At 56.3% G+C, this 267,040-nt stretch overlaps 20 protein-coding genes across 50 annotated transcripts in view; 12 read left to right on the top strand and 8 right to left on the bottom strand.

Moving 5' to 3' along the window:
- GFRA2 (GDNF family receptor alpha 2) overlaps positions 1-22,910 on the bottom strand; it is a 39,902-nt gene extending 16,992 nt beyond the window's left edge. The window contains exons 1-4 of the mRNA XM_054088992.1: positions 22,565-22,910; positions 16,523-16,837; positions 12,302-12,385; positions 8,632-8,980 (exon numbers count right to left, since the gene is read on the bottom strand). Of these exons, the coding sequence (XP_053944967.1) occupies positions 8,632-8,980; positions 12,302-12,385; positions 16,523-16,837; positions 22,565-22,604 (788 nt within the window). The 5' untranslated portion in view covers positions 22,605-22,910. The remainder of the gene's footprint in view (positions 1-8,631; positions 8,981-12,301; positions 12,386-16,522; positions 16,838-22,564) is intronic.
- Positions 22,911-51,247: 28,337 nt separating this feature from the next.
- On the bottom strand, positions 51,248-57,131 carry DOK2 (docking protein 2). Its single transcript, XM_054088914.1, has 5 exons — positions 56,900-57,131; positions 55,565-55,861; positions 55,317-55,425; positions 54,208-54,389; positions 51,248-54,137 (listed from the first exon to the last, which is right to left on the bottom strand). The coding sequence occupies exons 1-5, from the start codon at positions 56,960-56,962 to the stop codon at positions 53,244-53,246; spliced, it is 1,545 nt and encodes a 514-aa protein (XP_053944889.1). The 5' UTR covers positions 56,963-57,131; the 3' UTR covers positions 51,248-53,243.
- A 2,466-nt stretch (positions 57,132-59,597) lies between these two features.
- XPO7 (exportin 7) lies at positions 59,598-107,724 on the top strand. Its single transcript, XM_054088863.1, has 28 exons — positions 59,598-59,717; positions 73,637-73,783; positions 75,219-75,312; positions 76,089-76,255; positions 79,082-79,174; positions 82,319-82,423; positions 84,283-84,448; positions 84,979-85,052; positions 86,744-86,863; positions 87,414-87,560; positions 88,618-88,790; positions 90,404-90,597; positions 91,648-91,753; positions 93,226-93,361; positions 94,306-94,379; positions 95,798-95,878; positions 96,367-96,430; positions 97,543-97,651; positions 98,078-98,184; positions 98,656-98,744; positions 99,871-99,978; positions 101,063-101,145; positions 102,093-102,307; positions 103,705-103,843; positions 104,229-104,389; positions 105,585-105,683; positions 106,000-106,127; positions 106,347-107,724. The coding sequence occupies exons 1-28, from the start codon at positions 59,637-59,639 to the stop codon at positions 106,438-106,440; spliced, it is 3,354 nt and encodes a 1,117-aa protein (XP_053944838.1). The 5' UTR covers positions 59,598-59,636; the 3' UTR covers positions 106,441-107,724.
- A 925-nt stretch (positions 107,725-108,649) lies between these two features.
- PBDC1 (polysaccharide biosynthesis domain containing 1) lies at positions 108,650-111,206 on the bottom strand. The gene is made up of 6 exons (XM_054088862.1): positions 111,166-111,206; positions 110,992-111,057; positions 110,022-110,081; positions 109,522-109,662; positions 109,324-109,435; positions 108,650-108,895 (listed from the first exon to the last, which is right to left on the bottom strand). The coding sequence occupies exons 1-6, from the start codon at positions 111,187-111,189 to the stop codon at positions 108,774-108,776; spliced, it is 525 nt and encodes a 174-aa protein (XP_053944837.1). The 5' UTR covers positions 111,190-111,206; the 3' UTR covers positions 108,650-108,773.
- A 78-nt stretch (positions 111,207-111,284) lies between these two features.
- On the top strand, positions 111,285-113,952 carry NPM2 (nucleophosmin/nucleoplasmin 2). Of its 3 annotated transcripts, none has more exons than XM_054089000.1 (10): positions 111,285-111,330; positions 111,768-111,850; positions 111,952-112,037; positions 112,560-112,679; positions 112,754-112,847; positions 112,918-113,054; positions 113,285-113,310; positions 113,418-113,457; positions 113,673-113,742; positions 113,908-113,952. In XM_054089000.1, exons 1-9 carry the CDS (start codon positions 111,302-111,304, stop codon positions 113,715-113,717), a joined length of 660 nt encoding a protein of 219 aa, XP_053944975.1. In that variant the 5' UTR covers positions 111,285-111,301; the 3' UTR covers positions 113,718-113,742; positions 113,908-113,952. The 3 variants fall into 3 exon arrangements, with proteins under 3 accessions (XP_053944975.1, XP_053944974.1, XP_009569752.2); XM_054088999.1 differs by having other exon boundaries at positions 113,282-113,310; XM_009571457.2 differs by lacking the exon at positions 111,285-111,330 and adding an exon at positions 111,558-111,660 and having other exon boundaries at positions 113,282-113,310.
- A 2,438-nt stretch (positions 113,953-116,390) lies between these two features.
- Positions 116,391-122,055, top strand: FGF17 (fibroblast growth factor 17). Of its 2 annotated transcripts, none has more exons than XM_009571413.2 (4): positions 116,391-116,494; positions 119,134-119,311; positions 120,633-120,739; positions 121,070-122,055. In XM_009571413.2, exons 1-4 carry the CDS (start codon positions 116,474-116,476, stop codon positions 121,364-121,366), a joined length of 603 nt encoding a protein of 200 aa, XP_009569708.1. In that variant the 5' UTR covers positions 116,391-116,473; the 3' UTR covers positions 121,367-122,055. The 2 variants fall into 2 exon arrangements, with proteins under 2 accessions (XP_009569708.1, XP_053944966.1); XM_054088991.1 differs by having other exon boundaries at positions 116,428-116,494; positions 119,167-119,311.
- A 2,864-nt stretch (positions 122,056-124,919) lies between these two features.
- DMTN (dematin actin binding protein) lies at positions 124,920-137,886 on the top strand. Of its 3 annotated transcripts, XM_009571410.2 has the most exons (17): positions 126,856-127,186; positions 131,328-131,385; positions 131,655-131,711; positions 132,546-132,620; positions 133,284-133,439; positions 133,905-133,949; positions 134,054-134,162; positions 134,286-134,342; positions 134,414-134,566; positions 135,159-135,268; positions 135,361-135,466; positions 135,565-135,629; positions 135,724-135,772; positions 136,448-136,455; positions 136,699-136,758; positions 136,830-136,910; positions 136,993-137,886. In XM_009571410.2, the coding sequence occupies exons 3-17, from the start codon at positions 131,694-131,696 to the stop codon at positions 137,104-137,106; spliced, it is 1,206 nt and encodes a 401-aa protein (XP_009569705.2). In that variant the 5' UTR covers positions 126,856-127,186; positions 131,328-131,385; positions 131,655-131,693; the 3' UTR covers positions 137,107-137,886. The 3 variants fall into 3 exon arrangements, with proteins under 3 accessions (XP_053944861.1, XP_009569705.2, XP_053944862.1); XM_054088886.1 differs by lacking the exons at positions 126,856-127,186; positions 136,699-136,758; positions 136,830-136,910; positions 136,993-137,886 and adding an exon at positions 124,920-125,049 and having other exon boundaries at positions 136,448-136,688; XM_054088887.1 differs by lacking the exons at positions 126,856-127,186; positions 136,699-136,758; positions 136,830-136,910; positions 136,993-137,886 and adding an exon at positions 130,007-130,383 and having other exon boundaries at positions 136,448-136,688.
- Positions 137,887-138,020: 134 nt separating this feature from the next.
- On the top strand, positions 138,021-148,000 carry LOC104068554 (actin filament-associated protein 1-like 2). Of its 4 annotated transcripts, none has more exons than XM_054088882.1 (17): positions 138,021-139,043; positions 142,517-142,645; positions 142,721-142,795; positions 142,864-142,961; positions 143,163-143,241; positions 143,314-143,531; positions 143,608-143,787; positions 144,157-144,240; positions 144,399-144,492; positions 144,568-144,785; positions 144,862-144,992; positions 145,076-145,196; positions 145,305-145,413; positions 145,813-145,962; positions 146,076-146,236; positions 146,323-146,439; positions 146,530-148,000. In XM_054088882.1, exons 1-17 carry the CDS (start codon positions 139,028-139,030, stop codon positions 146,554-146,556), a joined length of 2,007 nt encoding a protein of 668 aa, XP_053944857.1. In that variant the 5' UTR covers positions 138,021-139,027; the 3' UTR covers positions 146,557-148,000. The 4 variants fall into 4 exon arrangements, with proteins under 4 accessions (XP_053944857.1, XP_053944858.1, XP_053944860.1 ...); XM_054088883.1 differs by having other exon boundaries at positions 138,022-139,043; positions 142,885-142,961; XM_054088885.1 differs by lacking the exon at positions 138,021-139,043 and having other exon boundaries at positions 142,515-142,645; positions 142,724-142,795; positions 142,885-142,961.
- Positions 148,001-148,131: 131 nt separating this feature from the next.
- Positions 148,132-155,403, top strand: FHIP2B (FHF complex subunit HOOK interacting protein 2B). The gene is made up of 17 exons (XM_009571455.2): positions 148,132-148,261; positions 148,354-148,432; positions 149,834-150,003; positions 150,481-150,585; positions 150,718-150,840; positions 151,009-151,179; positions 151,274-151,470; positions 151,544-151,652; positions 151,733-151,809; positions 152,462-152,651; positions 152,727-152,896; positions 152,979-153,101; positions 153,173-153,263; positions 153,353-153,496; positions 153,853-153,993; positions 154,069-154,169; positions 154,804-155,403. The coding sequence occupies exons 1-17, from the start codon at positions 148,217-148,219 to the stop codon at positions 154,907-154,909; spliced, it is 2,142 nt and encodes a 713-aa protein (XP_009569750.2). The 5' UTR covers positions 148,132-148,216; the 3' UTR covers positions 154,910-155,403.
- Positions 155,404-155,528: 125 nt separating this feature from the next.
- NUDT18 (nudix hydrolase 18) lies at positions 155,529-157,839 on the bottom strand. Of its 2 annotated transcripts, none has more exons than XM_054088888.1 (3): positions 157,191-157,839; positions 156,904-157,012; positions 155,529-156,275 (listed from the first exon to the last, which is right to left on the bottom strand). In XM_054088888.1, the coding sequence occupies exons 1-3, from the start codon at positions 157,344-157,346 to the stop codon at positions 155,680-155,682; spliced, it is 861 nt and encodes a 286-aa protein (XP_053944863.1). In that variant the 5' UTR covers positions 157,347-157,839; the 3' UTR covers positions 155,529-155,679. The 2 variants fall into 2 exon arrangements, with proteins under 2 accessions (XP_053944863.1, XP_009569749.2); XM_009571454.2 differs by having other exon boundaries at positions 156,904-157,117; positions 157,191-157,792.
- Positions 157,840-159,467: 1,628 nt separating this feature from the next.
- HR (HR lysine demethylase and nuclear receptor corepressor) lies at positions 159,468-174,287 on the bottom strand. Of its 7 annotated transcripts, none has more exons than XM_054088946.1 (20): positions 174,133-174,287; positions 173,336-173,457; positions 169,547-169,675; positions 166,774-167,577; positions 165,294-166,158; positions 164,361-164,535; positions 163,494-163,909; positions 163,315-163,401; positions 163,103-163,224; positions 162,863-162,941; positions 162,583-162,746; positions 162,266-162,481; positions 162,014-162,185; positions 161,798-161,867; positions 161,512-161,642; positions 161,313-161,408; positions 161,091-161,230; positions 160,858-161,025; positions 160,654-160,758; positions 159,468-160,565 (listed from the first exon to the last, which is right to left on the bottom strand). In XM_054088946.1, exons 4-20 carry the CDS (start codon positions 167,524-167,526, stop codon positions 160,503-160,505), a joined length of 3,822 nt encoding a protein of 1,273 aa, XP_053944921.1. In that variant the 5' UTR covers positions 167,527-167,577; positions 169,547-169,675; positions 173,336-173,457; positions 174,133-174,287; the 3' UTR covers positions 159,468-160,502. The 7 variants fall into 7 exon arrangements, with proteins under 7 accessions (XP_053944921.1, XP_053944923.1, XP_053944922.1 ...); XM_054088948.1 differs by lacking the exon at positions 174,133-174,287 and adding an exon at positions 173,576-173,708; XM_054088947.1 differs by lacking the exon at positions 169,547-169,675.
- Positions 174,288-179,349: 5,062 nt separating this feature from the next.
- On the bottom strand, positions 179,350-183,654 carry REEP4 (receptor accessory protein 4). Of its 2 annotated transcripts, none has more exons than XM_054088954.1 (8): positions 183,481-183,654; positions 182,305-182,377; positions 182,090-182,166; positions 181,227-181,347; positions 181,018-181,131; positions 180,453-180,585; positions 180,192-180,358; positions 179,350-180,115 (listed from the first exon to the last, which is right to left on the bottom strand). In XM_054088954.1, the coding sequence occupies exons 1-8, from the start codon at positions 183,501-183,503 to the stop codon at positions 180,047-180,049; spliced, it is 777 nt and encodes a 258-aa protein (XP_053944929.1). In that variant the 5' UTR covers positions 183,504-183,654; the 3' UTR covers positions 179,350-180,046. The 2 variants fall into 2 exon arrangements, with proteins under 2 accessions (XP_053944929.1, XP_053944928.1); XM_054088953.1 differs by having other exon boundaries at positions 179,358-180,115; positions 183,472-183,654.
- A 194-nt stretch (positions 183,655-183,848) lies between these two features.
- Positions 183,849-190,619, bottom strand: LGI3 (leucine rich repeat LGI family member 3). Of its 2 annotated transcripts, none has more exons than XM_054088952.1 (9): positions 190,440-190,619; positions 189,900-190,287; positions 189,218-189,289; positions 189,050-189,121; positions 188,344-188,415; positions 188,169-188,240; positions 187,861-188,030; positions 187,625-187,789; positions 183,849-187,545 (listed from the first exon to the last, which is right to left on the bottom strand). In XM_054088952.1, the coding sequence occupies exons 2-9, from the start codon at positions 190,100-190,102 to the stop codon at positions 186,728-186,730; spliced, it is 1,644 nt and encodes a 547-aa protein (XP_053944927.1). In that variant the 5' UTR covers positions 190,103-190,287; positions 190,440-190,619; the 3' UTR covers positions 183,849-186,727. The 2 variants fall into 2 exon arrangements, with proteins under 2 accessions (XP_053944927.1, XP_009569745.1); XM_009571450.2 differs by having other exon boundaries at positions 189,900-190,284.
- A 273-nt stretch (positions 190,620-190,892) lies between these two features.
- SFTPC (surfactant protein C) lies at positions 190,893-192,204 on the top strand. The gene is made up of 5 exons (XM_009571449.2): positions 190,893-191,039; positions 191,149-191,295; positions 191,423-191,563; positions 191,648-191,758; positions 191,889-192,204. Exons 1-5 carry the CDS (start codon positions 190,995-190,997, stop codon positions 191,994-191,996), a joined length of 552 nt encoding a protein of 183 aa, XP_009569744.1. The 5' UTR covers positions 190,893-190,994; the 3' UTR covers positions 191,997-192,204.
- A 2,090-nt stretch (positions 192,205-194,294) lies between these two features.
- Positions 194,295-196,404, top strand: LOC128854677 (pulmonary surfactant-associated protein C-like). The gene is made up of 6 exons (XM_054088990.1): positions 194,295-194,454; positions 194,693-195,016; positions 195,088-195,207; positions 195,288-195,398; positions 195,551-195,655; positions 196,132-196,404. Exons 1-5 carry the CDS (start codon positions 194,413-194,415, stop codon positions 195,644-195,646), a joined length of 693 nt encoding a protein of 230 aa, XP_053944965.1. The 5' UTR covers positions 194,295-194,412; the 3' UTR covers positions 195,647-195,655; positions 196,132-196,404.
- Positions 196,405-203,896: 7,492 nt separating this feature from the next.
- On the top strand, positions 203,897-227,432 carry BMP1 (bone morphogenetic protein 1). 7 transcript variants are annotated; one of them, XM_054088996.1, is made up of 20 exons: positions 203,897-204,112; positions 213,685-213,798; positions 213,870-214,022; positions 214,123-214,240; positions 215,586-215,764; positions 215,859-215,964; positions 216,886-217,010; positions 218,581-218,696; positions 218,990-219,092; positions 219,857-219,973; positions 220,051-220,196; positions 220,458-220,653; positions 220,737-220,862; positions 220,953-221,113; positions 221,234-221,414; positions 225,285-225,410; positions 225,716-225,843; positions 226,014-226,227; positions 226,323-226,562; positions 226,939-227,432. In XM_054088996.1, the coding sequence occupies exons 1-20, from the start codon at positions 203,974-203,976 to the stop codon at positions 227,373-227,375; spliced, it is 3,225 nt and encodes a 1,074-aa protein (XP_053944971.1). In that variant the 5' UTR covers positions 203,897-203,973; the 3' UTR covers positions 227,376-227,432. The 7 variants fall into 7 exon arrangements, 4 of the variants coding, with proteins under 4 accessions (XP_053944971.1, XP_009569743.2, XP_053944972.1 ...); XM_009571448.2 differs by having other exon boundaries at positions 226,323-226,573; positions 226,939-227,221; XR_008453622.1 differs by lacking the exons at positions 225,285-225,410; positions 225,716-225,843; positions 226,014-226,227; positions 226,323-226,562; positions 226,939-227,432 and adding exons at positions 222,162-222,671; positions 222,808-223,183; positions 224,218-225,278.
- A 1,074-nt stretch (positions 227,433-228,506) lies between these two features.
- PHYHIP (phytanoyl-CoA 2-hydroxylase interacting protein) lies at positions 228,507-233,718 on the bottom strand. The gene is made up of 5 exons (XM_054049593.1): positions 233,010-233,718; positions 231,193-231,376; positions 230,299-230,473; positions 229,981-230,098; positions 228,507-229,876 (listed from the first exon to the last, which is right to left on the bottom strand). The coding sequence occupies exons 2-5, from the start codon at positions 231,355-231,357 to the stop codon at positions 229,342-229,344; spliced, it is 993 nt and encodes a 330-aa protein (XP_053905568.1). The 5' UTR covers positions 231,358-231,376; positions 233,010-233,718; the 3' UTR covers positions 228,507-229,341.
- A 233-nt stretch (positions 233,719-233,951) lies between these two features.
- POLR3D (RNA polymerase III subunit D) lies at positions 233,952-238,060 on the top strand. 3 transcript variants are annotated; one of them, XM_009571407.2, is made up of 9 exons: positions 233,952-234,060; positions 235,046-235,223; positions 235,422-235,465; positions 235,633-235,784; positions 235,877-236,001; positions 236,075-236,249; positions 236,848-237,101; positions 237,186-237,338; positions 237,622-238,060. In XM_009571407.2, the coding sequence occupies exons 1-9, from the start codon at positions 234,011-234,013 to the stop codon at positions 237,742-237,744; spliced, it is 1,254 nt and encodes a 417-aa protein (XP_009569702.2). In that variant the 5' UTR covers positions 233,952-234,010; the 3' UTR covers positions 237,745-238,060. The 3 variants fall into 3 exon arrangements, with proteins under 3 accessions (XP_009569702.2, XP_053905566.1, XP_053905567.1); XM_054049591.1 differs by having other exon boundaries at positions 235,874-236,001; positions 237,622-238,057; XM_054049592.1 differs by lacking the exon at positions 233,952-234,060 and having other exon boundaries at positions 234,773-235,223; positions 235,874-236,001; positions 237,622-238,057.
- Positions 238,061-239,367: 1,307 nt separating this feature from the next.
- On the top strand, positions 239,368-250,381 carry PIWIL2 (piwi like RNA-mediated gene silencing 2). The gene is made up of 21 exons (XM_054049590.1): positions 239,368-239,583; positions 240,603-240,699; positions 240,903-241,079; positions 241,365-241,475; positions 241,768-241,885; positions 242,019-242,143; positions 242,707-242,787; positions 243,096-243,209; positions 243,957-244,145; positions 244,268-244,352; positions 244,626-244,712; positions 244,807-244,947; positions 245,043-245,156; positions 245,581-245,769; positions 245,879-245,980; positions 246,085-246,204; positions 246,902-246,990; positions 247,341-247,446; positions 248,216-248,469; positions 248,570-248,677; positions 249,489-250,381. Exons 1-21 carry the CDS (start codon positions 239,391-239,393, stop codon positions 249,643-249,645), a joined length of 2,757 nt encoding a protein of 918 aa, XP_053905565.1. The 5' UTR covers positions 239,368-239,390; the 3' UTR covers positions 249,646-250,381.
- A 1,113-nt stretch (positions 250,382-251,494) lies between these two features.
- Positions 251,495-266,612, top strand: SLC39A14 (solute carrier family 39 member 14). 6 transcript variants are annotated; one of them, XM_054049573.1, is made up of 9 exons: positions 251,495-251,588; positions 255,757-256,032; positions 256,122-256,308; positions 259,625-259,794; positions 260,274-260,396; positions 260,482-260,667; positions 261,750-261,957; positions 262,402-262,586; positions 263,529-266,611. In XM_054049573.1, exons 2-9 carry the CDS (start codon positions 255,772-255,774, stop codon positions 263,673-263,675), a joined length of 1,467 nt encoding a protein of 488 aa, XP_053905548.1. In that variant the 5' UTR covers positions 251,495-251,588; positions 255,757-255,771; the 3' UTR covers positions 263,676-266,611. The 6 variants fall into 6 exon arrangements, with proteins under 6 accessions (XP_053905548.1, XP_053905551.1, XP_053905550.1 ...); XM_054049576.1 differs by lacking the exon at positions 251,495-251,588 and adding an exon at positions 251,680-251,701 and having other exon boundaries at positions 263,529-266,612; XM_054049575.1 differs by lacking the exon at positions 251,495-251,588 and adding an exon at positions 252,444-252,468 and having other exon boundaries at positions 263,529-266,612.
- The last annotated feature ends 428 nt before the right edge of the window (positions 266,613-267,040 follow it).

The following is a 267,040-nucleotide window of genomic DNA, read 5'->3' as shown; positions in this document are numbered from 1 at the left end:
CAACGCTTGGCTTTTAGCACACCTTCTCCCTCATTAGAGCTGTGCACGAAGCCCAGCACATGCAGAAAAGCTTTTCCAGGGGACTTCTGCAGCACTCAGCCCTCCCTGCAGCCAAATGCATCCTCAAGTCAAAGGACGCTACTCCTCACTTAATCATAGAATGGGCTGTATTGGAAGGGACCCTCAAGCCCATCCAGTTCCAACCCTTTACCAAGGGCAGGGACACCTCCCACTGGATCAGGTTGGTGGGAGGAAGGGGATAACGCAAGGCGGTTGCTGCAGAGCAGAAAATCTTCAACTCCTCTCCTTTCACACAATCCGCATCGCATGAAGGTATTTAAGCTCCCTCCTCCCCTCCGAGGGAGATAAATAAAGTTTCCGACAGCGTTTCCCCTCTCCCCAAATTAAAGGCGAAAGCCCGTCAGTTCTCTTAAGGAACTGTGGCAAGTTCATCACCGAGCACCACGCACATTTGTCACGCTGCTCCCCAGGGCTCTGCTCCTGGCTTGTAGCATCCTCTAAGGCAAATGTTATTCTTTTCATAATACATGACAAGCCAGCTGGTAATCTTTCCAGAATATCCAAGCCAGATGTCACTCTTTCCGTTGCACACAATGAGTTTGCAGTCGCTGGATCAGACTCTAACTGCCAGGAATAAACCTTACTGGAGCCGGCCCATAGCTTCTCATATTTCTGCTTTTAAGTGCCCGGGCGAAAAAAACGAGAGGGAGCCAAGTCCATCTTAGCAGAAACAGGAGGGATTTGTGCCAAATTGCTGGCTGGCAGCTCGAGGCAGCAGGTGGGTCTGGCTGGGCTCTGCCTGCAAACGCCAGACCTGTGCTGGCAGCTGGGTCAGGGATGGGGAAAAAGGATGATGGTGAAGAGCTGCAGAGCACAGCTTCAGCCAGGATGTTATTTTCCTGAAAGGCCTCCAAGAATAAGGAGGATTAACAAAAATTTATTATATATAAAAACTCATATATCACACCCTAAACCCACTCCAAGTGTCGGTTTTCAAATGAAGGGGGACACAAGCAGCTTCTCTTTGATGTATGAAGAAAATACACTTGATTGAAAGTTCCAGGCTCCAGGAAAGCTGGGGAGGGGCTATGATCAGGGAGGGCAGGGTTAGGACAAGGGGAATGGTTTGAAGCTGAAGGATGAGAGATTGAGATGAGACCTTGGGGAGAAAGGTTCTTCTGTGAGCGTGGGGAGGCCCTGGCCCAGGGTGCCCAGAGCAGTGGTGGCTGCCCCATCCCTGGAGGGGTTCCAGGCCAGGTTGGATGGGACTTGGAGCCCCTGATCCAGTGGGAGGTGTCCCTGCCCATGGCAGGGGGTGGGACTGGGTGGACTTGGAGGTCCCTTCCCACCCAAACCATACCATGATTCATGGGTGAAAGGAGCAGAACCATGCCCAGCAGAAGCAGCCTCAGGGATGCAGAGGTTTTAACACCTCTCTTTCTCCTTGCCCAACTCCAGACACCACCCAGGGATCTGTGTTCCTGCCATGCACACATTATACTTCTGGTGCTTCTACTTCTCATTTAGGGGACTTTGTGCATCACTGTGGGGTCCATCCCGTCAGCTCCTTCCTGCTCCCTCATCTCCTAGCCTTTTATCATGCAGGAACTCAGAAGCAGCTTGCCAGCACCAGCAAGACACCCTCGCTCTGACATTAAAAGTCACCTACACAGCAGAGGATTTTTGATCGGTGCTGGTTCTTTTTCACTTTGCTCGTTGGTGCATTGCAATTTTTGAAGCAGCAGAAGCCCCAGAACAGATGCAAAGTGCCTAATTGGGTGCTAATTGTTCCCCATCACCACATGCCTATGAGAAGTCCAAGCCAGTAGGTAATAACCCATCAAAGCAAACGGTATCAGGCTCTTGAATATTTCATGCCAAAAATGTCCAAGATGCGGAGATTACTCAAGACATGTTTTCACAGGCAATTTACACGAACCAAGTTAAAATGGCATTAATAGACACAAGCATTGAGATGCAGCTGGGAAACGTACTTCGCCCTCCCCTGCAGAGCAGCGGATGTTCAAGAAGCTGCACCAACATGCAAAAAACTCAGCAAGACATGAAAAAACCACGGGCCTGCTGGGCATCCTCCTCCTGACACTCGCTCTGCCTGCTCATCCTGATGGATATGAACGCTTCAGAAGGCAGGAGATACTGAGATTAAAACAAAATTAGCCTCAAACACCAAGAAGAGCGGCCAGGTAAATCAAAGAGCCCTCAGGATAAGGATCAGCCACAGAAATGAGGGAAGACAGACCAAAACTCCACTTTTCTGGATGCTCCTCTACCAATGCTAGTAAATAGTTCACAGTGAGGGGGGAAAAGATCAATGGAAATATTTATTTTATCCAGGAAAAGCTACCTGCCACCTCTGGAGACCGCAGTCACCTGCTCTGGTGTGAGCCAGAAGGGTTTTATTCCTGCTTTTAGTGACAATCCTTTCTCCACGGTAGCACAGCATCTCTGTAGGATGAGCAGCTCCCATCCCAGAGCTGCCCCTCGCGCAGGGAGATGGGGCAGCAGGAAGGAGGCAAAGAGAGAGAAAGAGAAGAGAAAGCCCCAAATCAGAGCAGAGCTAAGTCAGCAAGAGGGAAAATCAGGAGGACAAACACACACCAGAGCAATTGCTAAGTTAGGAGGCATTAATTAAGAAGTCCAGTTCTCCCTTTGTGTTTTTAGGACACCGCATTTTGATTCATCACAGATAAGAGCAGTTGGAAGCCTTTTTTTCTTTTTTATCCTCTTGCCTGTGCTCAAACCCTATCATTACCCGGTAAGAGAAGGGAAGAATTAAACGCACGCATCATTTGATTTTAATTGAAGGACTGTTCTATTTCATTGAACTGCTAACTAAGCCGAACAGGAGATTGTGTTTACATAAGCAAACCCTGAGTCAGTATAGACTTGCTGTCACATTAAGTCAATACTTATGAAGGCTCCCTATTTAATTATTCAGTGCGAATTGACTTATTATTGTGTTAAGAGCATGGTTAGCCTTGAGCAAAGTGGCCACAGAGCAGAGAGAGATCCCTTCCAGCTGCCTTTGCACATGGGTGCTTATGGGGTCCCAGGGGAGAAGCACCCTGGGGGCTGCCCTACTGGTTCCCTCCCTCTGTCCCCCCCACAGGAAGTCAAAGCCACCAGCCTTTCATAGAATCATGGAATGGTTTAGGTTTGAAGGGACCTCCAAGTCCACCCAGTCCCACCCCCTGCCATGGGCAGGGACACCTCCCACTGGATCAGGGGCTCCAAGCCCCATCCAACCTGGCCTGGAACCCCTCCAGGGATGGGGCAGCCACCACTGCTCTGGGCACCCTGGGCCAGGGCCTCCCCACCCTCACAGAAAAATATTTCTCCAAAGATCTCATCTCAATATCCCCTCTTTCAGCTTTCTCCCTCATCCTCTCCCTGTCCTCCCCGATCAAGAGCCCCTTCCCAGTTTTCCTGGAGTCTCTTTCAATACTGGAAGCTGCTCTGAGGTCTTCCTGCAGCCTTCTCTTCTCCAGGCTGAATGACCCCAACTCTCTCAGCCTGTCCTCGTGCTCCAGCCCTCAGATCATCTCTGTAGCCTCCTCTGGACTCGATCCAATGGCTCCATGTCCTTCCTGTGCTGAGGACCACAGAACTGGATGCAGGGGGCAGAATCCCCTCCCTAACTGGTCCCATTGCTTTGGATGGAGCCCAGGACACTGTTGGTTTCTGGGCTGTGAGTGCACGTTGCTGGCTTATGTTGAGCTTCTCATCCCCCAGCACCCCCAGTCCTTCTCAAGGCTGCTCTCAATTCATTCTCTGCCCAGCCTGTAATCATGCTGCAATTTCAACCTTTGCTAATTGAAAGCTGGATTACGAGGCTTCCCTCTGCAGCTTATGCACAGCCCTGGTGCAGCCACTCGCCCTGAGGACCCATCAGCCATACCCTGTGCCCCTCCAGACGTAAGCATTGCTCCACTCTGCCAGCTCCTAGAGCCTCTGGTAAATCCAGGAGCATTTTTCCCTTCCTCCTCCTCCTTCTTCTTCTTCCCAGACAGCGATGTGGACAGCAGAGCTGTACTTCTGAGCCACTCTCATTACACGGCGTAATGAGAAAGTTGAGCTGCCGCTCCGCTGTTTGTCAAGGAAACATCCATTATAGATGGCATTTTGTCTGCGCTAAACAAAGGGCGTGAAGACAAGGACGTGGGTTTAAATAAAAAGCGTTTTGTTCCCATGTTTGGTGTTTAATCAATACCAAGCCAGCCTGGATGCGTTCCTTCCCTCGCACACATCCTGAGCCAAGCTGCCCTCGTGGGTCCTCGGGTGACGAAGCAAGGCTTCCCCTCCTTGAGGCGTCTCTCCTGACTTAGCATCCCAACTCCAGCCAAAGAGAGAGATGGTTTCTACTGTGCAAAACCCAATCTCCTTGGTGCACAGACACAAGGGTCCTGTGAGGAGCTGAGCAGGATTTGTCCCCCCCGATTCCCAGCCACAAAAAGGGGAGAAATCTCAGGCAGAGGAAACATCACCCTGGGTTTGGGTGCTGAGGAGCTACAGCCAGTGGAGGCTGGGAAATTCTTCAGCACCAGCATCGCTGAAGCATATAAGACCAGATTATTTGTGTTCCCGACTTGCTGATGCTAGATGAAAAATACAGCAAACTGCAGCTGCTGAAATCAGCTCTTTTCTCCCCTTTCCTTCCCTTTCCCCTTCGCTGAGGTTAGTGTTTTGCAAAAGGTTTTTATATTCTGGGAGCTAAAACCTGTCCGTTGCAATCAGACACAAAGCTCAGGGAGTTTGTCAGGCTCCTCCGTTGCGCTGGGAAAAGCTTCCTGGCATGAAAAGCTTCACAGATTGCAGCGATCTGAGCCTGATTGCTCCTGTGCTCACAGCCAGGAGTTGGGCAAAAGGGTTTGCATCTCACCAGAGAGTTTTAGCAGCATCACAGACCATTTGACTTGCTTTGTCTGAGGCAAAGTCCAGAATCTCAGCCCTGATCCTACACCCCACTCCTGGGAGGGGAAGAACACAGGAAGAATGCTTGCCCTTGCTGGGATCTGAGCCCATGCAGGGATGTGAGCTCAGGGGCCGCATTCTGACTCCTTCATGTCCTCAGCCTCTGTGTGGTGCAGGCTGGAGGAGCTGCACAGCATCCTCCAGGCAATTCAGAGCCCATTCCATGCCAGAATGCTGCCCGCTGGCCAAAACACCCCAGTCCAAACCATTCAGAAAAACATCACCTTCCTTCAGCAGTGATGGAAGAACTGGTGGTTTTTATCTCCCCAGCTTTGTGACTACTGATGGGACAGGGCCTGGTGTTCAACAACCACTTCACCACCAGCCCCGCACAGCTGGAAAGTGGTGGCAGAAAGCCATGAAAACCTCCGGAATGAGCATTTCCCATACTGGAGATAAGTCAATAATTTGATTTTTCTTCTCCCCCAGCTCCACTGTTTCTTTTGGAAACACAATGTCAGGGTGGGTTTTGTCCTGCAGGAGCAGCAGCCCCTACAAGGTGCAGCTCCCCGAGCCCAGCTCAGCAGCAGAAATCTCCCAGCAAAGTCCTATGCCAGCACTGAGGGCTTCACCGTTCATTAGGCATTCAGCCAGGAGGCTTAATTACACTCGCAGCCCGCACGGGAGCATTATCTCATCTCCTATCATCACTAGGTTTCAGAGCCGCTTGCTGATCTGCTTCTGGGTTTAATGCCCTTGCCAGTCTCACGTGTAGATAAGAAGGATGAGCAGCAATCCACGATGCCAGCCTGATAAGCTCAGGCATCAACGGGAAATCCCACGGCAGCCCCCAGCCTTGCTTTGCCCAAAAGCAGCTCTGGATGATGGGACACAGAGGCATTTCGTGCCCGGTTGCTACTGGGTGGAAGCTGGTGGGCGCAGAGGTCATAGGAAGGAGGACAAAGCCTGCACACTCTGCTTATACCCGTTCCCAGCACCTAGTGATGATCTTGGCTGAGGCTCCCTGCCAATGCTTTGTTATTTATAAACGCAGAGGGCTTTGGAGAGGCAGGAGAGAGAAGAGAGCCCTCCTCAATAACAGGCAGCCCTGCAGATCACCCTGCACCAGCAAAACAAGCCCAGAGACACTCAGCAAAGGGGATTCCAACCAATCAAACCCACTGTGCCCACACATAGGTGCAAACTTTGCCAGGCTGTTACAGAAGAGCAACACAGCTGCTCCTCCAGAGCTGGACCAGCAGCATCTCAAGAGGTCCTGGAGCCATGTACCAGAGTTGGTAGATCGCTACGTTGGGTCCACTGGTAATGCAGGGCCCTCTGCATTACCAGTGAACGATACCCCCTTGTACCAAGCCTAAAACCACCCTAAATACATGGCACATCCACATGGGTCAAACTCCTCCGACAAGGGGCAAACAGCAGCTGCCAGAGGCATTTGCATCACCCACAGGGTGTTCAGACAGCCCAGATGTCAGTCACCTCCTGAGCCTGGGCTTTCCCAGCTTGCTTGGTGCTCTCAGCCTGGAAGAGCTGGGAAACACCAGGAATGTGCACGGACGGGGAGACGAAGCTGTGAGAGAAAAGGCAGGTCCATGCCCAGCTCTAAGTTTGGAAATGAGACCTAAGGCAATGGGAGCTGCGAATCCCTGCCCATCTTTATACCAGGGTGGATGGACTCATGGATGTTGGGTAGACAGGCAGCTAACATCAGGCAGAGAGGAGAGCAGGCTCTCGGGCAAATCTCTCCCTAACAATGCTTCTCTTTCACCAGCTCTCTCATCCATCCTTCCCCCATGGGCCAGGGATGCGATGTCCACGTGTCCATCAGGCACAGCATGACATTCCTTCATCCCTTGGGAGACGTGCCAGCAGGAGACTTCCACATCGAGGTGGAGGCGGGGAAATAGCAGCAAGGAACATCAAGTACAGCCTGCATAGGCATACCTGCCCCCAGGGCAAGTACAAGGCACACACAGCCCTCTGCCAGAGCCCTCTCCATCCTAAAAGCCAGGGAGAACGAAGCCAGACATTCTCTGCCTTGCAAAGCAACACCAATAGAGAAAAAAAAATCCTTTTCTCCACTCCAGCTCATCTCAGGTGCTGGGCACAACTCACCCCAGGTAGGTCAGTGCTTCTAAACCCTTCTGTAGCAGCAAACACAAGGAGGTCAAGCAAGCTGCTGGAGGGAGACAGTATCTCAGAGCATCTCTGGGCACCAGCTCCCAGCTGCAGGCTCTTAACCCCTCTCACGGAGGGGTTCAAAGAATGTGCAGACGTGGCACTTCAGGACACAGTTTAGCAGGCATGGTGGGGCTGGGCTGACGGTTGGACTGGATGAGCTTAGGAGACTTTTCCAGCCTCAATGATTCTATGAATTTCATTTCATGCAGTAACAGGCTTATAATTAATGCTTGGCAACTCTGTGGCCTCTCCAGTCCCCATAATACACTGCTAACACACGTTTTCCCCCCTCTGTGAGCAGATGCATCCGCAGCATTTAACGTCAGCCCTGCTGACGGAGAGGTGCTGCCATTAATTTGGCCACAACTCAGCGCAGCCCTGGTATCTTTTATTCATAGACACTGCCTTATTGTATTGCTTTTTGATAAAAAGCCACATTCCGGTGTTTCAAACACAGTCGCTTGCAGCCAAACAAAGACCTGAAGCTGGGTTATTTATTTATTTCGCCAACAGGCTCTGGGAAACTCCATCACCTTGATGGCAAAAAGACCCTCCTCTTGGAAGGAAACATGTTCTTTATGAAGCTGATCCAGCCCCCAGAGGGTGACAGGAGGTTTTTTGCTGTATGAATAATGAGTTTCATAATGGAACAAAAGCTTGATCTCCCAACTTTGCTCTGCCGCAGGGAAAAAAAGTGGCTTTCAACAGCCGGGAAGTTTCGCTGGGGATGCTGAAAGCACGCTGAGGGATTTTGCTGCTTGGTGGGCCTGGGTGCCCCTGCTGCCATGGTGCCTTTTGTGCATCCATCCACTCCGCAGCTTGGAGAGACAGAGCAGTCCCAGATGGAGAACGGAGCCAGCACGGTCCCCAGGGACTCAACTCCAGCGTTCACAGTGGGAAAGCAGCTCCACCCCTGCTGCTCTGATTCCACCTCACGTCTCTAATCCACTGCGAGCACTGCCAGAGGGCACTGCCCCGCTGCTCCAACACTATCCTATGCCTCTGCCCCCCGAGGACATTGCCTCACTGCTCCAATTCTGCCCAACATCTCTATCCTGAGGACTTTACCCCACTACAACCTCCTTAGCCAAACACAGGGAATGGCAGACCTGTGGTTCTGCACTGGGGGGTTCAGAGCAGATCAGAGATTGGTTGGCAGCCCCCTAGGTTGCAAACCACACTCAGTCCCACACAGCCAAAGGGGACTAAACCCAAAGCCACACCTCAGCCTCTCCAAGTGCAGAGAAAACCCATTAACTCTGCCCCATTTCACACACAGAACAGAGATGGTTACCAGAGGAGAACCTGCCAATGTTGAGAAGATGCAACCAATAGACTTGGAATAGGATCATACAACAAGAAAATGCTGCAAACTCAGCCACAGCCCTGCACAAACCTCTGCTGCAGCCTGCAGGTCTCCCTCCAGCACTGGAAAGAGCTGGAAGAAGCCTACAGAGAACCCAGCACAGCCCTTACCGGCAGAGGTGATCCGTCCGGCATGTGGTGCGTAGATCCAGGCAGTTGGGCTTCTCCTTATCCTCATAGGAGCAGGAGGGGACGATAGTTTGCCGCCGGCGCTCGGCACAAGCCTGGTCCTTGCAGGAGCAGAAGAGGAGGCGGTAGGTGTACTCGTTGGGGACGCGGTCAAAGAACTGGCGCAGAGCCTTGTGGCATTTCCTCCGGCTGCAGTGCTCAGTGGACGAGATCTCCTTGCTGCAGGTGGAGATGTAGCCTGAGCGCAGGCGTTTACAATTGTCGTTCAGATTGCAGGCTTTGGCCGCGTCGAGGCAGTGGTTGCTTTTGGAGTTGGCAGCGGGGTCCATTCCTGCCCGGAAAACAAGAAGGGGTGAGCATGGTGCCATCAAGGGATGGGATGATGCCCTCAGCCTGGGAGGATGCTACAAGGAAGGCAGCATTGATGTGCCTACTGGCACCTATTCCCTTTATTCATCTCTTGGGAGACCTCAGCTGGAATACTGTGTCCAGTTCTGGAATCCTTACCATAAGAAGGAGATGGAGCTGTGGGAATGGGTCCAGAGGAGGCCACAAAGATCATTGGAGGGCTGGAGCACCTTCTCTACAAGGACAGGCTGAGAGAGGTGGGGTTGCTTAGCCTGGAGGAGAGAAGGCTCCAAGGAGACTTTATAGCGACCTTCCAGTACCTGAAGGGGCTAAAAGAAAGCTGAAGAGAGGCTGTTCACAAAGGCTCGCGGTGACAGGATGAGCAGCAATGGGTATAAACTGGAGAGGGGCAGATTTAGGCTTGATATAAGGAAGAATTTCTTCACCACGAGAGTGGGGAGTCCCTGGCCCAGGTTGCCCAGGGAAGTTGTGGCCGCCCCATCCCTGGAGGTGTTCAAGGCCAGGTTGGATGGGACTTGGAGCCCCTGATCCAGTGGGAGGTGTCCCTGCCCATGGCAGGGAGTGGGATTGGATGGGCTTTGAGGTCCCTTCCAACCCAAACCATTCCATGATTCTATGATTTCATAGCAGGCACCCCCAGCCCGGACAGTGCTATGGGGTCCCTCCAGCCAAAGGCTGAGAAGGGAGACAGCTCATGATACTGCTGCCAGAGGAGCAGAAGAGGAAAAATATGCTTGAAGAGGCTTGGGGGCACATGGTTCTCTTTTCTTCTTGCCCAGCCTGGCTCCTCGATTTGGGGGGAGGCACTGAGCACCCTCTGCCCCCCGGCTCCAACCCTGCAAGTGGTTAACAGCCAGTGCTGTGGTTCCCTGGCACAAGTTAGGGATCTGTGCAAAATGCTGGCTTATTGTCTAATCCTCTGGAGCATCGCTCCTGCCCTGACAGAGACCTGCAGGGACCTGGATGAATTTTAATAGAGCCGCTGTTTGAAAGCGCAGGGTTTCTGGGGAGCTCATTAATAAAACACAAGCATGAAAATTTCATGAGGCGAGAAGGAAACGGGGACCAAGGAGCTGGGGAGGGGACTGTGTTGGGAGCCCTGGTGCCACCAGCCGTCCCCTCAGCAGGATCTGCTTGGCCCCTCAGTAGGAGGCAGAGAAGGAGGGTGATGAGGAAGGCAGCGATGCTGTGAGCGCACTCCGTGCTGTGCAGCACGAGCTGAGCCCGGGGGTCTGACCCCCACTTCATGGGTGCTGCTGCCCCTGTGTTGGACCCACGCAGGCAGAAACACAGCGCGGGGCTGGTTTCCCAGTGGGAGCCTCTTCCTTCTTCCCTGCAGGCTGTGGCTTCCACAAGGCAGGCTCCAACACCCCTTGGAGGTGCCAAGCATCCTCACCGCTGGTCTGGGATGCTCTGCTCCATGGAGGGGGCCAGGAGTGCAGCCTTTGTGTGCAGGGAAGGAATTTGCTTGCGATGCTCGCTTTCAATATTTGCTTGTGGTGCTTGCTTGCAATTCTTGCTCACAATGCTCACTTGTAATACTCGCTTGCAACATTTGCTTGCAATGCTTGCTTGCGTTGCTCACTTGCCGTCCTCGCTGGCGATGCCGCCAGCCTCCGCGGTCCCAGCACACTGCCCATTGAGGGCAGGAGCAATCAGAGCACAGCAGCACACATCGCTGCTCTCCTCGCTTACACGGCCCCTTCATTTTAGAAAGGTAAAGTAATCCCTCCACTATCCCCACAGGCAATTAGCAGCGCTCTGCTTAGCCTTGTTATCGAGAAACAACACTAACAGCTCATTTGCTTCAATCACTTGGGCTCCAGGTCGGGGTTAGGGGTCCCCGGGGGCAGCCACTTGCTGCTCCCACCATTCCAGCCCTGAGCGAGAGAAGGGGTGGAAGAAGCATTGAGATAAGGGATGGAAGAAACATCGAGATAAGGGGTGGAAGAAACATTGAGGCCACCCCGATGGCCACAGCACATCTCCAGAGCATAACAATAGCCAATTCTTCTCTTCTTCCAGCCCCAAAATTGCCAGACAGGCTTCCATCTCCTCTCGTTTTGCTTTTATGAATAAATCAACCCATAAGCATTTAATCCCCCGCTCCAGACACTTTGCTTTTCAGACTTTCCAACAGCTAAAATATTTCCTTGACGCTAATGTAATCCAAAGAGGCGTGCAAGGAGACGGGAGGGGGTGGCATCGTCATCTTGAACCGGTGCTAAGCTCCCTGGAGGGATCCTGGTGAATTCACTTCAGGTGACGGCAGTGAGGGGATGCAGCGTCACAGCCTTCCTCCGAGGTGTCCCCAAGTGAGCAGAAGTGACTGTGGGCACAGCATCAGGATCCCTGCGATGCCACCACCCTCTGCATGTGCACACCCCACAAAATCTGGGGATGCAGTGACCCCCAAAACCCCGCAGTGGTGGGCGATGCTTGGTGAAAGAGCTAAGAGGAGAAAGAAGAAGAAGCCAAGGCTTTGCATGACCTAATTTGAAAAAGCGGGTTGAGGGGTGGCAGCACAGAGAGGTTGTCATGGAAATAGATGGCAAAAAAAAAAGTTCCTGAGGATGATGGTGGAGTTTGGGTTCCCAAGAGGAGGATGTGCAGGCAGAGAGATGCTCTGAAGGCTCCCAGCAGCATCCCGTAGCTCAGCTTGAGGCTGGCTGTACTGGAAAGCAAACAGGGTCATCCCCTTGGCTTCCCGCATACAGGGCATCCTGCTGGTCCTAAATCTTCCAGAAGACAAAATGCTTTATATGGAGGGATGGATGGGCAGCGGGAGGGTCTGGACGCCCACCGGAGCCTGGGCTGTGCCTCCTGCTCCCCCCCTGCTTCATGACGTGACATTTGGCTGTGCAAGGGGACACCTTGGCACGATAAAAGAGGAGTTTGCAGGCTCAAAGCAAGCACCTCCTCAGCCAGGCTCCCAGCACGGTCAGATCCCACCAGGAAGATCTGAAACACAGAGGACCTGTCCCAAAGTACTTCAAGCCCCAGCAGCTCTTGGGAACTAGCACCAGCATCACTCCCCTCCACCAGGCTTCACCATCGCAGCTGGCTGTGGGTGGAACACGTCACCTCCAAGTGATGCTCAAGGCATCAGATCTGGGGTGATGGGAGAAAAGACAGGCAGGAGAGCAACCAGAGGAACTGGAGAAGCAAAGGACCAAGTGATGAGGGAAGGAGTTGCACACTGTCCTTGCCAGGGAGCTCGGCAGCGGGCCTGCAATCATGGGTAAGAGATGATAAAACAGCGGATGCGTGTTGCTTTTATTACCTGAGAAAATTGAAGCAAGTCTGAATATATCAGAGAGACGAGAGGTGACCGGCTCGTAGGGGGAAGCTTCATAAAATTCTTCTCCTAGAGTGGGAGGGAAGAGAGAGAAAGGAGAGAAAAAGCAAATTAAAACCACAGAATAACCTCAGCCACCACTGAGGCTACAGACAGAGCCTCCCCCCCCCAGCACAACAATCTGCAGTTTGGGGAGGGAAAAGCAAAAAGGATTTAAATTATGAAAGGAAAAGTCCATATGGGGCAAAGTCAGCTCAATTCTTGCTGGCTGGGAGGTTGCGGCTGGGCAGGCAGGTCTGCAGCTGCCTGATGACTGGGTCTTGCTGCAAGCTCAGCTCCTTGGGCAAGGCAGGTTTGGCAGCGGCTGCATTCAAACTGACCTCAAGAGTTGAGGGAATTTATATCAGAAAGGGCAACGTTCCATGAATACAGCTGCCCTGTCTGGGCCAGGTGCATGCTAGAGGTTTTAGGGTCTGTATTCAATGCTCGACTGTTATTTTGTTGTTACAAAAATATGTATTTGCCTAAAAAAAAACACTCTAATGGTTGTTTTCCACTCCACTCTGCCTCTGATGCAGGGAAAATGGAAATATTTCAGTAGGGGAATAAAGACCCTCAGCACTTGAGCACCAGAGCATCCCCATCACTGACTCATCCACACCACAACCATAGAATCATGGAATGATTTGGGTTGGAAGAGACCTCAAAGCCCACCCAGTTCCACCCCCTGCCATGGGCAGGGACACCTCCCACTGGATCAGGGGCTCTGAGCCCCATCCAGCCTGGCCTGGAACCCCTCCAGGGATGGGGCAGCCACCACTGCTCTGGGCACCCTGGGCCAGGGCCTCCCCACCCTCACAAGAGAACATTTCTCCCTAAGATCTCATCTCGATCTCCCCTCTTTCAGCTCCAAACTCCCTGCCCTCCCTGATCATGAGCCCCTCCTCAGCTTTCCTGGAGCCCCATTCAGCACTGGAAGCTGCTCTAAGGTCTCCCCAGAGCCTTCTCTTCTCCAGGCTGAACAATTCCAAGTCTCTCAACCTGTCCTCATACAGGAGGTTCTCCAGCTCTTGGATCATCTCCATGGCCTCCTCTGGTCTTGCTCCAGCAGCTCCATGTCCTTCCTGTTCTGGGGACTCCAGAACGGAATGCAGGGCTCCAGCTGAGGTCTCACCAGAGTGAAGAGGGGCAGAATCAATCCTCCAAGGGTTCGTCTATAGCAATCCACACTTTCCAGAAGGAACCCGAGCACCTCTGTCTGTCTCCAGGCTGTGAGCAGACCCCCTCTCTCTCATTTTTCATCACACAGAGGGCAGTTGCAAGGCAAGGTGTTGGGTGATGGGCTGGAAATTCACCAGGCATCCCACCAGGTCTCCCTGCCCAGCCACTCAGCTCTGCCCTCACACATTCTCATCTCTCAGAGATGGAGAGAGGCTTCTTCCGATGCTTCTGCTGCCTACCCTTCATGTATCTCCAGAAGATGCTTATTTCAAGGAGCCAGCCACCGCTCTGAGGAGAGGAAACTCTCCTCAAACCCCACCAGCCACAAGAAAAACATGAAAGACATGTAAAAATCAAAATAAAAAATCAATGTCTGGACTTTGAAAGCCCCAACCAGTGGCTGACCAGCAGCCCTGAGCATCGATCGCTGCTGTGCCTGGCAGTTCTTTGGGCAGGATCCCTGCCCTCATTGTGGGTGAGCCAAGTTTGCTCCAGGGATGGACCCGGGCAGCTTGGACCACTCCAGCCCTCGCGTGCGCTCTGCTTATTATTAGCCCAAGACGGCAGCATTTATCCCATGTAATTAAGGAGCCACTTGAAACCCTGTGCTGGAAAACAAGCTCATTAAGAGGCGGGTAGCGTGAAGGAGGGAGGGCTTGCTCCAAGCCCAGCAGCTCCTCAGCACCAATCCTTGGAAATCCAAGAGGGCAGATCCGGGTAGCCAGCCAAGGAGACCCAGGTTGGGTTGTCTCCAGTGGATTTTCAGCCCATCACCTCCATGTCTTGCCTTCAGGGTGATGCTGGGAATGTTCCCTGGGGTAACAGCTGAGACCAAGGGGAGCTCCGGCTCCCGGTCACAGGGAAGGAAACACGCTCCGGGCAGCCTGCTTGAGGCCAACCCCCTTTGCCTCACCAGGTTTCCTAATGCTCCGATGACAAATAGCACCTTTATTAAAGTGCATTTAGGAAACACTGTAACCTCCCGGTATATTGCTTTGCCAATGCAATAAATAATTAAATACCAGCTGAACCCTGCTGCTGCTCGCTAGGAAAATTACTGAGCATTAAAAGGGCAGTGGACTTTTCTTGAGCTCACAGAGGTGCAATTAACCTCCGGGAATGAGGCTGGAGTGAAAGCAGTCCTCCTCAGTGGCAGGGACTGCCTAGATCCAGCATCCGTGGGGCTGGATCCGAGGCCACCAGATACAGCATCTTCACTTAAAAGGCAAAAGATTGGGATCTACCTTGGACTTCTCCTTTCTTTTACACACACTGATTTATGCACATTAAAGCTATGAGCTGCTGGACCTCCCCAAAGCTTTTACCTCTCCTTAAGACTTGGTATAATCACTTCTCTTCCCACCTCCTCCTCCAGATACAGGTCCTGGAGTACCCATCAAGCAGCAAAGCACCCTTCATTCATGTTCGCAAAGCCCTCTCAAATTGCTGAATGAAGGCTGCTAATGAGAGGTAGGAAGCAATTCAGCAGTGATTCCTGCTTCGGGGTGGGTTTCAGGCTCGCTGTCCCTGTCCTGACCGAGATGTGATGGCAGCATGCTGGGGTACAGCTCCCCACACCCTCACCGCTGCCACTAAAGCCCTCCCAGCAGCACCACCACCACCTCCTCTGACTTCAGTCCCAGCTCAAGAAGGAGGACAGAATCTTGTGGCTGCCAGGGATGGAGGCTCCTCTGCAGGCTCCATCGACTGAACCCCTTCAGCTCAAGCTGCTAAAGGAGGTGGCTTTCAGCCAGGGCAATGAAACAGCAGAGGAACAGGTATTTTTACAAGCCCAAAGCATCGACGGAAGCGGGGCCAAGCTGCCAACCCACTTGGTGCCTTGGGTGGCCAAGGGTCCGTCTGCTTGTGAGCTGCCACTGGCCAGGCAGCCCATACCCTTGTGAGGATTCTGCCACGAGCCCGTGGCTCTGGTGCAGGTGGTTCTGCACAAGATGAAGCTGGATTTAAGAGCTTCCACATGCAGAGCTGGCCCAAAGCCCATTAAAGGGATCTATACTGTTAAACTGATGCTGGCTCTGCTCCTCTCCCGTCTGGGGCCAGCCAGGCGCTGGCAGAGTTTCACAGGGGTAGCAGGAGGAGGTAGAGCCCATAGGACAGCAAAGCGAACCCCAACACCGACACCAGCCCCTCACTGCTGGTTCCTTCCTCTGAGCCCACCAAACAGCCTCGGACCAGCCTCACGATGCTCCAGGGCAGCCTCAGCCCCAGTGATGCCCCCACAGATGGGCAAGGGGTTCACCAGCTGCCTCCCCCTGCCTTCAGGCAGCAGATAATCCTGCCTTCAATGAACAAACCAGCCCCGGGCTAGCAAAATCCAATTTCAATTACCTGCACTGCTCCGGCCTCTAATTTACTCCTTCACAGGGCTGCAATTACAGCAGGCTCCGGTGCTTCGCCTCTCCGCAAGGCGAGACCCCGGCGAGCATTCCCTGCTGCTCCTCAGCCCACAAACCCCACCAGAGCAAGGGGACCAAGGAGGCAGCAACAACTTCTGCACAACAGATCCTCATAGCTGGTGTCGAGGTGGCCCCAAGGCTATGCCCCAGCCTTGCTTCCCTCTGCTACGCATAGGCACATCTCCTCCTCTGGGACAGAAAAGAAGGAGGGAGACTGGCTGGAGAGGAGCCCTGCCCAGGCTTGCAGGTACCTGGCTGCCCAGGCACAACAGCTCTGCTGTGAGAACCATCAGCTCTTGCTGCAAATCCAGCCCTGAGCCCGTTCCTCCCTCGCCCTGTGGCCACATTGGGCAGATGAGATCTCAGTCTGGTCCCCATCAGCACCCTCTGAGAAAGGGGGGAACCATCTGCCTTGCCTGGGGCGCCCATTCAGCCTAGGACACTGCTCAGCCCATTTTTATTAGAGCAGAATGTGCCCTCAGACCTTCCCAACCTCCAGGTGGGTCAGGACCACCCTTCCTCCCACACCCTCCACCCCATTGCAGCCCCACAGAGCCCTGTCCCATACCTTCGGTCAGCCCCAGGTGTATACTCCAGTAGATCTGAAGGCACTGAAGCTCCTTCTTCATCCCTCGCTTGCACCGGCAGTCGTAGAGGGGGCTCTCCTGCAGCACCTCGAGGGCCGCTTGGCATTCCTTGTTGGCCAGCATGGTGTTCCTGTCGCGGCCGGCCAGGCACTGCCGCAGCGTGCGGTAGCGGGAGCTGCAGTTGGGCTCCGCTGCGCACAGCTCGTTGGCTCGCACGCAGTCCACGGGCACCCGCCAGCCATGGGGGTCCTGCCCCGGCGGGGACACAGGGCCAGCCAGCAAGCGGAGGATCTCATCTGAGCCAGGGGCAGGAGAAGGAGAGATGAGGGCAAAGAGAGGTGAGGGAGGGCAACCAGGTGGCGCGAACCCCTTGCATCCCCTCCCCAGGACCCCAGACATCAGCCCGTGTCCCTGACTGGTCCTTGGTATTAAAGCCAAGGTATGATGCTGCTCAAATGAGCAGCATCCTGTTCAGTTCTGGAATCTCCAACAGAAGAAGGACGTGGAACTGTTGGAACAGATTCAAAGGAGGCCACAGAGATGATCCGAGGGCTGGAGCACGTCTGCTGCGAGGACAGGCTGAGAGAGTTGGAGTTGTTCAGCCTGGAGAAGAGAAGGCTGTGGGGAGACCGTAGAGCAGCTTCCAGGACCCAAAGGGGCTCCGGGAAAGCTGGGGAGGGGCTTTTTTGAAAGGCATGGAGTGATAGCACAAGGGGGAATTACTTTAAATTGGAAGGGAAAAGATTAAGATTAGACATTAGGAAGAAATTCTTCAGGATGAGGCTGGGGAGGCCCTGGCCCAGGTTGCCCAGAGCAGTGGTGGCTGCCCCATCCCTGGAGGTGTTCAAGGCCACGGCAGGGGGTGGAACAGGATAAGCTTTGAGGTCTCTGCCAACCCAAACCATTCTATCATTCTGTGATCCAGATGTGTCCTCAGCCATAAGCCCACCAAGGGCTACCGAACACGGCGAAATCCAGCCAGTGGCCTGAAATAGAAGCAGGGCAGCCTGGCAGCAGTGACGCATCCTACGGCACGAGGCAGAGAAGGTGAAGGGATAACCCAATACAGAGCCACAATGAGGCCACCGGACTCTGTTTCTTATTAAAACCAAACAAGCAAATAAGCAAACACAGCCCCTGTGCTTGGGGACACGAACCTCCAGGTATGACCTCTCGAGAGTCAAGGGAAGCAGCAAGCCCATCTGAGATCTCCGCACCCATCACTGTTTGGGTTTGATTTTGCAGCTCATCATTTTCAGGATTTTTAGGGCATTTGACTCATGGTTTTCGAGCACTCAGGCTTGGCTGGGCTGCAGGACAGCTGCAGCTGGGGACAAACTCTTCCCCCGGGGATGGCCTCCCGCGTGCCTTCGTGCCAGCCAACCCTTGGGCTGGCGACCATACAGCTGACCTGGCTCCTGCCCTTGCGCGGCCACTGCCTGCTCCTTGGACCCTGTCTTGGCAGGCAGCTCTGTACATTCCCCTTCCCGCCGGCGCTCCCTCAGCTCTCACGCTATTTCTATCGTTGTATCATTTTCTTTTGCTTCCTGAAATAGGTCCTTGCCAAATCAATCCCAGGCGCAGCCACTGGCACCATGGGGGCATCGAGAAGGGGGACAGGCAGTGCTGACATGGCTGCTCCCCCCATGCCTGCACTTGCAGCCACAGGGAAAGCCCTGGAGCAGGCAGACAGTCACGACAGGACCTTGAGGGCACCCTCAGGTGAAGCAGGGAGGCACCCCACTTCCATTTGTATCACGGGCTTGGCTGTCCTAGGATCTCAGCATAGAATCCTGGAATGGTTTGGGTTGGAAGGGACCCCAAAGCCCATCCAGTCCCACTCCCTGCCATGGGCAAGGACACCTCCCACTGGATCAGGGGCTCCAAGCACCATCCAACCTGGCCTGGAACCCCTCCAGGGATGGGGCAGCCACCACTGCTCTGGGCACCCTGGGCCAGGGCCTCCCCACCCTCACAGCAAAACATTTCTCCCTAAGATCTCATCTCAATTTCCCATCTTGCAGCTCAAAACCGTTCCCCTTCGTTGTATTCCTGCACTCCCTGATCCAGAGCTCCTCCCTAGCATTCCTGGAGCCCCTTTCCGCACTGGAAGCTGCTCTTAGGTGTCCACAGAGCTTTCTCTTCTCCAGGCTGAACAACCCCAACTCTCTCAAGTCTGTCCTCACAGGGAAATAATACCCATTTCTGCCCCAGCACCCTGCAGAGCAGCTTCTCCCTCACGGCTACCATACGTGCGCAGCAAACAGCATCCAGCTCCCAGCCCCTTTCCAACCCATGGCCACTCGGGCAGGTATGGCAGGGGGAGAGTGACACCTACAGGCATGTGACAAGGGCCACCCTTGTCCCCCCACCTGCCAGGACACAGAGGCAGCTCCTACACTTGGTGGATTCTCAGCCCCAGCAGCAGATCCCCAACTCAAGCAGCTCTCTGGAGGCAGGGCTCGTCTCCTGCCACCACCCTGGCATTGTCATCGTCCGCTGTCTCCTGGGTGCCACAGGAGCATGCGGCCACGCATGTCTCAGCCCACCTTGCTGAGTCCGGGCATGCTCCTCGAGGAGAGGAGAGGGGATGCTCGGGGCTCTGATGGCTTTGCAGGAGGGACAGGGCAGTGCTGGGGGTGAACGAGCAGAATGGGCAGCAGCCCTGGGTGGAAACAACATCCACTGCCTGCAGTCATGCCAAGGAACAGATCCCGTTCTCCTGGTCTTCAGTTGATGCCCCCGAACAAACACCGCTTGGTCTGGAGAGGTCTGGAGGGTTTCTGGGTAACCAGGAGCAGGTGCAGAGCTCCTACGCTCATGTTAGATCCAATTTTGGGTGGCAGATGTCCCTTGGGAAGGCCCTCCTTGGCCTTTCAGGATTATATTCCACATGGGATGCAGGCAGGATCCACAAGCGGTGGAGACACATCTGACGCACGGCTTGGACGGGTGGTGGAGAAACAAGCACCCCCTCTTCTCAGAGCAGAAATGCCAGCTCTTCGCCATGAGGTGGATGATGCTTTGAGTAGAAAAGGGCCAGTCTGCACCTTTACATGCTGGGAAAGCCCAGCCCGAGGCACCCCAGCTGGGACAACCTGCTCCTGCTGCAGCCAGCATCCCCCGGGGCAATCGGCTCCCAGGCATCCAGATCCATCTCACAGCTCCACCACGTGCCATTCCTCCTCTGTTGTCCTCGCCCAGCCCAGCTGCAGATCCACCTGGCGCTCATCCCGAGCCCTCTGCCCGTGTCTCAGCTCTAATTCCATCTTTGCCAGCTGATGCCATGAATCTTCTCCCCAAAGCACCTCCCAAAGCCTCTCCTCCAGCTGCGATCCCATCTCCCTGCTGGCTCCATGCGCCTCCCAGGCTGGGACCAGAGATGCTGGCAGGCAGGTGGGGAAGGGAGATGACCTTGTGCTGATCCAGAAGCCGCTGGACCACATGGAGCATCCTTACGAGAGGTCCCAGCACCCTCAGCCGCACAGCAGGCAGCATCCCCCGGCTCTGGGGTGGACACTGGCTCATGCCGTGATGGGAAGCCCAACAGTAAATCCAACCACCGGGGAGCTGGCAGGGATAAGTGGTGATAAGCTGGCCCCAGCCTCCTGGCTTTTGCCACCTTGCTTCCACAGCCTGGCAGAGAGCAGGGCACTGCGTGCCCCTTCGGCAGCCCCAGGAAAATGCCTGCAGCATCCCACACCGCATCCAAGCCAGGAGTGCCAGCACACCCTGGAGCACGGCTCAAAGCCATCCCACTGGCAAAGGAAGGGCAGAAGCAGCCCTTTCCCGTGGTTCACAGCCTGCACAGGACAGCTCAGTCCCCCAAATCCAACAGCACGGGTGGTTTTGCCTCCTCCTGGCTTTCAGTGCTGCCAGCCCCTGAGCCCCGCAGCTCCCGCAGAGGCGCAAGGTCGGGAGTTTGGATGAAGAGGTTTTTCCTACCCGAAAGAAATCGCCTGACAGGCACACACTCACTAAACTCCCATCAATAAAACATCTGCAGAGAATATAAACCTAATCCTCAGCAGTCTCCGGGGTGTCGGAGCACAGCGAGGATTTACAGGCAGATGCACAAGCCTCCGACAAGCAGCCAGCAAACAACGCCATGGCCCGCTTTCCTCTTACTCCCGCGGCTTCCCCCCAGCAGCACCAGGCTGTGTTGTTTCTTTTCGAGCTGAAATACATGTTTCCTTTTTACTGGTCCTGCCAGAGACCTTTGGACACAGGCAGCTTTAGAGGCAAATATTTATCCTTTCAACTCGACTCAAAAAAAAAAAACCACTGCTCAGGAACGTGCAGCCTCGGGCCCGGAGCCGTGGCAGCGATCGCTTTCTCCCAACCCAAGGGCTTTTTTGGCTCATCAGAAAGAAAAGCCAAGATGTGAAGAGCTGGGGTTCCTTCGCACTGAGCCGCGCTCTCCCGAGCTCCTTATCACCAGGCTGGATTGTGGGGGGGCTGCTTGGGAAAGCAGTGGGACAAGGTGCCCCGGATACCCCAACATACTCAGTCTGGGGGTACGGCTTCCCAGTGATGACTGCTCAGGGTATCACAGCTCCACCGGCTGGGGGGGGAACACAGTCTCCTGATCCAGTCTTCCCCCCCTGCACCCATGAAACCTTTGGGAACGGGTGCAATGGTCTCACTTTCATGCAGCCTCCCCTGCGAGGGTGACTGGACCATGGTGGGGCATCCTGGAGGTCCCTGTCCTCCCGAATCTCACTCGTGAGATGCCCACCAGCAGGGCAGACATACGTAAAAGCAGCCAACTGTCCCCCTAGTCAGCTTTGGAGAACCCTTCCTCTCCCCCCGCGCCCCGAGATCTCTTCCCACTCGTGCTCCACACCTTGTCTCCAGAGCATCCGTCCTTGCTCTCTCTGGCTTAGAAGGCAAGGCTCGCGTCCCTCTACTCCAACGCAGCCTGGCACGTCCTGCTGCTGGCAGGTCATGGGGAAGGGCACCCCAAATTGGGGCTCAGCCCCCCAGGACTCAGCCCTGTGTCCCACCTCACACAAAGGCATATGATACACCAGCACCGCCCTGCCAGCACAGCACCCTTTCCCCTTGCCACAGCCAGGGATAAAGCTGGGGAGCAAGGGAGAGGAAGAGCCTGTCACCCCAGTTCCACCCAGGGCACAGAGTCTTCCCTGGGGACTCCGAGCACAGCGCTTCCTCTGCCTGCACCTCCAGCTCCTCTGGAAGCAGTTTTTCTCTGCCAACCTTCAAGTCTCCCTCAGCGGCTCCCTGCCCCTTGTCCCTGTCCTCGCAGCAGGGCGATGCTCCTCGCAGGCAGGATGAGCTCCTCCAGCCCAGGCGAGCTCAGCAGAGTTTTGCCGAGGATCACAGCCACCAGCACACAACCAAGGGGGGGGAAAAAAACCCAGACTTTTCTCATTTGCATTCTTTTCACCTCAGATCCACCAGGATCTCTGGCTTCTCCCCCTTTTCGGCTGCACCTTCTCCGTAGGAGGCTGCCCTAGAAATGCGAAGCTTTCTTCCTGACAGAGCCAGAGCTCCTAAATAACTCGCACATGATCTAAAGCAACACGCACGAATTGCAACAGAGGGGAAAGAAATTCCACCACCCCACACACACACAATTAGCTCAACTTTGCGAACCGATTCTGCATGCCGAGTTCCGAGGAACGGGAGGGGCTGGCAGCCAGGGTAGCAGCGGCTGGAGGATGCTGGGCGGCACGGTTTGGGGGAGAGAGGGGTAGATATCCGCCAAAAATTGCAAATCCACGTAGGCTGGCAAGGAGAGAAGGGATGAAAGGCGAGCAGGGTTTTGCCTGCTGCTCGCTGATCCCGTTCGCTCCCACGGATCGCGATGGGGCGGCTGGGGTTGCGTTTCCCCTTTTCTAAGTTTGATAGAGACTAGGGAAATTAAGCCGCCCCTAGTGAAAATCCTTGTCCCTCTCGTGCTCTAGCCCCTCGCCCTGGGGAAGGACACGACAACTCTGCCATCCTCGCCCCAACCCAGGCGACAGCGCCTTGCGGGCATCCCCGCCGGGGCCACTCACCTACGAAGAGGACGATGCAGAAGGCGTTTGCCAAGATCATGTTAGGAAACCCACGCCGTCCTCCACGTGCGCAAAAAAAACGGGGGTGGAAAAAAAAAGGAAAAAGAAGGAATGAAAGGGGATGGGGGGTGGAAGGAGAGGAATAAAAAAAATAAATCCCAAGGCGACCAGGTAGATCCCAAATCCGGGCTCGGGGGGCTGCGAAAGGGAGCGGGGGCTGAGCTCCGCCCGGCGCGGAGCCCTCAGCCGCTGCGCCGGGCAGCGCCGCTCGCCGCCTCCCGCATCCCCGCCCGGCTCCCGCGGCTCCGGCTCCGCTGCCGGGGCGGAGAGGGGGCGCGGCGAGGGGCGTCTGCGCTCCGGAGAGCCCCGGCGGCGGAGGGCAGAGCCCGCAGAGCCGCCCGGCCCCTCCCCGCCCCTCTCCGCCCTCCGCCCGCAGAGCGCAGCGCCCGGGCAGAGGGTGGGCTGGGAAGGGGTCTGGGTGCGGACCCCAGCGTCTTCATCCCTCCGTCTGCATCTTTCCATTTCCATGCCTCCACCTCCATCCCTCCCTCTCCATCCCTCCGTCTCCATTCTTCCCTCTCCATCCCTCCTTCTCCATCCTTCCCTCTCCATCCCTCCTTCTCCAACCTTCGCTCCCCATCCCTCCGTCTCCATACCTTCCTCTCCATCCCTCCGTCTCCGTCCTTCCCTCCCCATCCCTCCATCCCATCTCCATCCTTCCCTTTCCATCCTTCCCTCTCCATCCCTCCATCTCTATCCCTCCATCTCTCCCTCCGCAGACCCCCGCATCTGCATACTCTCTGCCTGGGAACCAGGCTCTGTGGATGCCCCTAGGCTGAGGAGGGGTCTGTGTGCAGACTCCTGGCTCTCCATCCCTCCCTCTCCATCCCTTCACCTGGGAACTGAGCATCATGGAGGGCAGCACAGCTGTGGATGCCCCGGGGCAGGGGTTTCCATCCTTTCCGCTCCACCCCTCTCCACCTGGGAACCGCGCTCCATGGATGCTTCGAGGAGGAGGATGAGGTTGGGGGTGTGGGGAACAGAGACACCCCCAGGTCTCCATCCCTCTCTCTCTCTTCCCCTCCGTCCGGGAACAGTGCCCCGTGGATGCTCTGAGGCAGAAGGGTAGGGAGGATCTGTGTGCAAACCCCTGGGGTCTCCATCCCTCCCATTCCACAGACACCCTGGTCTCCATCCTTTCCTCTCCAATCCTCCACCCAGGAGCTGCGCTCCATGGATGCTTCAAGCAGGATGGGGTGTGGGGATCTGGGTGAAGACTCACAAGTCTCCATCCCTTCCTCTCCACCCGGGAACCACGCTGCCTGCAGACTCCCTGGTCTCCATTCTCATCCCTTCCTCTCTGCCCAGGAACTGTGCACAGCGGATACCCCAGGGCAGGCGGATGGGGTGAATCTCTGTGCAGATGCCCAAGTCTCCATCTCTCCCTCCATCCCTCCCCAGGGGCACCTTCCTGCATGCAACTGGGGTCCCCCCGATGCTTCAGACACCCCCTCTGCACCCCCCAACCTCTGAGCAGCCCCAGGTTCCAACTATGGGGATGGGAGAGGGGGATTCGTTGGGTTGGAGGGACGCAGGGACAAGGGTGAAATGCCAGCAGCTGATGGAGGAAGGGAGACAGGGGCACCCACCCAAACAAGGACCTACTGGCTGATCCGCTCCCCGCTGCTGGGATGAGTGGGAGGAATTGTGCGCGCGCGCGCGCACACACACACACACACACGTGCACACAAACATCCAGAAGGGGGAATTATTCGTTCACATCTGAGGCTTCGCAGACAGCCCAGCTTCCCAGGCAGCAGCGCATCCCAGCATCCAGCCCCTCTGCCCCACATCAGGGCTGGGAATTCAGATCACTGCTGCCCCAACCCCTCTGCCGCTCCCCAGCCATGTGAGCTGACAGGGTCCTCACCACAGAGGCAAGGTGCAGCTCTCCCAGTCTCCTCCTCTTCCCAGCCCTGGTGCATCCTCTCACCCCTCTCCCTGTCCCAGATTTGAGGTCAGGACCCTACAAACTGCTGCAATGCTGGGTTCTTGGCCCGAACACATGAAGGTCATGAGCAGCAGAGCAGAGGATGCCCAGCTCTGTTCGCCTCAGTGGGATAAGGAGCCTTGGGAGCTGGAGGGAAGGCAGGGGGAGCAACCCTTCTTTGCTAAGCCCTAAGCGTGGGTTGGGGAGCATTGCGCTGAGCCTTTCTTTCTCCACGCAACCTTGTCTTTGCAGCAAGGGGCTTCAAGAAACAGGCTGGCACAGCACCTTGGCAAACAGCACGCAGGATTGCACTGCTCTTTGGGTAAAGATTCCGAGGGAAAGAAAGGAGGGGAGGACGACAAACAACAGATCAGAGCGATACACATTGGTGAGGCTTCCCGTTTAACAAGATCCTTCCCTCTCCTGTTCTTTTCCTGCTCTTTGCTCTCCGTGGCTTGGCTTCTCTTTCTTTTAAGAGAAACACATAGCCTCTGACTTAGCAGGATGTGAAAGTGCTTCCAAAGAGCCCAACTGTAGAGAGCAGGGAAAAGAGGAGTCCTTAGTTGCCTGGCATCACTTTAATTTTCCAGGTCTCATTGCAGCAGGTGTTACACTTCTCTTTCTGCAGGAAGATTACCCAAAAGTGCCAGTCCTGATGCAAAGAAGCTCCTGTTCCTCTCTCACTTTTGTGCCTGTGCTTATTTCCCACCTGCGCTGGAGATGGGATCCCAGCAACAGGAGCAACAGGAGGTGCTTCAGCCCATCCCCAGGCTTCTCTGCCTCAGGAAGGTGAATACTTGCTCCTACTCCTGCTTCCATGCCATCTCAGAGCCAGGCAGAGGGAAAGGATTTCCTTGGCCAGAAGAGGGAACTGCTCTCCTCTCTTCTCCACTCTTCAGCCTCACCGCTGTCACCCTCTCCTACCTTCCCAGGCTCAAGACTGAGCTTGGAGTAGAAGGATTATCACTCCATCAAGGGGACATCTGATTCTTGTCCCCATGGCTGCTCCCAGGAGGAAGACACACAGCTTCAGACCTGGCTTTTCCTCGTGTTTTGTTTCTTTCACGTGCACAGAGGCCACCAGAGCCCCCCAGGACCTCAGTGACTGCTTTTTAGCAGAGGCAGCCTTGCCTCTTCAGCCCACCTTGGCCCCGGGTGCTGCAGAAGCCCTGCAAGATGGGTTTTTCTGCCTGCTCCTGGGGATCATGACCAACCAACCCCACCCCAACCCCTCCAGGACTCTGAATGTCCCATCCCTGTCCTTGTCCCCAGCCATGGCACATCCTCTGGGTGAGCACCCAGCCAACGCTAGCGACTGCTTCCTGAAAGCTAGAAGAGGGAAGATTTAGATTGGACGTTAGGAAGAAATTCTTCAGGATGATGGAGGGGAGGCCCTGGCCCAGGCTGCCCAGAGCAGTGGTGGCTGCCCCATCCCTGGAGGGGTTCCAGGCCAGGTTGGATGGGGCTTGGAGCCCCTGATCCAGTGGGAGGTGTCCCTGCCCGTGGCAGGGGGTGGGAATGGTCCGGCTTTAATGTCCCTTCCAAACCAAACCATTCTGTGATTCTATGACTGCAGAATGTAACAGGTAACCACTCATCTCTAATTACCTGATTAAAGCAGCACATTTATTAGCACAGCCACAGCAGCCACTGGATGGAAGGACCGGACAGGAACATCGAGCCCTGCATCCCTCAGAGTCAACCCCAGCAGTGCTCTCACTGCAGATACTGATTGTGGCGCATCCCCGCTCCAGCGTTATCAGGAGCAGCCAGCTCCCCAGCCTCTCATTTAGAATTTATTCCAGGGGAATTTATAGCCTGTGTCACTGGGAGCTCCCTAAATCAGGGGCTTGGCACAGGGAGCATAACACCGCCCAGCCTCCTTCCACCTCAGCCTGTGTTTTGGGAGTGGAGGGATGTGCACCCTCCTTTAGGAGAAGGGGAGATGGGTGGGATGGTGGAAGTGGCTTTTCCACCAGCAACTTTGTGGGGGCACAAACAGGGCTTCCCCTTCCGCAGCCCCAGTGGCACAAAGAGGGGTCTGTCTGGAGTGAAGCTGTGCAGCTATTGATGAGCTGCTGGGCTGGTCTGGAAGGAGAAGGGTAGTGTGGAGGGAAGAGGATGAGAAGCAGAGGTCTTTGGGACTAAGGGAGACCTGCAAGGGACCATGGTGCCCGGGGAGAGGAGTGAGCACCAGTCAGGGAATCAGAACCATGTAATGGTTTGGGTTGGAAGGGATCTCAAATCCCACCCAGTCCCACCCCCTGCCATGGACAGAGACACCTCCCATTGGATCAGGGGCTCCAAGCCCCATCTAACCTGGCCTTGAACACCTCCAGGGATGAATCCTTTCAGTCCTTCAGTGGGGCCAGGCATGTTTGTGGTGAGGGGTGGTGGATGGGACACCATGATTGCTGCTCTTGTCCCTAAATCCACCTCCAGAGCATCCCAGTCCTGGTGGCTGGAGCATCCCGCTGGCAGCAGGAGGGAGAAGACTCCTCTGTGGGGCAGGGCTGGCTCTTCCCCAGCTAGGCTTTGTTCCTGCTCACAAATAGATAAATGTGACTGGAGGATTCCTCTCCTCCTTCCGTTTAAGTCCCATTAATATGAGTTGGATTTGCTTACCCTCCTGACTTTAGACTTTAATTCTGCACAGTGTTATCACATTAATGGGAGTCAAGGTTGTTAAAGTGATGGATTACGCATTAATGGTGTAATCCAGGGGGGACAGAACCAGCTGTGGAGCTCTCCTCAACACTCAGTGTCTTCTTCTGGTCCTGATAGCTATGAGAAGAGCGTGATCATCACCCCAGGCAGCGAGAGGGTAACCACAGTCCCTTGCTTTGGGCTGGGTTTCTGCCCTTGGCTGGTGTACAGGGGGCAGGCAGAGGGATGCCTCACTGAGGGGATGAGGATACAACCAGAATTCCCTGCAGCCTCCTGCCCCAGGGCTGCTCGCAACCCCCAGCCCGTGCTCAGCAGCTCATGTAGCCCTCACTGGAGGATTTCCACAGGGGCTGTGAGCGATGGGAGCCAGACTTTGGGCTGAAGTGCCCCATAACTCAACCACACTACGAGAGGCACTAAATTGCATCAGGGTGGCTGCACAGGTACGGCTGGCACATCACTTCCCGGGTGCTGCAGCAGTGCTCCATTTGTTTGGTGCCTTTTTAGCTCTGAGGTGCCAGGATTTTGCCCATTTGTTTTCCCCTCCTCACTGATGGGAGGCTATTTTACCCTATTTTTTAACAGGAGGAGAAGAAACTCATGCAAAGGGCTGTGCCAGGGTGAGCCCTGTCTGCAGAGGGAGCGTGGCTGGGTCACTGTGGGCTCGTTTGCTGCATGCAGAAATAATTTGCTTGTGCAAAAGCATGCATGGAGAACAGGGCACACATGTGGAAAAGCTGCCTTGCTCCTGGCTGTGCAAAACTCCTCTGCAGCTGGCTGCGTGCTCTCTGCTGCTGGGTAAGCCCTGCATCTCCATCCTCCTTCAGTCGCTGTGTCTGACCGGGGTTTTCCACTCAAGGGTGCCCTCAAAGAGCTGATCCCCAAAGGTTGGATTCTCCGATGCCATCAGGGCTCACCCTGGCACAGACAGTCACACTTTCACTCCCTCTGGGTGTCTCCTTGGGGATCACATCTGCAGGGCTGCTGACAGCAGCCAGTGGCTGCGAGCATCCTTACAACACCCCGACACTGATGGACCCCGACAGCTACATGCAAAACAGAGGCTATTTTTGCCCTCGCTGCTGTTTTCCCAGCTGATTCTCCCTCTTTAGCCTCTACTGGAGAAACCAGCCCCTTCCCCTGCCTCCTCACCTCCTGATGTCCTCGGGATCACGGGGTAAATTAGCAGTACCTGCAGGGGCTTGAACAAAAGGGAGCCCAGCTGATATTAAATCACACATTGACTTCTCTAAAGAACACAGGGCTGGTTGCCAGGTCCCAAACCTGCTGGACCGGAGAGCATCACCATCCAGCTCAGCCAGAAGCTCCTCCTCTACCCCATCCTCATCTCGTTTTGCACCTCTCGCTAATGAGAGCACCTTCATGACAGCCATCAGCTCTATCAATCCCATTCCCACCTCTGTCCTGCTGAGGAGAGAAAGTGGTAGTTCAGGGAGGATATGATTCTCCCTGCTAACTGAATGCTCCAGCACAGGGCCCCATCCAGCACGATGACAGCACCAATTGATACTGCAAGCTGCAGTGCAAGCAGAGGATCTGCCTGTGTGCCCCGTGCTGAGCGTATGGGCAGCAGGAAGGACGAGCTCCCACTCTGCCAGGGGTTTCCAAGAATGGTTATCCTTAAAATGCAACCTCTGCAGCTAGGAGGCTGGGGTGGCAGTGTGTTGGGGACAGGGGACAAGTCTCACCAGTGCTTGAGGGCATCCCAGGGTTGGGGAGCTGGGAGATGCTGTCAACTACGCTGGGCCATCAGGCACCATGGTCTGCTCAGGGGGTGCTGCCACTCTTCCTCTCCTCTCCGTGAGTTTTTTTGGAGTTTGCAGTGACCCGCACGGGGCAGAGCCATTCAGCTAGTGGCACTTGGAGGGACGCATCAGCCCAGCCGGCCCTGCCTGGGACACACGAAGCCGAGCTGTCAGGTCTCATGCTCACACACTCATCAGCCTCGGCAGCCCTGAATTCCAGCTGACATTTCCATAAAACCCCACAGCACCTGAGCAAGACGTCAAGCTGAAACGGAAGCAGTTGGGGATTTTCTTGCAAAGGAACATATTTGGGTTACTCCACTCTCTCCTCAGTGTCTGAGCAGATGCTCCCAGCCCTGGAGCCCCACAGGGCGGATTTAGTGGGCACATCAGCCTGGAGACACCCCAGATTTCAGCTCAGGAGCCTCCTAGGGCAGAGTGACAGACCTTTCCACATGCAAGCATCTCCTTGTTCCTGTCACACAAAGGGCAAAGGGGTGGAGGCAAAGGCAGAAAGGAGAGAAAGGGCTTTTCAGACGCTCTGGGAATGACGTGGGGAAAAGCAGGGTAATGAGAGCTGGTTCCAGTGTCACACACTCAGCCCTAATCAGGCAATGAAGCAAATTGAGTTTCACTAAAAGCTCAGGAGCCCAGGCCAGGCAGCCCCCTCCTGCCCCCGTGGTCCCTGGTCCCAGGGAATGAGATTTCCATCCACTCCCTGGACATTAAATGAGTAATTGCTGCAGTCTGCGCTGGGGCAGGGAGTGCTGGCATGGTTGCGGCATCATTGGCTGATGCTTCCCATGCCTTTGCTGCTCAAATGGATTAGCAGGACTGGGGCCCATGGCAGGAAACAGCGTTAAATTCCTCTAGATCAGCACTCTCTCGGTGCAGGCAGCAGGGATATGAGCTGGATGGGGGTCTGGCTGCAGGCAGGACAGGGGTCCCCACAGCCCGAGCATCCTCGAGGGATGCAGGGAGCTGCTGCCAGGCTGGGCTCAGCCTCGGTACATGGTGTGTACCCCTTTCTCTCCTCTTCCTCCTCCACACCGCGCTGGCAGCCACCGCTCTTGGCCATCTGGGAGGCGGGCAGGTCATCTGGGAGGCTGTGTCAGCACGAAGGGCGACCTGAGCACGAGGGCACCCAGCCAGGCTGTTGGCACCAGCGGTGCCAGTGATGCACACAGGACATCTCCCTTTCTCTGCAACACAAGAGAGGCCAAGGGAGATGAAATGGTTCCATTGAGGTTGGGGGAAGATGTAAGAGAGGGAAAAATCCAAGTGGCAGGTAGAGAGGGTGATGCAATTGCAGCAAGCCCCCTGCTGTCACTGGATATTTTGAATTGCCCACACAGTGCATCTCCCTGCCATTCCTGCAGAAGGGAAGGAGAAATTGCTCCAGCAGGAAGGCAGTGGCGATGGGAGGAGGGTGTTGTCAGCAAGCCACTGCCTTCCTCTAGAACTGCTTTGCCTTCTCTCTGTGCCAAGCCAGAGGTTGTGAGATGCTCCCTTGCCACAGGGATGCCACCAGGGTGGGATGCAAGGCCCTTCCCTGTGGGTGCAGCAGGACTGGGAGGGATGGGAGAGGACAGGCTTTGCTGCCGGTGTGAGCCAGATGTTTCTGCATCCTCAGAGCGTGGTCCCTGGGTGCCAGGCGAGGCTCCTCATCCCATGCAAACATGGATGCTTGCTCCTCATGGCATGCTTGCTGACCCCTGCCCGCAGTGTCTGACTTCTCTCCCACCTTCCCTGGCAGCCTGGCACCGAGAAGCAAACTCTGCCTGGGCTGTCAGGCTGGAAAGAGAGTAAAGCAACCCCACACATGTCATAAAATAAGCTTGGGGACTGACGAGAGAGGTCAGCTTGGTGTCCCTGCTGCGGGGAGGGCTGCTGCAGAAGGTGCAACCCCCATGTCAGACATCAGAGCGTGCATAGGGGACAGACCCCAGGGAAGACATGGCAGGAGATGTCCAAAGCCATTCCCAGCTCGACTGTCATGCCTCACCCCTTGGGTCCTTGGTAATATCCCCTAGTCCCTTGATTATTTTTGTTGTCTCTCTCTTCCACTCTGAGCCCTGCCTGCTGTGTCAGCAGGCGTGTTTATAGCATCGCTCTCCTCCCAGACTGACGGCAGGAGCATCCTCTCCCGGCCTGAGCACTGTCACTCTAGGCTTTTTCACGCTGGACAAGGCACTTGCAGCCACTTTTTCTCCACAGCTCGTGTTTTGTTCCTCCTGAGCACCATGTTTCCCATGCAAACACCTTGCAGATGCCTGCAGGCAGCTCTTGGGTGATGGGGAGGCACAGGGGACATCACCAAGGGGCTGGGGAGGTTGTAGCAGGGGTGAATGTCCATTCAGCAACCCCAAGCACACGTAGCTCCAGCTGCCTCCCCTTCCCCCTGCCCGGGATTTACTGCTTTCATTTTCTTTGGCATTGGAAGCTGAGCTTAATTAAGGATATTTTTATGTGCATTAATAACATTTGCAGCGCTGCAAGCCAGGAGAAGGGGGTGAGAGGAGTGAGGATCTCTGCTCTGGGTAGGATTTGGGGTGGGGGCACAGCAGCTTTCCCAGCTCCACACAAGGCTGTCTTTCACTGAGACACTTAGTGCTGGATTCCACCTGGGCCAGCACAGCTTGGATTGTGGCTTTCTAGATCCTGGAGGTGTGAGCAGCATCTAAAGAAGTTGATCCCTTCCTAAATGCAGGCAGAAGAGATGTGGGCTGGCCCCAGGGAGCAGCAAAAGCTATTGCTGCTCCCAGACATTCCCCATCCTCAGTGGGACAAATCCCTGGTGCTGCTGGGAGCTATTTCTCCTGCTCCTTGGGGTTGCAGAGAAATAATCCCTATGCAATTCCTAGGGAGACCCAGCACAGTGAGGGAGAGCTTGGATGAGCGCAGACGAGCTCCAGCTGCAAGCACCCATCCCGGGGACGAGCCTGAGACACCCATCTCCATCCCAGAGAGCTGGGGAGGGGATCCCATTAAGACAAAGCCCTGGAGAAATCCTTCCTTTTTAGCAGAGTAAGGAGTTAATGTGCATGGACACAGACACCCACGGTGTTTGCAAACCAGAACAAGGACACATTTTGCTGCCACTTAGTCCTCAGTTCCTCCGAGCAACATCAAAGAGGATAAGAGGGTGTAAAGAACAATGGTCACACTCCAAATAATCAAACCCTTCTCTGAGAAGCAGAGCTGGCCAGCTCAAAGTGAGCTTCCCTCTGGAAAGCCGTTTCAAGCACCGTCAAAAAATGAAAAAGCCTCTCTCTCCCAGCACCCCGCACCTCTCTGCAAAGGAGAGCACGCATTTTTTATTTATAAGCTAAATAATAATAACAAAAATACTAATAAGCTCTGAAAGCAGGGCAATACAGCCGCCTCTAGAGAGTTTTGCTCTCTGCCCTGGCAGACAAAGTGCATTCACAGCCCGGGAAGCCAAACCATGTCCTGGCTGCATCCAGAGCAGTGGGACCAGCAGGGTGAGGGAGGGGATTCTTCCCCTTTGCTCTGCTCTGCTCTCCTTCCTGTGCTTCAGCCTCTTCTCTCCCCTTGCCTTGCCCTCAGTCCTCCTTCCACGAGTACCTGACCTTCTTGCCTACCTCAAAACCCATTGTAATGGGCCAGCTGGAAGCAATTCTCTTTGCAATAGCATCACCTCCCCCCCTGCAGCCCATCTCCTGCTCAGCTGCAGGACTTTGGTGCCCAAACCCTCCTGCTTGGCCTGGAATTGAGGCAAAAGCATCCTCTGGAGCGAGGTGTGAATTCCTGAGTCTCGGGCATGGGCTGGCACCTCTCAGGAGGGTGGCTCCAGCAGGAGCCCATGGCTTGGAGCCTGTGGGTGCCTGGGCAAAGCTCTGCCGCTTCTCTGCAAGTGGATCATTACACAAACGAGCTTGGTGCTTGGCAGAGAGGTAATGGACCCAGGGAAAGGCTGTGTTTATGGGCTGGGAGCAGTGAGGTTCTCCTTCCAGGCTGCTGTGTTTCTGGGTTCTGTGTCTGGACAGGTGAAAGGGCAGAGGTGAGTACCTGCCCGGCCACGATGACCCAAGGCTAGTGGCCAAAAAGCTCTTTTTACCCTGTGTAGACCCAGGGCCAGGCTTTTCCCTGCCCTGCCAACAGTTGCAAGCGACCAAAACACACCAAATGCCAGCTCAGCTGCCACTTTGTCCATCTCAAAGAGCACCAAGAGAGGGGTCAAGTCTTGAGGCACGTGTTTCTGCGTGCCAGGAATGTCTCTGTTTGCAGAGAGACAGGGATGAAGGACAGCAGGCTGTGATGTTTGGTGAGAGGGAGTCCTTGCCCTTTGCACTGAGCAGGGATATGGGGACAGGTCCCAGGGCTGTCCCCAGTGTCCCCAAGCTAGGGCAGGCGCAGACCCCCATGGACCAACCGGCTGGGGAGAGAAGCAGCTGGAAACACAGATCCAGTTGACTTGCTCTGGGTAATATCTCCTGATTATTTCACTGCAGCATGCTGAGGCTGCAGAGTAATCGAATTAGGCAAATATTATGGGGAAGAAAATGGGCAGATAAGTAGCTTAAAGTGATCGAAATGACCTGGAGGTGGCCATGCAAATGGTCTGTATAATATCCTGTAATAACCCTGTCCAGACAGCTGCGAGGAGGCTGAATTCCAGTAACAGGGCATCTGACCAGGCTCCTTCTCAGCGCCTGGGTGCTGTGGGCAGCAGAGGCTGGCGAGTGCTGGTCCTCTGGGGGTGCTCAGCCTTGGACCCCTCTCCTTCCCAGCACCCTCACAAAAGTGAGCATCCACCCAGTTCTGGGAGATGCTTTGGGGTACGAGTGGCTTCACTGCTAGGGGAGGAAATGCCCTCTCCATGCATGGACAGCACTCTCGCTCCACAAAGCCTCCCCCGGGATGCTAAAGAGGTTCGGGCTCAGGGAAAGACAACACATTCCCATTTCCAAACCAATCCTGATAAATCATCAGGACAGAGAGACTCAGACAGGAGCAGGAGGCACACACTGAGAGCTGAAAAGCCCTGATACATCCCCAGGGAACGGCTGCAGGTCCCAGGCACACGCTTTGGGCATGGAGCTGGGACAGGGGCAAAGGGATTCAAAACACATCCAGAGATGGGGCTAAAAGCTGTGTTTAACCCCCCTCCCGTCCCTTTGCAGAGGTAGGGAAGCAGGGAGCAGTGAAAGGAGACGATAAAAATAGTTCTTCAAGCAACGAAAAAAGATGGAGCTGTCAATCCGGCTGCTTCTCCCCAGGGAAGCTGAGTGGGAGCAGAGCCGACCCCTTTGGGATGCGGGACTGGCAAGAAGGCACAAAGGAGCCTTTTTTCCACCTTCTTTGCTGGTTGCATTGTAGGAGATCAAGGGAAAACACCTCTCCATCGTTGGAATACAGACGGGCAGAAATACTCCTGGTTTGAGACGTGCATACAACAAAGGCTTCTGTCGCCCACCCTCTGCACACACAGTGGGTAACGAGACGCTGCTGTCAATGCCAGCCCTCGCCACAATCAATTAAATGGACAGATCCGCCAGTCCGTACCTTTTTGTGTCAGTGGAGCTTCCAGAAGGTGAGCAAGAGGTTGGCAGGTCTCCCAGGAGGGAGCTTGGAGCTTTGCCTGCATCCCAAACCAGCAACACCAAAATCCCCCTGGGGCAAGATGTGGTGCAGAGACAGCCAGGGCAGCAGCATCTCTCCAGATTCCTGATTATTTTAGGATGTCCCACATTCCCACCACAGCTTAGAATTTCCCAGCCTATATCCCCTTGCTTTCCAGGCACCTGATTCTCCAATTACTCTGAAAAAAAAACCAGTCTCTTTGCTCCTTGTGTCTGCACATCAAAGCCCCCGATCTTTGTTCCAGGTTTCTTTACAGGGGGGTCACAATAATCACAGAATCATGGAATGGTTTGGGTCAGAAAGGACCTCAAAGCCCATCCAGTTCCACCCCCTGCCATGGGCAGGGACACCTTCCACTGGATTACGTTGCTCCAAGCCCCATCCAACCTGGCTTTGAACCCCTCCAGGGATGAAGCAGCCACCACTGCTCTGGGCAACCTGGGCCAGGGCCTCCCCACCCTCACAGCAAAACATTTCTTCCTAAGATCTCATCTCAACCTCCCCTCTTTCAAACTAAAACCGTTCCCCCTCATCTTATCCCTGCCCTCCCTTATCAAGAGTCCCTCCCCAGCTTTCCTGGAGCCTTTTCCATATTGTAAGGCTGCTCTAATCAGAAATATTATTAATTAATCAGAAGTAGCAGTCATTGAATGGGATCAGTTTGTGCCACCGGACTTCTCTCCTGTTAGGGGAAATAAAACAAGATGTAGACCAAAAAATCAACCCCAAATCTTGGTGCCCTGATAGAAGAGGCATAAATGCTCTGTAACCCAAGGCACTTGGGGAAGAAGCTCTTGAAAGAGATTGACTTTGACAGCTTAATAAATGTCAGCTTCTGATGGGCCCCAGCTCCGAAACTAATCCTCCAAACTTTAATTGGCGACACGATGCTCCCATTACCCAGAACAGAAAATCCCACCTCCCCACCTCGGATTTCTCCATTGATAAAGTTATCTTTTTTTTCATGCCTGTAATTGATTGCTATATTGTCCTTCCCCTGGAGAATGTGCTCCTGCATCCTGGCAGGACTGGAGAGGAGCTTCAGCGATGGCTGGAAGGGTCCCTGTGCTGTGCAGGGCGGGGACTGGGGGCACAGGGAGACTCCCACGATGAGTAGCGAACTGAGCCCATCTGTTTCTTCCTCTTCTTCTTCTCTCCATTGCTGCTTCCTCCTCCCCTTCTCCTTCTCCTTCTCCTTCTCCTTCTCCTTCTCCTTCTCCTTCTCCTTCTCCTTCTCCTTCTCCTCCAGAGGAGGAGGAGGAGGCAGAGAGTACAAGGGGGAGATGGCAAGTGATCTAGGACAGAGAGGAGAGGGAAAAGCATCACAAAAATTAGCTGATACCCATCTCCCTACCTGATTTTAATTATCCTGTCGGATTTAGCAGGCAGATGCCAGCCCTGCTCGCCTGCAGCTGACAGAGCCTCAGCAACACTGACAAGCAGAGATTAACGGGCTAAGCCAGGGTTGAGGGTGGAGGCTCCTGCCTCACCTCCATCTCTGCCTGCCAGCAGGTCCAGGCTGCAAGGAAAAGGTGGGTTTGCTTCCAAAACAGAGCAGAAAGAGAGGTCGCTGCCAGCCTGAGCAGCACAGGGTGCCCAATGGCACCTCCAGCCCCAACGAGGTCACAGCAGGTGTTGGGACACAGCGGTTTAATGCAGCCCCTCTTCATCATCTCAAGAGAAACCCCAACCAGCCACTAACAGATGATGCCAGGCTGTAGGAGGGGAAAACCAGCCAGTGTTACTACAGGTGGATGGTCCATGTTTTGTGTGCTTTTCCCACTTTCCCATCTAACAGCAACCTCTGGGCTCAGTTTTCTCTCCTGCTGCCGCTTCCAGCAATCACTCTCCAGAATTTGCACTGAACGATAAGGCGCGGGGCGAAGGTGGCATTTGGAGGAGCCAAACCAGAGCTTATAACCACCTTGTCAGCAGGACAGAACTCGTTGTTAATGATTTATTCTTAATTAGGCCATTCTGTCATGTAACCGTGCTCTGGCATCTTCAGCATGGAGGTGTTTGTGAACAATAAACGTATTGGCAAGAGAATGAATTCCCCACCTATCGCTTAGGTAGGGTGGAAATAATTACATAGCAACCAGGTGAGCTCAGATTCCGTGAAGCTCTTTTGTTCACCAGGCGCCTGATCCCAAACATTGCTGGTAACGGATACAGCAAACACACAGCTACACATGCACAGCTACGCAGAAAGGGATTAAGGTGAAAATAGTGATGCATGAGCAGCAGAGAAGGTTTTTGCACAGCCTGAATTGCTCCTCTGCAGGAACCGTATGGGTTCAGCATCACCTGGGGGTAAAACACCCCCAACCCACAGGCAGGGAACCTTCCACGGGGAAGGTTTCAACTTGAAATGTTTGAAAATAGAGGGGAAAAAAAAAAAGAAGACGCAGCCAGGAGAGAAACCCAAGACACCTCATTTTAATTGTCTGGCGCTCTCGGCTCACCAGCGAGTGCCTGAGAAGCGGAGCAGGAGAGGCGGTTTCCAGCTGATGAGCAGCAGTTGTCTTCATTTACAAATCGCTCCTCTGATTAATAGCAGAGAGGTGATGTGTTGTTGGCATTGCTGATGAGCCCTTCGGGGACCAGGGTCACATTGAGAGCCCTGCTCCTGCCCAGGGAAGCACTGCAGGGAGTTCTGCAGCTGTGGTGTAGCAGTGGGACACCTCGAGCCTGGTGCCTGATGCTCACCCAGCACAGCCAGCGTTCTCTCAGTCCCTACTGGGGCCCAGGACCCCCGCGCCAACGTGGTAGGGTGCAGAAGGACTTGAAAATGGCTTCGGATTTTGCAGCAAGGGATGCAGGGAAGGGATGCCAGCAGCCTTACCCAGATGGACTGTCAACCTGGTGCTTTCACACAGCCCTGTTGCTGCACTCGTATGTTACTGTGCTCACCTTAAATCCCATCTGCAAGCCCCCAGCGCTGGGGACACATTCTGCTCTGTGGGAGCACCCGGCAACAGCACTTGATCCCACTCTGAGCAGCTGCCTGCCTGCACCACAGCCACCAAGATGCTGCCAAGCAAGGGTGAGCAGGAATGAAGAGAGCTGGGAAAAACCTTCCCTTATGCTCTTGCAGTGCAGAGAGGTGAGAAGGGAGCTTTGCACCAGGAGATTCCTGGTCCCCAGCATGCATGCAAGGCCAGCAGTGCCACAGGTCCCAGCATGGGGTGAATGGAGCTGAATCCATGCAGCAGAGCTTGGGAGCCACCGTGCTGCTGGAGCCAGCAGCTCTCCAGTGAGTCACACACAAAACCCCCACCTCACCAGCAGCAAACAGCCTTCTTGAGGCCGTTAATGAACCCACAGTGCTCTCTGAAAGAGTCTCCGTGCTCCCCACAAAGCCCTGGCCAGGCTCCAGCCATGGTAATTGCATTCTGCCTCCTAATCTCTCCCCTGCCTGTGCAATTACGATGGGCAAGAGCATGAGTGAGCGGCTCAGCATCTCCTGGCCTCAGCCCCACGCACAGCTGGCCTTGGAGCAGGCTGCCTTTTGCTGTAGGAACTTCTCCATCTACAGATCTCCAGCAAATCTGGGATGACTGGGGGGGCTCCAGGGGTCTATCACCTCTCCTAGACCTGTGAAACATCCATAGAAGATGCTGTGCTACCGGTATAACCAGTCTGTCATTCCATAGCACCCAGTTCAAAGTGTCTGGTGCAGAACAGGGGGAGAAAAACCTCCATCCATGGATCTCCAGCAAACCTGGGATGCTGGGGATGCTGGGGGACTCTAGGGATATTTCACCCCTCCTAGACCTGCATCATGCCCCTGGAAGATGTTGTCTTGCCAATATAACCTGTCTGCCATCCCACAGTGCCCAGCGCAAGTTGCCTGATGCAGGACAGGCTGCTCCAGAGGGAGCAAAACTTCCATCCATGGATCTCCAGAAAACCTGGGATGATGGAGGGCTCCAGAGGTCTTTCACCCCTCCTAGACCTGTGACACGTCTCTAGAAGATTCTGTGCTACCAGTATAACCCATCTGCCATCCCACAGCACCCAGTGCAAGGTGCCTGGTGCAGAACAGGCTGCTCCAGAGGGAGCAAAATCTCCATCCTCAGCTCTCCAGCATCTCTGGGATACTGGGGCTCATTCAGAGGGAGCAAAATGTCCTTGCAAAGACGTGAGCAGAAGGGGGCTCAGTGGTGCAGGGCTGGGGAGGGTCATGGCAGCATTTGTCCACCTTCGGCCGTCCCTCATCGGCGTGCGCCAGGGCTGAGCAGCGGAGCAGCTCCCGTTGGTGACAGGTTTATGCAAGATGAGTTATATAAAGCTGCGCAGAACTGGAGTCAGCGGTAATGAGACGCTTGTGAAATCTTGCACCGATCTGTGTCAGCGCCCTAATCGCAGGCGACAGCTGGGCTCTGCGGCTGGTTGGAGATGATAATATTAATGTCAGGAAGCATCAAGCGGAGGATGTGCCTTTCAAAGGGGGGATTACACTCCTTGTGGAAGAAAAAGCAACAGCCCTAATCTTTGCTGTTGGATCCCGGGTGCTGGTAGGGGTGCGGAGAGGCAGCTCTGAGCAACCTGGGCTGGGTTGGTTCCATGTGTGCCGTGGAAGCAACATCTACGCATATAATGGGGTACAGACAGCTGTTTGCAGTATGAACACCATTATAATGGCCTGAGTCCCACCTCCTGCTTTTCTTTCATCCTATTCCTTGCATCCCACCTCCTGCCTTCCCTTCTTTGGCTGCTACAGCCCGAGGACACAGCATCACTGGCCAAGAGAGGAAACTTGGGCTGAGAAGTAAATCCAGGTCCGAATTCCATCACTTGCTTCTCTTTCATCCTATTCCCTGCATCCCAACTCCAGCCTTCCCTGCCTTGGCCGCAGCAACCTCAGGGCACAGCATCACTGCCCTGAGTGAGGAAACTTGGGCTGAGAAGCAAAGCCAAGTCCAGGTCCCATCGCCTGCTTCTCTTTCATCCCATTCCCTGCATCCCACGTCCTGATTTTCCTGCCTTGTCCACAGCTGCAGCAATCCCAGAGCACAACATCACTGCCTTGAGAGAGAAAAGGGTTGAAAACCAAGCCGAGGTCTGATCTCATCACCTGCTTCTCCTTCATCCCAGTTCCTGCATCCCAATTCCTGCCTTGCCTGTCTTAGCTGTAGCAGCCCCAGGACACAGCATCACTGCCCCGAGAGAGGAAAAGGGTTGAGAAGCAAAAGTGCAGAAAGTGCAGTTTTCCAGGTGCAGAAACCCAGCTCCCTTTGTAATTCAAGCAGCTTTTCCCTGTCTCCGGGTGCGGCTGCCAATCCAGAATTTATTAGCATGCAATCTGCTCTCATCTGGGATGCCGGTGGAAGGGGAGCTGACAGACAAGCGCAAACAAACAAACAAACTACAAATACACAGGGCGGAGGATGCTGTGCATCCATCAGGATACACAGCACTCAGGTACCACGATAGAGGCACCAGCTGTGAAGGCTCAAGTGGGAGAAAGCCCTTAAGGATCACATTTTTCCTTGTTATTCACTGTCTTCACAGCTCACAAGCCTTAAAAAGGTTGGTGATGTCTTTTTGGTCAGCGGAGCCTTTCTCCTGTCCTAGAACTCCATGCACTTATGAAAGGATGGCTACAAAAGTCTGGAGTCATTAATAATCATCTCTGCTGTAGAAACATCAACTCTGAGCCACTTTGGGGCTGGGTGAGCTCAGTAACAGCGGCCAGATCCCAGCTGTGGGAGAACAACTGTGTCCCCAGCTGGAATCAGTGAGCTATGGAAGCAATAAAAGCTTGGCATGGGAGGAAAGGGCTGGCTTTAGGCTTGGCTGTGGCGTGGTAAGGTGAGTTGTGTCTCCTACCACTCTGTTCTGCAAGGGAAGAAGCACTTCTTGCTGTTCTCTCAGGACTGAGCTGAAGCAGAAGCTCACAGGACTGTACTGTCTAGGTAAAATGCTGTCTGCTCTCTACCCAGAAGTGCTTGGTTTTAAGCTGTCTGCCCTTGGCGGTTTTGTACTTTGCTTTTTGCTGTTCATTTTGCTCTCAAAAGCCTGGAGTTCCCAGGCTGCACCCCTCGTGCAATGCATACTCCTGTGTTCAGAGCAGCAGAGCTGGGGAGCCGTGTGGGATTGAAGGCTTATGATGAATGGTTGAGGGCCCTGGGGCTGTTCAGCCTGGAGAAGAGGAGGCTGAGGGGAGACCTCATTGCCCTCTGCAGCTCCTGGAGAGGAGGTTGTGGTGAGGTGGGTGCTGGCTTCTTCTCCCAAGTGACAGGGTGAGAGGAAACAGCCGCAGGTTGTGCCACGGGAGGTTTAGATTGGATACTAGGGAAAATTCCTTTACTGAGAGAGTGGTGAAGCACTGGACCAGGCTGGACCTAGGGCAGTTGTGGAGTCTCCATCCCTTGAGGGGCTTAAAGAATGCATAGAGGTGGCGCTTTGGGACCTGGTTTAGCAGGCATGGTGGGGTTGGGCTGATGGTTGGACTGGATGAGCTGCGAGGTGTTTTCCAACTTTAACAATTCTATGGCTGCTGGGGCACAGAAACAGCAACAGAGCAGCTGGGGAAAAAAACAGAAGCACTAAGAAAGCAGGTCCCTCGTGGGAGCAGAAATTAGGGATCAATAAATCAGGAGGCAGAGAGTGCAACAACCCTGAAGCTTGCTGATGAGAGGGAACCGGGGGAGCAGTTACCGAAGGAACAAAGGTCATAAAGTACAGGCGGAGGGGCCCGGAGCTGAGGGATAACAGGGCTTTAGGGGATGGAAAGAGATGACGACTGCAATAATGTGCTGTATATTGCAGAGGGAGCTGGGGGAAGCGCTGCACTTCTCAGGGGGGGAAAAGGCAATCAGGACCCTGGTAATGGGCCTGAAAGGGGAAAAGAGGGGTGCTGACCTGCAGGTGCTGTGCACAATTTCAGCCCCGAGATGCCAAACCCTGACACTGGGGAGCCTGAGGGTATCAGGGTAGGAGGCAGCATCTGGGCTGCCTCCGAGCTCAGATGAGTCTGGTGTAAATGGAATCAGCATTTCATGATCCTGTAACTCAGCTCCCTTTCCTGGGCAATCCTTCTCCATAGAGCAAGAGGGGCTCTGCCCAGTGGTTATTCAGAGCCTCAGTGGTGGTGTTTCACATTTTCCTTTAGTGCGATGTTGCTGGGGAAAGGAGCAAAGGGGCAGCAGCACTGTGTGCCAGCACAGCCAGAGCAGGGCAGGAGCAGGCCCTGCACCTCGACTGGGGTCTACAGCTGGCCTTAGGGGATGGGATGAAGACATGATTGCAGCAAGCAGCTGAGAAACCGGATTATATCTGCAGCAGGGCCAGGAGAGCTGGGCTAATTCAAAGCAGAAGGGAGTCTGGGGCTCTCGTGAGCGCAGAACTTGTGGAAAAGTGGATCTGTGACTCAGTGATAGACTCCTTAACTCAATTACTCTCAAAGCTGTAGCACAGACTCAACACCACCCTGCTCTCTCCTGAGAAGATCGGTTCCTGCTCAGCCAAGATATCCCTGGTGCTGCCCTACCTGCTCTGCTGGGCCCCTCCACCTCCCGATGGAGATGTGCCCTGGGCGGGACCCTCACAGGCACCTCTCTGAGCCACGGCTGGGGACAGGTTAGAGCCCTGCAGGATGTGAGGAGAGAGCTTGAAAGGTCAGGCCAGCAGGCTGCACTCCATAAATACTGCCGAGCACTGGTGGTGAGGACAGCTTTGCTTCGTTTCCATTATTACTTCCTTATGCATAAATACACGGCATCAGAGAGACCATGAATCAAACTCCTCGGCTGGGTCAGCAGTAATGGGAGCTGCCGTCAGCTCTGCCTGCTCCAGGGCTGATCCTGCCCTCTGCCCTCTTCCTTGTGTCCCCTGGGACAGAGGGGGCCTGGGCTCAGGGATCTTGGGACCCTACACTTTGGAAATCACGTGCAATGAATTTTGCATAGAATCACAGAATGGTTTGGGTTGGAAGGGACCTCAGAACTTCATTCCACCCCCTGCTATAGGCAGTGACACCTCCCACTGGATCAGGGGCTCCAAGCCCCATCCAACCTGGCCTTGAACCCCTCCAGGGATGGGGCAGCCACCACTGCTCTGGGCAACCTGGGCCAGGGCCTCCCTACCCTCACAGCAAAACATTTCTGCGTGAGATCTCATCTCAATCTCCCCTCTGTCAGATGAAAACCATTCCCCCTTGTCCTCTCCCTGCCCTCCCTGGTCCAGAGCCCCTCCCAAGCTTTCCTGGACCTCCTTTCAATACTGGAAGCTGCTCTGCGGTTTTCCTGCAGCCTTCTCTTTTCCAGGCTGAACAACCCCAATTCTTAGCCTGTCCTCATATTGGAGGTTCTCCAGCCCTCGCACCATCTCCATGGCCTCCTCTGGACTCTCTCCAACAGCTCTGTGTCCTTCCTGTGCTGAGGACTCCAGATCTGGATACAGGCTCCAGGTGAGGTCTCACCAGAGCAGAGCAGAGGGGCAGAATCCCCTTCCTTGCCCTGCTGGTCCCACTGCTCTGGGTGCAGCCCAGGACACGAGTGGTTTCTGGGCTGTAAGTGCACCTTCCTGGCTCCTGTTGAGCTTCTTATCAACAAGCACCCCCAGTCCTTCTCCTCAGGGCTGCCTCAAATCCATTCTCTGCCCAATCCATGTTTGTCTTTCCCATTCTTAGCTCTGCAATTAAGTGAGGACCAGAGCCCCAACCCCTCCATCTCTGCCCACTTTGAGGATCCCCTTCCAGAGGGTAAGGAGGGGTGGAGAGCAGAGGATCCCATGCTGGGGAAAGGGCTCTGCCACTCCCATCCCTTAACCAGCTGCAGCAGCTTGTATTATCTTTTAACGCACCGATCTTCCTTTGAGGTTGTGCTCAGTTGCGTCTCACCCCATTATCACTCAAATGTATGTTTTATGTCTCTGCAAGGTCACACTTGATATGCGGAGGTGGAGCATCTTTGCTGCTGTGATGCCAGGGTGAGGGGCAGGAGGCAGCTGGGGCTGCCCCATCCTGTAGGATGCCTTCTCTGTAGGTACCAGCCCCACGTGCTGTTCCCAAGCCCTTTCCTCTCTCCTGGTGCTTTATCTCTCTTCTTGCTCCTTCCTCCTCTCTTCATCCTTCACCCTCCTTCTTGGAGCATCCCTTGAGGGAAACCTCTGGTCTTTGCACTCCCCAGGCAGCTGGGACTGAGCCAGGGAAGGAGCAGGAGGGATGTGAAGGGCATAGCAGGTACAAGCGCTCACCTTTACTGGATGCAGAACCTCCCTAGCAGAACCCTTTGCCCACGCAAAAAGCCCAAGTAGCTGTGGCTGCAGGTTTTAATTAAAATTAACCATTGCCCGCAGCTCCTGGACACAATTACTCAGTCACCAGGTATCGGCTCTGCTAGCACGGAGTGTAATTAAGACGTGAGCGTTTCTGCTTCTCCGCCTGCCACCTCCACCCTGATACAAAGCAATCGTTCTCCCCGTGATGCTCCTGGGCACCGCCATGTCCCCAGGGACACGCAGTGATGGGAACCCCTCCTTCCTGGGACTCCTTGGCTCCTGCAAGGCTTTGGGCCATGATAGAAATCTCTCCTCCACCCCATGCTGCGAAGCATCGTGCAATCACAGCACTGGTGTCAGCCCAACCCCTCATTAAGTGTCATGCCCCCACTCGAGTAATTACTCCTATTTATAACTGAGTGTGTGCAGCCTGCCCTCGACAAAACCCCCGGCTGCTCCACCTCTCGCGCTCCTGTCGCTGACATGGAGCAGCAGCTATTTTTATGCCTCTTCCCTGGGGATGCTTCGCTCCTGATTCCAGCCATGGGATTGAAATTCTCCTGCTCCTGCCAACCCCTTCCTGGAGTCCCTGGGGGCTGTAGCAGTAGTGCCAGCATCCTCCTGCCAGGGCAAAGGCTCTTTGGGTCCCCCCTGTAGGGGACTGAAACCCTCCAAGTGTGATCCCTTGTTATCCATCTCCAGGCAGGAGATGCTCCATGCTGGTGGATGTGGGAATGCATTAATCCAGTGGGATATCTGGAGCCCTCCAAGGACCTTGATCTCCACCAAAGGATGGAGAACAGTGTGATGCAGCGGGACTCATTGGAACAGCCGTTCAAACCAGCTCTTCCTGAGGTCCAAGGTCTTGCTGCAAGCTGAGGCAACACAGACCCAAAGAAGAAACCACTTTGGGGAGGATCCATGTCCAAATGAGGTGGTTCCGCTGTGAAAAGACCTTTTCCCCCCCTGGATATCTTTTCCTCTCCGTGCTCACCTGGGGCAGGGTGCTGGGCTGAGCCCACCTGGCGTTGATGTAGTTGAGCAGCAGCAGCAAAGGGAACCCATGGTAAAAAAGGGAACCAGTAAAAATAGAAGCCATTCTTCATTTTCACACCAGCTATTCTGGATGCGACTGCTGCATTTGAGAGGAAGCACTGCTCTGAACTCAACATTAACACCTAGCAGCGTGATTTCCCACGGTGAGTTAAGGAAGCAAAGCAGCACTTCACATGCTCTCCGCACTCCTGGGTGCCAAAGCACTCGCCAGTGGCTCAGCCCTTTACAAATCCTCGAGATGAGCTGGAAAATACCTTTATGTCTCTCTCCACGTGCAGGCCAGCTTGGGATAGGAAGGAAAATTATTTGTTCTCTATTCCAACATAAATCCAGCAAGGAAGCTGAGACTGGGCAGGGAGAACACCAGCCTTCAGCATCCCACGGGGCTGAGCATCAGGAGCTGTTTCACTTCTGACTGCTGGGACAGCAGATCTCTTGCTAGCCTGGGAACTCAACCTTCCTTAATATACCTAGGTTAGCGTGCTTATCCTTCCTTAATAGACATAGAGCATCTCACAGAACAGTGGAATGGTTTGGGCTGGACAGGACGTCAAAGCCCACCCAGTTCCACCCGTGCCGTGTGCAGGGACGCCTCCCACTGGATCAGGGGCTCCAAGCCCCATCCAACCTGGCCTGGAACCCCTCCAGGGATGGGGCAGCCACCACTGCTCTGGGCAACCTGGGCCAGGGCCTCCCCACCCTCACAGGAGAATGTTTCTGCCTAAGATCTCATTTCAATCTCCCCTCTTTCAGATGAAAACCATTCCCCCTTGTCCTCTCCCTGCCCTCCCTGATCCAGAGCCCCTCCCCAGCTTTCCTGGAGCCCCTTTCAGCTGCTCTAAACTCTCCCTGGAGCCTTCTCTTCTCCAGGCTGAACAACCCCAACTCTCTCAGCCTGTCCTTGTACAGGAGGTTCTCCAGCCCTCAGATCATCTCCGTGGCCTTCTCTGGCCTCGCTCCAACAGTTCTGTGTCCTTCCTGTGCTGAGGACTGCAGAACTGGATGCAGGGCTCATGGGGATCTTCCTGCTGGACACGCAGCTCTCTCTGGAGCTGCCAGCATCCCTGCTCCCTTGCCTTGTGTGCAGGGACACCAGGAGGACGTTAGCTCAAGTGCATAGGCAGTTTCTCTGGTTATAAGCAGTGATCTGTGCTGTTTGTCACCCTGTGCCCAGCATGACGATGCTGTGACACAGCCCCTGCCCTTGGTCCCCGCACACCTCTCAGCGAGGCGGCAAAGCCATTCATTAATCATTCCCACCACACATTGAGCCATCTGGATGGTATTGGCCCTTCTGCCACACCACAGAGGATTGTTAACACAAAGCATATGCTTTGTTTGAAATTAATAGTAATTTTAGGCTCTCACCAGCTGCTGGTAATTGGCTCCCCTTTCGCAGAGATAACTGAGAGCAGCGGGGTGGAAATTCAGACGCTCCCTGGCTCTTTTTCTAATGAGATGAGTTCCCAGGGAAGGTGGCCATTCTGCGTGGGACAGTGGTGAGGTGGTGGCTTTTAAGAACCGGTTACTCGTGTCCTGTGACGGGAACACACCGGCACTGGGGCTTTTTGGGCATCCTGGGGTCCCCTCTGCAAACGCAAATGCTCTTGGGTGCAATGTGGCTGAGCTCCCTGGGATCGATGCCAGGGGTCTGTGGGGACAGATCACATTCAACCAGGCAGTGGAAGGGTTTCAGGAGCCTCGTTTGCTGTTTAATTGTTGCCTGCAGCAGCAGAGCAGCACGGAGAGTGTATTTTCACATCTTCTTTCCTAAGCATCGTCCTGGGCAGGTGTGGGTTGGGAAGCTGGAGAGAGGGGTGGCTTTTAGTGACTGGTTATGCACCCTGTGCTACGGTGATGGGAACACGCTGGCGGTCTTGGTATCCCCTCTGCAAACCCAAATGCTCCTGGCAGTGGTGGGTGCAGGCTGGATGAAGTCTTCAAAATCGATGCCATGGGCTTGTGGGGACAGAGGACATTCAACCGGCTGTGGAAGGGTTTCAGGAGCCTCATTTGCTGTTTAATTGTTGCCATCAGCAGTAGAGCAGAGCGGAGAAGGTGTATTTTCACATATTCTTGCCTAAGCATTAGTCTGGGCAGTTGGGTGTTGGGAAGCTGGTAGGGATATTTATATTGCAGTTCTGACAAAACCTGCGTGCGGAGGAGCTCTGTAAAATAGACAGAGCATTATTTTGGTTCAAACAGTGCATATTAAAGCAAAGTGAATGTATCAAGCGCATCCGCTGTGGCACAGACATTTGGGAGCTGAGGGCTTTTAGAAAGCTCCGGATCCAATCTAGGCTTTTAAACATACCCTGCCCTGTGATGGCTCTATGGATGCAGCAGGACAAGCAGTAGGGATGCAGCAGTGGCTGGAAGGGCTCTGAAATTAGGGCTCTGGCCGCATCCTGCTTCATTGTCATTAGGGTTCAGCCGGTATCTTTAATAGGATTCCTGTAATGAAAGTGTAGGAGTAGCCCTACAATATCCAAAGAGCTAAAATGCTCTCCTGGGCTCCGTGGGGCACTGCTGTGATACTGCTTAGTGTTACTTTAGACTTCTTCAAATATTCAGCGCTGGAAAAGGGTGGGAGGGGATTTGGGGGTTCATGGTGTGGTGTGGGAACCCTTCCCCCTGCTCCCGTTGCCCTCCAGATCCCAGCGAGGCCACCGGTGCTTGCAGGGTATGGGTTTGGAGCCCAGGGGTTCTGGGAGCGGTCGAGGGAACTGGAATTGTTCATCCTGGAGGAAAGGAGGTCGAGGGGAGACCTCAGTGCTCTCTGCAGCTCCTGGAAAGGAGCTTGTGGGTAGGTGGGTGCTGGGCTCTTCTCCCAAGGAACAAGCAATGGGATGAGAGGAAATGGCCTCAAGTCACACCAGGGAAGGTTTGGATTGGATATTAGGAAAAAATTCTTTACTGAGAGAGTGGTGAATCCTAATGTCCAATCTAAATCTTCCCCCTTCCAATTCAAAGGTGTTCTCCCTTCTCCTATCACTCTATGCCCTTGTGAAAAGCCCCTCCCCAGCTTTCCTGGAGCCCCTTTCAGTAAGGTCTCCCCAGAGCCTTCTCCAGGCTGAACAATCCCAACTCTTTCAGCCGGGCCTCATACAGGAGGTTCTCCAGCCCTCAGATCATCTCTGTGGCCTCCTCTGGACTCGCTCCAACAGCTCTATGTCCTCCTTCTGTTGGGGATTCCAGAACTGGACACAGGGCTGCAGGTGGGATCCCACAGGAGACTCTGCTATGGACTGGCACCACCCCAGGCATCGTCTCAGAGGGGGCCAGCGATGGTCCTGGCACCATCGACCTGTGGGTCGGCCGACGTCCCCAGGATCGATGCCAGTGGGTCTGTGGGGATGGAGCACATTGCCCCGCAGCTGAGCCCTGGCCAGGAGAGGCCACGGGATCAATGCGGACTGAAGGAAATACGGCTGTGGACATGTGGCTTTTACAGCTTCCTTACTCAGAAAAGCTGGGTTTTATGGACTCCTGGTAATTGTCAATTAATTTTACTGAAGCCAGGGGCAGGAAGGCAGCCCAGCTCTTTAAGGGCACCCATGTAGGGGTGGGAAATGGGACAGCAGCCTCCTTTTTCCCACCTATTTGTCTGTACAGTCTGTGACAGTGCCAGGATTGATGCGATCCCTCCAAAACCCCAGCAACGACCAGTCCTGTGCTTATCTAGCCAGTGAAAAGGCAAAAAAAAGCAGCCTGGATGGACTTAGGAGTTGGCTGTAGCTCCAACCCGTGGCCACAGTCACCACCTCCCTTCTCCTCATCCCTCACCTTGTCATCAGCTCCATTTTTTCCCCATCCCGAAGGCAACCGGGAGCTCCAGAAACAAGACAGGTGGAGAGAATCCAGACCCTCCCAATTAGGCAATTTTTCTGAATGAAGGGTTCTGTTCTGCCCCTTGTCAGGAACCGGATTGACATAAATCCCAGGGCTGATTAGGGGCTTGTCATTTAGCACCTCTAATGCCTCCCTCCTAATAGTATTAAGGCCTCCTCAGCGAGACGCTAATGCAGTTTGCAGCTCCACCGTGGCGCCTGGGATTCGGCAGCCGAGCGCGCTGCAAAGTGAACGCATCTCTAATCGGAGCAGACAGTAATGAAACAATGAGCTGCCTCGACAGGGAACATGACGCAGGAAGAGGAATGGTCCAGGTATGCATCCTCACTCCGATTACTCAATGACTTAGCTCTGTCCTTCTTTCCCCATTCTCTCACGTACACTTCTTGCCTTGCTCTGCCCCTCAAAGCCTCACCATCCCAGCCTTCCCAGCACAGGAAGGACATGGAGCTGGTGGAGCAAGTCCAGAGGGGTCCACAGTGATGATCTGAGGGTTGGAGAACCTCCTGTATGAGGACAGGCTGAGAGACTTGGGGTTGTTCAGCCTGGAGAAGAGAAGGCTCCGGAGAGACCTTAGAGCAGCTTCCAGGAATGATAGGGGCTCCAGGAAAGCTGGGGAGGGGCTCCTGATCAAGATGGGCAAGGACAGAGGTTGAGAGGAATGATTTTCATCTGAAAGAGGGGAGATTGAGATGAGGTTTTGGGAAGAAATGTTCTCCTGTGAGGGTGGGGAGGCCCTGGCCCAGGTTGCCCAGAGCAGTGGTGGCTGCCCCATCCCTGGAGGTGTTCAAGGCCAGGTTGGATGGGGCTTGGAGCCCTTGATCCCGTGGGAGGTGGCCCTGGGTGGAACTGAGTGGGCTTTGAGCTCTGAACAAATCTCTGTTTTGATTAGCTGCTCTCCTAAATGATTTATAATCAGCATAACATAATAATGACAATAACTCCCTAATCAGATTAAAGCGCTCTCCATTTGTCTGGGGCTTTGCACTGTAATCTCTTCTTCCTCCTTCTGCCATCGATATGGTTTCCTCAGCCCAGCCCCTCGCTGAGCACAGCAGAGGGCTTTTCCAGCCTTTGCATCCTAGAATCATGGAATCATTAAGGTTGGAAAAGACCTCTAAGGTCATCCAACCATCAGCCCAACCCCACTGTGCCTGCTAAACCATGTCCCAAAGTGCCACGTCTACGTGTTCTTTGAGCCCCTCCAGGGATGGAGACTCCACCACTGCCCTGGGCAGCCTGGTCCAGTGCTTCACCACTCTCCCAGTAAAGGAATTTTCCCTAGTATCCAATCTAAACCTCACCTGACACAATTTGAGGCCATTTCTTCTTTACCTGGACTTTATATTCCAGGACACATCCTCTTTTCCACCCTAAAACTCTATCCGTGCAGCCGGAACAGGCAGGATGAGCCAGGAGGAATTTACTCCAGCAACAAAACCCAGCCCACGCTGCTGCCCTGCTAAAAGCTCAATTAGCACCATTCACAGTGACTCCCTCATTAGCCAGGCCAGCACAGGACAAATCTCATTGGACCCATAGGATCTGTGAGTGAAGTCCAGAAGGTGTTTCCATTTCTTTGGTTAATGAAGAAAAATAGTGCTGGAGGCGGCTGGAAGGAGAGGGTATCACATCAGGGAGCCAGGTGGGAGGACGGTGAGGAGAGAGGACTGTGTTAACACTGATTAATAATAAATCACCCCCATAATGAGCACTAATTAATAACAGCACATGCTTAAGCAATTGATTCCCAGTGAATGCCATTGTGCTGCCAGGATTCCACATTTCTCCAGTTAACCAAGCCGGTGGTACTGCTGGATGCTTCTGGCCATGATCGGGCGGGCTTCCAGGGGTCCAGAGGTGGGAACCAGCCTGGTTGCGGAGAAGGATCAGCCCTCACTGCTGTAGGAACAGACCCGAGAAAGGATGGGGAGCCACAGGTTAAGGAGCATCTCCCATCCCTCCATGCATCCTCCTAAACCTCTGCCCGTGCCAGCCAGCAGGTCCCAGGTCAGCAAGATATGCCTTGTCTGTGCTCTTCCCTGTCCAATGTTCACTTCCTGGGAAAAACACCACGAGACTTAGGTTTTCTCTTTTTTTTAGAATCACAGAATGGTTTGGTAGGGACCTCAAAGCCCATCCATTTCCACCCCTGCCATGGGCAGGGACACCTCCCACTGGATCAGGGCCTCCAAGCCCCATCCAACCTGGCCTTGAAACCCTCCAGGGATGGGGCAGCCACCACTGCTCTGGGCAATCTGGGCCAGGGCCTCCCCACCCTCATCATGAAGAATTTCTTCCTAATGTCCAATCTAAATCTTCCCCCTTCCAACTTAAAGCCATTCCCTCTTGTCCTGTCACTCCATGCCCTTGTAAAAAGTTCATCCCAAGCCTCCTTGGAGCCCCTTTCAATTCTGGAAGCTGCTCTAAGGTCTCCCTGGAGCCTTCTCTTCTCCAACCCCAACACTCTCAGCCTGTCCAGAGCAGAGGTGCTCCAGCCCTCGGATCCTCTCTGACCAGTTTCAGGTGTTTGCGCACAGAGAATATCCATGTGTGTGAGCCTAGCCAGGGTGCAGAGCCAAGCCCACCACTGCTTGCGGGAGGGGAGCACGGCTGCAGTGACCCATTTGTTCCCTGGCCCCTTCAATTCAGGGTGTGATAGATTGATACAGAGCTTTAATCAGTGTAACATATAAAGCACTTAATTTGCCTTATTAAAAGTCTGCACTTTGGATTTTCAGGATCCAGGAAATTAACTCAAGCACCTCAGCATTTATTTGATTGAAAGAGATTATAAATAATTCATGCCTTTTTCTTTGCATTCCGTGCCAGACCTGCCAGGGTGATGAGGGACCGGCAGTGGCTTCTGACATCCCTGCATCGCGGTGGTGGAACTGGTGTGCACTGGAGTGGCTCAGATGGGGTGATGGACACCAACAGAGCCTGGGGCAACCCTGAGAGATCATTCTGCGACAGAGAACCATCAGCGGATGGGCAACTGGGGATGGGTAACCATCAGCCAATAGAGATTTGGGGCTGGGGGACCATCAGCTGACGGGGATTTGAGGCTGAGGAACCATAAGACAATGGAGAATGGGGGCCGGTGCCTATCATCGTGCCCAGCTGAGGAGCTGGATGTCCCCTACAAAGGGCTGTGGAAGGCTAGAGGTGGCCTATAGGAGAAAGAGGAGGAGTGGGCTGAACCTGAACAAGTCAGACTTTGTCTGGCCATGCACTAGTCTCGATGTACTGGGAGGAGAGGAGAGGAGCCAGCCTCTGAAATCACCATGACAGTAAAGCTGAGGATTTCATCTATAATTCAGAGGAGCTGGAAAGTAGTTTAATAAAAAATCATCAAAACTAAAACAGTGGCTGAGACGGTAGAAATTTATGCCGTTGCTTTTGCTGAATGAGGATGCGGCGTGACCTTCAGACAGGCACAGTGCCCAGCCACGCCGCCGGGAGAGCCCAGAGCGGGCACATCCTGAGGGCTGAGGGCTACCTGTGGCCACCGTGCCACCTTGGGAAGGACTGAGGAGGTGAAGAACAGTGCAGGCGAAGAAAAATCTGCACGTGGGGTGTGTTTGCTGTGCAAGCCATGCATCATCCAGCTGCCTTCTTGGTGTGGGATGCACATCCCTGGAGCTGGGTGGCACCAATCAGCACAAGCTGAGGATCGCAGGACCATGTATCATCTGGTTGCATCTTGCAGTGTGGGATGTGCATCTCCAGGGCTGTGCAGCACCAACCAGCATGGGGTGAACATCCCAGGGCTGTGCATCATCCAGCTGCATCTTATGGTATGAGATGTTCATCCCTGGGGATGTGGAGCACCAGCCAGCATCCCGGAGCCATGCATTGTCCAGTTGCCTTCAAAGTGTGGGATGTGCATGGCTGGAGCTGTGCAACACCAACCAGAACAGGCTGAGGATCCCAGGACCACGCATCATCTGGTTGCATCTTGCAGTGTGGGATGTGCACCCCTGGGGCTGTGCAGCACCAACCAGCACGGGCTGAGCATCCTGTGGCCATGCATCATTCAGTTGCATCTTGTCATACAGTACACGCATCCCTGGGGACGCGGAGCACCAGCCAGCAGGGGCTGAGTATCCCAGGGGCTGTGCATCACTTAGCTGCATCTCTCGTGCATCTATAGCGATGCACAGGGGGTTCCACTGCAGGAAGAGCTGGAGTTCCCGAGGTTTGAGCGGAGAAGGAGCGGGGGGGGGGTTGTGTGTGCTTGGAGTTCAGCCCGCAGGAGCACCCGAGGCTGCGGGGATGGCTGGAGCGGAGCAGCAGTGGGGAAGAGTCCCTGCCCCGTCCAGCGGGTGCACACTGCCCCCCAGCGGCCACAGCTGGCCAGATGTGCCCCGCCGCTCCGAAGGGATGCTCGCCGAGCTCTTCACCCTGTCCTGCTCAGCCATGGGTGCGCTGAGCTGGCGGGGTCTCAGCTCCGCCGAGGATGGGGGAGAGGCGGGCTGGGAAGGGGAACTCCTTTCTTTCCCCACCCCTCTCACTGCAGATTCCTCTTTTTAGCAAACTTGAGGGCCACGTTGTCGTATTCATTGTCCCCCAACCACTCCTTGCCCTGGAGAAGGAACGGCTGCTGCAGCGGGACAGGTTTCTTGGGCACGGCGTAGTCATCTCTCTGAGGGTTGTAGGGGTACTCATGCCCCGTGGGATCCTCCGGGGCTGCCTGCAGCTTCCACGCCTCCCCCTTCACCTCCTCGGGCTCGTCGTAGACCGTGTGGGCACACGTACCCTCTGGTTCATCATAGATGTGGTAAGGCTTGGCAGCAGTGGGGCGTGGAGGGGGCTGCTTGCCCACCTGCCCCTCAGCCTCCCCAATGCTATCATAGAGGGGGTGCAGGACATCCTCAGGGTGATGGCCCCCGAATTTGTGAGCCATGAAGGTCTTGGCAATGGTGTCGAAGGGGACAGCATACTCAGATTCAGCATCCATCTTGGCTGGAGCATCCTGCCTCCAGCCCTTCTCTGGCATCGAGGGGTTTCCCCGGCGCAAGTTGCAGGGCTCGGCGTAGGGGCAGTCAGCACCACGGGAGGGCAGGAAGGTGCTCGGTGGCTCCCCAGTCCCAGAGGAGCTGCTGGGTGGCATCACCGCTTTGGCTTTTGCCACCTTCCCCATGGAGGTGGGCTCCTGCAAGGGGCTTTTGGTGCCACCGAGCTGCTCGTGCCCCTGCGCCCAACTGGGCTTCTTGGCATGGCCAAGTGGCCGGGAGGCATCGTCCCCAGGGCCACTCCACCGTGGCTCCTCAGCCCCCCGGCCCCGATGCACGTTGATGGCTGACTCAATTACCTGGAAGATCTCGTTGCCTTGCCTGGTCTCAAACTCAAAGTTGCCTTCTCCGGATGCACAGCGCCGGCCGGCCTCGAAGGAGAAGGTCACCTGGGGACGGATGGGATCAGGTCCCCGTGCCGCAGCCCACCGCCACCCACCCTTCCTGCGTCCCACTCACCTTATCCCGCCCAAAGCGCCGCAGGAAGCGGTAGGGCCAGCTGTAGATGATCTCCAAAGTCTGGAAATCCAGCAGCTCCAGTGCCTCCTCACCAGCTCGCAGAATGCACCGGCCCCAGAGCCGGCAGCGCTCAGAGGACTCTGTGGCCCTCATCGTCACCTCGAATGCTTGCCCCAAGCCAGCTGAGGATGGAGAAGGGTGGCATTTAACATGTGCAAGGAGCAGAGCTCCTCCTTGCAAGAGCAAAGCAGCATTTCCCACCCTAGAGAGACGCCATGGGGCTCATGACCCAGCAACTGGGGCAGCAGCATCCGGCTGATAAGGGCTCATGGGCTGCAGATGTGTGGGAGCTGCCTGATAGCTGCTGCACAGCGAAATGCAGCCCTGCCAAACCGCAGAGCAGGAAGAGAACATAGAGGCTATTTCAGGAGAAGACCTCCCAGCATGTTGCCTGCACACAGCCACAGCAGGAGCTTCCCCCCTGCTGCAAACCCAGCCAAGGTGTCTGGTGATGAGACACTGTGGGACCCCACCTGGAGCCCTGTGTCCAGGTCTGGGATCCCCAGCATAAGAAGTACATGGAACTGTTGGAACGGGTCCAGAGGAGGCCATGGAGGATCCAAGGGCTAGAGAACCTCCTGTACGAGGACAGGCTGAGGGAGTTGGCCTTGTTCAGCCTGGGGAAGGGAACGCTCTAAGGAGACCTTAGAGCAGCTTCCAGTACTGAAAGGGGCTCCAGAAAAGCTGGGGAGGGGCTCTGGATCAGGGAGGGGAGGAAGAGGACAAGGGGGAATAGTCTTAAGCTAAAAGAGGGGAGATTGAGATGAGATCTTAGGGAGAAATGTTTCACTGTGAGGGTGGGGAGGCCCTGGCCCAGGGTGCCCAGAGCAGTGGTGGCTGCCCCATCCCTGGAGGGGTTCCAGGCCAGGTTGGATGGGGCTTGGAGCCCCTGATCCAGTGGGAGGTGTCCCTGCCCATGGCAGGGGGTGGCACTGGATGAGCGTTGAGGTCCCTTCCGACCCAAGCCATTCCGTGATCCCATGACATGTGCTGCCTCTTGTGCAAGCAAACCCAGGTCCCCAGCTCCCTCCCCACCTCCTGGTCCCTACCTTTGCCCCGAGAGCTGTAGAGGGAGTTTTCCTCCATGGAGAACTCGCCATCGGTGCCCAGCGCGCTCTGATGACCATCCTTGCCTGCTGCCTGCTCTTCCCTGCTCCTCTGCGAGGGAAAGAGCAACGAGTGAGTGAGGGCACTGCACAGCATCTGTCCTGCCTTCCCCATCGCAGCCAACCCTTGGGGTTCTCCCACATGGATTCCACTGTCTCCCATACCCCACTTCTCCCTGTCTGGCACATACCGGGAAGGCCAGCTCGCACAGCTTCTGGATCCAGCCAGCCACCTCGGTGCCATCAGTGGCCAGGAGGTACCGCTTGTCTGTAGTCTCCAGCAGGAAGGGGACGGTGTCCTTGGGGCAGCCAGCATCGCCGCTCACCTCTGCCACGTGCACGCAGTCACTCAGCTTGACCAGCCGCTTGCTGCTCTCGCCCTTCCACAGCTTTTCGGCGGCCTGTGGTGCTGAGCCCTCAAATAGCTCCAGGCGGGCGATGGAGCAGGAGCTTTCCCGGTAGAGGACGCCCCAGAACTTCTTCCATTTCTGCCATGGAGAGAAGCAGTGAGAAGAGTGAAAACCCAGCACTGACCGGCTCTGCTTGCACCCTTCCAGCAGTTTTCATCCCCTTGGAATCACATGTGAGCAAAGGGCAGGACATTGGAGCAAACCCCTCCATGTCCAGACAGGTTCTTGCACCCTTGGCCAGGCTGGTTGGTCAAAGCAGGGCATGAGATGAACTGGGCAGCATGGGGAAAAGCATTCCTGACACATGGAATAGCCAGTGGCAAGGCTTTTCCAGATAAGAAAGGCCTCAGCAGCATCACAGGCTGACCTAGCACTGGGATCCATCCCACGTCTCCATCCTCCCAGAGATGGGAGAGAAAGTTTTGCACCAACATTTGAGCATCCTCCACAGCAGCTCCACACACTGGAGACCTGGTGGACCCAGCAGGCTTTGCCTTTTTTTCTGGGGACCATGAAGGTGGTCTCCTTCACCATGACTGTTCTCCTGCCTTGCCCATGCCTTCGGAGCCCCTGCGGAAGGTGACCGTGGGAAGCAAGACTCGGCTCTTCCTCCCACCCAGGCACAGAGCCGGAGACGCCCTGATGGCTCCTTCCCCTTCTTGCACAAGCCATTGCCAAACACCGGCCATTCTCAGCCACTGAAGCAACGCGGCACTGTGGTTGCAGCAGCTTCTGCTGCAGCTCTGGCTTGCATCAAAGAGCCTCTGCCGGGGGACCTGGTGGGGAGGTCCTCTTGGTAGCTTGTCCCCAGTTCCTTCCTTGTAATCAGTGCCTTCTTTATTCCCAGAACATTCCTTGCCGCCAGCGCTTTCCTTGTCCTCAGCACCTTCCTTCTCGCAAGCACTTTCCTTGTTCCCAACACTTACCTTGTCCTTGGCACGTTCTTTGTCCCCAGTGCCTTCCTTGTCCCCAAAACCCTAACACGCTGGTGGAGAGCTGAAGGATGGTTGGGCAGCCAACGGGTGGGAGCATCCCATTCCCTTTGACTGCAACCCCCCCGGTAGTCCCACATCCAGCCCAGCCAAGCCACAGAGCATCTCCTCACCACCTCCTCACCTTCCCAAAGGTCTGCTGCAGCTGGAGGTAGAGCACACCCTGCTTCACCACCACCTCCTCCATCCTCCAGCCAGCAGCATCCTCCGCTGCTGCCCCTCCGTTGCCGTCCCCCCCCCACCCCACAGCTCCGGGGGGGTCTCAGTCTGTCTGCACACCCCTGTCCCGCTGCCGAGCTGACGGGTTGCACTGTCTAAGCATGTGACGTGTGGTTGGGTTCTTCTGTTTCCTACACTCGCGCCGCGTGGGCTTGGGCTTCCTGCGCCTCTGAATTTACCATAAAGGGCAGCCAGCGACACACAGCCCTGCCTCAGCTTTCCCGTCTGTGAAATCGCTGTTTAATATCTTCATAGGTGATATTACCAAGACATTGAAGGCACCCTCGGCAAGTTTGCAGATGACACCAAGCTGAGGGGTGCACCTGGCACACCAGAAGGACGGGAAATCATCCAGAGGGGCCTGGAGAAGTGGGGCTGTGAGAACCTCAGGAGGTTCAACAAGGCCAAGTGTAAGGTCCTACACTTGGGTCGGGGCAATCCCCGGTTTCAGTACGTGATGGGGGATGATGTGATTGAAAGCAGCCCTGCAGAGAAGGATTTGGGGGGTTCTGGTCGATAAGAAGCTCGACACGAGCCAGCCACATGTGCTCGCAGCCCAGAAACCAACCGTGTCCTGGGCTGCATCCAAAGCGGTGTGGCCAGCAGGGAGGGATGGGATTCTGCCCGTCTATTCCTCTCTTGTGAGACTCATCTGGAGGATTGTGTCCAGTTCTGGAGTCCATAAGAAGGAGAGGGAGCTGTTGGAACGGGTCCAGAGGAGGCTACAAGGATGATCCGAGCACCTTCCCTACGAGGACAGGCTGAGAGAGTTGGGGTTGTTCAGCCTGGAGGAGAGAAGGCTCTGAGGAGACCTTAGAGCAGCTTCCAGTACCTGAAGGGGCTCCAAGAAAGCTGGGGAGGGGCTGATCATAAAGGCTTGTGGTGGCAGGATGAGGGGGAATGGAGATAAACTGGAGAGGGGCAGATTTAGACCAGATATAAGAAGGAATTTCTTCACGATGAGGGTGGGGAGGCCCTGGCCCAGGTTGCCCAGAGCAGTGGTGGCTGCCCCATCCCTGGAGGTGTTCAAGGCCGGGTTGAATGGGGCTTGGAGCCCCTGATCCAGGTGGGGTGAAACTGGCTGGGCTTTGAGGTTCCTTCCAACCCACACTAGTCTATGACTCTATGAAGTGGGTCCAGCAGCTCCAAGGGATGCTCCAGTGGGAAAATGACCCCTTGACTCTGCTGAGCTGCCCACTCCCAAGCACAGTGCAGAGCCCAGTCAAACCAGTGGTCCCAGTAAGGAGCGATGAGGAGGAGGGAGGAAAAGGCTGTGGGCAGCACTGGGGTGTTAAACCAGCACCCTGCACCAGTGCTCCCAGTTACCCCAGTCCAGTATCAGTGCTTCCAGTGCCCCAGCGTACAGCGCCAGTGTTCCCAGTGCCCCAGTAGCACCTGTACCACCTCTCCCAGTTACCCCAGTCAGGGAGAAGCCTTGTACCCTAGCAGCCTCTGCACCAGTGCCCCCAATTAGCACAGTAGCAGAGCTTCCAGTGCCCCCACTGTACGGCACTAGTGCTCCCAGGGCCCCAGTAGCCCCTGCACCAGTGCTCCCAGTTACCCTAGTCAGGGAGAAGCCTTGTGCCCTAGCAGCCCCTATGCCAGTGTTCCAAGTTACCCCAGCACCAGTGCTCCCAGTGCCCCCAGTGGCCCAGCAGCCCCTGCCCTGGTGCCCAGACGTGCATGGGATGACAGGGGCAGGAATAGGAGCTGGAGCCTCGGCACTGGCTAGGATAACTGGGAGCACTGGTGCAGGGGCTGCTGGACCACCTGTGCTGTGCAGCTACCTCCTGTGCTGCACTAGGAGCACTGGTGCAAGGAGCTGGCTGCAGAACCGTGGTTGTAAGACAATGGAAGGACTCGTGCTTGGGGAATTGGGAGCACTGGTGCAGGGTTGAAGGAACTGGGAGCACTGGTGCGGAGCCTGCTGGGCCACTGGGGTCACTGGGAGCACTGGTGCAAAGAGCTGGCTGCAGAGATGTGGTTGTAGGACACTGGGAGCACTGGTGCATGGACTGAAGGAACTGGGAGCACTGGTGCAGGGGCTGGGTGGAACTGGGAGCATTGGTGCAGAGACTGCTGTGGCATTGGGAGCACTGATGCAAAGAACTGCAGGCAGGGACATGGTTATAGAACACTAGGAGCACTGATGCAGGGCGTACTAGGGCAGGAAGCTTGTCCCTCACTAGGGAAACCAGAACCATTGCTGCCGAGCACTCGAGGCACTGGGGGGGACGCGGCCCCTTTAAGGGCGCTGTCAACAAACCCGCCCGTCCGCGCGTCGCTCCCGTCGTGACGTCACCGCGCCGCAGCGGGGACTCGACTATCGCTTCTGCACATGCGCGACGCTCGCGGTGCAGGGAGCTGAGAGCTTACGTCGGGCATCTACGCATGCGCTTAGGCTAGTGGGGGTGAGTGGGTGTGGCCATAGGGAGAATCGGGTGTGGCCATAAGTAGAAGGGCGTGTCTGATGGCTCTGCGCGTGGGCAGTCGTCAGGGAGGCTCGGAGAGGGGGCGTGGTCAACTCTTTCTGAGGCGGGGGAGTGTCCGGAAGCGCTGCGCATGCGGAATCCGAGGAGGGGCATGGTCAGTGCTTTGCGCATGCGCGCCGGGAGGAAGGGGCGTGTCCGTAAGCTCCACGCATGCGCAGCGCGCGGTGGGGGGGCCGTTGGGCGCCGGGGGGAGTGGAGCATGAATGGAGCAAAATGGCGGATCATGTGCAGGTGAGGGGGGGCTGCGCCGCCCCACGGCCCCAACGGCCCCGGCTTTCCCTCCCTCTTCCGGCCCACCGGGCGCTGCCCCGGGGCCGGGGTTGGGCGGGGTAGAGGGGGTGCGGTGCGGCCTGGCCCGGCCCGGCGCGGGGAGGCGGGGGTGGCGGCAGCGGGCCTGCAGGCCCTGAGGCGCCGTGGAGCGGCCGCCGGGGCGCAGCGCCGCCTCTGGGGGATAGGCCGCGGCGGAGGGATGCGTGGCGAGTGCTGTGGGGGAAATGGGGGCGAGCAGCCTGGCTTGGCCGGTGGCACGGGCCTCCCCGTGCGCTGGTGGGGCCTCCCTGAGCACCTGCCGGGGCTTCACCGCTTACCCGTGCACCGGTCGGGCCTCCCCGAGCACAGGACGTGGCTTCACCTCCTCTCTGTGTAGTGCTGAGGCCTCTCCGTGCACGGGCCGGGGTTCCCCCCACTCCCTGTGTTGCGGTGGAGTCTCCCCGTGCACCGGCCGCGGCTTTACCGCCTCCCCGTGCACCGCTGAGTCTCTCCGTGTACCGTCTGGGCTTCCCTGTGCTCTGGCCATCTTCCCGTGCACCAGTCGGGGCTCTCCTGTCCCCCCATGCACTGCTGAGGTCTCCCTGTGCACCGGCCCTGGCTTCACCACCTCCCGGCTCACCTGCCAGGCCTCCCTCCTCTCCCCTGTTCCCCAGCCCAGAGTCCCCCCTCCCGTTTCCCCGTGGTCTCTGCCTCCTCCCACTGCCACCGTGGAGTTTTCCAGCAACGTCGGTAGCAAACAGTTGGGAAAAGGACTCTGGGACCCCACTTGGACACAACCAGAGCCCCATCTCCCGCCACCCTTCTCCCAGGGTCTCTCAGCCTCCATCCCACCTTTGGGATACACATTCCTGCCTCTTGCAGCCAGGCTTGGTTTTTGTTCCAGCAACGAGAGAGAGTCTTGATCTGTAAGTAAAGTGGTTTGGTTGGTGTTATAAACAACCCCCTGCGTGGAGAAGAGCGTTGAGGTCATGGACAGGAGCCGGGAGGCAAATCCAAGGTGACAGTGGATCTGACAGAGGGGCAAGATGGGAAAACTCGCGTCCCAAATAGTGGGGCCGAGTGGAAGCCCCTCAGCATTGATGGAAGGACAGGATGGAAAGCCCTCAGCATTACTGTACAGGTCATAAGGAAGTCTCTCGGCTTTGATGTAGGGGTTGGATGGAAGCCCCTCGGCTTTGAGGGACAGGCAGGATGGAGACGCCTTAGCTTTGATGTAGAGCGTGGATGGAAGCCCCTCAGCTCTGCTGGGGTGGCTAGGTGGAAGCCATTCCATATTGACAGAGGGGTCAGGTGGAAGCCCCTTGGCTCTAACGTAGGCATCAGATGGAAGCCTCTTGGCTCTAATGTAGGGGTCAAATGGAAGCCCCTCAGCTTTGACAGAGGGGTTAGGTGGAAGCCCCTTGGCTCAGATGGAGTGTTTGGATGGAACACTGCGATTATTGCTGATGGTGACTTCAAAAGTTAAAACTAGGCCCAGGTCGGGGAATGGTGATGGGTTTTGCATACTGTTTGAGTTGAACTTGCCAAGGATTTGCAGGTGTCTGAAGGGCCAGCTGATCCGTCATGGTGGTTACATATTATCTATGCAACTTTTAAATAAATATGTTCTTCCCATCATCCCTGCACAAACCACAAGGGTGAGCAGTTTATTAACTCTATGCAGAGCCGGGCAGCGCTCAGGTTGTCTGGCAAGCGTTCCCTTGGGTGATGTCAGGGAAGGAGAGGAATTCCTGCATCGTTAAACAATTCGCAGGCTCTGAATTTAGCAAAGAATCTATGAAATTGTTTATTGTGAGTTGAGCTCTACCTTTAAAACTCAGCTAGAGGGACACTGAGGGCAGTGAAGCAGCATCTCTCATTGCTTTAAAACTGTGCTTCGTGCCCTGCTTTTCTGTGTTAAATATTGAATTGAGCAAATGGAAATCAGAGCCGTAAGAACAGGGTTGCAGTCGCTGTATTCAACTTGGTTAAAGTTTAACGGCAGGGGTTTGGAAGATGTTTCACTCGGAGGAAAACTGATTTGCACACACAGGCACCTGCAGCTCGGGGCGGTTCCTGTACGGGGCAAACAGCTGACAAAATCGTTATGTGCTCTAACTGGATGGGGTTTGCTTGCTCTTTATTGCCGTGTCTTCTCTCTGCTGCAGGTAAAGGCTCTGAAGAGCCTATCAAAGGGAGACTGTGAGGTTCCCTTTATAACTGGATTTTTGCTGCTGGAGGAAATAATGGGGTTTATTAATAAACTTTAGGTGTGAGATCTGCCTGAAGCACCAGGCTGATGGACGTGATTTGAGCTACATTGCAAGACTCCTCTCAAACGTCATGTTTGTTTAACAGAGCGGTTCCAAGTTACCCAGCGTCGCAGGATCTTGGTCCTGTGCTGTAGGAGTAGGTCCTATTGTAAGGGGAACAGGGATTTGTAAGGAAACCTTGGCTGTCAAAGCTGTGTGGAATTTAGCAGGTTAGGAAAGTCTTGCTGCTGCTCTGTGATAGCTTCAGTTTGGGAGTTCTATGTTTGCAGTGGAACTTCTGGAACCATACCTGCTGCGTGGTGAAACACAAACCCATCGTTTATAGACTGCACCTGGGCTGAAGTTATTTACTTTACAGTGTTGAGCAACAGTGAGGGTGATGGCAAACTTTTAAGGTCATGATGAAGGAGAATATCTTGTTTTCGTCTTTGAAAACAGATGTCGTTTGGATGGTGAGCGGGGCAACCCGTGGTGTTGGTGGGAACGGTGCAGTCAGAGCCGTCTGTGGGGCTTTCCCTTGAGCAGCGCTTCATAGGGGCACTGTTCAGCGCCTGGAAACAGAAGCAGCACTGATACAGGAGCAGGGAGAATCAGATGATTCTGTGTGGCTGGGAGTCCTAAGGTCCTAAACCAAATCACTGCACAGTGACTTTTCCACTGCTCACAAAGCTTGTACAGCCTTGTTTTGGATTTGTACTCTAGGTCTTGTGAGCATCACTTGAACTCGCTCACAGCAGAGGCAGAGGAAAGCAGTGAGGATGTCATTGCAATTAGCTCTGCAGGTTAATACAAGTCCTCTTCCAGCTTTTTTTTTTTTACCCTTCTTGGAAACAGGTCTATATTATATTTGTTTTTCTTCCACTTTCCTTGCCCCTTAGATGTTTCTGTGTTGCTGCCCTAAACCAGGACACACTGTGTGTGAACATTCTACGGGAGAGCGTTTTGTGCAGGATGATGCTGAATTCTGTGACTTTGAATTCTTCATTCATCTCGAATTTAAAAAAAAACATTGCAGTGATTAAAAATTGTCACTCTGACATGTAGTATTGCCTGTTCTCAGTCCTTGACTCCACAGCTTTGACAGCCAGAGATTTGGGCCAGCGTGAGGCAGCGTGTCAGGTGCCAAGGGGCTGCTTGTAATCAAAATGTTGGCTTGGAGAGGAGCAGCTGGAGAAGAAGAACCTAGGGGTGCTGGGCAATAGTCAGCTGAACGTGAGCCAGCAGTGGCCCAGGTGGCCAAGAAGGCCAACAGCATCCTGGCTTGCATCAGGAATAGTGTGGCCAGCAGGAGCAGGGAAGTGATTGTGCCCCGTACTTGGCACTCTTGAGGCTGCACCTTGAATCTTGGGTTCAGTTTTGGGCCCCTCACTCCAAGAAGGACATTGAGATGCTGGAGTGCATCCAGTGAAGGGGATTGGAGCTGGGGAACGGTCTGGAGTCCAGGAGTTCTGCGAGCAGCTGAAGGACCAGGGGCTGTTTAGCCTGGAGAAGAGGAGGCTGAGGGGAGACCTCATCATGATCCACAACTGCCAAAAAGGAGGTTTCAGCAAGTTAGAGGTTGGTCTCTTTTCCCTGGTAGCCAGTGACAGCACAAGGAGAAATGGCCTCGGGATGCGCCAGGGGAGATTTAGGTTGGATATCAAGAGGAATTTCTTGACTGAAAGGGTTGTCCACCTTTGGGCCAGGCTGCCCAGGGAGGTGGTTGAGTCGCCATTCCTGGAGGGGTTTAAAAGATGAGCAGGTGTCATACTTGGGGACATGGTCTGGTGGCAGCCTTAGCGCAGGGCTGGACTGATGGTTGGACTGGATGATCTTGAAGGTCTTTTCCAACCAAAACCATTCTATGCCATAACAAATCCAGTGTCTGAAAAGGAAACCACATCCGTTTTTTTTTTGCTTCCTCACTATCCAGTTTGAGTTTCAGGACTGAGCATTTCAAATCCCAGAGGTTGGCATGGAGTTTTCCATCATTTTACCTGGTAAATGAGCTGACAGTGCTTTGCTCCAAGCTGTAAAAGGTCCGTGTTTGGATCAGTTGTGTGTGTGCAGGTTCAGGAGCTCTGCCGGGCACTGCAGAGACGAGCAACTGCTGTCATCTCAGTGGGAAGAACACCCTGTAGAAGTATATTTGGGTGCCACTCTGTCCTCACATCCCTCATGTTGGTGGCTCTTGTTCTCTTCTAGACTATTTCCTAGGGCAATTCTTTCTCCATCCCTGGAACTTTTCTCCCTAGTGTGTTTCTGTATTCTAAAGGATGCTGGTTTGGCTCTAATGCAGAATCTAATTTGGCTCTTCAAATCTATAACGTTCGGCTCGCTCCAGAGGAAACCCTGGAGACCGAGGTGCGTGTTTCCTATTGGATATCTCGGTAACCTTGTCCTTGCTTGGTAAAAGAGTCGCAGCGCAGCCTGCTGCCCAGCTACCAATTGCTTGGGATACTTTTCAATTTGTTTTAGTTCCAGCTTTTACATTCTGCAAGCCATTGGAGCTCTATCTCAGAGCAGCCCACAGCAGTGCTTTGGGCCCAGGGAGGGGGAAGCACAGCTCTGACTGAAAATAGAGCAAATTTCTTTTGCAAATTAGGCTTTTTTTTTTTTTTTTTAAGTTATGTCCTTTTTTTAACTGCCCTGCTCCACACTGGAGTTGTAGGATACCAGGGGTAGGTGTTTGGAGCTGGATTTCAGCTGAAGGAAGGAGGGACAGAGTTGCAATTCAGTGCCCCAAGATCAAACCTTGACCTAAAAAATGTGGATGCTCCTTTTCAGTGCCACCAGGAGTTTATTCCCTGTCCCTTGGGGCTACTTGGGAGGTTCCTTCGGGTGCAGGTAAGGTGTCTGGTACATTGGTGCTGGCAGCAGACAGCTCTGCTTCTGCTCCCGCTGATGCTGTTCTATCCAGGACAGCTCACCTGAAGATTCCAAATTCCGGCAGCATGAAGTGGGAAGGCAAAGCTCTGCTTGTGTGCACTGGATGCTTGGAGTGGTGGTGTAAGAAGGGCAGAGCGGGACTTTGAGCAGGTGGGCAGGTGGATGGTGGTCTCTCCCTGCTCCAGCGGCCTAGCTGTGCACCTCATCTAGCCAGCGCTAATGCCATCAGAGAGGATTTGTTCATTTTAATCATTTTAAGAGAACACTGAATGCTCTGTAGCTAGGGAACTCTGTTACTGTTAATAAAGCCTCGCTGCCCTTGGTTCTGGGCACTGTGGTTGTGTTTTGAGGCTGTAGGGCTCAGGCTTAGTAAAGCAAAGGCCAATAAGTTACATTTTTACTACTAAAATTTGCCAGCAAACGTGTAATTTTTGTCTTTCTGCTTCTAAACTGTGTTTTTAAGGAGATATTTATGAGTAGCTTCTGCTGCTTTCCTGGTGATACAGCCATGTGGCTTCACTGCAAGCATCTCAGGGTGTTTTTGCAGGAGTAACCAGTGTTCTGTGTCTGAGGACACTCTTGTTTTCCTCACCGTAATTATACTGGCACATCTTTGGCCTTTTGTCTTGGTCCAACCTGGCTCCCAGGAATTTCTGCACATCTTCAATTTTGATTTGCAAGAGGCTTTTTATCAGGGTTAGGGAAGATGATTTTCAGCTGAAAGAGGGGAGATAGAGATGAGATCTTAGAAGGAAATGTTTTGCTGTCAGTGTGGGGAGGCCCTGACCCAGGTTGCCCAGAACGGTGGTGGCTGCCTGATCCCTGGAGGTGCTCAAGGCCAGGCTGGATGGGGCTCTGTGGGAGGGCAGAGGTCCTTGTGTGCTGTGGTGCCTATCATCCTGCAGAACCCGGAGCACAGGTTACACCCAACACTGTTTGCTCACAGGAGCATCTGACAGGCCAGAATTTACCTGGTACAAGTCCTGCGTGTAAATCAACACCAAGCTCTGGACTAAGAAGCAGTGTTTTAGCGTTAGGAGAGTAAAACACATTCCATCTTTTAGCAGACCTTCTCCTCTGTCCCTTGTTTGAGATCATTTCTACTGTATACGTGGTGTAAGAACCCTTCTTTCTGCTCGCAGTGTTTTGGTAGTTTAAAGTGTGGGTTTCTAGCTGAACTTGTTAAATTGAAATTTACAGTTCTTCTATCATATTGTTCAGTATCCTTGTATAATGACGGGGATGTTATTGCGGTATCATCCTGGGTTTGGGTTGAATTCCTGTTTGAAAACTCAATGCCCTCATATCACCAGGTCAGTATTTGAACGTGGTGATTACAAGAGTTATAGTCCAAGGACATTGTGCTGCGAAATGCTAATTCTGTTGTTTGTCTTCAAGCCCTTGATAAAGTCTGTGGCCAACGCTAGTTTAACCAGTAAGGTGAAGGTGATGTGCAGTTCTTGGATCCCTTTGCTGTTTCTGGATGGTGAGATGAAGCAGCCTTGTAGTAGCTTCAGTGTTTCATACGGTTGGAGGAACCTCCAGAGTTTTCAGGGTGTCTGGAAGGCTTCTGTTCACCTTGGAGCAGAGCTTTGGGTCTCAAACAAATCCACATGCTGTGAATTCAATGCAATTGCAGATCTGTTGCCATGAGGGGCTTGGGTTTGAGTTGTTGGGGTCTTTGGTAGTTGATTCCCATTTGGGTGAAACTTCCCACTGGCAGTGCTGTGACTTGTGGTATCGATCGTAACACCTGAAGGTGGCTTGTTCTGCAAAGCTGTGGCCCCAAAAGTTGGCTGCGGTCCCTGTCAGAGAAGATGAGACCCAGAAATGTAAAAGCCAGCTTGCCCTGTAGTGCAGTTGCCTTCATTTTCCTCCCTTGGCTCTGATATCTGCTGTGAGGCTGCTTACCCCTCGTTCCATATCCTGAACATGGTGGAAGGGTTGAAAACTGTTTTCTTTTCCACCTGTATAAGGAAATACAAGGGAAGTTGGGGGAAGAATCTGTCACCTAAAAAGCCATTTTCTGTTCATTTGGATCATTTTGTAAATTAACGTTTCTTCCTAGAGTTCAAAGAAATAATATTGCTCAGTGAAAATCAGCAGAATGGAAGGTGTGTTACTGGTGTTAGGGTGGTACTCTACCGCGAAGCCCACCGGGATTACCCTGCTATCAAAACAGATAAGGAGTGATCCCCCACAATGCTAACAGTGCCACATGGAGCATTGTTTCGTAGCTCCAGCTCCTGCTCCCATCATGTAGCAACAGCGCTTCCAGTCTGTCTATACCATACAGACCTGTGCAGGCAAAGAACCCTGGTGCCTCTTGTCTGGTTCTGTAGTTTTGAGGCACAAAATATGGGCTGTCTCCTTCCAGAATAACCATCAGAGGTGTCTTTCAGACTGAATACCCAGAGCCTGATCCTGTTTGCTCCCTAGAGCTGTAATTACACCTGGAGGTGTCCGGGATCCACTGCTAATATTCATAATAGGAAAAATGCTTCTGTCTGCTGTGAGAGGTGTAGCGACCTTGGGATCTGCCTGGTCCCTGTGCCCTCACTCCAAATGGGGAATGCTGCTTGCATGGCAGACTCCTGTCTTTTTATAATACGTCCTGTGGTTTTTACTAACAGGTAGAAAAGATTTAAAGAGGTTTGACTCATTCCTGTCTTCATTTATCCAGTGTTGTTGTTGGTGTCCTTGCTGTTTCCTAATTTCTTGATTGCCGCTCCTTAGGAAACAGACAGCCTTTACCAAACAAAAAGCTCTCAGATGCACAGGGAATGTTCGGCTGTGATGGAGAGGTGAGAAGGGTGCGATTGCTGCAGCCATAGATCAGCTGCGACATTGAAATGAAAAAGTAAAGAGAAACAGGAGGGACCCTTTCTCCCATTGTTGGTGCTGCTTCAGCCTCTCCTTTTTCCTTCCCAAAGTGGAGCGTCTATGTGCTGCCATTACCAGGCTGATGGTGCTGCTGTCCTTGCCTTGGGCCGTGCTGAGTCCTCCCACCAGGAGAGAGGCCTTTCTTGGGACAGAAGTCAGCAATTCACCCATTCCTAGGTATTACATCACCAGAGATCTCTTAATACCACTTACAACAGATTCAGTGCAGATTGGAGGCGGGAATGCTTGCCTTCAGTTTGGTGGGACTCTGTCATGGTGTAGAGGCAGTTTCGTCAGCACAGGGCATGGTTTATCATCCCAGAAATTAGCTGACTTTTAAAGATATTAGAAGCCTGGAACAATGCTTCACTTTCAGTAAAGAAATTTTCCTATTATCCAATCTAAACCTCCCCTGATGCAACTTTCTCTCGTCCTATCGCTTGTTGCTTGGGAGAAGAGCCCAGCACCCACCTCACCACAACGTCCTTTCCAGCAGCTGCAGAGAGCGATGAGATCTCCCCTCAGCCTCCTCTTCTCCAGGCTGAACAATCCCAGCTCCCTCAGTTGCTTCAAGAACCCCTGGGCTCCAGCCCCTTCACCAGCTCCATTGCCTTCTCTGGACACACTCCAGCCCCTCAACATCCTTCTTGTACCAAGGGGTCCAAAACTGAAGACACAATTCGAGATGCAGCCTCACTAGTGCTGAGTACAAGGGGACGATCCCTTCCCTACTGTGTTTCAGCTGAAAGAAGGGAGATTGAGCTAAAGAGGGGAGACTATGAACTAAAGTGTTCAGGGGGAAGGAAAAATTGGTGATGGTCTCTTCCCACTTTTGAGTTGTCCTGGAGGTGCACAGGTAACACTTCTGGAGTGCCTTGTGTGCTCATGGTGGTCACAGACACCAGCATCTCCCTGTCTGACCTGCAGTTGCCCAGCACCATGAAGTCTGACTTGCTTTATAACATACAGGGGAATCGGTTGATGGCTATTGGAATGGGTGAACGTGCTTGGACCGAAAATAACTGTGTTAACCACATTGCAGGATCTCTTGCTCAAGGATTCAGTAACCGTAAGGCAGGAGGAAGGAGTGTCTTAGACACAACGCATGCCTGGAGGATTTACAAGGCACATCCTTTGGACTAAAACCCACCAGGCAGCAGAAGAGTTTGGATTGATCTTGTTAAGCCGGATACTCGATTGTAGGTGTCTGAATCCGTGGGGTTGTTGCTTGCGTGCTTCCCAAGCAGCCAGGGCTGGCTGTGTCCGCTCCTGCTCTCTCTCCAACTCTGCCATCTTGAGCGTGCCGAGCACAGCCGGCATTCCCTCAGTTTTCTGAAATGGTAACTGTCAACGTGGCGAAGTCAAACTTGATTGAACCAAACCTGCCGAGAGCTCATTGCAGCCCTTGGATGTAAAGAGTGTTGCTTAAGCAATCGTGTAATCCAAGATCAATTCCATCACCATCCCCCAGGGACTCCTGTTAGGTCGCTGCTACTTCCCTTGTAGTATTTATCATTTTAAAGATGATCACACGTTGTTTATCTTCACCACAGGGAAAACACTGAACAGTGACGAGTTTTATTTGTAGCTTGTGGGATAAATGAGATTGATGGGTTAGGGTTTTTTGCACATTTTGAGCTTCCCAGCTGCTTGCAGTGGCCAAGCATCAGAGGCTGAGATCGTACAAAGGTGATGGCACATACAGAGGGGACTCATTTCTATTAAAGAAATGAGCACTAAAATGATGTAAGGTTTATATGAGGTGAATGGATTGGCAATTCCTACCCAGCACATCTGGAGAAGGGAACGGAGCTGGGGAAGGGGCTGGAGCCCAGGGATTCTGGGAGCAGCTGAAGAACTTGGGGCTGTTTAGCCTGGAGAAGACAAGGCTTAGGGGAAACCTCATCACTCTCTGCAGCTCCTGGAAAGGAGGTTGTGGTGAGGTGGGTGCTGGGCTCTTCTCCCAAGTAACAAGCGATAGGACGAGAGAAAGTGTCCTCAAGTTGCACCAGGGGAGGTTTAGATTGGATATTAGGAAGACTTCCTTTGCTGAGAGAGCGGTGAAGCACTGGACCAGGCTGCCCAGGGCAGTGGGGGAGTCTCCATCCCTGAAGGGGCTCAGAGATGTGGCACTTTGGGACATGGTTTAGCAGGCATGGTGGAGTTGAGCTGATGGCTGGACTGGATGAACTTAGAGGTCTTGTTTTTTACTGTACTCTGGGTGTACTCAAATGTGTTTATGGAACAGGGTGTGTACAACTGCAGAGAAATCCTGGGATTTCAGTGCCATCGTGCAAGGAGCAGATAAGAGCAACTCAGAAGGCTGGGAGCCAGGAAGGAGGAGGTGATTGGTGTCTCCCGTGACTGCAGTTCTCTTCCTAAAACGCTAAAATGCCATCCCAACAGCTGCGAGAGTCACCATCCCCAGCTCCCTGTGACCCTGTGCCCCCATGAATTCCCCTTTCTCCTTCCCTTTTCAACTTCCACTTCCCTGTTTCTTCCATCGCTGTCTTGTGAGATGGTTTTACAAAGAGTTTTTGGAGCTGTTTGTTCTTAAGCAGCACTGAACACCAGTTTGGGTGGTTGCAATCGTGCCTTTAGTGCTCTGCATGCCTTCCATCCTGTAGTAGAGCATGTGTGGGATGCCGGAGTATCTTCCTGGGTCACATTCTCTGCTCTCTCATGCCGGAGCCCTTATCTGAAGCCTGCAGAGCCCTTACCCTCCGTAATCGTTGCACTAAATGGTACATTTTTTTATCTTGGTTGGAAGAGGAGGCATTGCCTGGTGTCGGTAGGGACATAGTCCCGCTAACTGTACTCCAGTGCCTGAGCTGCCCTGCCTTTCGGAGCTGGAGGAAGGCTGTAGCCTGATTTCTGCCCTGACAGCAGAGAGAAGGGACCTGCACTGCCTTCCACACAGCGATGGGAAAATGTGCTGGAAACTTAACATTGTGAAGCTGGGATGCAGAATCAGGGCAGCTCAACTGCCCTGTCTGTCTGTGTGACAGAAAATCGAATAGAGTACAAAACAGGGAAGGAAATGGGTTGGTAACACAAGCATGAAAATGATCCATAAACGGTTTTCATCACAGAAATATGTTCAGATTACAGTTTATCACAATATATTTGAGCACATTAAACTTGAAACTGAAATGACCATAATAAATAAAATATATTTGATTGATAGATAGATAGATAGATAGATAGATAATGAAAGCTTCCAAGTCTGGGCATCTTCTGCCCCTCTAAGTGGCCGTCACGGGCTTTGGGCTTCTCCTTCCTCCCATCCCACAGCCCCCCCCAGCTCCGTATCTGAGGATGCTGTGAGGAAGAAGTATCGTCTGAACTTTAACTTGGGAATTGCCTGGGCGAGGACACTCAGGTTGACTGGCACTGCACAGTAGAGACAGGATATCAAAAACATGTCTAAACCCTGGTGTGGACGGTTGGCTTCATCTAACGTGAACAGGGTGCACTTGTAATTTCATTGAGTTGCTGGATTCACGATCCTGGATAATTTGGACTCGCTTTTCCATGTGTGGGATTAATTTTTCCTAGGAAAGCTGTGCTTTCCTCACAGCAGTGCCATTAATGGGGCAGGTATCGGTGACTTCGTGTGCCATATATCTTGGGCAGCAGATGAGCGATGCGGTCAGTGCAGTTGTTGAGTCCTGGAGGTCCTGCCTTTCCCGTGGCTCCAATGGAGTTAATGAACTGTGATCTGTGGGAAGGCTGGCACGAATCGCGCACTGTGCACAAACAAGGATGTTTTGTCACAGCGAATGTTGCACAAAAGGGACCGCGGTTATTGCCACGGAGTCCCAAACCATCACAGAGAATGAGTGTTTCTCAGGGGTGGGAAGTACACAGATTGTAGGGAAACGCCATTCTTGAACTTCCGGAAGATTTAATGCAGGGTGGTGTGAGACTCCAAAAATAGATCCTTTTTGCCAACATTAAACTGTGCTCTTGGATCAGTGTTCATCGGTTTAGGGTGGGACCATGGGCTGCTGTTCATCGCTGTCCCACCAGAGTGGTGGAGCCCCTTCCCAAGGATTCGATCCATCGATGAGGACCGAATGGTCATGGTAGCTTCTTAAATTAGACTCGTGGAATGGTTTGGGTTGGAAGGGATGTTAAACATCATCCAGTTCCATCCCTGCAGTTCTAATCACTGCACTCATGTATCAGAAAGTGTTCAGCTGGGTGCTGATGTGATGAATCCACCAGCTCGCCCTGTCAGGAACTTGGCTCTTGTATAACAATCTCTTCTTCAAAAATAAATGAAGCAACTGATGCTGTCATCCTTACAAACACAGAAGTCAAAACCTAATAGTTATGATCTGCTTATAATGATTTTACCCCTGGAATGCTGAACCTAAAGCATTTGGAAATACTTGCTTATTAATCCAGCATTAATCTACCTAAGGGAAGAGCCGTGTCCATCTGCGAAGCCGCTTTTTAACCAGGACACCTAAGATTTCATGGGGGGAAACCATCTGCCTGCATCGCAGTTTATGGGTAATACTTTCCAGTTGTTTGAGCACACAGAATTTGCCTAGTGGTTTTATTTCCCTTTGAACGCCTTCACGCAGGCGCCGTTCTAAGGCATCCATCCCGTTCATCATTTCCTCCATTCTGCTGTTGGTATTGGCGTGTGCAGTGTGGAAGATTTAACGTGAGATCCTTCCAGCATCCTGGGATGCTGGCATCTGTTCTGGTGCCATACAGAGGGAATATAAGCAAAGTTTGTGGGTAACATGACACAGTACAACAGTAAAACTAGGAGTGAGAAGGTTTTTTGCTATTTAAACCGCTATTCTGGTTGGAACTAAAGTGGGTTGGGATCATCGCTGTTATGGCATGAACTGGGAGAGGGTTCCCAGAGCCCATCAGCCACACAGTGCAGGGCATTCAGGCCAGGCAAGCGACAACTCTAGGAGTGGGTGCTCAAGTTCAGGTCAAAAAGGTAAAAGTAGGGAGGCAACAGAATCCTTTGGGCGTGAGAGGCAGCTATGGAATTCCTGAACAGGTAATTCAGTAGGTTAATGGAAGAACAAACTGTATGTGAGCGTTTTCCTTCCTCTGCGCAAACAGGAGTTATCCATGTCTGTACAGCATCTCGGTTCAGCCCCAGTCTAGCTCCATCGGCAGCCAAACGTGAGCAGTTTTGTCCCATTTCCCTTCCCTCATTGCCCAGGGAAAGGGAAATGACAGAAGAAGACTTGTGGGCTGGAAACAGCAACTTAAACAGCTTTAATGAAATAATAATCATAATAATGAAAATACTGTTAATAAGGAAATAATTAGATATATCTAAATATATGGAATTGCTCCCCCCCGCAATGACTGCGTCACCACTGAGGCTGCAGTGCAGGCGCAGGGAAAGGTCCCGGGCTGGACTCAGGAACTGGATCCAGGATGAAGGCATAAAGACAGACAAGGTCCTCCCTGGACGTCTCCTTTCTGAGGGTCTGACCCTCGTGATCCCTCAGTTTTATCCTGAGTGTGACACGTACGGGACGGAATCCTCTGGTCGGGTTGGGGTCACCTCTCCTGCAGGTGCTACCCTTTTCCTCCCCTTTCCCTCACGGCTCCACCATCTCCAGGATGGCTTTGGTTTCCATAGGAATAAGGACAAGCAGAGGCCTTTCTGCATTCCAGTGCCCTGTGCGAGCACTGCTGGGGAGAAACACCGAAACACATGTGGTGAACTGCCAGGAAATGGAGTTACTCAGAGAGGCTGAGCTAAAGGGAGAAATAGAGTCTGCTTTAGCTCCAACCAGAACATGCATGTGCATACATATCACCTGGGTCAAACTGCTGCGTAATTAACCTGTAAAACATTCCTAATGGATTTATTTCCTTCTATTCCAGAGCCTAGCCCAGCTAGAGAACCTGTGCAAGCAGCTGTATGAGACCACGGACACCGCGACACGACTGCAGGCAGAGAAAGCCTTGGTTGAGTTCACCAACAGCCCCGACTGCCTGAGCAAGTGCCAGCTGCTTCTGGAAAGGGGGAGTGTACGTAAAACAATACAATTGTCCAACACGGATCGGGGTATTTTGAGTGCTGATAAGGGAAATGGCCCCAAGGTTTGGTATGCAGTGTTGACATTATATACCCAGTGCACTCTCATGTGTCTCAATTTGTGGGCAGGCTGTGCCAAAAAAAGCTTTGGCTCTGGTGGTGAATGGTGCTGTACGAACGGCTGTCGGTTCTTGTGTCTTGCGAGCCGCGCTGCATTCCTCGCAGGCTGCAACCCAGACACGTCAGGCTTTAAGTGGAAAACATCCTTGTAGCAGTGGTATTTCATGGACTGTGGGAACCACTGCCCTCTCTGTGGGCTTTGAGAAGAAAATGGTGACGGGGATAAATCCAGCAGTGTTTCTTCTGGAATGTCTCCTTGGAAAATTGCCCCTGCTATAGTGTTGTGTTAATGATCCAGCAGTTTAAAACAGGGAAAATTAGATCATGTGCTTTAGAATTAGTGTTAACGAATGGATGTCGAATATGCCAGCAGTAAATCCAGCCTGACTCCTTCAGCTTTCTTCTTTTGAAGTGGCCGTTTGATTTTTACTTTCTATCGGCACGAAAATGGCTTTGCCACTTGTCTTTGCACAAATTGACTTCTGGCAGAACGCGCATCCTCCTTTCATATCTAAACGGGATTTGAAGCTCTTCCGATGGGAATGAGCAACTGGTTTATGTGCAGATAAATAATATTGTTTTTAAAGGAAGGTTCCTTAAGGCCAGTTTCATTTTCTGTCATCCATTGACTGGATGAGGATTGTGGTTTTTTTTTGGTTCAGTCTGGGATCTGACTTGCTTTAAAACAATAGGAATGGTGGAATAAAGAGATTTCCTGCAGCTTGGATACTGAGCTTTCTACAGTGCTACCTATTACAGAAATTAGCATGCAAAATGCTTGGCATTTCCCTGGCTGTAACTGATGGGATCAGGGGCAGCCGGGGGTTTTCGGTGGTTGAATGCCATCATGTGTGTCCCTGGATCCGATCACAGTTCAGCGGGCTGCATGCCCTTCTGTAAGTGATTACATTTAACTTGTATTTATAAATCAAGTGGAAGTCGTAAGTGCCGTTTAAATTTATAGCAACATCCTCAGGTAGCTTAGAGCATGGAGTGTCTTTTCAGGCATGGCCTTTAAGGTAATGGCATACATGTTGACTGGGCTTGCAGTTTTACCTCTGCCTTCAGTGGTGGTTCTATTGTCTTCTGCTCTTTAGAAGCTTTTTCTTTCTTTCTTAAATGCTTTATTCAAGTGTTTGGTTTAATTTAGTGTCTATGCAAACATAGAATAAATGCTATGTATTTAGACTTACCCATTAAATTAATGCTTTAAACTCAGATTTCCAAAGATAAATTAGCTTAAAATCCAGCATTGCTGCTTGATCTTCTTGTAAACTTCTGTTTGTGGGTTTTTCTCATTCTTTACAGTCTTCCTACTCCCAGTTACTGGCAGCTACATGCCTTACGAAACTTGTATCACGCACAAACAACCCTTTACCGTTGGAACAACGAATAGATATTCGTAAGTAGATTTCATTTTGCTAACCAAATTAATGTTATCTTATGGGCATTCATTCGCAAGTGAGAGGGTTTCTGCGAGCTCCTGTGCTTTATAGCTTGGGCATCTGAAGGTATAGTATGCTTAAAAGGCTAAGAAGCATTTCTCTTGGATGGCATCTCCTGTATCATTGGTTAACAGAGTTCATGGCTAAATACACCGTGTTATTCCAGATGGAAAGGAGTGACAGTTCTGTGGTCTTGTGAATAAGGCGTTCAGGTTTGATAAGTTCCTTTTAGGGTATAAAATATGTGTGGTGGCTGCCTCTTCAAAACGGAAAATCCTGAAATATCAGTTATAACCCTTCCTAAGGGAGCAGTCACTCTGTTACAGCGCTCTTATCTGGAGAAGGGCTGATCCTTCCTTTCCTCTGAGGAAGGACTCTGACTGCCATTCATTCTGCATCTGTTTTTAACCAATGATGTGTTAAGTGACCATCCCTGATGAAAGATCTTGAGCTATTTTCAACTTTTCTTGTTATTTATGTGTTCTTATGGCACATTAGACTTAATCTGATGATACAAAACAGGTTAGGCTTTTGGGAAGGAGCTCTTACCCGTCTCTGACCCATTTCCGTGGTTGTAGACTGTAAAAGGCACAAGTAAAAGGTCAGCGTTTGTACCCAATCCGCTGCTGTGCTGTTTCTGTCTTCAAAAAGCTTTCACATGATGCTTTTGTGACCATCTCAGCTCAATCTGCCGCATTTTTGCCTACAGATGCACCTCTTGTCTCTCTTTCAGGGAACTATGTGCTCAACTACCTTGCCACCAGGCCAAAGTTGGCAACGTTTGTCACACAGGCACTAATCCAGTTATATGCCAGGATCACAAAGTTGGGCTGGTTTGACTGTCAGAAGGATGAATATGTCTTCAGGAACGTGATCACGGATGTCACAAGGTTTTTACAGGTCAGATGTTTTGTAAGATGAATGCACACCTTGTGAGACTTGATAGTCCATGCATTTTCAGTTGTTGCTTTGTACCTTATTGTCCTATCTGGTCTTTCATCTGTGCATTTGATGATTGAATAGCAATGGCAATGGAGACCTGAACAGGCTTGTGAGGTGGGTCTGCATGAACCTCTTGGAATTCAACAAGGCCAAGTGCCAGGTCCCACACTTGGGTCGGGGCAGTCCCAGCACAAACACAGGCTGAGCCTGAAATGGATTTGGAGCAGCCCTGAAGAGAAGGACTTGGGGTGTTGAAGCTTAACATGAGCCGGCAATGTGTGCTTGCAGCTCAGAAACCCAAAGAGTGTCCTGGGCTGCATCCAAAGCAGTGGGACCAGCAGGGAGAGGGAAGGGGATTCTGCTCCTCTCCTTCACTCTAGTGAGACCCCACCTGAAGCTCTGCGTCCAGATCTGGAGTCCTCAGCACAGGAAGGACGTGGAGCTGTTGGAGTGAGGCCAGAGGAGGCCACAGAGATGATCCAAGGGCTGGAGCACCTCCCGTATGAGGACAGGCTGAGAATTGAGGTTGTTCAGCCTGGAGAAGAGAAGGCTCTGGGGAGACCTTAGAGCAGCTTCCAGAAGTGAGAGGGGCACAATTGTTGCACAATTCTTCTTTCAAGCTCTCACGCATAACTACATCATGCAGATTAGTGCAGAATGTAATCTTGGGCTTAGTGCCTACAAGGGAAATACATGCCATGCTTGACTGGCTTTCATTCGCAGGGGGGTGATGGAAGTCATGGTTGATATTTAGCTGAGTTATCATAACAAAATATAGCTTAAAACTGGTGCATTACACAAATGTTATTGTTCACAGCTTTCTTTAGAAGTCCTGCCCTTTTGTTTCACAAACCTGTATGCTGTCACACCGCACAGGATTTCATTCCCAACCCGAAAGGCTGCACAGGGAGAAGGTGACGTCAGCAGCATGTCTCCAAACTGGAACTTCTTCCTGGAGACATCAGTAAATCCTGTAACACTGTGAATGCTGATTGATTTGCTCTGAAATTTGTCCCAAAATCAAAACTTGAAGGCAGCACAAGAGATCAAAATGACCAGAAATGCTTCCCAGTGAGGAAGAGGAGATGTAATGTGTTCAAGGCTTTAATTCTGGAGCGGTAGAGCGGGGACATTCAGAAAATAGCCTAACTACTATGATTTTAGACAATTACAGATGTCTGCAATGAGGTAGAGTCTGGAAGGTGTTCAGTAATTTAAAGATCATGTTCCTTTCTGGGCTGGTAACTTGTCTCCAGTAGTTTGCAGATGAAATTGTCATAGCTGGATTCCTCGCTCTCCCAGCTCGTGACATGGAGAATATGTGCTTTTTTTAATAAGGAACCTAATTAAATGGTGTGAATATCTCCTTGCTGGGCTCAGTTGGAGTTGGTCTGTTCCCGTTTACTCAAGTTACCTGTCCTGGCTGCTCGAGTGTACATGAGACTGCACTTTTTTTTTCCAAACACATGGATTCATCAAGCTTTTCCAGTGGCTTCTGCCCAGATATTCAATAAATATGGAGCCTGTTGTCAAGAGATGGCTCCAACAAAGAAGCGGTAGGGGTCTTGAACTTAAAATATGCTTGAATTTCCCTGTTGCAGACGAGTTCAGTCTTGGAAGCCGGAGCTTAGGGCAGCTTGTGCAGACAAGGTGGAGCTAGGAAAGCAGGCATCATTTCTCGGTTACAGGACAGAAACTGGGGCAAAGGAACAATGCAGGTTGTTTCCCTTCAATCGTTTGATAAATGGATTACCGTTTCGAGCGAAGAGGTGTCTGTAACAGACTCAGTTCACAATCGGCCCCTTGTTGGACTCGCCAGAAGCTGAGCGGGCTGCAGAGAATGGGCTCCCTTCACTGGGAGATCGCCTGTCCTTGGCAGGAGGGGCCTAGGGCGTGGAAAAATGTGGTCAGCTGCTCCTCTTGCTCTTCAAGGTCTGTGGTTTAAAAAGGAGCCAAGGGGGGAGTTTTATCTCCCAGAGTTTTCATCTGGCAACTTTAATACTCGTCCTAGTGTTGCAGAAATTCCCACCTGTTTTACCACAGCCTCTGCTGAAATTCAACAAACTGATTTAAAACAAAACAAATCTAAAGAAATCTTCTCAAAGTTAGGGCATAACAGGCTGAGAGAGTTGGGATTGTTCAGCCTGGAGAAGAGAAGGCTCCATGGAGACCTTAGAGCAGCTTCCAGTACTGAAAGAGGCTCCAGGAAAACTGGGGAGGGGCTCTTGATCAGAGAGTTCAGGGATGGGACAAGGAGGAATAGTTTTACGCCAAAAGAGGGGAGATTGAGATGAGATCTTAGGAGGAAATGTTTTGCTGTGAGGGTGGGGGGGCCCTGGCCCAGGTTGCCCAGAGCAGTGGTGGCTGCCCCATACGTGGAGGTGCTGAAGGCCAGGTCAGATGGGGCTTGGAGCCCCTGATCCAGTGGGAGGTGTTCCTGCCCATGGCAGGGCATGGACTGGGTGGGCTTTATGGTACCTTCCAACCCAATCATTCTATGATAACTCAAAAAAATGTTGACTAAACTATTAAATAAAAGGTGCCTGGTTTTGTTACTTCACGTCTTTGAACCCTTTAGAGCCCTTGGCACCAACAACCAACTACTTTAGAAGCATGGTTTAAATTCTCTCCTTGGTGTTGCTCATGGCCTTTTTCCAGTCACAATACAAAGACAAAGCATTGCTGGATAGACAAGTCTAGAAGTCTTCCAAGCCGAATGATGATGAAGCTTAATGAAAACCTCCTGTCATGCTAACGGCTTTCCCGTCCCCCTTTCCTCCTCAGGATAGTGTAGAGCACTGCATCATAGGAGTGACAATCCTGTCCCAACTAACTAATGAAATTAATCAAGTAAGTGCTACAGCCTTCCTCAGTGAAGTAAGTGTCCAATTTTCTCATTCATATTGTTGTGTCCTGCCGTGTGTCTGTGCTTTGATTGAGGCTTTTGTTAGGTGTTTTGGGTGGAGAGGGGGTGCTGTGTGCTGGGTGTTTGGCTTTATGTGTGGGTTTTTTATGTTTACGCAGTCACTTGGTGTTGATGAGATGCTGAAAACTCCTGTCCTGAGGAACTGTTTTGTTTCACTGGCATCTTCCATCTCCTTTCATTTTTTTTATGTAATCTAAGGTGAAAAAGGAAAGGCTAAGCAACCAATCTCATGAGGATAAAACCCTCAATGCGAGGACATCCCTAGCACCTACTCATGTTGCCCCCTGTGCCTTGTTCCAGCTCACAGCATCCTTGTGCCAGGAGGCAAATAGAACATGGCCCCCTCATATTGACTAAGGAGGTGAAACAAAGAGGATGTCATGGATGCCCCATCGCTGGCGATGTTCAAGGCCAGCTTGGATGAGGCTTTGAACAACCTGATCAAGTTGAAAAGTCCGAGTTTATGGCAGGGGGTTGGAATTGTACATTCTTTAAGGTCCCTTCCAACCCAAACCACTCAGTGATTTACCAAATGGTGCACACTTTTAAAGCATCCTTTTCATTCAGTACCGAATTTCACAGAGTTCCCAGCAGGCAGTTCTCAAATTTTTCTTGTTTATCAGGGCTGAGTCCTGATAAAGACTGGGCACGCAGAGTCTCTGCTGCTCTGCCATGCCACATCAGTTAGTTTGGGGGTTTGTTGAGCCCCCTAACATTTTGCTGCCTCTCACTATTGATGCTGAGGGCTGGAACAAGCAGTTTCACTTGGTGCTAAGCTTATATTGCTTTCCTGATCCATCAGGAATCAAATATCTTACTGAGGAAACTAACCTTTCGTTTTTGCTGGTCTGTTGACTAATCCAGGAACAGATTGAATGGGAGTTGAAGGATGGTTACAAATTATTTTCAGAACTGGAAATGGAGGAGAAGGCTTTGTTCTGACAAGGGCAAAGCACCAATTTCTTCTGCTGAACTTCATGAAGTTCAGCGCCTCTGAACTTCCCGAGCCCTGCGCTGTAACCTGAGTGGCTCCTGCATCCATTTCAGACCCCAAATTCACTTTTGTTCTTCAAGCCTGGCCTGATGAGTAAATCCTAACGCATATCCCTCCTCTGAACTCTTAAGCCATGTCTTGTTACAGATAACCATTTCCTTGCCTAGACTTTTGTGCTATCCTAACCTCGTCTTTGCAGAGAGCAGCTCCTTCACTTCCTTGCATCAAGGATGAAAGAAACTCTGTTTATCTCTAAAACTGAGGATGCGTCTGTCAGCATCTTTGTACAGGGCTGCACCTTCTGCTTGCAAGAGAATGGTCAGCAGAGAGACTTGTTGCTTGTCTACAGGTTGATACTAAAATAAGCAATTAAATTAATGACTTTGATCAAAAATCTCTTCCTTGTATCTTGGATATTAAATCTGCCACAGTTTACTACTCTTTCCTAACTGTGCCAGCAGTTGCACAGAGCTGGAATCAGTGACTCATCCTGGAAAATGTAAAACTGCTGTGACTTGCAAACTAATAAATCTGCCACTGTATCCACACCTCAGAGCAGGGTCGTGTATGTGTACACAGCAAAAAAAAAAACCTCAAAAAACTCCATACAGGGCTTCTCATCAGGCTTTGATAACCAAACTCCCAAACACATCGCTTGAGAGCTGAACTTTCTCCATCCCTGTTTATAAAAGCTTTTGTTCCAAAGCTCACAGTACAAATAAAATGAGGTGCTAGTATTTGGAAGTGTCAGCTTTCATCCCGTAAACGCTGCACAAACTTGCCTGGAGGTACAGAGTCTCCACTGTGTTGTAGGAGTTCACTGATTTAAGCCATGTGAAGAAAAGGAAATATTCCTTCACCACAAGCCCAGAAATCCATCAGATTTGTAATAACCATGGAGAGAATAAACGATGCTCGTTTGCTTCAGACCCTGGACTCTTAATTGCATGAGCTGAGGAGCAATGATTCAATTGTTAGAGCATTTGGGAATTAGGTCCAGTTCTGATCTGCCAACAACTACCAGGTGATGCAGGGCTTCTCTTTCTCACCTGTAATACCCTCCGTGGGTCATTTTGAAGGCTGGTATGTTAGTGAGGTTAGAGCTGGGCTTGTTCCTGCAGAGCTGCATGAGATGAGGACATAGTTAACAGAAGCAGAAAGAAGTGGAGGTTGGAGCTTTGTGCCTCTGCACAGAGCTGTAAGTGTTCTTGCTCCGTTGTGCTGTGATAACAGACTGCCCGCCAAATAACTCATCCCAGTCAAGCAGGATATTGCCAGGCTGTGCACAAATAAGTGGCAAAGTGAAGCAGCACTTCACTTTTCTCCCCTCCGGGGTCTGGGAAGTGACATAAGTTGTGCTGCTGTTTGTCTGCACTAGCCCATGTGAGGATGCGTTGGTTGAATCACTTGGAGACTCTGTTATTCCGTATAAATTACGTAAAGTATAATTTTGTCAAGAAAGCTTGGACCAGATGATCCTTGAAGTCCCTTCCAGCCTGGTATTTATGATTCAGTGGAAGGGATATGTGTGTATTTGCCTCTTAGATCATACCTCAGCTTATTCTGATACAGTGAAAGCTTGAGTTTATAACAGCTACAGCAGAGTCCAATCTGGCTGTCACTGCTTAACTTTCCTTCCAGTTTTTTTCTCATCTGTACAGGTTCAAGAGGGGAATTAGAATTGGTAGTAGTTGGCTATGTGTCTGCCCAGTGGGTTCAGGTAGGATTTAACTCCTAGGAGTTCGGAGCACTTTGGAAAGCAGCATTCAGGTTTCTAAACTGACTTAAGTGCCGCTAAATGCTGCTGGTGGTCCTTCTTTGGAAGAGATTTAAAGGAACTGAGGAGTAAACCCAAACCTGCTTTCTGGCAGGGGTGCAGTATAGCTGCATTGTAAGTATTGTAGATGGAAAGTCCTGTCATCGTTCAGCAATCGGATTTAGTCTGTCTCTGCAGGGGCAGCGCATCCCCCAGGATTAGCCAGGCATCGCTCCGGGGAGGGAAACCTCAATGTCCCAGCACTTAACAGGGTTCCTATGGGTTCTGCTGGTCTGGTTTTGCCTCTGCCCATCAGCTCTAAGCACTGGTTTTCTCTCTGCTCAGGCGGATACTACTCATCCACTGACGAAGCACAGGAAAATAGCCTCATCCTTCCGAGATTCGTCTTTATTTGATATTTTCACACTATCATGCAATTTACTGAAACAGGTAAGGAAAGCGTCATTTGGCATCTCTCTCGAGGCAACAGACTTTGGGCTGATGTTCCCTGTGATGGAACTTGCTCTTGCTCTGAAGGCTTTCTCCTGGACTTGTTTTTCAGGAAGGGGGAAAAAAAAAGAATATGACGCAAATAGAGAAATATAATTCTTTTCAACAGTTTTGAATGAATTTACATGCCTGGACCATGAGGCTTGGGTGGAACTTCCCTGGCTTAAATCATCAGGAAAGAGATGAAGTGTTTGGTTTACGTTTTAAATGTCTTCGATATACAGTGTTGGCAGAGAGGTTTCCTGGAAAATAAGTCCTTGTCTCTTCTTTTAATTTCAGTTTAAAACCCAGATGGTGAGAAAAAAGCTGCTGAAGATGTGTTTAGTAGATCAAAGATTGCCCTTGGTGTTTTAGCACACGATAAACACCTCCCATATGAGGAAGGTTGAGAGAGTTGGAGTTGCTCAGCCTGGAGAAGAGAAGGCTCCAGGGAGACCTTAGAGCAGCTTCCAGCACTGAAAGGGACTCCAGAAAAGCTGAGGAGGGGCTCTGGATCAGGGAGAGCAGGGACAGGGCAAGGGGGATGGCTTGAAGCTGCAAGATGGGAAATTGAGATGAGATCTTAGGGAGAAGGGTTTTGCTGTGAGGGTGGAGAGGCCCTGGCCCAGGTTGCCCACAGCAGTGGTGGCTGCCCCATCCTTGGTGGTGTTCAAGGCCAGGTTGGATGGGGCTTGGAGCCCCTGATCCAGTGGGAGGTGTCCCTGCCCATGGCAGGGGGTGGATCTGGATGGGCTTTGAGGTCCCTTCCAACACAAACCATTCCGTGATTCCTCTTGTCCTGGACGCAACTCTGTGCTGCTTCCCACACTGACCATGGGGACATAGAGACTAGAAAGACCCTACTTGTCCCAATAGAAAGTCTCTGGTTTTCCACCGTAACTCTGAATCATCTTGGTTTTGTTTCTTGGGATGTTTTCTGTTACAACGTTCTTGTTTTCCTATGATTAAACACCTAGTACCCATTTTTGTCTCTTTTCTTTTTGTCTAATAGCAGTTCTTCCAAGCTTCTGTGTATAAAGCAGAAGGTTCCCCGGTGATCTTTTTGAGTGGGGAGGATTGGGCTGTGAAAAACCAATGATCACCTCTATATCCCTGTCTGTAAAACAGGGTTCATTAAGGCAGACCCAGAAGAATAAGTCTTTGTGGAGAGAGCGAGGAATACATTCCAGCCACTGCTGGCAGTGTCGGCATGGTGCAACATTTTATTTGCAGTAGACTTAAGCTGGAGAAGTTGGTTTTGTTTAAAATACAGAGCGATGATACAGAGGACAGACGGGCTGGCCTGTCTCTGGGTACAGATGCCGAGTGCTGCTCTGCAGGGAAATGACCTAGCGTTCCTTATCCATCCAGCTCGTTGTGTTACCCTGTTTTCCCTGCCCACAGCAGCATTGTAACTGCAGCAGGGTTTATGCAGATCGTCCGCACTCTTATGGAAATGAGGGTGAGGTGGAGCAACAGGATTCCCTGCTGCGAAGAGCTTGTCAGGCAAAAAATGCATTCTTGTGTTTAACCTTAATAAGAACTTCCTTATCTCCTGAATCTCACAGGATAATTGCAGGCTGGCATTTCTCCTGTGCAGGGCAAGCCGAGCGGGAAGCAAACACTGTGTGTTTATCCGTCTTGTGAGAGAACAAAGCATGTCGATACACATGCTGTACATGAGAGCTGGGGTTGGTGCTTGTGGCTTGCGATCCCTAGATTGCCACATCCTGTTCAAAGCTGAATTACTGCCTCAAATTCAGCTGTTGCCTTGGTTTTTTTTTTAACTTTCTACTTCAGTAATCTGATGTATTTTATAGGCTTCTGGGAAGAACCTGAATCTGAACGATGAAAGCCAGCACGGGCTACTCATGCAGCTCCTCAAGCTGACCCATAATTGCCTGAACTTTGATTTCATTGGCACATCGACAGACGAGTCCTCAGATGATCTTTGCACTGTGCAGATCCCAACCAGTTGGAGATCAGGTAATCCTGCCAGAGGAAGAGGCTTGAGTCGCAGGATACCAGCTGAAAGCAGGGGTGACTCGCTGAAGCCCTCGCTGTACCTAACAAATAAACATTTGCTTCTGATCCCAGATGTAAAATCCAGCCTTTCCTTGATGTGATTACAGTTTGGGTTGGCTCTCTCGAGCTATAAAAACACTCCTCTACCCTTTCAGTCTCACACCTGCCAAGGAACAGTAAACTGGTTTTTCAGTAAAATGTCAATAAGAAATAACTCTTCCCCTGTTCTCAGCACCCTTGCTGCTCCCATCAGCTGTTTTACAGGCAGCTTCACGGATTGTGTCCTTAGATTAGTGTCCTCTAACTCTGTCTTGGTACCCAGTACGAGGAGGTTTACTCTGTTTCTGGGAAAGGCAATTGTGTAAAGATGTAAAAGCCTTTGGAGATCTCGTAGTGTACTGCTGTGTGATGAGTACACGTGCCATTGTTGATAAGATACGCGTTAGTCCTACAGAATGGCGTTCTCAGTAAAATACTCTGTTCTGTTTCAGCATTCTTGGATTCTTCAACGCTTCAATTGTTTTTTGATCTCTACCATTCCATCCCTCCTTCGTTTTCTCCTCTGGTAAGTTCAGTGTTCATATTCCTTATGGATTTCACTAACAGAAAGTGTTTGTAGGGTTCATCCTGGAAACTCACTGTAGGTAAAAATGCCATCGACCTGCCTTTGCTTTGTGCTGAAGCAGCAGAGGGGAGGCTGGTCCGGTGCTGCCGATAGTTCCGATCCATCTGCAGGATTGGGATTTGATAAGCTTGTTTGCTCAAGTTCAGCCTACTTCTTTGTCTGTGTAGCTCAGAGCCTGCTGGCTCTTCCTCTAAGCCCTTTTTGAGGAGTGTAACTTCTGTTATTTCCACTGTATTGCTCACTTGATCCCCAAACCATTCTGTGAGCACGCAGCAGAGTCTGGGAGCACATCCACATAATGCAACTCCTCCTTCCACCCTTCAGAACTAGGCCGTGTCCCAGTAGGATGGAAGGGCCAGTGGCACAACCCAACCAAAAGTTGGATTATTCCTTCTTGGAAAAAATTTGCCTGCCAGGCATTTATCTGTTGGATAAATATATTTAATCATTAATGCTACAATGAAAACGCACCCTTTGGCGAGGGAGGGAAGGGTCCTTCAGGAGTAGTTTTCCCGCTGTGGCTCTCAGCACTGTTCATTACTTGCTGATTCTGAATTTAGAGCCTCAAATATTCATGAGATATTTTAACAGCGTGAGACGCTTTTATTGTTCCTGAATAGAATCAGTAGCAATTATGCCTTTAATTGTCCTGCTTCTTTGATCAGTAAATGTAAGAACCAGCAGGAACAAGAGGCTTAGCAGCTGAGCAGGTTGTCCTTAGGCTGATCAGGGGGAGCGGGGCTTTGCCTCTGGGTAAGGATTGCAGGGTACTGGCCATCACTGACTGCTGCTGCTCCTCAAACCCTCCTCACAAGCTTATTACTAAGCTGCACCCATGGAATTTATTCTACATTTCAGTTTCAGAGGTTTGAGTTGAGAGCAATTTAATTGTTTCTTTGCTTGTCTCTATTTTCTGCAGTGCTTTTCCAAGTCTGGGTTAAGTTTACCAGCTTTCCCTGCTAGTCCTGATGCATTTTCAGTCCCATGTGATCTGTGTTCCTCATCTGCAGGAATTCCATAGTTTTTGGGGAGCAGAGTTTGGAACCAACTTTTGGCTGTTGGGATGTTTCTTTGGGTGACGTGGCCAGGAAGCCAACCATGTCCTGGGCTGCATCCAGAGCAGTGGGACCAGCAGGGAGGGAGGAGATTCTGCCCCTCTGCTTCGCTCTGGTGAAACCCCACCTGGAGCCTGTGTCCAGTTCTGGAGTCCTCGGCACAGGAAGGACATGGAGCTGTTGGAGCGAGTCCAGAGGAGGCCACGTAGACTATCTGAGGGCTGGAGCACCTCCTGTGCCAGGACAGGCTGAGAGAGTTGAGGTTGTTCAGAGAAAGCTCCAGGGAGACCTTAGAGCAGCTTCCAGTGCTGAAAATGGCCTCCAGGAAAGCTGGGGAGGGGCTCTTGATCAGGGAGGGCAGGTGTGGGATGAGGGGAACTGATTTCAGCTGCAAGAGTGGAGATGGAGGTATTTATCTCTGCTGTAATTTGTTTTTCACTGAGACTACACCAGCTTGTGGAGATGAAGGAGCAAAGGAGCACCAGGCTTAAATGATTTCTTGTGTCATGAAAAGGAAATGTGCTGTTCATTTCATTGTCCTGATCTCTTCCTCTCTGTTCTCCTTGCCCCTTGTAGGTGTTATCCTGCTTAGTGCAGATAGCCTCTGTGCGTAGATCCCTCTTCAACAACGCAGAAAGAGCGAAGTTTTTATCTCATCTTGTGGATGGAGTTAAACGAATACTGGAAAACCCACAGGTGAGGCATTTGGATGCAGTCACTGGAGTATTTAGAGCAGCTTCCAGTGCTGAAAGGGGCTCCAGGAAAGATGAGGACAGACTTTTTATAGCGAGGCTTACTGTGACAGGACAAGGAGCAATGGTTTTAAACTAAGGAGGGGGCTGCTTTAGACTGGATATAAGGACGAAATTGTTTACAATGAGTGTGGGGAGGCCCTGGCCCAGCTTGCCCAGAGAGGTAGTGGAGGTCCCATCCCTGTAGGTATTCAAGGCCAGTTTGAATTGAGCTCTGAGCAACCTGATCTGGTTAAAGATGTCACTGCTCCTGCCTGGGGTTGGCCTCTATGACTGCAAAGGTCCCTTGCAGTCCAAACCTTCCTATAATTCTAAGGTTCTTCTTCACCAAAAATTCTAACGTACACATCCAGCTTGCAGCACTGGGGAAAAGGATGCAGCACTTTGCTGCTCTTCTCCTTTTCCTACCATTCCACCATAAATCTGCACCTGTCGTAGCTGATTGCTTCATGTTGTGAAGTGGTGCCATTTCTCGGTCCTTTTTTCCTTCTCAGAGTTTGTCAGACCCAAACAACTACCATGAGTTCTGCCGATTGCTGGCCCGGTTGAAAAGCAATTACCAACTGGGAGAGCTGGTGAAGGTGGAGAACTACCCCGAGGTCATCCGACTCATTGCCAACTTCACTGTCACCAGTCTGCAGGTACCACATGCTTTTGCTTCCCCTTGATTGGGTATATATGCCCCTTGTCTTCTCTTGAAACAAAATTATAACCCTCTTTGTCTGTTCTTTGCTCCAGAATTCGCTGAGGGTTATTTTTACCGCCTCCCCCTGCAGACTCTGTGACAGAACCTTGCAGCGCTAGCGTTGGTTACTCTCTCAATTCCTGCTGAATGGAGCAGGAGCAGTGTGCGGGGGAAGGCAGGGTTGCTATGCCTCCCTTTCCGTGTCCTAGCAAGGGGGGAGAGAAAACCCTTGTTAAATAAGGCTTATTTTTAGAATTATGTTTCCCTTTGCTATTAAAATGCAGTTGCAGGGATTGCAAGCCTGGGAACTCGGGATTATCTTTTAGTCTTTACTGAATGCTGGTGATGCTCACTGAATCCTGGCTTCAGTTTTGGATCCCAGGACATTGGGGTGCTGGAATATGTCCAGAGAAGGACACCAAAGCTGGTGATGGGTTTAGCACAAACCTTATGAGGACTGGTTGAGGGAGCTGGGGTGGTTTAGTCCAGAGAAGAGGAGGCTAAGGGAAGACCTCATCGCTCTCTACAACTGCCTAAAAGGAGGTTGTGGTGGGGTGGATGCTGGGCTCCTGTCTCTGGTAGCCAGTGACAAGACAAGGGGAAATGACCTCAAGATGAGCCAGGGGAGATTTAGATTGGATTTTAGGAGGAATTTCTTTCCTGAAGGGGTTGTCAAGCATTGGAAGAGGCTGCCCAGGGAAGGGGTTTAGTCACCATCCGTGGAGGTGTGTAAAAGACAAATGGATGTCATAGTTGGGGACATGGTCTGGTGGCAGCCTTAGCAGGGCTGGATCAATGGTTGAACTCAATGATCTTGAAGGTCTTTTCCAACCGGAAGCATTCTGTGAACTCAGGTATGGACTGAAATTCATCGTTGAAGTTGGCAGCCAGATCCTTAACACCTTTAGATGTTGTTCTATCCAGTGCTATATGAGGCAAAGTAGTCATGGTATGGCAACCAAAGCCGTATCTCACTGATTTCCTGTCCTTTTCTTTCCCTTGTCTCTTGGTAGCACTGGGAGTTTGCTCCCAACAGCGTTCACTATCTCCTAAGCCTGTGGCAGCGACTGGCTGCGTCAGTGCCCTACGTTAAAGCCACAGAGCCTCACATGCTCGAAACCTACACCCCAGAAGTCACAAAAGCTTACATCACATCCAGGCTGGAGTCTGTGCACATCATCTTAAGGTGAGAAAGCAGGGAGAAGGCAGTGCTTCTGCTCATCAGCACTAGAGTCTAACATGGGAGGCTCTAGCATGTGTGTCTTTCGAGTTTTCTTTTAGACCTGGGCATGGCTGCAGGAGGGTTTGAGTCGCCCGAGCATTTCTAAGGGAGATTTACCTGAATAGTATATTCTGTCTTTTGTAAAAAGAGATATTTTTTAAGCTGGGTTTTTTAGGCCTTGCTCCATCTCAGATGGCTGAGATCAATCTGCATGGTCTCCGACACACTATGGGTGTCTACAGCACAGCGTGTGCTCTGAGTTGCCATCGTAGCAGTGTGATTCACTTAATTTTAAGATCTCTGCCTAAATGTATCTTTTTTCTCCCCTTCCTTTGAGTGTAGGGACAGCGTACAAGACTCTGTTGCAGTGCCCGAATTTCTGTGGGATAAATTCCACCTTGTGTGTTTGTATTTAATAAAAACAAATGTTTGTGTATAGAAAAATAATGCCTCTTGAGGAAGACTGGTGAGCTTATCCCTTTCTAAGTATCCAGTGATGCAGGGGAGGAACAGCAGGTTTAGCTAGTTCTGGAGCTCACAGTAAACTTATAGTTGAGGTTAGTGTATTTAGAGGAAAAGGCAACTAAACCATTGAGAAAGCTGGAAAGCTTGCTTATGCAAAGGCAACCAGACAGAGACCTTGTTCTGGGCACTGCATATTCTGTTCAAAGACCTGGATTGATGTGAAAGGCGTAAGGAGAGCTTACTCATTCCAGATCCTGATGGCCTTTCCACCTGAACCACTGCTCTTCTGCTGATTTATGGCTGCAGTATCGCTCAGATGATTACATCGGTCTGCGTAGCTCTCCATTGTGACGGATAGTAGAGACGGAAACTACCTGGTAGAAATAAGCTTACGTTAGGGGCTAGGCTGCCTCTGTGTCCTCTGACAGAGGAAAAGCTCAACACGAGCAAGCAGTGTGCATTCACAGCCCAGAAAGTCAACTGTGTCCTGGGCTGCATCCAGAGCAGTGGGACCAGCAGGGAGGGAAGGGGTTCTGCCCCTCTGCTTCGCTCTGGTGAGACCCCACCTGGAGCCTGTGTCCAGATCTGGAGTCCTCAGCACAGAAAGGACATGGAGCTGTTGGAGCGAGTCCAGAGAAGGCCACGGAGATGATCTGAGGTTCTGGAGCACATCCCATACGAGGCCAAGCAGAGAATTGGGGTTGTTCAGAGAAGGCTGTGAGGAGACCTTGGAGCAACTTCCAGTACTGAAAGGGGCTTCAGGAAAGCTGGGGAGGGGCGCTTGATCAAGGAGTGCAGGGATGGAATGAGGGGGAATGGTTTTGGGCTGAAAGAGGGGAGATTGAGATGAGATCTTAGGGAGAAATATTTTGCTGTGAGGGTGGAGAGGCCCTGGCCCAGGTTGCCCAGAGCAGTGGTGGCTGCTCCATCCCTGGAGGTGCTCAAAGCCAGGTGGATGGGGCTTGGAGCCCCTGATCCAGTGGGAGGTGTCCCTGTCCATGGCAGGGGGTGGAACTGAATGGGCTTTGAGGTCCCTTCCAACCCAAACCATTCCATGTTTCTACGATTCTGCATTTTTAACTCCTTTTCTAATCTGTTTTTTTGCTGCTTAGGGATGGTTTGGAGGATCCACTGGATGACACTGGCCTGGTGCAACAGCAGCTGGATCAGCTTTCCACCATCGGCCGGTGTGAATATGAGAAGACCTGTGCTCTGCTCGTGCAGCTCTTCGACCAGTCGGCCCAGTCCTATCAGGAGTTGCTGCAGAGTGCCACTGCCAGCCCCATGGACGTGGCTGTACAGGAAGGTAAGTGGGTTTGGCGAGCTGAGGTTGCTCTTTCTCCAAAAGCAGCGTTTCAGAAGCCTGCCTTCCTGGGAAATCCATCCATTTGGGAGGCAGATCTCATAGACTTTCTCTTGGGGAGGTGTCCATAGATGCAGAACCTTTTTGGCTGTGGACCAACAGTCCCAATGCACACAGCAGCGCGGGCTGAAGATATTGCTGTCCCACAACTGACTCCATGCCTTTTGTGGGAGGAATTTAGTGCATCTCCTTGCCCGGTCTTTTAGAGACAAGTTCCAAGGGTGTTCGCCCATCCCACAGCAGGCAGCACTGCTGCCCCATCCCTCTTTTATCCAACACAGGACAGGGAGTGCTTACTTGAACCTCCTTGCTGGTTATGTGGTGAAACCTCTAGTTGGTGGTTGGGAGTGAGGAACTGGGAGCAGGGTTTTCAGCTGGTGCCGCTGCCTGATGGAGGGTGCCTGTCCGCAGCGCTGGGTGGGTTCACCGTGGAGGTTTTGTACCTGCACAGCTGGTTGGTTTAGGAATTGCTTAACAGTGGTCATAAAGAAGCAATTCCTTTGGAGGCTTGGGTGTAGCTGTGTTGTGCTCCCTCTCTAACAACATCTCGGCTTCCCCTTTTGTGGATGAGTTGGTATGGAAACTGTTCCTCTTCCTTCTGGTACAGCACTATCTGATCGAACACAGTACTTTGGTGAGGGCAAAACTGTCTATCGTGTTGACTTCTCCACTGACCACATGTGCTTTGAAAGGATAAAATGCTGCCTGATGGCATCTGCACGTGTTTAAATAAACAAAATGCAATTTTACAAGTAGCTTTCTGCAGTGGAGTAGCTTTAAATAATTAAAGCCTTCCAGGCAGACCCAGTATTCTCGTTTCTTTTCAAGTTGTGCCTGTTCTCCACCAAGTGGAAAATTGAGTAATTGGATGTAGATGGGCACTAAAGCAGAAAGATTCTCCTTGTCGATCCTGTCTTTGCCAAAATAAAAAGCAAATCTCCTCAGCTTCCTCCATGTAACGTGCTCAGTTCTGATGTCCTCTGTTGGTTTCAGGGCGCCTGACGTGGCTCGTCTATATTATCGGGGCGGTGATTGGCGGTAGGGTCTCGTTTGCCAGCACGGATGAGCAGGATGCGATGGATGGCGAGTTGGTTTGTCGGTAGGGATGCTGACTCTTTTCTAGCTTGCACCACTCTTGAAGTCAACAAAAGAATTGTTGTTATGAAGCTGCCACCATGGTCTTCCCTTTTTCCCCTTGGAATTGGCCATCTTGAAGGAAGGGATTGGCGGCACTAACGGGAGCCAGGCAGCAAAGTTCTGCTATGGCTTGGCTAAATAGAGAAATCCAAGATAAAATAAAGAGAATGAGAGGGGAAGAGCATGGAAGAAGGGAATTGACCAGGCTTAAATGCAGGTGTTGGAGCCAAATTAAGTGTGCAGTGGTTCTTTGCTGGGGTGAGGGAGAGGTCTTTTCCTTGCTAATAATCAAGAGTGTGTTTTGTCCATAAACACTCTGTGAATATTGCAATTCTTTACCTGCTAAAACCTTATGTCATCTGACACATCCTTGATTTTTGGGACTGTAAATCTTGTGCAGCACAAGCTTTATTTGAAGGATGTGAGAACAGGTAGTTTCCTACTCATGCATCACAGTGCATGCCTTCTAGTCCAGAGCCGAACTGCTCTGCTCAAAGCTAGGGTACAAAAGGGAGCTATACAGTGAATTTATGGAAGCTGGGCTGTCGGTGAGCTGATAGATAACATCAAGTGCTGGATTCCTACATAGCTGATGGGCTACTGGAGAGGAAACGGTGAGACCCCGTATACATTTCAGCTCTTTTAGTGCCAGTGTATGTGATAGATGTTCACGGAAGTCTATTTACATTTCATCTTCATGCCCACTCTGTGTTTTGTGGCACTTGCCCCCAAAAATATCACTGCTTTTAGCCCCCTGTTCTTCTGCCTCTGTGTTACCCTAAAATCCTTCCTTGCCAGCAAGGTCTTCTTACTGAATCGGCGCCCAGATCATGGCACTGTTTCTGCAGGACTCACAATGAAAGCCAAACTCAAGTGCAAGGGTCATTTAGAGGTAGTGGTTTCTAAAGTAGTTTTGAGAATGATGGACCTGTCACTGGGTGAGTGCACTAAAGCACCCAAATGCACCCTGGAGCAAATGAACGCTAAGGCCTTGCATCCCTGGTTTAAGGGGTGCTCTTTTAAGCTGCAAGAGGGAAGATTGAGATGAGATCTTAGGAGGAAATATTTTGCTGTGAGGGTGGGGAGGCCCTGGCCCAGGTTGCCCAGAGCAGTGGTGGCTGCCCCATACGTGGAGATGTTCAAGGCCAGGTCAGATGGGGCTTGGAGCCCTTGATCCAGTGGGAGGTGTCCCTGCCCATGGCAGGTTGTTAAAACTGGATGGGTTTTGAGGTCCCTTCCAACCCAAACCATTCTATGATTCTAAGGGATGTGGAAGCCTTGCACAGGAATGTGCTGTAGTCAGTGTTTTGTTAATCAGTTTTGTCAGTTCTTTACCCAAAATGACTACGCCCACAGAAAATAAATACAGGAAAGGCCTGAAAACACCACCACGTGTCAGAATTCCCAATGCGTTTTTTTCCTACGTCTCTCTAGAGTGTTGCAGTTGATGAACCTGACGGACTCCCGTCTGGCGCAGGCTGGGAATGAGAAGCTGGAGCTCGCCATGCTCAGCTTCTTTGAGCAGTTCCGGAAGATCTATATCGGAGATCAGGTGCAGAAGTCTTCCAAGGTAATCAGTCCCCTTGACTCTGTCTCTCTGGTGATAGGAAGCCCAGGAATAGCTTCCCTGTTTAAATGACAGCAAGCAGCATTACTCGTTTGCTCTGTTTGAGACCTGTCTGATGTATTTTCTGCCCAGTATTAACACTGCAAACCCTGACCTGTTCCTGAAATACCATGTGCGTCGGGAAGGAGGCAGTGACTGTGACTATATCCTACAACTGGAGGCTGGGGTTCACTTTCGTTATCTGCCTAGTTTCTGTTGTGACTCCAGTCCCTTTAGCCTTTGTGCCTGTGAAAGCGTGTGAGTCGCACACCTCATACACCTGTGAGGAGCCCGAGTTTAGTATCTGTGCCTTGCTTCCTTGGCTCTGAGGTGAAGATAAGTATCCGTTCTCTTCATCACAAAGCAACTGTAGATGCACTGGGCTTTGAATACCTTGGTGAGGCTTTCGAGATGCAAAATACCTTCTTTAAATCTAAACAAATGTAAAGAAGGGGAGTATCTTACTCTAGAAATAGATCCTCTTCTTTTCCAGTAACTTATGACCTTCTGTCGCCCTCTCTCTCTGACTTCAGAGCAGTTGTGACAAGGGGTTTAGAGTTCCAGACAGGCTCACTAGGATACTGCGCATAGGTGCAGGAGTTGCCATGTCCCCTTTCCCTAGGAAAAACAAGTGCTCTGGCTTCTGTGTGCAGTATCAAAACCTGCTGTGACTAGAGACAGAAAGGAGGTGGCAAGGATTAGGGCAAGCGTTGTTCTGAATCACATCGCAAGCATCTCTGTGTGTTGTTTGACTGATCTGGGAGAGCCCAGAGCACTCACCCTCCCACGCGTGTCTGCCACAAAGGCAGAACAGTCTTCGATCATTGCTTGTTTTGTTGACAGCTTTTAAAGCATTGTTCTTTTTTCCCCCTCCCCACTTAAATCAAGTGTTATTTCTTCCCCTCCAGCTGTACCGCCGTCTCTCAGAGGTCCTGGGGCTGAATGATGAGACCATGGTCCTCAGCGTCTTCATAGGAAAAATGTAAGTGTTCCTGCTTGTAGGCATCAGAAATTCCAGGGCTCATTTAAAGGTGTAACAAAAACCTGGAGTATGAGGGAGTGTTGGTCAGTCTAAAGCTAGTAACATCTTGCTCCTTGAGAGAATTACAGCTTTTTTCAGGGCTTAAGTCGCACACAGTTTCCAGAACTGATTTATCCATCATTAGAATCCATATTTTATTATGGATTCTAACCTGGGCTATGGAGACATTAAAATAAGCCATAGGCCAGGATCATGGATGCTTTTTCCAGTGCCTGCTTAGCAAAACCAAAGTCAGAGAGGGGACAGCCTGAAGCACTCGTGCTCCATCACTTTACTGTTGGCATTCACCAGCCACGAAAGCTCTGTGGGGGGAGAACTGCTGCTTCGTGGAAGGTGTCCCTGCCCATGGTGGGGGGTTGGAACTGGATGGGCTTTGCAGTCCCTTCCAACCCAAACCATTCCATAATTCAGAGGGTTTCTTGGGAAGTTGTGCTGCTCAGTACCAGAACAGAAAAAGTCCTTCTCTTCAAACTCTTCCACCCGGGTAGGCAGCCTTTTTGGCCTGTTCCATGGCAGCTCTCCTCTGGACCCAACCTGTCGACTGGCTTTTTTGACATGTTTAGATTAGAAGGGGGAAGAGTTAGATTAGACATTAGGAAGAAATTCTTCATGGTGAGGGTAGTGAGGCCCTGGCCCAGGTTGCCCAGAGCAGTGGTGGCTGCCCCATCCCTGGAGGTGTTCAAGTCCAAGTTGGATGGGGCTTGGAGCAACTGGATCCAGTGGAAGGCGCCCCTGACCATGGCAGAGGATTGAAGCTGGATGAGCTTTAAGGTCCCTTCCAACCCAAACCATTCCATGATTTTGAAACAATTCCGTAGCTCCAGTGCTGATGCCCAGTGCCACACAGCTGGTGACATGCAGCTTCTAGCTCAACTTCTTTAGCATTGTCCCCAGCTTTAAGCACACGGGGCCTTGCCTACCCTAGTCCCAGCTGTACAGCATTCCCAAGGGGTGAAATGGCTCTCCTGGAAGAAGCAAGGGCTACTAGAATTCTGCAGCTGACAGTGGATGGTGCAGGTGCAGAATTGCATACGTCTGCATGTAGTCACTGCCGCAGAATTCTCTTACCCTTGCTGCAGAAACCAGCCCTGGAGTGCCACAGAATTCCAAGGGCCTGGGTATGGGCCAGTGTAGCTTGGGACCCAAGTAGTGAAGATTATCTGAAGGATAATTTTCTAGTCAACCAAATGTAAGTACAGTGATTTTATACCAATATTTTGTGGCTTGTGATGTCTGTGGTTTCGGTGGAGGGTGGAGCTGATGATGTTGGGTGATTTTTGAACTGGAAGAATCCGCCACACAGCGAAGGGGAAGACGAACAAACCCCTCTGATCCATCCCTGTTGTCCTCTTCCCTAGCATCACCAACTTGAAGTACTGGGGTCGATGCGAGCCGATCACCTCCAAGACACTGCAGCTACTCAATGACCTCTCCATTGGATATCCTTTTCCGAAGAGCGCAGGATGCTCAAACCTCAGGATGGGGAAAGAGCGACCCAGATGCTTGACTGGAACAGGAGCGTTCTGTGTGTAACAGATTCCTGCACTGCTTCATCCTTTGAGTAGCTCAAAGAGCAGAGCGTCCGGGCTGGGGCAACGTCTTATCTAGCTGTTGAATCGCAGTAGATATCTATCATATTGTAAGAACGGGGGTATTATTTTGGATCATAATTACCTACAATTAACTTACCTATAGTCACTGTCTTATGACCTTCTACTTGTTCTTCCTGACAGTAAATATAAATGGTCACTGCGGGTTTTGACAATAGAGTTATGCAACTTGGTTGCTCTTGAAACAAATGGAAGGGAGCCTGGAACGTATTGAATCACAGGTGTGGGTCCCCTTCCAGTTTACAGCTGGAAAGTGCTTTGCAAGCATTGCAAGAAGTTTTCTGCTGGCTCTGCCACTTCCTTAACACCTGCTTTACGTACAGCAGTGTCAGAAAGCTGGTAAAGCTGAGCGCCGTACAGTTCATGCTGAACAATCACACGGTGAGTGCTTTTACCTTCTGCTTCTCACAGTAAACTCCTCCATCTGCTGTTGTGCTTTGGAGACACTTTGGAAGTTTAAACAGTCTCTCAGATGCTTCCATCTACTGGATGAGCCTCTAGAAAATGTGATCTGTGCTCTATCGCTCTTTGGTTAAAGCCGGACCTTTGATTTACGGGCTACAATTATATCATCCCTGAATGGTTCCTGTGGAGGTCTCTAGTCTCCACTAAAGACACATCTCCAAAGTGAAATGAGGAGACAGCTGATACTGCTGGTATGAGCAGTGTTTGTGCAGCTTAAAGCCAAGTATGACAGCACTTTCGTGCCCCAGCTTTCATTCCAAAAGTGCTGGTGTGGAGGAAGTGCTGTCACTTGCAGCCTCATTCCATGGTCACTGCCGATATGGTGCTCCCTCTGCAGATCTGGGATGTGGCTTGAAATCAAAGATGTTAGAAGGAGCAACTAGAAGGCAGCAGCAAAGTATCAGATTCCTAACTTGCCTCTGGGAGCGTGCGGTCACTCAATGCTCTGATGCTGTAGTGCTAGAACTCCCAGCACCGCATCCAGGAGGTTTGCATTGACTAATCGAGCTAGGCGCTGTTATTCCTTGAGCTAGGGGATATTTTGCAGCTATCCCACGTCCAGGAGCTGATTTCAGACTGCGTTGTCCAGAGCTGCTGTTTTGGTAGAGACTACAAGCAGGGTAACTGTGAATCTATCTGCTGACAGCAGGTTTTCAGCAGCCTTCTTGGGTCCCTATGAGTAATGGGTGGGCAGATTGCTTCTCTCTCTTGCTCTGGAGGCAAAGCAAAACTTCCTTGTTAATCTGGTCCTGGGGAATTCCAAGATGAAAGATGATAGTGCTGGCATCTTTGCCAGCAGATAGGACACTGCTTCAGGGTGTGCAGGTGCAGTGCCTGTTGCCCTCTGGTGGCTCCTTCTCTGAGATGTCTGGTTATTGAGATAACCACGCAGCACAGTGCTCCTCATCCTCACACGGGCTGAGAATTAGACAGGGGACCAAGGGATCTTCGGGGGTCCTCGGCCCGTGAGACAGGAGCCCATTCAAGGTGGTCGTCATTCCCCTTTAACCCTTCTCTTTTGTTTGCAGAGTGAGCACTTTTCCTTTTTGGGCATTAACAATCAGTCCAACCTGACTGACATGAGATGTCGGACTACGTTCTACACTGCACTTGGGCGTCTTCTCATGGTGGATTTAGGTAATAACGCCTTTTCCTGAGAAAGAGAGCAGAATCCTGTCGTTTAGATGCTGGGCTCTCTGATATCCTGCATCCTGCAGAGCTCCTCCCGGGGAGGACACTGGAAAAGACAAATGGGATAAGAAAAATGAGGGGAAAGAAGCTCAAGAATGGCTTTGTTGCCATGTTGCAGGGTCCCAGAGGTGCACACCACCAAGGCTGGGGCTGATTTTTTCCTTCATAGCATTGCAAATGTTTTCCTGATGTGGCAGAGCTTGTTCTAAGCCTTATCTGAAAGTTAGATTTTGGCAGTAATGCATCACCAGTCTGGAAACCTGTGGTCTCTGCCTCCGGCTCTATGGATGAGCAGTGTCTGAATGCCTATCCTAGGCAGAACTTCAGGGATGTGCAACCTATTTCCTCCTGATTTCCTATTTTTCCTTTCAGGGGAAGATGAGGATCAGTACGAGCAGTTCATGCTTCCCCTCACCGCTGCCTTTGAGACTGTGGCACAGATGTTCAGCACAAATACTTTCAATGAACAAGAGGCAAAAGTAAGTTGGGCAGGACCTCCCCTGTTATCCTCGTTTCCCTTAGTGGAGCTTGGGCATTTTCAGTTCAGACAGGAGAGAACAGGTAACTCCTGCAGGGTGAGAAGCATTCCCCTCTCCAAACAAGGCAAGTAGATGCTGGAGTGATGGCTGCTTCTCTTTCAGAACATGGGGAAGCAGCGGTGTCCCTGTATTCCTTGGAATCTAGGCATCGTTTGTAATTCAAGCAGTGATCCTCTGCCAGCTTTCCTTCTGCTGGGAATGAAATAGTCTGGTACAGCCACTGAACTGACTCAAATTAAAGAAGCTTCTGGCCCTGGAAAGGAAGAACTGCCCAACCTCTGACTGGCAGCCTAGCACAGAAAGGCTATATCGCTGTTGGGGTGGGAAGAAGGGAAGCAGGCTGGTGGACTCAGGGAGGGAGAGATCCATGTGTATGCTATGTTTTAACATACGTATTCTTTTGCAATGCAGAGAACTTTGGTTGGCCTGGTGAGAGATTTGAGGGGAATAGCCTTTGCATTCAATGCCAAGACCAGCTTCATGATGCTGTTTGAGTGGATGTATCCTTCTGAGGCCCCAAAACTTGAGTCATCCTGTCCACCAGAGGGGAGAACTGTGGCTGACTGCTTCCAAACGCCCTATTTTCCCTGCCAAATCCTGACTGGAGTTTCTCTTCACGTTTGTAGTACTTGGTGTCCTGTCTCGAAGCCCTAAAATAGATTTGACATGGTCTGTCTGCAACCACATCAACCCAGCAATCTGCTCAAAACTGAACTGTTGGGGTTTTTCCAAATGGACCTAAAGAGATTTGACCTGTAAAGCACAAAGGCTTTTAATGGGATGCATGCATCTCAGCAGCAACAAAAGCTTTTCCTCTTGCTTAACCAGAGCCAACAGCAGTCGATATCTTTGTCCACTCGCTGAGAGCATAGCTGCTCAAAGAGCACGGTGTCTGGGCTCTCGATTTCTCTTTGCCTGTGAAGGTCAGCTCTGTGTTGCACTGGCAGATCTTTGTGTCTGTCTTCCCTTTCATTCAAAACCTCTTTAGTTCTGGTTGGTCGAGTAGAAGAAGTGTATATGCAACTCCTTCAACAGACGTAAGGGGGTGTTTTAATTAATTTTTTCTGTGATAAAGCAGACTGCAGCAAGCAGCATCTCTGGTTAACCTTGTTAAGTGAGCTGCTCTGCAATGTTTGGGGGCAGTACACGAAACACACCTTTTGGCAGAAGCTGTGACCATTTTAAGAATCATAGACTTTGATTTAGAAGGGACCCTTGCAGGTCATCCAGTCCAACATCCCTGCAGGAGCAGGGTCATCTTTAAACCAGACCAGGCTGCTCCAAGCCCCATCCAACCTGGCCTTCAACACCTCCAGGGATGGGGCAGACACCACTGCTCTGGTCAGCCTGAGCCAGGGCCTCCCCCCACAACCCCAGCAAAATATTTCTTTCTAAGATCTCCCCTCTTTCAGCCTAAAATCCATTCCTCCTCATTCTGTCCCTGCCCTCCCTGATCAAGAGCCTCTCTCCAGCTTTCCTGGAGCTCCTTTCAGTACTGGAAGCTGCTCTGAGGACTCCCTAGAGCCTTCTCTTCTCCAGGCTGAACAACCCCAACTCTCTCAGCCTCTCCTCATTGGAGAGGTGCTGTATGCAAAGCAGCAAAGCTCCTTAGCTCTCCCCTCGCAGCTACCCATCCTATATGCCCATCCTGCAGCGGGCAATTGAACTCTGGTACCATGACCCGGCCTGCACTACGCCTGTCCTCAAACTGATGGCTGAGCTGGTACATAACAGGTATGAACCCTCGGCAGCTGAAAACCAGCAAGAGTTTGTCCGTTTGCTTCTTCAGCCTTCAGGGGGATGTTGGTGCCTGGTTGTTTTCTCTGTTTCTGTCTATGCTATAAAGGCCGCCGGGGGGCAGGGGGAGCTGAAAAATGAGGAAGTAACATCTGTTAACTCAGATACCAGCCGTGTTGTGACTCAGACCAAGAGACGTGATCAATAAACACTGAATTTGTTCAGCGTCTGCTTCCAAGGGCAGCACTGTAAGACAGAGGCAGGCAATTCATGTTCAGTTTTCAAACCTATGTTTAAAATGAGCGCTGTTCTGTCCAGCAGCCAGGTGACCACTTTTGCTTTAGAGCATCAGCTCTTTTTGCTAACCGAGAGGTAGCTCAGGCTATTCAGATAATTCAGAAGCTCTCTAATCTGGCAGTGGAAGGTTGCCAAGTTGTTGCTCTGGCTCTGCAGCCAGCAGAACACGACCCTGTAGGAAGGAACCGTTGTTACAGCCGAGTGGAAGGGACAGGAGGTTCAGGCGCAGTCAGTTCAGAGTTCTGGAGAATCTATAGTGCCAGACTGTTTGCCACAAGCAAGTGGCATCTTTGCAGTAGGACAATCCCCACTGGAATACATCCACTCATTGATTTCAGAGGCAAACTGGACAACTTGCTGCTCTTCAACTGTAAGATCTATTCACTGGAAGGCAGAAAATGCCAAGCTCTGAATGCTCGGTTGCGTTATGAATAGGAGCCAGTCAGCCTGCACTACAATGCTGCTTCCAAGATGCTCGCTGTTTTTGTGTACAGTAGCCTAGTGACTATTGCCAAGACAAAATTTCCAGCCTCGATCTTGTAATATTCCTAACGGCTGTGAAATACAGGCCCTTTCTTGTGTGACAGCAGAGCTTGTCTTTCCCTAAGTGGCCATGTCCTGCTTGGCTTTGGTAATGAACAGCAGTATTTTCTACCAGACCAGGGCATTTTGTTCAATGCCAGGAGTTCCATATGCAGCAGCACATGGAGCTGCTGCAGAATGAGCTTTGGTTTTACTCCCAGGTATGTTTAAGGTCTGATTTAATCTCTTATCTTTCCATTAGATCTCAGCGGCTGCAGTTCGATGTGTCCTCACCGAACGGCATCCTGCTTTTCCGAGAAACGAGTAAAATGATAACTACTTATGGTGAGTATCCAGCAGGTGGGATCCAGGCAGGCTTGCTCTGCCTTTGACTCCTCCGCTTGCTTGGAGAGGGTGGGCTGGGGTACCTGCCAGCTCAGGGAGCGAGTCCGGGCTGCAGAGCAGTGCCAAATCTCTTGCTGAATGCATGTTTAGATACAGGGAGATGCTTCTGCCTGGAGTGGTGGTGGGCAAACCAGCAGAGGGGCAGGGTGTTTGCCATGCAAATAAGGAAGGAAATGTCAGCCATGAGCAGGAACCAAGCCTGAGCCCCTTGTGAGCAGGCGAGGCGACACGGGCAGACCTGGGAAGGAAGTGAACAGCAATCCAGTCCTTACGCTATCCCGTTTCCACAGAAGAATTCCATGTGCTTGTGTTCCTAGTAGAGCTGTGCTTGTAACTTCATAGAATCAAACAATGATTTGGATTGGAAAGGGACCTCAAAGCCCAGACAGTTCCAAAACCTCCCACTGGATCAGGGGCTCCAAGCCCCATCCAACCTGGCCTTCAGCACCTCCAGGGATGGGGCAGCCACCACTGCTCTGGGCAGCCTGGGCCAGGGCCTCCTCACCCTCACAGGAGAACATTTCTCCCTAAGATCTCATCTCAATCTCCCCTCTTTCAGCCCAAAACCATTCCTCCTCGTTCTGTCCCTGCCCTCCTTGATCAAGAGGCCCTCCTCAGCTTTCCTACAGCCCCTTTCAGTACTGGAAGCTGCTCTAAGATCCCCCTGGAGCCTTCTCCAGGCTGAACAACCCCAACTCTCTCAGCCTGTTCCTCATATGGAGTCCTTGTAACGGGTTCCCCAACCTTCAGCTGGTCAATGCATCTTAGGTGCTTGTGGCTGACTTCTCAATAGCTCCTTGTGGCTTTGCTTTTTTTCCTGCACCCTGGGGGAGAAAGGGTTTGGATGTGGTTGCTGAAATACTGTTTTCACTTCTATGCTCGTGCAGGAAATCGTATCCTAACGCTTGGGGAGGTCCCAAAGGATCAAGTCTATGCCTTGAAGCTCAAGGGGATTTCCATCTGCTTCTCTATGCTGAAGGCTGCACTGAGCGGGAGCTACGTCAACTTTGGGGTCTTCCGTCTCTACGGGGACGATGCACTGGACAATGCCTTGCAAACTTTTATCAAGCTTCTGCTTTCCATCCCTCACAGTGACCTTCTGGTAAGCCCACACCTCTGAAGAACAGTGTAACACACAGCCAGGAAAGACAGGGTTGGAAGATTATATGGGAAAGGAGAACTTTAATCACAGAGACCAGTGAACGCGTGCCACTTACAGAGTCATAGAATGGTTTGGGTTGAAAGGGACCTTAAAGCCCATCCAGTTCCAAGTCCCCTTCCACTTCTTGGAGCCCCAGCTATAGGTACAGGCCTACAGCAGAAATTACAGCTCCTGGAAGGTGCAGCAGCAGGTCCTGCCTGAAGGCTGTAACCTCACCACCCCAGGGCCTGCAGGGCAGCCCCACCACTCAGCTCTTCAGATCTCAGCAAAGCAATTACCAAAATATTTGCTTCTCTACCTGAAAAACACTTCCTGCGAGTGAAGAATTGTTCTTCCTTGAATTGCCTGTGGGCAGAGATCTCAATGCATCAGCAGTTACAGCGCAAGCTGCTTGCTGAAGGCATCCACCTCCAGAGTCTTGCTGCTATCCAGACCTTTTGTGGCAGAGCTTTGAAAGCTGATCGGCACAGTCCTTTGGCAAAATATCAAGGAGAGAGGGCAGCATGTATTCCTCCCAACTCTTATCTGACTTATTATTATAGCAGGCCCTGAAAGAGGTTCTTGCCATCTCTGTGACTGCATTTGGCACGTTCTTAATTTAAAATAGAATCATAGCATCATGGAATGGTTTGGGTGGGAAGTGACCTTAAAGCCCATCCAGTGCCACGCCCTGCCATGGGCAGGGACACCTCCCACTGGATCAGGTTGCTCCAAGTCCCATCCAACCTGGCCTTGAACTCCTCCAGGGATGGGGCAGCCACCACTGCTCTGGGTCCCCACCCTCACAGGAAAACATTTCTCCCTAAGATCTCATCTCAATCTCCCCTCTTGCAGCTTCAAACCGTTCCCTTTGTCCTGTCCCTGCACTCCCTGATCGAGAGCCCTTCCCCAGCTTTCTGGAGCCCCTTTCAGTACTGGAAGCTGCCCTAATGTCTCCCTGGAGCCTTCTCCAGGCTGAACAACCCCAACTCTCTCATGATTTTGATGTGGTCTGGCACTCTGTGTGGACACCTGGAGAGCCAGTGCTATCTCTGCATCTCCAGCACTTCCCTTAGTCAACCAGCACTTGCCGTGTTGAAAAGCGCTAAGCAGTGTAGAAAGATGGTTCGATAGAACAGTGCTGAGAATTTGCTGGGCCTGGAGCCTGTTTGGGAAGCTCTTGGTCGAGGAGAAGGAAATATGTTGGCTCATTAAGTTATTCTGTGAGAGAGATCAGTTTGTTCTCTTTCCAGGAGATTCTGTAAGCTGTTTCAGGTGATTAATGAATGGGTTGGGTCTAGCAGAAAGCTGATGGTTACAGGCTGCCCACGAGATCTTAACAGTCTCTCTCTCTGCAGGATTATCCCAAGCTCAGCCAGTCATACTATTCCTTGCTGGAAGTTCTCACCCAGGACCACATGAACTTTATAGCCAGTCTGGAGCCTCATGTAATCATGTATATTCTCTCTTCCATTTCAGAAGGCCTCACTGCACTAGGTAATCACTTCTGTTCTCTGTTGTCCTTTTTGGGCTTGGATTTCATAGAATTGTAGGATGGTTCGAGTTGGAAGGGACCTTAAAGCCCATCCAGTTCCTCCTCTATGCCGCTTGGAAGTGGGGAAAGATTTTTGGATGCTTTAAACCAGGCTATTTCAGGCTAATGAATAAATAAAGCTATACTTCATGAATAGATGGAGGAGTTTCACCTTTCTTAAAGCTGGAACGTTGGAGGTGGTGAATATATCCAGGAGGAAGGAGCTGACCCGTTCAGGGTTAGGTGGTTCTTCCTTGTAGGGTCCTTAAAAAGACTGACATTACCTGGGGAGTCTGAGCAAAGGAAATGCTGGCAGTACCAAATATCTCCCCCTTTCCCCTCTTGCAGACACCATGGTTTGCACAGGCTGCTGCTCCTGTCTGGACCACATCGTCACCTATCTCTTCAAGCAACTCTCCCGCAGCACCAAGAAGAGGACCACACCGCTGACCCAGGAGAGCGACCGGTTCCTGCACATCATGCAGCAGCACCCAGAGATGATTCAGCAGGTGAGGACCAAAGACGTAGGACCTTGTTGTGGCACGGCACAATGAGCCTAGAATTCTCTTTGTGTGATGTCATACGGAGGCTGCGTGCTCCCTGCTCCAGAGCCTGGGGCTTTCCGCAGGAAAAAGGGGTTGCTGCTAGTATTGTGTCTCTCACACACGTTCCTTGTATGATGGGTGTGATTCAAAGCTGTGCGTGCAAGAAACGCCATTTTTGCATTTCAAATAGGAAGGGAAGTAGCCAAAAAGAGGTGATTCTCCCCCTCTACTCTGTTTTAATGAGACCCCACCTGGAGTCCTGTGTCCAGTTCTGGAATCTCCAGCATGAAGACATGGAACCATTGGAACAAGTCCAGTGGAGGCCACAGAGATGGTTCCCTAATGACAGAATATCCTGCTCAGACAGGTTTTGGTGCTCCAGGGGGCCCTGTGTTGGTCTCCAAACATCCATACCGTAGAGCAAAACGCTTCCATGTGCCTCTCGTCTGGCTGTGCTGCTTGAAACAGCAGCACTTCTTGCCTTTCTGACAGCTTCCTCCAACCTTTCTCGCTGGTGCTTGTCAAAGCATCAGCATGACTCCCACGTGAAAGCTGGGAATGTTGTTCCACCCTTGCTGGCGAATCAAATGTAAAGTCAAGATGGCTTTTTTTTTTTTTTTATTAGAAGCTGTGTTTTCTGAGGTTGAAAAGAGAAACTGAATCTTCCAAGCCAGCCAGGTTAGATACTGGCTTTAGCCTAAGGAGCGTGGTGGAAGGGAGCACAGACAGCACTAGTGTGGATCAGAGGAAGCTCCCCAGGGCATTACAGCCCATGCTTTCTGCATTTAAACACAGACTCAGAATCATTAAGGTTGGAAAAGACCTCTAAGCTCATCCAGTCCAAGTCAGTCCAACCCCACCGTGCCTGCTAAACCACGTCCTGAAGTGCCACAGCTGCACATTCTTTAAACCCCTCCAGGGATGGAGACTCCACCACTGCCCTGGGCAGCCTGGTCCAATGCTTCACCACTTTTCCAGTAAAGAACTCTTTCCTAGTATCCAATCTAAACCTCCTCTGGCACAACTTGAGTCCATTTCCTCTCATTCTACCACTTATTCCTTGGGAGAAGAGACCAGTGCTTGCTATTACTTTGTTTAAGTGACAATGAGACAGCATGTGTGGAAGGGCCAAGTTTAAACCTCACTTTCCCTCTCCTAGATGTTGTCAACAGTGCTGAACATCATCATTTTTGAGGACTGCAGGAACCAGTGGTCAATGTCCCGGCCTCTACTTGGCTTGATACTGCTCAATGAAAAGGTAAACATCCCACCCTCCTGGTGCAGGCAGAGGAGCCGTCAGGGCTGGAGCGCTGCTGGAGCCTTTGGGTCGAAGGGAGCAGAGTGGGCAGGTGGTTGGGAGACCAGAACTGGAGAGGTTGTGTGGAGGGAAGGGTGTCCAGCCCTTCCCCGCAGCAGCCTAGGCACTATAAGTTAACTAGGAGAGCTGTAATGCGTTTCCTCCTTCTTCTTGAGAGCCTGTCACGCATGCCCTGTCCCAAAGCCATCTGAAAATTCACCCACCTTGAAAGTTAACTCATCTGAAAATCAACCCATCCTTCCCTTATCTCCCCTAGTATTTCTCTGACTTGAGGAACAGTATAGTGAACAGCCAGCCTCCGGAGAAACAGCAGGCAATGCATCTCTGCTTTGAGAACCTCATGGAAGGCATCGAACGCAACCTCCTAACCAAGAACAGGGACAGGTCAGTATGGGCCAGAGACTGTGGGGCTGAGCCCCATCCCGTGATGAGCTTGAGTCGTGTCCCACAACGTGGGGCTGAGCTCCGTTCCAAGTCCCAGGCTCCGTGATGTTCCAAGCCCACAGCTTTATGCAGAGGCTTAGGAGGGTCTGTGATCCTCATGGAGAGTGAAACATGGGAAGGAACATGCCCTGACCTGCTGTTCTACTTCCTCTTCCTCAGGTTTACACAGAACCTGTCGGCGTTCCGGCGAGAGGTGAATGACTCCATGAAGAACTCCACCTACGGCGTGAACAGCAATGATATGATGAGCTGACGTCTCCCAACTCCACCTGTACAGAGCAGCATCTCTTTGGCCTGGCCCAGAGGGGTTACCGTTTCCGATGGAAAGAAAAGAGGGCCTTTCTAAATCCCTGCTCTTCCCCAGGGGCTGGATTTGCGGCGCTCACTTTGGGCCATACTCCACGTCCTGAGGGAGGAGGGAACAGGAGGGGTTGTTGAGCTCAGCGGGGCAGGGTGCTTCTGTTTCCGTGGGAGGGGGTGGAAGGGCATAAAAGCCAGGTGCAAGAATCCAGCGTCTCCCTACCCGAATATCCGCGTGGAACGCCAGCGCTCTGCTGCAGCCCTGCCTTGTATAAACATGTACATTTTTTCATAACATTTTGAACAAGGTTTATATTGACTCAGTTTAAAAAAAAAAAAAACAGCACAAAAAAATAGAAAAAAAAAAAAACACACGAAAAAAAATAAGCGTGATTGACATTTTTACCGAGTCCTGGTGCAGCGGTGCTGGCGTGAGGGTTGCGAATGCGAGCGAGGAAAGCGTGTCCTACAGGGCCTGAAGCTTTACTTGGGCGAGGGGTGGGTGTGTGAAAGTGCAGAGATTTATTTAGTGACAAAGTGTAGAGAGAAGCAAGAAAAGAAAAAGACAAAAAAATCAACAACAAAAAAAAGAAGCATTGTAAAGTTCCAAATGTATATTTTTTCTTATTAAGCCCCCTTGAAATCACGACTTCTCCCCCCTTCCCGCCTCGCCCTTGTTATTAGGAACTCGAAGCCATGCCGCGTGCTCTCGTTCGTGCTTGCTCGTGGGTGTCTCTCTCCTTTCCCCACCGTCCCCTTGTCAACCCGCTTCTGGCAGGACCCTCCATCCTTCCTTCCCGCCTGTGGGTGCCCAGTGGTACTCGCTTCCTCTCTGCCTTCTCCTTTTATCTTCCTTTTTCACCCCATTTCAGCAGAGCAGGGAGTGCGTGTGGGACCTTCCCCGGGACCTCGCAGCAGGACCGCGGAAGGATTCTTAATAACAAGGTTTGCTTAGCATGAAGTACTTAAACACCCCTTGAAAATGATTCCACTTTCTCCTAAGGCACCGTAATTAATGTTTTGGATTAAAAATTGACTCCCAGAGGAAAGCTGAGGGGGGAGGGAACCTCTTTGCCTTGTACTTTACCCACTATCGTTGCTGCTAGTCGTGTGCATCCCCTTGCTCAGCTCTACCTACAGCCACTCAGTCCTGTCCTTAGGGCTTCAATTTCTTTCCCAGACACCACCTTAACTCTTTTAATTTTATTTTATTTCCCCTTTTCTTTTTCTCTTTTTTTTTCTTTTTCTGTTTGTTTGTTTTTTCTTTCCAGGCGATCGATCGTGTGTTGGGTCCTTTTTTTCGCGTGAGCAGATTGCTGGTTGACTTGTAAGGGTGTTTGCTGCATACAGTGTAAGCATTGTGACTGCAAATAAAACTTCAATGGTTTCTACTGAGCCGTATCTGCCTCCACATCAGTGCCCGCGCCTCACACTCGCCCAAAGGATCTTCCAAAGGCATATTTGGTTCTCGTATATTTTTACTGGGAGGGTGGTGAGGCACTGGGAGAATTGTTAAGGTTGGAAAAGATCTCTAAGCTCATCCAACCATCAGCCCAACCCCACCGTCCCTGCTAAACCACGTCCCAAAGTGCCGCGTCTACATGTTCTTTGAGCCCCTCCAGGGATGGAGACTCCAGCACTGCCCTGGGCAGCCTGGTCCAAGGCTTTACCACTCTCTCAGCGAAGTTTTCCCTACTATCCCATCTAAACTTCCCCTGGTGCAACTTGAGGCCATTTCCTCTTGTCCTAGCCACTTGTTGCTTGGGAGAAGAGCCCAGCACTTACCTCACCACAACCTCCTTTTATGAGTGATGAGGTCTCCCTTCAGCCTCCAGGCTAAACAATCCCAGTTCCCTCTGCTGCTTCCAGCACCCCTGCGCTCCAGACCCTTCGCCCAGCCTCGCTGCCCTCAAGTGGTGGCTGCCCCATCCCTGGAGGTGTTCAAGGCCAGGTTGGATGGGGCTTGGAGCCCCTGATCCAGTGGGAGGTATCCTTGTCCATGGCAGGGGTGGAACTGAATGGGCTTTGAGGTCCCTTCCAACTCAATCCATTCCATGATTTGTGTGGATGGATCATACTTGGGCCAAACCCAAGCAGATTCAGCAATCCTCCCTTAGCTTTTTAGACTGCTCTCCAGAACCCGACACCCGCACCACGAGGAATTCAGTTTAAAACATTTATTTACAATCTGCAAATGGAATCTGAGCTTGGAGGAGCAGGGAAGGCAGGAACAACCCCACTCTCCCCCTGCCCTTCAGCTCAGTGCCTGGTGAGCTCGTCCCATCCTCACCCTGACACTGGTTCCTCCGCTGTGTCCGCTGCCGGCTCCCTCGCACTGTTGTAGACAACACTGTTCCAGCCCTCCCTATTCCGAGCGATTTCGATGGCGAAAAACTGGATTCTGGTGGCTAAAAGACGGGAGAGGGAAGAATTAAAAAGCAGATTCATGGGTTTGGCTTTCCCAGAGCCTCGTGCACCCCTTTTCTAGTGGGGTGGGTCCATGCTGGCTCCAGCCCACACTGTGGCTTTCCAAGCCGTGCCCAATCGGTGCTGCCTCCAGCTGGATCATAGCATTCTGAGCCGTGCTGGATGGTGCTGGCTATAGGCCACAACGTGGCTTTCCAAGTTGTGCCGGGCGCTGGTTTGGTGCTCCAGCATGCACCATGGCTTCTCGAGCTGTGCCGGATAAGTGCCAGCTCCAGCATGCACCATGGCTTCTCGAGCTGTGCCGGATCAGTGCCAGCTCCAGTGTGCACTGTGTCTTCTCGAGCTGTGCCAGACCAGTGCCAGCTCCAGTGTGCACCATGGCTTCCCAAGCTGTGATGTCCTGGCTCACCAAAGATGGTGTTCTCCTCAGTGTAGTCCTTGCGGCAGTCCAGGCGGAGCAGGGTGCCATAGTTGAAATCCTCCACCACCCCCTCAAACCGCAGGCAGAACGGGCGCCACTTCTGGGAAGAGAAGCATCGGCATTGCTGGAGCTTGGTGAGAGACAGGACAGGAGAATCTGCATGTGCCCCCCTTGCTCCCCACCCACCTCCTTGGCAGGTTCTGATTTCAGCTCTTCTGGGTCGAGCATGTCGACTTTGAGATCCTGGAAGGTTTTCCTGAAGTCGTTGTAGATCTGGTCATCAGCCTTGGTGAGGTTGAGGAATTTGGGATCGACAGAGGAGATGAGCTACGTGGACAGACAGAAGAATTAACCAGGATCCCTCCTGTGAGCCCCACCACCACCCTGATACTCCCCTACAAGCCCACCACCACCACCTTGAGCCCCTCATCACCCTGATAATCCCCCTAGAAGCCCACCACCACCACCTGGAGCCCCTCATCACCCTGACACCCCCCTAGAAGCCCACTACCACCACCTTGAGCTCCTCATTACCCCAATACCCCCCCAGAAGCCCACCACCACCATCTTGAGCCCCGCACCACTCTGATACTCCCCTACAATCCCACCAGCACCTTGAGCCCCTCATCACTCTGACAGCCCCCCTAGAAGCCCACCACCACACCTCAACCCCCTCCGAGACTCACGTTGAAGTAGACCTGGGCGTGCTGGTGGGCCTTCATGGCCCAAGCCAGCTCTACACGGGGCTGCAGAGGCAGGAGCGTGGTCAGGCAGGGCTGGGGTCCCCAAAACAGTCCCTTTTTCCTCTCAGGGAGGGGGGGAAGGGGGGGGGGGGGGAATGGGGATGGCTTGGGGTGGGGTGGGGGCTGTAGCCAGACAGACCCCAGCCCAGTCACCATGGGGGTTCATGGGTGATGCCACGGAGCTGTGAAGTCCTAAGTGCCCCATCCATGCAGGACCCTCCTCTGGGGGGTGACACCCCCTCGGTGATGGGGACTCCCAAGGCTGCCTCCCCTCCCCCTGGACCAGGAATCCCCCAAAGCTTTCCACCACCAAGGCTGGGAACCCCCTGGACTGGGACCCCCCAAGGCTGCCCTCCCTTCTAGGACAGGGATTCCCCCCTCCAAGGCTGGGACCTCCTATGACTGGGAACCCCAAGGATGCCCCCCGCTTAAGGCTGGAACCCCCTCCACCAGGAATGGGACCTCCCTCTCCCAAGGCTGCCCCCCCTGCCTCGCTGGACCAGGACCCCCTAGGACTGGGACCCCCCCAAAGGGTGGGACCCCCCTCCCAAGGCTGCCCCTCCCTCCCTGGACCAGGAACCCCCAAGGCTGGAACCCTCTCCCTAGGATTGGGACCCTCTCCCCTAGGACTGCCCTCCCCCCCCCCAAGGCTGGGACCTCCTCCCCCAGGATTGGGACCCCTCCCCTTGGACTGGGACCCCCTCCCCTAGGACTGGGACCCCCCCTCAGGATTGGGATCCCTCCCTTAGAACGGGGACTTGCCCCTAGGACCGGAACCCCCTCCCCTTGGACTGGGACCCCCTCCTCTACGACTGGGGCCCCCCCTTAGGATTAGGACCCCTTCCCCAGGACTGGGACACCCTCCCCCCCAGGACTGGGACCCCCCCCAAATCTGGGACCCCCTCCATCTCACATCATTCCCGAAAGCCTCTGCCGGAGCCGCCAGGGCTCGCGCTGCCGCCGCCGCCTCGCGGGGTCCCTGCGGGGACAGGGGGGTCAGGGGACGGTGGGAGGGGGTCAAGGGACAGGTAATGGGGGACAGGAACGGGCCTCTCCCCCCCACCAACCCCAGCCCCACCAACCCCACCAGCGCCGCCGCCATCGCCAGCATCGCCCCGCCCAGGGGAGGGACAGGGGGAGGGACATGGGGGGACAGGGGAGCACGGGGGGGACGACAGGGACATTGGGGGACAGGGACATGGGGAGGGGGACTTGAGGAGCACATGAACACGTGGGGCACAGGGGACACGAGGTGGGGTGAATGGGGACAGATACCAGGACACGGGGAGGGGGGAACAGGGAGACTGGGGAGGAAACACTGGGACATGGGGGGAGCACAGAAGCGCGTAGGACGTGGGTGGCACTGGGACACATGAGGCACACAGACACCCCCACACCCTTACCTGGGGATTTAATTGCCCTTTAAGAGGGAAGGGGCCAGGGGGCTGATTAGGTGGGCGGGGAGTGTTTTCTGCCTCTATAAACTGCCTGGGGGTGGGCGGGTACTGCTGTGTTTGGAGCTTGATCCTTAACTCTGGTGTCCAGGGGGGAGTTTTCTACTCTGAGTGGGTCGCCTCTGAGGGTGAGGTGTTGGGGGGGCACCATAGTGACCTCTCCCAGCTGCTGGGAAGGGGGGGGGCGTGTATAGGGCTGGAAGACTCTGTAGAGCCTCCTCTCTGTGCCCCCCAGGTCAAGGGATCCCAGAGCCATGTCCCTCACCGACAGTACTGGCCTTGGCAGCAAATCTGAGAAGCCAGTGTCCTTGATCTGTGGTGAGCACTGGGTCCCCGCCTTTAGGGCTGAGGGCTGCACCCCCTCCCTTGTCCCCCCCCCAACCGGGAGCAGTCCTGCTCAGACACCTCCCTGTCCACAGGGTGTGAGCTGAGCAGCGAGCATGATTCCTACACCTTCCAGGTGTTGGAGGAGGGGAACTGTGAGCAGCAGCTGGCCCTGAGGACGGTAAGTGGTCCTGTGTCCCACCTAGGTAAGGGGTGTCTGGATGCCATACTGTCATGGAATGGTTTGTGTTGGAAGCAACCTCAAAGCCCATCCAGTCCCACTCCCTGCCATGGGCAGGGACACCTCCCACTGCATTAGGGGCTCCAAACCCCATCCAACCTCCAGAGATGGGGCAGCCACCACTGCTCTGGGCCTCCCCATCCTCATAGTGAAGAATTTCTTCCTAATGTCCAATCTAAATCTTCCCCCTCATCCTGTCACTCTAGGCCCTTGTAAAAAGCCCCTCCCCAGCTTTCCTGGAGCCCCTTTTGGTACTGGAAGCTGCTCTAAGGTCTTCCCAGAGCCTTCTTCAGGCTGAACAACCCCAACTCTCAGCCTGGCCTCATAGCAGAGGTGCTCCAGCCCTAAGATCATCTCCGTGGCCTCCTCTGGACCCATTCTAATAGCTCTATATCTTTCTTAAGTTGGGGATTCCAGAACTGGACACAATACTCATGGTGGGGATGTTCTTGCTCCCTATAGATCTGCCTGGGCGAGATGGCCCGGGATGAGTTCCACGTGGTGGAGATCCTGCCAGCTGAGGAGAGCAGTGCTCGTGTCCCGATGCCCCTCGCCACGCTGAAGCCCTCCGTGCTCCCCATGGTGAGTGCCCAGGGTGGTGGGCTGCCCTGAGGAGAAGGTTACTGCTTATGGAGGGCTACCCACCTCTCTTTCAGGCCACCCTGGTGGGAATGGAGCTCACACTTCCAGTCACCTTCCACCTGCGAGCTGGCTCTGGTCCCGTCTACCTCAGTGGGCAGCATGTCTCCAGTAAGTCCTAGAATGCCACTGCCCCGTCATCGCTCCCTGGGAGCAGGAGCTCAGTTGGCCTCTCCTGCAGTGGTGTCTGACCTGTCCTGGAATGAGGAGGAGGAAGAAGAAGAAGAAGAGGAGGATACTGAGGAAGAGGAGCCAGTAGAGGAGTCCCTTGAGAAGTCCCCCAAGGGCCAAGTTGCCAAGAAGGGCAATGCTGCCAAGGTAACTTCCCCTTGGCTGGGTATGCCATGTGTGATGGGGTCTCTGGGAATACAGCCTCCTCTGCTGGGACCTTCTCCATGTGCTGGTCTTTGGAATGGGCTGCTCCTTGCTCTCACCAAGCCCCAAACCGCTCTCCATGAGAAGGAAGAGTGACGGGCTCCATCGTGAGTCCCTGTCCTGCCTGTGTGTGCCTGGCCCTGTCACCTACATCTTCTCTCTCTCCCTAGAAGAGGAGGCTGGAGAAAGAGGATGAGCTGTGAGTACCATGGAGGGAAAGAAAAACACCAGACCTGCCACAGAGCAGGGATCTCCCTCTGCTGGGACCCTGCACCCCTAATCCCAGCCTTCTCCTCCTCTCTGAAGCAGGAAGAACATCTCCCCTGAAGATCCCTTTCTCAGCAAGGTAGGACCTAGCTGGGGTTCCTCTGCATCTCTTGGCTGCCCCATCCCAGCCAGGTGTGGGGGTTTGATGGGGACTGGGAGCTGCTGGGGAGGGAAAGGGCTCAGTGGGTGATGTTGATGGGGCTGCTGAACCCAGAAATGGGGGAGATACCAGAACCAGGCTCTCCTGGGGGCTTGGTGTTCCTGGTGTCCTCACCCATGGCATCATCCCTGCAGGGGCAAGGACCTGGCCGGGGCAGGAAGGGGGCAGTAAAGAAGTAACGGTGCTGTGATGGAACCCGGCCACGTATGTGTGATGGGGTGACCAGGTGCAAGGGTCCCCATGGGGCTGGGAGAGGGACTGTGGGTGCCCCCATCCCATGGCTGAGTGGGGCTGGGCAGGACCTGACTGCCCTCCCCTTTCCACCGCAGGAGCTGCTTACATCCAAGATTCTTTCTCCTTCCTTTCCAGATGCAGAAGAGCATGGAAACCTGCTGCTTTGCTGTTGCCCTTCCCCAATAAAAGGATATTTTGCACTCCTGGCTCGCCGTGGGGCTATGGGGGCATCTTCCAACCTGGCCAGGGGCTGCTCCTGCCTCCCTTCAGGGCTGCGAGGAGCTTTGTGTCCCCTGTCCTGGCACGCGTGTGCCTCCTGCCTTGGCAGCATCCTCTCCCGTGGGATGGAGGGGCCACAGGCAGCCCCCTCCCAACCGTCAGGCTCAGAGTAACAAGTGTTCCTTGTGAATAGGAGACAAAGAGGGATTAGGGAGCAGCAGGGAGATGATTATAACCCATTGACCTGGCCTTGGTCTGCAGGCAGTAGGTATTTGTGGAGGGTCCAGCGCCCCTCGGGAACGCGGGGACACACACACACACCGCTGTGCCTCAGATTGGCTCCAGAGCCCCCCACAACCATAGCCTTTACTCTGCTCCAGGTGTGGGGTGGGGAGGGGGAGAGCTGAGATACTGGGATGGTGGAGGGAGGAGGGGGGCTGAGACCCTGGGATGGCTGCAGGGGAGACCTGGGGCCAGGTCTGTCCTGCCTGTGGGGAGTGAGGTGCCCCATTTGGGATGGGGGGAACGGGGACCTCTGGTCTGTGGGGGCCACACGCAGAGAGCTTTGACAGACAGCCCTGTCCCTTCAGCCTTTCCTCACCCTGCAGGGGCTGCTTGTGCAAGGCAGCCCCCCCTGCTGCTGTGCTGACGGGTCCCTGAGACCCCCTGCCCCACATCTGGGGAGGGACATGGGGAGTGATGATGGCTCAATGGCCATCAATCATCTTGAGGGACTGAGGAGCATCCCTCTCTCTTCCTGAGGGACGCTGAGCCCTGGGGACGGGACAGGGAGGTGGGGGAGGGGGGTGCTCCCAGGTCCCCATGGGATCTGGTGTCCCAGGAATAGGACAGAGAGAGTGCTTGCCCATCCCCACAGATTTGGGGTCCCCCCCAGTTCCCCAGGGATGTCCCATCCCTGGGGAACTGGGGGGGACCCCAAATCCTGCGGTGTGGAAGGAGAACCCTAAGCTGGGGAATGTAGCGCTTTGCTTGTGCAAAATGTGGTTTGGGCTGAATTCCTGGCCCAGGAGGGGAGAAGGCAGCAGGGATGGTCTAATTGGGGTCGTTAACACTGAATCAGGCCCTCCACCCTCCTGCAGATGCAGGTGTGGGTACCCTGCTGATCTCCATCCTGACTTTCCCTGTAGGGCTTGATGCCCCTCCTTGCACTGGTGGGGAAACTGAGGCACAAGTGTGGTAGCAAGTGGTTTCTCTACCAAGCCCTGCATCTGGGCCACCCCATGGGGGGTTGTACCCCCCGGGGTATCCCCCCAGCTACCTGCCAGGATATTTAAAAGGCACTTAGTGCCTCCGTGGCAGAGCAAATGGACCATGGAGGACTTCACAGCCTCCTAATGGAGAAAGAGGGGAGCTGTTGGGGGGTATTGGAGGGTCCCCAGTGGATTAAAAAGCACGATGGTGCTTTTCTCTGCATGATGCATGGACCAGGTGAAAAGAGGGGTGCCAAAAGCATTTGTGCTGTCCCCGAGGCCTGGCCCATCTCCTCCAGCAGCTTGTCCTGTCACTGCGCCCCACCATCCTTTGAGAGGATGAAGGGCTTTTGCTGGGGACACCCTGAGCATCAGAGCCTCCTCCTCCCCACCTCCCCCATCCCCTCCTCCCACCCTGACCCCTGCTAGATCCGATCCTGCTTCCCTCTGAAGTGCCCAGGAGAGGTTCAGCCCCTCTTGGCAGAGTTCTCCTCACCTTTAAAGGCTGCCACATCCCTGCTTCGCCCACCCGCATCCCGTCCCGGGCTGGGGGTGGGGAAGAGGCCACCGGCTCGATGGAGCGAAGGGCTGCGGGTGCTCCCCTGGGTGGTGGGCAGCCCTGTCGTGCCCTCAGCCGCCTTTCCTGCTAGCCACATCTCAAAGGAGACACAAACCGAAGACTGACCCAAGGACAAGAGGCTGATGGGGTGGGGACAAAGTGGACAGCATGGATCTGGATGCCCCCAAGGCGTAGGACGTGCAGCCCTCAGGGCCAGAGGAGGAAAAGATCCAACCCCAGCTGCTTCCCCCATGCTCCATCGTCGCAGCTGCTCCAGAGACATTGGCATCGCATGTGGGCTCATTGACGCTTGGGCTTCACCTGGTTCTTCCCTCGCCCACCCCGAGCTCAGGGATTGCCTGAGGAAGGAGGGGACAGGCTGCTCCTTGGCTTTCCCTGCCCCGGTGGGGATGTGCCGGCAGTGAGGGAGGGCAGGTTTGCAGAGCTCGCGGCCGTGCCTTTGGTTGATGCCGGTGTCTGGGAGGCTTCAGCGAGCACCATGCAGCCCATCAGCCTGCAGAACCTCTCCATGTAAGCCCCGCGCGTGCTGCTTGGTGCAATTCTTTGCCACCCGAGTTTATCAGGAGTTTATTCTTAGCGCCGTTATTCCTTGCAGGGGTGGAAGGAGGGGGGGGGGAAGAGAAAACAACTCATCCCGAACAAAACACCCTGTTTCTCTCTTGTCTCTCGCTGCAGATGTTTCCAGCTCCTCATGTTCTCCTGTCAGACCCAGGTACGTGGACATGTTTTACTGACCGTGGCTGCACCGCGGAGCTGGGATGGGTGAAGTCACCCACTCTGCAACCCACAGAGAGAGCTGTTTGCTTTGGGAATGTCCTTTGGCTTTGGTGGGAGCTTTCCTGGTGGCTAAGGAGGTGGATGCATGCCCACCCCAAGTGGTTTCCAGTTCCAGGCAGGGGGAGGATGCCGTGAAGGTGCCACAGGGGTGTCCACACCAGAGCTGGCAAAGGCACCCACTGAGTGAGCTGATTGCTTTGGGGATGTTCTTTGGTCTGGTGAGGGCTCTCCTTGTGGCCAAGGGGGTGGATATATGCCCACCCCAAGTGGTACCCGGCTCCAGGCAGGGGGAAGATGCTGTGAAGGCGCTCGCAGGGATGGGTCCCCATCAGAGCTGGTGAAAACACCCGTTCTGCAATCCTCCGAGCAAGCTATTTACTTCAGAGATGTCCTTCTTGGCTGGCCAGGGCTTTTCTGTTGGCTGAGGAGGGGACTGATGCGTGCCCACCCCAATGGGATGCTGTGAAGGCACCCATGAGGAATGGTCCCTTCTGGAGCTGGAAAAGGCACCCGTTCCACAACCCACCAAGCAATATGATTGCTTTGGGGATGTCCTTTTGCTCTGGCGGGGGCTTTCGTGGTGGCCAAGAGGGCCAGTGCATGCACCCCAAGTGGACCCAGCTCTGAACAGGGGAAGGATGCTATGAAGGTGCTCCCAGGAATCAGAGCTGGTGAAGGCACCTGCCAAGAGAGCTGTTTGCTTTCTTTTTGCTCTGGCGGGGGGTTTCCCCAGTGGCCAAGGAGGGGGTCAGTGCGTGCCCACTCCAAGCAGACCCAGATCTGGGCAAGGGAAGGATGCTGTGAGGTTGCCACAGAGACCAGTCCCCATCGGAGCTGCCTGTGCCCATCACACCAGCCTCAGGGGCTGCAATGGAGCATCTGGCACTGGGGTATCTGCCATGGGGAGGTACATCCTCCTTGGACCCCTTCGTTTTTCCATCTGCCTGGGGCTGGAGGGCCTGAACAAGGTCAGTGGGGAAGCCCTCCCGGGGCAGGCAATGCATTTCTTGTAGCCTTGCTAGCAGCGGGACGTGCCCAAGTCCATCAGCCTTGAGCGCTCGGAGCTGGACTATGCCCTCACGCGTGCCGAGGCTGGCAGCCGAGGGGGTTAATGGGGCAGACCGTGTTCTGGGTCCCACCGCCAGGTTGTTTGACACCCCCTTCCCTTCTCTCCCCCCGCCCCGAGTCCTCTCCGGCTGCACCATCCCTTTTTGTGCGCTTTAGAAAGGCAGCGACTATTAAAATGCACTGTTCCATATCAGCACCCTCTGCTCCAGAGCCTGAACAAAACCCAGCCCCAGCAGCTTTAATATGAGCTCAGGACCCTTTTTCTTCTTCTTCTTCTTTTTTCCCAAGGTAAATGCTTTTATTTCTTTGAAAATGAGAAGGGAAGGGAACTGCCTTTGATGGAGAGGGGCCACCTCCTCGACCAGCCCCAAAGGCTTTAAAGTAGATCTCAGCAGGAAATGAGTCCCCAGGCACACACAAAGGTTGTGGGGAGCTGGGGGGTGAGCAGTGCCCCCCACTATCCCATTGCTCCCCTTGGCATGAGCTCCCTTGGGGCTGTGCTTCAGGTGATGTCGCAGCCTAGGGGATGCAGGACAGCAGGTCCCACACACCCGAAACAGGGCAGTCAGACCCCAAATGCTTCTCAAAAGCTCATCCAGGAGCAGCGGGAGGTGTTCCACCTCAGAGCATGTCCCCACAGCCCTTCTAGAGCAGGTTTTTGGGCTGGGCCAGCTGGGACTGGCATCCCTTGGGCACCTTGGTCGGCTGCAGCGCTCCTCCAAGTTCCCCACTTGCACCAGGATTAAACCAAGTCTTGTCTTCAGGTGCATGTGGGGATGGGGGGGTGACCACCAGCACTAATCTTCCTCTCCCCTGCTCATCTGCACTAATTAGCTGTTGTTCACCATACAATAACCCTTGTGTGGCTCTGCTGCCCCGTTAGCATAAGCCACCCAGGTGTTTAAGCTCCACAAAGTGTCGTATTCCTCCAGCTCAGGCTGGACCAGGAGGGGACAGGTCTGTTCCTGGGATGCCCACCCTAGTTTTAGGTGGGTCTTACGCCCCCCAGGGGACCCAGTGCATGTTGTGCAAGCTCAGCCCTTGCATCTCTGGAGCAGATGGTGCTGCCTGAGCAGAAGATGCTGCTGAGCACCCATCTGGCCCCAGGACACAGTTGGGAGCAGCAGCTTGATCCCGCTCCCAAGGGAATGGTTGGCCATGCCTGGAGGAGAACATCCTTCCTGCATCCTCCTCATCCATAGGGTGCAAAGCAGTGTCTCTGCCTCTCCCTGCCCACAATGCCACCCGTTCTTCGGTTCAAGCATCTGCTCGGTGCCTTGATTACTTGTTCCAAGGGGACCAGCTTTGCTGGAGATCATAGAATGCTTTGTGTTGGAAGGGACCCTAAAGATCATGCAGTTCCAACCCCGTTGCCATGGGATGGCTGGGGGTTCTCCCTTGTGGGTGGATCTTGGTCCCCCGGGGCCAAACAGGCTCCCTGCTCCATCCCCTTTCCGTCAGCTGTCCAAAACAAATTGATTTTAATTTTTCCCTTTGTAAACAAAGGGGGAGAATCAACCGTCTCCTAATTTTAACCAGTACGTGAGGGACCAGGGTGCCATGACCGACCAGCTGAGCCGACGGCAGATCAGGGAGTACCAGCTCTACAGCCGGACCAGCGGCAAGCATGTCCAGGTGAATGGCAAAAGGATCACCGCCACTGCAGAGGATGGCAACAAGTTCGGTAAGGGGCCAGCAGCTCCTCAGAGGGGTTTATCCACAGCCTGGGGCTGATGGGGTCACCAAGATCTGGGAAGTGGCTCATCCCAGAAGAATCCTGTAAGACTTAGGGCAGCTTCCCGTATGGAAAGGGGCTCCAGGAACACTGGGGAGGAGCTCTGGATCAGGGAGGGTAGGGACAGGATGAGGAGGAACGGTGTTAAGGTGAAAGAGGGGAGATTGAGATGAGGTCTTGGGAAGAAATATTTTCCTGTGAGGGTGGGGAGGCCCTGGCCCAGGTTGCCCAGAGCAGTGGTGGCTCCCCCATCCCTGGAGGTGTTCAAGGCCAGGTTGGATGGGGTTTGGAGCCCCTGATCCAGTGGGAGGTGTCCCTGCCCATGGCAGGGGGTGGGACTGGATAGGCTTTGAGGTCCCTTCCAAACCAAACCATTCCAGGATTCTCTGAAAGGTGAAGTGCCCCAGCTGGCTGGTTTCACCTCCCTGAACCTGAAAATAACTCCCATGAGTCATAACTACCCAGCCTTGACCTCAAAATTTCCAAAATCCTGCATTTCTCCGATACTGTGCAGCAGTCAGAGCCCTATTTTTGGAGCCTTTGCTTTATAATCTCCTCCCAGCAGGAGACGCTCAACATTTCCCAGGGAAGAATCGGCTCATCCTGATCTCAGCCCCTTAAATACCCATAGGTGGTCGGCAGCATGGGCAGCCCACCCCGGCCACATCTCTTTCCCCACGGGACCTGCAGACCTAACACTATTGTGATGGGCATCACAGCCTTGCAAAGGCCATCCTGGCATCCCCAGCATCCCGAAAGCCCAGTGACCAGCAAGGCTGATTCCCCACCTTTCCAGGTCTCCCTGTGATTTGGCCAAGGGCTGCAAGGAGCTCTGGACCCACTGGGGTCATTGGTTTCAGTGTCAGCTCCCAACCTTTGCAGCCACCTCTGTGTGGTGGAGAAACAATGAGGACGAGGATAATGAACCCGCCGCGTGCTGGACTCCGTCTAGCGCCGGAGAACCCATTGAATCTCTGACAATGCAGATGCTCAGTGGGGAGGAAGGGGTTGTTTCTCTCCCTAGTGCCTTCATCAAATGCCCGGTTTGACTCTGTTGGGTTTTAACAAAAGCCTTTTAGCATCATAACTGGGAGCACCTCTGTGCAAGGGCTATCCTGCTCCAGCTGTGGGGCTCGCTACCCTCTTGGCTGCACCAGTGATGGGAAGGGAGGGATGCTGGGGGGTGAGACAGGGGTGCTTTGGGTTGTGGTAGCTTCTGGGGGTGCTGTAGCCCCCACTGGACAATTCTCTGTTGCTTCCTTCCTCACAGCCAAGCTTATTGTGGAGACAGACACCTTTGGGAGCCGTGTCCGCATCAAGGGAGCTGAGAGCAAGAAGTACATTTGCATGAGCAAGAGGGGCAAGCTCATCGGGAAAGTGAGTCCCAACCCCTCCATGATCCCTGGAGCTCAGCCAGGGAATCCTGCTGAGCAGCTGGAGCTGGGTCCTCATCCTTGCTGGTCCCCGGATCCCCAGTCACAGGGGCTGTGGTGGTTCCTGCACTCCATAAGCTGCTTGTTCTGCCAGGAGAAGCCCTTGGGGATCTGGTCCTGGTGCACTGGGGTGGATGCCACGGGGCACTCAGCAGGGATTGGGCTTGGGGGTGTTAGGGATTGGGTTGGGAGGTGGCAGCATCTGGTGGGTCCCATCCTCAAGTCCCCATCCTCATCCCTGTGGCCACTAAGTCCCCTTATCTTCCTCCCACAGCCCAACGGCAAGAGCAAGGACTGCATCTTCACGGAGATTGTTCTGGAGAACAACTACACAGCTTTCCGAAACGCCCGCTACGAGGGCTGGTACATGGCCTTCACCCGCAAAGGGCGGCCCCGCAAAGCCTCCCGCAGCCGACAGAACCAGCGTGAAGCCCACTTCATCAAGCGCCTCTACCGTGGGCAGCTGCCTTTCCCCAACAATGCCGAGCAGCAGAAGCAATTTGAGTTCGTCAGCTCGTCCTCCCCGACGCGCAGAACCCGACGCACCCACGCCCCTCGCCCACGCACGTAATGCCCAGACTCCCCCCTGACCTCCTTCAGCCTCAGCAGACTCTGCCCCTTCTCCTGGCACCTTCCAGCACTGTTTCTTCCACTCTTCTTTCTCTAAAGATGCTCCATTTTTATACTCCTGCTGGGGACACACGCTTTGGTGGGGTCCCTTCATCCCTGGAGCATCCTGTGGTACCCACATTCACCTCTGCTCCTCTTTGCAACCCCTCGGAGACTCATCCCTGTGCCACCGAGGGCTGTGACCTCTGGCCACGTTCCCATCCTCATAGACATCCCCATCCTTGCAGACACCTCTCGGTGCCGGATGGGACTGGCTGTGAGACTGCAGGATGGTCCCTACAGAGCACAATGGAGAGCCTGTCCACAGCCCCGTGCCAGTGGGTTGCTCTGCCCATCCTTGTGAGGGGAGAGCCAGGTGATGGAGAGTGGGGGCTGCTGGTCTGTCCGTCTCTCTGTGCTGCTCCAGTGGGGAGGCAGGGGATGTCTGGGCATGCAAGCGCCTGAATCAGGACTTGTATCCCTGCAGCAGTGGGATCTCCATTATTTATTGGAGGGGAAGGTCTGTGCCCTGCCCCCGGTGGCACTGGGGCGCTGGCAGTGTGGGGATACGCGTCGGTGCCCACCAGGATCCCCTGGCCAAAGAGAAACTGCCTTTAAGTGACTTTTATTGGTTTTGATTGCTTGTTTGTGTGTTTTTATGTGCTCTGCTGTTTCCTTTGAGTCAGTTTTAGGCCTAAACAGTTAGATTTTGGAGTTGATTTGTGTAAAGGAGGAAACCCTGAGGCAAATAAAAGCAAGTGCCTAGATTGATGAGGCCTGGGGGAGTTTTTATTCCCAGGCTTTGACGCAGGCTCTGCCTGCTGAAATGGGGACACCCAGCTTCTCCTTAGCAAGGCGTGTCCCCACCCTATGCTCAGGGAGAGAGGGTGCATGGCAGGAGGAAGAAGGTGGACAATGTAGGAGCTTCCTTGTGTACTCATCCCTGGCTGTGACCCCCTGTTCTGTGTCCTGGGGATGTCTGCTGCATCCTGGTGACCAGGGCATCACTGTGGTGTGGTACCCAGTGCTGCCCCTTGGCACAGGGTGCCCTCACCCACCAAGGGTGCAAGGATCTGATGCTCAGGGAGGGATGCTGCATGGCAGGAGGATGAAAGTGGCCAGTGTAGGAGATTACCTGGGTCCCCTGGTTGTGTCTTTGTCCTGAGGGTGTCTGCATCTTGCTGAACAGTGTGGTACCCACTGCTCCTCCTTGGCATGCAGTGTCCCCATCCAACAAGAGTGCAAGACCTGATGCTCAGGGAGGGATGTTGCACAGCAAGAGGATGAAAGTGGCCAATGTAGAAGACTCCCCAGGTCCTCATCCTTGGTTGTCTCACCATGATCTAGATCTTGGTGGTGTCTGCTGCATCCTGGTGACCAGGACATCACTCTGGCGTGGTACACAGAGCGGTACCCACTGCTTCTCCATCCCAGGGCCATCTGTTTGCCCACTCTGCAGTGACCACCAGCCAGGCTGTCCCCCTCCAGTCCTGATCTCACTGACCCCAGCCTGTGCCGTCCCACTCTGCCCATAATTGCTTTCCCCTCTGACAATGCCCTGGGAGGTGGCAGCTGGACGGCGGGGAGGATGTAATCCCCTAAACCGGGGCTCACCGATCCCCTACCAAGCCCCACCGGCATAATGTGGGATGGGGGGCATTGCTGAGGGTGGGGGCAGCGGGGAGAAAATTATAACAGTTTGGGTTAAATGAAGCTTTAAAGCAGAAGAGAAATGCAACACCCAGCAATTACAGGCGAACAATGCGCCCGGTGCTGCCTACCCAGGTGTGGCAGGCAGGAATTAGTCGAGCGGCCGGGGTAATTTTTTCTGCCCCCTCCCGTTTCCTTCTCCCCCACAATCCCAGCTCCTTGTTTCCGCAGGAATTTGAGACATTCTTGAAAGGAGACGGCTTTGAGAAAGAAGCCGACTGGGTCCGGACCCTCCCTAACCCCGCCGCCCCCTCCCCAATTTAGCCAAAGCTTCAAAGGTAGAGGAGTTCCCTTTGTGTAATCTCCACTTTCATTTTTCCCTGTCCCTTTCCCCCTCCCTCTTCTCTTTTCTTTCCCAAGCCCTTCCTCTCTTTTCTTTCAGGTTTTTTCCCCTTCCTCCCCTCTCTTTCTTCTCGACCTCCCTGGATAGAAAGGGCTCAGAAGGGTGAGTCCTTTTTAATTATGGCTGGGGAAAAGAGAAAAAAACCCAACTTCCTCACACTGCTTCTTTCTTGGTTTTTGAGGTGAGACCTGGGGCGGGGAACGGAGTTGAGGACAGGAATGTCTTCTGTGCAGAATGTGCACTGGAGGGTGTCTCGCCCCAGCATGCCCAGCCTTTCCCAAAGCGGCACTCTCCCATGGCCTTGGGATGCTCAGGAGCCTTGGGGTGATGCTTAGGAGACTTGAGATGATGCTCAGGGGGTTGTGGATACTTGAGGGAGTTAGGATGATGGTCAGAGGGCTGGGGATGTTGGTCAGGGTATTTGGGATGAGGTTCAAGGGGCTGGGGATGTTCGGGGGGGTGTCTTATAATGATGTTCAGGGGACTGGAGATGCTCAGAGCCTTAAGATGATTCTGAGGGGGCCAAGGAAGACTGGGGGCCTTGGGATGATGCTTAAGGGGCCTTGGGATGATGCTCAAGGGGCCTTGGGATGATGCTCAGGGGGCTGGGGATGATGCTCAGGGGAGTTGGGATGATGTGCAGAGGGACTTGGAATGATGGTCAGGGCGCTGCTGATGATGGTCAGGGAACTAGGGTTGCTCAGGAGACTTGGGATGATGCACAGGGTGCTGAGGATGAGGCTCAGACGACTTGAGATGAGGCTCAAGGGGCTGGGGATGCTCAGGGGGGTCTTAGAATGATGTTCAGGGGGCTGGAGATGCTCAGAGCCTTGAGAGGATTCTGAGGGGGCCAGGGAAGACTGGGGGCCTTGGTATGGTGCTCAGGGCACTGGAGATGCTCAGGAGCCTTGGAATTATTCTGAAGAGGCTCAGGATGCTGGAGGGGCTGCACAGCCAGCAGAATAGCTCCCCAGAGCTGGGACCCTCCCTTGCAGAGGTGATGGATGCCAGCCACCCACCCACTGCCATCCCCAGCCTCATGGTCCTTGTACTCCACAGGGTCCCAGTGCTGATGGAGCACTCCCACGGCCTGGACTGGGTGCATCACTGGCTGGTGCCCCCTGGGATGGGGGTTGTATCCCGTTCAGCCTTTGTAGGGCTGCTGTCACCAGGTTCCTCTGGAGTGATGGCCGCTGCAAACCCAGCAGCCCTGGGTGGGATAATTTTGAGTCGGACAGCTGCCCATGGGAAGGCTCCTTGCCCCTGCAGTGAGGTCAAAGCATGCTCTTGCACACCCTCCATCACTCCGTGAAGCCAAAGGAGGCTCTTGCACATCTGCCATCACTCAGTGAGCCCAAAGAAGGTTCCTGCACATCCTCCATCACTCGCTGAGCCAGAAGGAGGCTCCTCCACATCCTTCATCACTCGGTGAAGCTGAAGGAGGCTCCTGCACATCCTCCATCGTGGTTGCGGCTGGGAGGCGGTCGCTGTAGCAACGTGCCGTGCGGCGCAGGGGAGGGGATGCTGAGAGCAGGCATGGCTCCTGGCCGACAGGAAGACCTGCCCGCAGCGGGCCATGGGCTCCCTTGAAGGTAAGGCCCTGATCCCTCTTCCCCGCAGCCTCCCAGCAGCCCTCCTGGCAGGGAACTGGCAGCTGCCTGGCTTGGGAATGGCTTTGAAGGGCATCACCGGGATGAGGGATGACCCCGGGGGGTTGGGGGGTGGCAGGCACGCGAGGGGCTCTGGTGAGCGTGACCAGGCATGGTTGTGCAGGTGAGGGTGTGAGAACTGGTGTGTGGTGCTCAGCTGGTGCAGGATGCGTGTGTTTCCAAACTCCTCCCTCAGGGTGCTGGGCTGGCAGCACAGGGGACTGAGCCCATAGCAGGTGCCGTGGCCGGTTCAGATGCTGGAGCAGCCCTGGGCGCAGGTGGCAGCTGCCAAGCAGCCGCTGCGGTCGTCTTCATGCTTGAGAAACTGGGTTAGCATGGGGGGAGGCAGCCACAGCCTCGATTATTCGTGGCCTCAGGGCAGGGTGGCTGGTGGGGCTGGGGCTGGCAAAGCCCCTCCAGTGTCGGGGCACGAGGGCATCTCAGGGCCAAGACCGTGATGCTCTTGGTTTGAGGAACTATAATGGCCTGGGTACCAAAGGGCACAGAGCGTGCGTCCCTGCTCCTGCATCCCTGCTCCTGCATCCCTCTGGGAACTCATCTCTCGACTTGAATCCCCCTGTTTTTTCATCCGCCTAGGAATTCATCCCTATTTTTTCATCCCCCCGGGAATTCATTCCTGGTCGTCCATCCCTCTGGTTGTGCATCCCCCTGGGAATGCATTCATGCTCGTGCATCCCTGATTGTGCATCCAGGGGGTCCAGGGACCCCCCTCTGGAGCCAGAAGGGAAACTGAGGCAGCAAACAGCATCAAGCACAATGCCGGGAAGAGGACCCAGCGGCAGAGCCGCTGTCTCCAGGCAGCTCTCTCCCACACAGCACCGGGAATAGATGCCAGCTCCCAGCGCTGCGACGCCGACGCAGCCCTACCATCCCCGGGGAGGGGGGTGGGGGGGAGGAATCCGGCCATGGCACCACTCCCGTGCCAGTCGCTTGGGTTCTTTGGCCAAGTTTGGGTGCCAAGGGGCTCAGGGGGGGGAGCACGACAGGGGAGGCTGCAGCCTCTCTGCCCTGCCCCAGTCCAGCCCTGGGTTCCTGACCAACCCCAAGTCCCCGAGGCTCTGCCCAAGGGCAAAAGCATGACCTGGGGGCTTGGGATGTGGGGCAGTGGCTCTCCCCACTGCCCACTTCCAGCCTCTCCCTTGCAGCGCCCACGGGCCAGGCAGCATCTGCAGAAGTCAGGGCGCTTGATTTTTTTAGCAGATGCTCAGCACCTCCCAGGTGCTTCCTGGGCTCTCTTGGTCCTGGAGGTAGAAATTCCTGCTTCATTTCCCCTCCTAGGGCAGTGCGAGGGGTGGGTGCTGCCCTCGGAGCACCTCCAAACCCAGCCTGGAGGGGGTCAAGCTTGGATCAGCGATTCCATCTTCCCCCCGCTTCCCCCACTGCGTTACAGCCCAGGGGTGCTCAGTCCCCTTGCTCAGCGCTGTGGGGCTTGGGGGGCTGGGAAGAGGAGAGGGAGGGCAGGGGATGCTGTTGCCAGCCACATCCTATTTGCTGCATTATAGGGGCGCTGGGGACCCCCACCCAAATTGATCTCTTTCTGGCAGCTGGGCAGGATGAGTTTATTTATGTTTTCCATCCTCTTTGTGCCGGGGAAGCGGTAGAAGCGGGAGCAAGCGGCGGCGAATAGTGCTTTGTCATGATGCCGGCTAATTCTCCTCTTGTTGGGAAAGGGACTGAGCCAGCAGAGAGGTGGGGAGAGGCGAACGGCACCCACGCAACCAACCCAAGCAACCAACCAACCCACCCACTTACCAACCCACTAACCAACCCACGCACGCTCTCACGGGCACCCAGCATGGGTTATCGGCGTGGCGTGCTGCACAGCTGCGGTGCTGGGGCTGCGAGATAGGCTCGCACGCCCGCACGCTTGCTCTCACGCCCGCGCTCTCACGCTCTCGGATGCGCACCGCAGCAGCGCGGTGGCTTGGCCGCAGCCGGGGCAGCCGGCCCAGCAGCCCTCCGGGGGGATTTGGTAGCCAAACAACCAGACGAAGAGGCCAAGGGGGTCCCTTTTCCAGCTCCCCACATGCCTGGATTTGGGCGGTGTCCCCATCTTTAGGTGAGTGGCCGTGGCTCGGTGCTGAGAGGGGTGGTGGCCACGGGTGGGGGACACGCAGCCGTAGGGGGAGTCTGGGGGGAGACAGTTTATCAGGGTCGGCATCCGCTGACTTTTGCTTTCCCATCACCTTCTCAGCATAGAACCCGCTCCCAGGGGACTGGGGGCGTGGGTACAGCCCAACGTCTTGTCTCTTATCTGTGGCTGTGCCCCCTCCCCACACCTGGAACTGTCCTTGCTGGGGGTGGGGGGAGGCTCTGTGGGAACAGGGAGGATGGTGACCTAAGGCAGAGCCCTCCCCTGGCTCTCACCTGTCTCCCAGTGCTCCCAGCACCTCCCAGAACACCCCCTCAGTGGGGTTTGGCTGCTGCTGGCAGAGCAGGGACACTCCCTGTCCTCCTTCCCTGGGGACATTGTCACCAGCTCCCCAAGGGAGGAGGCCAGAGCTGCCCAGCCATTCCCATCCCCACTTTTGGAGTGAGTTTGTAAGGTTTTGGCACTGCTGCTGCAGGGGGCATCCCCATCTTCCTCCCCACCCCCAGGTAAAGACTGAGGTGGGGTTTGATGCTCCCAGTGTGAAATATAGTGGGATTTTGGATACACTCCCATCCCTACTCCCCCTAGCCACATCCAGCACCACTGGTGAGGCACCAAGGGGCCAAACTTGTACTGCTATGGAGCATCAGTGGGGAAAACTGGGGTGCAAAGCCTGATCCCCATGTCTTGGCCATGGATGAAGCTATCTCTAACGGGAGTAACCTGGATGTGGGCGTGCGGGGCTGGTGGTCAGGTAGGGCTAAGCCCAGCCTCTCCTAGGAGGACCTGGGCCACGATGGAGCCCCCCAGCCCCATCCCAGGGTGGATTCTTCACCGTGGTGGCCCCACACATGGCATTGGGGTACGCAGGGACACCCCACTCCTAGGTGCTTGATGCAAGGCATCCCGTGGTGCTGTGCCGGGGGCCCAGCAGAGCTGGGGGCTCCTTGGGGACCAGGTGGCATCCCCAGCCCCACTCCAGGAGCCCTGTGGGGACGTGGCCTCCGCACACACCCCCAGTGGGTCCCTCCCGGCCCCTCTGCGTGTGGGATGAGCAGGCTAATCCCATTTTAATCCCAGATTACGTGCCACGTGAGCTGCTGTTCAAAGCGGGCTGTGGCGCGGCCATTGGGGTAGGGGAGCCGGGAAGGGACTCCCCCATTTAAGAGCTTTAGGGTGACACCCAGGCATCCCTGCTTTAAAGTTTGGGGGGGGCTCAGAGCCTCCTGCCAGGGCTGGGGGCCAGGAGAGCAGCAGGATTGGGCCAAATCCCTTGGATAGGAGGGAATGAGGAGCTGGAAGTTGTGGAAAAGCCCTTTTCATCTCTGGATGGAGCAGGCGAATCACTGCTATCCAGCTTCCAGCCAGGGAAACTGAGGCACGGAGCAGTCCTGTGCCCAAAGGACGGGAGCTGGGCAGGATGTGCGCTGTGGCCCATGGATGGAAAAACCCCAAGGGCCACGCGCTGGCAGCTGGTGGTTTTTAAGGCCACCGAGGTGTCCCTCATGGGGCTGCGCCGAGCGCGGTGCAGTGGCACGGAAGCAATGGGCTGTCAATAGCCAAACAGTTGCTCCCCTCCTCTGGGTGATGCTCCGGCAGGGACAGAAAGGATAAAAAACAGGACAAAGGAGGAACCGGACACCGGAGAGACGCGGGTCGTGGACCCACGTGCTCCCTGACACCTCGTCCCCGCTGCGATCGAGTTGCCGGTGGGGCCCTTTTGTGCGGCCGTGCCTCGGTTTCCCCCAGCAAGGCGGGGAGGATGCTTGGTGCCGCTCCTATGCCATGGTTGTTTGGGGGTTGTGGTTGCAGGAGGAGGCCAGGGTGAGGCTGGGAAGCTCTGGACACCATTCCCAGGGCTGGAGGGAACCGTCTGTTTGGGGAACTTGTGACCCCGCCATGTCCCCCCCCTCGGCTGCTGGCAGGGATCCAGGGCAGCTGCAGGAGCCACAGGGTGTTCATGCCCAGCCCAAGAGCAAGGCAGGCAGTGAGGAAGAGGAGGGAGAGGGGAGAAAGGCTGGGGTTCTCTGCCTGCACCCCTCCAGGCAAGGCCGGGGGGGATGGGGGGGGGCATGCAGCCTGGCCTCCAGCTTGGGTGCTGAGCGCTGATGGCTTTGGCAGCTGCGAAAAGTCAAATCCGGATTTCCTCGGGGTGGGGAAGAGGGAACTGGCCTCTTCCCGCTGCCACTGAAGCCGTGGCCCCCCCCGGGATGTGATGTGCAGGAGGTGGGGGGGGACAGCACCCCTGTGCCCCCATCGGTACATGGTCTGTCTGTCTGTCCATCCCTCCTTCCATCGCTCTTCCCATGCACCCCTACCCAACATCTTTTTCTCCTCACTCCGTGGGTACCCATGGCATCGCCCCAGGAGGGGGTGCTCTGCGTTCCTCCCCCCCCCCCCCCCCCATCCCATTTCCCCTTGCTCTCCATGCCAGGAAAATCCCAAACATGCGCTGAGCCACCCTTATCTCTTCGAGCAAGCGAGCACGCGGGGAACCTGCCAGCGAGGGCTGCTGGGGAGATTGGAGGTTGCCATGGGGAGGGCGGCTGCCATCGGGGCGGTGGCTCCCTGCGGGTGACAGATAAGGCATCCCTGTGTTCCCCGGCTGCAGAGGGGATCATTCCTGAGCTGGTTGTGCAGCACCATCACCCTTCGGCACCCCTTCGACTCCATCATGACATCTCTCATGGCTCAAGCTTGTTTTCCTTCCTCGCCAGCATCCGCATCCACTCATCCCTGCACCCACCCTCCCGCCGGCTTCTGCTGCTTCCTCTGCCTCCTGCTCTTTTCCATCTCATCCATCTGCTCGCTGTCACCACCGTGCCCCCACCACTTGTCCCCAGCCCTCCCGTGCCCCCCAGCTCTATGGGACAGGAGCCGGAGGCTGCTTTGGCTTCACCGCTGGAAAGCGTGAGCTCATGGGTGTGCTGGGCGGCTGCTGCTCGCCCGGACAATGCAGCCTTGTACCATGCTCCGTCCTCATCCAGGGATGCCCATCCCACCAGCATCAGGTCCTGCAGACCCCTGGGAGGGTTGGGGTGAGCTGATCAGGGACCCCCAATGCTGGGAAGCAGCTGAGGGACCTGGGGCTGTTCAGCCTAGAGAAGAGGAGGCTGAGGGGAGACCTCATCACTCTGCAGCATCTAAAAGGAGGTTGTGGTGAGGTGGGTGTTGGGCTCTTCTCCCAAGAAGCAAGTGATGGGATGAGAGGAGATGGTCTGAAGTTGCGCCAGGGGAGGTTTAGCATGGATATGAGGAAATATTACTTCAAAAAAAGGGTTGTCAAGCACTGGACCAGGCTGCCTGGGGCAGTGGTGGAGTCTCCATCCCTGGAGGGGTTCAAAGAATGCACAGATGTGGGACATTGTTTAGCAGGCACGGTGGGATTGGGTTGAGGGTTGGACTGGATGAGCTTAGAGGTCTCTTCCAACCTTGATGATTCCATAATTCTGTGAAGTGAGAGGTTATTTGTCTAGGTGTTCTCGAAGGAGGGACGAGGTTCAAGCCCAGATCTGCTGGCAGAGCCTCTCTGTCCCCACTTGACCCTCGGAGGAGCAAGCCAAGGGCAGTTTGTGCTGGGCTGGCTGCTGGTAGCTAGAGGAGGCTCTGGGCTTTATTTGTTTTGGTCCTTCTCCATCTCTGCATCCAGCAAGGATGTCTGTGCCCACACTGGGAGCTGTGGGTCTTGGGGGCAGCAGGATTCAGGTTCCAGAGGTGGTGGCATCTCTCCAGACCTCCTGAGGCTGGAGTTCTCCACGCTGCTGTTGTTTGCACGGATTGCACGAGATTTGCCCAACGCCCTCCCCACTGGAGGAGAATGGGGAATTTTCCCCTTTGTGTGCAGCATTGTGGGTTCGAAACAGAGGAAGAGCTCAGACCTGGGGGCTGAGCACAGCACGCCTGTCCTGCTCCCGCTGGAGCCTTCTCGAGGCCGCTGGCTGACAAAGGGCTTCATTACCTCTGCTCTGCTTGCCAAAGCTCGTCAGCAGCTGCCGGGCAGCGGGGACAGCAGGTGGCACGGGCAGGAGCACCACGGGCGCCGGGATGGCAAGAGGTGACACCGTTGTCACCCTAAAAGCCACTGTCACCTCTCTCATCTCTGTTGCAGAGGCAGCACCCGAGACCCAGCCTGGCAATAGCACCCAGAGAGATGTGGAGCCACAGAGGTTAGTGGCGGTACGGGGTGCCCCAACACATCTCCCATGCCCTGGGGTGCACCTGGAGACACTTGGCTGCCCCAGGGATGATGGCAACCCCTGGCAAGCCTGTGACCTGGCTGCCAGCACCTGAATATTTGGCAGTGGAGCTGCACTGGCCTCATGCTACATTGGTTCTGGTGTGAGGGAGCTGCTCAGTTCCTTGCGTTGGGATCAGCTTTGGGGTGCTCCCTTGCCCGCCTTGGTGGTGCCACAAACCTCCTGCTCTCCCCGTGCAGGACCCTGTGACTGACACAGCCCCTCCGGCCCCCAGCTGAATGGAAAGACTGCAGAAGGTAAAGGTGGGGTTGGGGGTAGGAGGGCTGGGAGCGGTGGGCAGGATGAATGGGTGGGCAGGGTGCCCGGGGGCATGCAGGCAGGCTGCTGGGAGCTGTGGGCAGGACACTGAGGTGGGCAGAGTGCTGGGAGCTGTGGGCAGGATCATTTGGTGGGCAGGGTGCTGGGATCATGCAGGCAGTGTGCTGGGCATATGGGCAGGGCATTAAGGTGGGCAGGGTGCTGGGGGCATATGGGCAGGTTGATGGAGTGGTCAGGGTGCTGAGATGGGCAGGGTACTGGGGGCATATGGGCATGATGCTGGTGTGGGCAGGGTGCTGGGGTCATGCAGGCAGTGTGCTGGGGCATATGGGCAGGATGCTAGGGTGGGCAGGGTGCTGAGGTGGGCAAGGTGCTGGGGGCATATGGGCAGGTTGATGGAGTGCTCAGGGTGCTGAGGTGGGCAGGTTGCTGGGGGCATATGGCCAGGATGATGGAGTGGTTAGGGTGCTGGGGGCACATGAGCAGGGTGCTGAGGTGGGCAGGGTGCTGGGAGCTGTGAGCAGGGAAGGCAGCACCATCTAGTGGCACCGTGTCCTGGCCAGGCTACTGTCACCTCCTGGGTGTCCCCTGCCCTGACCCCACATCACTGGAGCCAAGGAGACCCCAGCACCCACTCAGAAATTCCTCCTCCCCAAGGATGTTCTGCCCTGGTGCCCTGAAGCCCATGGGGCACAGGGGTGACCCCAACTCCCCCCTGACGCATCCTGGGGTCCTGACCGGGACCCTCAGCCCCTTCCTGGACTGGCTGAGCCAAAGATGAGGTTTGCCAGGATCTCCCCATCTTCTTCCAGCAAACACTGACCTCCCCTGGGAGCGTCTGCTCGTCCCGCGGGTCCAGCGTCCCGGGATCGCCCTCCAGCATCGTGGTAAGAGGCCACTCAGCATCTCCCCACCACATCCCCCAGGGATGGACATGTCACTGCTGAAGAAAGTCCAGAGGAGGCCACGGAGATGATCCGAGGGCTGGAGAACCTCTGCTACAAGGACAGGATAGGAGAGTTGGGGTGGTTCAGCCTGGAGAAGAGAAGGCTCTGGGGAAACCTTAGAGCAACTTCCAGTGTTGAAAGGGGCTCCAGGAAAGCTGGGGAGGGGCTCTGGATCAGGGAGGGCAGGGACAGGATGACAGGGAATGGTTTTGGGCTGAAAGAGGGGAGATTGAGATGAGATCTTAGGGAGAAATGTCTCTCCTCACCTGTGAGTGTGGGGAGGCCCTGGCCCAGGTTGTCCAGAGCAGTGGTGACTGCCCCATCCCTGGAGGTGTTCAAGGCCAGGTTGGATGGGGCTTGGATCCCCTGTTCCAGTGGAAAGTGTCCCTGCCCATGGCAAGGGGTGGAATTGGATGGGTTTGAGGTCCCTTCCAACCCAAACTGTTCTATGATTCATTCTTTGATCCCTCCATCCACGGGGTTGGGATGTGCCTCCCCAAACCCTCTCCATCACTTTGGGGCCAAGAAGGATGCCAGCCCTCCTTGTTTCACAATGTTCCCTTTTTTGCACCCAAAACTAAAGGTGCTTTTCCTTCCTTCCAGGCCAAAATGGACAACGAGGTTCTTGGCTACAAGGACCTGGCTGCCATTCCCAAGGACAAAGCGATCCTGGACATTGAGCGCCCCGACTTGATGATCTACGAACCCCATTTCACCTACTCACTCATGGAGCATGTGGAGCTGCCCCGGAGCCGAGAGGTGAGGGCACACCAAGATCACCCGTGTCCCCTGGTTGTTTTGGGGGGCTGGTGGGGTTGAGGCGCTCAGACAGAGGGGTCCCAGAGGGTAGATGTGGGGCTGCTGGAATAAATCACTTCTTGCCAGGTGGTGAAGGGGTTGGAGAACACATCTTATGAGGAGGAGTGGGTGCTGGTCTCTTCTTCCAAGTGATAGGTGACAGGATGAGAGGAAATGGCCTCAAGTTGCACCTGGGAAGGTTCAGATTGAACTTTAGGAATAATTTCTTCACTGAAAGGGTTCTCGGGCACTGGACCAGGCTGACCAAGGAAGTGGTGGAGTCTCCATCCCTGGAGGAGTCCAGACAACCTGTAGATGAGGTGCTTAGGGATGTGATGTGGTTTAGTAGTGGACAGGAATGGCTGGGCTTGATGATCCCAAAGGTCTTTTCCAACCTAGTGATTCTATGATTCTATGATTCTGCAGCGCTCCCTGTCTCCCAAATCCATCTCTCCTCCTCCGTCTCCAGAGGTGAGTACCGACACCATGCTGGGATGCACATGGGGGCTCCGAGGAGGAGGGAGCAATATCAAATTGCTGGAGTCTCGCTGCTCACCAGCCCCGCTTGCCCACAGGTCATCCGGGAGTGGCTGGAGAGCCGGAGCCCTGGCAACCTTCCCCAGCCTGCGTCTCGCCAAGGTGGCAGCTCATCTCGCAGCAGCGTGCAGCACTTCCACCGACCTGGTACACTTGCTGGCGCTGGGACCTCCACATTAGTACCTGACCCTGAGCTCCAGCACAGACCAGGGCATCCAAACAAGCCAGGAGCTCCCTGTTCCCAACCCTCAACCTCTTTTTTCCTTGCAGAGACTGACACGACAGAGCTCAACATCTACAAGAAGCCACCGATCTACAGGCAGAAAGGTGAGTGGGGGTGTTCATCCCACGGGATGGGGCACCCCAAGGCACTGCCTCACCACCCCTGTGCTCCACAGACCACCACCATGGTGCCCATCATGGGAAGCATCTCATAGAGGACTTGATCATCGAATCATCCAAGTTCCCAGCAGCGCAGCCCCCAGACCCCAACCAGCCTGCCAAGATCGAGACCGACTACTGGCCATGCCCCCCATCCCTTGCTGTCGTGGGTAGGTGGAGATGCGCTGCACCAGAGGGGTTATCCCACCCCAGAGATCTCCATGGGAGACTGGGTATGGATTTCGCATCCCCTCTTCCATTTCTGGAGTCCCCAGTGTAAGAAGGATATGGAACTGTTGGAATGGGTTCAGAGATGATCCGAAAGCTGCAACACTTTCTGTATGAGGCCAGGCTGAGGAAGTTGGGGTTGTTCAGCCTGGAGAAGTGAAGGCTCCAAGGAGACCTTAGAGCAGCTTCCAGTGCTGAAAGAGGCTCCAGGAAAGATGAGGAGGGAGTTTTCTACAAGGGCATGGAGTGATAGGACAAGAGGGAAAGGCTTTAAATTGGAAGCAGGAAGATTTATATGAGACATTAGGAAGAAATTCTTCATGATGAGGGTGGGGAGGCTCTGGCCCAGGTTGCCCAGAGCAGTGTTGGCTGCCCCATTCCTCGAGGTGTTCCAGGCCAGGTTGGATGGGGCTTGGAGCTCCTGATCCAGTGGGAGGTGTCTCTGGGTAGAGCTGGATGGCCTTTGAGGTCCCTTCCAACCCAAGACATTCTATGATTCTATGATTCTATGATTCTATGATCCTTTTCCCCCAGAGACGGAATGGAGGAGGCGGATGGCCTCCAAGCGAGGGGAGGAGGAGGATGAGGACCTGACAGAGGAGATGAAGAACCTGCGGGAGCTCCAGAGGCAGGAGCTGAGCAAGGTGAGGAGCAGAGTTGGGTGGGCGTGTGGATGTCCTGTGAGGGGCTGGAGATGCGCCAGCACTAGTTCCTGCATGTATCCCCTATCTCCCAGGTCACTTCCAATCTCGGGAAGCTGATCCTGAAGGAAGAGATGGAGAAATCTTTCCCTATCCGGAGAAAAACTCGCTCTCTGCCAGACCGGACACCCTTCCACACGTGTATGTGGGATGATCTTCCCTCACCCCACCCCTTCCCCTCTCCTCCAGCTGCCTGCACTCCTGCCATCACCTCTCACAACCCTCTTGCTCTCTTGTAGCCCTGCACTTGGGAAGCTACAAGAGCTCCTCGCTGCCCGCCTCTGGAAGAAGCACCCTCACCCGAGTGAGTGCGCAGGCAGCTCCCCCCAGATGTCCTCGGAGAGGGTCTGGGGGTGACATGGCACTGATGTTGTCCCCTGTCCCCTCTCCTCTTGCAGCTGCAGTCAGCAGAGTTCAGCTCCGCGGGCAGCGAGAAAGGCAGTCCCGGTGAGCATCAGCCCATGACGTGGGAGGGTCCCCAGGGTTGGGGGATGCAGAGGGAGTTCCAGGGGATGTGGGGCTGGCCCCAGGGATTGGGAATGTGGAGGGTGTCCTGGAGGATGCGGGGGATGTGGGGATGTCCCCAGGTATGGGGGACGAAGAGGACATCCAAGGGGATTTGGGATGCAGGGGTGTCCTAAGGGATACGGGGATGTCCCCAAGGATGTGGGATGTAGAGGGGGGAGGTGGGGGTATCCAGGGGAATGTGGGGCTGTCCCCAGGGATGGGGGATGCAGAGGGGTCCCAGGGGAATGCAGGGGTGTCCTGGGGGATGTGCTGATGTCCCCAAGGGTGGGGGATGCAGGGGGGGACATGGGGGTGTCCAGGGGGATGTGGAGTTGTCCCCAAGGATGGGAGTTGAGGAGGGGGTCCTAGGGATGCAAGGATGTCCTGGAGGATGTGGAGAAGTCTCCAGGGATGGGGGATGAAGGGAGGTCCTGGGGGATGTGGAGATGACCCCAGGGCTCAGGGATGTCCCCACAGACGGGGATGCTGGGGCAAGGCTGGGCTCAGCAGAAGATGGAAAACTTCTCTAAATGCTCATTCTCATCCGGGAGAGGACAGTGGGGGGCTGCAGTGAGAGGTGTCCAGGGCTGAGCCCTCCTCTCCTCTATTTTCCAGGCCTACAGGTAAGCCCTCTTCTGGCTGCCGGCGTGGAGATCCAGCAGAAGGGTGATGTATGGGGGACACAGAGGCCAGGGCCAGCTCTCAGATGGGTCCCCAAGGGGTGAGGGGACAGCTAGAGGTGGGAAGGGTTACCGTGACAGTGCCCAGGCTGGAACCCATCACGTTGGCTTCAATTTGGATAGAAAAGGGCAGCTCTTTGGGGAAGCAGGGGTTGGAGCTGATGCTGGCTTTCCCCCCCGCCCTAGAATGGCCAGCGTGGGCGCATGGACCGAGGCAACTCTCTGCCCAGCATGCTGGAGCAAAAGGTGAGCAGGGCTGGGGGCTGCAAGGGCTTGGGGGTCCCACACGGAGGATCTTACAGCCTCCTTCCTTGCAGATCTACCCCTACGAGATGCTGATGGTGACGAACCGAGGCCGCGTGAAGCTGCCGCCCGGTGTGGATAGGACCAGGCTGGAGGTAGGAGCTGAACCAGGGTTTAGGGTGGATGAAAAAAGGTGGACTTAGCCAACCCCATCACCCTCTTCTCCCCAACCTACAGCGGCACCTCTCCCCCGAGGACTTCTTGCGGGTCTTTGAGATGCCTCCTGAGGAGTTCAGCAAGTTGGCCCTCTGGAAGCGCAATGAGCTGAAGAAAAAAGCCTTCCTCTTCTGAGCCCCCGCGCTCAATCCGTGTCGCGCCGTGTAAACTGCTTTAGGGCTCTCAGCCGGTTTTTACTAGGATCTCCCCTTCCCCTCTTCTCCTGCACCCCCCGACTCTGCCCCCTGCCTATCTTCCCCTGCCGGAAAAGGGCTTGGGGGGCCTCAAATCTGCCTCTGCTCTCCCCTGCTTTGCTCCTCCTGCAGGAAAAGGGCTTGAGTGGCACAAATCTGCCTCTGCCCCCGGCTTTGCTCCTGCAGGAAAAGGGTTTGGGAGGCTCCGATCTGCCTCTCCCCCCAGCTCGCAGCAGGGCAATGGGGCTGGGGGCACAGCCTGCCCTGGAGCAGGCACGGTTCAGCCAGGAGGGGTGGTTTTGAGGGGGTTCTCTGTGCTTTGTGCCCCCCTCATCCCCTGCTTCGGACACACTGGCAGGGGCAGTGCCCAGCTTTGCTTTGTGCCAGCTCCAGCAGCAAGGTGGATTCCCTCATCCTTGGGAGTTGGCTGCCTCCAGATCCCCTTCTTCCCCCTTCACCCTGAGACTTGGGAAAAGCCCGGGGGGGCCCCGACTCACTGCCACATTGATGCATTCCCAGCAAACCCAGGCCGGCATCCCCACCTTGTACCCCTTCAGCCCTGTTCTTAACATCCCTCCTGGTCCCTCCTGTGCCAGGTGCTGCAGCAAGGACTGCAAGGACACGTACACTGCCAAAACCTGCCCAGCACCGGGCTGACGGGGGGCAGGGGAGGGATGCCAGTGAGGTGGAGCATCCCGGGATGGGGCAGGGGTGGCAGAGAGGGAGGGGGGGGTCCTGGTGGGACCTTGTGGTGGTGGGGATGCACTTGGGATGGACTGGGGGATGCAGGGTGGCAGGGAGGGGGTCCTGTTGGGACTCTGTGGTGGGGGCAATGCATTTGGAATGGACTGGGGGATGCAGGGGTGGCAGAGAGAGGGTCCTGGTGGGACCTTGTGGTGGTGGGAGATGCAGGGGTGGCAGAGAGTGGGTCCTGGTGGGACCCTTCCGTGGGGGGGGATGCAGTGGGGGATGCGCGGGTGGCATAGTGGGTGTCCTTGTAGGACCCTGCCGTGGGCGGGATGAATTTGGAATGGAGTGGGGGATGCAGGGGTGGCGGAGTGGGGTCCTGGTGGGACCCTGCTGTGGTGGGTGCACTGGAGATACAGAGGGCGATGAACCAGGGCAGTGCAGGTGGGTAGAAAGAACCAGGGCATGGCTCGATGGGCACTGCAGCTGCTGGGGTCTGGTCAGCTTTGCCTGGCTCCTTACAGCTGTGCAGGCAGAGCTCGGCACTGGGCAGCACCTTCCCTTCTCACACCTCTCCCATCCCTTCTCTGGGCACACATTTTGGGCAGGACCCCTCTGCCCTTGCACTCCCAGCCCCCCACACTCTGGGTTTCTGTTTCCAGCCACTTTCCAGCCGCTAAACTTTGTTGGGATGTAAAGAATGTAATTTATCGGGAAATCACTGGCCCATACTTGCCTTTCACTGCTACTCTACGAACGACATATCTATAAATATATATATAAATATGGGTTGTTTTCTGACTGGACGACAATGATTCACTTTCTCTGTTTTGTTAGAATTAATATTTTATTTGCTAGTGTCGGAGAATCCGCGTGAGAGTGATTTTTTGCTTACAATTAAAGGTGAAATGGCTTTATCCAGCCCTGGCTCTGCCGCTTTTGCTTTCCCCCCAACCCCCCGCTCCTGGCTCCGGATCCCTGCAGATGGCGATGATGCTCTGAGAAGGAGCCCTTCCCCGCCTTCTCCTCCTCCTTCCCAGCCGGGCTGGGCTGTGTTGGGGACCCGCAGGGCGTGTGCGAGCCGAGTCGAGCTAGGATAACGCTGTCCCGGTCCCATCCTGGTCCCAGTCCCAATCCCAGTCCTGCTCCCACCGCAATGTGAACGCTCCCGCATCATGGCCAGGCAGAGAGGTACAAGGGGCTGCGAGGGGGTGGGGGGAAAGCTGTGGAGCGGGTGGGAGCCTGAAAAGGGGTGAAAAGAGGGGGAGAAAGAGGGGGTGCGGGATGCTGAGGGGGTTTGAGCACTCGTGGGGTGCGCACGGTGGGCAAAGAGGGGGTAGGAACGTGAAAAAGGCGTGAGAAGGGAAAGGAGAGTGTGAAAAAGGAGTGAGAAGGTAAAGGGGAGCGTGGAAAGGGGTGAGAAGGGAAAGGAGAGCGTGGAAAAGCAGGGAGTGAGGAGGAAGGGGAGAGGGAGAGGAAGGGGAGAGGGAGGAGGGATGGGATTGGAGGTGGAGAAAGAGAGGAGAGGGAGAAGGAGAGGGAGAAGAATGAGGGGAGAGAAGGGAAGAGAGGAGGAAGAGGGAGAAGGAGAGGAAATTGAAGATGGAGAAGGAAGGGAATGTGAAGTGAGGTTGTAGCTTGGGTGCTGGGGAGGGAAGAAGTGCAGCAGGAGGTAAGGATGAGGTGTCTGGGTGTCCCTGGACATCGTGGGGTGCCAGTGCAGGGTGTGGGTTAATGGAAAAGTGCATGGGGCATTGTGGGATGGGTGCTGGGGAGGGAAGGGGTGCAAGGGATGAGGCGCTGGGTGTCGGGGCTGGGGGTGTCAGAGCATGGTTGGGATGGTAGGTGCTCCTGAGGTGCCAGTGCAGGGTCTGGGATGCTGCAGCTTCTGCCAGCACCTTCTCTGGGTCAATATGGGGGTGCAGCAGCTGCTGGGGGAGCACCTCCGCCCTCGAGCCGTGGCCCGGAGCCTCCCTGCGGTGATGGGTCACGCTGTGGCCAAGAGCAGCTCCAACCTTCTCTGAGTCATCCCATGCTGGGCGAGAGCCACCCCCAGCGCCAGAGCGGGGTCCTGGGGTGTCCCCTGGGGTGTCCCCAGGATCCTGGAGAGTCCTCGAGCCTCTGCTCCACTCTACACCCCACAGGGTGCACCCCTTATTGCACGGAGACAAACACATGTAGCTGTGGGGCAGAGATGCCCCCCTGGATGGCCCAGGTGCTGGCATCACCCAGGGCTCGTGCCCTTCCATGGCATCTGTCTCCATCCTCCTGCAATGAAGATGCTTGTACACATCCCATTGGATCAGGGTGCTTTACTGGGAGACACCTGTGTGTTTTAGGGGGCATTTTCCTCTTGCCCCAGGCAGCTGATTTTCATCTTGGCTGCTTTCCCTTGGCCCCAGCAGCTGGCACGGTCTCATGGATGAAAGCAACCCCTTGCCTGCTGCACCCCGGGGTGTGGGGATGGATGGCCGGGCATCGCTCCTCTGCCCCAGAGAGGGCATCGGGGCCAGCTCCGGGGTGAGCACAAGGCGGGAAGATGCAGGGAGAGTTGAGGGGGTGAGTGGACCGAGATGTCATTGCCGAGGAATTTGGCCTGGGCGGAGGAGAGGAGAAAGGGAGGGGAAGAGCCAAACACACCAGGGATGGGGGACACAGGGAATGGACTCTGTCCTCCGCAGACTCACACTCTGCCCATGGGTCCCTTCAGCCCAGCCCCCCCAAGCCAGACTCCAGGGAGCTGGTCCACCCCTTCCATTCCTTTCTCTTCCCCTCCCCAGTTTCCAGGGAAATCCAGATGTTTGGGCCTCATTCCGGCACTGCTCAGCCTAGCTGCCCTGCCAGATGTTTCCTCTCCCCCTCGGGCAGGGGTGTGCACTCCCCAGCTGGGGACACCTCCAAGGGGGATGGTGATCCTTGCACGCCGGCTCCTCCACAGGAGCTTCTCCCAGCACACATGGGACCCGCTGGCTCCTTCCCCTGCCTCTCCCAAGGGCTGCCGCTGTCCTTGGGGGTGCATCACACTCCCACCAGCATGGAGTGATGGGGGACGCTGCTCTGATGAGACCCCACCTGGAGCCCTGGGTCCAGTTCTGGAGTCCTCAGCACAGGAAAGACACGGAGCTGTTGGAGCGAGTCCAGAGGAGGCCACAGAGATGATCCGAGGGCTGGAGCACCTCCTGTATGAGGACAGGCTGAGAGAGTTGGGGTTGTTCAGCCTGGAGAAGAGAAGGCTTCTTGGAGACCTTAGAGCAGCTTCCACTGCTGAAAGGGTCTCCAGGAAAGCTGGGGAGGGGCTTTTGATCAGGCATAGGATGAGGGGGAGCAGTTTAGAGCTGAAGGATGAGAGATTGAGATGAGATCTCAGGGAGAAATGTTTTGCTGTGAGGGTGGGGAGGCCCTGGCCCACGTTGCCCAGAGCAGTGGTGGCTGCCCCATCCCTGGAGGTGTTCAAGGCCAGGTTGGATGGGGCTTGGAGCCCCTGATCCAGTGGGAGGTGTCCCGGCCCATGGCAGGGGGTGGATCTGGATAGGCATTGAGGTCCCTTCCAACCCAAACCATTCCACAATTCCATGATATGTCAGGGCATGGGGGTGCCGAGGGGCATCACCGGGGGTCACTGGGGCTGCATCCCACCTGGTTGTGCCTTCACCGGGGTTGTCCCTTTCCAGGTGGGGGTGGCAAGAAGGGAACAGAGTGGGACAGCATGGGGGGAGCCAGCAGGGCCAGGTCCCACACCAGGAGGCAGCGGGTTTCGCCAGCAGGTCTGCAATATTTTATCCCAGCTAGGAGCAGGGAGCGGAACCTGGAGCAGCCAGAGCAGAGCAATGCAAACCAGTTCCAGATGTACAGAAGGAAGGAGCTGGGAGGATGCGGGCAGTGACTCGGAGGGGACCAGGGAGCATCTGCCTGCTGCTGTGGTGGCAGCCGGAGGTGCCCAGAACAAGGGAGCTATGCGGGTGTGGGGCTGGTGGTCTGTATGGTCCTGCTCTGCCACGTGCTTCTCAAGGAACGCCTGCACAGACCCAGAGCTGGTGGTTTGGGGACAGAGGGACCCTCTCACCATGCTCATACCCCTCTGGGCCTCCCCTACCTCAGGGACTGTGGGCAGAGGCAATGCTGTCCCCTCCTTCTGTGGGATTCCCATCTTCCCTGGCCAGGAGGCACCAAGCAGCTCCTTATCCTGCCCTGTACTAGCATGCCACAGTTGAGGTCTCCAGCTGGCCCTGAGCCCCGACCCCACTCCCTGCTCTCAGAGTGAGCAGTGGGTGAACGCTGAGCATTTTTGGCATGCCCAGAGCATCCTCCATCAGCTGCTCCAGTGCCGCCTCCTCCTCCTCTGCTTGGGAAGGGCAGCACGCTGGGCTGCAGCCCCCAAGCCACGGCTCCCCTCGCCCAACATGGAACAAACCCGCTCTGTGAGCACACACAGAGGACCCTTCAGGGCTATGGGTTACGTTCCCCCTCCCCATTCTCCCCCGTCGCCCCAAGCCCATCAATAGTGGGATTGTGCGGAGCTGGGGCAGGTGCTGGAACGAGGGCATGGCTGGTGGCACGGGACATGGAACCCCCGCTCTGCTGGCCATCAGGGAGCTCAGGGGACAAGCATCCCTGCCTGCATCCTGCTCTGGCAGTGTGGGATGCCACATCCCTGTCCCTTGCAGATCTGGACAAGCTGCTGTCAGACCTGCGCTCCTTTCTGCTCATCCTGGACCGGGAAAGCCTCAGCGCCACAGCTCGGGCCAAGAAGAAGTCGGTGGCCGATCTTCTCTCTCGGCTGCAGAACCCCTCGTGTGAGTACGGTTCTGGGGGATGGGGTGGCCCCCCTCCACAGTTAGCAGGGCTGTGACCGGGCGTTCCTTCCGCAGCAGAGGACGCAGAGTACATGATCATGCGCTGTCTCTCGCCTTCCCCGGGGACCCCGCAGGGCAGGACCAGCCCTGGTGAGTCCACACTCTGACCCACACCCCATCTCCACCAGCTCCTCACCGACCTGGCACGTTGCTGCCAGTCCTGCTTTTTCCTCCTCCAGGAACGAGGACGCTGGATGCAACGGGAGAGAGAGCCTGCGCGTGCCACCCAGCCAGCGCCCCAAGCCTGCACAGAGGGGTACGAGGGGGCTGTGGGGGTGCTGCGGGTCTGCAATAAGGGGACCCAACACCAAACCCTCTCTCATGCATGGGTCCAGCCAGACTGGGAACGTTCCCATGCTGCCTGCCAGCTCCAGGCAGAGCTCACCATCAATCCCTCAAGCAGCCTGCAATGTTCACCCTGTGGGCAGCACCTTTGGAGCACCCCTTCTCTCCCCAGAGCAAGGTGTCAGGTGTCTTGTTGCCATCTGATGACTCCTATGAGGATGCTGAACCCCTCAACCCTGGCAGAAGCGCTGGTGAGCACCCCTCTGCACCCTGTCCCCAGCACCCATGTGCATCCAGAACCCTGACACCTTCCTGGCTCTCAGGCGGTGCTGACAGTGACAGCAGCCACTACGAGTCCTACGAGGAGGATGAGGATGGTGTGATGGACCGGGCCCACTACCTATGGCGGCCGCTGGCCACCAGCCCCGATGCTGAGGCCCCCGGCCGCACTGAGGCTCAGCTCTGTGGCTTCCTCTGGAGGAAGCGTTGGTTGGGACAGTGGTCTAAGCAGCTCTTCATCATCCGGGAGCACGCGCTGCTGGTGAGCAGCCAGAGGAGGATGGATGAAAGGTGGGAGATGGTCCTCAAGCTCTACCAACCTCACCGTGCCTCTGCAGTGCTTCAGGTGTGCCACCGACCCGCAGCCGGTGCTGGAGCTGGACCTGCGGGGCTGCCATGTCGCCTACAAAGCCAAGCATGGCAAGAAGATGCCGCACACCCTGAAGGTGATGGGGACGGCAGGCGAGGTGCTGGTCATTGGCTTCCAGAGCCGACAGCAGACTGAGGACTGGAGGAAGGTTTGGAGGTGTTGCAGCTTGGCAGAGCTCTGCGTGTGCAGAAGGGAGGGGTGGGCAGGGAGAAACAGGGGCACAGTCCTGCTTTTCTTCATCAAAAGTGTTATCAAGCACTGGAACAGGCTCTCCGGAGAGGAGGTTGGCGTTTAAACACTGACGGTGTTTAAAAAAACAGGTAGATAAAGTGCTTAGGGCTATGATTTAGCAGTGGACAGGTAGGGTTGGGCTTGATGATCTCAAGGGTCTTTTCCAGCCTAGGGATTCTATGTTGATTCTGTGATGATGAGGTGGACAAGGATGGTGATTTGGGGACCCTTTCCCATCCTGAGGGTGCCTGGAACCACACTGCAGTGCTTTGCTCTCCCTTGGCAGGTGATCGAAGAGGTCAGCAGCGATGCCCCGAGCGGGCTGGCAGCTATCAGCATCCCAGCGTCCCCCTCCTCGAGGCTCGGCAGGGTGAGTTTCTTGCCTTCCCCGGCAAACTCAGGCACAGGAAAGGGGCTGCAGGGGTTGCATCCCAATTCCCTGTCCCCGCGGGGTGATGCTGGTGAGGGCTGCTTCGCCATGCTGGGGTGGGGGTCAGGGGATGGGGCTCTCTGCATCTCCATTCTCAGGCCGCTGGGTCCCAGCTCAGCAAGGAGGAGGAGAAGGATTGGTCCCCACAGAGCCCTGCCCGCGGTCCCCAGCCTGTGGAGGATGCTAAAGGAGGTGCGATGCATGGGGAGGGGGGGAGGGGGTGTCCCCGCACCCCACATCATCACTGATGGGTGATGCCACCTGCAGGATTTCTGGCAGTGCGGCTGCGCGGGCAGTGGCAGCGGCTGTGGTGTGCGGTGCGGCAGGGAGCCCTGCGCATGTTCCCCGAGCCTGGTGGTGCTCAGCACCCCGTTTGTGCCCTGCGCCTGGAGGCCTGTGAGGTCTCCCCAGGGGCTGCTGCTGGCTCCCCCCAGCATCTCCGCATCCACATCGCCCAGCGCGGCCGGGAGCTCGCCTTGCTGCAGGTAAGTGACCGCTGCAGCACCCAATGCCCCTTACCAAGGGGTTCCCGCTGAGCCCAGGCTTTCTGCCCCACACCAGACCCGTTCTGATGAGGAGAGAGAAGCCTGGCTGAAGACCCTGCGGGCTAGAGGAGGAGGGGAGAGGGCCAGCAACAGCCCCTGCACCGAGACCCCCAAGTTGGGCAATGCCAGTGGTTCCCCTGCTGCAGGGTAAGGAGGTGCTGGGTGGGGCACAGCTGTTCCCAGCCCTCCTGCTCCACTGTGGGCAGTAACAGGAACCCTCCTGCTCACAGTGGGCTGCTGCTGCGCCATGTCCCAACCCCCAACACCTACATGGATGACCTCTTTGAGAAGCTCCCATCGGCTGTGGCCCCTCAGAACGTCTACTCCAACGTGGAGCGGCTGCAGCAGCTGGTAACTGCTGCTGACACCCCCCAGCCCCTCTGTACAAGCCCCGGGATGAGGAGGGTGGGCTCCCACAATCCACTTGCCCATGGGCTTCTCTCGGGCTTCCTTCTGCAGCAGCAGAGCTTGGACCAAGTGGTGCAAGGACAGCGCAAGAGGCCTGTGTCTGCCCTGCCCACTGGTGCCTGCAGCAACATCCCGGGCCAGGCCGTGCCCTCACAGGCAGGTGAGCAGGGGCTGAATGGGGCTGGGTGCTCAGTCAGGGGAGTAGTGAGGATCCTATGGGCTGGGACAGAGGCTGTGGTTCTTCCTCAGGCCTTCCTTCTGAACATCCCTCTGCTCTTGCTCCTGAGCATCCTTCTGCTCTTGCTCCTGAGCATCCTTCTTCTGCTTTTCCTCCTGACCATCCTCCTTCCTCTCTTTCTCCTCAACATCCTTCCTCTGCCCATGCACTTCTGAGCATCTTTCCCCATGCTCTTCCTCCTTAGCATCCTTCTTCTGCTCTTCCTCCTCAACATCCTTCCTCTGCCCATGCTCTTCTGAGCATCCTCCTTCTTCTCTTCCTCCTGACCATTCTTCCCCTGCTCATTCTCCTGACCATCGTTCTTCCACCCTTTCTCCCCAGCCTCAGCAGCAGCTCTCCGGGGCAGGACTCCCAGCTTGCAGCAGGTGGAAGTGAGCCCCGAACTCCAGAGCAAGGATCTCTCCCAGTCTCATCGCACCCTGATGCTGACCGAGAGGAAAGGAGCTCGGGATGGGCTGGATATTCTCATCGGTAGGACCTTCTGAGAGGCTCTGTCCCTATGTCAGGGGTGCTCAGCCCTTGCCCAAGTAGGTGGTGGAGTTGAGGGATGCCCAGGCTTGGCAGTGCCACTGCTGTCCTTGCAGGGAAGAGAGCCTTTCCCAAGCTGGAGGAGAAGGTGGGGCAGCTGGAGAGGGCCTGCCGCATGAAGGGCAGGCTGAAAGCTGGCTCCGAGATGAACCTGCTGGCTATCGGCAAGTCACTGAAGGGTCATCTCGCCGCCACCGCCAGCTCGGCTGGCTCCGAGGTGGGGGACACGGGATGGGGCAGGGGCTGTGGGGTTCTGAAGGGTTCGGGAGGATAGGTATTGCCCTCTCTCTGCTGTTTTTCCAGCAAGCCTCGTTCCTCGCGCCGCTGTTGAAGCGCACGGCATCAGCAAGGAGCGCTTTGAAGCCATCCTCTCCTCCCCCAGTCATGATCGAGAGGGGAAAAGTGCTGCAGAAGACAAAGGTGCCAGCAGGGTTGGGCAGCATCAAGGTGAGCCAGGTACCACCCATGGGACATGGTGGGCTTGACGACCCCTCTCTGCTCCATCTCCAGGAGTGGGAGATGAAGTCTGCGCTGTGACCAGCACCCCTGGGGCAGCCCCTGCGATGCAGACACAACTGCAAGATGGGGCTCCTCTCAGCAGAAGGCAGGGCTGTGCGTGGATCGTGCAGGACCACCCTGGTATCTGGGTTTTTTTTTTAACCCTCAATATCAACGCTACACCTACACACATCTATTTTTCATACCTATATACACACATTTAAACTCTCTCTCTCTCTCTGTGGGTTCCCAGTTTCTCTGGTACCAGGACTGGAGGGCAGAGCCCCTTGCAGGCTCTGCTGCCTTCACACGCATCCCACCCGCTTGGGTTTGAGTGCAGATTTCTTGATTGCAACCTCATGAGCTGCTGGTTCTGTCCCTAGGGAGGGGGTGATAGCACCCCAGCATCCCCCAGGGACACCCACTTGCAGGGTGGGTGCAGGCACAGCCCAGACTGAGCAACTGGGGGGGCACACGGAGGGGTGGGGGCTGCTTGGGGCACAAAAATGCACCCTCCCTGGAGTCAGGGGGCCCTGGGCTGGGCCCCAGGCTGCTTTCCAGCTGCTGTGTTCATCATGGCTTGATTGTAAGTGTACAAACATATTGGGTTTTTTTAAGGATTAAAGGGAAAAATATCATAACATTTGGCTTCTACTGGGTTGTGTCACAGAAAGTGGTGAGGAGGGGGTCCCTGGGGTGCTCAAAGGGGGTTGTCCCCATCCCAGTGTGAGGTGGGGATGGGGTCTCTCCCCTTCCCAGTGCATGGAGGACAATGCCAACGCCTGGTGTGCATGGGGGGCTATTTCCATCCCAGGATGAGGTGTGGATGGGGGGGTCTGTTCCCATCCCAGTGCGAGGTGTGGATGGGAGGCTACCCACATCCCAGTGCAAGGTGTGCACTGGGGTCTGTCCCCATCCTGGTGCAAGGAACGGAGGTTCTATCCCCATCCTAGTACACAGGGGCCCATCCCCATCCCAATTTGGGGTCTATTCCTACCCTGGTGCATAGAGGTCCAACCCCATCCCAGTGCAGGTTGTGCATTTTGGGTCCATCCCCATCCCAGTCTGAATTGGAGTCTATCCCCATCCCAGTGCACTGGGGTTCATCTCCATCCCAGTCTGAGGTCTGAATTGGGGTCCATCCCCATCCCAATTCAACGTCTGTATTGGGTTCTATCGTCATCCCAGTGCACAGGGGTCCATCCCCATCCCAGTTCAAGGTCTGAATTGGGGTCTACCCCCATCCCGGTGCACTGGGGTCATCTCCATTCATGTTCAAGGTCTGAATTGGGGTCCATCTCCATCCCAGTTCAAGGTCTGGATTGGGGTCTATCCCCATCCCAGTTCAACGTCTGGATGATTGGTGTCTATCCCCATCCCAGTTCGAGGTCTGAATTGGAGTCTAGCCCCACCCCAGTGCACGGGGCGGGGGGAGGCTGTCCCCACCCCATCTCTCCCCTCCCGGAGCACTTTTAGTGCTCGGGGGTCCTTTCCAAACCCTCCTGCATCTCTCCATCCTCTCTCCCTCCATCCCCATCCCGGAGCAACCGGAGGGCGGAGGTTGGGGGGGGGAGGAACCGCGACCGGTGCCGCCCCCTCCAGCCCTTCTCCGGGCGGAGCCACCGGGAACGGGGCTGGGAAAGTGAACGGGGCTGGAAACGGGGCTGGGAAAAGGTGGTGGGGGGTGGGTGTCACAGCGATGCTGAGCCGCCTGGGCGCTTTGCTGCAGCAGGCGGTGGAGACGGTGAGTGGGATGGGATGAAGGGGACACCGTGGGAAAGGGAGCCGGAGGGAGGATTCTATGCCCCCCCTTGACTCCCGCATCGCTGTGTGCAGCGGGAGCCCAGTCTAGACCTGCTGGAAGCCTTCACCGACCACTGGAAGGGCATCACTGGCTACTACCTGGAGGCTACGGGTGAGTGGGATGCGGGGAGGGGGTCCCCGTATCCTGGGATGGGGTTACTGTTCCCTAGGATGGGGCCTCATGGCATAGGAATAGTGGGAAGAGGGTCTCCGTATCCTAGGATGGAACCCTGTGGTGTGGGAATAGAGTCCTCACGCCCTGGAATGGGGTCCCCTATCCTAAGATGGGGTTACTGTGCTCTAGGTTGGGGCTTCGTGGCATAGGAATAGTGAGAAGATGGTCCCCGTGTTCTAGGATGGAACCCTGCAGTGTGGGAATGGGGTCCCCATGCCCTAGAGTGGGGTTTCTGTGCCCTAGGATGGGTCCCTGTGGTGTGGGAATAGGGTCCCTGTGGTGTGGAAAGAGGATTCCTATGCCCTAGGATGGGGTCCCATGGCTTGAGAATAGTGGAAAGGGGGTGCCTGTGTACTAGGATGGGGTTCTTGTGCCTTAGGATGGGGTCCCTGTGCCCTAGGATGGGGCCTCATGGTGTAGGAATAGTGAGAAGAGGGTCCTTATGTCCTCGGAGAGTGTCCCCGTATCCTAGGATGGGACCCTGTGGTATGGGAAGAAGGTCCCTGTAGCCTAAAACAGGGTCTCATGGCCTGGGAATAAGGTCCCTGTGCCCAGGGTAGGGGGTCCCTATGCCCTGGGACAGGACCCTCTGCAGCACCAGGGCACTGTGCCGCTGCCGTGCAGGGCTTGGGACACCCATTCCCATACCCCAACAGGACTTATCCAGCCAGATGCTCAGCTCTGACCCCCATCGACACAAACAGGGTCAGCACAGGAGGGTCTGGTAGGTGTAGATTCTCCTGAGAGCCTGGGACTGTCTGCAGGCTGGGGCACGTCCCTCTCCGGGAGCACTAAAACCAGGGCTTGGAGAACTTCAGCCCTTTCCCCAGCAGGATCTCTGTTGTTCCTGCTTGGCTCTCATTCCCCCCTCCCCTCCTGGGATGTGCGGGGGGGTCTCTGGGGCTGGCAGCACCCCACAGCCCACCAGGACAGCCGGCAGCTCCAACTGCAGCTCTGGGACGTCCGGTGGCTTCCAGGCCATGAGCGGAAGGAGCAGCCTCAAGTGCTGCTGGGACTCCATCCTCACATTGCCATCTAGCGTTATCCCTGCTAACGGCCGTGGAGGGGAATTCTGGGCCAGTACGGCTCAGGGTGCAGCCAGCGAGCACCCCACCTTTGTCCCCGAGCACCTCATCGAGCATGAGAATCATGAAATTGTAGAATCGTGGAATGGTTTGGGTTGGATGGGACCTCAAAGCCCACCCAGTTCCACCTCCGTGCCGTGGGCAGGGACACCTCCCACTGGACCAGGCTCCTCAAGTTCCCCTTCCTCTCTTTCTGAGCCCACCGGTGCCTTGGGGGGGGCCATTTCACAACCCCCAATTCCTGTATCCACAGATGAAAGCGTCTCTGCCAGACAGACAGACATCCCTTGGCACCTCAAGCAGATGCTGGACATCCTGGTGTATGAGGAGAAGCAGCATCCGGCAGGGGAAGCTGGCCCGTGCCTTGAGTACCTCCTGCAGCACAAGGTCCTGGAGACCCTCAGCACGCTGGGCAAGGCAGAGGTGGGTGTAGAGACACCGGAAAAGCTACGTTTGGGGGGGCTGAGCCCCCTGTGCTGCAGCACTCGCAACCTTTTCCAGCTCTTGTTTGGTTTCAATATGTGATGGGAACAAAGTGATGGGGATCAGCTTTGAGGAGAAGGACTTGGGGTGCTGGAGGATGAGAAGCTCAACATGAGCCGTTAAAGTGTGCTCACAGCCCAGAAACCAACCATGTCCTGGGCTGCATCCAGAGCAGTGGGACCAGCAGGGAGGAAGGGTATTATGCCCCTCTGCTCCGGTGGTTTAAAAAGTGGGTAGACGAGGTGCATGGGGACATGATTTAGTAGTTAGACAGGTATGGTTGGAGGTGATGATCTCTAAGGTCTTTTCCAACCTAATGATTCTATGACTGCCGGGTGACTCGACTGGGGGTGATTTACAGGGTAATCAGGTAGGACAACCAGGTAGACGATGCCTCTCTCTCTCTCCTTCCCCCAGTATCCCCCTGGGATGAGGCAGCAGGTCCTCCTCTTCTTCAGCCGGATGCTGGGGCAGATGCAGCACCCGCTCCTGCACTACCTCAACGTGCACCGGCCGGTGCAGGTGAGCCCCATGCCCGGGGGAGGGCGTGGACTGGGCTAGTGGGAGGCTGGTGATGCTGGTGGTGCCTGGGTTAGATGCCCAGCCAGGCAGGGTTAGGAGAGCAGCCCAGCATCCCTCTCCCTGCCCTGCCAGAAGCTGCTCCAGCTCAGCGGTGACCGCCTGGGTTCTGGCACCGAGAAGGAGGAGGTGCAGTTCACAGCCATCCTCTGCACGAAGATCAAGCAGGATCCCACCCTGCTGGCATACATCCTAGAGGTGAGCAGGATCTGGGCATTCTGATCCTGGTGGGATCACCTGTGGGGTTTGGCTCTTTTAATTGAGCTTTCCCGGGTGCTTTGCATCTCCATCTCCACCTCAAACTCCTCCAGGTGAGTGGAGGGAAGGTGGAAGCTACAATGCTTTGCTGTTCCTCTTCCTCTGCAGGGCAAGAGCATCCTGAATGGGAGGAGAACCCAGGAGCTGCCGGCCAGCCCTGTGGAAGAGGGCGCAGAGCATCCTCCCAACACCTCTGCCTGCTCCCCCTGCGCTGAACCCTCCCCACCACGGAGGGACATCAACCTCATCACGTCCTTGGTGGGGCTGTGCAAGAGCAAGGTAAGATGAGAAGGTTGGCAAGGAGGGGCCGGTGAGTGCTGCTGGTTGCATGACACCACCTCTCTCCCCCTACGCCTCCTCCTCCTCCTAACAGAAGAGCAGGGTCGCACTGAAGGCTCGGGAGAACCTGCTCTCCATCGTTGGGCTTGCCGAGGAGGCGGCTGCCGCCTGCCTGGTGCATGGCAGCACCCTGTGCCAGCTGCTCACGGAGCATCTCTGTGACCTCTACAACACCATCCCCACCAGCACCGACCCCACAGATGTCCTTGCCTTGGAGAAGGCCAGCTGGAGGTAAGGTGGGTTCTGGGCAGGGTTGGTCCCCACCAAGGCTTTGCCGCAGCCCTGTATCCTCTACCCCATGCAGGTTGCAGGGTGATGCTGTGGGTAATGGGGTTTTCCTGGGCAAGGAGAACCTGGCTGCCTTCTTCAGCTGGCTGGACTACCTCGAGGAGTTGGTGATGGGCGCTCAGCCGGTAAGGGAAGCGTAGCTGGTGCTACAGAGCACATCACAGTCCTGCCCGTGCCGCAGCTCAACCTCTGCCATCACCCACAGGTCATGGCTGATGCCATCACCCAGACTGTGGAGGAGAAGTTCTTCCAGGGCATCCTGCAGCCGCAGCTCCTGCAGATGTGAGTGTCTGAGACCCGAGGCAGCAGCTGGGCGAGAGTTTCTCTATCAAGGATCCCCTTAGGGCCAAGATCATAGAATCATAGAATAGTTAGAGTTGGAAGGGACGTTAAAGATCATCTAGTTCCAAACCCCCCCTGCCATGGGCAGGGACACCTCCCACTGGATCAGGGGCTCCAAGCACCATCCAACCTGACCTTGAACACCTCCAGGGATGGGGCAGCCACAGCTTCCCTGGGCAACATGCTCCATTGTCTCACCACTCTCATGGTGAAGAAATTCTTCCTAATGTCCAGTCTAAACCTGCTGGCCATACTGCTTTTGATGCAGGGATTGATGGGGTTCCCTTTGCCTGCATCTCCTTTTTCCCCACCATGAGAACATAGAATCCCTAAGTTGGAAAAGACCTTTGAGATCAAGTCCAACCGTACTTGTCTACTAAACCAGATCCCTAAACACCATCCACCCATCTTTTAAACCCCTCCTGAGATAGGGACTCCACCACCTCCCTGGGCAGCTGTTCTACTGCTTGATGACCCTTTCAGTGAAGAATATTTTGTCAATGTCCAACCTGAATCTGCCCTGGTGCAACTTGAGGCCATTCCCTCTCATCCTATGCTGCTCCCTCACAGCATCCCACCCTTTCCCCGGCAGGTCCGAGCTCACTGTCCTCAGCGCCACGGCCATGCTGACGGGCACAGTGCGGCAGATCAGTGCTCCTCCCCTGCTCCATCGCCTCGTGTTCTTTCTGCTGGGGCCTGACCGGCACCCTGAGACCCCAGGAGATGCCTCCCACCCTCTGCGCACCCAGCTCATCAACCGCTGCAACCACCTCTCCGATGAGGTGAGCCCCATCCTGGGAAGGAGGACCCCGGTGGAGGGCTGTGCTGGGGGTCTCATCCTGCTTTCCATGGTGCAGATCAGCCTGGCCAGCCTGCGGCTCTTTGAGGAGCTCCTGCAGAAACCCCACGAGCACGTAGCGCACAGTCTGGTGCTGAGGAACCTGGAGATGAGGGGCTACCTGCAGCGCGGGCCCCTCGTGCACGATGAACGCGGAGCCCCTGAGACAGACCCCGACGAGGACGGGTTGTGAGCACAGGGGGCCAGGGCAGGGTGAGGAGGCAACCCCATTGCTGACCACCTGGCTGATGGCCCTGCTCTGGTCCCACAGGGATCTTGAGGAGGATCCCTATTTCACCGATGGATTCCCAGATGCCAGCTTTGGGATGTCGCAAAAGCCTCCGGTGGGATCGGCCCCATCAGGGAAGGGGCAAGTGAGCGAGGTGGTCAGCAGGTAGGGATTTGCATGGGCTGCTGCAGCATGGGGGGGCTGCATCCCCCTCCCCGTCCATCTCTTTCTTCCAGCTTCCTCTGCTTGGTCCCTGAGGAGGCAAAGACCTCTTTGTGTATGGAAGGAGGTGGCTATGACACCTATGTGCATGACGCTCTGGGCATGGTGAGTGGCTAGGGGATTCCTCATCCCTGGTGGTGCTGGTCCTGCTCTGGTTCTTGCCTATCATCACCTCCCTGTCCCTCCCCCCCCAGGTCCAGGCATGCCGTGCCAGCACTGCCCCGTGGGGGTGGCCCTCAGCCCCCCAACCCCTCGATATCTGCCACCCTGAAGCTGCGTTTTATGAGGGCCACTTCCTCAAGGTGCTGTTTGACCGCATGGGACGGATCCTGGACCAGGTACAGAGGTGGCCGGTTGGGACATTGGGGACATACCCAGGTCCCCACCATACTCTCCCCTTCCCCTTGGCATTGCTAGGGCTAGGATTTTCCCCATGGAAAGGCTTTCTAGACTGGCACGGCCTTTATCTTGCCTTGGGGATGGTTGAACAGAGGATGCTTTGGCTCGCCATGGTTCTTGCCAGAGCTGGAGACACAGAGCAGAGGGTGGGAAGCCTTTTCCAGGCTCTGGAACCCCCATAAGTGGGGTAAAGTGGCCAAGAGCATCAGCGGCATTTTGCGGGTGACAGCCTCAGGTCCCCACCATGGGGTGCTGGAGCTGTTCCAGCTCCATCAGAGCATCCTCCCTGTCCCAGCCCTACAGCCTGAACCTGCAGGTGACCTCAGTGCTGTCCCGTCTGGCCGCCTTCCCCCATCCCCACCTCCATGAGTACCTGCTGGACCCCTACCTCAACCTGGCACCCGGCTGCCGCTCGCTCTTCTCCATCCTCGTCAGGGTAAAGTCATCTTTCTGGGGGCTGGGGAGGGGGACATCCCCTCAAAACAGGGTCTGATTCTTCTTCCCCCTGCAGGTGATCGGGGAGCTGATGCAGCGGCTCCAGCGAGTGCCCCAATTCAAGGCCAAGCTGCTCCTGGTGCGCCAGCAGCTCATGGGGTTGGTGCCTGGAGAGCAGTAAGTGTTGGGGTGGTGTCACAGGATCGTAGAATGATAGAATCGTTTGAGTTGGAAGGGACCTCAAAGCCTATCCAGTCCCACCCCTTGCCATGGGCAGGGACACCTCCCCCTGGATCAGGGGCTCCAAGCCCCATCTAACCTGGCCTTGAACACCTCCAGGGATGAGGCAACCACAGCTTCTTTGGGCAACCTGGGCCAGGGCCTCCCCACCCTCACAGGACAACATTTCTCCCTAAGATCTCATCTCAATCTCCCCTCTTTCAGCTTCAAACCGTTCCCCCTCATCCTGTCCCTGCCCTCCCTGATCAAGAGCCCCTCCTCATCTTTCCTGGAGCCCCTTTCAGCACTGGAAGCTGCTCTAAGATCTCCTCGGAGCCTTCTCTTCTCCAGGCTGAACCCCAACGCTAAGCCTACTCTCTACCCCAACTCTACGGGAGGTGCTCCAGCCCTCTGATCATCCTTGTAGCCTCCTCTGGAGCCGTTCCAACGGGACACAGTTGGCTTTCTGGGCTGTGAGCGCACATTGCCGGCTCGTGTTGAGCTTCTCATCAATCATCAGCAATAAGTTGGGGCAATACATCCCCTTTGACATGTTACCCCACGGACCCCCCTGTTGCTCTTCTCCCTGCAGGATGGACCACACGATGCTCTTCAAGGGAGTGGTGGTGCTGGAGGAGTTCTGCAAGGAGCTGGCTGCCATTGCCTTGGTGAAGGGACCACCGGAGAGCCCCCCCTGAGCTGTGGCTCCCTGGCCAAGCGCCCCCGCTTTGGCTGGGCTGCGGTGGCCACAACCCATATGCTAGTGGCTCGCTTGGACTGACATGTCCCCAAGAGCCAGGTATGGTGGTGGCACCCCAAGAAGGACACGTCGCAGACGCCGGCGAGGAGGAAGAAGAGGCACAGAGTCCTTCACCACCACCATCTTGGCCAACCTAGAGGTGATGCCGCCTCCCCGGTGCAGCCCCTTTGGGTGCTGCGTTAATTCCTGGGTGGTGGGTTCCTGCTCCCCCTGCCCCGAGCTGCCACCAACCTCAAGCAGGATTGGTTTGGCAATAATGGGGTGCATGGGCACGGCCTTGTCCTCTCCTGTGTGGGGCAACGCCACCTCCTTGCTGCAATAACTCGATCATCAGTGGTGCTGGGGTGTAGGGTGCACGTGTGTGTGTGTGTTTGTGGCTCCCTGGCAAGGACAGTGCACCCCAAAACCCCGCACAGTCCCTGGGTGATGGGATCCTGCTCCAATAAAGCTCAGCACCACACCCTGCGCCCCTGCCATCTCTACTGCACCCTCAAACCCAAGCACCACCACTCCTCTCTCCACCTTCAACTGCAGCAACATGGGTGCAAGAAGCAGCAGCTGCGTTTATTTCTGCTCAGCACTCCCACGCCATGACACAGCACCCCCAAGTATCATCTCCTGGGGTGGGGTGCAAATAGCAATGCACACACGACCCCTGTGTTCCAGCTGGCTCCCCCTCCAAGCCCAAATTCGGGGTTCCCCCCTCAATTAGCTGCGAACGGGCACCGTAGCCGCAGCACAGAGCCGCTGCAGGATGCAGCCCCTCAGGCTCTCTTCCTCCACATGCCACCAGGAGAAAGCGGGGCCACGCAGCTCGGGGGGTGTATCCCGGGGGCTGCCAGGGGGAATGCTGAGCAGGACGTTGAAGCAGATCCCGTCAGACCCCCCAGGTCCCCGAGCCCGGTGCTGCAGACCCAGCAGCCCCAGGGGTCCCGGGTGGGGGTCTGGGCGCAGGCAATCCCGCAGCAGCCGCAGCACGGGCAGGCGCAGCCCCCTGCGCAGCTCAGCTGGGGATGTGCCACAAGCCACCACAGGCAAGTGGGGGGGCTCAGCAGTGGCCAGCAGCACCCAAAGGTCCCCGGCATCGTTGGCAAAGGTCACCAGGAGCCGTAAGCAGATTAAGGCGCAGGGCAGTTCCTGCGGCAGTGTCGGCGGGTGCGGGGCGCTGCGGCGGTAACGGATGGCGAGGTCCAGCAAGGGCAGGATGTCCAGGGCTCGCAGCGGCAGCGCACAGGGGTCCCCAGCCCACCAAGTCGCCTGCAGGGACTCAGCATCAGCCGCCTCCAGGGTCTTCAGGGTCCCACCTGCGGGCAGAGAGGCAGCAATGTCCTGGCACACAGGTGGCAGGGGACAGCAGGACCCTGTCTCCAGGCTGGCAGCAGATGCTGATGCTCATTATTGGGCTGGCAGAGAGTGTAGATGCCCATTATTGGGCTGGGAGAGGATGCCGATGCTCATTATTGGGCTGGCAGAGTGCCAATGCCCATTATTGGGCTGGGAGGGGATGCCAATGCCAATTATTGGGCTGCAGAGTGCCAATGCCCATTATTGGGCTGGGAGGGGATGCTGATGCCCATTATTGGGCTGGCAGAGAGTGCCGACGCCCTTTACTGGGCTAGGAGGGGATGACGATGCCCTGGCACAAAGGTGGCAAGGGACACCAATAGCTGGCACAGGGCTGGCTGGGGATGTTAAAGCACATCGTGGGGCTGCCAGGAGATGCTAAAGCCCTGGCAGAAGGCTGGCAAGGGACAATATTGCCCTGGCACAAAGGTGGCAGGGGACACCAATGCCCGGGCACAGGGGTGGCAAGGGACAATGATGCCCTGGCTCAGGGCTGGCAAAGCCCATCCTGGGGCTGGCAGGGGATGCACTAGGTGTGCTGTATCCTTCCCACCCCACTTCCAAGCACCCAAGCATGCAGGCACGCACCAGTGGGGCATGCAAGGAAGACAAAGCGGATCCAGGCAGGTCCCCTCTCCTCCAGCGCCAGCAAGGTGATGGGGTCACACTCTAGCCCGGATTCCTCCTTCACCTCTCGCTGCATGGCAGCCACAATGCCCTCATTGGGCTCCATCCTGCCGGCGGGCAGGTACCACTTCCCGCGGCACTCGGGTTTGGCCTCTTGCACCAGCAGCACCCTCTCCTGTGGGCACCGAGAGGGCTCGCATGGGCACCGGGTGCCACCACAGCAGGGGTCCCGCGGGGGGCTACCTCACCTCCTTGTCGAAAAGCACAGCCAGGACAACGTAGCAGGCGTTCTTCCCCAGGTGGACGGAGCCGGGGGATTGGAGGGGACCCTCCAAGCTGCTCCCCACATCCCAGCCTCCACCACCAAGCACCGCATCCAGCTCCGCCACCGGAATCTCACCCATGGGAGTGGGGGTCCCGCAGCCTGGATGGGGGTGGGGGGCACCTACTTAGGGGGTAGCGGGGTTTTGGGGTGGGGAGGGCACTCCCCAAACGTGCAGACAGGGTGATAAGGAGCGCCAGTGCTGGCGGTGAGGGAGGGGATCTGGTGAATGCGGGGTGCTTGGGGAGGTGCAATGCAAGAAGGGGTCCCCCAGGGGTTGTGGGGTGCTGGGGGGGAAAGGCTTGCTGGACTGGGGGAGGGCGAGCGGGGTGTAAGAGGGGAAGGGTCTGCTGGGCTGGGAGGAGGCGTAGGAAGGGAAGAGCTCAGTGGCCTTGGCGATGCAAGGAGGGGTGCAGTAGGGGAAGGGTCTGCTGGACTGGAGGACCCCCAGCGGGGCGCAGGAGGGCAAGGGCTGGCTCGACTGGAGCGCGTAGGATGGGAAATAGTAAAGGAAGGGGTCAGGGGGCTTGGGGAGGCGCGGGGGGGTGCGGTAGTGGAAAGGCTTGCTGGATTGCGGGAGGCATGGGGGGGCACAGTAAGGGAAGGGTTGGCTGGATTGCAGGGAGTAGAGGGGGCTGTAAGGAAAGAGCTCGCTGGATTTGGGGATGCAGGGGGGGCTGTGGTAGAGGAAAGGCTGGCTGGACTGCAGGACGCAAGGGAAAGCGAAAGAAGTGAAGGGTTTGCTGGATTGGAGGAGATATGGGGGAAAGGGTTTGCTGGATTGGGGAACGCTGGGTGGAAAGGGGCGGCTAGACTGGGGGATACTGGGGGAGAAGGGCTGGCTAGACTGGGGGATGCCCAGGGTGGGGTAAAAGGGGTCACCAAGCTGTGGGGTGCCCGGTGGGGTGGCCCATGGGGAGCGATCGCAGGGTTGTGGGGGCCAGGGCGTGCTGGATTGCAGGGTGCTATAGGGGAAGGGCCGGTCGGAATATGGAGCGCAGAGCGGGAACGGTGTCGGGGAGCCGGGGGGTGAGGGGGGCTGCAGGGCGCAAGGCTGCGGAGGACGCAGAGGGGTGCAGGGCTGCAGGGTGCAGTGGGAGAAGGGGCTGCAGGGCTGTAGAGTGCACACAGGGTGCAGAGGCAGAGAGGGGAAGTGGGTGAGGGTTTGCGGGGTGCAACGGGCAAAGGTTTGGGGTGCAGGGTGCAAGAGGGGAATAGACTAGGGTGCAGTGTGCAAGGGAGAAGGGTTTGAGGGGGTTACAGGGTGCAATAAGGGAAAGGTTTGGGATGCAGGGTGCAATAACAGAATGGATTGGGGGCTACAGGATGCAATGGGGAAGGGTTTGGGGTGGAGGGTGCAGCAGAGAAGGCTTTAGAAGCTTAGGGTGCAACGAGGAAGGGTTTGGGGTGCAGAGTGTAATTAGGGAAGGGTTTGGGGTACAGGGTGCTACAAGGGAATGGATTTGGGGGCTGCAGGGTGCAATGGGGAAAACTGGGGCTTTGAGTGCAATAAGGGAATGTCTTAGGGTGCAGCAGGGAAATGTTTAGGAGGATGCAGGCTGCAATGGGGAAGGGCTTGGGGTGCAGGGTGCAATAAGGGAATGGCTTGGGGGGGCTGAGGGTGCAACGCGGAAGAGTCTGGGGTGCAGCAGTGAAGGGATTGTGACACAGGGTGCAATGGGAGAGGTTTGGGGTGCAAGGCAGGGTTTGGGGATGCAGCTAGGAATGGTTTGAGGTGCAGTGGGGAGGGGGTTATGGCACAATGGGCAGGGTTTGGGGTGCAATGGGGAGGGATTTAGGGAGAAACAGGGCAGGGTTTGGGGTGCAATAGCAGGACTCGGGGGGTGCAGTGGGGCAGGGTTTGAGGTGCAGGGCAAGGCTCGGGGCGCAGTGGCAGGGTTTGGGGCGCAGGAAAAGCTTCCGGCTGCAAGGAAATAGCTACGAGCGCCCGCCGCCCCTCCCCCTAACCCCGCCCCCGCATGCGCGAAGCGCTCACCGCATCCCGAGTCTCCGTGCACCGCCCCCGCCCGCTTCCTCACTCCCCATTGGCTGAGCCGCGCACCTCCTCGCTCCCCATTGGCTGATCTCGCCGCCGCGCCCTCGCGTGGCTGAGGGGGCGAGGCAAGGCCTTAAAGGGGCCCCGCGCAGCTGTTTTTTGGGGGGGGGGGGGGCGTGGGGCGTGGGCGTGGTGAGGGGTGCTGCTTGGACGGCGCTAATTGTACCTCGTTAATGACCCAGTGCCCGTTGATTCCCCCTCCCCACCGGTTCTCGTGCAGGGCAGCTCCAGGCAACGGTCCTGGGCAGAGAAGAGCAATTCCCCTGCATCCTGGCACTGGGAGCAGGATGTTCCGTGGAAGAAGTTGTTCCTATCCTTGGAAAAAGCTTTGGTGCCAGTTGTTTTCCTGCAGCTGGAAAGAGTTGAGCTGCCCCCGGGACCCTGACTATCCCGATGTCTTCCAGGCCTCACAAAGACCACGCCAACCTCAAAGAGTCAACAGCTCCATGTCCATATGGAGACCAGTGGTGAGTGGTGGTCTACAAGGACCAAGCTGTGTGGCATGGTTGATGTGCTGGAAGGAAGGGGTGGCAGCCAAAGAGATGTGGACAGGCTGGAGAACCTCATGAAGTTCAACAAGGCCAACTCCAAGTGGCAAACTGGCCAAGGGCCAGTGTCTCTCTCTGCGACAAAGATGTTAAACCCTTACGGAATGCCACTCATCACTGCTCTCCACTCAGACATGGAGGTATTGACCACAACTCTTTTGAGTTTGGTGTGGTCTCTGTGCAGAGAACTGGAAAACATCAGGATATGATCCAGTGGGAGGTGTCCCTGCCCATGGCGGGGGGTGGAACTGGATGGGCTTTGAGGTCGCTTCCAACCCAAACCATCCCATGATTCTATAAACTCATCTCACCAGTGGCCTTGGGCAGCCACCATGGGCTGGGAGCAAGGACGCCTCCGGACCCAGGTCTGCCCCACCCCCCAGGACACCCTTTCCTGTGGATGGAGAAGAAGGGGCTGATGCTGCATGGAATGGAGACACCAAGCCAGATGCTGGTGGTGCCAGTGCCCCTGGCATGCTGCAAACTCTTTATTCCCTGGCTTCCTTGCTCCTGCCCCAATGCCCCTGGGCACTGGCAAAGCACCGAGTGAGAGGTGCTCAGTCCTGGCTCCCCATAGCCTCTTGGCCATGCCTGGCAGCGCTGGCTTTGTTGGCGCATCCTCGCAGCATGCCGCTCACTTGCAGCCCTGCAGGACTCCCACGGCCTCCCACACAGCGGAGAAGATCATGCCGTCCAGCTGCAAGTGTGCAAATTGGGGGTCAGCACCGCGCACCCCCCACCGGGACACTACCCGACAGCCCCCAAACCGCCACCCACCCACGCACCTGGGTGTCGAGCTGGCGGTGGGTGCTGTGCTCCCGGAGGCGGGTGGCATTCTCTGGTGAGAGGAATCGCTGCTCCACACTGATGGTGCCGGTGAGGCTCTGCACCTGCCCGCAGCATGGCAGCATCAGGGGCTGTGCCTCAGTTTCCCCATGGAGGGTTGGCACCCAAATTTGCTGCCCATGGTGCAGTGCAGAGCTGCCTACCTGGTGGGGAGCCCCAGCAGGGACCAGCACCGCATCCCCCAAGAACTGGAGGAGGGTCCAGGCGCTCACCCCGCACTCCTCATGCAGCCGCTGCCGCAGCGTGAGGTCCAGATAGCAGCTGGGGGGCTCCATCGCAGCCCCCTTCTCCTGCCCTTGGTCCACTGAGATCTACGAGGAGACAGGGATGAGCGGAGCCAGGAGCCAGGACTGCACTGGGAGGTGATGGCACCCACCTTCCGCAAGAAATCCTGGATGCGCCCAGCATCCTCGGCCCGGAAGATGTGCCACAATGCACCAGGCTGGCTGCCGGCATCCCAGAGTCGCTCTTTCAGTGGCGCATCCATGCTGTCAGCTTCAGCTTGCAGGAGCATGTCTGTGGGCAAAGGGATGATCAGGAGGAGCTTGGGCAGGGGGGCTGGGGTTGGGGGTCCACCCCCCCCATGCTCCCATCTTACCCTGCCGTGCCGTGGCGTGTGCCAGGATGCTTATGGAATCAGTTGCCTCCACGGTCAGGTTTTTGGTCCCAATGCTCCGGTCCTGAGGATGCACGCCTGCCAGCGGGGGCGGGATGGTGGGTGAGTGTTGTGATGGATGCAGGGAGCCCGGTTTGCCCCCCTCCCCGTGGGCACTGGGGTGCTGCTGGGAGGCACTCACCGTAAGCCACACAGACATGCGGACGCAGCCAGCGCTGGCCCTGCTGGCCCCGAAGGTAGGAAGCCAGGTTGAGGCGGCCATTTGGCCCGCAGTACTCCGGCAGCGGCAGGCTGGCACTGAGGTTGGTGGCCCTGTGGCACAGATGCAGTGCTCGATGCCAGGGCACTGGGTACCAACCCCATGCACTGCATCCCACCCTGGGATGCATCCCGCTGGCACCCAGCTGGTAATGGGAGGGGGCACTGGGCTGTTCCCCCCACCCTGTGAAGCTTCTGCCATCACCTACCGGCACAGCTCCATGTCCCCAAAGCCACTCTCCAGCTTCAGCAGGTCCCCACCGCCCTGCTCTGGGGATGCTGCAGGATGGAGCATCGATTCAGGGGTGCTGGCATCACACTGCCAGGCACCTCCTGGGGCGGCAGGGATGCGCAGGCTGGCTCTCTCCCTCACTTTGCCCCCTGGAATTTGCTCTTGGGATCCCACAAACTCATCACACCCTTACCCGTGCTGGCTGCAAAACCGTCCCAAAATTCTTGGCTGCTCATCCTGACCCGGCGTGCTGGTGCCCGCAGGTTCACCACCTCCAGCTCCTGCTCTCCATGGTCCAAATGGAAGGATTCCGGCCCCCACAGCCGCTCCTCCAGCTTCTTCTGCAGCCCTGAAACAAGGACGGGCTGCCAGGGCAGCCAGGGCTCAGCTGGGGAAGTTTTGGGGTCCCACGATGCCATCCTGTGACCCTGGAGTAGGATCTCACCTGGCCCCTCCGCCAGTGCTCCTGGAAGAGCTCGTAGTTGCTGGCGTGGCCAGGGTCATGCAGCCAAAGCAGCCCACTGGGAGCCAGGATGCAGTGGGAAGTGGGGGGACTGGGAGGACTGGGGGGGCTCAACTCGCCATCCGCCTGCCTTTCCTGGATCTTCCTCTCCACCACACGGGCAATGATGCTGTCCAAGATGCTGGTCAGGCAATTGTCCTTAGGGATGGAATGCAAAGCGGGGAGCCCCGTCAGCACTCCCTGGTCCCCCAGCCCTGCTGAGGGGTGAGGGGGTGCCCTGCCCGCCCCCAGGGACTCACGCTGGGCAAGGCGGGTGAGACGGGAGCAAAGGCCATATGCACCCCGTCTTGCCCCAGGCACAGCTTGACGGCGGTGGAGGCAAGGAGATCACAGAGGGTGGTGGTCTGCATGGCTCCCCGGGGGGGAGGCTGCCCTGGCAATGGCGGTCCCTGCTCAGGACTCTCTGTTTTAGGGGGGAGAAAGGGGTCAGGGGTGCTCACATTCTCCTCCACCTCTTGTTCCCCAGAGGGGATGCGGTGCCACATCCCTGACCGCCCCCCGCAAAGTGGGGTCTCCTACCTTCCTTGATGGGCCTGGAGAGGTCAACTTGGCCATCGCTGCTGGGTGGGAGAGTGGGCACCGCAGCCCCCAGCAGCTCCTGAAACACCGCAATCCATGCGGGCATCCGGAGGGGAACCCCATGCCCTCTCCCCAGGGACGCTCCCCGCCCCAGTGTCCTGCACCCTCCCTCCCACGCACCCTTTTGCAGGGGTTTGGGATGCACCCACACCCCATCTTCCATCCACAGGCCCCCTGTACCTGCCTGCTCGTGGGGGGCTCTGCTGGGCTCTGCTCTGCAGCCTCCTCGCTGCAGGGACAACATGACTTGATGCCGAATTTGGCCCGGACTTCATGCAGCTGCTTCCAGAGCTGGGTCAGGACTGGGGAAGGATAGGGACAAGTGGGTCAGCCGTGAGACTAGCGGGCAGGAGGGGTCCTGGAGTATCGGTTGGGGGGGGACACACACTCACTAGAGGTGGGGACAAACTGTGTAGGGACAAGGGATGCGACGTGGTGGTCTTGCCCTGGGATGCAGTCAGGCAGCCGCTCTGGACTCTCTACATCAGAAAGAGGTTGCATTGGTCCCCACTGAGTCCCTCCATGGGGCTGATCCCCCCACCACACACACACTTTGGGACCCTCCCTATACCATGGCCATCAGCCTCCTGCCTGCTGCGGTGGCAGTCGGGGCACATCTGGAAGCCACATCTGGCACAACTCCAGTGGGAGTTGAAGAAGCCGCGTTGGCAGGCATCGCAGAGCTGGGGGGCTCCTTCCCTTCTCCTCCAGGCAGTCACCCCTGCGACAAACACAGTCCTCAGCCTCCTCAGTGTCCCCAGCATCACCCCTCGCCTCTGTCCCTGCTTACCCAGGGCTCTCGGCCACGCATTCCTGTCCCTGCGTACGGCTTCACAGAAGGGGTCCCCCAGGACCCTCAGCAGATATTTGGCCAAGCAGAGGCTGCTGCCCACGCTCCCTCGCTCGGGGCATGGCGTCTGCTCCTCCGCCTTGGCCAGGGCGCGGAAACCATCGCTGCTCAGCTCCCCACCGTCTCCGAAGGCAAATCTGGGGGGACAGGAGGGGTGCTGGAGTATGGGGTGAAGGGAGGGGATGCTCCAAAGCAGAGGGACTGGAAAAGATGCTCTGAAGTGGGGGGTGACAGGAGGGGATGCTCTGAAGTGGGATGATGGGTGGGGATGTTCCAAAGCAGAAGGATGGGAAAGGATGCTCTGAAGTGGGGGTGACAGGAGGGAATGCTCCAAAGTGATGTGATGAGTGGGGACGTTCCAAAGCAGGATGACAGGAAAGGATGATACTCCAAAGCAGGGTGGTGGGAGAGGATCCTCCAAAGCAGGGCAACAGGAGGGGATGCTCCAAAGCAGGGTGACAGGGTGGGATGCCCTGAAGTGGTGTAACAGGAGAAGATGCTCCAAAACTCGGGGATGCTCCATGCATGGGCTACTGGTAACCCCCTGCCCTGGGCAGGGCTGGGAGCTCCCCAGAGCCCTGGGCTTACCTGCGGAAGTGCAGCAGCCTGCAAGTGCTCTCCGGAGGATCCTCGTCTTCCTCACCTTTGGGGTCTCTCATGGCACAGGCACAGCACCGTGGAATGCTCTTGGGCAGGGCAGTGCATGGCACGCTCTGCAGGCACCACGGCTCCTGGGGCTCTGGGCCAGCACGACTCGGCAGCTCTGGGGGAGACGAGAGGTGCTTTGGAACACAGTGACAGGGACACACCAGTATGGAGGGACTGAGACAGCATGGTGGGGGCTGGAAACTGGGCCAGAAAGTAGGGCTGGAGATCTGCAGAGGTCAGGGTTGAGATGCCGGCATCTTCCTAAGGGCTCCAACCAAGGCATGCTGATTGCCACCCCCCTGGGCATCACACCTGAGGATGCTGTGCTGCCCCAAAGGGGTGTTTCTAGAAATCCCCACCCTAGGAGTTGCTCCCAGACCAAGCCATGCCAGGAAAAACCCAAGCACAGCAGGTTTCTCAGCCCTTATGTGTTCCCAGCTCCTTTTGTGGGCACAGGGAACCAGGATGCAAAACTTCCTTGAGGATCTACGAGGCCAGGCTGAGAGAGTTGGGTTGTTCAGCCTGGAGAAAAGAAGGCTCCAAGGGGACCTTAGAGAAGCTTCCAGAACAGAAAGGGGCTGGAGGAAAGCTGGGGAGGGGCTCCTGATAAGGGAGGGGAGGGATAAGGAAAGGGGGAACAGCTTTGAATTGGAAGGGAGCCCAGGTTGTCCAGAGCAGTAATGGCTGCCCCATCCCTGGAGGTGTTCCAGGCCAGGTTGGATGAGACTTGGAGCCCCTGATCCAGTGGGAGGTGTCCCTGCCCATGGCAGGGGGTGGGACTGGATAGGTTTAAGTCCCCTTCCAACCCAAATCATTCCATGATTCTATGATCTGATGCCACCACCAGCTCTGCCCTGCATGCCCCTGCCTTACCTCCCTCTCCCAGCTCCATCGTCCTCTCCTCCAGGTCCCCTCCGCTCTCCACACCGTCACCCGACCATGTCACAGCCACACGCTCGGTGGCCTTGGTGCCTCTCTTGGCCGCCCCAGCACCTTCACCAGCAGCGCAGGATCTGTCGGTGGTGCCGTGCGGGCGCTTAGCCGAGCGCTTGCCCTCAACGGCTGTCTCGGAGCCACTGTCCCGCCGGGGAGCCTTGCAGCACAGCAGTGACTGTTCAGAGTGCCGCGTCAGCCAGGTTTTCTTCAGCTTGGTGTGGTTGCTGGGTGGGCATGGAAAACGGCTCCCAGGGATGCCCAAGGTGGGCTCGAAGGGACCTAGCACCCCACAGCCCACTCTCGGGCACCCATCGCAGACTGGTGTGGGGTAGAGACAAACAGGGGACGGATCCGGCTTGGCAAGGGCCAGCGGGTAGTGCCTGAGTGGAGGTGAGGAGTCTGGTTGCTCTCTTAGTCCTGGTGGGGAGCCAGACCGCAGGCTTTGGGACCCCAGGTGCTCATCTTTGGGCTCGGAGGGTTGTCCTGGCCCTGGCTCCAAGTGGAAATCAGCAGAGTGGGGCTGCGTGCCCACCCAGGGGCTCCCACAGCTCCCCATGGTGCTGGGTTGCAGGAGGAAGAGAGGGTGGCTGGCGCTGGGGAGAGGCGTGTGGGCACGGGGAGTGGGCACAGCGGAGCTGCCCCCTGCTCGGCTGTCCCTCCACAGGGCTCCCAGCAGCTCTGGCACTGCCAGCTCCCTCTCACCATCTCCATCCTGCCCTGCCTGGTCCTTGCCTAGCAGCTGCGATGACGCTTGGTCCTTGGCCACGGGGTGGAAGCTGGGTTCTTTCTTGGGGTAAAATTCCTGCAGGGGAGCAGAGGGGCTGTCAAGGTCAGCGTGAGCCCAGATGTGGGTGGCAGAGGCAGGGACAGGGACTCACATCACCCGAAGGTAGTGATGGGGAACATCCCATGGCCCTGCCTCAGTTTCCCCCCACTGCCCAGCGTGTGGGGCACCCGTCCCGCCCCGACCCACATGGGAAAGGAACGGGGAGCTGCAATGGCACTCGGGGCGCGACAGGCGCACCCATGGGCTGGCGGGTCTGCCTCGCGCCGCCTCCGTGCCAGAGCTCCCACTGCCGTGAGTCAGCCCAGGTGCTTTCATCACACCATGGGGAGATCTTCCCCCTCAGGATGGATTTCCCCATTCCTCGGCAGCTGAGACACCCCTGTCACTGCACTGCCAAGCTGCAGGAGCAAAGAGGGGGCTGCATCCTGCTCGGGGGGTGTCAACACCGGGTGCCTGGCCAGCCCTGCCCTGGGCGCGGGTGCCAGCATCAACTTTCGCAACTGGCCGCTCCCAGACAGGTTCAGTTGAGGTCGGAGCCCGCTGTCACCCAGGGGAGCCAGGATACACCAAGGAGCATCCTTGCTCTGGAGAAGAGCCGTGCCACCATCAAAGCCATCTGGCATCTCCTACCTTGTTCCCTGAGCTGGAGCAGTCGTCAAACAGTGCTGGAGCTGCTTTGCACCTTGGCGGGAGCCCCAGATAGAGGGGTTGGCCCCAAGCGGGCGTGTAGGAGCCCAGATGCCAGTCCATACCAAAACCCCCATCACCCATCGCCCCTGGCCCCTCACCGCCAAATGGGGGCTCAGATGGGGGCAGCAGCGAGGACAGGAAGAAGGGGCTGTGCTTGGCCTCCACGAGGAAAGGGCAGTGGCGGAAAGCAGGGGTGTCTCCGGCTGCATCCCCTGCAGCAGCGCGGGGTTTGCTGGCGGTGCCGGGATGCTGGCCATCCAGCGCTGTGAAGGGCAGTGCATAGCGTTGGTATGCAGGGCTGTAGAGGGCCAGCGGGGCCAGCACAGCCTCAGTGCAACCCGCTTTGGGCTGCCTGTTGCGCAGTGGCAGCAGCGGCGGCAGCTCAGCTCCATCCTTGGGGCGTCCCAGGGCGTCCCGCAGGCATGGCGAGGCTGGTGGGTAAGGGCAGCTCAAGCAGCTGCTGGCAAGTTCTTGCCTTGGACCCAAACATCCCTCATATACCCTCCAAGAACAATCCTTCTCCGATCCGTATCTCAGCTTGCTAGGCTCTGGGTAGCTTGGGACTCCCAGCTCAGCAGCAGCGCTTCGGGGCAAGACCAGCCCACTGTTCTGCATCCCCAAGGTGTCCTGCACTGTGTCCTGGGCTCTACTCCATCGCAATGGGGTCTCTCCCATCCTCGTGTCACTGGCCATGCTGCTCTGACACTCATGTGATGCTCAGCGCCGTCCCGGGCTGACCAGACCCTGCAGAAGGGAGCAAAGGTTGCAATGGGGGGAAAGTGAGACCTCATCTGGAATTCTGTGTCCAGTTCTGGAATCCTCAATGTGAGAAGGAGATGGAGCTGTTGGAACAGGTCCAAAGGAGGCTACAAGGATCATCCGAGGGCTGGAACACTTCCCCTACAAGGACAGGCTGAGAGAGTTGGAGTTGTTCAGCCTGGAGAAGAAAGGCTCCGAGGAGATCTTATAGCCATCTTCCAGTACCTGAAGGGGCTCCAAGAAAGCTGCAGAGGGGCTGTTCACAAAGGCTTGTAGTGATAGGACGAGAGGGAATGGGTACAAACTGGAGAGGGGCAGATTTAGACTGGACATTAGGGAGAATTCCTTCACCGTGAGGGTGGGGAGGCTCTGGCCCAGGTTGCCCAGGGAAGTGGTGTCTGCCCCATCCCTGGTGGTGTTCAAGGCCAGGTTGGATGGGGCTTGGAGCCCCTGATCTAGTGGGAGGTGTCCTTGCCCATGGCAGAGGTTGGAACTGGATGGGCTTTGAGGCCCTTTCTCACCCAAACCATGCCATGATTCTATGCCGGGCTCCTCTACCCCATGGCATCCAGTGGGACGCACAATCCAGTAGGGCATGTGGCTGGAGCAGAGGTTTGCACCCTGTCCTATCCTTTCTGCACCCAACCTGGTGGGGCTGGTGGCCAGGACACACCTTGCACCCTCCCATCCCTCCACGCCCAGCCTGGCCCCATGCCCGGGCGCTGGCACCAAGCGTGGGGATGCCTTGCCCCGCACAGGTATTCGCCTCCGGCCAGGGCTGGGCTGAGCTTCCCAGGAGAGTTTGCAGCGAGGGGAGAGCTTCCAGAGGCTCCTCCTGGTAGAAATGCCTGCGGAGATCTGCTGGATTATCACTCCGATGTAACCCAGGCCACACACAGATGCAGGGGTTCAGAGCCAATCCTCACAGAAGCTGCGATCGCATCCCTTTCTAGTGGAGAGAACACCACCCCATGCCCTCTTCTCTCCCTGTCCGGCAGCCAGAGAAGCCAAGGGGAACAAGAATGGGTCCCTGAAAAACTGTCACCCTGCTCTGGGGTGGGACAGCCACCTCTATTATCACCAAAATAGGGAAAAGAGACTTCTTAGCCCCACTTGGGGGTCTTAAGAAGCAGGCATTCCTTTTAACACAACACTGGATATGCTGTATCATAAAGAGTCCTGTACGCATCACAAAGCTACAGGAAAACCCATTTTCCTTACAGAAATGAGCATTTTCTGTGCATGTAGTTCAAAGACAGCAGAAACTCAGGACTAGGAAGGATTCCCTAGGTCCTCTCATCTGGTGCTTTGTTATCATGGGCAACCATCTCAATCAATCCTTCCCATAAATTAATTGAGCCCCATTTAACACCTACTGGGGTTTTCCTCTCAGTTATTATATGGCAGGAGGATTGATTTCCCCGTCTGTCCAGTACCATACTAAACAGAAGTATGCTTCTCAAGACCCTCAACTGGTATTAAGAAGGTTCTTTTCCCAATTTTGGCTATGCTGCAGCCAGGCAGGCAGCTGGGATGGGGACCAGGAGGAGCACGATTCCCCAAAGCCTGTCCCCATCCCGTCCCTTGCCCCAGGGAGGCCAAGTTCCTCAGCTGGCAGGGGATCAGGAATCACCCTGGAGGACCTTGCCCTGTGCTTGGGGTGAAGGGACACCCCGAGCACCCCTGCTCCAACCCTCCAGGGCAGGGGACCCTGCTGGGCTCTCCCATCCAGTCCCACACCAGCAAGATGCTCCAGCACAGCTCCATCTTGGTGCCCCAAAGCTGCCCCACCATCCTGGGACCTTCCCAGCTTGTCCAGACTCATCGTGGCAGCATTGTCCCCTGCTCTTCATCCCATCCAGAGCACAAAAACCTGGTCCTACAGCTCGGTGAGCATCCTTGCCATCCCACACCTCAGCGAACATCCCCGCCGTCCCACAGCACAGCCAACTACCTGGATAGTCCATGGGGGACTCTGAAGATGAGCAGGCGTCTCCACCAGCAGCACCGCTGTCTCCGAGAAGCAAAGCCAGGCAAGTGGAAGCACCTAAACCCACAGGCTGAAGGGATCTGGCTCTGGGATCTGGAGGAGGCAGAAAGTTGCCTGGGCAGCCCTGGGGACGTTCTTCTCTGAATGTTGGAGCTGGAGTTTTTGATCCATTGGCCTGGGGGGCTCCGTATTCCTCCTGCCTACTGTCCTACAAGTGGTGGTCCCGGTGTGCTGAGGGATCAGGAAGAAGGGAACCCAAGGGAGCAGCAGCAGTGGCAGCGAGCGGGACCTTCCCCTGGCTCTAAGCAGCTTTGAGCATCTTGGGGCGAGCGCTGGAGGATGAGATGGCCGTGGTGGCTCTGCTTCCCCTCCACCGGCTCCCACAATGACTGGGTGGGTGGATGCGTGAGCTCCTGGGGTTGCTGACGCCCAGGAACCGGCGTGGTGCCGGCGGTGCCACCCAGCCCCAGGGCCACCAGCGGCAGTGCCAAGGCGGGCAGGTGTGCTCTGCCCAGCGCAAAGAAAGCGCCCTTTGTTTGGCAATGTAGTCGAACCGCCCCATCGCTGATGAAAGACACCGGCCGCCCCGCTCCAGGCAGAACTGGAATGAGAGAAACACCAGGATGGGCCAAACACCCCAGTCTGGGTGCGAGGGGAGCTGGCATGGAGCACACGACCAGAGCAAGGCTGGGGGACCTAGGGGCTCACAACCAAACCAGTTTAACCCAAAAAATAAGGATTTGGCCTCAAAACATGCTGCCACTTTGCAATAGTCCCCCTGCAGCCAACCCAACTCTACTGCCTGGGATGAAGGCAGAGCTCCTCTGCCTCCTATCCAGCATGCAGAGCCCACAACACCAGGAAGGGCAGGATGAGATCCAAGGGGTGCGAGGGGCTGTGACAGAATCCAATGCTGCTGCCCTTAGGGGTCACTTGAACCCTTGCCCTACAACTTGCCAGGTCAGAGCTGGGACCCACCACTCCACCAGTGCCTACCCAGCACCACGCACACTCCAGCACCAGTACCTCCTAGCAGCAAGACATCTTGACCCCAAAACCCCCAGCTCCCACCGTCCCACTGCCCACTTCCAGTGGTGATGCTCCAGCCGGATGCAGGTTGGGCATTCATTTCCGGGATCACAACCCCTCCAGTTTTATCCAAACAGTAAGGATTTGGCCTCAATTCATGCTGCCACTTTTGCCCACGCAGGGTCCCCCTGTAGCCAACCCTCCTCTACTCCCTGGGATGAAGGCAGAGTTTCTCTACCTCCTCTCCAGCATGCAGAGCCCACAACACCAAGCAGGAAGGGCAGGATGTGATCCAAGGGGTGTGAGGGGATCACACAGAGCACAAGGATGCTGTGACAGCATCCCAATGCCGCCATTCCACAGGGGTCACTCGAACCCCTGCCCTGCAACCCATCAGGTCAGAGCTAGGACCCATCACTCCAGTGCCCACCCAGCATCACACACCCCCCAGCACCAGTAGCAAGACACCCCAACTCCAAAACCCTCCCAGCTTCCACTACCCCATTGCCTGCTCCCAGGGGTGATGCTCCAGCTGGGTGCAGGGTGGGCACCCACTTCTAGGCTCACGACCCCCCCAGTTTTACCCAAACAGATCTGGTCTCAATCCACATTGCCACTTCGCAGCAGTCCCTCTGCTGCCATTTCATCCCCAGTTTCCTTGGATGAAGCAGAGCTCCTCTGCCTCCCCTCCTGTATGCAGAGCCCACGGCACCAGGCGGGAAGGGCAGGGTGTGATCCAAGGGGTGCAAGGGGTTCCCACAGGGCATGAGGATGCTGTGACACCACCCCAGTGACACTCCAACTCCAAACTCCCCCCACCAGCTCCCACCACCCGCTCCCAAGGGCGATGTTGCAGCCAAGAGCACGGGGCAGTGGGTCAGGTAGGTCCCCCAGGTAGGGAACCCCATTTCTAGGCTCCTGGAGAGGGACTGGGGCAATGGTTTATGTAATGTGCATGTGTCCCAGGGCCATCCTGTGCACAGCTCTCATGCCTTACATAAACCACAGCAGCTCTGCACAGCCTCCCCCGGCTCGGCACAGCTCGGTGCAGCACCCAGGGGGCTTGGGGTGATGGGGTGAAGGCAGGGCATGACCCTCATGAGCGGAGTAGCATGATTACCATCAGACTACGGGCTTCGTTACAGCTCAGCAGTTGCTGTGCAGTCTGGCAGTGAGGAGCCATGGTTAACCCTTGCTGGCTGGGGCAAGGCCGAGGTGGGTGCTGGGTGCTATAAGGGTCCATTTGCACCCCACCTCCAGCATGGTTGAAACCATAGCAGGACCCCCCTGGCCCCACTCAGCAAGGAGGGAAGCGCCTTGCTGCACCCACTGGGTGCCAGGGAACAGGGAGGGGACCCAGACAGGGCTCAGGGCGTAGGTGAGCCCGCATCTTCCTGCAATGAGAAGGTGCTGAAAGAGAAACACTTTTCCCATCCCCTCCCGATGATGATGATAGCTCCAGCAGGGCTGAGGAAGCTGACAGCGAGGATGGACTCCATGAAGAGTCTGCAGCATCCTGGCACCTGGCAGATGGGTCAGCGGATGCTCAGTACCATTACAGAGGTACCAAGAGAATAACGGAGAAGGGGTCAGGCAAGGAGAGGACAGACACACCACTCTGATGCTGGCAAGACCCAAGGAGAAGGCTATGAGAAGCCCTTGGGCAGAGCAAAGAGAAGGGAGATGCTGGAGGTCCAGGAGGGAATTTCCCACCTTGCACTGGAGCAGCATCTCTGGGTGCTGCACACTTTCCATGCCCCGCTGTCCCGGCTGCCCTCAATTCCTGGCCACAGTATGGCTTCTCCTCCTGTGCCAAGGAGGCTGGAGCCCTCCAAGCAGCCTCCTCAGGGCTAGTGCAGCCCTCATGGGGCAGCCACACTGCTGTCAAGCTCTTCTGGGACTTGGCCACCATCCTGCCCCATGGCGAGGGGCAGGCTCTGTACCTCCCACAGCACAGCAGCTCCAGCCAGGGTCCTCCTCTCCCGGCACAACCCAATGAGGGTCCCCAGGGGAATATGGGGGGTCCAGGGTGGCTTTGAGTTGTGCCAACTCAGGCTTTGCTAAGAGAGAACCCCCCCCCAGGATGGTCCCTGCCTTGGTGGCTTGGCACAGCCGGCCCCACAGCTCCCATCTCCCCGCTTTTTCCTTTCAATCAGGGGGACCATGAACACCCACAAGCCAAATGCTGGCCAGAAAGACACCACAGGAGGCCGGAAAAACCCGAATTAGAAACCTTGGCATCCCTGCTCCACTCGACGCCAGAGGATGAGGAGAGATGCGAGGACACAGGGTGGAGGGATGCTGTCCCCCCCCGGGTATTGGGACTGGCATTCAGCCCTGGGCAAGAGGGATGCAGGGATGTGGGGCAGCATCTCACGAGATGCTCCGGCGCTGGGGAAGGGGACAGATAGGGTCTCAGTGCAAAAGGCTCACTGGTGGCCAACAGCCCCTCTCTGCGCCAATGCTTTGGCAGCACAGGAGCCTTCCAGACCTACCTGATTGCCCACACCCCATGCCCTGCCTTGACCCAGGGAAGGGAGCCACAGCCTCCAGACCCACAAGCCACCTCCAGTTGAGAAAGCAGCCTCAAATCCACCCTTTTTCTCCTGCAAAATGGCTCAAGATGCCCCCTCACTGGCTTGCCCTGAGCCCACTTCTTCATCCACAGAGCTCCAGCCCTTCCTCCTCCTCCTTCCTCCTCCTCCCAGCCCAGCACACACCTACCTGCCTCCACCGCAGCGCAGGTGAGGAAGGCGAAGGTGCAGGGAGAGGAAGGCAAGCAGCCCGTTCCCCCTTTGCCCAGCACCGATGGCCGCGAGAGCTTTCTCTCTAATCTGCAGCCGGTGCTTAAAAAGAGAGAGAGAGAGAGAGAGAGAGAAAGGGAAGAAGGAAAAAAAAAAAACACGTCAAACCTTCAGGAGTCTGGAGGCTGCAGCGGAGCGGAGGGCATGGGAGGACACTCACTCCCACACGAGCAGCTTTCTGGGAATTAGGGCCACAGCCCAACTGCTCTGGCAGCCTGCGCTCCCCTCCAGCCCTGGCTGCCCGTACAGTGTGGCCTGGGCAGCCACCCCACCGGTACAGCCCCGTCACCGTCACTACAGGGTCGGACGCTGCTCTTGGCCCTAATCTCCTGCTTTTTCCCTGGGGAGGTGAGTAAGCATCACTAATCCCACTTGTTTTGCTGCTGGGGTGAGGCCAGACAGTGGCCCCAGGCTGGCGGCTGAGCCCGACACCCCTTGTCATCCCTGTCCCCTTGCAGAGGGGTGGGCAGTGTGTGTCACCCCTTTCCTGGGCAGCTCTAAGATGCTGCACAGCATGGATCAGCCCCTTCCCATCGGATGATGCACAGCGTGGGTCACCCCTTCCCCTTGGATACTGCAGAGTGTGGATCAGCCCCTTCCCTGGCGGCTCTAGGATGCTGCACAGCATGGGTTCACCCCTTCCCTTCGGATGCTAGAGGTAATTTGTCCCCATCAGAGGGGACCAGGGGATGTCCCAGCTGCCTGCAGCCAACCCACCTACAGCAGTGTCCCTTACGCCCACATGCCAGTGCCAATGCTCAGCGGAATGCAGGACCCAGCGATGGATGCATCCCTGCTTCCCATTCCGTGGGAGGACGGGCAGAACAAGATGTCCCGGAGAGTCCCAGCGCGGGGGCTGTCCTGTGCCACCCCCTCAAGGACTCCTGTTTACCCAGCACCAGCTTCAAATACCTTGATGCAATTAAAAGCTCACCCGCGAGGCCAAGGGTTTAGGACGGCAGCCAGGGACACGGGCAGCTGAGTGCCACCTGTGAGAAGAAGGGCAAGCAGCTCGCCTGGGTCCCCACAGCACCTACCTGGGAGCAGCTGGGGGCTCCTGTCCCCAGCCCCTACCTGGGAGCAGCTGGGGGCTCCTGTCCCCAGCCCCTACCTGGGAGCAGCTGGGGGCTCCTGTCCCCAGCCCAAGCCCCCCTCCTGCCAGCTGTGGTGATAGGGTGGCAAGAGGAAAAACAGTCACCATGGCTGGAAGCCCCCTGCCTGCTTCCTCCTGCCTCAGTTTCCCTCGATGCTCAGTGATGCTGTGGGGTCCCCTAAGTGTGGTGCCCAAAATCATGGAATGGTTTGTGTTGGAAGGGACCTCAAAGCCTATCCAGTTCCACCCCTTGCCATGGGCAGGGACACCTCCCACTGGATCAGAATGGTCCAAGGTCCATCCAACCTGGCCTTGAACACTTCCACGGATGGGGCAGTCACCACTGCTCTGGGCAACCTGGGCCAGGGTCTCCCTAACCTCATCATGAAGAATTTCTTCCTAATGTCCAATTTAATCTTCCCCTTTGCAATGTGAAGCCATTCCCCGTCATCCTATCACTCCATACCCTTGAAAAAGACCCTCCTGGCTGGGTAAAAACCTCTGTGTCGCCCCCAGTGCCACAACGAGGACATGGCTGCAACCCTGGGACACCGAGTCGGAATCATCATCGGTGCCAGCACAGGCTGTGACCAGGGCTGGCTGGGGACAGGCAGGTCCCTGGGGAAGGGGGGGAGGACAGGCAGCTGGCGGAGAACTGAGGAGGGGGGGGAAGACAGCATTCCTTCATCCGTGTCCTTCCACACCCCCATCACCTTGAATGCCCCTTCCCCATCCACCACCCTCCTCTTCGCCATCCTCTTCCTCACCAGTGGGGTGGTGGCAGCCTGGGGGTAGGTGTGTGTTTGAGGACACGATAGAATAGGGGGAGACACACACACAGAAGAGGTGCTGTGTGTGTCCCCTAGCTTAGGGATTAAGATCTTACCTGCCTGGCAGTGCCGGGCGGGGCTCTCAGCCGCAGCCCAGCCGAGCCCCCCACTGCCTGCAGCTCTGCGGCGTTGCCCTCTTCAGCGGGGAGCCAGCTGAAATCTTCCCCCCAGGGGCTGCCGGGGGGGGGGGGGGGGGAAGAAAAAAAAAAAAAGAAAAAAGAAAAGGAGGCTGCATTTAAACAACAGACATAATTATGCTTTTGATACCGTCTGCTAAAAATACAGCGCTGCGCCGCGCGGGGAGCCATGTGTGTGCGGCCTCACATGGCTCCTGCCTGCAGCAGCTGACTCAGGAGGCACCGGCTGGAGGGGGCCAGGAATGGGGGGGTCCCAAGGGAATTACAGGTAAGGGACACCCAGATCCCCACCATGGAGCAGCCAGATTGAGGAAGGGGGCTGCACCACTAGGGACCCCCCAAACAGCCACCTTGGGAGGGGGAAGGCAGCCCCAGGGAGACACCCCAGCAGCGGCCCCTCCCCTTACCCAGAAGGGCAGCAGCCCCCTGGTTTTGGGTTAAAATGAGCTGGGAAAGGGGCAAGGGGGGGGGCGCTGGGTAACTCGGTGTCACTAGCCCAGCAGGGTTAGCTGGTAGCCAGCCCTGCCAGCAGCATGAGGATGCCCAGGTGAAGCCAGCAGCATGCATCCCCTCTTGCAGCTGGAAGGGCAGCAGCCCCCTGGCTTGGGGTAAAATGAGATGGGAAAGGGGCAAGGAGAGAGGTCGGGGGGCTGGGTCACTCTGTGCCCAGGAGGCTTAGCCAGTAGCCAGCCCTGAGGAAGAAGGAAAAGGGAGGAAGGAAGGAAAAAAAAGAGGGGGGGGAAGGAAAAAAAAGAGGGGGGGGAAGGATAAAAAGAGGGGGGAAAGATAAAAAGAGGGGGGAAGGAAACAAGGAGGGGGGAAGGAAACAAAGAGGGGGGAAGGAAACAAAGAGGGGGGAAGGAAACAAAGAGGGGGGAAGGAAACAAAGAGGGGGGAAGGAAAAGAGAAAAGGAAACTAGGGGGAGAATGAAAAGAGAAGGAGAAGGAAAAAAGGGGGAGAAAGGGAAAAAGAGCAGGGATGAGAAAGAAGGAGGAGATGGGGAAAAAAAGAAGAGGAGAAGGGTAAGAAAGAAAAGAGGTGGAGAAGGGTAAGAAAGAAAAGAGGTGGAGAAGGGTAAGAAAGAAAAGAGGTGGAGAAGGGTAAGAAAGAAAAGAGGTGGAGAAGGGTAAGAAAGAAAAGAGGTGGAGAAGGGTAAGAAAGAAAATAGGGGAGAAAGATAAGAAAATAAAGAGGGGGAGAAGCAGAATCAAAAAAGAGGGGGAAAGGAGAGAAGAAAGAAAAGAGGGGGAGAAGGGAGGGAAAGAAAGGGAGAAGGGGACACCCCTGCATCACCTCCTTGCCAGCTCTGGGATCACAGGGAAGCCCTGGAGGGGAGCACGGGACTGGGGGACAGTGGGCAGTTGGCAGGAGCCACTGGCCGAGAGTGGTGACCTGACCCTCGCTCCCACTAATGCCTTCCCAGCGGGGAAGCTGCTTACAGGGACACGAGCCACCCGGCTTAGGTGACCTCCTGCAACCCCAGGGCACCGCAGGGGGACCATTCACCCTGCTCCGGTGGGGACAGACCTCGCCATAGGGCGCAATGGGGTGACCCCACAGCAGTGCCAGCTAGGGCTCAGCCTTCCTGGGAAGGGACCATCGCCTGGGCCGAGCAAACTCAGGTCAGCCACATAATTGCTGGGCTGGGGCGCTGCCAGGCGAGGGAGATTACGGCTTTGCTGACTGCAGCCTGGCACAGGCTCGCGAGCTGACACAGCTGGGATCAGCGCTGGCATTGGAAGGGGCTGCAGCTTTCATTCCCTCCTTGGGTTTCTCTCGCTCGGGTAATACAGAGGACTTTGGCCAAAAGAGGCGCCAGGACTCCTGGTTGCTTTCCCAGCTCTCTTAGAGCTTGTGCCTCAGTTTCCCCAAGCTGGGAAATACATTGGTCCCAACTTACCTCCCATCCTCGGACCAGATGATGCGCAGGCTCTGATGCGGCTGCAGAGAAGGACTTGGGGTCCTCATTGATGAGAAGCTTGACATGAGCTGGCAACGTGTGCTTGGAGCCCAGAAACCAACCCTGTCCTGGGCTGGATCAAAAGCCTTGGGAACAACAGGGTGAGAGAGGGGGTTCTGCCCCTCTGCTCCACTCTGGTGAGACCTTACCTGGAGCCTGTGACAAGTTCTGGAGTCCTCAACATAAGAAAAATATGGAACTGTTGGAACGTGTCCACAGGAGGCCACAGAGATTATCAGAGGGCTGGAGAACTTCCCGTATGAGGCTGAGAGAGTTGGGGTTGTTCAGCCTGGAGAAAGCTCTGGGGAGACCTTAAGAGCAGCTTCCAGTCCTGAAAGGGGCTCCAGGAAAGCTGGGGAGGGGCTTTTTACAAGGGTCTAGAGTGACAGGATGAGGGGGAAAAGGCTTTCAATTGGAAGAGGGAAGATGGAGATTAGATGTTAGGAAGAAATACTCTGGCCCAGGTTGCCCAGAGCGGTGGTGGCTGCCCCATCCCTGGAAGTGTTCAAGGCCAGGTTGGATGAGGGCTGGAGCAACTGGATCCAGTGGGAGGTGTCCCGGCCCATGGCAGGGGGAGGAACTGGATGGGATTTGATGTCCCTTCCACCCCAAATCATTCCATGACTCTACGATCTGCCTCGCAGCCTCCCCTGGGGCTGCAGATCCCCATGCAGGGACACGAGCGGGATTCTATCTTCCTTGTGTGTCCCTTCCAACTCTGGACATTGATTCTATGATTCCAACCCCACCGCTCAGCTCAGCATCCCTGGCACCCAGGCAGCCCCAGCCACCTCCCTGGGCCGTATCCTTGGAGGAACCGCTTTCCCTAAGCGGCTTTAAGGTGATTGGCTCTTGCGCTGTCCCCACCCAGCCTTCCTTCTTCACTGCTTTAAGTAATCGTCTCTGAGACAGTTTTACACGGCTAATCCAGCCACCTCCACCTAAGCTGCTCCAAGAACCCCTGCCCAGCTCCGCAGTGGGATGGCTGCTGCCCCAAGGAGGCTGCAGGCAGGGGCAGGCATTCTCACTGCCCTGGGAAGACCCTTGGAGGCAAAAAAGCAGCCAGGGGCTAAAAATAAAGGTGGCCTGAGGGGCGAAGGCAGGAAGGATTGGGAACGAGAGGATTGATGCCAGAGAGGAGGGCATCAGGGGACAGGAGGGCTCCTGGGGGCAGGAGAGTCAATGCGAGCAGTGTTGTAACCTTGTGCCACACTGCCTGCCCCGCAAAGGCTTTGTGTCCCAGTTGGGAAAGGGACAAGTCCCCAGGGGAAGGGGCAAAAGGGAGCCGAGAGCCTTGGGTGAGATTGGGGAGCCCCTACAGGGAGAGGGCAGCTGCCCGTGAGCAGGGCTAGAGGGACAAGCCAGGGCTGGTGGCCAGGACAGGGACGTCTGGCTGCATGCTGGGGACATGGGTGTCCCAGCGGCGCCACAGCAGCTGCTGCTGCCACACCGCGGAGCGCATGGCTACTGCAAGAAGGGGCTGGAAGCATCCCTGTGCTCTCATCCCTCCACCCCAGCACCTGCATCCCTGCTTCCCAGCACTCCAACATCCCTGAACCCACATCCCTGCACCCCAGGACCTGGATCCCCATACCTGCATCCAGTGCCCCAGCATCCCAGTGCCCACCTCCCACTGCACCCCAGAACCTGCATCGCTGCACCCCAGCATCCCAGTGCACCAAGCACCCCAACATCCCTGGACCTGCATCCTTGCACCCCTATGCCCCAGCACCCCAGCATCCCTATACCCACATCCCTACATCCCAGAACCCACACATCCCTGTGCCCCAGCATCCCAGCACCTGCAGCCCTGCACCCCAAGTACCCCAGCACCCGCATCCCTGAGCCCAAGCACCCCCACGCCTGCACTCCTGCACCCTAAGCACATGGTCCCCAGCATTTCAGCACCTGCACCCGAACACCCACAGCACTGCACCCCACAGAGACCAAGCACTGCACCCTTCCACCACCCCATGCACCCTGCAGGCTCCCCCACAGCCCCAACTTCCAGGGAAGGGGACAGAATTTAGGCAAAGGGGATGACTCCTGCTTCTGAAAGACTGAAATAATGTTTATTTTTCCATGTAAAAAACGCTATCTGGGAGGGGAGAACATTAAAAGCCGTGTGGTGCCAGCCAGGGCACTCTCAGGCACCAGCACCCTGGTTTCAAGTCTGGGGCTGTCAGTCTGACCACGCATGTGGGTGTCTGGCCAGGGGCTGCATCTTCGGCTTCAGAGGAGAGATGGGACGAGGCACAGCCCTTCACCAGCTCCCAGGGGAAAGGGGATGTCAGGAATAAGGCACCATGGCAGCAGGAGGGGGAGGGGGGGCCCACAGCAATGCTGAGCCAAGGTCGGGGCTCACCTGCAAAGCCTGTAGTGATTCAGGCACCCCCAAAGACCCACAGCAATGGAGTCCAGGAGGAGGCATAGGCAGCAGCAGCTTGGGGACCGGCTGCCCTGCCCTCCCCGAGGCAGACAGAGGTGCCCAGAGGTCAGAGAAGGCATTTACAGTGTAAGGCAAGAGGGATGCTCCAACCGTCGCTCTCTCCTGCTGCTGCAGCAGCAAACCTGTGTTAGGACTCTTGGCAAAGGGTTTTCTCAGGGCCATCAGCTGTCCTGCTCCAATGAAGCCACTCCTTTCTTCCTGATCCGGCTGCGCAAGAGTCGGGAAGAACCCTAGGCAAGGGGAGGGATAGGTCAGGTCCCCCTCATCCCATCCCACCCCACACAACCGCATTCCTGCCCCTGGTACCTCCTTGGCAGACTTCTTCCTTGCTCCGTGAAGGCTCTGGCTGCGAGCAAGGGATTTGGAGGTCCAGGCACGCGATGAAGGCTCAGGTGAGAGCTGCGAGTCCGACAAGAGCTCCTCATCCTCCGTCTCACTCGCATACTGCCGCCTCACCGAGGGCGTGCTGTAGGCTGGGGACAGGGGGACACATGACAGGTCCTGGAATGCCACCCCCATGGGTTGGATTTGAACCCCACCACCACTGAGCTCCCCCCTAAAGCTCACCCAGCAGCTGCTGACGGCTTTCCTCCTCCTCCAGGTACAGGGGGTCCTGGTAGAGCACGGGGGCATCATCAGGGATGGAGCGCAGGTCCTGCATGCTGAAGCTGCGGAGCCGTCCGACCAGGACACCCTGGCTCTGGGACACACACGGAAAGGATGGAATCAGAATGAATCCTAGGATGGTTTGGGTTGGAAGGGACCTCAAAGCGCAGCCAGCTCCAACCCCCTGCCATGGGCAGGGACACCTCCCACTGGATCAGGGGCTCCAAGCCCCATCCAACCTGGCTTTGAGCACCTCCAGGGATGGGGCAGCCACTACTGCTCTGGGCAGCCTGGGCCAGGGCCTCCCCACCCTCATCCTGAAGAAAGGGCTTTGAGACTCCCTTCCCAAAGTGCCCAAATGCAGCACCAGGCACCCACAGCCCAGGGCTCTGTACCCAGAGAGCCCTCGACAACACCGACACCATTGATGCCACCCCTGCTGGGGGTGGGTGTCAATTTCCACACTGGATCCCTAGAGCTGAAGCTCCTACAGGGAAGCAGAGCAGCCCACACCTGTTCCTGGTACCTTGGTGGCCGCTTGGACCGCAGCAGTGGCTGCTATGTTGAGGCCCCTCTTGCCGAAGCGAACCACTGTCTCGTAGCTGTGCTCCCTGGCCCGGATGATGTAGGCGTCAATCTCCTGCCAAGACAACCATGGTGGCTCAGGATGCTGCTCAACCCCTTGCCAGCCCCCACCAAGAGCGGTGGGTCCCCCCAAATCCAAGCAGCCCTTACCTTCTCCCTGCGGGACAGCGTGGGGTGCACAAATTTGCGGTAGAGCAGGCTGGCACCACGGGTGTAGGGGGAGAGCAGCCAGATGACAAAGGCCATCTTGATCTCGTAGTAGAAGGGAAACCTGATGGAGAAGGGGAGAAGGTCATAGAATCCTGGAATGGTTTGAGTTGTAAGGGACCTCAAAGTCCATCCAGTCCCACCCCCTGCCATGGGCAGGGACACCTCCCACTGGATCAGGGGCTCCAAGCCCCATCCAACCTGGCCTTGAACACCACCAGGGATGGGGCAGCCACCACTGCTCTGGGCAGCCTGGGCCAGGGCCTCCCCACCCTAACAGCAAAACATTTCTCCCTAAGATCTCATCTCAATCTCCCCTTTTTCAGCTTAAAATCATTCTTTCTCATCCTATCCCTGCCTTCCCTGATCGAGAGCCCCTCTCCAACTTTTCTGGAGCCCCTTTCAGTGCTGGAAGCCACTCTAAAGTCTCTCCGGAGCCTTCTCTTCTCCAGGCTGAACAACCCCAACTCTCTCAGCCTGTCCTCGTACAGGAGGTTCTCCAGCCCCCAGATCATCTCCATGGCCTCGTCTGGGCTCGCTCCAACAGCTCCATGTCCTTCCTGTGCTGAGGATGGGGACGAGCAGACGTCAGCAGGTCCAAGGGCGCATCCTGCTACTTTGCTGGATGGATGGTGCCTCTCATCTTACCCTCAGGCCTGGAGGCCTCCATGCAGGGTCTGCCCAGAGCAGGCAGAAGAGCAGCCTACGCCCACCTCCTCGCAAGCAGAAGGGGAGATGCTATCCCACTTCTAACTCCCAGGGCACAGGGACCTCAACAGACCTGCTGGCCCACACCGTGACCTCACCAGGAGATGAGAAGGTCTGTGAAGGTCTCCGTGGCCATGAAGAGTGCAAAGATGATCCAGTACATCATCCAGCGGACCTGCACGGAGCGGGAGAACATGTCAACCTGGGGCTGGAGCCCAGAGGCGAAGAAGAAGGAGCTCCAACCACGAAGTGGCGAAGAAGGAGCTCCAGCCCCCAAGGGGCGAAGAAGGAGCTGCCCAGGCCCTCTACTCACGTATTCCCGGATGTTTTTGGACTTCACAGCCTTGTAGGAAGCGTAGGCAGGGTAGAGCATCCCAAAAAGCAGCCTGTAACGGAGAAGGGGGGGTTGAGGCACGCAGGCAGCCCCACGTACAGCAGAAGCAGCAGCAGAGCTGCCCCCCCCGCCGCACCGCAGCTTCGCCTTCAGCCCTTCCAGCACCATTCCAGCTCCCGCAAAAAAAGGGGGATGGCAGCATCCCAGAGAGCCGGTGTCACTCCCACACCCTCGCCCACCTCCGTGGGGACTGGCTCGACCTGTTGAGGCAGTGGCAAGGAGATGCAGCCCAGCCACGAGAAGCTCAGCACCCTCTGAGGGAAGGACTGGCCCTGTCACAGGGATGCTGGTGCCTTCCTTTGTCTGTGCAGCGTGGGGGCGAGTGCCACCCCAAAATACAGCACCCCATCTGCGGCGCAGCATCACCCCCAGCCCTCCTGCATGCGGGAAGGGGGATGGGTGTGCCCCAACCTTGCAGCTGCAGGGTGTCCCTCGCACACTTGGCTACTGGGCACTCAGCTCAGCTAGCCACAGAGCAGAAACCAAGGGAGCAAGCAGGGCTGGGGGCTGAGAGGCACCCCTGCAGCTCCCCCCTTCCAAAAAGGGGCATCCCCCTCCCTCCCACTAGGTACTCCCCCCCACCCTGCACCCCCCCCTCATTAGGTACCTCCTCTCCACCCTGCACACCCCCCATTAGGCACTCCCCACCTCCACCCTTCACCCACCCCCTCTCCATTAGGTACCCCTTCTCCACCTCCCTTCCCTCCTCCCATTAGGTACCCCCTCCCTTCACCCACCCCCCTACTCCCGTCAGGTACCCCCGCCTCCACCCACCCCCCTCCATTTGGTACCCCCCCTCCTTCCCATTAGGTACCCCCTCCTTCACCCTGTATCCCCCTCCTCCGTTAGGTACCCGCCTCCACCTCCCCCCATTCCTCCCGTTAGGTACCCCCCTCCACCTCCCCCCCTCCCTCCCATTAGGTAACCCTCCATTCATCCTGCATACCCCCCCCCTCACTCCATTAGGTACTCCTCCTCCACTCTGCATCCCCCTCCCTCCTGTATTACACACACACACACACACCAGGTACGCCTCCCTCCATCCTGCATCCCCCCCCCCCGGGTACCACCAGGACCCCCACTCACACAATCAACCTGCTGAGCAGCCAGGACACCATGGTTGCAGGCGAAGCCGTTGCCCCAAGCTGAGCAAATCCCTTAAAAACCTCCCAAATCGCCCGCCCTTCCCCCGGCGTGAACGCAACAACTTGAATATTGCAGCCTCCGCGCAAGCACCCAAAGTCCCCGTGGACCCCATCGCTCTTAAAGCGGCAACAACGGCCGTTTACGGACAGCGGCGGCTCTTAAAGGGGCAACGATACCTCTTAAAGAGGCAACGCCAGACCTTAAAAGGGCCACGTTCCAAAGCCTAGTGATGGTGTCCAGTACTTTGTGGGAGTTGCCCATCAAAAGAGTTGGGTTTGTACTATCTTTATTGTAAAGCAGCTCTAAAGAGAAAGAGACTGAGTGCTGGTGGATGAGAAGCTTGACATGAACTGGCACTGTGATTTGCAGCCCAGGAATCAGCCGTGTCCTGGGCTGCACCCAAAGCAGTGGAATCAGCAGGGCAAGGGAGGGGATTCTGCCCCTCTGCTCTGCTCTGGTGAGACCTCACCTGGAGCTTGTGTCCAGTTCTGGAGTCCTCAGTACAGGAAGGACATGGAGCTGTTGGAGAGAGTCCAGAGGAGGCCACGGAGGTAATCCCATCATCTTGCCCCGGGGTGCTGGAGCACCTCCCATACATCCATATGAGATGTTTTAACACATGATAAATGCCTCCTATATGAGTGCACACCGGCAGAGCTGGGGTTGTTCAGCCTGGGGAAGAGAAGGCTGCTGGGAGACCTTAGAGCAGCTTCCAGTGCTGAAAGAGGCTGCAGGAAAGCTGGGAAGGGGCTTTGGATCAGGGAGGGGAGGAACAGGACAAGGGGAAATAGTTTTAGGCTGAAAGAGGGGAGATTGAGATGAGATCTCTAGGGAAAAATATTCTTCTGTGAGGGTGGGGAGGCCCTGGCCCAGGTTGCCCAGAGCAGTGGTGGCTGCCCCATCCCTGGAGGTGTTCAAGATCAGGTTGGATGGGGCTTGGAGCCCCTGATCCAGTGGGAGGTGTCCCTGCCCATGGCAGGAACTGACTGGGCTTTTAGGTCCCTTCCAACCCAACCCATTCCATGATTCCATTACCCTTCGCGTGATGCAGTTGGACACTATCACCACAGAACTGTGATCTTAAAGGTCTTTTCCAACCTAAACAGCCCTGTGATTCTTCTTTTTTTTGGTTTGGAAAGGCTGTTTTTGTGATATTGAAATGGGTCTATGCCCAGTGTGGGGTGCATAGAGTGCCCCATTGCAATCCCAAGGGTGAAAGAGGGCAGGGCTGCACGAGCTGGGGCTTTGGGTGGAGGTGGGAGGGCTGCTGGATCATGCCAAGGGACTCAGATGTGCTGGCACCAGCCCATAGGTGTTGATTCAGTGTGGTTAAGCCTTAACCACTGCAAAATCCCCTCCCCTGGGTGCACCTCACCTGGGTTTACATGTGCGCTTAACCTTAAGCACCCACTCCGGGTGTGTTGTTTGAACCAGGGCCAGGGCTCTGCAGAGGGTGGGGATCCCTGCAAGATACTCAAGAGAAAAAAGGAGCTGCTTCCTCTTCCCAGAGCAAAGCAGGGCTCGGAGTCCTCACTGATGGACCTGACATCACCTTCCCCACCACCCTGCGTCCCCACCAGTGGTCTAGGGCATCCCAGCACCCCCATCCCAGTCATGGCAGCTGTCAGGGTGCCAGCAACCCTCTCCACTGCTCTCTGTGCTTCCCACACAGCTGGTAGGATGGGGAAACTGAGGCACAGAAGCATGTAATGCCCTGGACTGCAGGGCAGGACCAGATCCAGCTGCAGGGGCTGCACAGGGAAGGCGCCAGGTTCAGGCCCTGCAGCCACCAAGGTCAAACCCAGCTTCCAAAAGCCGGCTGTGCCCCAGGGTGCTTGTTACCTTGATTTGTGAGCTTAATTGATGGGGGTTTTTTTTCCATGTATATTTATATCCCTGGCGGACAGGGAAATGCTCCCCTGGAAAACCAAACGGGTGGCAGAGCGGGTGCTGGTACAGCAGGGGTGCAGGGACTCCTTCCCCTGGAAGAACACCTCCTGCTCCCCCTTTGCTGCCTTGATCTGCAGCAAAAAAAGGTAAGTAGAGCCATGTGAGGGGCCTGGAGGACCCTGAAATAAGGGGTTCCCCCCATTCTGGATTTGTGCAAGGGGATGGGGGTGCAGAATGCTGACTGGAGCTGGACCCCAGGCAGACGTGTTTGGATGCACAGAGGTTGTGGGGGGACACACGCAGGGCTGGAGGTCACAGTGTGTTTACTGTGGGACGCATTCCGTCAGGCGCTACACCCCAGGTACAGCTGGCATGCGGTGTCCTGCCCGGCAGCAGGGGCACACGAGCAGAGGGAGCTGCTGGATGTGCACAAATTGGGATTGGACGTGCCCAGTCCTGCTACTGCAGGTGGTGGGATCACCTCTGCAGCATCCCGCTGGCCTGGAGCCTCCCATCTGTCTTGGGCCATCCCATCCGCGTCCACCTCGGTGCATCCTGCTAGCCTCAAGGGTCCCATCCTCCTCAGGGCATCCCATTCCCATCTGTATTGGAGCATCCCACTGGCCTTGAGACTCTGATCCTCCTCAGGGTATCCCATCCACTTTGGAGCATCCCATCTGCCTTGGGGTATCCCATTTGTATCCACCTTGAAGCATCCCATCCACCTCGGGCATCCCCTCCATGTCCACCTTGGAGCATCCCACTGGCCTCAAGCGTCCCATCCACCTCAGGGCATCCCATCCATGTCCACCTTGGAGCATCCCACTGGCCTCAAGCGTCCCATCCACCTCAGGGCATCCCATCCATGTCCACCTTGGAGCATCCCACTGGCCTCAAGCGTCCCATCCACCCTGGCAGCCTGGCTCTGCCCATGCATGTCCCTCCATGCCACCCCACTGCCGTGTACCCAGACCTCCCTGCCACGAGCCACCAGCTCCTGCCCATGTCCCACCCTCCTGCCTGCATCCCACCAGCTGTGGGTGCCGCACATGGGGAAACTAGGAGTGTCAGAGGAGGGAACTGAGACCTGTGCCTTCTCCTGGCAGCAGGACCATGGGGCTGGGGGTTTTGAAGGGCAGGTGAACACGGGGGGTTGTCACCAGGCTGTGACCATGGGGCCAAGCCAGCCGCAGGCAGAAGGAAGGGGCTGAAGGGCGCATGCGTGTCCTCAGGCAGAAGCAGGCAGCTCTTGAGGGAGGTAAGAGCTATCTCAGGGCTGTGCAGGCAGCCTGGGCTTTAACCCCTGCTAGAGGCTGAGGTCTACCACCACGTGCCGGTAGACCAGCGTATTGGCCTTGAAGCTGGGAGCCAAGAGGAGCTGCACATCGGCAGCTGGCACGTAGCGGAAAGCCCGTGGTGCCTGCACTGACAGCTCCTGAAACTTGGCAAATTTCTGCTTCTCCTCTTCCCACAGGTAGACGTGGGTGAAGGAGAAGTCACTGCCCAGCGCCAGGTACTGCCGTTGCTCCACCAAGAAGGGCTGCATCACCATGGAGCCACGGGACGGCAGCGTCTGCAGCTCGATGAAGCGCTGCCCTTCCCAACGCACCACTTTGGAGTCACCGATGTAGCGGCTGAGGCAGAGGAACTGGTCCCGTTTCACCTTGAAGTGCTTCACCATTTGCACGTCCAGCATCTCTCCCACCTCCCCCTGCAGCGTGAATTGCTTCTGTGCCCGGCTCCACTGGTAGATGACGGGGGCTTGGGAGCTGCTGGAGATGATCAGCCGGGGTTTGCCGTCATTCTCCACGTATTCCACGTCAGTGTCACGGTGCCAGGCATGGAGGGCTTGGTGGGAGTAGAAGCCATTCTGGTTGAGGCGGTAGAGGCTGGTGGAGCCTGCCTTGGAGCTGTCAGCGATGACGAAGTACCAGTCACCTTCGATCTGGAAAGCCTCGATGTCGTTGGGCTTGCGGGTCTTCTGGTTGTCTATGTCTTGGATCTTGATGAACTTGTCCACGGCGGTGTCCCAGCGGTAGATGTAGGAGCCACCGAAGAGCTGGGCCACCACAACATAGAGCTGGTCCTGCGCCACAATAGGCTTGCAGTGCACCGCTGAGTGAGCTGCCAGGCAGGACCATGTCACAATGGGTCAATCACCCAAACTGGAGCTCCCAACCCAAGGAATGGACCCCAACCTTACCAGGGATGTGGTCAAAATCACGCAGCTTGCGCTCCACGTAGTCCCACTTGAGGATGGCGCAGCTGCTGGAGCCGGGCTGCGCCAAGGCGATGTAGAGGTCGCTAGAGTAGGTGAAGGGTTCAGCTGACACCGATTGGAAGGGCAGGACCTGGTGCACCACAAAGTCTGTGGGGAGAGGTGGCAGTGAGGGACAGGGTGTCCAGGAGTGGGGTGACAGGTGGCCACAGCCCTCTTACCTGTGGTGATGCACTGGAAGTCGCTAAGCGCCAAGTCCCGGATCCGCTGGCCCTCGAACTGCCCAGGGCTGCTGCAGAATACGGCAGGGACCGTGGTGTTGGTGCTCTCCAGCCACTCCACCAGCCACTTGATCTTGCAGTCACAGGACAAGGTGTTGCCCCGCAGGTCCCTGCCAAGGATGGCTCTGAGTCACCACCAGCACCCAGCGCAGAGCAAGCAGAGCACCCTGCCTGGACCCCCAGCCCTGGGATGCCACCCCCTCCCCAGCCCGGTGTCCTTGGAGGCCCTGGTGCCGCAGCAGCCTTACAGGTCACTCAGGATGTCCAGTGGCTTGAAGAGGTCCCGGGGGAGCGTCTGGAGGTTGTTGTTGGCCAAGGACCTGGAGGAAAAGAAGGGCCACAGAGATGACACGGCCCTGGCCACAGTGGAGGGACAAGAACCATCCCTGTGTCCCCAGGGAACACAGGCCCCCTGGTACTCACAGGTGGGTCAGGGACTTGAGTCCGCGGAAGGTGCCCTTCGAGAGCGCCTGGATGTCGTTGTTCTCGATGAACCTGGGATGGGAGGAGGTGGTGGCTCAGCCACCCCAAGGGCATCGGTCCTTACGGGTACCGCTGCCCTCCCCTTGCCCTCCCCAGGACGGTCCCTATCCCTGTAACCCCATGTCCCCATCCATGTGTCCTTATCCCTGCACCCCGTCCCTGTGTCTTCATCCCCATGTCCCCATTCACATGTCCTTATCCCTTAGTCCTCACTCATGTATCCCCCATCTGTGTCCCCATCCCCATCTACATGTCCCCTTCCCTGTGTCCCCATCCCTTTGTCCCCCTTGCCTGTGTCCCCATCCCTGTGTCCCCCAACCCTGTGTTCCCATCCCTGTATCCCCAGCCCCGCGTGCCCCATCCCCATGTCCCCATCTCTGTGATTTCATCCCCATGTCCTCATCCCTTTGTCCCCGTCCCCCCATCCCTTTGTCTCCATCCTTTTGTTCCCCATCCCTTTGTCCCCATCCCCATGCCCCCATCCCCATGTCCTCATCTCTTTGTCCCCATCCCCATGTCCCCATCTGTTTGTCCCCATCCCCATGTTCCCCATCCCCACACCCCCATCCCCATGTCCTCTTCTCTTTGTCTCTACCCCCATGTCCCCATCTCCACATCCCCATCCCCGTGTCCCCACCCCACTCACAGGTACTGGAGGTGTGAGAGGCCAGCAAAGGCATTGTCCCCAATCAACGTGAACTTGTTGGAGTTCAGCAGCCTGCAAAGAGAGGGCAGGAGGCATCAGCAGGGAGGTTGGGCAGGACAGGCACCAGGGTGGCACTGGGATACCTGGCCACTGGCATGGGAGACGTACAGGAACTGCAGCGAGGGGATGTGGGCGAAGGCTGCCTCTCGGATCTCCGTGAAGGCTGCATTCACCATCGTCCTGGGGGAGAGATTAAGCCTCAGGGCTATGTGGGAGAGAGGACAGGGGGGCTCTGCCACGCCACACTGTCCCTGCTGTCACCCAGTGCATACACCTGCTCACCTGGGTTGGGTGCTGGGTGCAGAGCAGCCCATGGAAGAGCATGTCCAGCACCAGTCCTGGGGTGGCACTCGCCCCACACCCTGCAGCAAGGCTGGGCGGGAGGCCACATGCATGCACAGATGCAGGCACACACGCATGTGCACACACACATACACACATGCACACCTGTACGAGGTCCAAGTGTAGCACTGTGTCCCCAGGAACCCTCCAGCCATGTCCCCTTGGGGCTCTGGTCCCCAAGGTCATGGCAGACAGGGAGCACAGCTGGAAGAGCTGCAGACCAGCTCCATCCCTGCCACTGCCGCAGGATGCGAGGACCAGTCCTGGGGTGTCCCCAGCCTCCTTCTTTCCCCCAGAGACCCCCGTATGCCACGCTGTCATGTGTTTGCCACCGATGCTGCACAAAGAGGCTGTCCCTGCTACCCCAGGGCAGCCAGGACCCCCTGCCAGCACAGCACCCCAGGGACTCGACCTGCTCCCCATCCTCAACCCAATGCTGGGGACTCACAGCGAGATGACCTCTGGAGGAAGATTCTTAGGCACAGCCTTGGAGTCCACGCAGAAAGCCGTATCCCGGGTGCAGGAGCATGTTGGAGGACAAGGCGGTGGCCGGGGGGGACGCCGACCCCCGGCTAGCAGCCAGAGCCAGGCCAAGGCGAGGAGGAGGAGAGGGGAGAGCTGGCCCCTCAGTATCCTCCTCCCGTGCTGCATCTCCTTGGCCTAGCCCTGCTCACTCCCACAGAGCTGATCCTTCTCCTCCTGCTGCACCTGGGAGCTGTGATGAAGCTTTTTCCTCTTTCCCTTCTCTGGAGATTTCAGTGCGGAGGGAAAGCGATGATGGTGGCGGAGGATGCTGGTGCCCAACCTGCTGCTCTGCAGCGCACCATGCTCTACTGCTACGGGAAGGAGGGAGGGAGGGAGGGAGGGAGGGAGGAATGCAGCTGAGTGACAGCACGAGCATCCGTGTGCATGCGTGTCCTCACTAACATGCAGGCGTGCAAACACAGGGATGCATGCAGGAGGCTGGGGGTGGGCACTGGGAGCTCACAGGATAGGGGACTGGATGGTCACTGCGGGGGGTTGCAGAGGTGATGCCACCACAGCTCTCCCACACTTGCCGCAACGCTGCCCTCGCCAGCTCCCTGCCAGGTGGCGGGAGGCACTGGGCATCCGTCCGTCTTGTTCCAGGCACCGAGATCCAGGCCAACAATGAGCCCAGCCAGCTCCTTCCCTAGCTGCAGGGGGGCGGGCTGCAGCTGCACATGCACTGTGCTGCAGGGACCAGGGCTGCAGCATCCCCGGGGGGGGGGGGGGGGGCGTGCTGAGGGTGCTGAGTCCTTGGCCAAAGCCTGGGGCTGGGTGTGGAGGGGTGGACACACTCTGCCTGCCTGATGTTTGCCTTGCCCCCCTTGTGCTGCCAGCCAAATGCCAGGAAAAAGGCCCTTGGAGGTTTCATACCTGCGCCCCGGCTCCTCTCTGGCCTCAGCAAACAAAGCACAAGTGGCATCTTGGAGGGGCCCCTGCCTCGTCCCACCCACCCAGGACCTTATAAATCCCCCCCGGCTCCAGCTGGCAAAGGGGCAGGAGCCACGCAGTGAGCAAGATGGATGACAGCTCCAAAGAGGTGCTGCTGGAGGAGGCACCTCCGGTAAGGAGCACCCATCACTCAACCCAGGGATCCTGCGTGGGGCTGAGCACCATCTTCCTGCCCCAGCCCCATGCCAACAGCTCAGCCGGGTGCTTCCCTGTGTCCACAGAGGTACTCAGCCTCCCCCAGCCAGGCCTGCATCTCTGAGCAGCTCAAGAGCCTCCTGATCATGGTGGTGGTGGTGGTCGTCTTCATGGTGGTCATCGTCGCTTTCCTTCTGCTGGGGCTGCGCATCACCGAGATGCACGCTGAGACGGTGAGGGGAGGGAGCCAAGGTGCCACTGGCGCCGGTGATGATATGGGGTACAGCACTGGCTGCCGGAGCTTCGCAAGGAAGGGGTTTAGACCCCAGAAAGTTCCTTGAATCCATCTCCACCTGACAGGTCTTGAGAATGACCATCCATGGCCTGGATGGTAAGGGGACCCCTCAGCACCTCTCCATGAGCAAGAAGGAAAGGATCGGGACGTTCGCTGTGCAGGATGGGCTCAACACCTCTGCCATGGTGGTGTACGACTACAGCAAGGTGTGTGGGTAGCCTGGGGACACCACGGGGTGGGTGGCAGGGACAGGGACTGGGCTGAGGTGACCTGGGTCTGTCTGCAAACAGCTGCTGGTCAGCTACAGGTCCTGGTGTCACCATGCCTGCTACATCACCCGCATGGACAAGGACAGCATCCCAGGGCTGGATGTCATCACCAAGACCTTCCAGCACCGGCAGGTGAGTGGTGGCCATGCTTCTTGGATGGGGTTGAGTCCATCCCTGCATCCTGGGACCCAAGAGAAGAGAAGCTGGACTCGCAGCTGAGGGTGGTGAGGGTGGCATCCCTCCTGTATTCTCTCTCCTGCAGGATGAGACAAAGGAGGGAGGGGACAACGCCATGCCGCTGGCTGATCGCTCCATGCTGGGCACCACCGTTAACATCCTCTGCAGCACCGTCCCTGTGTACTGGGCTTAGAGAGCACCAGGATCAGGGCAGTGGGATGGGGATGTCACCATCCCTGTAGTCCCTGCATTGCCTTCCAGGTGGGATGCTCAGGCATCTCTCCTCCTCCCCAACCTCATCTGGCGTGCGACCCAGGAGCACCTGCCCTGCCACGGGGATGCTCCGTCTACTCGGCACCGTGGCTTTCCCACTGTTCTGGCAATAAAGAAGTGGGATTTGCTTTGGGATTCACTCTTCTGTCTGCAAAGTAAAGCCTGTGCCCTTGCCTCCAAGTGTTGCTCTCATCCTTCCCTGTGCGCCAGCCAAACATTCCCGGGATGCTGAGGCGAGGAGGCACGGTGCCCCGGGATGTCCAAGCATGGTGGGTGCATCCTTTGCATTGGTGACCATTGTCGAGGGGCACAGGAGGGCTCAAATGCTCATTCCCCAGGGTGGCACACATGCCTCACCACATTGCACATTGTGCCCCCAGGCTGCGTGGCCGCTTTTCCATGGCACATGCTGTGCCATGTCCTCCTCATTGGCACGGAGGAGGTGGCACCACAGACTCTGCACCTCCAGCCCATGGCACAGGCACGTCCCCCTTGAGGGATTTGGGTCACCTCTCTGGGAATGGTCCCCATCCCTGTCCCCTCCTCATGCAGACAAGGACATGGCGACTGTGTCCTTGGTGAGACCCTGGCCCAGGTTGCCCAGAGCAGTGGTGGCTGCCCCATCCCTGGAGGTGTTCAAGGCCAGGTTGGATGGGGCTTGGAGCCCCTGGTCCAGTGGGAGGTGTCCCTGGGTGGAACTGGATGGGCTTTGAGGTCCCTTCCAACCCAAACCATTCCATGATTTTATGATTCTATGACTGTGCCACATCCCATAGAGAGCCAAGGGGCCTCCACAGACACCACCATCCACCTGATCCAACTTGCTTCCACCCACTGTTCACTTCCCGTCCCTGCAAGCTCCAGCTCCTCTGCCCCAAAGCAGCTGGGGGCATCTTTGGGGGACACCTCCAAGTGCTGCACCCAAGAATGGGGATCAACAGGGCTGGGAGGGAGAACAGAGACCCCGAGAGGACCTGATCCAGAGCCGCCAGGGCACAGCACTGGAGAAAGGGGAATTATTTGGGCTGGGGAGAGAACAGAGACCCCGGGAGAAGAAAATCCAGACCCCCCAGGAGCACAGCATCAGGGAAAAGGGAATTATTTGGGCTGGGGGGAGAACAGAGACCTTGGAGGAACAGACCCTCCAGGAGCACAGCACTGGGAAAAGGGAATCAACGGGGCTAGAGGGAGAACAGAGACCCCAGGAGCACCCAGTGCAGCCCCACCAGGAGCACAGGGGTGCTGGGCAGCGTGATTTAACCTTTAATTGGCTCTAATTCAGGGCTGTCTCCACAGCCAGCAAGGAAAGTCGGAGCTCCTTTTCTGGGAACAGGAGGGAAACTGCACACATTGTCGTGTATTGGCACAGGGGGGCCAAAAAATGCTCTGACTCCGTGTTACCTTGGCAAGGAGCCGGGTCGAGATGGGTGCACATAGCCTCTCCCGCACACCCTGTCAGAGAGCAAACACCCAGGAGCCACTCAAGGGTCTCCTTGTGCTCCTCAACACTGAGGGTGTGCAAAATGGGGTGCACACCCTCACCCCCATGCCTGACTGCAAGCATCTGGGTTCCTGGGGGGCCAAGCGGTGGCTGGAGAGGTCCCAGCCTGCAGGAGAGACTCTTGTCCAGGCAAGGCACAGCAGTGTCACCTTGCCCTGCTGATTGCACCACCCCAGGTGACCCTCCAGAGCTGGGACCCCCTCAACCTGAGCAAATCTGCATCCTAGGCTCTGCTGCCAGCCCAAAAGCCCCAGCCTTGGCAATTCAAGCCCGTATGGTGCCCAAGCATCCTCAGAACCAAGGTTGCAGAGCACCCAGCCAGGCCACGGTCCAAGAACATGTTCCCACCCTATGTTGACCCCACTCCCACCCCAGCCTTGTGGTTTGCAGGAAAGCTTTGATGTCCTGTTTGCACTTTGCCCACCTTGAGCAGTTCCAGGTGCCTGAGGAGGGAGAAGGGACACGGGCACCAAGCCAGGTCTTGCGATTGCCGGATTCTCCACCCTGGAGGGCAGCTCCAGTCCAAGCAGGAGGGTTTGCTTTGGCTGGGACACCATGCTTTGGGGCAGCAGGGAGGTTCCCCACGCCTGGGGACAAGTGTCCTCAGAGCCTCTCGACCAGCGTGTTCCCAAGGGAATCCAGCCCCGAGGAAGGCGGTCAGCAAACACAAATGAAGTGGCTTGCACGCCAGGGCCCAATTGCACACCAGGGCCACAACCTCATTCACAGAGGCCACCTCATTCCTCACCCCAGTATCCCAGTATAAAGCCTTCTGCCTCAGTTGCTGCTGGGCAGCCCAGGCTGGGAGGAGGTGGAGAAGGAGGAGGAGGCAGCCATGGAGAGCAGCATGAAGCCAGTGGTGGTTGAAGAGCCGGCGGTGAGTCCCTGTGACCCACAGTGGGATGGAGATCATGCTGAGGGTGTCCCTGTGCCCAGCAGAGATGCTCAATGCAAGGCTTTGCCCAGTTTATCCCAGTAAGGCACATGTGATGAAGAAAAGCCAATGGGCTGCTGCATTCCCAGAGCTCAGGGGAGGTGGGAAGGGAGCTGCTCCCTGGGGCAAAGCTATCCCCAGGTCCCATCTCCATCCTCCTCACCCCTTCCCACGCCTGCAGGACTCGGAAAAGGGCTGCTGTGGCCCTGGCTGCTGCATGACATGCTGCGCCAAATGTGCCCGGTGCTGCTGCCTGCCCTCGTGCTGCAAATGCCCCAAGTGCCTCAAGTGTCCCGGTTGCGGCAGCTGCGGCGGCTGTGGTGGCTGCATCAAGAGGTCCATCTGCTGCCTGCCTCGCCTGCTCTGCTACCTGCCCCGCAAGATCCTCAAGTGCCGCAGCCTCAAGTGCCTCCTCATCGTGGTGGTGGTGGTCATCCTGCTGGTGGTCATCATCGCCGGTGCCCTGCTGATGTGGCTGCGTGCAGATGACAGGCATGCTGACAACGTAAGTAGGGACCCTCAGCATCCCTGAGGAGGGGCTGCTGCAAGTGCTAAACTCCCCCTACACTCCCCCAGATCCTGTGGATGGCTGCGGAGGGGCTGCGGAGAAGACCAGCCTGGGAAGAGGATGTGGCCACTTTCTACCTGGCCAGCGGGGATGGAAACCCAGCCATGGTCATCTATGATTACAAGAATGTAAGCAGGGAGCCCTGCGCAGCCAGAGGGGATGGAGAAGGGGTAGTGGGATGGAGCTGATGTGGGTTTGTCGCAAACAGCTGCTGGTGAGCTACAGATCCTGGCTGCACCATGCCTGCTACATCACCCGCGTGGACAAGGACAACATCCCAGGGTTGGACACCATCACCAAGACCTTCCAGCGCCGGCAGGTAAGTGCCAGCTGCCTGGTTTAGTACCAGTTGGGGCATGAGGGGGCACATGGTTACATGATGCCTCAAGTAAACACACACCCCTCCAGTGAAGAACTGGGGTGCAGCATTGCGCCACTGCTGCCTTGTTTGTCCTTCTGTCCCCTCCACAGGATGAGCAGAGGCTCGCTGTGCCACTGGCTGATCGCTCCCTCCTGGGCACCACAGCGAGCATCCTCTGCAGCCTCATCCCCATCTACTGGGCTTAGCATTGCTGGGTGAGTGCGACGGGTCCCACAGAGGTGTCAGGGGCCTAGCACGGAGGACTGGGGTACCCCCACCCACCCAGGAGCATCCTCACGGTGCCAAGTTTGCCTTTGCAGCATCCCCAACAGACACGGCAGCCCCTTCACCAGCATCACTGACACCTCCGCAGCGCCCCCCTGCCAGCAGCCCCTCATCCCACCCCAGTTTCAGGAGATGCCAGGACCCACACGATGCTATGGGGCTGAGCAGGAGGTCACAAAGTCAGGGAATTGGAGTTCAAGGGCTCCGCTTGGCCGTGTAGTGCTGCATCCCTGCTGCCAGTGCGGTGCTGAGGGGGCTGGAGGCGGTGGGTGGGTGCCTGCTTGGGTGAGCACCGGGGAACAGCTGGTTTGTCACTTAAAGGCTTCTCAGCTTTGCCAAACCCAAGTGCAAAAACGAGCTTAAAAAAAACCCATGACATTTAAAGAAACCAAATTCACCATTCCAGTTCGTCGCTTGCCTGGCTCCCAGCAGATCCTGGCTTCCTTCGCCTTAAAAATGCATTTAAGGGCTTCGAGCGGCGTTTAGAGGAATTTCTGCTCTGGCCACAGCCTGGGAGCTCACGGAGGCACCTGCTGAGCATTGCTCGGCACTGGACCAACCTGAGTGGCCTCCTCCTCCTCCTGCCAACCCTGCCAGAGCCAAGGCTGTCCTGAAAAATCTATCTGTCCTCTCCTGCCCTGCAGAATGGAATAAAAAAATAAGGGAAGAATCAGGTCTTGGAGCTATTCCTGGCGATAGCCGGTGTTGAAGGCGGCAACGGCCTCAGGCTGTAGCCCAAGGACTGGGATTAGCAGGACAGGGATGCTGGTGTTATCAGGGTTGGGCATTATTAGAACCAAGATGCTGATATTATCAGGATCAGAGGCCACTAGGACTGGGATGCTGGTGTTATTTGGATTGGGTGTCAATAGGACTGGGATGCTGGTTTTATCAGGATCAGGTGTTATTGGGATCAGGTGTTATTAGGACTGGGATGCTGGTGTTATCAGGGTTAGGGGTTATTAGGCTCAGGTGGTCACTAGGACCAGGATGCTGGTGTTAATAGGATCAGGTGTTATTGGGATCAGGGGTTATTAGGACTGGGATGCTGTTGTTATTGGGATCCAGAACTGGGATATTAGTGTTACTGGGATCAAAGGTTGTTAGGACCAGGATGCTGGCCTGAGGTCAAGCATCCAGGGCAGCAGCGGGAGCGTGAAGCAGCCCATCCGCAGCCCCCACAGGATGGGGCCCCACCAGCAGCGCAGCTGCCTCCCACCAGCATCACAGCCAAGGTGGGGTGGGGGCCACATGCACCCCCACGCCTGGATCCAGCTCCTGTTTCCCACTCCCAGCAGCCAGGGAAGCTGCTCCCCACAGGGAGAGCACAGCTGCGGCTGGCTGGGATGCAGGGCACCCATCCAGGGCCTCCTGCAGCTCGAGGGTGCCCACCCCCAAATCCTCGCCCTCTCCGAGCCCAGCTGCACCAGCCAACACAAACCATGGTGGGGGTTTTATTGCGAAAGCTCTCAGGCTGACCAGCTAGCCCTGGGTACCAGCATCCCTCCCCACCCCGTAGCTGCGGTTGGCAGCGGAGGTGTCGAGTTTTGCAAGGGCTCAGCTCCCCCGCCACCGGCTCATCCTCCCCCCTCAGTGACGAAGCAGCTGAAGATGAGCTGTCAGAAACTTGGCAGGACCCCGGTGTACTTGTGCAATAATTCAAGTGTCCTTGTTTCTCCAGCCTGCGCAGGCGGGGGCAGGCGAGGTTTGCAGAGCATGAGTGCTGCATCCCTGAGTGCTGCGGCTTTGGGGAGGCAGAGGACCCCGAGGAGGGAGTCTCAGCCCTGGCAGCCGGGTGCAGGAATGCAGGCAGAGGCTTTGGCAGGCAGGGGAGATGGGGGGCCCGCCCTGCCGGGGCACAAGCAGGTGGCTTCACATTGCTCCAGGATCTCAAAGCGGTTTCGGCTACGTTTTTTCTGCCCCCGTAGCAGAAAAGCAAGCAGCGGCTGGACTGGTGATTCTCGAAGAACCACTAGGGTGAGAAGGAGCGGCGGGCTCCTGCATCCCGTGCCTTCAGGCAGGCAGCTGCAAGGTGGCCAGAGCTTGGAAATTCACCCCAGAACCCAGCTGTTGCGTGAGTGGGCAGCCCTGCCTGCTCTCTGCTCACAAATCGCTCCTCTCTAAAGACACCCAGTCTCTCCTTGCATGCTCCTCACCCTGTGTTGCATTGCTCTCACCCACACCGGCTCCATTGGGACCTGCTTGGGATGGCCACAGCATCACTGAAGCGGCAGCCATACCTTCTGTCTGGTTTTGGTGCACCCCATATCCCCCCAGACTCCAGAGAGGTGCCCTCCCTCACCTACTCAGGCCTTTCCTCATGTCATTCTCTCCCTGCACCACATCGCTCTTGCCCACGCCAGGTCCATCAGGACCTGCCTGAGATGGTCACAGCATCACCAAACCCTCAGACCAGTTTTGGGGCACCCCATGCTCCTCAGAGGGATGACCACCCTCACCTACCTAAGTCTCCTCTTGCATGCTGCATCACGTTGCTCTTGCCCATGCCAGATCCATTGGGACCTGCCCAGGATGGTCACAGCATCACCAAACCCTCAGCTGTGCCCCCTGCCTGGTTTGGGGTCACCCTATCCCCTCCAATCTCGAGAAATGCCCAGTCTTGCCTACCTGGGTCTCTCCTTGCATCCTCCTCACCTTGCATCATGTTGCTCTTGCCCACACTTGCTCCACGGGGACCTGCCCAAGATGGTCACAGCATCACCAAACCCTCAGACTGGTTTTGGGGCACCTCATAGATCCCTGCTTCCCATAGAGATGCCCACCCTCACCCACCCGTCTCCACACAGGTGTGGATGCCGTCCTGCTCACTGCTGAAGTGGTTGGCATTGCCACCGCAGCCCCCGTACCAGGAACTCTCGCAGGACCTTGTGTCCCACTGCTGGTACCACATCACAGCGAAGGGGGTGCAGGTGCTGCCTGGGTCCTTGTCCAGGGTGCACACTCCCGGGCGGGATGCAGCCCTCCGGCTCTTGCCAGTGGGTGCCATGGACATCTTGTGGGTCCTTGGAAGGAAAAACAGAGCAAACCCCTCCAGAATGTGCTGAGGGCAAAGAACCCTTCTCCCCCTGGACACCCCGGGAGCCTTTCTGTCCCTAAGTGAGGGCAGGAGGAAGGGATTTAGCAACCAAGTGGTGAGTGAAGAAGGCAGCGCTTTGCCAAGGCTCAGCATGCAGCACCGTACCTGCCTCCCCTGTGATCCCCTCTCACCAGGGTGGACAGGGGTCCTCGCTTCACCCTAGGGAGGGGGGAGGATGCTGTGCCCATGCCCAATCCCGCTTGTGCAGCTCTAGGGATGAGGGATGGTTGCCCCAGATGACTGGTGCAATGCTCCGCTGCACGGCTCAACTGCTCCCCGTCCACGCCATTGTAGCCACCTTCTCCAGGACATCCCTACAAAGAGGTGACACAGTCTGATGCCAGGTCCTGGCTTTGCCCTTTTTCCCCAGCACCCCAGCCCATCCCACCCTTTCATCCATCAAGACCATCTCCCATCCCTCTCTTCCTTGCTCATCCTTGAGGTCCCCCTGCCACTGCTAGCTGCCCACAGCCTTGGCTACTGTCAGAGGCTACCCTGTAGCCACGGGATAAACCATGAGGCAGGGATATACCTGCTCCCCAGGGTGACCCACAAAGCCCTACAAAGAGACAGGACACCATCTGAGGAGTGGTGGCAGCCACACTGCAGGATGGAGCTGAGCTGGGACAGCCCTTTACCTTGGGTCCACATTGTCCTGGGCATCCCTGCATCCCTTGGCTGCCATGGAGACCTCGTGGTCCCTGCTCCCCCTGAAGAAGAGGAGAGGAGAGGAGAGGAGAGGAGAGGAGAGAGGAGAGGAGAGGAGAGGAGAGGAGAGGAGAGGAGAGGAGAGGAGAGGAGAGGAGAGGAGAGGAGAGGAGAGGAGAGGAGAGGAGAGGAGAGGAGAGGAGAGGAGAGGAGAGGAGAGGAGAGGAGAGGAGAGGAGAGGAGAGGAGAGGAGAGGAGAGGAGAGGAAGCTGTTAGTGACACAGTGATGGGAGTCCCCTTGGGGGACACAGTGATGGGACTCCCACAGCCCAGCCCGGGGTCACTGTGGCTGGCTGAACCAGCGCTGGCCTCATCCTGCCTGCTTGGCTGCTTGCAGACAGTGCCTGAGTGCATTTTTGCTCCCTGGGGCTGTAAGTGCTCCTTTGCTCTGGACACAGGTGCAACACGGGGCAGGATCTGGGGTTGCTGGCAGGGCTTTGGGAAAGGCTTTGCCCCTGGTGCTGTGAGGATGCCTGTGCAGCCAGCTCAGCCTTTGAGCTGCGCCTCAGGCAGCACACAGCAGAGATGAAGCTTTTCTGAGGGTTTTGCCTCTGCTGCACAGCGAGCAGAGGCACGGAGCCATGGACTGGGGGTAGAACTAGGACCCCGCCTGCCCATCCTGCAACACCGGGTGACCTCGTTACTTTGCCGATGAGCAAGATCCATCCCATGGCCAGAGGAAGAGGGGAGAAGGCAATCAGAGCCCAGATCCCTTTGGAATATGCAAAGTGAGGGACCAAAGACCACAGTAGGAGCTGAACCCATGGTGTCACCACAACCCCACAGCGAGGATCTGAAGCCATGGCATCATCACAATCCTACAAGTGAGAAGATGAAGCTGTATGGCATCACCACAAATCCACAGGGAGGAGATGAACCCATGGCATCACCACAACCCTACCATGAGGAGCTGAACCCATGGCATCATCACAACCTCACTATGAGGAGCTGAACCCATAGCATCACCACAACCCAACAGTGAGGAGCTGAACTCTTGGCATCACCACAATGCAGAGTGATGGCTTGGGGACAGAGGAGCCCATCTTACCTCTCCTGTGCCTTCGCCGTGCAGGGATCGGCAGTGCCAGATAGTGCAGCTGACCATGGGCTGCAGAAGCTAGCTGCCTGCGTGGGAGGATGTGTGTTTAGGGGGTATTTATTCCAGGGCTCAGGAAAACATCATATGTCCAACACGTCAGGGGGAGCTGCCTTGCAGCCAGGGAAGAGGCTCCTGGGATCCATGGGGCTGAAGAAGGCAATGGCTTGCCGTGGGGCATGGGCCATGGCACGCCACAGCCAACACCGCCTCCTGGGAAGGCACGAGGAGCTCCTGGAGGAGACCATCAATGGTCGAGGGAGGTTGATGTGCTTGGAAAACCACATCTGCAAGGGAGCTGGGTCCCAGGGAGCAAACACCGGTATGGGAAAGCCAAGCTGATGTGGGGAAGGAGGTGGGAAAAAACCTCCCCTGATCCCCAGAGCACTCTGTGAGAAAGGGGCGATCTCAGGGAGAAAACCAGCAGCCAGGTCCTGACATAATGGATTTACATCATGTGGGGAGTCAGCCCTCAAACATCCTTCCCAGCAGAGAGATGGAAAAAGAAAGTATTTCAAAGCCTGGCTTGTTTTTTCACAGGAGATCTGTTTGTTTTCTTGGGAGACCAGCTCGAAGTTGGAGACGGAGCCCACGCTTCCATCCCTGTGCTGCACCATGCAGTGTGTGGGCTGGGAGCGGCATGGGGAAGCGGAGTGAAACCAGTTTGCAGGAGTTTATTTATGTGAAAGGGGGAAAAGGTTTATGGCATGGAGGTTTTGCAATGCTGGGCTAAGTAGCGAAACACATCCCGAGACGATTTGCTGCTGGGGGAGGAAAAGAATGAAACAAGATAAAGCGAGAAGGTTTCCCCCTGCCTGGTGGGAACGTGTTGGGTGCTGAGCACCAGAGGTCCTTGAAAGCCGAGGAGAAAAAGGCGGGTCTGTGGGCAGGAGAGGGAGCAGAGCCTGCGTCCATCCAGCTTTAACACTTAAAAAATAGCATCAATGCAAGTTATGAGAATATCGTGAGGTGATGGGGTTGTGTTTGTCTTGGAGCCATCTACATCGCATGGAATGGTGCACCAGGAGCTGGATGGATGGTGAACCAGGGGTTCGAGGGGGTCCCCCTTAGGTCCTCATCCCTCCTAGGGGGCTGGTAGGGACGAGAAGACAAGGGAGATGCATGGGACAGGCAAGGGAGCAAGGTAGAAATGTTCCCACCTGGGCAAAGCAAGGCGGAAAGTGGAGCTCTAGTGGTGAGTGGGTGGTTGGACCCTGTTCCTCTCCTCATATCCCAGCATGGAGGGGGGGGACACGGCCACCCTGACCTCTGCACCAAGATGGGGACCTGGGAGCTGGCAAAGAGCAGTGAGCACGGCATCATCCTTACCCAGGAGAGGTTTAGGCTGGGAAAAGGTCTTTATTGAGTGGTGAAGCTTTCGACCTGGTTGCCCAGGGCAGTGGTGGGGTCTCTGTCCCTGGAGGGGCTCAGAGAACATGTACAGGTGGCACTTGGGGACATGGGGTTGGACTGGATGAGCTTATATGTCTTTTCCAACCTTAAAGACTCCACATTTCTCGGATTCCATGATTCTCTGATCCCTTGGAGCACCACGACCACATCGTGCCCATCACCTCCTTGTCACGGTCCCCCATCTGCTCCCGGGGCGCCTGGTGTGCCCAGGGATGGTCCACAGCAAAGCTTGGTGGCCTTTGGGGACCTCGCCATGCCGGGGTGTGCTGAAGTGGCAGAGCTTTGACAGCAGGTGTCACTCACAGCCCTTGGCGCAAACGCGTGCACACGCGTGCACACACACTTGCACACGTGGCCACGTGGCCCAGACGGGGCTGCCAGATGCTTTTCCTGTGCCTCGGCAGCCAGACACCCTGGGGGGCTCGCCCACCTCCTGGGAGGCTCGCCCACCAACCCAGGGGGGCTGACCAGCTCCTGGGGGGCTCATTTCGCTCTCCTTGGGGGCTCATCCTGCTCCAGGAGTGCTCGTCCAGCTCCTGGGGGGCTCATTTACCCTCTTTGGGGGCTCATCCAGCTCCAGGGGTGCTTGCCCAGCTTCTGGGGTGCTCATTTGCCCTCCCTGAGGCCTCATCCTGTTCCAGGGGTTCTCATTTGCCCTTCCTGGGGTGTTTGCCCAGCTCCAGGGGTGCTTGTTTGCCCTAATTGAGGGGCTCACCCTGCTCCTAGAGTGCTCGCCTACCCTCCCTAGAATGCTCACCTAGCTCTTGGGGTGCCCATTTGCCCTCCCTGGGGTCTCATCCTGCTCCAGAGGTGCTCGCTCAGCTCCTGGGGTGCTCGTTTGCCCTCCTTGGGGGGGCTCAGCCAGGACCTGGGGGTGCAGGGCTGGGGGCTAAGGGGCTCCGGAGGGGTTGCGGGACTGAGTTTGGGGGATACGGGTGGGCAGGATGGGTGCTAGGGGACATGGGAGGGGCCTGGGGAGAGAGAGAGAGAGATCGATAGTGGGGGATGCGGGATGGGGCTGGGGGTGCAGGATCGATACTGGGAGGGTGCGGTATGGGACTGGGGGGGGCAGGATCGATACTGGGGATGAGGGATGGGACTAGGGGATAAGGGATCGATACTGGGGGATGCAGGATCGATACTGGGGATACAGGATAGGACTGGGGGTCAGGATGGAACTGGGGTGCAGAATCGATACTGGGGACGCAGGATCGATACTGGGGGATACGGGATGGGACTGAGGGTGTGCAGGATCGATACTGGGGGTTATGGGATGGGACTGGGGAGGTGCAGGATCGATACTGGGGGGGTGTGATGGGACTGGGGGGGTGCAGGATCGATACTGGGAGATACGGGATGGGACTGAGGGGGGTACGGAATGGAACTGAGGGGGGGTACGGGATGGGACTAGGGTGCAGGATCGATACTGGGAGATGTGGTTTGGGACTGAGGGGTGCAGGATCGATACTGGGGATACGGGATAGGACTGGGGGGGGGTGCAGGATGGAACTGGGGCGCAGGATCGATACTGGGGGATACGGGATAGGATCGGGGGGGGGGGGCACCCCGGGTCCCTGGGGCTGCAGGAGTGGGTGCGGGGATCTGATCCCGGGGATGCAGGGGGTATGTGTCTGCAGACAGGGTCCCCATCAGAGCAGCCCCCCAACCCCCCCGGCGGTGGCCCCGCTCCCAGCGCTGCGCCCGGGGCTGCAGGGGCTGAGCTCCGCGCTTGAACCCGCCCCCGCCGGCTCCCATTTCCCTATTAAAAAAAAAAAAAAAAAAAAAAAAAAAAAAAAAAAAAATAAAAAACCAAACCAAAAACAGCGAGAGAGGAGGGGAAAAGAAAAAAAAAAAAAAGGCAAAGAAGGGAAGGAAACAGAGAAGAGAGGGAGTTAAAAAAAAAAATAACCCGCCTCTCCTGGCCGGCCGGAGCTATGGCCGGGCTGCGGAGCTGCGGGCTGCTCCTCTGCCTGCTCCTGGCCCGGGCCATGCACTACCCGGACTATTCCTACGTGCTGGAGGAGGAGGAGGAGGATGAAGAGCCCCTGGAGTACAAGGATCCCTGCAAAGCCGGTAGGAGCGGGGAGGGAGCGCGGGGGATGCGCGCAGGGGCAGACAAAGGGGAGGTGGGAGGGGGGAAAAGGGCGAGAGCGAGGGAGTTTGAGTGTAGGTGAAGGTGAGTTTGTCCCACAAGGCTCCACACTTCCTGGCTTAGCACTGGGAAACTTTGCCGGGGGTTTTTCTGCTGCTGGGATGGGGAGAGAAAGAGCAGGGGGAGATGCCAGCCTTGCTTTGGGGTGCATCTGGTTGTACTTAAGGTGGGGAGGGGGGCAGGGGGCTGGCTATGAGCCCCCCCTTTCTCCCCTCTCAGGCTTGGAAGCAAAGGCAGCTGTCAAAGGTGGTGGGAAGCCTCCAACCCAGCACCCCATCCCACCCCAAACTGCACTCAGCGCACCCCAAAGCTGGACCTAGCAAACACCATCCCACCCCAAACTGGGCCCAGTGTGCCCTGGAGCTGGACCCAGCCCCGCATCTCATCCCAGAGCGGGACCCAGCTCACCCCATCCCACCCCAAACTGGACTGAGCGCACCCCAAAGCTGGACCCAGCTCACCCCATCCCACCCCAAACTGGACCCAGCACACCCTGAAGTTGGACCCAGCTTACCCCAAACTGAACCCAACCCCCATCCCACCCCAAAGCTGGACCTAGTGCGCCCCAAAGCTGGACCCAGTATGCCCCAAACTGGATCCACGCCCCATCTGACCCCAAAGCTGGACCCAGCCCCCCATCCCACCTCAAAACTGGAACCATCCTATCCCAAACTGGACCCAGCCCCCATCCTACCTCAAAACTGGACCCATCCCACCACAGCACACTCCATCCTATCCCAAAGCCAGTCCCAGCACCCCATCGCATTCCAAAGCTGGACCCAGCCCCCCATCCCACCCCAAAGCTGGACTCAGGGCACCTCATCGCACCCCAGAGCCAACCCCTCTGTGCCCCTCGCCTTTCTCCTTCTCTCCAGTCCACAGCCAGAGAAAGCTCATCCCGCAGGGTCAGCCAGGCTGAAATTGTCCCGGGACATCCGTCCTGGGCTCAGCCTGGGAGGTGTTTGCCGTGGGCCGGGGTCCTGCTATGTTGGGGCTGGAGGTGGCTGAGCTGTTGTTGGGTTTTGGAAGAGCTTGGAGCAGGGTGGGCACCACAGGGGGACAATCTCTGTCTCACAGGGGGAGATAAAGGCGATGGAAGGATTGGTGAGTGGGGAAACTGAGGCACTGGAGAGCTGAGCGCGAAGGCCAGGGTTTGAGTCTGGTGGATCACGTTTCTCTTTAATGGCAGTGTCTGCGCTGGAAGGCGTCTGTTGGTAGAACTTTGTCTACTTGAGGGCTTTTTCTGGCCAAAAATCCTTCCCTTCCTGCCCTCCCGGGCTGAAACAGCTGGGCTTGCAAAACTGTCCGGGCAGAGCCGGCTAGAGCCTCCGCTCTGCTCCCGCTTCATCCAGCTGAGCAGCAGAGCCATGGCTTTGCCCGCTGACGAACCCGGTTAATTAGGGGTGGCTTTGCCAGCGGTTTAGGGCCCCCTCCTCGCTGAGCTTCCCTTCATCCCGAGCCCCCTGTTGGCTCTCGGGGCCAGTGAGGCGGCTGCTCCCCCCCTTTTCTTTGCCTTTACCAGATCCTTATGTGAGTAATGCAATTACAGCAGCTTTTCCCCAGGGGCCTGGAGGGCTTGGGGGGGTGGGGATCAGGCCCTGCCACGCATTCCGTGAGCCGGGAATTCAAGCTGGGAATTCCAAATGAGAATTGGAACCGAGAATTGGAACCAAGAATTCACCCCTGGTTGGGCTCTGCAGGACCAGGCTGGTGAGATCCAGCAGTGGGGGCTCCTTGATGGCCATCCACCCTGTAGCATCCCCCCACCTCCACCACCTCCAACCCATGCAAGGGTTTGTTTTGCTTTTCGGGTAGCTTTTCCCCTTGTCAGGCTTCGGGCAGTGCTGGAAACAGCTGAGTGCCAAGGCCTCGCAGTCTTGGCTCCTGGCGAGGCTCCGGGGAGAGGAATTCGGGTTCCTCCACATAACTCGTGCCAGAGGTATCCTGAGGCCGTCTGCCCAGGTAGGACGCGTGGCTTGCTGGCTGCCCTGGTGATGCCACCCATCTGTGCTAATGCCAATGGGTCATTCCCGTGCCATCCCCGTCGCCATCCATGCCGCCACAGCTCTTCCGAGGATGCTAAAATGGAACGGCTGGGAGGTCCAACCCTTGGATCAATGCCTTGAACAAGCCAGGGAGGGAGGAATTCATCATGGCCCCAGTTTCCCTTCACCCGGTCAGCAGGATATCCTGGTCTTGGTGATGAGGAGGCAGCTGCCAGCTTGGATCCTGGTTGTGTCTCCAGCTGGGAAAGGCAGCCAGCATCATGCCCGCCGAAGCAGCTCGGCAGGGGCTCGCTGTGTTTGCAGAGCAAGCGCTAACCAAACACGTCTGGCCCAAGCGTTGGCTCTTTGCTCATCCTGGGCCATCCGGGAAGGGGTTGCGGAGCAATTTGACCGTGGGAGGTGGGACCCCGTGGATGCACCCAGGGAGGGATGCAGCGCACCTCGCTCCCCACGTCCATCTCTACAGTCACGTTTATGGGGTACCTGGCTAAACCAGGGGGGCTGGCATGCTTCTGCCATGCTGTCCCCACTCATGGGGAGGGAGACATGGCAGGGATCGCATCAGGATGGATGCTCAGGGGGGGACTGAGCTCCCCAACTCCTTTCCTGCGGTGCTCAGCATCTCCTGCCGACGTGGGGATGGCATAGATCCAGGCAGAGCAGGGTGGGGTGCATCGCGTGCTGTCACCTTGCTGTCCCTGCTCATGGGGAGGGGGATATTGGGGGGGCTCACCCCAGGGTCGGTGCTCGGTGGGGGATTCAGCTCCCTAACTCCTTTCTTGGGATGCTTAGCATCTCCTACCCATGCGGGGATGACAAAGATGCAGGCACAGGGTGCATCGCATGCATGGATGGGGCCGGGGGCCCTGAGTTCCCCCCTTCCTCAAGCGTATGAGCTTCCCAGCCGTGCCTGGAGCTCTCTGGCTCCAGCAGCCTGAGTTTCACCTAGATTACACTTTCCAGGCGTAGTCAGCGGAGGCTACTGGTTGCAGTCACACTTGTCAAGCTGCCCAAAAAATATTTTCCAGCCGTTATATGTCACTTATTCATGCAGGCTAGAAAAATCCACCCGCAGAGCCACGGCCGGCGGGAGGCCTGCGGTTCGGGGCTCGGGACAGCACAGAAACCTTGGAAATCTCAGCCTGATCCCAGGATCTGCTTTATCTTTGTGTAATCACCCGTTTGGCGCGACAGTGTGCTCCGGCAGGGGCCCGGGGTGCGATGGCGAGGCCAGGGGTCTCACTCACCCGCTCACCGTTGCTGCCCTCCCTTCTCAGCTCCTGGGAAACCCTCCGGCTGCTGTTTCACGCCAGTGGGATCGTGGCAAGGGGGGAGACGGCGTTTCCTCAGGCTTTGTCCATCAGGCTGGAAACATATGGGATGGAGCAACCTCGGGGAGTCACAGTCGGACCCGGGGAGAACAAAGCAGCCAGGCGGGATGCAGGGAAAGGAGGGAGGATGGCTCATTTGGGGTAGTTTACCCCCCATTTTTCCTCTTGGCTGTGCCACGAGGGATGTTTTTTGGGCAAGAACATGCCCTCCTGTGAGTTCCCACAGCTTTGTTGAGGCTTGCTGGGTGTCTTCAGCTTCGGAGAAAGCGGTGCTGCATCCCTGTGGAGAGCGGGTGTCCTGCCAAGGGCGGCGGGAGGGCTGTTGGTCCCCACTGTCTCATCTAACCGAGGGGTCTCTGCGTGCCAAACCCCCTCCAAGGGTTTAAGCAGCCCGGCCAGCGAGCTGCAGGCAGGCTTTGGAAGGAGTTAATAGTTGCCTGGGGAGGGCTGTTTGGGAGAGGATTGAGTAATAAAAGCACAAGGGGGGAAAAATGATTGCAGCCAGAGCCCTGAAACAGACACACAGAGGGCTGTGAGCCCTTGGGAGCCAGTGCCCCTTGGCAGAGCCGGTGCTGAGTGGCAAGGACAGGCAAGATGCCGCTGCCGGCAGCCAGTGACAGAGACAGGAGAGCCTGGATTACCCCTACATGTGTCAGGGTGCGTTCCCATCCCTGATAGGCGTTCTGGTCCCCGATGGGCTCCGATCCCTGCATTGTCCCATCTGGGCTCCCCTCCTCGCAGGGGAATGTGACAACAACCCCCCTAGTCACCTTGACAGAGCCGTTTGCAAATATTTTCCTTTCCAGCAGCTCTCCCTTTCACCAGTGACCAATGCCGCTGGCTTGGGTTGTGTTTTCCCCAGCAAACCTGGCTTTGCAGAGGGGAGGCAGGGAGAACCCACTCTGCGCCACTCCCCATGCACTCTGAAATGCCTTAGGTTTGGCATCCTCCACACTGAGCCCTGGAGGAGGCTTTCTCCTCTGTTTGCTGTCACGGAAGAGCAACAGAAGGAAAATCCTCCCCTGGAGTGATCAAACCATCCCTCTTGCTCCCAGACACATTTATAAGCTGGAAGCTGTTTGCTGTGTTTATTAGAGGCCAGGCTTCACGGTGCTTATTTTCTGCTATACCCCAGCATTGCCCAGCACAGAGCGGGCAAAAGGCTCGGAATCCACACCTTGATGCCCAAGGCTGGGGAGGGTAATTGGAATTTCTTGAGCCGTGGATGCTCAGGAAAGCAGTAGCCGAAATGGGTGCTGCCTGCAGGAAGGATGCACTTTGCCCCAAAGGAGGATGCAGAGACAGGAGAGGAATTGCGGCTACGGATCATCCACCTTGGGCGATACTTTAACATCTCTGCCTTCCCTGGCTGCTGCTTTGCGCCTGCACTCTTGGGAGAGGAGGGCAGAGCTGCTAGCAGGAGCGTGCTCGAAGCTGATGCAGCCCCAGGGCTCACAAAGATATGCCATAAGGATGCAACAGCAAGGAAGCAACAGGCAGGGTGTCCCAGTACCAACCGATAGCGAAGCCGCTGGCTCTTTGCAGGGTTGCCCCTTGGTGCTGACCCGCTCCATCTCCCCGTGCCTCAGTTTCCCCACTGGTTGCAGAGGGGCCGTGATCTGGCCGGACTCCCAGCCTGGCCTCTGAGGCTTGAATTCCTGCTTTGTGCCTGCTGCGCTCATCGGAAGGTGCTCTGCAAAAGCAAATATTCCTCTCCTCGGCGTTTACAGGCTGGCCGCCGGCGAGGGGCACCGGGAGAGGGGCTGCGCCGCTGCTGGGGGAGAGGAGAGGGCCTGGATCACCTCCGCTGCACCTCTCTGTCCTGTCCTCGGCGTCTCTGCAGGGCTACTGGCCACTGGCAAGCTCCAGGGAATAGGGGAGACCTCGCACTTGGGGGAGACTTGGCACTTGGTGAGGACCTTTGCAGGAGGTGGCAGTGGTTTTGCTCCCTAACAGCCCTGGGATGCTCTCCTCCCTCCGACTTCGCACCCACGCCTGCACCTCAGGGCTCTCCAGGCAGGACAGACGCCAGAGGCCAGTGGGGACCCCCCACCCCTGGCCGAGTGAGGTTTCTGCTCTTCTTGCCGTGGCCCCGGTGTGTTTTGTTGGGAGCAGAACTTGGAGCGGGCGCAGCTGGACTGGCGTGCGGGGGTGCGGGGGCGGCGTGAGGAGCATTCCTCACATATTTAACGGCTCTGCCGAGCCCCTGGGATGCTGCCCCAGTAACTCTGGAGCCTTACAACCCAGCAGCTCAGCCGAGGCTCAAATGCACCTATTAAACTGCTTTCCTCCATCCCACCGCAGTGATGTCTCCAGTCCTGACCAGGGCAGAGCAGCTTGCTCCTTGCCTCCTCGCATGCTCCGAACCCTCCACTCTGCTCCCTGTCTTGCCCTGGGAGCGATGCTCGTGGCTCAGCATTGCACAAGGACTCACAGTGGCTGGGCTGGAGCTGCTACGCTAACGAGAGAAGGCTTTGAGCCTTTGCTTTTGGGCGGGGGATTCTGCCCATCCTGCCTGGTGTCACTTTGACAGCCAGCAGGAGCAACGCAGGGACAAGGGCCCGTCCCATCCATCACCGCGTATGAAGTCTTGTTTGCCCCAGACTGACCTGGAATATGATCCCATCCTGTTTATCTGCCGCCGTCCCCTGCCAAGGCTCCCCCGTCACTCTGTTTGCTTTTGCCTGCTCACCAGAACATCGCGTCCACCCCCATTGGCCTCTTCCCGTGGGTTATCTTTTTTATTCCTTCCACACGGTTCCCAATCTTGGTGGAGTCCGAGATCAGGCTCATCCCAAAATCCCAGTGATGCCAGAGAGGTCAAGCTCGCGGGTACTCCTCTCTTGCCCCGGGGGGGAGGGGTGGAATAAAGGATGCTGAGCAGCTCCTGCATCCCTCAAGTGCCATGGCAAGGGGGCCAGAGGGACCCACAGGGTGACCCCCCTGAGCCCTGTGTGGGCAGGAGGTGCTTGTAGCATCAGGATGGGGTCCTGCAGGGGTCGGTTCCGGTCCAAATGAAAAACTTTGTTTGTCTAAAGCTTCAGCCCCAGGGGTTACATCACCATTCCAAGAACCCAAAAGAAAACACAGAGCACAAAAAGTCAAACAGCAGTGGAGAGCTGAGTTATCTCCTGGCTTCAGGGTTAGGAAGAGCGTGGTGGGAGCCTCGCTGGCAGGTCCCAAACAGCTGGTTGTTTTCTAGGTGGTGGGAGGGATGTGCATGGCTGGAGCCTGGATGCTCCCCCTCTCTCATTCCCTGCTCATGTTCCTCTGTGGCCCATGGGGATGAGGATGGGGCTGTTGTGCCCTCGTAGCTGGTGCTTGCTCTCAAAACTGGTGTGTCTCTGACATTGCATCCTCCCCGCTGGCGTTGCGTTCTCCCCGCTGGCCCCACATCCTCCCCACTGGCTTCGTGTCCACTCTGCTGGCACCACATCCGCCCCATTGACACCACATCGTTCCCACTGGCACCGCTGCAGCTCGGACCTTGCCCCCAGTGCTTCCACAGCCGAGTCGAAGGTGAGCAGAGGGCAGCCCAGCCCACAGCCTCCCAGTCTGGGAATGGTTCAGGGGCACCGTGTCCCCTCCAGGGAGCCATGCCCCATGGTCTGGGCTCCCTCAGACACCCAAGTGGCACCGTGGCCCAACGGGTGAGGGTGCAGGGTACCAAGAGATGCTTTGGTGGGTGCTGTCTGCTTGCTGGTGGATGCAAAGCCAGGCTGCCATCTCCCTACCACAGCCCAGCCTGGCTTCTCCGGGCATTCCCCTTGCTCTTACCTGTGCTCTGCTGAGCCCTGGCAGCTCCTTGTTGCCCTTGGCAGATGGCTAGGAACTTTCCTGCCTCCGGCACAGTGCCTCCATCCCATGAGCACCCCACTTGCAGGGGTCCCCTTTGCTTGTAGTGGGAGGACACTCGCTGGGAGGGAGGATGCTCGCTTGTTGAGCTGCTGCAGCACAAACTGGGGAGGGACGAGTGGTAGCAGCATGGGAGCATCTCCAACAAAGCCCCCCAGAGGGGATTAGCTGTGTCTGAGAACCCCATCAAAGCCACCTCCGCATGCTGCCGTGGTGCACGAGGAGTGAGTAGATACAACCAACGTGGATGATTCTCAATCCAACGCTTTGGGTTTGTCCCCAGTGTGACCTGCCAGGGATCCATGCCGGGACATCCCCATGCCATCATCCCACTGCTCCGATGTCCCCAGCGGGAGCAGCAAGCTGCCTTCCCCTTCAAGCTACGGAATTCTGGGGGGAGCCAAGCTGCCTCGCATCGCCTGGGAAAGCAGCCCCACGTCCTCGCGCTCGCCTGCCCGGCTCTCTCACGTCTCCCAAATCCCTCACATATGGTTTCTATATCACTTGGCTCTGCTGACGCTTGCTCGGCTGTAAGCGAGCTTACTTTCCCTTGTCTTTCCATGCAGCTCTTGGCACGGGATGCTCGTCCTTCTCCTCTGCCCTGGTCCTCCCCCGTGCTGCCCGTTCGGACACGTCTCTTCCAGCCCCGGGGAGGGTGTGGGGAGGCTGAGGCTGGTTCCTGCCTCTGTTCTGCCCTCAAATTGATGCCTGGCTGTGCCAGCGGCAGGTTGGTGCCAGGGGAGGTGCCAGCCCCAGCTTGTTTGCCCTTCCCTTGGCTTTGCCACAGGTCTGCTCTCCACCCGAGGGCTTCTTTTGCTGGGATGAATTCAGAGGCCGGCCGGTGCTGGGGACAAATCCAAAATGTGGCTTTTTCACCCCAAAAAGGACCATGCCATCGTCGGCACAGCATTTAGGCTCGGTGCCATGCAAAAGCATGGGGTCTGGTCAAGCTGGGATGACTAAGCTGGTCCTCTCACTCCAAGCCAGTTGTTTTGGACTTGTCAGAGTTATCCTCATTGTCCTGCTTTGCTTTTGTAATTAGTGGCTCTCTGGGGATCCACTTGCTAATTGCTTGGAGCGTGAACTTGGCATCGCTATCTATCGGCCCCTGAGCTGGTCCAGCCACTCCTTTCCTCACCGCTGCCCTTCCCTGGGGGCTGGCGAGGGCAGGGGGTGCCCAGGACCACCTGTTCACCCCAGGTGCCCACAAACCCAGCGAGAAACCCAGCTCCACCCCACGCCAGCCGCATCCTGAGCCTCTGTGCCGGTGCTGGCACAGCGACATGGCATGACCTCAGCTAGCCCTTGCACTCAGGCCACGGCATTTCCGCAAAAGCCGGGTCCCCGGGGCTTAGCACCGGCCAAGTGCCGGAGCCGGGGGCCATGTCCTGCAGCATTGACACATGGCGAGGCCGAAGAGGAAGAGAAAGAGCTGTGCAGGGTTACGTCCTCCAGCCACGTAGTGCCTGAGCGTCTCTGCACCCCCAGAGTGGTGGCGGAGTGATGCTCGAGGGGTTCCTGACCCCGACAGACAGACAGACAGACCCCTCGTCTGGCTCCTTTCCTCTGGCCGCTGGGCGCAGCAGGAGCTTCCCAGGCCATATGGCTTTGCTTGGTGGTAGCAGATGCCTCGGAGGTTGTTGAAGCATCCCTGGGCTGTGGGAGCATCCCAAGGCTGTGGTAGCTCATGTTGGAGCATCCCAGGGCTATGGGAGCTCATGTTGGAGCACCTCAGGGCTGTGGGAGCTCACGTTGGAGCACGCCAGGGCTGTGGGAGCATCCCAGGGCTGTGGGAGCTCATGTTGGAGCATCTCAGGGCTGTGGGAGCTCACGTTGGAGCATCTCAGGGCTGTGGGAGCTCACGTTGGAGCATCCTAGGGCTGTGGGAGCTCACGTTGGGCTCAAGGGCAGGAGCAGTGAGGGGATTGAGGCAGAGCAGGAAGGGAGTCCCAAGCCCAACGTTTTTCACTTTGCAAAGTGAAAAAGAAAGCAGCTTTGCAACGCAAATAATAACATAAAGGCTAAAAAGTGATGGATCTGGCTTCATGGGAACCAGATGTGAGTGCGGGGTTGACTCCAGCTGCTGGGAGAGCCGACATGGCAGCGGCATGAGGAGCAGGGGGAGCCCAGCTAGCACCACGCTTGCTTTCCCTCCTGGCCCCAAGTCTGAGGAAAGGGGGAGGAGGAGGAAGGGCTTGCCTTCCTCTTCATGGACATTCCGGGTCTGGAGGAAGCTCAAATGGGCTTTGGGGTCCCCTAGCAGAGTCCTGGGGGGTTCACACCTCCTCCTCACCCCTCCAGCTGCCTTTCTGGGAGACATCGCCCTGGATGAGGAGGACTTGAAGCTCTTCCAGGTGGACCGGGTGGTGGACCTGGCACGCCGCACCATCACTCGCTTGCCCACCAACTCCTCAGGTACAATTGCAGCCCTCCCAGCCTCCTCCATCCCTGTGGGCTGTCTCTGCTCACCCCTTCACTCCCTGCAGGTAGCAATGCCACCAGTGCCAGCGTGCGGCCGGGCCACCAAGCACACCACCGGGGCTGGCAACGGGCACGGAGCCGCCGTGCTGCCACGTCCCGGCCAGAGAGAGTGTGGCCGGACGGGGTCATCCCCTATGTGATCAGCGGCAACTTCAGCGGTGAGTGCAGGCGAGCCAGGGGAGCGGGAAATGCTCCATCCCTGTCGTGCCTCAGTTTCCCCCATGCCAGGCTGATGGTCCCCGCCACCCCGTCCCGCAGGCAGCCAGCGAGCCATCTTCCGGCAGGCGATGCGGCACTGGGAGAAGCACACCTGCGTCACCTTCCTGGAGCGCAACGACGAGGACAGCTACATTGTCTTCACCTACCGCCCCTGCGGGTACGTGGCGGGGGTCCTGGGCTGACATCGCGGCCTCCTGGCCCCTTGGCTCTCATACTGCAAGAGAGGAAGCCCAGCAGCTCATTAAGATGCTTGGTTGACGTGCCTTGGCACCAAAACCCATGCATTTTGGCGTCTGCGTGGTGTGAAGCGGCTGGTCCAGACCCGCTCGGTTGCACGGAGGGGTCGAAAGCAAAGGGATTCAGTGTCTGCCAAGGAATCCCTGGGGTCTGGTCCTGCTGGTCATTGGGGCACAGGAGGGCTGGGAGCCACCAAGCTGTGACATTTGCCACCATGGGCTGGGGGCTGAGGTTGGTGGCACAGCACCAGTTTGGGCTTGCAAACAGGGCTGACGCCAAAGGAAACAGGGGTTTGGAAGAGCTCAGTGTCTTCACGCGTCAGGGCACAGCCCCAGCCAAGCAGTTGGTGGTTAGAAGGAGGCTTTCCCCTGGAATGGGATCAGCATGACAGCGGGGGGTGCCAGTCTGCACCCCTGCCCCAACACAGCCCCAGAGCCTGGGTCTGGTCCAGGGTGGAGGATGGCACCCATGGGAGCTGCAGACAGGGCTCCTGCAGCCACGTCGTGCCACACAGCCTGGGAGCAGGAGCAGAGCTCTCCCATTTTCCAGGCAGAGCTGAGGTTCGAGGCACGGCTCAAGCTCCCCACATGGGCAGGATGACTGAAGCTTCCAGCCCGCCAAGGCAGCAGGGATACTTCCAGATCATGGAATCCTGGGATGGTTTGCCTTGGAAGGGACCTCAAAGCCCATCCAGTCCACCCTCTGCCATGGGCAGGGACACCTCCCACTGGATCAGGGGATCTAAGCCCTATCCAACCTGTCTTTGAACACCTCCAGGGATGGGGCAGCCACCACTGCCATGGGCAACCTGGGCCAGAGCCCCCCCACCCTCACGGCAAAACATTTCCTCCTAAGATCTCATCTCAATCTTCCCTCTTGCAGCTGAAAACTGTTCCCCCTCGTCCTATCCCCGCTCTCCCTGATCCAGAGCCCCTCCTCAGCTTTCCTGGAGCCCCTTTCAGCACTGGAAGCTGTTCTAAGGTCTCCCTGAAGCCTTCTCTTCTTCACGCTGAACAGCCCCAGCTCTTCCAGACTGTCCTTGTACAGGAGGTGCTCCAGCCCTCACACCTTCTCCCTGGCCTCCTCTGGACTTGCTCCAACAGCTCCATGTCCTCCCTGTGCTGATGTCCTTCTTTGATGCTCCCCATCAAGCAGGATGTGTGGGGCTGGTGCTCCCAGCCTGACTCATGTCTTTACCTGGGGAAGCCCCTGCTGCTCGGATGTCTTCCCAGGACTCACCCAATGCCACCCGTATTCACCCCTAGGTGCTGTTCCTACGTGGGGCGCCGAGGAGGAGGCCCCCAGGCTATCTCCATTGGCAAAAACTGTGACAAATTCGGCATCGTGGTGCATGAGCTGGGCCACGTCATCGGCTTTTGGCACGAGCACACGCGTCCTGATCGGGATGACCATGTCTCCATCATCCGGGAGAACATTCAGCCAGGTGGGAACCATCCTCCTCCTCCTCCCTGGCTGTGGGGTGCTGCTGAAGCCTGGGGCACCTCCTGATGGCATCTCCATCCCACCTGCCTCCGCAGGGCAGGAGTACAACTTCTTGAAGATGGAGCCGGAGGAGGTGGAATCGCTGGGCGAGACGTACGATTTCGACAGCATCATGCACTATGCCAGGAACACCTTCTCCAGGTACACAGCTGAGTGGCTTGTCTGCATGTCCCCAGCCTTCCTGGGGGGAATTGGCACGGGGTCCCCAGCCCTTGAGTGACAGTGACACAGGGTCCTCAGTGGTGGGGACAGTGACAAAAGGTCCCCAGCCCCTTGGGGGGCAGTGGTGTGGGGTCCTCAGCCCTTGTGAGGCAGTGGCACAGGGTCCCCAGCCCCTTGGGGACAGTGAAACAGGGTCCTCAGTGGTGGGGACAGTGACAAAAGGTCCCCAGCCCCTTGGGGGGCAGTGGCGTGGGGTCCTCAGCCCTTGTGAGGCAGTGGCACAGGGTCCCCAGACCCCTGGGGACAGTGACACAGGGTCCTCAGTGGTGGGGACAGGGACAAATGCTCCCCAGCCCCCTTGGGGGACAGTGGTGTAGGGTCCTCAGCCCCTGGAGACAATGACTCAGGGTCCTCAGCAGGGGAGACAATGGCACAGGGTCCCCAGCCCTTGGGGGGTATCCTCAGTCCCTTGAGTGACAGTGGCACAGGGTCCTGAGTGGTGGGGACAGTGACAAAAGATTCCTCAGCCCTTGGGGGTCAGTGGCATGTGGTCCTCAGCCCTTGGGGACAGTGACACGGGGTCCTGAGTGGTGGGCATGGTGGCACAGGGTCCCCAGCCCTTGGGGACGGTGGCACGTTGGCAGCCCTGCCCTGGGTTAGTGCCAGCAGAGCCACCCCACAGTGCTGGGCAGGATGAAGCCCCACATCTGGGGCAGACACAGCGCTGTCCCTGTGGCCATCTCCGCCTGGGACACGACCCTGTGGCTACCTCTGCTGGTGACACGTCCCCGCTGACTCACCGTCCCAGAGGCTTTAATTAGCCGTGTAGTTTTAGGCTTCTTCCCGCACAGAGCCCGAGCTCTCCAGCTGCTGCTCAGCCTCTCCCTGCTCTCGCCCCAGGGGCATCTTCCTTGACACCATCCTGCCCAAGTACGATGTGAACGGTGTCCGGCCCGCCATCGGCCAGAGGACACGGCTGAGCAAAGGGGACATCGCCCAAGCCCGCAAGCTCTACCGCTGCCCGGGTGAGTGCCACCACGATGGCTCTACTGGCCCTGGACCAGGATGGTCCCTCGCTGTGGGGGTTTGGAGTGGCCACCAGGCTTTGATGGGCAGGCACGGGGCTGTAAATCCCAGGAAAAGGCTCTGCTTTCCCTTTTCTGAGCCCTGTTGGAGGAAGCATCACCCTGGCTGGATCCCCTGTTTCCAGTAGAAGACCACTTTTTGGGGTCCTCCTCACCACCAGCCGCCCTGCAAAGAGCACACGAGTTGCCTTTCTCCATCCATGGTGCTTTTCTGCAGTATTTGTGAGCGGAAGAGAAGTGCAAGTCCTCAGTGAGCCACGGGGCTCTGCTGCCCTCCCAGCTGCCCCCTCCTCCAAGAACAGAGCATCCTCCGAGGGTGTCTTCCAAGAGCAGAGCATCCTCCAAGGGTGTCTTCCAAGAGCAGGGCATCCTCCAAGGGCGTCCTTCAAGAGCAGGGCATCCTCTGAGAGCATCCTCCAAGAGCAGAGCATCCTCTGTGATCAAAGCATCCATGGAGAGCATTCTCCGAGAGAATCGTCCAACCCACCCCAACAACAAGAAGGTTTTGGATGAGGACTTTACCAGCAGGATGGGATGCCATGGTCCCACCACAGACCACGCTTCTCCCTGGGGCTGGTGCAGAGTGAGGAATGCTTGGCACAACCCACACACATGTCAGGACCATGAACGGTGCTGGGGACCATGAGCAGTGGCATTGCCTCAGGCACTGGGGAGGCTGGAGTGAGCCCCTGGCTGAGGCACGTGCTCCTGGACCATATCAACAACATCTGCAAGGAGTTTGGCTCCCACGTGCTTAATTCCAGCGACTAATTAGCAGCCTGGAAGAGGGACGCCTTTGTGAGCGGCCCTGGCAGCTGCCTGGGTCACGTTTGGGGGCTGCAGGGGAGTGGAGCTGCGAGCGCAAGCCGGAAAAGTGATTAATTTGAAGTTAGGAGGTGAAAAGCCCCCCCAGAAGCCCCTCCACAGCCTGGTTTTCCCTTCCTTTTGTTTCCACTGTAAAGCAAGGAGAGGAAAAAAGGCAGTGAGCCCAGGTTTTAAGGCTCCTTTTTTCAATGTTTCACCTTTCATCTCGCAGCCCCAAGTGGGAGGTGAAGGGTGGAGGGGAGGAAAGCAGCCGCCTTGGCCCCCCCAACAGCCGGAGCGAAGCGCTGTGTGCCGTGACTGCGGCATCATGTGGCTTCCAGATGGCAATGTTGGGTTGGAGCCAGCTCTGATTGGGTTAAACCTGCCCGGAGTCTGGGCAGTGAGCCGGCAGGACGTGGCAGGGGACACAGGGTGACTCCTGACCGTGGGGTTTGGTAGCCAGGTTGGGGGGCATAATGTTGGCAATGGGGAGCCAGGAGTATTGCCACGTGCTCCAGCAAGGTTTGGGGCTTTTTTGGGGTGGGTCCAGCAAAGTGGTGATGGGTTGTTTTTCCCATCAGATCTGGGAATTCAGGTGATAAAAGGACTCGGGGGGACTGGCGGCACTGGTCTGATCCCAGTGCTGCCCATTCCACAATGCCAGGCACTTCCCAGTGGTCTGACCCCTAATTTTCCTCCTTCACAGCCTGTGGGGAGACGCTCCAGGACAGCCAGGGCAACTTCTCCTCCCCTGAGTTCCCCAACGGATACTCTGCCCACATGCACTGCATCTGGAGGATCTCCGTCACCCCCGGAGAGAAGGTACCAGCCACCAGTGTGGCACTGAAGACACCCCATCACCTCCCAGCCCTCCTTTCCCTCCTTGCCCTATCTCCTACCCACTTTTTTTGCCGTGTCCTCACCCCCAGCATCCTCCTACCCGGTGCCTCACTGCGGTTTGGGATGCTTCTGGGCATCATCCAGTGGGTCCAGGTGCCATCTGGAGCGTTGTTGGCACCAGGCATGGTTAAGCACCACGTTCTGGCAGACGGAGACCCGACAGGACGTAGCAGGAGCTCACCCTATGCTGTTTCCCCTCCTCCCTCCAACCTTAGATCATCCTGAATTTCACCACCCTGGACCTCTACCGAAGCCGGCTGTGCTGGTACGACTACGTGGAGGTGAGAGACGGGTTCTGGAGAAAGGCCACGCTGCGAGGTAACCAACCGGGAGCTCTTAGCCTGGCCGGCACCGCCTGCCCAGCTGCCCTCTCCTCCTGCCTCATGGCGGGGGGACGGAGGCAGCGGGGCGATGGGCTCCCCTCTGCCTCTATTCCTGCCTGCCTGGGATGTTCTGAAGCCCTGGGAGGGGGAAGCTGGTCCTGAAGAGGTTCTTTTTGATGAGACTCCAAGTTTGTTGGGGCATACCAGTGAAACCAGTCCAACTGACCCAGCTGGCTGGCACATCTCTCCACAAGGAGGTGCTGGTATCTCAGTCCGATCTTTAGGGTGAGAGGAAATGGCCTCAAGCTGCACCAGGGGAGGTTTAGGTTGAATATTAGAGGAAATTTCTTCACTGAGAGAGTGGTGAAGCACTGGACCAGGCTGCCTAGGGCAGTGGTGGAGTCTCCGTTCCTGGAGGGGCTCAAAGAACGTGTAGATGTGACACTTTGGGACACAGTTTAGCAGGCACAGTGGGGTTGGGCTGATGGTTGGACTGGATGAGCTTAGAGGTCTTTTCCAACCTTAACGATTCTATGATTCTAGCGCTGTGAATTTGATGTTCCCCAAACCCCAGTTCACCCCACGCTCTGAAGTAACCAGTTGGTGTGAAACAGCCAGAAAAGCCAGAGGGGAGCTGAGGGAGAAGTGACTCCTTCCCTTTAGGATGCTGGCAGGGGGATGCAGGGAGGGACAGGGGTGTGGTGGTGACGAAGAGGAGGGTGCCTGACCAGCAGCAGCCCAGCACACCTTCATCCCCAGGCAGGTTCTGCGGGAACAAGCTGCCCGAACCCATCATCTCTACTGACAGCCGCCTCTGGGTTGAGTTTCGGAGCAGCAGCAACTGGGTGGGCAAAGGCTTCTTCGCTGTCTACGAAGGTAGGGGTGGGCTTGGAAGGGGTGCAGGGCTCCCAGTGGGGCAAGGGGGAGCTCAAATGGCTTCTCCTCCCTTCCAGCCATCTGCGGAGGGGATGTGAAGAAGGACAATGGGCACATCCAGTCCCCCAACTACCCTGATGACTACCGGCCCAGCAAGGTGTGCGTCTGGAAGATCACAGTCTCTGAGGGCTTCCATGTGGGCTTGACCTTCCAGTCATTCGAGGTGGGTGAGCATCCCCCCCAGATCCTTTGCAATGGGGAAGGGGATATCTCCCAGCACGGAGCTGCAGTGAGGCTATTCCTGCCCTTTTCTATTGCCTCCCTCTGCAAAGCCTCCATGCCTCAGTTTCCCCATGCAGCAGGCTGGCTCCCTCGGCTGATAGGAGTGTGGGTGTGGGAGAGCAGGTGTAAGGAAAGGAGCAGGGAGGGTTTGGACATGCTGGGGCCAAGATGATGTCCACCTTCTGCTGACACCAACCCCTAGATTGAGCGACACGATAGCTGCGCCTATGACTACCTGGAGATCCGGGACGGCAGCAGTGAGTCGAGCAGCCTCATCGGGCGCTACTGTGGCTATGACAAACCAGACGACATCAAGAGCACCTCCAACAAGCTCTGGATGAAATTCGTCTCCGACGGCTCCATCAACAAAGCAGGCTTCGCTGTCAACTTCTTCAAAGGTAGGAGATGGGCTGGAAGAGGAGGGATCTGGAGGGGGTCCAGGAGCCCCTCCTGCCTGCTCAGCGACACTTCTCCTGCACAGAAGTGGATGAGTGCTCGCGTCCCAACAACGGCGGCTGTGAGCAGCGCTGTGTCAACACGCTGGGCAGCTACAAATGTGCCTGCGACCCTGGCTACGAGCTGGCTTCCGACAAGCGCCGCTGCGAGGGTGAGTGCCCCCCATTTCCACCTTCTCCAGCATTCCTAACCCCAGGAATCCCAAGGATGTGATGGGCACTGGGTGCTTCCTGCCCTGCAGCTGCCTGCGGAGGTTTCCTCACCAAGCTCAATGGCTCCATCACCAGCCCGGGGTGGCCCAAGGAGTATCCCCCAAACAAGAACTGCATCTGGCAACTGGTGGCCCCCACCCAGTACCGCATCTCCCTGCAGTTCGACTTCTTCGAGACTGAGGGCAATGACGTGAGTCAGCCGAGGAGGAGCCCCTCTCCATTGCCCGCCTTCCCCTGCCGCCGCTGGTGGTTTGCAAGGTGGCACAGCCGTGCCGCCAGCCCCGTGTCCCTGGCCCCTTGCACCCCCTAGGTCTGCAAATATGACTTTGTGGAGGTGCGCAGTGGGCTGACCGCTGACTCCAAGCTGCATGGCAAGTTCTGTGGCGCCGAGAAGCCAGATGTCATCACCTCCCAGTACAACAACATGAGGATCGAGTTCAAGTCAGACAACACCGTCTCCAAAAAGGGCTTCAAAGCTCATTTCTTCTCAGGTAGAGCTGCCTGGACCCAGCACGGGCATCCCCTTGCCAAGCCAACCCTCCTGGCACCCCAAACCCACCGCTGGCGCCTGCCCTCGCCTGGGGGTGCAGCCCCCAGTCCCAGCCTGGCACAAAGTGATGCTTGGGTCTCTACCCAACAAGATCTGAACCCCTCAGCCTTCACCAGCCCAGCTGGCAGCACATTTTGCTGCCTTTTGAGGCTTTACTCCAATTTTGAGGGGCAATTGGGTCCTACCTCAGATGCTGGGAGGTCCCCACATGGCCAGTGGGTGCTGCATCCACAAAGGCAGGGGGAAAAGTTCTGGGAATGGGGATTTGCTCAGCTTAGAGGGTTCTGTGCTGGCCAGGGTGGAGAAGGTCTCCTCTACCCCACCACAGGCTGGGTGCTGCACCCCTCAGGAAGCAGGGAGGGCGGCGATGTCCCACTCTGCTACCCCCTCCACCTCGCTGCGCTGCACGGCCAGGGTTTTCTCCGCTTGCTGGCAAGGGTCCTTAGGTCCCCATGGTGGTCCCTCCTCCCAAAAACCACTACCTGCTTATCCCTGTGGTCCTCTCCTCTCCTCTCCTCTCCTCTCCTCTCCTCTCCTCTCCTCTCCTCTCCTCTCCTCTCCTCTCCTCTCCTCTCCTCTCCTCTCCTCTCCTGCTTAGGGATATGGTTTAGTGGGGGACAAGTATGGTTGGACTTGATGATCTCTTTTCCAACTGAGCGGTTCTGTGATTCTTCCCGGGCCACTCCAGTTGGGTTTCACCTTCAGTTGGGTCTTGGGGAGCGTAGGGATGGGAATTCGGAGGAAAACACACCATCAGCTGCAGCTGAGCATCACCCAGAGCTAGCCCCTGGGCTGGGAGATGCTGCAGGACCCTCGGGGAAGAGAGGGTCCTCCTCGACACAGTACCCTGGACATCAGCGACAAACAGCACCTCTAGGACAGGCTGGGCTGGACTCAATCACCAATGTCTTGCACTTCCACTGCCTTTTCGCCCCATCAAGGCTGTTTTTGAGGGGCAGCATAGCCACTGGGCTGCAGAGAGCTGCAGAAATCAGCATCCCTAGGAGCTCTTGGGGTTCCCCATGGCAGCCAAGAGCAGCAGAGACCTGTGGGCCGCGGGTGGAGTATCTTTGCTTTATGTTTTCAATTAAAACCAAGGCAAGTAAGGTGGCCCAGTGGGGGCCCAGACATCAGGAGCAAAGCAAGACCTCAGGAAAGCCCAGCGGCCGAGCAGCAGCAGGACCATGGGTGCAGCTGGGTGAGTCTCCCCTTGCTGTGCTCCTTCCCTCTCCCTTTTGCCCTTCTCATCCTCCTGACAGGATGCAGAGTGGCTCCCAAGGAGGCTGCCCCAATCCCAGACCACCTAACCCTTTCCTCTGCCTCTCCCCGCTCAGGTCTTGGGCTCTCCAGGCAGCAGGACCACTCTGGAGGACTCAGCCACACCAGAGTCCCTCCTGCGGTCCCCTCCTTGGGGTCGCTGCTGGTCCCTGGGCAAAGCATCTCCCACGTGCGGCTTTTTTTTAGCCGCTTGAGAGTCTCTGTGCTCCTTCCCTGCTGCTCTGGACACGGATAGACACCGATCCCTGTCCCTCGGTGCCGCGAGCAGCCTGGCCACCTGGGCACCCATTTTCCCCTTGGTGAAGATGTGGCTCCTTCCTCATCCTCCTCCTCCTCTTCATGGGCTGGGGCGATGGGAGGCAGCAGCTGGCTCCATCGGCTCAGGCAGAAGGATGCATTCGCCCAGGAATCCTCCGTGGTGTCAGCACCCAGGTATGTCCCTCTCGGCTCTTTGCTGAGTCCCGGCGCATCTGTAGCAGGGTGATGGGTGCAGGCAGGGGCTGCGGGGCGTTGAGCATCCCCAAGCTGTTGGATGCACGCTGGGGTAGCAGTGAGCGCACGGCAATGCCGGGGTAGCAGCGAGCAAGCTGGCTAGAATAAAGGATTGCTAAAGACACCGCCCCAGTGGGCTTCTTTCCTCTGCCAACTCTCTCCACTCTTGTCTCGCCCGCCCAGGCTCCCTCCGTCCCGCCGGCGATGCCGTGCACACTTCCCCCGGTGCTGGAGCTGCTCTGAGCCCGCCCGGCCCATCCGAAGCCCCTTCCCATCCCCAAACAAGCCTTTCCGCCTCGCTTCCTCTCCCAGACCTAGGAGATGTCAGGTTACAGCCTCCAGTCGAGGGGCTTGGGGTTTCCCTGAGGGGCTGGGGGGGCTGGGGCAGGACCCCCTTGCTGCTGCTGGTGGCTCTAAGAGGGATGCTCTTCTCCAGCATCACTCCGAGAGGGATACTCTTCTCCAGCATCACTCTGAGAGGGATGCTTGGGTTGCTGGTGCCTGCTTGCTGCTGGCTTCCCCCCCCACTCCCCAAACCATTGCCCCATGGGGAAGGGGAGCAAGGAAGGGCGCTGGGTGTGGACACTCAGCCCCAAAACAGGATTTCTGGGGGGATGGCAAGCCATGAGATGCCGGTGCTAGGGACCTTGGGCAGGCGGTGGGCACTGGGAGGTAAGTATGGCCAAGCTGGGAGGGATGCCTTGCTCTGGGCGAGCCCAAACCCCTCTGTCACCATTCCCAACCCCACCTAAAGCCCATCTTTGTCTTCTCAGAGCCAGCCACGCCGCCTCCTTCTCCTCTTCCTCCCTGCAGAGCCGCTCGCCGTCAAGCCCCAGCTGCATGAGGGGCTCGCGGGGGTCCCCTCCGCTGCCTGCTTCCCCAGCTGACACTCTGCATGCCCCTCCACCCCAACCGCTCCCCGCTTCCCCATCGCTCCCCTCTTTTTTTTTTCTCTTCTCTCTCTCTCTTTGCAGAGAAGAAGCAGCAGCTGCAGCCCCCAAAATCTCGCCCGCCTGGCGTGAAGCTTCGACCGCAGAAGCGGCCGCGGGTCCCATCCTGAGCCACGCCGTCCTCTCCATCTCTCTCAGGAACTCCGCGGCCATGGGTGCCGCACAGAAGCACGCCAGGGCCGAGCCGAGTCGAGCCAAGCCGTGCAACCGGCCCTGGCAGCTCCTTGCTTGACAGAACTGGTTTTTGGCCTTATTTTTAATATTTTTTTCCTTTATTTTTTGTCTTAAGCCCCCTCCCTGTCCCATCCCTGTTGGTTTTGGTCATTGACCAGCTGACCTTGGTTTTTTTTTTATCCCCCTCTCCCAATTTTTACTGTGTCTGTGACATTTCCCTATCGATGAGTAAAGAGGGACTTCCATGTCCTGGTCTTTCTTGTGCATCTTTTCGTTGTCACTGTGTGTTTTTCTGCCTTCCCCGTCCGTACCGTAAGCAGGTAATGGTTCTTGTACCCATGGGAGAGCCCAGGGAGAGAAGGACACATCCTGTCCCCCAGCTCGGGGAAGGGAGAGGAGAACCCATCCCATCCCCTCGCTTGGGAAAGGGAGAGGTGGACCCATGCCGTCCCCTGAGTCAGGGAAGGGAGAGGAGAACCCATCTCATCCCTTGGCTTGGGGAAGGGGAGAGGTGGACCCATCCCATCCCCTGGCTCAGGGAAGGGAGAGGAACTCGTCCCAACCCTTGGCTCGGGGAAGGGAGAGGAGAACCCATCCCAACCCTTGGCTTGGGGAAGGGAGAGGGGAACCTATCCCAACCCTTGGCTCGGGGAAGAGAGAGGAGAACCTATCCCAATCCTTGGCTCAGGGAAGGGAGAGAGGGACCCATCCCATCCTCTGGCTTGGGAAAGGGATGGGGGATCTGCTTGCTGCTGGCCTTAGGCACTTGCTTGGCTCCCCCAGGGCAGCGGCGTGGGGCTGGCGACCAGCACGCACCGAGCGGGGCTGTTTCATGCGGGGCTGGGATGCCATGCTGGGATGCCGGCTGCTGGGTTTTCCTGTCCCACTCAACCATGTTGCCTCTGCTCTCTTGACAGACAAGGACGAGTGCTCCAAGAACAACGGAGGCTGCCAGCACGAGTGCCTCAACTCCTTTGGCAGCTACGAGTGCCAGTGCCGCAGTGGCTTCGTACTGCATGACAACAAGCATGACTGCAAGGAAGGTGAGTCCATGCCCTGATCCCCCATCCCCAGCAGGACCCACCTTGTAGAACCATTGAGGTTGGAGAAGACCTCTAAGCTCCAACCATCAGCCCAACCCCACCATGCCTGCTAAACCATGTCCCTAAGCACCACATCTACATGTTCTTTGAGCTCCCTCAGGGATGGAGACTCCACTACTGCCCTGAGCAGCCTGGTCCAAGGCTTCGCCACTCTTTCAGTGAAGAAATCTTTCCTGATATCCAATCTAAACCACCCCTGGTGCAATTTGAGGTCCATATCCATGACCTTCCTGTTGTCCCTGCAGCTGGCTGTGACCATAAGGTGACATCCATCTCGGGCACCATCACCAGCCCCAACTGGCCCGATAAATACCCCAGCAAGAAGGAGTGCACTTGGGCCATCAGCACCACGCCGGGCCACCGCGTCAAGCTGGTAGGAATGGGGAGGGGACCAGGGGAGTGGGAAGCATTAAGGGGTCCCCTCTGCCGGGCCACCGCATCAAGCTGGTAGGAATAGGGAGGGAACAGGGGGGTGGGAAGCACTAAAGAGTCCCCTCCGCCGAGCTTTGCTGAGCACCGTTGGCTCGGCCATCACCTCCATAGGCGTTCTCAGAGCTGGATGTGGAGGCGCAGCAGGAATGTGCCTACGACCACCTGGAGATCTACGATGGCAAGGACACCAAAGGCCCGGTGCTTGGCCGCTTCTGCGGAGCCAAAGAACCCGAACCCATTGTCTCCTCCGGTAACAAGATGTTCCTCAAGTTCGTCTCTGATAACTCCGTCCAGAAGAAGGGCTTCGAGGCCACCCACTCCACAGGTACCACTGTGGGGCTGGGGAAACCTGGTTATGGGGCAGGGGAGAGACCATGGACCTTCCTAAACCCCTCTGCCCACTTTTGGCTTCTCTCCCAGTGTGTGGGGGCCAGGTCCGTGCCGAGGTGAAGACCAGGGACTTGTATTCGCACGCTCAATTTGGGGATAATAACTACCCAGGGGGCTCAGACTGCGAGTGGGTGATCATGGCTGAGGAAGGCTATGGCGTGGAGCTCATCTTCCAGACCTTTGAGATCGAGGAGGAAGCCGACTGCGGCTACGACTACATGGAGCTCTTTGATGGCTATGATGGGACGGCCCCACGCCTCGGCCGCTTTTGTGGGTCTGGGGTGAGCTGGGGCTGCGGGAACCAATGGGGTGGGTTGTGTGGTGGAAAGGCTGCATGGGTGATGGATGAAGCCAAGCTGAAGCAGTGCAGAGAAATCCTGGAGGGGACTTGGGGTTATAGAATCATAGAATCCTATAATTCTATGGAAGTGACCTTAAAGATCACCTAGTTCCAACCCTCTGCCATGGGCAGAGACACCTCCCACTAGACCAGGCTGCGCAAGCCCCATTCAACCTGGCCTTGAAGTCATTGCACATTGGGGTGTGATCATTTTGCACCCTCCACTTTGCAAATCCACCCCTTGCCATGCTTGCCTGTCCCAGTGATACTCGTGGTCCTGAGCACCCTTCTTCCTCATCCCGGCAGCCCCCAGAGGAGGTCTACTCAGCCGGAGATTCGGTGATGATCCGCTTCCACTCGGACGACACCATCAACAAGAAGGGTTTCCACCTTCGCTACACCAGCACCAAGTTCCAGGACACACTGCACACGAGGAAATGAGGGCCAGGGGTCCTGGCCCCACCATGGGCAGGGGAGGGGGAGGAGGAGGAGAGCAGGGAGGAAGGAAAAGGGGGAGCCTTACCCCTTGCACAGACTGCATGGAGGAGCACACAGCCAACCTCAGCACTCAGACACGCTCACATGGGGCCCTGGGGCTTGGGCACCCACGGGCACAAGGGCAGAGGGGGGGTCTGCTCTGCCAGCAGCTGCTCCCCACCCCCGGTGGTTGGGGGCTGAGCAAGACCTGCTCCCCTCCTTGCCTTGGCCAAGCCGGCCGCAGTTCTGAATGTACAAACCAGTAACTGGGAAGAGCCCAACCCACAGAAGGTGCTGTCTCTCTCTTGTACCAATAAAATAAATACCCTTATATGTGGAGGGGGGGCTCTTTGTTTCCACCGCTAGGGAAAACAGTGCCCAAAACTGGGGCTGGACCAGTGGGAGAGCACCCTACAGCAGACCCCCATCCTCAAGTACCTTGGGGAGCAGAGCAATCAGCTAATTGCAATCTGCTTCTGCTCTGATGGGCTCCCCCTGCTCCCCAGGACTCAGCTTTGGGCAGCTCTGCAGGTAGGTGCTCACCCCACGCCTTCGTTTTGTGGCCCCATAGCAAGACATCTCAATGTTGGAGCAGGCAGGGGTACCACCTGCTCCAACCTCCGAGTGCCGCAGCCACCACGTGCTCCTGCCACCGCACCACCCACGCCGGCTGCAGGCTGGCAGCAGATGGCTGGTGGGCTGTGGCACAAGCCCCTGCACTCCCTCTTGCCTCAGCACTGTGGCACTACCGCTCGGAGATGCAGTTTTGGGTCCCCTCCTTCATCCCTTGGTGGCCCTGATGGGGAGATGGGACTGGTCCTTGATGGCAAGGGGAGGCTGGGGGTGTGAAATGCTCCCTGGGCAAGGGAAGGAATGCTTGGGGGGGGGGGGGGCTGTGCCCAGACAGGATGAGGATGAGCACCAGGGCGTCTCGTGCAGAAGTGTTTGCTGCCTCAGTGATGGCCATAGGGGCTTTTCAGCCAGAAGGGTTGGCAGCCTTGGTGATGGACACCAGGGCCTTCCATCTACAAGGGTTTGCAGCCTCGGTGACAGGCACCAGGGCTTTTCATCCAGCCTCAATGATAGGTACCAGGGCTTTTTCTCCAGCCTTGATGATGGGCACCAGGGCTTTTCACCTAGAAGGGTTTGCAGCCTCATTGGTGTGCACCAGGGACTTCCATCCAGCCTCGGTGATAGGTGAGGAGACGTCAAACCCAGACTTCGGGGCTGGTGATAGCAGCACGGTGTGACCGTCACTGCACAGCATCCCTCCATCCCTTCCTTGTCCCCCCAACCAACTCCGTCCTCCCCATTCCTGAGCCAAACCCGGGGTGCATGGAGCTGCTTCCCGGGGTGGGACAGAGGTGCGTGACACTGCCAGTGGCGACCGCACAGAGTTTATTGATACAGTGCCAGCACAACACAGGGATGCTCGGGGGGATGGGGAGGTGGATCTCTTCTACCATTACAGCGTGCATCGGGTATGCAGAGATGGGGAGCGGGCAGCACCTGGGGGCCGCACGCAAGCACCATGCTGCCAACGGCTCATGCTGGGGGGCGGCCGAAGGGAGGAAGATGGGGTGGGAGAAAGGGTTTGGCTATATTCTTCCCCCACACCAGCTTCTCCGGCTGCCTCCTAGGGCCGCAGGGCCGGGGATTGGGGTGGCACAGCGACGGATAGAGCGAAGAGCGAACACGGCACAGCGCTGCACGACACGGGCACTGCGGACACGCGAAGTGGCGCTGGTGGGAGGTGGGGGGTTCCCTGCCTGAGCATCCCTCCATGCCCAGGAGTGGTTTTGAACAAGGGATGTTTCCAGCCTCTCCATCGAACCCCCCTGAGGTGGCCAGGGAGCCCCAGTAGAGCCGGGGGACCCTAGGAATTGAGATGCCAGCAGGAGGAACCAGGAGGATGCAGGGAATGCCAGAGGGAAAGGGGTCCCGCAGCGGCTGCACGGCAGAGGGCAGAGCATGGGGCTCATGCCAGCGAGGATGATGCTGGTCAGCCAGTCCAGGAGATGAAGGCTTCCTCCTTCAGGGCACAGGGCAGCGCAGGCTCAGCCTCCATGCAGGGCAAGCATCACACCGGCTCCTTCCCCGAGCGGGCAGGGTCACGGGCAATGCCGCTATTTACACCAGCTGGGTCCCCCGCACCCATCCCAGCAGCGTCCATGGGAGAAGCCCTGGTGGCAGGTACCCATCTCCCTCCCCGGCCCTGCCCGCCTCCCACCCTTAACGCCCCACACTGATGTTGCACGTCTTGCAGCTGGGGTCCTTTTTGGCGTTGGCAGTGGAGAGGCTCATCAACTGGTGCCCACTGATCTCCCCCAGCACGCCGAGGCTGAGGTCTACCGGCTCGGTGTATATGACCTCCAGGATGCTGTCCTGGGCGTGGCGGTACACCAGCTCGCCGTCCTCCACGCAGCACGTCAGGAACTTGTTGGAGGAAATGTCCAGTTGGGGTAGACGCTCTCGGCAGAAGAGATCCCCCGACGAACCCTTAGGGGCCAGGACCAGGACGACATAGTGGTAGGCGGTGTACATGCAGTAGAAGTCCGCGAAGTAGAGGTTGGTGTTGGGGTTGAAGAGACGTTGAGCTGGGATTTGGAAGCGATAACGGCCATAGGGCGAGTCCTGAGGGGGCTGCCCGGTGTTGAATTCAGTGTTGCAGCTGAAGAAGATGCCGTGCAGCATTCCACTGGTGGGCGAGCCGTGGCTGCCGCTGTTGTCCTTCAGCGAGGGCTTCATCACATTCCCGCAGTGCATCCTGCACATGGGGGACCAGGGCGAGGAGGAGGAGACACAAAAAAGACAGGGTCAGGGGGTACAGCCCCAGTGAGGAGCCCCCTGGGGGAGCAGGGACTGGAGTACCTGACATGCTGGAAATAGTCCTTGTGCTGGTTGCGGTAGAAGACGGAGAAGCGGAGCATGCGGCCGGCGATCAGCTCGGCTTTCTCCTGCAGCTGGGCCAGGTGCTCCTTGGCATAGTCTGGGGACAGGGATGAAGCCATCAGGGCGTCTCCATCTCCCCCATGGCAGCCCATCCCTGCTCCCGTTGCCCACACCTCCTGCCTCCCACTCAGCAGCTGCCTCTCCAACCGGCTCAGCTTGTGCAAGCTCCCGGCATCGCCCCCGTCTTCCAACCCTGGTAAGCGTCAAAACTCAAACCGACTGCAGCGGCGTGCTCACCACCAGTGCAAAACTCCACTGTCTCACTCCAGCCAGACACAAGGTATTCGCCATCGCTTTGCTTTACTGCCGTCTGCACCGCCACGCTGTACTCGGTGCGCGGACTCAGGAACCAGTGGCCACGCACCGTCATGGGCAGCGGCACCGCTTTGGCCACCAGCTTGGTGGGGACATCCTGCACCAAAGGGGCAAGGAGGGACGGTCAGGCAGGATGGCATCTCCCCCCCGACCCTGCATCCCTGCCTGATGCCATGGGGATGCTGATAGGTACCACACTCTGAATTAACCACACCGGGGTTTGCCCAGCACCAGACACCTCCAAAGTTGCCACATCTCCCCCTTTTCCAACCCTGGCATTGCTGCCTCCTCCCAAAATAGCGGTTCCAAACACCTTCCAGTGAAGCTGCTGCTGGGATGGGGGCAGAGGGGGGGTCTCGGGTGGCATGGCGCCCTGTCAAGAGGCCACTGAACAGCACTGCAGTGCAGAGCCGTTTCTGTGGCAACGGTGGATGCTGAAGTTGGGAGACAGAGGGGGAAAAAAAAAATCAAAAAAATCCCACCCACCCCCCTCCTACCCCCCTTATTATTGGGGAGGAGAAAAAAAAAAAGTTAAACATTAAATAGCGTCACCCTGGCAACCGCACTGCTAAAAACGGCATGAATTAGTGACTCGCATCCAGGGGGAGGGGGAGCACGAGGGGGTTGCAGCTCCGCTCTCCCACGGGGGATCGTTCTCACCCTAGTCCCCATCCCAGTTCCCTCCACCAGCCACGTCCCAGGATGGGATTTGACCCCAAATTGGTGCGGGAGTGGGGTATAATCTTGTTTTCCTTTCCCAAAAATAAAACCCTTTCCTCTCCCCGAGCAGGTGGTCCCGCATCCCCCCTGGCTCACCCGATGCTTGAACTTATTGGAGTTCTTGTTCTCCTTCTTGTTGAGGTCGATGAAGTAGTGGGTGACCCTTTCCAGGTCCCCCTTCTCCATGGCCCAGGAGATGCGGAAAGAATCGCAGGTGATGTTGTTGATCTCAATATTTTTGGGTGTCGAAAGCAGTTCCATGGCCGGAGGGGCTGAGCTCCTGCGGACGGAGCATAGGGTTTTTTGGGGTGTTGAGGGTGGCCAAGGTGTCCGCTGCCCACGGTGGCAGCTGCCAGGCGGGCGTTCGCCTGCTCTGGAGACCCCGCAGCACAGCAGATGGCACTGGGGTGGAAAAGCAGCCAGGAATAGGCAACGCAGGCAGTGGGAAGCCAGGAACAAGTCCGTTCGGGAAAGCGGGGGCCCTGGCCGCTCCCCCGAGATGCCGTGGGGCTCCGGCTCGCAGCCAGCGGGTGTTTCGGGGTTTGCTCAACACCGGGTGGGGAAAGAAAAACAAGGGGAGCAGAGGGAGTGCTGGGAGATGGGAAGGTAGCACGCAGGCGGCTGGCCCAGGCAAAGCTGGAACCGCCTTTGCCCTGGCCCACAGCTGCTCCATGCCACAGCTGCTCCATGCCTCAGTTTCCCCATGGCTGCGGCTTCACTGCTCCTGGCATCCTGGCAAGCTGCAATTTGGGGTGGGTGCTTGGCACCCCAGGGTGGTGGGTGCATGGGTGTAGCGGGTGCCATTGGTGTCACAGGAGGCAGGAGATGCACCAAGGAGGCTGGAAATGGGGTGACTCCCACCCCACACCCTAGGAAGTTGCTCACTGAGGTGGGTGCTTAGCACCCCAAGGTGGTGGATGCATGGGTGCAAGGGATGCCATCAGTGTTGCAGGAGATAGGGATGCCTCGAGGAGGCTGGAAATGGGGTGACCCCCATCTGTTACCCTGGGAAGCCGCTCTTTGAGGTGGATGCTTAGCACCCCAAAGTGGTGGATGTGTGGGTGCAAGGGATGCCATCGGTGTCACAGGATGCACCAAGGAGGCTGGAAATGGGGCTGCCCCGCACCCTGCTACAGGACCCCCAAGCTTTGCAACCCCTTTGGGGAGCAGCAGTGCCAGGGCAGGCACACGTCGGAGCCGTGGCCCCACAGTAGCTGCTAACACGCCCGTGGGCAGGGGCACACACCCACCGTGGCTTGCAACCACACATGCCCACAGCCACCCACATCCGAGCTCGTCCGCAACCCCCCCTCTATCGCAGCACAGCATTGCAACCACTGCTCGGCACCCGTGGGCACATCCATGCTGCGCGTGGGCACCCGCTCCCACACATCCCCACCTCCGTGTGCGCAGACCCAGGGGTGTTTCCTTGCCCCTGTGGCAACTAACACCATGCACCCTCAGCGCTGGGTGGCTCGCGGACCCCCTAAACTGGATGCCACCCCTTTGTCACCCATAGGCAGAGCAGAAGGTCACGGCTTTGGGGACAGTGTGCCAGATTGCTGCCCCATTCCCATGCCCGGTTGAGGCGTTGGAGGTTCTAGCCCTGCACCAGGAGCTTTGCAGCTGGATGGTGATCCCTGTTCCCAGTTTAGGTGTGAGAGCTCTTGCCCTGGACTGGGATCTTTGGGGCTGGATGGTGATCCCGGTTGAGGTGTGAGGGCTCTTCCCCTGCAACCAGGACATTTGCAGCTGGATCTGCCCAGTTGAAGCGTGTGGGTTCTTCCCCCCTGCAGCTGGATCATGATGTCCCTTGTCACCGTGTCCCCATGCAAAGCCACCTTCAGCCAAGGGCTAAGCCAATGCCGCTCAACCAAACCTTGCCAATAGGATGATAACGGTGAGGCCCTTACCTGGCCGTGCTGGAGGGCTGCTGGGTTGCCGGTGGGGTGGCAGGACAAGGCAAGACAAGGCAAAGCAAGGCAAGTAACCCCAGTGGGGCTGAACAGAGCTGGAAGGGCAGAAGATGCCAGTGGAAGCGCGGTGACGGCGATCGCTGATGCTGCTGCGCTGCTGCCTGTGACTGGGATCCTCCCAGCCAGCTCGGAAATAGCAAACACCCTCCAGAGGAGGGAAGAAAAAGAAAAAAAACAGAAGGAAAAATAGATATCTAGGCAGCTCGGAAAGGGGGGGTGGGAAAGAAACCTCCAATCGGGTGGTGGGTTGTGAACGGCGTCAGGCGATGGAGTCAGTGGGTGGCTGTGGGTGCAGCTTGTGGGCACCTCCTGCCAGTGCACCCCAGTTTGGGGGCGGGGTGTGTGTGTGTGTGTGTGTGTCCCAGTTGTGCCGAGATCCGGCACAACGGGGACCCACCCTCCCAGCCACCAAACTGGGATGCACTGGGTGTATGGGGATGCTGGTACCCATATAGGATCCCCAAAGTCCAGGGGGTGTGGGGTATTGCTGATTTGCTGCTGGTGATGCAGAACAGCTTTTCTGAAGGTAGGCAAGGGTTTTTTTGAGGTGGGGGACGAGCACCCCCCAAAAAACCTCATTTGCACCCAAACCTTGAGTGGGTGGGAGGCTTCCCCCATGGGGCTGGAGCATGGCTGGGGCTCCCCCAGGGATGCAGGGGGCACTGGGGAGGTGGATGAAGCCCAGGCAGTCGGGGGGTTCAAATAAAAAGGGGTGTAACCCCCCCATCCCCAATCTTCCGCCCCCTTCCCAGTCTCCCCCCCGCGCTGCCCACTATACCGAGTGCCAAGGACCGGGCATTGCCCGTCACAAAGATGGCGCCGTCGCCTTCCCTATGGGGGCGGGTAGTACCCAGGAGAAAGATGGCGGCTCATTGGCAGGTATTGCCAGCCCTTAACAAAGATGGCGTCGCCGTCGTCACTACGAGAGGTCCGGTCGCATGGCACGCATGCGCAGTGGGGGCTGCGAGCCCGTGGCTGCCCGGGCAGGGTAAGGGACGGTGGGGGGTGGGGGGGGCAGGAGGGAGAGGGGCTGTTTGGGGGGGCGAGAATGCTCTGTTTGCGGGTGCAGGGAGGGGGGAATTGGGTCCTGTGTGGAGGTGCAGGGGGGCTGTGAGTGAGTCCTGGTTAGGGGTAAAGGAAGGAGGGAATTGGGTCTTTTTTTGGGGTGTAGTGCGGGGTGCAATTTGGCCCTGTATTGGAGTGTAGGAGAGGCTGCAAGTTGGTCCTGTTTGAGGGTGCAGGGGGCGTAAATTGGGTCCTGTTTGGGGATGCAGGGAGAGGTGTGAGTGGAACCTGTTTGGGGGTGCAGGGGGCTACGAGTGGGCTCTGTTTAAGGGTGAAGGAAGGGGAGGAATTGGGTCATGTTTTGGGGTGCAGTGGGGGGTGCAATTTGGCCCTGTGTTGGGGTGCAGGAGGGGTGCAAGTGGATCCTGTTCAGGGGTGCAGGAGGGTGAATTGGGTCCTGTTTGGGGGTGCAGGGAGAGGTGTGACTGGAACCTGTTTGAGGTGCAGGGGGGCTACGAGTGGGCTCTGACTAGGGGTGCAGGGATGGGGGAAATTTGGTCTTGTTTCTGGGTGCGGGGGGGGCTACAAGTGGGTCCTGTTTGAGGGTGCAGAAGGGGTGTGAGTGGACTCTGGCGTTGTAAGAGGGCTGCGAGTCAGTCCTCTATTAGGGTGCAGGGGTGTGTGTGAGAGGGCTCAATTTGGGGATTTGGGGGGATCTGTTTTGGGGTGCAAGGAAGGGTGTGAGAGGGCTCCGTTTAGGGGTGCACGGATGGGTTCAAGTGGGTCTTGTTTGGGGCTGCGGGAGGGCTGCGAGTGGGTCCTATTTGGGTGTGCAGGGGGGTGCGAGCGGATCCTGTTTGAGGGCACTGATTGGGTCCTGTTGAGGGGTGCCAGAGGGTGAGCAGCCTGGGAAGGGGATGCAAATGGACCCTGTTTGGGGGTGCCCCTGACCTTTTTCCCCTCCCCAGGGCCAGCCCAAGGATGGCGGAGGGGAGCTCGGGTGACGCAGGCTCACCGGGCAGCCTGCGGCCAGGGCTCCCTGGGGCGCGAGGGCTGCTGGGAAGGCGTCCAGTTGCCACCGCTGTCAGCCCGGGGCGCCTGCCCTCCATCCGTTCCCGAGATCTCACCCTGGGCGGCGTGAAGAAGGTGAGGACCCTGGGTAGGGCTCCCCAAAACCCACCCTTTTGAAGTGACAAGGTGGGGTAGCCATGAGAGATTTTGGGGTGTTGGTCCACACGGGATGCAGCTGGGTACCCTGCTGCCTCCTCCAGCACCGCAGCCGGTTTGGTTTCTGTTCCTTATCTCTGCTCGTGCAGTGACTTGTCCCTCTGTTCTCGTTTGCAGAAAACCTTCACCCCCAACATAATTAGCAGGAAGATCAAGGAAGAGTAAGTGGCCTCGTAAGCGTTTCTGTAGCGTCTGGGGGCGGTTTGGCCTGCGGGTACCTCTGCGCCGGGGTCTCAGTGGGCAAAACACACCCTGAGAGGGGAACCAGCTGCTGAAGGGGTGACAGGAGACAGGGGCGAAGGTGACAGGCCACCTCTCTGCTCCACAGGCCCAGGGAGGATGTGACGGTCAAGAAGGAGAAGAAGGAGCGGGAGCGGGACCGGCAGCGCGATGGGCACGGCCGGGGCCGGGGCCGGCCCGAGGTTATCCAGTCCCACTCCATCTTTGAGCAGGGCCCTGCTGAAATGATGAAGAAGAAAGGTAATGGGAGCTGCCCGCCATTCCTGCAGGGCTCTGAGGGCCATCCTGCCAGACTCGGGGCTCATCCTGGTGCTTCTTTCCTCTCCCAGCAGGCTCCTGGGACAAAACAGTGGACATGTCGGACTTTGGCCCTTCCCACATCATCAACATCAAGAAGGAGAAGAGGGAGACGGATGAGGAGACGAAGCAGATCCTGCGGATGCTGCAGAAGGACGACGTGAGTAGGACCAAGAGGGGTGGCTTTGGTGCCATCAGACTGGTGCTGACTGTCCTCTTTCCCATCCCTGCAGTTCCTCGATGATCCAGGGCTGAAGAACGACATCCGTAACAAGCCGGTGCAGCTGCCGCTGGCCCACTCAGGCTGGCTCTTCAAGGAGGAGGTGACAGAGCAGGAGGAGGATGCCCAGCTCTGGCTGCCTGGCCCCAAGGAGGAGAAGATGGAGCTGGACCCACCAGTGGTGAAAGGTGCACTGGGATGGAGGGGATCCCAGTGGACAGAGACTCTGGGAGGGTCCCTGTCCTCAACCTCCGCCTCTCCAGGTGGGAGAAGAGAAGGCTACTCAGTTTTGGCTCCTCAGTACAAGAAGGACCTTGAGGGGCTGGAGAATGTCCAGAGAGGGGAACGGAGACGGGGAAGGGGCTGGAGCCCAGGGGTTGTGGGAGCGGCTGAGGGACCTGGGGCTGTTTAGCCTGGACAAGAGGAGGCTGAGAGGAGACTTCATCATGTTCTGCAGCTCCTGAAAGGAGGTTGTGGGGAGGTGGGTGCTGGTCTCCTCTCCCAATGAACAAGTGATGGGATGAGAGGAAACCGCCTCAACTTGCACCAGGGGAGGTTTAGATTGGATATTAGGAGAAATTTCTTCACTCTCTGAGTGGTGAAGCATTTGACCAGGCTGCCTGGGGCAGTGATGGAGTCTCCATCACTAGAGGGGTTCAAAGAACGTGTAGATGTGACATTTTGGGGCATGGTTTAGTGGGCATAATAGGGTTGGGCTGACGGGTGGACTAGATGAGCTTAGAGGTCCTTTCCAACCTTATTGATTCCATGATTCTCTGACTCCAGTGAAAGAAGAGCCGTGTGATGAGGACCCTCTCCGCAAGCCGGCCCAAACCAAGGGACCCCTGGGTTTCCCCCGGGATGTCTCGGTGGCCGAGCTGCTGCAGCAGCTGAGCTTGTCGGCTGAGGAGGAGCTGCTCTTCCTGCAGCTGCCGGACACGCTTCCCGGCCAGCCGCCCACCCACGACACCAAACCCATCAAGATGGAGCTGCAAAATGAGGAAGGACAAATGATGGTGGTGAAGCAGGAGAAGAGCCAGGTAGGTGCTCAAGGAAGGGGACAGTCGGGCAGGATGGGGTACAGCAGAGTGATGTCCCCCCTGTTCTACAATGTCCCTTGGCAGGAGGCGAAGCAAGCAGAGAATATCTGCACCCTGGCTGACCTTCCTGAGGGGCAGGTGGGGAAACTGCTGATCCGAAAGTCAGGAAAGGTGCAGCTGGTGCTGGGCAATGTGACCCTGGACGTGACCATGGGGACTCCCTGCTCCTTTCTACAGGTATAGGGGCTGGAGACCTGATTTATGGGGGGGGCTACACCGCAAAATAACACCTTGGGGGTCCTTGGGACCATGAGGGAGGAGCAGGATGGTGGTGGCCTTGAGGTGATGGGGCTGGAGGCCCATTCCATGGTGAGGGGGTGGGAAGGATCCTCCTCTTGGTCCTGGGTTGTGGGTAGAGGGGGTCGCATCTCCTGTGGAACCCCTGGCCCCTCTCCCACCACGGTTAAAGGCTTTCCCATGGAAGCGGGCTGCTCACAGGTTTTTCTTCCATCTGGAAAAGGAGCTGGTGTCCGTCAGCATCGGGGACAACCGGACAGGCGAGATGATTGTCCTGGGCCACGTCAAGCACAAGTTGGTTTGTTCCCCGGACTTTGAGGCTCTACTGGAGCACCGGCACCGGTAGCCAGAGGGGAGCCAGGAGGGTCCCAGCCCCACATCTCCACTCCATGGGGATACTCCCTGCACAGCTCTGAGATGCCCCAGCTCTGCTCTCAGCTCCTCCAGCCTCACCTTTGGTATGTGGAGAGGTGTCTTCTGCAGGTGTGGGAGCAAAGCCAGCTCCTACCTCCTTCCCAGCCCTGCTGTGGAGCAGCACCAGGACTGGGAGCTCTGGTTTTGTCCTCCAGAGGCTGTGGCTTCCTCCATCTCACAGATTTCTGGGGGTGCTACTCCGTGGTGTCCACCCCAGCTCTCTAGCAGGCGTGCACATGCTGGGAAAAGCCAAACACATGCCTGGAGGGAGAAATGTGGAATAAAACCTTCTTTTCCCCTCTGCGTGGGGCTGCTCCCTCTCTGCTGGCTCCTCTCCACCCGGTGCTGCCTGCCCGACCGGTTGCCGCCAGCATGGCCCCGGTGTAGCACACGGTGCTGCGTCCTCATCCAGTTACTCACCCGCTGCTCCTTCGGGAGAGCCAGAGGGGCCCTGTGTGGTGCTGGGTGGGAACCCACGGGGACCAGCATTGGCTTTTGAGTCCCTGGTCCCTGCTGCAGTGTGAGGGGCCACCACTGCATCCCCATCCTGGTGTATTTTGGGAGGGAGGAGGGACAGCATCAGCCGACATTGTGTTGTCGTGGACCCGGGTCCATCCCAGAGGGTAGGGAAGCACCAATGGCATGGGCCGAGCTGGGCTGGGGCTTCATTTGCTTTCTGAGTTGCCCCTCTTACATCTTATCTTGCCCCCCAGCTCCATTCCATCCTCTCCCGCCACATCCCAGGCCTTACACCCTGTCCCATCTTAACCCCTTTCCATCCCACCCCACCCCCCATGCCTGCCCCATCCCATCTGAGCCCCCCCACCTCACCCCATATCACCCTTCCTGCTCCATCCCATCTTAATCACCTCTCTCTCCGTTATCTCGCCCCTTGCCCCATTCCATCTTAACTCCCCCTCCATCCCACCTCATCCTCCCCAGCATCCCATCTCAGTCCCTTGCCTCATCCCTCCATCCTATCCCGTCTCCTCCTCTCCGCCCATTCCATTGCCCCCCTACCGCCCTATCCCATCTTATCCGACATTCCATCCCACCTCACCCTCCTTCATCAGATCTTACCCCACATCCCACCCGTTCACCCCCAGCCGCCCCCGTCGCTCCCCCCGTCGCTGTCCGCGGTGCTGAAGCCCCTCCTGGGCCGCGCACCCACCCTCCCTATTGACGCATCTGTGTGGGCGTAACCACAGAGTGCCCTCCCGTGATTGGCCTATCACCTTGGTGGGCGTGGCCAGGCGCCTGCCTCTGATTGGCCCTGTCCTCGCGGTGACCGTGGCAACGGATCCGAGCCCTGATTGGCCGCCTGCACGAGGTGGGCGTGGCCACAATCCCCCCTCCCCTCCCGACTGACATTTCCTCGGGCCCTCAGCTTCGCCGCTGATTAGGCAACTGCCCGCGGTGCGAAGCTGCAGCAACGCCCTCTGATTGGCCGTCTCGCGGCGGTGGGCGGGCCCTCGAGCTGTTTTGTCCCTCTGATTGGCCATCAGGCGGCGGTGGGCGGGGTCGTGCATGCGCACTGCGGCGCGGCCGGTGTGATCAGCGGGCGCTTCGACGGTGCTGATGGAACCGCCGCCGCGCCTGCCCGGGCCTCGCCCGCCCCGCGGCCTCGCCGCCGCACTGGGCCGCCTGCCCCGGGCCCCTCGGCCCCGTATCCCTCGGCCCCGCTCTCCGCCGCCGCTGCCCGCCCTGCTTAGCGACCTGGGCCTGGGCGAGCGGCCCTGCCCCTCACTGGAGGCTGGGGAATGGGCCCTGGGTGAGTGGGGGGGCACCGCACAGCGCCCCCCAGGCCCCTCAGGTTCCTTCCACAGGGCTCCTCAGGCCTTGCGCAGCCCTTCAGAACACCCCCCCCCCTCCCTAAACCCCCTCAGGTCCCTCCTAGGCTTGCCCAGACCCTCCCCAGGACCCTCTAGACACCTCCAGGACTCCCCACGTGCCCTGCCAGACCCCTCTCAAAGGTCGCCAACTCCCCCCCCAAGCTCGCCCAGACTCCCCCTAGGACCCTCCACACGCCCTGCCAGACCCCCCTCAAAGCTTCCTCAGACCCCCCCAGGCTTTCCCAGCCCTCCCCAGGCTCTCCTCAGCCCCCACCAGGCCCCCTCAGGGTGCTCCACATGCCCTGCCAGACCCCCACCAAGCTCACCTAGACATTCCTAGGCCTCTCCCAGCTTTCTCAGCCCTCCCCAGGCTCTTCCAGGCTCCCCTCGACCCCCACCAGAGCCCTCCAGAACCCTCCAGGCTCACTTAGGTCACACCGAGGCTCCCCCAGACTCTCTCCAGGACCTCCCAGAACCCCACCAGTTCTCCCCAGGCCCCACCAGGCATCCCTTAGAACACTCCAGGCTATCCCAGACCCCCCCTAGACCCACCGTCCACTCCTCCAGGCCCCACAAGGCTCCACCAAGCCCCCCCCCGGGCTCCTTCAGACCTTCACTAGGACCTCCTGGAACCCCCTAGGACAATCCAGGCTTTCCCAGACCCACCCAAGCTCCCCCTAGACCTCCCTAGTCCCACCAGGACCCACCAATCCCTCCTCCAGGCCCCCTGAGGCCCTGCCAAATCCCCCCTAGGCTCCTCCAGACCCCTTCAGCCCCTCTCAGACTCTCCCAGACACCACCAGTCCCCTCTCCAGCCTTTCCTAGGTCCCCTGCAGGCTCTCCCAGACACCACCAGTCCCCTCTCCAGCCCTTCCTAGGTCCCCTGCAGGCTCTCCCAGACCTCACCTAGGCCCCTCCAGGTCCCGCCACCGCTCACTGTCTCCTCTCCTTCCCACAGGCCGCAGCTCCAGCAACACAGGGAAAGCTCCAACACGGCCAGGCGCAGTGGTGGAGGATGATGATGGGGTGATAGCGACATTCCCCTGCCGTGGGCGGTGAGTCCTCCTGACTTGACCCTGAGCCCTTTTGATGGTTTATTCACCTGCCCTGGTGGGCTGGGGGCACCAAAACTTGGGGTTCCGAGCATCTCTGGGGCACGAGCAGGAGGACCTGGCTACCAGAGTGGGGAAGGGGCTACACAGGGGGTAGTTCTGTGGCTGGAATACTTGGTTTACCCCTGCCCACCCTGGGAACACAGGACGCTGTGGCACAGAGGCCGAGGGGATGCGCTGCCAGCCCCCCCTGGGAGAGACACTGCCGTGCCGGCCCGTGGAAAGCCCTGCAACGCCTCTGTGCCCACCCAATGCCCACTGGGACCCTGGCCCAGCCCACCGCCCACACCTGTCCCAAGGACCCCCCTGGTTGCTGGCAGACTGTAAGTGAAGAACCCCAGCTCTGTCGATCCCATCTTTATGCCTTCTGATCCCGTCTTCACCCCATCCTCGCTTCTGTCTTATCTTTGCCCTACCTCTGCCTCCACTCCTAGTCCCATTTTTACTGTTCCCATCCTGTCTCTGCCCTCCCATCCCATTTTTGCACCCTCCTACCCCATCTTTTCCTACCCTCCTTCCTTCTCCATCCAATCTCACCCCAGTTTTGGGGTCCAAGCACCAGCTGGGGTCACTGCTGCCCACCCTGCCTCTGCTCTCGTCTCTCCTAGGGACTCAGGGATGAAGCCGGTGCTGATGGGAACCACCTTACCCTTGGGGCTGAACTCTGTGAAAATCCAGTGCCAGAACGAAGCCGTCTACCAGTACCACGTCACCTTCAGGTATCGATGGGGGCACAGCAGGGGGAGAGCTGGGCTCCTCTACAGCCCCTCGAAGGCCGGCCGCCCCTGGATAGAGCCTTCCCAGTCTCTCTTTCCATCCCTTTAGCCGCTAGATGGAGTGGCCAGCACGGCCACAGCGCCTACAGGCAGAGCTGCAAAGCAAAGGAGCTCCAGTTTTTCCCCCTTTGTGGGGTCTTTGGGGTCCTAAGTGGGGTTTTGTGGTGGGGAGAGGAAGGTTAAGAGCCTGAGGAGTTGCCAGCAGTGCTGGGTGATGCATCCCTGTCTCCGGCAGCCCTGAGGTGGAGTGCAGAAGCATGCGTTTCGCCATGGTGAAGGAGCAACGGGCAGTGACGGGGGATGTGACGGCGTTTGATGGCTCCATCCTCTTCTTGCCCATTCAGCTCCCTCAGGTCAGAAGCGATGCGATCAGCGCTGAGGAGAGGTTATTCCAGCCAATTTGGGGGTGTGGGGATACCCCCCCTGGGTTTCCAGGCTACATGCCGGGTGGGAGAACCTGCTCTAACACACGTTGTCGCCTCGCAGCCGATCAGTTTGAAGGCTCAGATGAGGAGCACTGGGGAGGAGGTCTCCATCACCATCCAGATAACCAAGATTCTTGAGCCTAGCTCAGATCTCTGCATCCCCTTTTACAACGTGGTTTTCCGGAGGTGAGGAATGGAAGAGACCTTCCTGGAGCTCTGGGGAGCAGACCGCCCTGCTGCCTTCTGCTGCCTTCTGCTGCCTTCTGCTGCCTTCTGCTGCCTTCTGCTGCCTTCTGCTGCCTTCTGCTGCCTTCTGCTGCCTTCTGCTGCCTTCTGCTGCCTTCTGCTGCCTTCTGCTGCCTTCTGCTGCCTTCTGCTGCCTTCTGCTGCCTTCTGCTGCCTTCTGCTGCCTTCTGCTGCCTTCTGCTGCCTTCTGCTGCCTTCTGCTGCCTTCTGCTGCCTTCTGCTGCCTTCTGCTGCCTTCTGCTGCCTTCTGCTGCCTTCTGCTGCCTTCTGCTGCCTTCTGCTGCCTTCTGCTGCCTTCTGCTGCCTTCTGCTGCCTTCTCCAAGCCCATCCTGCCTTCTGCTGCCTTCTGCTGCCTTCTCCAAGCCCATCCTGCCTTCTGCTGCCTTCTGCTGCCTTCTCCAAGCCCATCCTGCCTTCTGCTGCCTTCTGCTGCCTTCTCCAAGCCCATCCTGCCTTCTGCTGCCTTCTCCAAGCCCATCCTGCTTTTATTTTTCATCCCTAGGGTGATGAAAATATTGGATATGAAGCTGGTTGGGAGAAATTTCTTCGAGCCTGCCCGGGCCAACATTTTACAACATTACAGGTGGGTGCTGGACACAATTCCCTCCTGCTGCTTCCCAAACACAGGATGGGACCATCCCTGTCTCCCTGGCAGTAGCACAAGGCTGGGAATTCAGAAGTCTGTGCCAGGTCAGCTCTCTCAGCCAGCTCTGGTTATCCTGACCTCAGAGCGCTTGTTTTCAGGGTTCATTGCCTGGAAGTTGGCAGCCAGCTGGGAAATAAATCCTCTGTGTTTTGAGCACTCCTTGGTGAGTGGGACGGCTGCCCAGCTCCTCTGGCAGCTCCGGTTTTAACCCAGGCACCACTGGGCATCTTTTCTCCTCCTGCCAGGCTGCAGATTTGGCCGGGTTACTCTGTCAGCATACGGAAGAAGGACGGCGGTCTCTTCCTCTTGGTCGACTCCATCCACAAAGTCATCCGCAGTGATTCCGTCCTGAGTTTTATGTAAGAGAAGGGGAAAAATCCCAGACGAGCCGTGTGTGGATTTAGGGATAGAGTTTGTTTTCCAGCAGCTCCAGCACCAGGCCCATGACCACCGGTGCTGTTCGGCAAAAGGCATTTGATTGTGGCCAGCAGGGTGAGGGAGGGGATTCTCCTCCTCCACTCAGCTCTTGTGAGACCTCACCTGGAATCCTGGGTCCAGTTCTGGAATCCCCAACATAAGAGGGGTATGGAACAGTTGGAACAGGTCCAGAGGAAGCTAGGGAGATGATCCAAGGGCTGGATCACCTCCAGCATGAGGCCAGGCTGAGAGAGTTGAGGTTATTCAGCCTGGAGAAGAGAAGGCTCTGGGGAGACCTTAGAGCAGCTTCCAGCACCGAAAGGGGCTCTAGGAAAGCTGGGGAGGGGCTCTGGATCAGGGAGAATAGGGGTAGGATGAGGGGAAATGGCTTTAAATTGGAAGGGGGAAGATTGAGATTGGACGTCAGGAAGCAGTTCTTCACAATGAAGGCTGGGGAGGCCTTGGCCCAGGTTGCCCAGAGCAGTGGTGGCTGCCCCATCCCTGGAGGCGTTCAAGGCCAGGTTGGATGGAGCTTGGAGCCCCCGATCCAGTGGGAGGTGTCCCTGCCTATAGCAGGGGGTGGAACTGGCTGGGCTTTGAGGTCCCTTCCAACCCAAACCATTCCATTTTGGGATAGTACAGGCAGGGAACATTGCCGTGAGCCTCTCCTTCTTTTTTCGCTGTCACAGGCACAGCATCTACAAGCAAAGCGTCAGCAGCTTCCAGGATGAGTGCACCAAGCAATTGGTGGGCAACGTGGTCATCACCCGCTACAACAACCGTACCTACCGCATCGATGATATTGACTGGACCAAGACCCCTAAGGACAGTTTCACCCTGGCCAATGGCGAGGAGATCACCTTTGTGGACTATTACAGGTAGCGGGAGCATCCCTTGGGACGAGTGTTTGTCTGTGGGGAAGGGCTTGATGCCTGGCTCTGACCCAAGGTGGGTGAGCAGGAACGTCTCTCCTGATGCCATCTCCGTGGTATTTATCCAGCAAAACCTACGGGATCACCATCAAGGAGCTGGACCAACCACTGCTCATCCACAGGCCCAAGGCAAAACTGATGCCGGTGGGAAAGGTGAGACCTACGGAGGGCAAATGGAGATCCGTGGTCTTTTTCTTGCCTCCGTCCTGCCCGTTCACTGGAAGAGGCTGCCCAGGGAGGTGGTTTGAGGCATTATCCCTGGAGGTGTTTAAAAGACAAGTGGATGAGATGCTCGGGGATGGTTTAGTAGCGGACAGGTATGGTTGGACTCGATGATCTCAAAGATTTTTTCCAACGAAGCGATTGTATGAGGGCGAGGGCTTGCAGCCCCCTGGGATCTGATGGTGCGTGTCCCACTCCACGCAGCGTCAGCTGGACATAGTGCTGCTTGTGCCAGAGCTCACCTTCATGACGGGCATCCCAGATGTGAGGAGAGACAGTCGAATGGTGAAGGTCAGGATGTGTTTGTGTCCTTCTACCCTGAGCCACGTTTGGGGAGCTGAGTTCCCCATCCTACCTGGAGGTTCCACTTTCCTCTTTCCTGCAGGACGTGATGCGGGAGATGCTGCAGAGCCCCAGGCAGCACTACATGCGTCTCACCAACCTCCTGCGCAGGATCAACGATAACTCGGAGGCTTCGGCAGAGCTGATGCACTGGGGGCTCACACTGGACCCTGATATCCACAAGGTAAGGGCTGTGGGGGCCACGCTTTGCTCTCTTCATGCTAGGAATGGAGCAGCTGCACCACAGCAACACTGGAGCTGAGTTTCTGCTCTCTTTAGACCCAGGGCCGAGTCCTGCCCACAGAGAGGATCAACCTGCGGCACAGCTCCTTTATCCCTGATGAGGACCTGAGCTGGAACAAGGAGGTCACACGAGAAGCCTCCATCTCAACGGTGAGGCCCTGGCTCAGCCCTAGCAACAACATCTCTTTATGTGAAAACTGGGATGGGTTTTCTTAGTGCTGGCTTCCCATCCATCCTGCTCCTATCTGAACTCATTTGACCTGAAACCCTTCCCTTATTTATATTGGCTTTATATTTTAGCCTGGTTTTCTGAGGGAGCTTAGAGGTATGTGGCCAAAGCAGCTGCTTTCCCTCCTCCTTTTGGAGTGGCTGAAGGATTCCAGACTGCAGGAACTGAAGGTTGCATGCCTTTTAGGTTCTTCTTCGGCCATATTCTCTCTCCTATCTTTTTTTCTTCTCCCTTGCCCATCTTTCTTTTTCCTTCCCCCTCTCTCCTGTCTTTCTTTTTGCCCCTCTGCTGCATGGTTGGGCAGTCACAGCCCCAAGGCAAGCACTGTCCTTTCTTCCCTCCCAGATCTCCTTGAACTGCTGGCTGCTGGTTTACCCCAAGCGCCTACAGGACGTGGTGAAGGATTTGATGAACACCATGGAGAGTGTCTGTAGTCCCATCGGGATGCGCATCAGCCGTCCCGCCCTGGTGGAGCTGAAGGATGACCGCATCGAGACCTACACCAAGACCATCCGGAGCGTATTAGGGAGCGAGGTGAGGAGAGGGACTCGGGCTGGATAGGACGGCTAAGCTGCTAGGTCTTCTCACATCTCCACACATCCAATACTCATGCATCACCCTCCTCTGCTCTGCTTCTTGACAGGACAAGGTGCAGCTGCTCCTCTGCGTGATCTCCAGCAGCCGGGAAGACTTGTATGGGGTCATCAAGAAGCTGTGCTGCGTGCAGTCCCCAGTGCCTTCCCAGGTAGGTGAGGGGGCTGGTGGAAGGGGACCACCAGCGTAGGGAAGCTGAGAGCATCTCCAGCCTCGCTTTTTCCTGTTTTTTTTTTTTTTTTACCCACCCCACAGGTAATCAACGTGCAATCCCTCACCATCCACGCCAGCAAGATGAGGAGCGTGGTCCAGAAGCTCCTGCTGCAGATAAACTGCAAGCTAGGTGGCGAGCTCTGGGGCGTTGACATCCCACTGGTAAGGCAGCCAAGAGACCTTGTGGGCTTACAAGGCAGGCAGGCAAGGAGTTGGCAAGGATGTAAACTGTTGTTTTCCCTCCGGGGATGCGGATGAAGCTTCTGGAGATTTGGGGCAAGTGTCTCAATGGATTGGGAGCAGCCCTGAGGAGAAGGACTTGTTGGAGAGTGAGAAGCTCAATGTGAGCCAGCAGTGTCCACCCACAGACCAGAAACCAAGTCCTGGGCTGCATCCTGAGCAGTGGGACCAGCAGGGAGGGAGGGGATTCTGCCGCCCTGCTCTGGAGCTTTGCATCCAAGAGGGGCTCTTGGTCAGGGCGGGCAGGGATAAGACGAGGGGGAACGGTTTTTAGCTTCAAGAGGGGAGATTGAGATGAGGTCTTAGAGAGAAATGTTTCACTGTGAGGGTGGGGAGGCCCTGGCCCACGTTGCCCAGAGCAGTGGTTACTGCCCCATCCCTGGAGGTGTTCAAGGCCAGGTTGGATGGGGCTTGGATCCCCTGATCCAGTGGGAGGTGTCCCTGCCCATGGCAGGGTATGGAAATGGATGGGCTTGGAGGTCCCTTCCAACCCAAACCATTCCTTGATTCTATGATTTTGTGCGTGCAATGTCCCTTTTAGCCGGAGGGCTCCAGGCAGGGCAGCCTGAGGTGTCTGACTTATCCCTGACTCCCCTCTTGTCTTTTTTCCCCCCTCCAGAAACAGCTGATGGTCATTGGCATGGACGTCTACCACAGCTGCAGCAAAGGGATGCGCTCCGTCATCGGCTTTGTGGCCAGCATGAATCCGTACGTGCTGCCCCGGGAGGGAAAGGCTTTGTTCTTGCTCCACCCTGGAGTGTGGGGTAGTCCCGCACCAGCATCACAGAACCATTAAGATTGAAAAAGACCTCTAAGGGTCATCAAGTCCAACTGGCGTCGCTGATGCCTTCCCTGACTGCTGTGCTCAGCAAGGTCCCTGCCAGCGTGTTTATGTTAGGCGTTGCTGGCTGCCGTATCGGCAAACTCGGTGCTATATCGCTGGGAAAGGTGCCGCCAGCACCGAGCGAGGGTTGGTTTCGGTTGCACAATGGCTTGGTGGACTTTGCCTGGTGAGGGGGGTGGGCTCTTAGATGTTCATCCTTTCTTTCCCTCCCCAGCATCCTCACCAAGTGGTATTCCAGGGTGGTCTTCCAAATGCCCCACCAGGAGATCGCGGACAGCCTGCGGCTCTGCCTGAGCGATGCCCTCCAGCACTTCCATGAGGTCAGGCCAAACCCCAAGCTACCCAAAAAGCTGTCCTGTGGTTTATAAGCTCCTCAAAGCTCCTTTGAGGAACCTATTGGCCTGAGTGCGTGCAAGTGAACAAACATCCTCGCCAGCCTTTGGACTGGATGCGGCACCGCATCTGCAGAGGCTCGCCTTTATCTCTGGAACATGCTAACCTGCCTCAAGGATTGGGGGAAGTGCCACATTCACGCCTCCACTCCTATTAGTGTTGAACTGCTGAGCTCTGTCCTCTTGTCCCGTGTCCCCAGTGGGAGGAGAGCACCCTGTGATGGGGTGGGAACCAGGATCCATCGGCATTTTCCCATCCCTCTGCAGATGCTGGAAAAGTGTCCCTGAAACTGGATCCAGTGGGAAGTGTCCTTGCACATGGCAGTGGGTGAAACTCTATGGGCTTTGAGGTCCCTTCCAACTCAAAGCATTCCATGATTCTATGAAAATGGGAAGCTTGGTGGTCACCGAACACTTGTGTGTGGGCAGGATTAGTGCAAATGCGGCTTCTCCCTGCCCTACCTGCCCTTCCTAAACCTGGTTTGAAATGCATTGAGCGTAGAAAGGGGCTTTCTGCAAAGCTTGAGGGTGATGGGTTGAATTCACAGGCCCCAAGATCCCTAAATTGTCATCACTGGAGATCTGGTGGGCATCTAGCACCCAACTTGTTGCCAGGGAATTCATTATCTTCGACTTTGAGCCAATCTTGTGCCTGGTAGGGGTTAAAACCAGGGTGCTCTCCCAATTTCTGCTTCAGATGAACCACTGCTTGCCCAACAAGATCGTGGTGTACCGGGACGGCGTGTCCGACAGCCAACTCAACACCGTGCTCAAGTATGAGGTCCCACAGATGCAGAAGTGCTTTGATACCTTCGAGAATTACCAGCCAGGCATGGTGGTGGTGGTGGTGCAGAAGCAAATCAACACCAACTTCTACAGCCTCACCACGGAGCAATTCGCGTCCCCTCCGGCAGGAACCGTCATCGACCACACCGTCACCAGCTCGGACTGGTGAGTGGGGGCCACACTGTCTGCTTTTGAGAGCTGCGTGGGGTGGAAAACAAAGCATTCTCTGCCAAACAAAACCCCCTTGTACTTCCCTCCCCCTCAGGCAGGATTTCTTTCTGTTGGCCCATCGCCCTCGCCAGGGCTGCAGCACCCCCACACACTACGTCTGCGTGCTCAACACGGCCAACCTCAGCTGCGAGCACCTGCAGAGGTAAGGGTGGGCTTTGTCACAGCCCCTCCGTGTCCCGTGGAGCTCAGGGAAGGTTTCCACAGCCCCTCCATGTCCTGTGGAGCTTGGTGAAGGCTTTCACAGCCCTTCCATGTCCTTTAGAGCCTTTACTCAGCCCCTCCATGTCCTGTGGGGCTCAGGGAAGGCTTTCCCCAGCCCCTCCATGTCCCACAGAGCTCAGGGAATGCCATCCCCAGCCCTTCGATGTCCTGCAGAGCTCAGGGAATGTTTTCCTCAGCCCCTCCATGTCCCACAGGGCTCAGGGAATGCTTCCTCCAGCCCCTCGATGTCCCATGGCACTCAGGGAATGCTTTCCATGCCTCCCTCCCATCCTGCAGCGTGGGGACTCATGTCTGACCCTCAAAACCTAGTGGATTTTTTTGGCCAAACAGCCCCTTGGAGCCAGCAGGGAGGTACCTGTGCAGCTGCTGGGCTGAGACTGTGCTCCATACTGGGTTAACTGGGAGTGCTCGGCAGCGGATGAGGGAGAGGAGGAGGATGGCATCCATCCATCCTGCCTCCTTGCAGGACGAGAGCTGATTGCAAGTGTCATCAGGGAAGATCTGTGTCTCCCAGTGGTGGCCTTGAAGGAGAGGTGCAATGGGTTCAAACACGGCACCCGGGTAATTAGCACAATTAACCACTATCAGTGCCCAGGCAGAGCTGCAATCAGGATGAAAACTCCACTTGGGAGCATGTTTGGTTTCATGGCTCACTGCTGGAGGGAGTGAAATCCATCCCTCGTGAGCCCTGAGATGCCGGGAAGCGCTGACCCCGCTCCTCTTATCTCTAGGTTGACATTTAAGCTGTGTCACCTCTACTGGAACTGGCCTGGCACCATCCGCGTCCCGGCACCATGCAAATACGCCCACAAGCTGGCATTCCTGTCGGGACAAATCCTGCAGCATGAGCCGAGCTCCCAGCTCTGTGACAGGCTCTTCTTCCTATAGCTGGAGTGCTGGAAACAGGCGAAGAAAGCACTGGATTTGGGGTTTGCCCCCTGCAGCTGGTGTTAAGTCTCCTCTGAGAGAGACGTTTCTTTCCTCAAATATGGGGGTTTTTTTAAGATATATTTCATCACTTGGTTTCTTGGGTTCATTTTTGTTGTTTTCAAAGGATTCTGATGCGGCAGCAGGGCCTGGGGGGCTCTTGAGATTTGTCTCTATGAGAGTGAACTTGGAGCAAAACTCCACTGCAAGCCTTTCCCCGCTGGTTTCTGTCCTCCCAGTGAAGAGGCTTGAGTGAATGAGCCCGAAGGTGATTTTGGACATTTTGGGGTATTTTCCCTCCAATTTCTTCCATCGCCATCACAACAGCTGCCAGTTTAAGATTCCACTTGGCTTTTCTGAGCTCCTGTTTAACAAATGCGGCTCTGGTTCAGCTGCTTGTCCTTAAAAAACTCACTGGTTTACCAAGGAGAAGCCCTTGTTATTTTTTTGTTGTTGTTGTTGTCAAGAGCTCATCGAGACCTTTGGCTTCGCCTGCATTTCACCTCGGTGAGGCCCCCATCCCACCCCAAGAACTGGCTGGGATGGGGATGTAGCTGAAGCCCAGGATGGGGATGTAACCAGAGCATCTCCCAGGCTCTCCTCTCCCTTTTTAATACCTAGACGAGTTAAAAAGATGTAATTTTTCTTTGCTGTAACTGCAGTTTTCTGTTCAATTCAATAAAAGTGTTGCTGGCTCCTTGGGGCTGTGGCCTGGCTGCTCACGGGGATGTGGAATCATGGAATGGGTTGGGTTGGAAGGGACCTCAAAGCCCATCTTTCCATGGGAGTCCCGGGATGATGGGGACACCCCAGGCAGGAGCAGAGCCTGGCCTTGTGTCTCCCGCGTTAATCATTCACCATCGCTCCTCTCCGATTGCAGCTTTTATCCTGTTATTTGCCAGCCTAGGTGGACTTTGCCTGGCCCCAGTGGGTGTTTGGGGGGCTCTAAGGGGTGCTCCATCCCCTGGAGGGGGGTCCCCCCATAGGGTGCTTGGGGGGAGTTCTGTGGAGTGCCTCGTGACCCCTTATGGTGCTTAGGGGGGTCTGTGCGGTGCCCCATGACCCCTTAGGGTGCTTGGGGAGAGTCTAGGGGTGCCCCATGCACACTTAGAGTGCTTGGTGGGGGTCTAGGGGGTGCCCTGTACCCCTGAGGGATGCCCAGGGAGGTCCATGAGGTGCCCTGTTCCCCTAGGAGGGGTCTGAGGGGTCTCTGTGCCCCCAAGCGGTGCCTGGAGGGTGCATGAAGGGTGTCCTGTGTCCCCAGGAGGTGCTTCTGGGGGCCCGAGTGGGGGCCCATTCCTCTGAGTGGGGTCTGTGGGATGCTTGCGGGGAACCTGAGGGGTTCCCCATACCCTAGAGTGCTTGGAGGGGGGGCGAGGGAATCTATGGGGCACTCCATAAACCCAAGGAATGCTTGGGGGGTGGGTCTGTGGATGCTCTAGAACCCAAGACGTGTTTAAGGGGTACTTTGGGGTGCCCTGTGCACCCAAATGAGTGCTTGGAGGGGGTCTGTGGGGTGCCCCATGTCCTAGAGCATTGCTTGCGGGGGGGTCCGTGGGGTGCCCTGTCCCTCCAAGAGGGGTCTATGGGGTGCCCCATGGCCCAGACGAGGGGGGGCAATGGCCTCCGGGCAGCGCTGTCCAACGGAGGGGGCGTGGCCTGGGCATTGGGGCGTGGCTTCAGAGAGACGCGCGTAAGCGGAGGGGGCGTGGCCTCGAATAAAACGCAGCGCAATGAAGGAGCGTGGTCTCCAGAAGGGGGCGTGGCCTAATGTTGTAATAAAATACTTCGGAAGGGGGCGTGGCCAGATCCCCGGCAGCCAATGGGGCGCTTCCCGTGCCGCCGGCAGAGCGTGCGCCCTGGAGCGGGCAGAGCGGGCGGCGGCGGCGGGAGCGGAGGGAGAGGTAGGGAGGGAGGGAGAGAGAGAGAGAGGGAGAGGGAGAGGGAGAGGGAGAGGGAGAAGAGGGATGGGGCGGGGCGGGGCACGGGACCGTTTGCGGGATCCGAACCCCACCAGGCAGGCGGCGAGGACCGAGCGGGAGCGGGGAGGAGGGTGGGAATGGATGGAGATGGGGATGATGGAGATGGGGATGGGGATGGATGGGGAGGAGGATGAGGATGAAGGAGAGGGGTCAGGGATCGGCTATGGGACTGGGAGAGTCAGGAATGGGTCTAAAAACTGGTTTGTAAGGGTTAGAGGCAGCTGTGGGGCAGCCCCGGGCGGGCTGGGGGCATGCAGGCGGTGTTGGATGGGGGCGGAAGGGTCCAGTTGTGGGGCAGAGGAGGCAGCTGTGGGGAGAAAGAGCCGGTTGTGGGGCAGAGGAGGCAGCTGTAGGGCAGAGGGGTGAAGGAGCTCCCTGTTATAGGGCAGAGGACCTGGCTGTGGGGCAAAGGGTGCAGTTATGGGGCAAAAGACCCAACTATGGGGAGAGGAATGACCCAGTGACAGAGCAAAGGACCCAGTTATGAGGTCTGCTTCCCTCTTCAGGGCAAGCTGTGGGGCCAGGCCATGGGGGGCTGTGGGACCAGGAGGAGCAAAAGCATCACTGGAGGAGCGGGACTGGGACCTGGAGGAGCGGGATTGGGACCTGGAGGAGCAGGGATTGGGACCAGAAGCAGCGAGAGCGAGGCAGGAGAAGCGTGATTGGGTCCTGGAGGAGCAGAAGTACGTCAGGCTGCCGTCCCCCCAGGCATGGACGTGCCCCTGGGCATGGAAGCTGTCTTTGCCTTCAGGCAGAGCCTCTCCTCCCCTCCAGCCCGGTGGAGCAGCCGAAGCTCAGGAAGGTTTGGAGGGGCCCCACTGCCCCCTTGGCATTTGCGACCAATGTTCCCTGCTTGAGATTTTGGGAAGCATCTGGGGTTGACGTCGCCGTGGCCGTGCTGGGCTTTGCCAACGTTTCTCATTCCCGGCATCATCTTTTCCGGTTGGGGGGTTTGCACCCGGGGTGGATGCGATGCAGGAATTGAACCCGAGGGATACGGGAAAGCAAGAAGAGCTTTCCTTGGCGTCCTCGTTAGCACCAGGCATCGCTCCCAGTCACATCCCATAGATCCCCATCCCCTCCCAGTGACAGACGTTTGTTCCTCTGCCCTGGCCCAGCGCGGTGGCAAGCGATAAGTAGGTCAAGCACTGTGGTGTGCACGGCACCGCGGATCCCATGGCCAGAGGACGCTCTTGGAAGTAACAGAGGAGGATTTGAGGGGGGGTTCGAGGGGTCCCGCTCCACCCACAGTGGTGACGGAGGCACCACTTTGTGTCCCTGGGGTTTGCAGCTTCCTCAGGTTTGGGGTTTGGATGTGTTCGGGACCTTCCTGTGGTGTTCCAAGGGCTTGGAGACTCCTGGGTGTTCCTCTTGGAGCCCTTTTTTTCCCAAAAAAGAAGGTTTTTCACCCGTTCCCGCCCTAAAATGGCAAGGATCCATGCAATTCCAACTGCTGCCCAGCTCTGCCAGCAAACAGCTTCCTGCCTTTTGTTTGGCAGCTGGGTAAAAGTTGAGGTCGGGTTTTGCATCCTGGGTGCGCCTGGCTTTGGAAGAAACCCCAGGGGTGATTTTGGCGCTGGAGAGATCTCAGGGCCTTGGCACGAGCCAGCGAGAATCAGCACGGGATTAGGGATGAAACGGAGAGGGAACGGCAGCCAATGTCACTGGGAAGAGCCCTTTGGCACTGTGGGCTGTGTGCCAGTGCCTGTGTACCTTGTGGGAGTCACAGGCCACCCACGTCTCCTACGTGGCCACCTCCATGGCCTACGTGGCCACCTGGGCTGCTCCTGGCACAGAGGACCCACCTGGAAGGGTGGATTTGGGGAGCAGGGAGGTAATGGAAGGCGTCCGGCTCTCACCGGGGGATGCTGAGGAGGCAGAGGTCCCTGGGTACCGTTTCCATTGCTGTTCAAGCTCTGTTTAGGGAGGAGAAGGGGTTAAGTCAAAGCATCCAAGCTAAGCCCTGGCAGGAGGAGATGAAAGCCTCCAAGGCCTGCAGCTCTCCTGGAGAACAAAGCTCCCAAAGTGGTGGTAAGCTTGTAAAACCTGCAGGAATGCCAGTGCCTTGGAGCAGGAAGGGGTCCTGGGAGGGGGAACAGGGTCCCGCGGCTCGGCTTCCCACACCTGGATCAAAGTCTGCTCCGGGCAGCACCGTGCTTCCCAAACCTGGATCAAAGTCTGCTCTGGGCAGCACCGTGCTTCCCAAATCCAGCTCAAGCTCTGTTCTGGGTAGCACCGTGCTTCCTAAACCTGGTTCAAAGTGCTCTATGCATCGTGCTTCCCAAACCTGGCTTAAGGTCTGTTCCATGCCCCATGCTTCCCAAAACCAGCTCAAGGTCTGCTCCGGGCAGCCCGGTGCTTCGCAAACCTGGAACAAGGTCAGTTCCAGGCAGCACCATGCTTCCCAAACCCAGCTCAAGGTCTGTTCCATGCCCCATGCTTCCCAAACCTGGCTTAAGGTCTATTCAATGTCCCGTGCTTCCCAAACCTAGCTCAAGGTCTGTTCCATGCCCTGTGCTTCCCAAATCTGGCTTAAGCTCTGCTCTGGGCAGCATTGTGCTTCCCAAACCTGGATCAAAGTCTGCTCCATGCCCCGTGCTTCCTAAACCCAGCTTAAGGTCTGGTCTGGGCAGCCTGGTGCTTCCCAAACCTAGCTTGAGCTCTGCTTCATGCCCTCTGCTTCCCAAACTTGGATCGCAGTCTACTCCAGGCTCTGTGCTTCCCAAACCCATCTCAAGGTTATTTTCAGAACAATTGCCTGGCCAGGCTTCAAAAATGACTTCAGAGTTGTTTTAGAGGAGACTGAGAGCAGCAAGCGTGGCAGGGTGCTGGCAGGAGCAGATTGTGGCCAGGGCGGCAGCTCCGGTGCCAGGGCTGGATGGGGCCCCATGGAGCCATCCCGGGGGGCAAACTGGGAGAACTGGGCTGGATGGAGCCCTGTGGAACCATCCCTGGGTGCAGACTGGGAGAACTGGGCTGGATGGAGCCCTGTGGAACCATCCCAGGGTGCAAACTGGGAGAACTGGGCTGAATGGAGCCCTGTAGAGCCATCCTGAGGTTGCAAACTGGGAGAACTGGGCTGGATGGAGCCCTGTGGAACCATCCTGGGGCTGCAAACCGGCAGGTGAATTCCAGCTCTTCCCGGTCTCTGCCACCCTGTTTTTATTGATTCCCGGCTTTTATGAAAGGAGTGGAGAGGGCAAGGATTGATTCTAGGCAAATAGTATAAAGGCATCGATGGTTCTGGCTGGGAAGGACTCGATTCGTTGTAATTATCGTAGTTAAAATATAACCTAACGATAATTCCACCTCTGGCCCCTGGGCTCCCTTGTCCTCCGAACGCTGGCGTGGGTAGGCAGAGGTCCCAAAGAGGTGCGTGTACTGGCCGCGGTGGCACAAGGGGGACATTAGGGACCGGTGTGTGACTTCCTTACCCAGGGAAAATTGGAATCTCGCTCCAAGAGCTGAATTTTGCAGCTGGTGTTTGTAGGAACCGTGCTGAGCAAAGCTGGGGAGGAGGAGGAGGCGTGCATGTGGGGTCCTGGCACAGTCCTACTTGCTCTTCCCCAAGGATCCCGAGGGGTTGTGGAGCTGGAGAAGATGTGTCCCAGCAGCTTCTCGCCCCACTGCGAGCTGGGGAGCTTGAAGAGATGGTGGCAATGGTGGCTCAGGGTGAAGGAGAAGCAGCCGGTCTTGTATGGCTTATGAAAAGATAGATAAATTCCATTGTAGCTGGATGTCAGCAGGTATCGGATTGACAGGCTAGAGAGTTGTTCAGCCTGGAGAGGAGGAGGCTTCAGGGAGACCTTAGAGCAGCTTCCAGTGCTGAAAGGAGCTCCAGGAAAGCTGGGAAGAGGCTCTGGATCAGGGAGGGCAGGGACAGGATGAGGGGGCATGGCTTTAAACTGGAAGAGGGAAGATTTAGATTGGACATTAGGAAGAAATTCTCCATGATGAGACCCATGTTGGGATGGCTTGGAGCTCCCTTGGGAAGCAATGTCCCATCTGATGGAGCCGGGGCAGGGGGGTGGAAGAGCAGTGGTTGGAGCCATGAGGATGCTAAATCTGATGGCAATGGCTTCTCTTCCAGCATCCCTGAGGCAGCATGATCCCCAGCGCAGGCTACCAGCGCAGCTGCCTTCTCCTCCTGCTCTACATTCTCCCCTGCCCGTGGGTCCGGGCAGGTCTGGAAGGCACGGGACTGGCGCTGTCGGCAGCCTCCTTCCTGCAGGATCTCCTCCAGCGGTATGGCGAGAGTGAAACACTGAGTCTGAAGCAGCTCAAGGCGTTGCTGAACCGCTTGGATGTGGGAGTGGGACACGCCAACCTCTCCCAGCCACCGCAGCAGCGTGTGAACCTCTCCCGGGTAAGGCAGGGGCTCTCCGGTGGATCTCAAATCCTCTTTGGGGAGCTGCTGGAGTCTCAAGGGATGTTCCTATCTTCTTCTTTCCCCAGTGCTTCAGCTCCATTGAGCTTTTCGCCATCCACAACCTAAGTGAGAGCTCCTCCGTGGGGCACAGCGAATTCAAGGAGTTCTGCCCCACCATCCTGCAGCAGCTGGAATCCAGGGCATGCGCCTCTGAGAACCTGGAAAACGAGGAAAATGAGCAGACAGAGGAGAGCAGACCCAGCTCGGCTGAAGGTAAGCAGGGAACCGAGGGACATGAGCACTGCCCAGCACTGGACAGGGAGCTTGGGGATGTGAGATGCCCCAGGACCTCCAGGTTCCCATTCCTGGCTCCGAGGTGCAGGCAGAGACAAGAGGAGGTGGCTTGTCCACAGCAGTCAGGAGACCTGATGGGTTTTCCTCAGCGTGGTTTGTGCTACAAGCATGGTTTTCCCCTCACCCCGATCGCACATTCTGCAGGTTGGAGCTGTGCCTGCTGTGCGTGTCCGTGGCCGGAATGGGGTGGCATGGCACATTTAGGGATCTGCTAACCTCCAACCGCCAGAGGATGCTAAAGGAGCTCCCAAGCATACAGGTCCTGATGATGGTCAAGGTCTTGGATCTGCTTCCCTGAGCACAGCCCCGGTGTAGAGTTCTGGGATCCCCAGCATAAGAAGGACATCGAGCTGTTGGAACAGATCCAGAGGAGGCCATGGAGATGATCTGAGGGCTGGAGAACCTCTGCTCTGAGGCCAGGCTGAGAGAGTTGGGGTTCTTCAACCTGGAGAAGAAGAGGCTCTGTGGAGGCCTTAGAGCAGCTTCCAGAACTAAAAAGGTCTCCAGGAAAGCTGGGGAGGGGCTCTTGATCAGGGGGGGCAGGGATAGGATGAAGGAAATGGCTTTAAATTGGAAGGGAGAAGATTGACATTGGGCATCAGGAAGAATTTCTTCACAATGAGGGTGGGGAGACCCTGGCCCAGGTTGCCCAGAGCAGTGTGGGGCTGCCCCATCCCTAGAGGTGTTCAAGGCTGGGTTGGATGGGGCTTGGAGCCCTGATCTAGTGAGAGGTGTCCCTGCTTATGGCAGGGGTTGGATCTGGATGGACATTGAGGTCCCTTCCAACCCAACCCATTCCATGATTCTATGATTTTCCCATGCCATGAGGCCGGGCCTGGCTTGGCCGAATAACCTGGTGGCTTCATTTTCACCCACCCTACAACAAAAATGATGGTTTGTGTCATAGTTGAAGCACCTGAAGCACAGGGGGAGTCACTCTGGTGCTGCACAGACCCAGAGCCAACCTTTTGAACCTGCCTGGATTTGGGTTGTCGGGATTGTTCCCGATTGCCCACGCCGAGAGCCTTGGTAATGTCTGGCCCTCGTTTCTTCTTGTTCCGCAGTGTGGGGCTTTGGTTTTCTCAGTGTTTCGATGATTAATGTGGCCTCCCTGCTCGGAGTCCTCATCGTACCGTGTACCGAGAAGGCCTTTTTCAGCCGGGTCCTCACGTTTTTCATCACGCTCTCCATCGGCACGCTGCTCTCTAACGCGCTCTTCCAGCTCATCCCAGAGGTGCGGTAGAAAGTCCCTGCCTCTCCTTCCGTCTCCGAGGGCAGCTGTCCAAGGCTCCCTTTTTGCCTCCACCCTGCCAAATCGAACTGATTGCTCCATCACCCGAAGCTGAGGGCTTTTCTCAGGGGCTCCGCAGGGCATTTTCTCACCCCTCCCAGCACCAGGAACCCTCTGGAGTAGGCAGGGAGCATGGGGAAGCATCGGCCTCCAGCCCTGCTGCTCCTTGCGAGGCTGAGGTCCAGGAAGATGCTGGGAGAAGCCGTTTGCTCCTGCCCACGGGCTGTGTCTGCTCTGTGAGAGACTTTCTCCCTTGCGGGGATGCTCTCAGCCCTGCTTTGTGCTGAGCTGCCCCATCCCGAGGCCACTGGGATACAGCAGCATTAGTGGTGTGAGTTGGATGGAAAGACCTGTGATGCAGAGGAAATGTGGGTGTAAAACCACGGAGAACAGGACCATCTTCCTTTTATGACTGTTTTAATTGCCTTTTTTTTTCCCTCCTGAATTACAAACCTGATGTTTGTACAAGGGTTAAGGCTTATGTGAGGTTTCCTGGTGCTCTGATGGGACCGACAGATACATTGCTAATTAATTGTGTTGTAATTGCATGGTTCTGGAGTTGAACAAATACACCCATGCACTCTCAGTTTGGCCACCTTCAAAACACGACTGATCCCTGGGCTCCACCGTCCAGGCAGAGCCCTGGTAGATGAACTGGATCCGAGCTCCTGCTCATCCAGCCTTAAAATTGTATTTAAGGTGCTCGGAGCGGAGTGCCCTTTGCTGGATATTCCTTCCCTCAGCTTTGCTCTCAGGCAGTGAAGACTTCGAGTGGGTTTTCAAGGTTCTTTTCAACCTTCTTTTCAAGGTTACTTTTCAACTCCAGAACTGTGATTTTTATTTGCCAAACATAAAAACCAAGCACCTCTATTTCCTGAGCTGCCAGGAACTGAAATGTCTTATGTACGCTCCACCCTCGCAGTCCCTCGGAGTATCCCAGGGACCAGCGGCCTCTCCTCAGGCTGCAGGCCGAGGATGGAGCATACGAGATGCTCAGGGGCACCTGGGCGCTCCATGGCACTGGAAGGGCTGCCCGATTCTCTTGGGAGACTTCATCTGGACTGTTGTGTCCAGTTCTGGAATCCTCAACATAAGAAGGAGCTGGAGCTGTTGGAATGGGTCCAGAGGAGGCTACAAAGATGATCCGAGAGCTAGAGCACCTCCCATACGAGAACAGGCTGAGAGAGTTGGGCTTGTTCAGACTGGACAAGAGAAGGCCTGGGGGGGGGAGACCTTCTAGTGACCTTCCAGTACCTGAAGGGGCTCCAAGAAAGCTGGGGAAGGGCTGTTCACAAAGGCTTGTGGTGGTAAGACGAGGGGCAATGGGCACAAACTGGAGAGGAGAAGGTTTAGACTGGGCATTAGGAAGAATTTCTTTACCATAAGAGTGGGGAGGCCCTGGCCCAGGTTGCCCAGAGCAGTGGTGGCTGCCCCATCCCTGGAGGTGTTCAAGGCCAGGTTGGATGGGGCTTGGAGCAACTGGATCCAGTGGGAGATGTCCCTGCCCATGGCACGGGGTGGGACTGGATGGGCTTTAAGGGCTCTTCCAACCCTAAATATTCTATGATATCCCATGGGGGCTCCAAAACAGCCTGGCTGCCAAAACTCAGCTCCAGGCCTCGAGAATGCTGCTTGCTTCAAGGGCTCCTCTCCCAGTTGTCTGCTGCAAGCTCTGCAGTGGGATTTCCCTCCAGCCCTTCCCAAAAAGTCTCTTCCAGAGCCACTCAGCACCAGGTTTGCCCCTTCTTGAACCAATGCTGGATGAACAAGCAATCACTAATGAATGTCCTCTTCTCTCCCCTTTCTCCCTCCCTCCCTCCTTTCTCTTTCCTTTCGGCGTGGATTCCTTCCCCTCCCTCCCCTTTCCCCACGTTGATCTCCTTTCCAACCACCTCCCCTCTCGTCCGACATCCCCCGGGGTGGGTTTGTGCACACACGCCGCAGTCTGGGGTTACGGTTTCCTCTGCGTGACCGTCATCTCCCTCTGCTCGCTGGTGGGAGCCAGCGTGGTGCCCTTCATGAAGAAGACCTTTTACAAGCGGCTGCTCCTCTACTTCATAGCTCTGGCGATTGGAACTCTCTACTCCAACGCCCTCTTCCAGCTCATTCCTGAGGTAGGGTGAGGACCAGCGGGTCTCTCCTTTTTTTCCACTCTCTTGGGGTCTGTTTTTCTCTCTCTGGGTGCTCGCTGGCTGGAGAAGGGAAAGGCGGCATCAGAGGGGAGCCCAGAGCGAGGTATGGAGGGTGGAAGGCCCTTGGGATCATGGATGGAGTTGGAGTTTTGCCGCTTTTTGGAAGGGAATTGCTCCAGGGAACTGATTCAAGCAGAAAAGAGCTGTTTTATTGCCCTTTCTAGCCCTGCAACTAGGTTGTTTTTGTACCAAAAGAGCTAAGCCTGCTTTTAGCATCCCAGTGCAGGCTGGTGGATCCAATCTTTGGGGGAGTGAGGGAGATTAAAGCTACTTGACTTCCCAGGCCTGCCCCCAAAGCAACCACTGTTTAGAGAGAGGTCAGGAAACAGTGTTGTCCCAGAGGTAAAAGCAGACGAAGGCGGTTCAGGAGCCCATTCCTCAGTCCTGTCCCTTGTCTGCAGGCCTTTGGATTCAACCCTCAAGAAGATTATTACGTCTCCAAGTCCGCTGTGGTGTTTGGGGGTTTCTACCTCTTCTTCTTCACTGAGAAGGTCCTGAAGATGCTCCTGAAGCAGAAGGATCAGGTGAGGCTGAGCAGGAGCTGCTCCGGTGGGAAATGGCAGGAATATGAGGGGTGGCTAACACCCATGAATCCCTCCTGTCCCACAGCATCACCACGGGCACAGCCACTATGGCCCCGAGGCTCTGCCGTCCAAGAAGGACCAGGAGGAGGGAGTCATCGAGAAGCTCCAGAACGGGGACCTGGACCACATGATCCCACACATAACCAGCGAGATGGAGTGCAAGAACCCTTCTGGGGATGAGAAGGTTGTGGTGGGATCCCTCTCTGTACAGGTTAGTGCCTCTCCCCATGGGGAAAAAAATCAACCTGTCATGGAAAAGAGCAGTTTTGAAGCCCATTACTCCTGCCTGACAAAGTCCTCTGTGGGTGGTGGGAAGCAAATGGCTCAGGTTCAGCCTGGTGTGGGTTTAATGTGTGAAGGAGTGGGTTCTCCTGGCTGGTAGAAAGAGCGGAGATGCCTCCAGAGTGGCTGGATGCTGAGCCTGCCCTGTCAGGATGTTGCCACACCAGAAGGATGGGATGTCATCAAGAGGGACCTGGACAAGCTGGAGAAGTGGGGCTGTGAGAACCTCAGGAGGTTCAACAAGGCCAAGTGTAAGGTCCTACACCTGGGTTGGGGCAATCCCCGGTTTCAGCACACAATGGAGAATGATGTGATTGAGAGCAGCCCTGCAGAGAAGGACTTGGGGTGCTGGGGGATGAGAAGTTCGACACGAGCCAGCAATGTGCACTCGCAGCCCAGAAACCAACCGTGTCCTGGGCTGCATCCAAAGCAGTGTGGCCAGCAGGGCGAGGGAGGGGATTCTGCCCCTCTGTTCCTCTCTTGTGAGACTCATCTGGACGATTGTGTCCAGTTCTGGAATCCTCAGCATAAGAAGGAGATGGAGCTGTTGGAACAGGTCCAGAGGAGGCTACAAGGATGATCTGAGGGCTGGAGCACCTTCCCTACGAGGACAGGCTGAGAGAGTTGGAGTTGTTCAGCCTGGAGGAGAGAAGGCTCCAAGGAGACCTTCTAGCAACCTTCCAGTACCTGAAGGGGCTCCAAGAAAGCTGGGGAGAGGCTGTTCACAAAGGCTTGTGGTGGTAGGACGAGGGGGAACTGGTACAAACTGGAGAGGGGCACATTTAGATTAGACATAAGGAAGAATTTCTTCACCATGAGAGTGGGGAGGCCCTGGCCCACGTTGCCCAGGGAAGTGGTGGCTGCCCCATCCCTGGTGGTGTTCAAGACCAGGTTGGATGGGGCTTGGACCCCCTGATCCAGTGGGAGGCGTCCCTGCCCATGGCAGGGAGTTGGAATTGGATGATCTCTAAGGTCCCTTCCAACCCGAAATGTTCTATGATGTCATGGCAGGACCTGCAGGCCTCCCAGAGCGCGTGTTACTGGCTGAAGGAGGTGCGGTATTCCGACATTGGCACACTGGCATGGATGATCACCCTGAGCGACGGCCTCCACAACTTCATCGACGGGCTGGCCATTGGCGCCTCTTTCACCGTCTCTGTCTTCCAAGGGATCAGCACCTCTGTGGCCATCCTATGCGAGGAATTCCCGCATGAGTTGGGTATGTGAGTCCTTGGGGAAAGGCGCTGTGAGGGCTCTCGTGTCCACCCCAATCCCTGCCGCCTTCCTGGTCCTGCCCATGGTTTCGAGAGAGAAAGGCAAACGTGGGGTGCAATAAATGGTAACGATGGGGAGGGAAGGGTGTAAACTACACTGAGTAATGACAGCTCTAAAAATAACAAGGTAATATGATGTCTGAGGTTTAAATTTAGATGGAGACATCTGAAGAGGAAAAAAAGAACACCACCTCCTTGGTTTGGGAAGAGGGAGGTGGGCAGTGGTTTGGCTTGGAATGTCCGATTTCTGTGTGGTTGGCACTCGGCACCTGTGGCTGCAGAGAGCCTGTGCTTGACCTCATGCCAAAGCAGGCACTGAATACGGACTTCTTGGTGCTGTCATGAGGCTTTCACTCCCTCCTCATCCTCCTCATCCTCTTCTCTCATAGGGGACTTTGTCATCCTGCTGAATGCTGGGATGACCATCCGCCAAGCGCTCTTCTTCAACTTCATCTCCGCCTGCTGCTGCTACGTGGGCTTGGCTTTTGGAATCGTGGCCGGGAGCCACTTCTCTGCCAACTGGATCTTCGCTCTGGCTGGAGGGATGTTCCTGTACATCGCGCTGGCTGATATGGTAAAGGAGAAGCCCATTTGAAACCTTGTCAAGGGGTTTTTTTGGCCTAGGAAAAGCTCTGGCTTGCCCTTAGCCTGGAGGCAAAGCAGGCACGCAGAGCACACAGGAAGAGTTGCTCTGTCCCCCTGGCGTTCGGTTCTGCTTTCCTTTGCCTCCTGGGCTGACGGTGGGGTGACCTGGGAGGGTGAACGTTATCTGGGTTGGTGGGAAGCATTGTGGAAGGATGGAGATGCTCCTGTCTGTCACGGTTTAGCCCCAGCAGCCAAACGTGAGCAGTTGTGTTCCAGTTCCCTTCCTTCCCACACAGGGAAAGGGAAATGAGAGAAAAAGACTTGTGGGTTGGAAACTACGACTAAAACAGCTGCAATGAAACAATAATCATAATAATGAAAATACTATTAATAAGAAAATAATTAGATATATCTCAATATATAGAATTGCCCCCCCTCGATGACTGCATCACCACTGAAGATGCAGAGCAGGCACAGGGAAAGGTCCCAGGCTGGACTCAGGAACTGGATCCACGATCAGGGCATAAAGACAGACAAGGCCCTCCCTGGACATCTCCTTTCCGAGAGTCTGACCCTTGCAATCCCTCAGTTTTATCCTGAGTGTGACGTGTATGTGATGTGTATGGGACAGAATACTCCCATACACATCAGGTTGCGGTCACCTCTCCTGTAGGTGCCACCCTTTTCCTCTCCTTTCCCTCATGGCTCCACCAGCTCCAGGATGGCTTTGGTTTCTGTAGGAATAAGGACAAGCAGAGGCCTTTCTGCATCCCAGTGCCCCATGCAAGCACTGCTGAAACACCGAAACACGTGTGGTGAGCTGCTAGAAAATGGAGTTATTCAGAGAGGCTGAGCTGAAGGAAGAAATAGTGTCTGCTTCAGCTCTAATGCAAACGCTGAACCACACCGTCTCTCTCTCTTCCCCCTGCAGTTTCCTGAAATGAATGAGGTCAGCCGGGAGGATGAGCAGAATGGCAGTGCGCTCATCACCTTTGCCATCCAGAACGCGGGGCTGCTGACGGGCTTCACCATCATGGTGCTGCTCACCATGTACTCTGGCCAGATCCAGATCGGGTAGGACCCGCCCGACACACAGCCCTGCTCCAGTTTTTCTCTTTTGTTTTTTTGGGGGAAGGGGTATTTCTTTGTTTTTTCTTTCCTTTTTCTGCTGCAAGCATACGACGGTACCCGTGCAGGCACTGCCATCACACTACAGAAGAGGCGTTGCTTTTAAAGCTATTCCAGACTTCATTCTATTTGGGTTTAAGGCTGAGGGGAGCTTCATCCCCTTTGCTGTTGGACCGAACTGACTGGAGGGTCTCTTTCCAGTGTCATATCCCTTCTCTCCTCGCACCTCTTGGGGAGGATGGAGTTGAGAGACAGGAGCTCGTCTAGCCGTGGCACTCCCTTCCTTGTGCTCAGAGCGGTGTGATGGGATTTGCTGCTCTCCTGACCCCTTTGCGAGTTGTGTGATGGGAACAGACTGGGACAGACCCATCTCAGAGAGCTACGCACCTCCTAGAGGGCTGCGAGGAAGAGGAGGCTCAAGGAGCACAGCTCACAGTTTGAGCATCATCCTTGCTGTCTCTGGAGCCATGTCTGGTTTTGCTCCTGTTCTCTCCGGGTCCAGATGACACCCTTGGCAAGAGCAAGGCAAAGAGGATTTCTTTAAAGCACATCTGGGTGTCAGTGGTCGGAGCAAAGGACACTAAACCGCACCTCTTGCGGATTGAACTGACACATGGGCTGGGAGGAGGCGAGCAGGATGCCCTTACCTTCTTTAGATCCCTGCTGCTGTGTGGAGGGAGTGGGGAAAAAACCTCCTCCTTCTGTGAGAGCAGCCATGTGGCGATGCTGCTGAAAAGAGCGCAAATTGAGAGCTGGGATGGCAAGTCCTTTCCCGGCCATAGGCTCCCCAGACTGCGACCAAGCTCACGCCTGGGAACGGACACCTGGGAACAGACACCGATTCTTAAACACTGATGCTGCTGAGGGTTGGGGTGGGGTGGGAGGGAGCCATTTTTAACAAAATAGACTGTGAACCTCTTGAGGTTGCATGTTTCCAGCCTTAAGGAATAGTCAGAGAAGCGTGTTCCAGGCACTTTGCAGCTCTTCGTCTGGGCTGGCTTTCCCCAGATTCACTAGGTGAATTGACTTATTATCATATTGATAATGTTGCCCACCCCACCCATGCTCTTTGAGGTTCCCTTGCACCTCCTTTTACCCCCAGACCTGATCCTGCACCCATGGGTTTGTGGCCACAGTGGTAAGCAGGAGCTGATTTAGGCAGCTTACCCTAGTGGGGATGGAGATGAAGGAGTGGTGTGGATGGCTTTTGGTGGACGTGCTGGGGGGTGGCTTGTCCCTAAATGTCTTCCTTCGCTCCCTGGAAGTGGCTGTGAGGTGTGCTTTGGGATGATGGCCATCCTGACACTTCGGCTCTGTGCTGCTCAGCACTGGGTTTGGAGCTGAGGCTCCCCACACCTTCCACCCTTGGTGGAAAGGTACTTTTCCTGCCCATCCCAGGAGAGACAAGGGACCTCAAACCTTGGCAAAGCCTGGGGTAGGTTCAGCACCATCCGGTAGCATCGTACCCTGGTTTGATCACTGTCTGTACCTCACCATAGTTCCTACTTTGCCTTAGGTACCAGGTGGATGATGTTCCTTTTAGGCTCCTACCAGTTGTCCCTGAGTCCCTAGGTCTCTGTCTGTTGAGATGTGGCACTGCTGGGATTCTCATGGATCAGCACCTCTGCTCTCGGTGGCTTTGGCCAGGCCAGGCATCGACTTTGTCCCCGTGGCACCCATGAGGCTGTTGGCTTTGTCCCACATCCAGAAGGTTAAATATCAATATGTGGAGGAACAGGGAGAGCCTTCCTGGGAGCAACCCACAAATGCTATGCGGCTACTTGCTGGTGATGCCTTCAAGGAGACATGGGCTCGGCTTTATCTCGTGGGACAGAGCTGCCTCGAAGCAGCGTGGTCTGTCCTGGCTCAGGCACTGTGGCGCCTTGCAATCATCACCTTCTGCAGGTTGCTGCTGGTTTTTAGTAGTCGGGAGGAAAATGGCATTGGAAGATCCCTCTCCCTGCAGCTCACTGATGTGATGTGGAAAAGCTGAGTCCTCCAAAGGGCAAATGTGCCCTTGCAAGGAAGTTGTTTGGAAAACAGTGGTATTGCTGGCAGCTTTCCACAGGGCAGAGGGCAGCCAGAGCACTGCCAGGGTGACTCGTGGCTGGCAGGAGCGGCTCAAAAAAGCCTCCATGTTGGAGGCGACGCGGGGGAAATCTTGGAGTCTGTTTGCTGAGGACCATGCCTGGGAGGTCCCCCACGTCCCCAAGAGCTGGAAGCACGGAAAGGACTGATGTTTGGCTTCTTTGGAGCCAGTCCAGGCTCCTCAGAACATGGTGGGGGATGAGTTTGTTATCTTCTTATTTCAAGTTTAACCCTGTTTCTTGCCAACTGAGTCAACTTTGAGATATCTGAAATCAGAGATTTGGGGGAGGGGAGAGAAACAAGGCTCCTCGCAGAGAGGAACCCTCCGTTAGTGTCTCCAGAGGGAAAGATCTCCCTCCAGCCCTAGCTCAGGCAGGCTGGCATCTGCTGTTGTGACAGAAACGAGGAGGGAAAGCGCCCCAAATCAAGCTTGTGATGGGTTTTTCATCCATGTTTCCCTTCCTGTGTCTGGTTTGAAGCTCAAGTTCCATCTCAGTATTTCAATAACTCAGGTGTTGTTAGAGATACACGTTGAAACAAAGAACATAACTTATGTCACGTGAAGTGTAAAGTTATTTGTAAAATTCCATAAATAAAATATATTCTGTAATGACGGGAGGGGGTCCAGCAGCAGAATCCTCCCTGTGGCTGGGGCTGCTTGGGGTGTGAAGGGATGGGAGCTTCCCTGGTTCAAGATTTCTCCAAGGGGAAGGGTTTAAGCCAGGCTGGAAGCGCTGGGTGATGCAATCCTGCTTTTCCAGCCCTGATTTCCAGCACTGTGCAGTGCGGCACAGCTGACAGAAGATGGCACTGACAACCCCACCCTCCCTGCATGGCTCAGTGCTCCAAGAGTCTGAAAAAAGCCTTTTAATTCCATGGTTTTGATTTTTTTTAAATGCGTTTCCAAGCGTTGATGTTTGGCTGGAGGGAGGCTGAGGTTTTTGGAGCGTCTGTGGGATGGTATGTTCCTCTCTGGCTCACATGAGGGAGAAGCGTTATTTCTGTCCTTGCTTCCCCACCCTGCATTGGGGGAAGGAAAGAAAAAACACCCATGCTTTGCTTCTCTACTTCACTTTTCTTGCCTTTTTATATTCCCTTAGCCTCAAGCTGCCAGCTCCACGTGGCAAAGAAAATTTTTAGAAACCCTGTTGCAGCTAAGGAAAACAAATCTTGAAATTCTGTGGGGTTTTTTAGAAATGACAGCTATTCTTAATGAAGAAAGGGCAC

This window comes from Cuculus canorus, chromosome 26, assembly GCF_017976375.1.
Source record: "Cuculus canorus isolate bCucCan1 chromosome 26, bCucCan1.pri, whole genome shotgun sequence".
NCBI classification, from domain to species: Eukaryota; Metazoa; Chordata; class Aves; order Cuculiformes; family Cuculidae; genus Cuculus; species Cuculus canorus.
Note: the sequence above shows the minus strand (reverse complement) of the source record. Positions and strands in the feature narration are given on the sequence as shown.

Bases quoted from the DNA above. Each gene is read 5' to 3' on its own strand.
- PHYHIP (XM_054049593.1), bottom strand. From the start codon at position 231,357: ATGGAACTGCTTTCGACACCCAAAAATATTGAGATCAACAACATCACC. The intron at 230,474-231,192 runs GTGAGCCAGGGG...CCTTTGGTGCAG, and splicing joins CCAATAAGTTCAAGCATCGG to GATGTCCCCACCAAGCTGGT. The intron at 229,877-229,980 runs GTACTCCAGTCC...CCCCATGTGCAG, and splicing joins GACTATTTCCAGCATGTCAG to GATGCACTGCGGGAATGTGA.
- FHIP2B (XM_009571455.2), top strand. From the start codon at position 148,217: ATGCTGAGCCGCCTGGGCGCTTTGCTGCAGCAGGCGGTGGAGACG. The intron at 148,433-149,833 runs GTGAGTGGGATG...CTGTATCCACAG, and splicing joins CTACTACCTGGAGGCTACGG to ATGAAAGCGTCTCTGCCAGA. The intron at 151,471-151,543 runs GTAAGGTGGGTT...TACCCCATGCAG, and splicing joins TTGGAGAAGGCCAGCTGGAG to GTTGCAGGGTGATGCTGTGG.
- DMTN (XM_009571410.2), top strand. The intron at 133,440-133,904 runs GTGAGGGCACAC...ATGATTCTGCAG, and splicing joins AGCTGCCCCGGAGCCGAGAG to CGCTCCCTGTCTCCCAAATC. The intron at 136,759-136,829 runs GTGAGCAGGGCT...CCTTCCTTGCAG, and splicing joins CCAGCATGCTGGAGCAAAAG to ATCTACCCCTACGAGATGCT.
- POLR3D (XM_054049591.1), top strand. From the start codon at position 234,011: ATGGCACGCATGCGCAGTGGGGGCTGCGAGCCCGTGGCTGCCCGGGCA. The intron at 234,061-235,045 runs GTAAGGGACGGT...TCCCCTCCCCAG, and splicing joins CCCGTGGCTGCCCGGGCAGG to GGCCAGCCCAAGGATGGCGG. The intron at 236,250-236,847 runs GTGCACTGGGAT...CTCTGACTCCAG, and splicing joins GGACCCACCAGTGGTGAAAG to TGAAAGAAGAGCCGTGTGAT.
- LOC104068554 (XM_054088882.1), top strand. The intron at 143,532-143,607 runs GTGAGCAGCCAG...GTGCCTCTGCAG, and splicing joins TCCGGGAGCACGCGCTGCTG to TGCTTCAGGTGTGCCACCGA. The intron at 145,197-145,304 runs GTAACTGCTGCT...TTCCTTCTGCAG, and splicing joins TGGAGCGGCTGCAGCAGCTG to CAGCAGAGCTTGGACCAAGT.
- DOK2 (XM_054088914.1), bottom strand. From the start codon at position 56,962: ATGGAGGAGGTGGTGGTGAAGCAGGGTGTGCTCTACCTCCAGCTGCAG. The intron at 55,862-56,899 runs GTGAGGAGGTGG...TCTCCATGGCAG, and splicing joins TGCAGCAGACCTTTGGGAAG to AAATGGAAGAAGTTCTGGGG. The intron at 54,390-55,316 runs GTAGGGACCAGG...CTCCATCCTCAG, and splicing joins CTACAGCTCTCGGGGCAAAG to CTGGCTTGGGGCAAGCATTC.
- SLC39A14 (XM_054049576.1), top strand. From the start codon at position 255,772: ATGATCCCCAGCGCAGGCTACCAGCGCAGCTGCCTTCTCCTCCTGCTC. The intron at 256,309-259,624 runs GTAAGCAGGGAA...CACACGCCGCAG, and splicing joins CAGACCCAGCTCGGCTGAAG to TCTGGGGTTACGGTTTCCTC. The intron at 260,397-260,481 runs GTGAGGCTGAGC...CCTGTCCCACAG, and splicing joins TCCTGAAGCAGAAGGATCAG to CATCACCACGGGCACAGCCA.
- PIWIL2 (XM_054049590.1), top strand. From the start codon at position 239,391: ATGGAACCGCCGCCGCGCCTGCCCGGGCCTCGCCCGCCCCGCGGCCTC. The intron at 242,144-242,706 runs GTGAGGAATGGA...TTTCATCCCTAG, and splicing joins TACAACGTGGTTTTCCGGAG to GGTGATGAAAATATTGGATA. The intron at 244,146-244,267 runs GTAGCGGGAGCA...GTATTTATCCAG, and splicing joins ACCTTTGTGGACTATTACAG to CAAAACCTACGGGATCACCA.
- SFTPC (XM_009571449.2), top strand. From the start codon at position 190,995: ATGGATGACAGCTCCAAAGAGGTGCTGCTGGAGGAGGCACCTCCG. The intron at 191,040-191,148 runs GTAAGGAGCACC...CTGTGTCCACAG, and splicing joins TGCTGGAGGAGGCACCTCCG to AGGTACTCAGCCTCCCCCAG. The intron at 191,759-191,888 runs GTGAGTGGTGGC...TCTCTCCTGCAG, and splicing joins AGACCTTCCAGCACCGGCAG to GATGAGACAAAGGAGGGAGG.
- LOC128854677 (XM_054088990.1), top strand. From the start codon at position 194,413: ATGGAGAGCAGCATGAAGCCAGTGGTGGTTGAAGAGCCGGCG. The intron at 194,455-194,692 runs GTGAGTCCCTGT...CCACGCCTGCAG, and splicing joins TGGTGGTTGAAGAGCCGGCG to GACTCGGAAAAGGGCTGCTG. The intron at 195,208-195,287 runs GTAAGCAGGGAG...TGTCGCAAACAG, and splicing joins TCATCTATGATTACAAGAAT to CTGCTGGTGAGCTACAGATC.
- NPM2 (XM_054088999.1), top strand. From the start codon at position 111,302: ATGAACACGTGGGGCACAGGGGACACGAG. The intron at 112,038-112,559 runs GTAAGTGGTCCT...TGCTCCCTATAG, and splicing joins AGCAGCTGGCCCTGAGGACG to ATCTGCCTGGGCGAGATGGC. The intron at 113,311-113,417 runs GTGAGTACCATG...TCCTCTCTGAAG, and splicing joins CTGGAGAAAGAGGATGAGCT to CAGGAAGAACATCTCCCCTG.
- LGI3 (XM_054088952.1), bottom strand. From the start codon at position 190,102: ATGCAGCACGGGAGGAGGATACTGAGGGGCCAGCTCTCCCCTCTCCTC. The intron at 188,031-188,168 runs GTAAGGCTGCTG...CATCCTTGGCAG, and splicing joins CTGGACATCCTGAGTGACCT to GGACCTGCGGGGCAACACCT. The intron at 187,790-187,860 runs GTAAGAGGGCTG...CTCTCCCCACAG, and splicing joins CTTCCAGTGCATCACCACAG to ACTTTGTGGTGCACCAGGTC.
- FGF17 (XM_009571413.2), top strand. From the start codon at position 116,474: ATGTTCTCCTGTCAGACCCAG. The intron at 116,495-119,133 runs GTACGTGGACAT...TTGTAAACAAAG, and splicing joins TGTTCTCCTGTCAGACCCAG to GGGGAGAATCAACCGTCTCC. The intron at 120,740-121,069 runs GTGAGTCCCAAC...TTCCTCCCACAG, and splicing joins GGGGCAAGCTCATCGGGAAA to CCCAACGGCAAGAGCAAGGA.
- XPO7 (XM_054088863.1), top strand. From the start codon at position 59,637: ATGCGCAGCGCGCGGTGGGGGGGCCGTTGGGCGCCGGGGGGAGTGGAG. The intron at 94,380-95,797 runs GTAAGTGTTCCT...CCTCTTCCCTAG, and splicing joins AGCGTCTTCATAGGAAAAAT to CATCACCAACTTGAAGTACT. The intron at 106,128-106,346 runs GTCAGTATGGGC...CCTCTTCCTCAG, and splicing joins CTAACCAAGAACAGGGACAG to GTTTACACAGAACCTGTCGG.
- NUDT18 (XM_009571454.2), bottom strand. From the start codon at position 157,346: ATGGGTGAGATTCCGGTGGCGGAGCTGGATGCGGTGCTTGGTGGTGGA. The intron at 157,118-157,190 runs GTGAGGTAGCCC...CGGTGCCCACAG, and splicing joins CTGTGCTTTTCGACAAGGAG to GAGAGGGTGCTGCTGGTGCA. The intron at 156,276-156,903 runs GTGCGTGCCTGC...CTCTGCCCGCAG, and splicing joins CTTCCTTGCATGCCCCACTG to GTGGGACCCTGAAGACCCTG.
- BMP1 (XM_054088996.1), top strand. From the start codon at position 203,974: ATGGCCGGGCTGCGGAGCTGCGGGCTGCTCCTCTGCCTGCTCCTGGCC. The intron at 214,023-214,122 runs GTGAGTGCAGGC...CCCGTCCCGCAG, and splicing joins GATCAGCGGCAACTTCAGCG to GCAGCCAGCGAGCCATCTTC. The intron at 221,415-225,284 runs GTAGAGCTGCCT...CTCTCTTGACAG, and splicing joins CAAAGCTCATTTCTTCTCAG to ACAAGGACGAGTGCTCCAAG.
- HR (XM_054088946.1), bottom strand. From the start codon at position 167,526: ATGGCCAGTGACACGAGGATGGGAGAGACCCCATTGCGATGGAGTAGA. The intron at 162,942-163,102 runs GTACAGGGGGCC...GCGGTGTTTCAG, and splicing joins AGCCCCCCACGAGCAGGCAG to GAGCTGCTGGGGGCTGCGGT. The intron at 161,231-161,312 runs GTAAGATGGGAG...CTTTGCCCACAG, and splicing joins ACACGCCACGGCACGGCAGG to ACATGCTCCTGCAAGCTGAA.
- REEP4 (XM_054088953.1), bottom strand. From the start codon at position 183,503: ATGGTGTCCTGGCTGCTCAGCAGGTTGATTGT. The intron at 182,378-183,471 runs GTGAGTGGGGGT...TCTCCGTTACAG, and splicing joins CTGCTCAGCAGGTTGATTGT to GCTGCTTTTTGGGATGCTCT. The intron at 182,167-182,304 runs GTGAGTAGAGGG...CGCTCCGTGCAG, and splicing joins CCAAAAACATCCGGGAATAC to GTCCGCTGGATGATGTACTG.
- PBDC1 (XM_054088862.1), bottom strand. From the start codon at position 111,189: ATGCTGGCGATGGCGGCGGCGCTG. The intron at 109,663-110,021 runs GTGAGTCTCGGA...CTGTCCACGTAG, and splicing joins ACGCCCAGGTCTACTTCAAC to CTCATCTCCTCTGTCGATCC. The intron at 109,436-109,521 runs GTGGGTGGGGAG...TTCTCTTCCCAG, and splicing joins AATCAGAACCTGCCAAGGAG to AAGTGGCGCCCGTTCTGCCT.